Genomic DNA, 245,084 nt, shown 5'->3' on the forward strand with positions numbered 1-245,084 from the left:
AATCGACAAATTTGGTGGTATCGGAATCGGTATCGTAATCGAAAACATTGGTGCCTATTTTCCGATGCCAAAACGATTCTTTTAATTGTCTTTCTTATTTTATTTTGTTCAAAGGCAAAATCTTCCATTGTTGGTAATAACAATAATAAAGTAATAAATATTTATTGATTTTAAAATACCAATAAAGCTAAAATCTATAGATCATCCTCCACAAATGTAATTTCATGTTTAGGAAAATATTTACATCTTTAACAATTTGACTGGGTTCAAAAACAGTTTGTCTTTTTTTTTTTTTTTTTTTTTTTTTTACAGAAATCGGGAAAAATAACAACTCTATAATTAAATATTTAGAGATTTATAAAGAATCGGAATCGGAATCGGTAATTTATCGGAATCAGGAATTAAGCCCGGAATCAGTAATTGTATCGAAATCGGGGAAAATATTCGAATCATCCCATCACTAACTGTAATAGAAGCAGTTCTATATATATATATATATATATATATATATATATATATATATATATATATATAGGTATATGTATATATACGTATATGTATATATATATACGTATATGTATATATACGTATATGTATATATACATATATGTATATATATGCATATATATACGTATATATATGTATATATACGTATATATATATGTATATGTATATATATGTACATATATATATGTATATATATACATATATGTATATATATACGTATATGTATTATATATATGTATATGTATTATATATATACGTATCTGTATGTATATATATGTATATATATGTATACGTATATATATATGTATATACGTATATGTATATATATGTATATACGTATATGTATATATATATGTATATACGTATATATATATGTATACGTATATATATATGCATACGTATATATATATGCATACGTATATATATATGCATACGTATATGTATATATATATGTGTGTGTATATATGTATACGTATATGTATATATATATATGTGTGTGTATATTTATATATATATGTATATATAGATATATATATGTGTATATATATATAGATATATATATATATAGATAGATATATATAGATATATATATCAGTATCGTTTGAATCATTCGAACTGTTTTTCTTCATCTTGCTTGATATTTCTCCAACGTTTTGGTCAATGTAATCTACGACCTTCTTCAGGTGTGTCTATTCGAACTTGGGATCGTTATATCAGAATCGGGGAACCGGTTTTTAATAAAACGTTTTGGTTTTACTACAACCTGCATTTTGCCTTTTTCGGGCGGTAGAGGAGACGCCGGAGTGGAGGGTGGCGAGACACATTTTAGCGGTTCTCTTCTACAAAAGACATCACACAAAATAAGAAGATAAAAATTAAAACAGATTTTGCATAATATAAAATGTGTTTTTCAGAATTAATGGTGGACTGTTTGTATATATATATGGAAACAATATTGTAAGTGTAAATTGAGAAATAATTAATTTACCTAATATTATGATACACAAGCAATTTTAAGAAATAAAGTTTAATCGTTTATCTGATAGCCATATATCTACATATATATACACACACATATATATATATATATATATATATATATATATATATATACACTAGCAAAAGTACCCGTCGTTGAATGGGTTCAAAAACAGCCTACAGAAAATGGACACTGATTTATGAAAGTATGATAGGTTATGAAAAGGAAAGGTTGTAAAGAGATAGCTTCGAATTTGGGGGCATCAAAACCGAAGCAAACTATGATGAAAGTAAAAATAAAATAGATAAACCCCATAATTTATTATACCATACCTGTTCACACTGAAACACTTATCACAATATTCTGTGGATCTATATTAAAAAACCTTGTTAAACTTTGTGACATATTTCCATTCTATGGAGGTCAGGCGTGAACGAACATCCCATAATTTTATTATACCATATTTCTTCAAAATGAAACATAATTATCAAAGTATATTTACGCAGATAGATGAAAAGTCTTTATTAAAGTTTGTGCCGATTTCCATTCTATGGAGGCCAGGCGCGAACGCAGACCCCACAATTTTATTATTATACCATCCCTATTTAAGTTAAAACTTACTTATCAAAGTATTCTTGTGTACATCTATATCAAAAACACTTGTAAACGTTTTTTTTTTTTAATTTTAAAATTTTTTATTTCCATACTTTGTGGACAAGGCGCGAACGCAGAACCCACAATTGTATTGAACCACCGTTCTGCTAGATCAAACATACTTATTCCTGTGTCTCAATACATCTTCTATAATTATATGTAATCAGTTTTTGAAAATATTCAACCATATAGGAGCCTATTCGTGACCACACACACACACGTTCAGATATATATATATATATATATATATATATATATATATATATATATATATATATATATATATATATATATATATATATATATATATATATATATATATATATAAAAAAAATAAATAAATAAATAAAAGCTTTGAACAAGATCTCCGGATACATGCCGAGCTAAGAAACAAATAATTTATTAAAACGACAATTCGTTAATAAATAGGATTTAATAGTAAATTTAAATATTTATAAATTAGAGATTATAAAAAAAACAAACCTAAAATAAACCTCAAGACGAAAACATCGGCGGTTACGCTTAACAAAAAAAAAAAAAAGGTAAATATCATTTAAAAATTAAGTACTTTTATTAAGTAGTCTCTAACATGGGGTTAGGGTAAGGGTTATGGAAAATAAGAAAAGAAAAAACAAAATTAATTGTCTCCATTATCAGGGTAACAAAAAAAAAAGAGAGAAAAAAGTAACACCCAAAACCCAAGCAGATAGAATGTAGGCAGATAATTAAATATACACATTCACAATCTGTGTATAAGAAAAACAACAATCATATATATATATATATATGATTGTTGTTTTTCTTATACACAGATTGTGAATGTGTATATTTAATTATTTACCTACAAATATATATATATATGTGTGTGTGTGTGTGTGTATATATATATGTATATATACATAAATAAATATATGTATATATATGTGCATATATATGTATATATGTATGTATGTGTATATATATGTACATATATGTGTATATACATGTATATATATGTATATACATCTATATATATATGTATATATATACATATATATATATGCATATATATGTGTGTATATATGTGTATATATATGCATATATATATATGTGTAAATATATGCATATATGTGTATATATATGCATATGTATGTATATATATGCATATATATATGTGTGTGTGTATATATATGCATATATATATGTGTATATATGTTTGTATATATATGCATATATATGTGTATATATATGCATATATATATGTGCATATATATGCATATATATATGTGTATATATGTGCATATATATATGTGTATATATATGCATATATATATGTGTGTATATATATGCATATATATGTGTATATATGCAGATATATATGCATATATATATACATGCATATATATATGTGCATATATATATATATGTATATACATATGCATATATATATGTATATATGCATATATGCATTTATATCTATGAATATATATGCATATATATGCACATATATATACATATATATATATATATATATATATATATATATATATATATATATATATATGTATATATATGTATGTATGTATTAGAACTCCTTAAACAATTCCAACTTGTGTGAGAGCTGTTTCTGCCTACGGGGGGGGGGGAGGCTTACGTATCGTTACATACGAAGCCTCCAAATTATTCAGTAAACGTTTAGAGCGAGCCCTGTGCACGATACTAAAAAAAAAACATAAACATCCGAATAAGCATCTCCACACAATTTATTAAGCAAATGTTGCCCAATCGCAGACTCATGAATCGGTGAGTGCCCGGATGTGCTAAGTAAGCGTCCGGACGTATTCCTTAAACGCTCGGATGTTCTCGTCGATATGTTCTTATTAGACATACACGGGTTCCAAAATCGTACAGGTATATGTTGGGCCATGGCCTACTTATATACATGGCCCCATAACCTACCTTTTTCACCGGTCTCAAAACAGGCCCACAAAGGGAAAGTGGTTTAACATAAACAGAATGACCCCTTAGGTAATTGAAAAAAATTAAAAGGGGCGTAACTTTAAGAATTATGTTTTTTGAACTTCAATAAATAATTTATAAATTTCCTGATAATTTATTAGGACTTATTTTTATTTATAAACTTGTTTTCAACACAAAAATTTATGTTTACAGTAAAAGAAAATTATAATAATACCATAAATGATTAGTAGTCAAGAGTTACCTTTCTTGATTTTTTAAGCTCCTAAGTGTTTTTCTTAGAATTCCATAGTTCCTTATTATCTGCTAACGCAACGTATTAATTATATTGTAATTTAAAATTATTTGTGAAAATTTTGTTTAAAAAATGGTTAACAAATGTGTAGCATTTGGCTGTTCCAGTGGATATTCTACCAATATTGAAAAGGTTTCCACATTTTCTTTTCCTTTCGGAAAATTAGATTTCATGGAAAAATGGATTAAATTTGTTAATCGAAATGGTTGGTTCCTTACGAAAAATTCAGTTCTCTGTATTAAACATTTTGAGGAAAAATACATTTTGAAACGAAAAAAAAACCAAGTTGAATTGGAATTTACAACCCATACCCACAATTCATTCAAGAAAAATAATAAAAACGTCACTTTTGCCAACTCAAACAAGTTTTAGAAAAAACCCCAAGCAACGTCGAATTGAAAAGGATGAACTAAAAGATTTTCTTTCAGCCGATACGATAACGGATTTTACACAGTTGACTGAAAAATGCTGCCCGTCTGGTTTTCAATTTAAAAAACACTAAGATTATATTTTAATTTATAGAATTGTATTTGATCCCAAAACTCATTTTCCATCTATCAGAGTGTATCCGCATTGATCGAAATCTTCATGTCCAGCTTCAATATAATGGAAACCCTGTACCATTACCACAATGGTTTACGCAAGGAACCAGTGCTAAACTGACTAAATTTAGCATGTTAGAAAATTTCCCAACATATATGAAAAATGTAGTTGAAGAAAACTCGTTTTCCCTATTAAACGAGTTACAAAAAAGACAATATTATAAACGAAAAGGCGGTCCTCCATTTTCTGCAGACGTAATACGTTATGCCTTACTAATTCAATATACATCAAGGCAAGCCTATAAATTACTTCTGGAGAAATTTCCATTACCATCTTTTTCTTTATTAGAAAAAATTCAAGCAGGTGGTGTGGGATCCATTACAGCTGCCAAAAAACTACTGGAGACCGGTCATCTTTCGAAGGAATGTGTTTATTAGTGGATGAAATGTATCTTCAAAAAGGAACACAATTTCACGGTGGAGATTATATAGGTGCAAACGAAAATGATGAACTTTATAAAGGAGTAATGCTATTTATGATTATTGGCTTGTAACAATAAACGGTGAGTGGCTTTCTCAGGAAATCCTAAAATGTATTTTACAACTGATAACTTCTGGATTTTTTATTAGGGCTGTTGTTGCAGATAATCATTCAACCAATGTAAATGCTTTTAACATTTTACTACATAAATTTGAGGGGGACAGAATGCATTATATAACTCTTCCTAATACTCCCCATAAAATATTTCTGTTTTTTGATTCTGTTCATTTGCTAAAAAATATTCATAATAGTTTATTAAATAAAAAGAAATTTGTATTTCCTGCATTTACATTTGATATCTCAAATATTTCTGTTTCCTCTAAGGAGGGATATATAGCTTGGTCTGATTTATATGAAGTATATAACAAAGATACTGCCCTAAATGCTAAATTACGCAAGGCTCCAAAGCTAACATTCAAAGCCTTGCACCCTAGTGATAATAAACAAAATGTTAATTTAGCAATTTCCATTTTTCACGAGACAACTATTGCAGCTTGTCAGAGTTATTTTCCTGATCGTCCTGACATGTCAAACTTCCTTAAATTGATATCATGTTGGTGGGCAATAGCAAATTCAAAACAAATGCTGACACCCAATTTTTTGAACAATGCAGTAATTTTAAATGCTGGAAAACTTGATTTCTACAAAAGATTATCTGATTGGATTGAGTCTTGGACACAAATTTCTGATTTTTGCCTGACAAAGCAAACTTCTAAAGCTTTTATTATAACTTTGAGAGGACAGGCTATGCTTATGCAAGAACTTTTAGATGAAGGGTACAAGTTTATTTTCACCCGTAGGTTTCAAACTGACCCACTTGAAAATAGATTTTCTCAATATCGACAGATGAGTGGTGGTAGATTTTTGGTGGGTCTTCGAGAAGTAATGAGTACTGAGAGAATATTGACCTGTCGCACACTTCTAAAAATAAACATCAACTTTTGGGAGGAAGACTTCAAGCCAGTTCAAGAGACAGACGAACTAATAAACATTTTGGCCCTGCATGAATCAGAAATGAATAATGTCTCTTTGTCCCCAGAAAGCAAAGAAGTAGCATTTACTATTTCTGGCTACATCGCAAAAAAATTAATGAATCATTTTCAATGTGAAATTTGTTCCCAGGTTATGGTAGTCAAAGATAGTGATGAAGCTACACATAAGAAATACCATGACTTACTTTCTCGAGGAGGTCTTACTGTTCCACCAAACCAAATGGCAGAGTTTGTTTATGCTTGTTTTGCTATCCTTGAATATGCAGATCAATTTATAGTAAAAAAATCATGAATCCACAACAAGAGTGTCTGCAGAACACGTTTTGGCAATATATTCTCCAAAATATAGTTTTTCATGTAAAAAACACGCTGAAAAGGGACTTGTTTTTGCAATAAGAATTGTTGTAAATATATTTTACAACAATAAAACAAAAAATTTCATCCGATGAAGTGCGGAAAAATACTGTGGAATGCTTTAAAAAAAGGCAAAGGTCTAAAGAAAATTAATTTAAAAAAGAAAGGTAACTTCATTTTTATATATGTTTTTGTATTACTGTATAATTTTTTTAATTAAAATTTATTTGTTTGCCTAAAATATTTTATTTTAATAATAATTTTTTGAAAAAAAAAAACTATTTACGTATTTACAGTTCTAACATTTTTCAGATGATATAGACATAATTTACTTTCACTTTGAAATAGGCCTGTTGCGAGAAATGTAGGTTGAAAGGCCATGTATATAAGTAGGCCATGGTTGGGCCAGTCTGACCCCAGGCGTTGAAGAGTTCGACACAAATAATCAGCACCGCACTGACTTTTAATTCATAAATTACTAAACCTTTGTCCAGTGTGGGTAGAACATCTTTCTGAAAAGCCGGAAAAGCCTTCTTAGTACCAAATACCACACGGGCTTGTACCGCATAGTAACAGCGGGACACCACAGATCTGATTCTATCAGAAAAACCAGTCAGTGTTTGATTGCACAAGTTCAATGCCACCAAGACAAAACTGGTTTCATTCAATAATTACAAGAAACCTTCTCTACCACCTATAGCAATGGCCAACGATTCTTTATCTGAGAGTACGTCTCTCAAGCTCCTTGGCCTAACGTTCACAGGAAACATGAGTTGGAACAATTACATCGAGGGCATTGCCAGGGCCGCTGCAAGGAAGGTGGGCTCTCTCTACCGTGCTAGAAAACTTCTAACACCCGAAAGTATCCTGTACCTCTACAAGGCCACTATTCGCCCATGTATGGAGTATTGCTGTCATATTTGGGCCGGTGCATCTGCTACTAGTCTCTCGCTCCTTGACAGGGTTCAAAAGAGAGTCGCAAATCTGATAGGCCCTAAACTGGCATCTAAACTTCAGCCTCTGTCCCATCGTCGAAACGTTGCACCCCTCTGCCTGTTCTACAAGTATTATAATAGTGAATGCTCTGAAGAATTGCAAGCACTTGTGCCCCCACGACGTGAACACCCTCGACAGACCCGACAAGCTGCAAAATCCCACCCCCACACTGTAGAGATCCCTAGATGTAAAAGATCTTTCTACTCCAGTAGTTTCTTCCTCAGAACAGCTAGACTTTGGAATTCCATTCCAGGTCACTGCTTCCCCAACTGTACTGACATGCATAAGTTCAAGTGCAACGTGAACCAACATCTCGCTGCCCTAATCCCTACATAGTACCCCAGTAGATGTTTCCCCTGATAGTAGCCCCCTACACCAAAGTGGCAATGTGCCTTGTTTGGGGTGAAAATGTAATAAAAAAAAAATTAAAAAAAAAGTTTTTTCTGAATAAACTTGTCAATGATACACTCGGGGAAACCATTCTTAATAAGTATATCTGTTATCTTTTTCAGTTCAGCTTTTAATTTGCTGGCCATGCAAATCATAAGCGCATGACGAACCAACGTTTTAATCAAGCTGATTTTCCTACTCATAGGGGCAAAAGAGTCTCAACTAATATACAGGCCCGTGAAAGTTTTTTTTTAAAATTTGACCCCAATTTTGACCCCTAAACATTTATTGTTTTGGGCTCAAATCAAATAAAAAAGTTTGATCCATGCCGAAGGAACCTACATCTAAAATTTAAAGTGTTTAGACCCAAAATTGGCGAAGGAGTTTGGTAGAGCTTTCAACGGTCAAAGGTCAAATCGTTGAACTTAAACCCCTTGACAGCCAAATTTCTGGCCGAAAACCTATTAAAAAGATTTTCCCAAAGTTCAATACTCTCTATGTCAAATCTCGAGTCCGGAGACTGAAAATTGACAGAGTAATTTGATAGGGAAATGTACACACACAGACAGACACACAGACAATTTTACTTTCATAGATACATAGATTCTGTACATGTATAAGAAAATTAGGTTTGGGGGAAAAAAAAAAGACAAAACAAAAAGCAAAAAAACAAAAAAACAACCCAAAGTGGAAATGTAGAAATGCATAATAATATCTGTCTATTTATCCGTATATCTTGAATGAACCATTAAGGAACCGGAGAGTTCCACAAAACCCTATTTGGGATATCCTGATTTCGATTCTGTGTTAGATGTAGCTTTTATCGAAACGTATTTAAATATTCCGTTAATTTATCGATTCCTATAACCCACAAACAAACGAACCATTGGCTTTCATTTGATTAAAACAATTATCGTTGTCTTGCAAACAAAAACACAGATGTTACTTTTACTTTACAGACTTTCAAACAAAAATACACTTTCTTTTGCTTATATAATGCAAGCGAGGCAGATAAAGAAATCACACAAATGTTCGTAAGCTGGCACTGCTGCTTACGTCTATAATGAGATATGAACAAGTATATTAAAAGAATTTAAAAGTATACAGCAATGTCGAAAATGTCTTGTATGTCAATAATGAAAAATGTATTTTTTTAACAATATTTATGGTCATATTTTTCTTACGATCGATGTGAATAACATGATGGAAGAGGAAAAAAGCAAATTGGCTAGACAGAATCAAATATCATTTGTCAGTTCCAAGGTATATATATATATATATATATATATATATATATATATATATATATATACGAGCAAACAGTTAATAAAACATGTTAAAAAAACACTTTGAAAAAGAGTTAAAAACATTTAATCTGAAAAGGAAACACTTGATAAGTGGATAGTCCTTAATCCACGGAGTTTCGAAGAAATACTTTCCGTCTCATCAAAGGGTAGGAATTAGTAAAATGCAGGATCGGATTTTGCATGCAAAAGTATTTGATGAAACAACAAGTAAGTCAAGGATTAAATATGTTTTTAACTTATTTTCAAAGTGTTTTTTAACATGTTTTATTAACTGTTTGCTCGTATAATAAGCTCTATCTCCTATTTGGTTTTATCGAGCTTTTACATCAGGCTGAGATAACTTTATAAATATTAATTCTTTAATATTTATATTATACTTTAATTTTACCATCTTGGATCATTTTGGTAAATTTAATTGTAATTTTTATTTTATATATATATATATATATATATATATATATATATATATATATATATGTACAATAATTATTCTTTATACCTTCAGACACTAGTGTTTTATGCTTACGCAATCATCAGTGTACGACCGACAATTCCTGCCGGTCATGAGATTCGAACCTAGTCACAAAGCCACCTTTTGATCCACTTGCTAAGTCTTTACCAACCACCAAAGAATTGCTACGAGAATGAAGGGAATTAAGAACTATTAAACGCCAAATTCGGGCGAATACATTAGTTGATCCAGAGTGTTCGAACGAGCGGAAATAGTGGATAGTGATTTTTAAGTATTTTCTTTAATGGAGATGTAATCTATGTGAGTTTTTTGGTTTGTTGGATTTTTGTTTATTGTGTGGGTTACTTTTTATTTCCGAAAGAGAACTTTTGGGTTTTTGAGAAATCCACAGAGGAAAGATCTGTGATTAACATCCAAATCGCACGTTCTTCTGTGAACGAGACAGTCCGTAAATGTATCGATGGTTTTAACTTGTAAAGATAACCAGTAAGATGAATGAAGTCTTGGTCCTTGGAATGTGACATAATATAAGATGAAGATACAAAGACTAGCGCACAAGTACTCTGTCCCCACAAAATGCTTGAGCAGCCCATCAGTTTCCCAATAGGCAAAAGATAGAGGAAAAAACTATTGCCGTCACAACCCACCCTGTCGGATATATTATCGAGGACGTATGCTCGCCTCGTATGAAAGTATTTTAACGTTTTTTCCCCTGGTTTCCCTTCCATTCTTTTTTTGGTTTAATTACTTTGATAAAATGTTAGATAAATTATTGTTTAGACAGTCTGTTGCTTTCACAAACGTATTTAGACAAAATGGACAATGCCAAGCAAATTCCTAGTAATCGAAAGTGGATCAAAGATTCCAATCTTCACTGGAAAACCGTGTGATTTAAAACCTTGGCTAGCAGCTTTTACAACGAAACAACGAGTCTACAAACTAAAAGATCCCAAACTGATAAACCTCGCCTATGATCTGTTTCTTTTTCTTCTTAAAATGTTTTTAACACAGACAAATGAGTTAAAAACTTACTTAAAGTTCTCTCTCTCTCTCTCTCTCTCTCTCTCTCTCTCTCTCTCTCTCTCTCTCTCAAACACATACATTATATATATATATATATATATAGTCTGTTTATTATACAAACATTATTGGTTACATATGTGCATACATGTTTCAGTGGAGTCCCAATTCAAGGACAACACTTCATCAGACCAAAAAAGAATTGATATTGACTTTTTTTGTCCGATGAGATGTTGTCCCTGAATTGGTATTTCACTGAAATATGTATGCACATATGTAACCAATAATGTTTGTACAATAAAAAGACTATATACCAGCTATGTTCTGTATTGAGCACTCTTTAATAATCACGCAAGTTTCATTGGATTTACATATAGGAAACCAATCGATACAACCGGTATACATACATACATATATATATATATATATATATATATATATATATATATATATATATATATTAGTGAAGTGACGATTCCGATACAATTACCGATTCTATTTTAAATTCCCGATTTCTACACAATTACTGATACTAATTCCGATTATTTTTAAATTTCTAAATACATAGTGACAAATAAACTTGACTGAAAACACGACCTCTGCCTTGCTAATAAATTTACATCGTATTTAGACGTTATTATGATTTTAGTTTTACTGATCGTTTAAAATCCATAAATAGTTAGCATTTCAATATTTGGTCTAGCGATGAAAAAAAAAAAAACAAACCAACAACAGCAAAAAAAAAAAAAAAAAAAAAAAAAACGAAAAAAAAAAACGATGGAATTCTTCTTTTTTTTTTTTTTTGGAGCTCCAAAAATTAGGATATTTCTGTAACGGAAATGAAAAGAAACAGAATAGCTTACCTGATGATTCAGATCTGGCCGGAAGTCAAAGCTCTAAGCGCGGGCATGCTCAGACAGTACAATTTATAGTCTCTGTCACGAGTTCTATATTCAAATTTATCAGCTGAGTTAGGTGTATATATTGAGTGATCTTAGCAGTTGGGCAATTTGTTTTTTTTTTCTTACCTTTGTAGTCGAGCAGTGCTGCTGTGGTGCGAAGTGGAGGAAAAAATTAGCAATTTGCGACCACTTCCGATTTCGATTAATCACCCCATAACTTGTTAATATTAATTTCTAATAATAAGAAAACGGAATTTTCACGACTTCTTTAAACCTATAAAATAAAAGTAAATCCGAATTTATTTTTCAATCCGCGGATATTCGAAAAAGTGTTAAAAAACAAACAAATATATCAAAAATAAATGTTACCAAAGGCAAGATAAGTTACTATTCTACCTAGTTGGATAAGTGGGTTTTAGTGGTTTTATTTAATGTAAAATGTTTATTAGGTTCGAAAAACAAGTAGTGTCGAGTGTTATACAAGCACAAGAAAAAGGGCCGCATAGTATTTTATGTCTTTGAAATCTCGACAATAACCTAAAATATATACAAAATACTATTAGAAACCCAGCAAATCAATGTTTGCGTGACATTTATTGGGTGGATTTCTAACAGCTTTATATATATATTTCTAGCTGAGAAGCCAGGTCGTTGAGTTATATGAATTTTATAGGTTTACCCGTCGGATGTGTGACAGGTAGGCACGATGCTTTACTACAGAGATGTGGACCATAGTAATTCTGTATCATAGTGTTTTCCCCTTGAGGTTCCGTAAGCGAGTGTTGGAAATATCTTCAATTGATCTATCAAGGAATATTTTCAGCAGCGGTTTGTGGTCCGCCACAATGATCAGGTGAGAACATCCAAGAACGAAATATCTAGCCTTTTCTAAGGCGTCTGTGACTATAGCAATATCGACCCCAAGAGGTGATAAATGTGGTAAGATGCCGATCTTCCTCACAGAGGGATACACTGTAGTAACCGTTCCATTCATCGAGGACAGTCTTCTTTTTACCAGATGGCACTGATCGCGCTTGGAGGAATGGCGGTGGTGTGTGATGCAATCCACGAGTTGCATAGGCATTTAGGGCTTGAAAATCGACTGTGCGTCTTGATTGGCTGTTATTCTTTTAGCTTTTCTTTTTCTTTTCTATGACACCAGATGACAGGTTCGCCAATTGGTACTGGTTCAATGACTCCCAATTGCACGTCTCAGTCAAGTCTTTTTTGGACTTCCTCTCATCAATGTATGGGAATCGGTACAGTCATATGATGAGCTACATGCTTGGCGTCTGAGTCCACCATTAGGTTTAGCGGTGGGTAGTCCATCATAGGTAATGTTTAATGTTCACACGTCTGGAGTGTGCTGGCGCCATAGACATCAAGAAGAAACCTTTGGAGTTTCACACAGTTTTCCTCTAATGCTGTGTATGGGAATGCCGTTAATGATGGAGGTGGAGGACGGCGCGTTAGGCATCTGCAAGTTGCTCTGTCTGTTTCACCTATGGTGGCAGCAATTTGACTGTGTGTGTCATGTGCGGTAGGAAAATAAGAAGCAATCAAGCCAAGATCCATGCAAGCTTCTCTACTTAGGAATAGTTTATCAGACAATGAGGTAATACACGTTATTTGTCTCGTTTTGCTAGAGAGGCACAGTAAAATGACTCCTAATATTTTGATGCTGCTGTTAGTAGCCGTATGCATGTGCATCGTTACTGGGATCAGGTTCCATTCACGTAGCCTAAGGCAGTGGATCAGTTTGACACCAACCAGGCAACTTTGACAGCCGGTGTCGGCCATGGCTGGCATACTAATGGCCACAGAAAGTGCCAGTAAATCAATGCCCAGAGCTGTGGGATCTACAGGAAGAGCCTCTACCATCTGATTTATGAATGGTTGAGGTTTAGAGTTCTGCTTGATCCAAGTGTTGGAAAGACTGTCATGTATGTGGTGATTGAGTCGCATGCTGGTCTGTTGCTCTCTATGCCAACCATTGTTGGTACTGTGGGTTTTACTTTTAAATGAGCCATCATTAACGTTACATAGAGAGTTAAAATCAGCGTTCCCTTTCGTGGACTTTTTTGGGCTGTGTTGGTCGAGTGAAATTAGGGTCACCTTTACTGTGGCACATGTTTTCAAAGTGGTTGTCATGATGACAGTATTCACACTTGTGTTGTGTCCAAAGGCCATGTATTGAGTTCTGCAGAGACGTGCAGTACTTTTTTGCCATGGCCGCGTTTACCACAGTAGGAACATGATCCTTGTTTGTCCTCATCGAGTTCATCCTTAGTTCTCTGATATGATGACCATGCAGCTTCCACTGAATAGGTGTTAATAAATTTTGAGGCAGATCGCTTACTAGCCTATTTAGCTTCAATGAATTGAAACACATCTAATGACATGTCCTGGTTTATATTTCCCAGGAAGTCTACTTGAATATGAGGATCCATAATCCCTCGGCTCAGCACGCCGCATATGATTGTAGTTACAAGTTGTAGTTAAGCTGGAGCATGTGATCACGAACTTGCATATATCTGCCTGTCCTTGAAGGCGAGCACCGAAGTGGCATACCGATTCATCATGATCCCGCTGTACGTTATGCAGTGTAACCCGTTCAGCCATTGTGTTTTCTTCTCAGCTTCCGGATGGCACATATGATCTCATCCATGGGTTTGTCTGTGAGTTTTCCACCTGGCGTGCAAGTGAGATCCCTACATAATGGCTTGTCATAGCATTCCAGTATGTGGATCACTTCTTTGCGTCTGGATATCTTTGTGGCATCCACATAATCGGCCCAGTGTGATTGAAAGTAGGCTCAGCCTTTGATAATATAGGCCGCGGTTCTGGTTGGCTGTTTAAACTTCTCAACTGTGGCCGTATGAGTAGAGGCACCAACAGTGTGTATGGCGCCATGGGTCGTCAGGAGTGCTGCCATCATAGATGCATCAAGGTCTGGGGCGATGTAGTTGCATGCAGAGAAGGGGCAATGTACGGCAGACATGGTAGCTTAATTGGAATTCGGTTGTCTGTTTATAAAGGTTGTACTCTATTTGTCGAGCAGTTGTTTATTTTCTACTAAAAATGAACAAGCCATGAAAGACGTAAAAACAAAACAGTTAGAATTACACAATAATAATCCTCTATTATTCACAAAAATCAAAATTTATTACTAAGCGAGTCATAGTGTTTTCGTCGGACATGATAAAATCTAATGAAATAAATAAGGGAAGACAACTGAAATCAAAGTGCCAAGATAAAAAAATCAGCATCATGTTAAATACAGTTTAGTAGTAAAATCGCTAAAAATCGTAAATGTTGATTTTCTCAGTAAAAAAAAAACAAAAAAAACACGATGAAATTACGTAATTTTTGGAATATGACATCTTCGTTCAGTAACGAGTGTACATCATACAGATTTTTAAAAAAATTTTCTTTACTAAATTACTTTACTTCAATTGCTGCTATAAGTGCCAATTTGAATAAGCACCAAATATTTTATTAAATGATTAAAATCTTCTTTTTTTTCCGAAAAGACACCTTTTACAAAGAATACGTTTGTCTATTTATTTGTTTATTTTACTTTATTTATTTATTTATTTTTCATTTCTTTTCTCCTTTTTCTTGGGGGGTTGGGGGTGGAAAGAGAAAAATATATATCTGATATTGCTGGTTGTTGTAAAGTAGACTTTATTTTTTCCTCTCCGCAAGAAACCAAACCCTCAATTGTTGTTCAATGCTATACTCATTCATAATTAATTTCCAAATTATTATCTGTAAAATATCTGAAATAGAGAAAAAAAAATCAGTAATGGTAAAATGACAAAGATTTTCAACCCTTCAGTGACTTTTTGGACGCCCTGTATGTGTGCAAGTCTGCGTGTGAGTTCGTTCCCTATGAATTCCGAAACGGCTGAACCGATATTTTTGGAAATTTTCACAAATGTATTTTATGTGTATGAGTGTGTTCTTAGATAGATTATATACCGGAATGCCCCCCCCCAGTAAGTATCGAAAATCGATAAGGAAAAACATCCCAATAAAAACGGAACAATCAGATTTTCACCAAAGTTAACACCCTTATACAGTCTAATATCACAAATGCATTTGAGGAGTCTTTTTGATCGCGCAAGCAGAAGATCCCAGCATATAAAATAACAGTAGGTTCTTTGATAAGATAGGTGCATGTTAGAAATGAATGTTTCTGTTTAGAACACAATTGAACCATGATACTTGACATTTGCATTTTAAACTTTAATTTAAACCATCATCTAAAAATAATTTAATACAATCAACAGTAGGTTTTCTACAATGTAATGTAGACTACAATGTATTGTGGACTAAGTCACTGTGGGTAGATATGTGAAGCTTCTTCCACATGCACCACAGTGGATCCATGACTTGAGCAGGAGATCAATTGATTTGATTTAAAAATGGGCGATTTCACCGATTTCGATGGCACTAAAAGTATTTGAAGTGTGGAACATTCGTTAATCCTCATTTGATCCCGGGCAACGTCGGGTCTCTCTGTTAATTACAGAATAAAGTTAAAAAAAGAAATAGATTTCAAAAGAATTTGCCTAAAAAAAACCGAGACATACCTTGCTGGAATAATCAGACACAAACGATACCATCTGTCAGACTCCCGACCCTCTCTCTCTTGCCAGATCATAGTATTGTTCGTTTTTATCGCATTTTCTCGACTGCCGAAAAAACGGTGACTAACTTGCATGGTCACACAAGAAGAAACTCATGAAAAAGAATTTTAAAAACTACCTGGCAAATATACTTGGTGAACCAAGCGCAAGAGAGATTCAAACAATTGCACTTAAAGGGATAGTCAGAATCTTAAAAAAGATCTCTCGGTTAGAATATCTTAGTTAACGAGTGAATGTTATGTATTCATAATTTTGGATTATCATATACAGGTGGTGGTGGTGGTGGTGGTGGTTGTTGTTGTTGTGGTTGTTGTTGTTGTTGCTGTTGTTGACGACGACGACGACGACGACGACTTACGACCGCGGTTGGTTATGATAAACCGGTATTAAAGCGATTTGGATGTAAACTGGCCCATGTTAACTTACTGTAAGAATATTAAATATTGTAATGATATTATAATAATGTTAAAGTAATAATTTATCAACATTTTCTTAGCTCATCATTTATATAATCACGTTAAAGTCATATTTTATTATTATTTTGTCTTTTATTTCCTTTAAAGACATTGCATTACATTTGTTTTTAACAATGTTGAAATTAAAACTCCAGCCTGATATTTCATCCTCGGAAGAAATCGTCAGGTTAAAATGCACGTAATTCGGGTTACCGGGCGTCTCTCTCTCTCTCTCTCTCTCTCTCTCTCTCTCTCTCTCTCTCTCTCACACACACACACACACACACACACACACACACACACATTCCTGTGCTGTTTAATCTAACTAGCCAACCAATAAAATTCATTGTCATCCCACTCCACGAGTTAATGTTTCCATTGCCTAAGGCTTATCTCAACCAAAGCTTCGGCTAACTTTACTTCCTTGTCTTTTGTTTTGTTTTGTATATGGGTGACACGCTTTTTTGTGAATGTGTCGATATTATTTTAACCTGTGCGTGCTTGGAGTGCTTTTTCTTTGTAGTATAAGTGTTTGTTTAGTTTATTGTTTATTTAATTATTATAATTTTGTTTACTGATTTATTTTATTTTTAGTTATTTTTATCCTAAAGTAAATTTTATTCTGTGTACACAGTTGTTTGCTATTTCACTTTTACAATTTAATAGTTTTAAAGTTTAGAATTTCAGATTTCCCATTCATACATGATCTACACGAGCCGTCTAAATTTCTACATGTATTGGCCTGTCATACTATTTCCCACTCGATTATTGGCGATCATCTGTTTTCTTTGAGCCCCCAAATAACGGATCTTCTGACCTGTTGTATTCGTCGTTTTTGTTAATAAATGTGCTTTTATGGTTGTAATACCTACGTAGTACTTTGAAAAAGTAGTAGAGAAATTGTACGAGTTCTACCGTTACAGCTCTTCTTATTCATTATTAAATATCTTATTTTCTATTTGAGTGAGGTCTATTTCTAGTGGCTATAGTTTTGCTATATTGATCATTTTTTTAAATATTACTTTTTCTCTACTGCTCTCATTTAGTATTTTGCAACTGCGTGCTTTAATTATCATTCTTGAGTTTTCGCGGCAACTATAGGACAGTTTCAGCTTTTTTATTATTGAATATTGTGTGCAAATAATTGATTATGGGAGGTGTTTGTCGATGAGACTTATGAATTTCTTGTCAAGATTAGTTTTTAGCATCTGGTTATAGGAAGGTGTATACCAGATTATATTTCATTTATTTATCTACTGGAAAGAATGACCTCTTTAGACGACAGTGATGGACTTTAAAAAAATAATACGGTTTTATAGGTAAATGTAATATCAGAAAGAATAACAAACTTCAAAGAGTCAAAAGAAAGTTCCGAATAAAACGAAAATGTTTATATATATATATATATATATATATATATATATATATATATATATATATATATATATATATATATATATATATACTAGTGGCCTAAAATCTGGGACAGTTTAGTTTTTTTTCAATTTTTCCAGAATAGTCTGGGGGGATTACAACTAAACTTACACACATTTAACATATCTCTTATAATAATACAGTGTATTAATTACACTTCATTATAAAGAATAGAATAAAATTATGAGCATTTCATTTTTTTAAATTAAAGTGGCCAAAATTCGTGGGACAAAGCAAAGAAAATAATTTATTGTGGACTGTGTAGTAAGTTTTTCCACTTTTTTAAGTAGGAAAATGACGAATAAGTCGATTACGTCACTTTGTAGTCATTACAGCCGGTTCCACCATAATTATGACACCTAAAATTGATGCTTTCGTCAAAAAATCAATTATTAAACTTCATGGGGAAAACCATTCAATACGGAAGATAGCTGATGACTTGAAGCTGTCGAAAAGTACCGTTACGAGAGTTAAAAAGTATTTCAAGAATACTGGAAAAATTCTACCACCGAAAAAAAAAAAATGGCAGACCTGGAATAATTTCTCCTAGACAAGATCGATTGATTAAGAAGATGGCACTGAAAGATAGGTTTCAGACAGCTGCCAGCATTTCTCGTGAACTACATGCCTATCATGACATCAAAGCATCTGGTAAAACAGTATCAAGACGCCTGGATGAAATTGGTGTGTTTGCGAGATCACAAGCTCGAAAAACAAGAACAAGAAACTCAGATTAAGCTTTGCTCAAGAGCATGTGTTCTCGACAGATGATCAGTGGCGAAATGCATTTTTTTCTGATGAAAGTAAGTTTAATGTACATGGATCTGACGGGAAATAAATTATGAAGAGTTTTGCTAACGAAAGATTTTATAAAAAATGCACGAAGAAAACGGTTAAGTTTGGTGAGGGTAGCGTAATGGTGTTTGGAATGATTTCTTAGGAAAGAACGACTGATCTGGTTCGTCTAAACACCAGAGTTAATGGAACAATATACAAGAACTTGTTGAGAGATCATGTTATCATAATACTTCGAGATTCTGAGTGTAAAAAACTTATTTTCATGCAGGATAACATCCCCTGCCACAAGACTAAGTATATAATGGAATTTTTGAACGAGCAAAATGTGGATGTTTTGGATTGGCCTCTTCAAAGTCCAGACTTAAACCCCATTGAAAACCTATGGTCTACTTTGAGGAACCGTGTGAGTGCAAGAAACTCTATCAATACTGAAGATTTGTGGCTAAAACTTAAAGCAGAATGGGGAAAATCTCACGTGACGAATGCTGCCATCTCTTTCAATTTTGCAGTAAAAGGTTTGTTCACTAGATATTAAATTTGTGTCCATCAATTTTGGTATTTTGATGATTCAATTGCCCCACGGTTTTGACCACTTTAATTTCGAAAAACAGAATTGAAATGCTCATAACCTTTTTAAATACTTTATAATGAAGTGTAATTAATAATGTATCAACATAAGAGATATATTAAATGTGTGTAAGTTTAGTTGTAATCCCTCGAATGTCCTGAAGAAATTGAAAAAAAACAAACAGACTAAACTGTCCCAGAATTTTGGCCGCTAGTGTGTATATATATATATATATATATATATATATATATATATATATATATATATGATTGCAACGTCTTGTCAGATGAGAGCTACTCCCTCAGTCACTGGAAGTCCATGTGCCCGAAAATGACTTTTTAGTCTTGCCAGCGACTTGCACACCGTCAAGCAGACATTGGTATACATGCATATATATATACATACACACATACATACATATATACAAATACATACACATACACACATATATATACATACATATATATACATACACACATATATACATACACATATACACATACATATACATACGCACATAGATACATATACATACACATACATACACACATATACATGCACACATACATATACACACATACATATACACACATACATATATACATACATATACACATACATATACATACACACATGTATACACATGCACATATACACATGTTTACACATACACACATATACATACATACACGCATATATAAGCATACATATATATATACATGAATACATATATACATACATATACACATACAGATACATACATATATATGCATGCATATACATACATATACACACACACAAACATTCACATATATACATATATACATTCACATATATACATATATACATACACACATATACATATATATGCATATACATATACATATATAAATATACATACACATATGCACTTATACATACACATATATACATACACATACATACATACATACATACATACATACATACATACATACATACATACATACATACATACATATGATCATGCCAGATCAGTTATTACATGCTTCCAGCCTGTCAGGCCTACACGCCGCACAACTTTTCCATCGCCACAGGACTTTTTTCTTCTTTTTTTTTGTTGACAAAGGTCTTAGGGAGCATCTGTACAAAAATGTTATAGCAGAGTTTTAGCTTTATACGACAACTAAGTCTCTCTCGGTTCAAAATGTTGAGATCCAGCAACAAACAAAAGCAAGATAGCCAGCAACAAGTCAAACTTCAGACCAGCTTAATGTGGGTACTGGTCTTCTGCTTTATGCTTTTTTAAATTAGAGATTTGCTTCTCCTAGAGGGGTTGCCTTCACCACGGCTTAGGGGAGTCCTCTCCACCCCAATACTATTCGGTTCATATCTGGGACTTAGTTTGCTGGGCATCAGAGCATATTCCACACACTGTTGGGTCATGCATGCTGCAGCCGACAGGACCTAAGCTTCTCTGGAGGTTTCTGTCAGGGTTACCTCACCCTTAGCCTTTGATTAAAAAAACCTTGGCCCACAAGGCAGTGGAGGTTCAGTTATACAGCGCCGGACACACGCTGTTCATCAGAGTTCCAACAGTAAATAAATAAATAAATAAAAAACAACACACATGGCAGGTAAAAACAGGTGGTCATGAGTTGCGGTGTCTGTGCAACAAATCCCAAACCGAAGGAGTGACCAAAACGGAAGAACTTCCCAGCGATCACGACGACGGTGATAATGGATCCAATTAAATTAATCTATTCATGTTCAAATCATTTTAAATGAATTAATACGCAAATAAAAACAATACATGTCCGACAAAAAAACTTTATGGGTAATGGGCGCGATCCTCTGTTAAAAAAGTTCATATAGAAAAATAAAAAGGGTTAAGGACGCTTGGTCTCTTTGATGTTTATGACGATGATGATGATGAACATAAATAAACATAAGTAAAAAACAATACATAAATATGAATAACAAAATGCGCTTATAGCTCTTTAAAAACACTGGAAAAAATAAAATAAATAACAAAGTTTCGAAGCTTTTAATATCGCTAAAAACAACAAAACAACAACAACAAATAATATATATATATATATAAACCGATCGTCTCTGCGAACATATAAGAGCATCTTAATCGCAGCAAATTCTCACAACAACAGGAGAATTTTTCTGGAAAAATGTATTGAAGAAAAAGTCATACCTGCATGCATACCTAAATCTTTTAAAACATCAGACCATATTTTCCCGGATTACATTGAGAAATATCTTCTGTCATCTATAATATATTTAAAGCACCAAAGCTCTCATCTTTTTCGGAAAGCCAGGATATTAATTGCTGATTATCAACAAAATTACAAGAAAACACCCAGATCAATTAAGAACATTTACAGATCTATCAAAAAATTTAACACACGCCATAACTTTAAATTGAATAACAAACTTGCGAAATTGATAAAAAACAGCAAATGGAAAACTTTGGGACGTCCAGACCTTATTCTAAACCTTACTTCTAAACCACTCTCGGACATTGAAACTGAAGCTCTCAGTTTCGGTCTTAAATTCGCTACCGGCAAGCATTCGAAAATCACTACTAACACAACCCTAAAAAATTATAGACAAGAGGACTCTGATTTTACTAAAGGCTTCATACAAGGGATAATAGCTTTAACAACTACCCAACCTCAAGAATTAGCACTACCAAAAAGATACATTGATGCCTTAAAACTTTTAACAAAAAATAAAGACATTATTATTTCACAAGCCGATAAAGGAGGGGGTATAGTTATAATAGATAAAGACCTATATCTAAAGAAAATGCACACACTATTGGCAGACGGAGATATATACACTCCGATAGATTTAAAATCAATAGAAAAAGATTTCGATACTTTTAATAAATCCGTAAAGAAACTTATCGGAAATGATAAAAAATGGATAAATAACATAGAATACCACCCCACTATTCCTATATTATACGGCCTCCCAAAAATACATAAAGAGAACGTCCCTATGAGACCTATAATATCAAACATTGGAAGCGTCACCCATAAATTAGCACGAGCTATTGCCCAAATTTTAACTCCACTAATGGGCACCATCAGCACTTCACATATCAAAAACTCTGGTGACCTCCTAAATAGAATAAAAAATATGGACATGCAAAATAAAACCATGCATAGTTTAGACATAATTTCCCTGTACACCAATATTCCAATCAAAAAATGCCTTAATCTACTCCACAAGCACTTAATCAAAATTAAAGCCGACCTACCTTTTTCCTCAGATACACTAATACAAATTATAAAACTCATCACTGATAGAACCTACTTTCAATTTAATAATTCTTACTATAGACAGAAATTTGGACTCCCTATGGGTAACCCCCTTAGTGGTGTACTAGCCTGCTTATTCTTAGAATTCTTAGAAACCAACTCTTTTAAACACAGACTTCCTAAAAACTCCACATATTTTAGATATATAGATGACATTCTTATTTTTCTCCCTAAAAACACACAAATAGAACAAATTAGAAATAAATTAAATTCAGTGGAACCATCTATAAATTTTACACATGAATCCGAACAAGACCACTCCCTAGCTTTTCTAGACATATTCCTCATCAGATCAGAAACTGATCTGAGTTTCAAAGTACATAGAAAGACCACACACAAAAACGACTATATTCATTACTACTCACACCACAATGATAAAATAAAGACGGGCATGATTATAGGTTTTTTCTTACGTGCCTTTAGAATATGCAGTCCCCAATATCTTAATGATGAATTTCAATATATTACGAATGTTTTAAGAAAACTACAATATCCATCCTATTTCATTTCTTACGCAAAGAAAAAAGCTACGAAAATACACTATAACATAAACACACAGAAAAATAAAACAGATACCTCACTATTAAACAGACATCTTTTCATTCCCACCCACACCAAAAACACAAAAATCTACGACACTCTTAATAGACTTGGTTTTCACCTGATACAAACAACTTCCTCAACCATAAAACAGACATTAAAAACTACCAAGCACTCTCCCAAAACCCTCACATCCGATGCCGGTATATATTCCATCCCATGTAACAACTGTCAACAAGCGTACATAGGTGAAACACAACGAAAATTGAAATTAAGACTTAACGAGCACAGAAGAGATATGAGGAATGGTAACGCCCTAAATGCACTTTTTTGCCATTGTGCAGAACACGATCACTCATTTAATTTAGATCAAGCGAAAATTATTAAATACGTGATAGATAGAGCTAAAAGAAGACTTTTTGAATCAGCACTAATTTTGAATACTAATACTATTACGCAAAGAAAAGGCTTCTACCATTTAACCCCTAGCATAGGGAAAATAATAATCAAAGAGCAAGGTATCAGGGTGGATCCTGGCTAGCCGTTTTTCTTTGAATGTTTCAGGAAAATGAGTAGTTTCGCAGAAGAGAAAAAAAAAAAAAAAAAAAAAAAAAAAAAAAAAGAAAAAAAAAAAAAAAAAAAAAAAAATGTACATATTTATTTTAAATGCATTTTAAAATTGTATATATAGACATCAAACAACCTTCCCATACGCACACATATTCGTCCTTTCCCGACATGGGTTGGATTTTAAAAAACTGTCTTTTTTCGCACGATCTATGACTTTTTCTTTTATCACATTTTTATTTCAATTATCCTGAAGATGTCCTCTAAGTCAAGGACGAAACGTTGATTTTTTAATAATTTCATTCGGTTTTTTCTATTTTTTCTTTAAACATATATATATATATATATATATATATATATATTATAAAGCTGAATGTGTATGTGTGTGTGTGTGTGTGTGTGTGTGTGTGTGTGTGTGTGTGTGTGTGTGTGTGTGTGTGTGTGTCTGGTCACGAATAGGCTCCTATATGGTTGACTATTTTCAAAAACTGATTACATATAATGATAGAAGATGTATCGAGACACAGGAATGGGTATGTTTGATCTGGCAGAACAGTGGTTCATTAAAATTGTGGGGTCTGCGTTCGCGCCTCGTCCACAAAGTATGGAAATAAAAAATTAAATTAAAAAAAAAAGTTTACAAGTGTTTTTGATATAGATGTACACAAGAATACTTTGATAAGTATGTTTTAACTTAAATAGGGATGGTACAATAAAATTTTGGGGTCTGCGTTCGCGCCTGGTCTCCATAGAATGGAAATAGGTACAAACTTTAATAAAGACTTTTCATATCTATCTGCGTACGTATACTTTGATAATTATATTTCAGTTTGAAGGAATATGGTAGAATAAAATTATGAGGTGTTCGTTCGTGCCTGACCTCCATAGAATGGAAATATGTCACAAAGTTTAACAAAGTTTTTTTAAAAGGGGCGAATGTCCACAATAACACCTTAACTTTAATCTTAATTCACGTTGGCTTTTATTTATTTTTTTGAATTGAATCATATTGTGTCGAATAAATTCACCTCATAAATTCACGTTCTTATTAAAGTGAAAGCCAAAAAAAAAAAAAAAAAAAAGTCGGCACTTTAGACAATTCTAGACACAAATTTTGCATAACTCTGTTTTTTTCCTTCTCCACTTGCACGTGGCACTCTTTCGAAAATAGATAAATAGATAAATAATAAAAAATAAGAACGTTACTTGTTATCGTGTCAAAAGAAGGAAAAATCCTGCTCACGTGATTACGTGTCTTTTTAAAACATTTACAAAACGTTTTTATTTTATTTATATATCTGTTTAAGCTTTTTTTGTCAGTGTACTAGAAGGAATTCAGTTGATTACAACCCTTTCTGAGTGTCTTTACATTACAATAGTACAACCCTGAATCCGACGGCGAAGTGCTACACCGTTCAATACTGTAAAACTGAAACGAAGCTGTTCTGCTTGAAAAGGGCGCCATTTTATTCTTATTCATATTTATAGCGATTCTTTGTTTTAAAAAACTAAAGTAATTACGTGTTTACTTTTTTAATATCCCATTTTGCTGTTTCGGATTATTTTACTAAAGTAAGTAAAGCTGTATTATTTTTCAAAACTGTTTTTGTTTCTTTGTTTTTCGATATTTCGTCGATATTATTTAGTAAGAGTGTTTAGCAGAAAAGCCAACAAGCGACTACCCGAAAAAATAAATATACAAGAAATAAATGTTACCATAGTCAATAAAAGTTCAGTTCATGTTTTTGTTTTGTTTTGAAATAGTTTAGAAATGCTCTTTACTTGAAATAATTTCAGCGAACCGAAATTAAAACGAAATTTGAGGCGATAACTACTTAAGTGAATTTTTATATAAACTACACATGCCATAATCGAATATTCCTCAAGCACAAAATAACGGAAAACATTAAAATATGTTTATAAATATTCCTTACGTTGACGGAACTCTCTTAAATTAAATTGTTAACACAGAATGCTCAGGTGCACCTCCTTGAAAACGGGGCTCTCCATTTCAAAGTCGCGGCTATTTTAATTTTTTTTAAACCGGTTCGTGAATTAAAAAAACAACAACATTTTTTTACAAACTACTTAAAAATATAAACCAATGAACTTTTCTACCATAAAAGTAACTTTTATTGACTATGGTAACATTTATTTATTGTATATTTATATTATTATATATATAACATTTTCTCTTTGTAAGAAAACATTATTTTGTTGGTCACTCTTGGCTACGAATGGAAACAAAGTTGATATGAAAAATATATTTTCGCGAAAACTATCTTTACTTTCATCATATTTTGTTTATGGTAAAATTTTTGAGTATCAAAATCTATCTCTTTACAACCCCCTCCTTTTCATAACCTAGCATACTTTCATCAATCACAGTCCATTTTCTGTAGGCTGTTTTTGAACCCAGTCAACGACGGGTACTTCTGCTAGTTTATATATATATATATATATATATATATATATATATATATATATATATATATATATATATATATATATATATATAAACACTATCCGGCGTGTTTAGAAGTAAATATCTCTTGTGTTTCGCATTTATTGAAAGAAATTGCCGATTTAAGTTTTTGTCTAATCAGGAGTTGATACGTAACAAAAACTTTCATTGCCATTGCTGTGTCTAACAAGCACTGTTGGTAGGACGGATATTTAGCTAGTACTTAAGAGGAAACAATATTCCAGTAGAGTACGTATGTCTGGGCCAAGCTGTTAATGATATCATTGTAGTACAATCGTTCCGGAAACTGTGAAACGTTTGTATTGAAAGTTGAGATTTCTACATCCTGTGAGAATTTTGGTATTTGACCTAATTTTTCGATTTATCCTCGTTGGAATTATTAATTCATTGAGAGGTCGAAATTTTATAAGTATTGAAACATTTTTTCTAGGAATAAACGGTTTTACCCCATGTTCGTTTTTTCTTTCTTTCTTTTTTTTTTTTTTTTTTTTTTTTTTAATGGTTCGCCGGAAATTTGTTTGGATAGCCGTGGTGGATGTGTGTACCGGAAACGAGAATATCGTCTTGACGTTCCGTGTTCGCGGTCGGCTAGGTGTATTGTACCATTTAAACACGTAGATGTTGACAGCCTTCATATGGTCCATCATGTAAAGGTAATTTCTTAGTTTATAGGTTAAAGGTTTATAGGTTTCTTAATTGCTGCTAAATCAGGCAAACAAAGAATAAAAAACCGTGTTTCTAAAAATTCTAAATGAATACTTGTCCCAGGACTGGTAAAAAAAAAAATTCCCCGAACAAAATACTATGCATTAGCTGTACACACTACAAATAGTATTTGTTGTTATTATAGTGGCCGGTGACGTCTGTGCTGGAAAAACAGTAAAAATAGTTTTCGTTATAGATTTTTTTGACATAGGAATTACTACGTATCAAGACCTGAAGGCCGCTCGAGGATAAAGTTAATAAGTTCACGATAATCAGCAGGATAACAACGTATTTATAGTTAGTAGTGGAAATGGGGTAGAAATCGATTATTGGGGGGGGGCCAACAGGAACTTGTTTACATTGGACTTGACGACGATCATATTGTAGTCAGCTGGGAAGCAGGCGAGCGAAACAGAATTCCACAGGCAGGCAATTCTAGGAAATAAACTTTGTTCATGGAATTTACGTTTAGGCACAGATAGAGAGTGGGAGAAACTGCTGATGGTCGTTGGAGCTACACGAGTGTTTTTGACGATTGGCAAAAAGAGAAATAGGAGTGGTCTTGCCATGAAAATAGCGATAGAGCAGAGACAGGCTCGCAACGTCTCTTCTGCGGGAAAGAGGTTACAGGGAAGAGAAAAGGGCATCACCTACTAGGTAAATAAGAATAACGGTTATTTGGTTCTCTCGCACTGCAAGAACTTAGATACCAGGGTCGGAAAGTAGGATTCAGAAGTCAGCGCCCCACAGGAGGGGTACTCTTACCTGCAAAAAGTGCCTGGATAGCCACGTCGACCTTCTCGGTGAAGGCGTCTTAGGCGCCTCAGGCGATTAGCAATAAACTAAACCCTTCCCAAAGAGAGAAGGCAAACGTTGACGGGACGAACCGCACAGAAATTAACTCTCACCGCAAAATTAACAGGGACTGAATCATTACTGGGATGGTCTAATCTTTGTTGATTTTGGACGGCCCATTGTCAGGGTGACGCATGGTTTGATGTGTATAAAAAATAAAAACCATGTTAATAGATGTAAGGCAAATAAAACGAAGTTTATGTTTGATGAAAATTTAACGAAACATTTTGGGTGCTTGTTAATATGAAGTCGACAGATCGATTTTTATTAATATGTCGTTTTAAGCAATAACAATATTACTTAATTATCATGTTGAAAATAGTAATGTATCAAAAAATTAAGAAAATTCATTGAGTAGAACAACCGTTATTGTGTTTTTAGTAAAAAAAAAAAAATCTATTGCTACAGGTTAGAAATGGTGCAAGCCATTATGGTGTAATTTAAAATACGCGTTCAGAGTTATGCCCCTTGTCTGTGAACTTTTCACCGTCTACTTTAAAACATCTAAGAAAAATGAAATTTTACCCAATTTTCCGTAAAAAATTACTTTTAACTATAAATAACTTTCTACTCGATGAATTTTCGTAATATTTGGATATATTACTATTTTCGACATGAAAAATAAGTAAGTAATTTTTTTTTTTTTTTTTACTTAAAAGGACATATTTTTAAAAAAATCGATCTTAACAACCACCACATTTTTTTATGGGAGTGTTACTGGAATACAAATAATATACGTTATGAACCTGTACGAATAATGGAAATAACACGTATACTGTTACATAACGTTGACGGCTGTATGCAAATGTATGCGAAATGACGTCACGTGTAAGGAAAAAAACAAGACTTTAAAAAGGAGAAATAGGACGATTATGGAGCACGGAGCAAAATAACGTTCGAGATCACGTTAGAGGCGTGAATAACGCTCGAGAAGATGATCACGTGAGGTACGTCACTGCGGCAACCGAGAGAATGGGGAAATAAATTTTGTTGTACAACAAAAAACTAGTTGAAGTCTGTAGGAATGAAGACACGAAAAAAAGTCTAATTCTAACATTTAATTAACAACTTTATTGATCATCTTCGTTAGTAAGAATAAGGAAACGGGTTCGTCGTTAAAAAGAGATTCTGTGTAAAGACATTGATGATTACACACGCCTGCTGAAAGAGAAAAATGTCCGGTGGATACGTGTTCAAGTTGGTAGCTGGAGCGTTCGTCTATGTATGGACAGGGACAAAAGATTAGCGAGTCATATGGTAAAAAAAAACAAAAAAAACAACAACAACAACAAAAAACAAACAAACAGAGTAGGTGTGTGTACCGCATGTAGAGATAGACATGCTGACTTATTTGTATTCAAGCTAGCCCGAGGCCAAAGGGCCGGGGCAAAGTCGCGCTTCAACAGAGGGGTGTGCTGTCAGCAAGAGCCGGGAAAAAAGCGAGAGAGTGTGTAGCCGGTTTAACTTTATATAAACTCGGTCATTCGGAGAGCTGGTTTCTGATTTAACAAGCCAAGAAGATAGTGCATTCAAAACCTCCAGCCGCGAGAATTCGCTCCTACTTGTGTTTGTTTCAATTTCGTCTGCTACAAGTTATTTTGTCTACTTTGCGACTGAGGTTACAACTTATTGGTTCCCGGACAACGTCACAATACTGCGTATTAGATTCACGCAGTTGACAGTTGAGTTCTTAACTTTATTTTTCATGGGGGTTTATAAAAAGGCGGAAATTTATCGATTTTTATCCTCAGCCCCCCAAAATCAATAAAGGTTAGACCATTCCTGTAATGGTCCGATCCTTGTTGATTTTGTGGTAGGAGTTTAATTCTGTGCAATTCTAGGAGGTCCATCCTCTCAGATTTTGCCTTCTCTCTTTGAGAAGGGCTTAGTTTATTGCTAATCGCCTGAGGTACCTTTACCAGGGAATACCGACGGGACTTCCTAAGCACTTTTTGCAGGTCAGAGTGCCCCTTGTCTGGGGCGCTGACTTCTCAATCCCACTGGGTACAGGTTCTTGCAGTGGGAGAGAACAAAAAACTAATTATAACAAGACAGATCGCATGGGTCACCTATTTAATTGGTCATGTATTGTCTGGGTTGTTGTGTATATATTTTCATTTTTCTTTCTTTTTTTATACGGAAAGAAGAATTCATAGCTCTTATCTGAATCCACAAAAGGCAATGACTTATATTTGACATTTTTTTTAAGTGCGCAGGAGGGCGTCGACTAGAAATTGGTTAGAATTATCTCATCCGCTGGTTTTAATGATACGAAGCAAAGGGGTGGAGGGAGAATAAAGTGATTAGAAGTAAGGGAAGACGGGGAGGGGGAGAACAGAAATAGAAGGGGTAGGGGAGAATATAAAAGGGAAATAAACCGGTGGTTTTAGCAAGAGATTGGTTAAAACGGGAGTAAGAGGGGACGAAAAGAAATAAAAGCAATTTTTTTAGGTACTTGTACAGTTTAGTCAAGACATTAAAAAAATGAAAATATCGAAAAAAGTTTAAATTGTACGTATCTGTTATGGAATGAAGTTCTCCGAAAAAAAAAAATTTCACTAAATTTCATCAAGTAGTTTTTATTTTACAGCAAAAAAATAATTTGTTATGATACCGAGCAAAAGGTTCGATTTTTAGGAAGAAAAGCTAGTAATAAAGATGGGGAGGGAGTGTCGGCGCTTTAACTGGAGTTATCTCCCGTGTCGTTTCTAAAATTCAAACAAAAATTTAAAACAAATTCAAGATGTCTGCCTTCAACGCGCTCTCATAAAAACGTGTTTTTCCGCTGTAAAAAAAAAAAACAAAAAAAAAAAAAAAACTAGTCGATCAAATTAAGTGAAAATTTTTTTTCGGAGATCTTCATGTCAAAACGGATACGTACAACTTTTTTTTTTTTTTTTTTTTTTCGATATTTTCATTTTTTAATGTCTTGATTAAACTGTACAAGTGCCAATTTTTAAAACACGAAGCAAGGAAAACGAAACCACAGATAACAATAATAAAAAAGAACAATTAAAATTATGTTTGCTAGTATTTATGGACTTCCCACGACACTTAACAACGATGTGACACAAGGCCGTTTAGTAGGTATGGGCAAAGACGGAAAAAAAGAACACTACGATAGTTCTTAGAAGACGTTTAGAGATTGCTTTACAATACACATTGTGCGAAAAACTGGTAAATATATATATATATATATATATATATATATATATATATATATATATATATATATATATATATATATATATATATAAATAGTATCAAAAGCAAGATAAGTAACTATTCTACCTAGCTAAATAAATTTTTAGTGTTTTACTTACATTAAAACGTTTATTCGGTTCGAAAAACAAATATTGTCGAGCGAGGGTTATGTGATAACAAGAAAAATGGCCGCGAATTGACACCTAAATATTTGAAGTCTCGATAATGACTTAAAAATAAAGCTAAAACAAAATATTCTTAAAAACCTACACAATAAATTACCTGCACAGTAACATTTATTGGGTGGGGTTCTAATAGTATTTTGTTTTATTTTTATTTTTAAGTCATTATCGAAACTTCAAATATTTCGGTGTGAATTTTCGGCTATTTTTTTATTGTCACCTAGCGCTCGACACTATTTGTTTTTCGATCCGAATAAACGTTTTAAAGTGAGTGAAAGCAATAAAAACTTCAGAGACAAAGAAAGAAAGAAAGAAAGAGGGGAGAAGAGAGAGAAGAAAGAAAAACATAAAATGTCAGAGGAAATAAGAGAAAAGAAGATAAAGAACGAGTGAGAGAAAGGGGAGGTAACTTAAAAGAAAAGGAAAAAAAATGAATTAAAAAATGTTGATTACTTGCCATAAAACCTGTTGTCATGACAACGATGTTTAAAAATGCCTAATTTCCGTAATGTAACAAGTTGATTTGTTGGCACAAACAACGTATTTCTTTTTTCTATTGTAAACTGGTTAGAAACAATAACACGCCTTCGTTGTTTATTATTTCAAATAAATAAGTAATAAGAAGAATCTTTTATATACAGGATGACCCACTTAAAAGTAGCCTAAAAATGTAGTAGAGAGGCGGAACATTCTTTTATTGTTTAAATTACCTGTAGTGTTATCAAAGATGCTGAAGCGTTTGCAAATACTGCCTGCAGATCTTCTCCGGTGATTCTCCTGATAGCATTGGCAATGTTCTCCTTTAGTTGGTCTAGATTGTGAAGATTATTTGCATAAACTTGTTGTTTTAAAGTCCTCCAAAAATAAAAATCACATGATGACAAGTCCGGGGTACGTAGTGGCCAAACCCCTTTGCTTATTGTTCTCTCTTCCGTAAACATGTCATGAACTCGTGTCAGTGATCTGTGAGACGTGTAGCATGCCGCGCTCCATCTTGCTGGAAAAAGAATTGTATTTTGTCTTGTGGTGTCAGTTAGTCGGTAAGAGAAAGATTAGAGAGATAAAGCTAATTCTAATTGGACCACTTAATCTGAAAAAGAAAATGACTAGAGAAAGCTACTTTTAAGTGGGCCACCCTGTATATCCTGGCCCTAATACAAAACGCTTACCATTGGAAACTGGTATCAACACACCTTAATGGAGAAGGAGGCTGGCATACCCACTAGACGAGCCGTATATGTTAAAACTGTAGCAGCCATAAACAAAACCTGGGTTTGTATTACTGTACACATAGATTCGAAAAAGTTGTCAAAAAACAAATATAGAACAAATAAATGTTATCAAAGGCAAGATAAGTTACTTTTCTACCTAACTGGATATATTTTTTGTGTCTTTATTCAGTGTAACATGTTTATTCAGCTCGAAAAACATGCAGTGTTTACCGATGTATTGGAAAATTCAAAATGGCAGCCGACTCTCTCTCGGAGAGGGTACGTTTGGGAAAAGGTATTATAAATAATAAACTAGACAAAATACTGTTAGAAATTCGCTCAATATATGTTACCGTGACATAAGTTGACATATATTCGGTTGTTTTCTAACAGTATTTTATCTAGTTTATTATTTATAATACCTTTTCCCAAACGTACCCTCTCCGAGAGAGAGTCGGCTGCCATTTTGAATTTTCCAATACATCGGTAAACACTGCATGTTTTTCGAGCTGAATAAACATGTTACACTGAATAAAAACACAAGAAATATATCCAGTTAGGTAGAAAAGTAACTTATCTTGTCTTTGATAACATTTATTTGTTATATATTTGTTTTTTGACAACTTTTTCGAATCTATGTGTACAGTAATACAAACCCCAAAACCTTATTTTCTCTCGTGGAGTAATGTCCCCGTTGGATGATTCGGTTATATTCTGACCAATCAGATTGTAAGGCGCATTGATTTCATCTGTCTTCTGATGAACTGGGACTAAATCTAATCGAATATTTCATGGACAAAGCGTATTTCCTAGAAGTGCCCATCTGTGGAACGCTGTACCGCTGGCCTGCTTTCTGACTAGCTACAATATAGTCGTCTTCAAGTCCAATGTAAACATGTTCTTTGTTACCCCCCCACCTAATTAATTCAGTTCTACCCCATTTCCACCACTAACTATAAATACGCTGCTATCCCGGTGACCACCGTACACTCATTAACCCTTATCCTCGTATTCGGACCTTGATAAGTGGCGACCTCCTTATAAAAAAAATAAAAAAGAAAGAAAGAAAAAAAGATAATCTCCCATGAGAATCACGGTCGGTGAGCAGGGAGAACCGTGGAGGGCAACGAGGAAAAGACGTCAATCCCCCTCTCTCTCTCTCTCTCTCTCTCTCTCTCTCTCTCTCTCTCTTGCCCCCTCACACTCTCTCTCTCTCTCTTGTCTCTGTCCACTGGACGCTCAAGCATTGATTGTCTTCGCTTAAAGATAACTTTTGAAAGACTTTCTGAGATTCAAAGAACTTACCATCTTTCCTTTCTTTACTTAGGAACGATCCAACTTTCTTTCACTTGTATAGAACGGAATAAGTAATTAAATCATTTCGTTGATGTTATATTTGGTTTTCCTTTCGCGTGATGCTTTTCTTTACGTACTACTAATATATAGGAATTAATCTTAACATGGTTGCTAGGGCGCCCCTTTTATCCTGTTTTAAAAGTGTCCTTTTCAGAGCAATGTATTATAGGGCTGTGCCCCACCGAGACACCGTTTTTTTGTTTGTTTTTTCATTTGAGCACCTGCCCTGAAAAAGTTCCCTGAGCGTCACTAGAGATGACGGATAAGGTCATCTCTTATAGAACTCTCGTTAAATCCTCGTATCTCTTTCCAATATTTGTGAGCCATAACCAGAATTTTCACCAAGAAGAGTCCCCAACCTAAGGGGAAACACTTTCAAGCAAAAGTAAAATCATATTTCGCTCTTGTCTAATTCCTGAAAATGATTTTAATGGAATACAAAGAAAAGAATAAATTTCGTACATTCGTAACTTTTATTTTTCCATTAAAAAAAATCGATACATAATTCAGGATAACAACTTCCTTTTATTTAGAGTTGGTGCATGCTGTGAAGAAAAAAAGATCTAATATAATTTCATTTCTTGGATCATGCACTTTGTCCTCCTCGGACTATTTTCCCTGCAGAAGCCATCTTTTTTCTCAACAGCAAATTCACATTAAAATGGCCGCCATCTTTGCTATCACCGGTAAATACCGTTATCAATACTAATTACTGATAATAATGCATCATTGCATTTGCTATTAATAAATAAAAATAACATCTACTTAATATTATTTTCGCTATAGGAATAGACCTGTAAAAAAAGTGGAACTCCTTGGACAGTTTTCAAATTCAATACAGTTAAAAAAAAATTACACCCATTAATTTGTAAATTTTAACTAACTACAAATTTCCTTTCTATCATCATTTCGTACTGAATCTGTTTATGACTCGGCATCCTTATCTAAACCGGATGTATAATCCTTGAACACCTAAATCTCTCTGACAGGAAATAATGTAGCAGCATCTTTTGCATCCCTGTGCAATGTAACTGAATCTGCAGTCAGTTTTGTCCTTTACTTTTCAGTTCATCACTGTGAATGGACTTGGGCGCGTGACATTGATGTTCATTAAGCCATGGATTCGCACGGTAGCATGGTTGATAAGACGCTAGACATTGTGCGCCCTTTCTGTATGCCGGATACACCTCGAATGTCTTTTTTTCTGAGCATTGTTTTTCGCACCATTTTGTCCTTATTGGAATTCATGGCTTTTTCTTTTACTTTTGAGAAACAGGGATATATATATATATATATATATATATATATATATATATATATATATATATATATATAGAGAGAGAGAGAGAGAGAGAGAGAGAGAGAGAGAGAGGGAGGGAGGGAGAGAGACAGACAGAGATTGGGACTAGAGTGTAAGCGGGGAGGGGGTCATCCATCGGGATTATTTCCGTTTGGATTTAGGTCGTAGGTGCTCAGAGGACGGGAAGGGGTTATTGCCTGTCTAGTACTTTTCAAAGAAAAGGGGGAGGTTGCCCTCTAGTTTTCTCGAATTTTGAGAGTTTATGTCACACCGCCACCCATAATAGAAAAAAAGGGGAAAAACCGTCTTAGTTCCTTTCGTTCTAATCTCTTTCTTCTTCTTTTTTCCCTCCTTTTTTTTTCTTTGTCTATTCTAATTACCCCATCTCTTTTCCCATAACTGCTAATTTCCTCTGATTTAGGCGGTAGGGTTGTTGCCTAATTAACTTGTCCACCTTGGCATACTGTTCCGTGTGGCTTACCTGGGATAATTTGAGTGGGTTCAATTATTTGCCTTACCTAGCATTTTGAAACTGTGTGGCCCTGCTTCCTTAGGGTTGAAACACACTATGGGTCTTGCTGTGACAGTGCCGTTAGATGTAGTGGTGGTGGTGGTGGTGGTGCTGATGTTAATGATAAAAAAGAAAGAGCATTGTTAGGAAATACTGTATCAATTTAAAACATGCACTCTTATTTGTGGGTATTGATAAAGAAGAACTCCTTTCATGGTAATTTCTGTTGACATAAACGGCCATAAAAAATGAACACTAGCTGAAAACGTGATGTTCTAATATAAACATATAAAAAAAATGTCAGAAATGGCGCCTGTTAGCGATTTGACAAGTTCATCTGAATAGGCCACCTCTGTTAAGAAAAAACAGTTGAACAAATTCTGGGTGGTCAAAATTTATTATTGGGTCTCCCGAAATATAGGTTAGATGTTATGAGTTTCTTTTGATAAGGAAAAAAAAAGATGGTGGAAACAAAATCAAGTGTCTATTAATTATTGCCCGGGAATTTGATCACCCCCAAAAAGATGACCAAATTATTTATTTTTTTACTCATACGAAATGGCACGTGGAAAAAACCCTTGGTTATGCAAATGAAGTAAAAAAAAAAAGAAAAGAGGAGGGGCCCTCTCACGTGAGTGATGATGAAAGGTAGAAACTCAATGGAGAATGAAGGCAATGGACCCTCCTGTTATGAGGGGCAGTCGGAGATACAAATTAAAGAAGAAGAAGAAGAAGAAGAAGAAGAAGAAGAAGAAGAAGAAGAAGAAGAAAAGGAATTTTTTTTAAAGTTTGAGGATTTCAAAACTTCCTGGGATTGGTTTTCTGAGAATTTTTAAATGAAATTCTGGGATTTGGAGGCGCGGTTAAGCCCACCTGATTCTCAATATAATGGAAGGCAAAAATAGCCTCGACGACACACTCTGCCAACTGTTTGGGGCTTTCACACCAGTCAGAAAGAAACTCCTGACTGACGCCTCACTCTATTCTAAGCCCCTGAATCTACACTGTGAAGAGACAAGCCCGACTTTACCAATGGAAGTCACCAGTCCCAGAGAATTTTCACTTAGAGTCACAATTTATGTACGATCAGAGTTTTGTAACTTTCAGTGAATAATATTTTTTTGTTGTTGTTTATAAGAAAAATGGCCACTGGTTTTTCTTTATTTATTGATTGCCTGTTGAATTGAAGGTGCAGTTGATTTCAGATCTACCTTGACGTCGAGACGGTGAAGACACAGACCAATCCATTGTGAGAAGATAACTCAGCAGTGTTGCCACACAGACTTAGGGTCGTGCACGTTTTATGTGTTCCAAGCATCTGAGCGATATTTTCCAGTGACCAGTGAGGGTCTAGTCACCCTTGAAAGGTCCACTACTAGACAGAGTTAAAATGTAACCACCGGAACTTAGGGTTAGTGCAAATTTCTTGCCTGTGTGTACGATGAGAATCTGCCTAGGATGGGGGTACATTGTTTCCCACCCGGGTAACGGTTGGTTAGCTGTGAATGGCGGCCTTCCAATAGGCACATGTGGATTGTCACTCTTCCCGTTAGATGCATAACTTTATCCAACCTGTGAATGTGCGGATTCCTCTTTTTCTTATCCGTCAGTACATATTCGTCCACTAAGGTGGCTATATCGAGTACGGTTTCCGTCTTTTTTTCAGTCAGGTGTGTCCTCATATCATCGGGAACACAGTTTTGGAACTGTTTGATTAATATGAGTTTTTCAATCCGTCAAAGCTTCCATCTACGTTCTTGGAATTGCACCGGTCAAAATCTCCCTCTTCTGTTGGTATGCTTGTGAGACTAGGTCATGTCCCTTTAGAATAGCTGTTTTACAGTCTTATAGTCCACATAGTCTTCCTTTGGAAGCGCCGCATATGCTTTTGAGCTTTGCCGCTTGATGCTGTCTGCAAAAGCATTGCCCAGCATTCTCTTGGCCAGTTAATTTTAAGGGCAGTTCAAAGATAGACAAAGGAGGTCTGAAGTGGGGTTTTAATTATGGTGTGGCAGATAATGGGGACAAGAGGAACCGAGTATTTAGAATTGGCAATGAGATTTTACGACGGTAGCTGAGTGTGATGTTTATGACGTTTTACGACAGTCCAGTTGAAGACAGTGTCTGGTTGACAACACTTGTGAGCTGGACACAGTTGAGAGCAGTTGGCCGCTTGGAGGTCCTCTGAGAGAGATCGGGGAGATTGGAGTTGAAACCAAGTGATAATACATCGGTCCGAAAAGAAAATCGCTGGGTACTGATGCGACCAGACAGCTACCAACGGGCAATATTGGAGTTCCTACTTATACGTTATGCAACGATGTCACACACAACCCCAAACCTTAACTTATTTATATCAAGTATTCATATTATTTTATCGTAGCGCAATTACCAAGACAGTAATACAGCCTCCTATTTCAGTAACTTGTTTCCAAGAACTGCAGGCTTATGGAACTCTGGCCATCTTCCCGCTACCTGTAGCCCAGGTGTTTTCAATACTAAGGCCAATAAGCATCTCCGGTCTGTGTGATAATCATCTTTGTAAAATGTTTTTGACTTGTGATGGGGGGTATGAGACGAATGGATTCGCCAATCATTTTTATAACCAACGGCTGTGCTAAACAACCAATGAAAACGTCGCAAAATTATTATAAAAATTGTCGAATTTTAGATTCAATCAGTTCGCCGTTTGCTACGTCACGGACCGCATTTAATTCTTCGCCGCCATCTTGGTTACTGATCTGAACTACGCCGCCATCTCTGTTCAACATAATATCTCAGAATTTAAGAGGTTAACTACGTGACGGACGGCATTTGATTCTTGGTCGCCATCTTGGTTACTGATCTGAACTACGCCGCCATCTTTGTTCAACACAATGTCTCAAAACTTAACAATCTTTCATTCTTGTTAGATCCTTACATCAAGTGGATTCAAATCTTGTCTGACAGCGATCGCTGTCACCCTCGTCACAGCAACTATAGCCGCTCATTTCTAACCAACAAACTAACCGAAGCTCGAATTGGCCATCGTCGTCGTCGTCATCATTATGTGCAGCTTGATCTCTGACTACCAAAGTTATACGGTAGCTACGTCAAAAGCAACAGTATCCAGCAAAATGTTCAAGATAACCATCACCAACATCTTACAATAACGATCCATATCGACTCACAGAAGCATGAACTCTTCTTTACGGCCATGTTTCTCGTTTTCTTTTTCTTTTTTTTTTAAATACCACCTTCATATTTTTTCTGGGGACATGAATTTGTTTTCCTTTCATTGCACTTGTACACCCTCGACATACATACCCCGAATAATCCAATAAGCATTCAAATCACACCTCTTCATTGTTGCTCTAATAGTTTCTTCCTCTCGGATTGCTAGACTTTGAAATTTCATCCTTATTTCCTGGTTCTCTGACCGTAATGACAAGCAGAAGTTTAAACGTAACGCGAACAGACATGATCTCAATTAGTAGACCCTAAGTCCAAGTGGCAATATGCGTTATTTTGAGCGAATTAGAATAATAATTAAAAAAGATTATTAACATGAAAACGTTTGCCGTAATTACCCAGTTAACAAATCGATCATCTTAACAAAACTGAATGCTTCATCATTGAACATCTAAGTCCGTGTAATATAAACAAACGCAATCTCTTCCTGTATATATAGTCATTGAACCAGACCAATCAAATCTTACCAAAGCGTCGTTATCAGCGTCGTATATATTTATTTCAAATAAATAAATGTCACATTTAAATTTTGCTGCAGACATGAGTTGTCCCCCACCTTTTTTTTTTTTTTTTTTTTTAACTATTGTCGTGTTTATATATGTGTCTCCTTTCGTAGTTGAACGACCACCAGCATCTGACTAAAAATAAATTCGTAACAATTCATACTTCTTACATGAACTTTTTGTTACAAGGGAAATCTTTTACGGTGTCTAACATTTGACTAGTTTTTTTTTTGTTTTTGTTTTTTTTTCTATACGAAATATACGAAATATGTATTATTTAATTGAAATTAATTATTGAGATGAGTATTATTTATTACTTTTATTTATTGCGGACTATTATCCTCATCTTTTCTTAGTTATTTCACGACGTTTCGGCCAACTATTCCTCTGGCCTTCATTAGGTGGTAACCGCGACGGAATAGGAACTCTGAATCTCCTAACTGCATCCACTGCAATTACTGCCTTCCATAGTTGTTGTCGTTGCCTCATGTTTTGGTCAAGTAAGCCTCTGGCTGGCTTTGAGTAGGATTGAAACCGCTATCTTCAGACAATTCCCCTTTGGTTCCAGGTGAGAATTGTCTGAAGTTAACCAAAACGTGGTGAGATGACACCAACTACAGAAGGCAGTAATTGCAGTGGATGCAGTTAGGAGATTTGGAGTTCCTATCCCGTCGCGGTTACCTCCTGACGAAGGCCAAAGGAATAGTTGTCCGAAACGTCGTGAAACAACTAAGAAAATTAAGGATAATAGTCCGCAATAAATAGAACACGCTATGTCCATTCAAATGTCATTTGTTTCTTGCTTTTGAGTTCACTTTTTTTTTAAATAACAGTCGTAAGCATTAACATTTATTTTCTCTTGATTTTCAAGAAATGAGACAATCACAAAACAACAAACCCTACCTGTAAAATTCATGACAAACTTTATTGGTATACAGGATATTATTGCAAAATAGTGCGCCCATCTTGCGCCCAACATTGGAGCGGGTAGTTGCTTCTATGAGCCGTAGTTAGTGTCCTTTAGCATTCTGCAATGTTGTCGAAGTCCATTGTAGGTAAAGGATGAAATTAGCCGTGCTCCATAGAACCTCATGGCCTCAAAAGGTTAGTAGCAACGCAAAAAGGCTGCATACCGAATATGAAAGGTTAAAAGTCCATAAAGTGGTTGAAGACATTCTGTCTTATAGGTGAGTCAACTCGTAGGCTTTTACAAATGTTTATACTTCATCCACGGCTGAGTTCTAAAGTAAAGAAGTTACTAATGTTAGCGTCCAAGTCTCCTTGTTAGAAGACATAATAAAAAATAAGCTCTTCTTCTTCACTGGTCTGAAAGAAACCGAAGAAACTGAAAAGGAAATAGAAATTGGCGCCAAAGGCACGTGACATGTCTGGTTAGATTTGACCAATCAAATCGATCGATACAATGGCAGTTAGGGCTTGTATTATGATTGAAAATATTTTTTACAAAAGAGAGACAGACACAATGGTTTGTACACTTGCTATTTATAGATTAATGCGAGAGAGAGAGAGAGAGAGAGAGAGAGAGAGAGAGAGAGAGAGAGAGAGAGAGAGGGGGGGACAGACAGGTAGACAGGCAGAGGGAAGACCAAGTTTCTGCACTCCATGACACCTGTTTCTTTTATATAGACCTTAAAGAATATATATATATATATATATATATATATATATATATATATATATATATATATATATATATATATAATTTTCAGAATGTGAGAGATTGTATATAATAAATTCCACAGCCTGCGACGTTGTTTGGCTGTGGAATTTATTATATATATATATATATATATATATATATATATATATATATATATATATATATATATATATATATATATATATATATATAAATTTTGTTGGAAAACATTAAATTTCTAAAGCGACATATTAAAAAGAAAAAAGAAAAGGGGGAAAAGACAGAGATATTTACTTAAAAAGGAAAAGAAAGAAAAGTAAATTCTGTTTTGAGTCAGTTTGAATTTTCAAGGGCCGATTTCAAGTGTTATACCCTTAGAAATATACAAACTTAGAAAAGCTTAGTCAGATTATAATGGACCAAGCAATTTTTGTTATTTAGCTTGTTACAGAGTAGGTTGTTTACTCCCCACCCTCACCACCACCTCCCAGTGTCAAAGTTAGACACAAGGTCAGTTTTTATTTCATAATTTTTTAGATGAGCATTGAGAATTTAGATTGTTAGGACTGCTGTTCTGACAACGTTATGCCCATGTAACCTCCGACCTTCATTCGTGTAAGTGTGGAAAAATATCCAATAATGAGTCATGTCGCCCACTAAGGTTAGAATTACACCAGAAAGCCATAATACGTTAAGATATTGAAAAGATGGGCGCGGTTGGTTATATGTCGAGGAAAAAGGGAAAATATTTATCTTTATGTGACAAAATGAAAAGAAGCAGTGTATTGGACAACAATGACCTTTAAAGTAGACCTAGTATAATATTTAATACAGTATGGCAATCAATCAATAACTATATAAATAGACTAGATTATCGTTCATTATATATATATATATATATATATATATATATATATATATGTTAATTATATGTATATATATAAATATATATGTTAATTATATGTATATATATATGTTAATTATATGTATATATATATATGTTAATTATATATATATATGTGTTAATTATATATATATATATGTTAATTATAGATATATATAAATATATATGTTAATTATATGTATATATATATGTTAATTATATATATATATATGTTAATTATATATATATATATATGTGTTAATTATATATATATATGTTAATTATATATATATATATGTTAATTATATATATGTTAATTATATATATATATATGTTAATTATATATATATGTTATATACATATATATATCTTATATATATATGTATATGTTAATTATATATATATATATGTTAATTATATATATATGTTATATACATATATATATCTTATATATATATGTATATGTTAATTATATATATATATATATATGTTAATTATATATATATGTTATATACATATATATATGTTATATATATATATGTTAATTATATATATGTTAATTATATATATACATGTTAATTATATATATATATGTTAATTATATATATATGTTAATTATATATATATATGTTAATTATATATATATGTTAATTATATATATATATATATGTTAATTATATATATATATGTTAATTATATATATATGTTAATTATATATATATATATATATTAATTATATATATATATTAATTATATATATATATATTAATTATATATATATATATATTAATTATATATATATATATTAATTATATATATATATATATTAATTATATATATATATATATTAATTATATATATATATATATTAATTATATATATATATATTAATTATATATATATATATATATTAATTATATATATATATATTAATTATATATATATATATATTAATTATATATATATATATATTAATTATATATATATATATTAATTATATATATATATATATTAATTATATATATATATATATATATTAATTATATATATATATATATATATATATATATATATATATATATATATACTTAGAGAGAGAGAAAGAGAGAGAGAGAGAGAGAAATCTGAGCATTTTCCTCTTATTAAATACTCCCGGTACCCAATCCCCCTTCTACTAAATACCCCTTCTCCTTCGCCTTTGGAATTACTTATACGATCCCACCCCGATTCTCTTTCATTTACTTCTCCCTTTGAACATTCCTCGTTCTAACCTTAGATGTATTTAAAATCGGTGTTGTCGTCCTTACTCTTATTCTTGTATAATGCTGATTTTTTTCTCCCCTTCTGATGATAAGCATTTACCTTTGAAATGGCGTAATCACTCCCATCCTTATTGACATGTTAATGTAATAAAGTTCTAATCTAACTTTTATTATGTTCTCCCTATCTTATATATATATATATATATATATATATATATATATATATATATATATATATATATATATATATATATATAAGAAAATAGTTAATAAAACATGTTTAAAAACACTTTGAAAAAGAGTTAAAAACATATTTAATCTGAAAAGGAAACACTTAATAAGTGGATAGTCCTTAATCCGCGGAGTTTCGAAGAAATACTTTCCTCCTCATCAAAGGGTAGGAATTAGCAAAATGAGGGATCGGATTTTGCATACAAAAGTATTTGATGAAGCTACAAGTAAGTCAAAGATCTTACTTGATAACAAAAAGTGAAGCAGAGGGAATATGGTGAAGAAAAAGGTGATTTCACGTGAATGGATAGTCTGGTGAAAGGTAAATTATCCAATGACGGTAAAATCCAAAAATGTAAAATGCAATTTTTATTTTATACACACACACACACACACACACACACACACACATATATATAGTGGTAGCAAAAGTATTTAGTACAAAAAAAAAATCAAATTAATTTGAATGAAGCTTACACTCAATTTTTAAACAGATATTACCTGTCTAAGCATAAAAGGGAAATGAAGATATATTTAGTTGACAAATATTTAAAAACGAAAAATCAAATAACTTATATGCAAAAGTATTTAACACATTTACTAATATTTAATACATTTACTAATATTATATCCTCTCTTCTGCCTTACAGCCTCCAAACGCCTTCCACAACTGCCTACTAGTTTCTTACAAGCACTTGCTGGTAGTTTCAGCCATTCTTCTTCGCAAACTTTCTTTAATTTTTTGATATTCTTGGGATTTCTTGCATGCATCCTTAACTTAAAAGTTTTCCACAGATTTTTGATGGGATTTGCTAGGTCACTGTAGAAGAACACTAATCTCACTATCCTTAAACTATTTGATAGTTACTGTAGGCTTGTGCTTGGGATCATTGTCTTGCTGGAAGATAAACTCATGGCACAATCCTAAATCTGCGGCACTATTGAATAGATGTGTTGATAAAATCTTCGAGTATTTTGCTGCATTTATTTTCCTTTCTACGATTTCCATTCTTCCAACTCTTATTTGTAGAAAGGCAGCCCCAAATCATCACACTTCTGTCTTCAAATTTTACAGTGGGAACGGTATTGGATGGTTTAAATTCTGTGCACTTTTTTCTCCATACACGAGTGCGCATGTTTCTTCCGAAAAGCTCAATTTTTGTTTCATCTGACCAAATAACTTTGTTCCAGAAGTCATCCGATTCACAATGATGTTTATAAACTAATTTCAAACGATCTTTCACATGTCTACGACTCAACAATGGAGTCTTTCGCGGTGATCTAGAATACAGGCCTATACAATTCAATGATATCTTGATTGGGTCTTTGCTTACTTCAATACCTGCTTTCTGCAAATCCTTCTGAATTTCTGAACGAATCAGAAATGGTTCTTTCTTCATGTTACGAGCAATGTAACGAGCAATGTAACGAACAATGTAACGAGCAGTAACACCATTTAATTTACATGGTCGACCACTTCTTAGATGTCTAGTATTACCACTCGTTGTTTTTTTCTTTCTCATTACAGCCCTTACTGTACTCATTACCAAATTTACTTCTGAAGCTATTTTCCTGTACCGTTTTCGATCTTTATTACTTGCTATGATTTCCTGGCGCATATAATTAGTCAATTCCTTTTTTTTTTTAATCATTTAAAAAAAGTAATGAAAGAGGTCACCTGCGCAGTGTCTGAGAGCTGTTATCTATTGACCTGTACGGAGCCGGAACCGTGATATGCTTTCTGATTGGTTGCAAGATAACTTCTTAAGAATGAAGTTTCTAATTGGTTGAAATATTGTAGGAAAATAAAATGACCGCATCAGAATGAAATTTGACAGTATTCTAAATACTTTTGCATGTGGGTGATTTGATTTTTGTTTATAAATATTTGTCAACTAAGTATATGAAACAAAAATGTAGTAGGCAAAAAAAAAATAAATAAATAAATGTTCTGTCAGCAACAGTACAACTTCAAAATAGTCAATATCGCCCACCTCCAGAAGAGAGGGAATTCCTGTCCGTGATAACCGTGGTAAAAGAAGACACACTCCAATCGCCAGAAACACCCACACACACACAGTTTGCAGGACACTGCCGACTCGTCTCTAGCCTCCTGCTTTTATAGTGGCCGGGAATTATCCATTTGCATAATCACATGAGACAGAAACGTGATTTTCCGAGAGTTGCATGGGGTAAATGCTAATAAAAACCCCCGGACGCCATCTTGGAATTCTCTTTTTCCCCCCAACTGGTGACACAACAGACGTACCCGAGGTAAGCTCTTTTTCCCCTCATTTTAGTTATTGCTACTTCTGCTACACTCCCCCCTGATCTCATGATCACAAATGGGGCAGGGGGGCAGTCGTCTCTGTCTGGTACTTCTCCGAAGAACCGGAGGCAGCACTTCCTCCCTGCCATCCTCCTCATCGCCATTATTGCCACCAGTCTGCTCCATAGGCGGTGTTTCACAATCAGGGCAGGGGGGCAGTATTCGTTTCTGTCGGGTACTCCTTCGTAGAGGCAAGACGGGTGGTCCTTCCTCCGCTTCTTCAGTATGTACATTATATGGCTCAAAATCCTCTTCGTCGTCCTGCATCATACTCTCTGTCTTTTCAGAAGACATCATACTGTCTGAGTCTCCCTCTTCCTCCGATGTAACAACATAATGGCGAGGGCGCAAATCCTTCACGTGACGAGGCACACCGTCCACCAAAATCGACTGAGGGCTGATCACCTTGGTCACCTCACCCTTGCCGAACCTCGTGGTACATCGATTTTGCGGTCTTCTGACCCATACGCGATCTCCAACCTGGTAAAAGCTGTTCTTGGGACCTGGGGACGCAGTTGCGAGATTGGTCTCCTTTACTCGAACTTCGTATTGATAAATCCTGTTGGCAGGCGCAGTGGAGGGAGATGTGTCGTCTCTTGGTGTGATGTTATACCAGTAGACAGCCTCCTGTATGGGACAACACATTCTAGCCGCTATTCGTTTCACTGTACGATGACATCGCTCCGCTATGTCATTCCCGGCTGGAGCGTATGCACAACGGAATCGCAAGTGAACTCCCCATTTACATGCAAATGCTTGGAACATATTGCTGCAGAAAGCTGTGTCATTGCCTAAAAGGAGTTCATGCGGCGCGCCACGCTCGAGGAACACTGCCTCCAACTGATGAATCACGCTTGCCGAGTCCTGCCTTGCCAATTTCCTCCAAATGGAGAAACACGATGGACCACAGTCTGTTAAAGTTAAAAAATGGAAGGTGCCATAATGCGTGATATCCATTCCAATTCTCTGCCAATTCTCGTTAACTTCCAGCTTTCCCTTTTCCCACCTGACTGGCGCTGGGTCAATGGACTGACATTCCTCGCATTTCTGTATGACCGTTCTGACAGTTGCTTTTGTCGTGGTTGGACATCTTCTCCTGACAAAGTAGGTAGTGCGTCGCACCCCCGGATGTCCACTATCTTTGTGAATAGCCATGATTTGACTCTCATCCAGCTCGTCTGTGTGGACCGCGCCTATCACTGGGTCAAGACCGTTTTTCTTTTTCATTGCCTCAAACCACCACTGTGGCACTCGTGTCAGTCGGTCAGCAATGTTTCGTGCTGATGGAACCAGCGTCACATCCACTGTCAGCCCGTACTCTTTCACGAGCTCCTTAAGAGTGCTTAATCGCCTCCTAATAAGCATCTCGCTTGCTGCTTTGGTGCGTACTCGCGCCTTTCCAGTTAGCGTGTCCGAGACCCAATGGTATACGCAAACAGAATCTGTCTTTATGTGTAGCACCTTGCTCTGCCACTGGAGAGCCAAATTGATGCCTTTCAATACGGCATCCAGTTCAGCCAAGTTGATATGTTGAGAGTCATCTTCAGGTCGCAGCCAACATGCATCTTCCAGCACAGTTTCACACATCTCCAAGGCTGCCCCAATTGCTAGGGAGCTAGCATCGACCCATACATTCAGCTCTTTGCCGTCCACACACCAATTTCCCTGTGCCGGATCGTTCTGCTGTGCAGATTTTAAGGTTTCAAACATCATACGATGTAATACGGCGTCCCTTGCTTCATCATCCCAGCCCTTCGTTACCGAACTTACTCTCCTTCTGAGTATTCCGCAAGCCACACGAAGCCAACCGCACACCGGAAAGTGCCCGACAAGTCGACCACACAGAGAAAAGATTGTTCGTCGCGTAACAATACTGGGAGCCTCCGGAATTGCATTTCCTCGCTTCCACCGCAGTTCATTGCGTTCCATCCTGACTGCCAATCCCAGCACCCGTGCACCGTCCTTCAACTGCTCCGGGTTCTTGCACTCCAACCCGAACTGCGCGAGGTGTTCTCTCACACGGGTCGCGGGCACCACGTCTTCATTGACAAAAATGTCATCAATGTAAGCAGATGCTGCGCGGCTTATAACTTCTTCCTGAGATAGTACTTCGCTGACAATATGCTCTCATTATCAAGGGAGCCACATTCAAACCAAACCCCAGACGGGTCAGACAGTATTTTTTCCCATCGATTTCCACAGTCTGGTATGGCCACAGTGTCTCATGGACCCGGACTTGTAGGTATGCTCTTCTGAGGTCCAGTAGAGACACGTTAGCACCTTTTTGTCTCCACTCACGCAGCTTAGCCGCACAAACATCTGCGTTGGCCGTAAATGCGTCTACGTAATGATTTAGCTCCCAGTAGTCCATTACCGGGCGCACTTTGGCTTTGTTCTGCTGTATCACAGCCATCAGGGGAATTAGACCTTTGGGGGGTCCCAATTTATCCTCTGGGTATGGCACGAGCCAACCATTATCTATCCAGGTGTGGAGCTCCTGCGTGTATTCTTCACGAATTTCTGCTGGCACTGGGTACTCTGACACTCGATTATGCAGCCTTTCAGGGGGGTGGTCCACAGACCATTTCCACGATGCGGTCCACGTTCGGTTTTGATGGTCAAAGGTAGCAGTGAAATCTGGTTCATCGATAGAAATGGCTGCGCATTTAATACTTTTCCTGGCGCCCAGCCGCACTGATCCTGTAGGCTTGACAACGACACCTCCTAGAGCTTTTATGGTGTCGATCCCTAGAAGCAAGTCAAATCCCAGTGGCTTGCCATGCACCACCAACACATCGACTCTGGCAGACACACCTTCATCAGTGGATACAGAGACCGTTCCAACACCGCAGCACGCATGGGACATTCCACCAATTGTGTTGACATTTACGTTTGTTTTTCTCCAAGACCGGCACCGGTCTGCATGTAAAATTGTCCTGGAGCATCCTGTATCAATAAGCGCCAAACATCGCGTCCCGTCAACATGGATGCTTATCACCGGGAGCGTCGTGTTCACATCTTGGTTGGGAAGGAGACTGGCGCTTATGCGTCCTCCCCTTGCTCGTTTCCCGAGCAGTTCCGAGCCCAGTGTCCACTCTCACCGCAACGGTAACACCGTGTTCCACGTTTTCGACAGTCCCTTGCAAGGTGGCCTTTAACATTGCATTTGAAACAGGTCACGTTAACAGGATTATTCTGGGCCCTGTTGTTGGGTGAGCGTGTGGCCGCAACCACATCCTGATTTTGTTCGCCAGTCGTCGTCAAAATTCTCGCTCTCGACATTAGCTCCCCCATGGTCAGGGCTTTGATGTTCGGCACCTGTTGAAGAGCAATTGAGATGGTGTCAGGGAATCCAGTGACAAAAATTAATTTTGTGAGTCTCTCTGAGCTTTCTCCTGTGAATCCGGCCAATCCAACCAACTGCCTGATCTTGTTGGCGTACACATCCACACGTTCACCAGCCCATCTAACCATGGTTATTTTTCTATATGCTGCAAACGCGTCATCAGTAAATGCCTCCTTTAATCGAGCCTCAATCTGGTCTATTTTCTTTTGATCGTCCTCCTCCATTTCCATGTAGAGGGCCAGCGCATCGCCTTCCAGGTATAAAGGTAGCAGACTCGCTACGTCATCCACCTGCTGAAGTTGTGCGACAAGTCTCACTTTTTTCAGCCACGCTACAACGTCTCCCTCGCCAGAGAACGGCTTGATAATATCACTGCTTATCCGCACCTTTGCCATATTCGGGCCGAAATAGCTTGAAACAAAAATGTAGTAGGCAAAAAAAAAATAAATAAATAAATGTTCTGTCAGCAACAGTACAACTTCAAAATAGACAATATCGCCCACCTCCAGAAGAGAGGGAATTCCTGTCCGTGATAACCGTGGTAAAAGAAGACACACTCCAATCGCCAGAAACACCCACACACACAGTTTGCAGGACACTGCCGACTCGTCTCTAGCCTCCTGCTTTTATAGTGGCCGGGAATTATCCATTTGCATAATCACATGAGACAGAAACGTGATTTTCCGAGAGTTGCATGGGGTAAATGCTAATAAAACCCCCCGGACGCCATCTTGGAATTCTCTTTTTCCCCCCAACTGGTGACACAACAGACGTACCCGAGGTAAGCTCTTTTTCCCCTCATTTTAGTTATTGCTACTTCTGCTACAGTATATCTTCATTTCCATTTTATTTTTACAATTTTTATAATTTTTATAATCTGTTGAAAGATTGAGTGCAAATTTCATTCAAATTAAATGGATATTTTTTGAGAAATATGAAAAAAAAAATAATGTACCAAATAGTTTGCTACCCACTATATATATATATATATATATATATATATATATATATATATATATATATTATAATACATCTGTATTCCTGTCTTTTTGTTTGTTTGTTTATTTGTTCGCCATGACGTCATAGCATATATGTTATGTATGATATAATAGCAGATGACGTCATGTATGCTGTCACGTATGATGTCATGTATGGGGTCAAAAATGAAAAGAGGTTTACCGGGGCAGCCTGCTAATATATATATAATATATATATATAATATGTATATATATATATATATATATTAGTGTTGGGACAGTAAATCGAAAAAATCAGAATTTTTGGGGATATCAGAATCGGTATTCGAATCTAAAAAATGTGTGCATACTTTCCGCTGCCAAAAAAAAAAAAAAAAACGCTTCTTTTAATTGTCTATTTTTTTTATTCAATTTTGTTTAAAACAAAATCTTCAACTGCTGGTAGTAATGATTAAATGATAAATATTTATTGACTTTAAAACTAACATCTATAGATCATCCCCCATTCATTTACATTTGAGAAAATATCTGCACATTTAACATGTTTTTTTTTGTTTGTTTTTTTACTGTAATTGAGAAATATAACATCTCTATAGTTAAATGTATAGAAATTTATTAAGAATCGGAATCGGTAACTGTATCAGGATCGGGAATTTAGTATGGAATCGGTAATTGTATCAGGGAAAAATATTGGAATCGTCCCATCACTAATATATATATATATATATATATATATCTGTCCGTTTGTTTGTTTGTTCACAATATGATTAATATATACAAAAGGTCGATTACTTTAATATTTCATTTATTTCTATATATAGTATCGTTCTTTCAAAATATACCATCAAGAGGTTACCTCATTTGCATATATATTAAGGAAAATCGATTTCATTACATAGCTGTATGTTAGTTTAAGTTTCTAGCGAGGGAGTTATTTTAAGTGTTCCATTTAAGATTGTTATTTCATCAACTTAAAATAATAATTGTATTGATAATATATTTAACTTAATTTATTTGGAATTATTATTTCCGACATTGATTTTTTAAAAACGGGTAGAGTTATTTCCCCTGACGAGTTTTTTTTTATATGTTCCGAAGTTCGAAAGATAAAAAAGAAACTCTTCCCCATATAAAATAATTTGCTAATCGCAATAAGTTTCTAGCGTGAAATAATAATTTACTGTAGACAGAAAGATGTTTTTTTTTATTTTTAAGTATTAAAAATAAATAAATAAATAAATAAAAAACTTACAAATAAATGAAAAGATCTCATTTGTTTGTTTTTATTCTTCTTGAAACGACTATACAAAATCTTTCTGTATAGTCCCTCCCACCCCCATAAAAAATAAACAAGTTGAAAATTTCTTTTATTTATGAAAAAAAAAAAAAAAAACAGTGAAAAAACAAAAAAAGAAGCAAGCCAATAAAAAGAATTCCATTTTGTTCTTAAATTTTTCAAACGTGTTAATGTTTATAACGTTATTATTTCTACAGGGGGCAAATTAGCTTTTCCCTTTATTCACTTTTCAGGTTGGAGTCTGCCTACACAGCTATTTTTTTTGTCATTCCGGCACTCGCTGCTATTTTTATTGAAACAAAAGTTGCTTTGATTCATTTATTTTTTATTTTATTTATTTATTTATTTTTTTGGCAGGGGTGGGGTCCAGCATACGAGCAACAAATAATGCTCAATATCTGGAGAATAGCTTCTTCTCTTTGTATCTATTCTGCCGAAATATCCGATAAAGAGTGTATCATGTACTTCTTTTTTAGGGCGATTACATTTACATGTTTTTATCCGTTCTTTTATTTTTGAGATTGTTGTGGGTTATTCGACATTGCCCACGATGAAAATGATTAATATCCTTACTATAGCAGGTTTGTTCCAAACGGAATTTCATGTCGACCCGAGCATCGCCGGGCACCCATGCTAATATATATATATATATATATATAGTGCCGCCAAAAAGTAAGTCCGCATTTGTAATTTTTTCAAAAACTGCAAATTTAAGCTAAATTTAATGTAACTGTTTAAACAAACTATGCCTCATTTGATTGGCCTTTTATTCCTCTATAATCTTAACTGTTCATATTTTACTTTTAATTGAAATATTCGAGTGTTTACATCAATTTTCAAAAATAGCTTCAAATTGAGGAGGCAAAGAGAAAGTCCTCAGCAACAAATTCGCTTAAAACCAGCTCAAATTATCGCCCCTAAATAGGTTTAAAATATCCACCAACAGGCAACAACGCATCTCTAATCGTAATTGTTGTTGTTCCAGGTTATACAACGTAGCATTTAGTCCATATGCGACGACTTTCTCTTAGTGATCATCAGGAGCTCAGTAATCTCCACCTTTCTGGTTTATCCAATCGAGAAATCGGCCATAGATTGAAATGTGATGAGAAAACGGTACAAAAGACTGTGCAAAAGCACCAAAACACAGGCAGTGTTCGTGATGCCCCTAAATCTGGTCGTACTAGAGTTACTTCTAACAGGGAAGAGAATGCTATCATGATCTGCAGCCTAAGAAACAGATTTGAAATGGCTCCCCAAATCCAACAACAGTGCAATCTTGTTAAAAAGTGCTCTCTTTCTACTGTCAAGAACAGATTAAAGGAATTTAATTTATGAAGATATGTTCCAAGGTGCAGGACAATGATTTCGGTAAAGAACAGAAAGCACCGTCTGGATTTCGTCAGATGCAATGAAGATCATGACTCTTCATATTGGTCAAAGGTGCTTTTTAGCAACGAAAGCAAGTCCAATAGGCTAGGCAGTGATGGTAGGCAGTATGTCCATCCTAGGAAAGCAGAAGAATTTAATCCTAGCTGGTCAGTTTCAACACTGCAAGGTGAGGGAGGTTTAGTTTTGGTGTGGGGCATGATTAGTACCAATGGTCCAGGGCCTATAGTTCGCTTGCAAGGTCGAATTAATTCGACCAAGTACATTAATATGTTGACTGAGCATTTTCTACCCTACTTTGATCGGAATTTGGATGATAATCCAATCTTCATGCAGGATATTGCTCCCATTCACACAGCTGGCAATGTCAGGAGGATCCTGGAAGAGCATGATATTCCGTGTTTGGATTGGCCTGCACAATCTCGAGATCTCAATCCTATCGAAAACGTATGGCATTACATTAAGCAACAGCTATGCAATGATAAAATTTAAAATTTGGAAACACTTTGGACAAAAATTAAAGAAAAGTGGGATGTCCTTTCCCCGGAGTATTGCTGCAGTCTAATTCAAGGAATTGCTCAAAAATTGCAGAAGGGTTATGCTACTAAATATTTACTAGTTCATTGTGTTCCTGTTGTATTTGTGTTGCATTGATGTTCTAAAGTTACATTTAAATAACAATTTTCCATCGTGCAAACTTTCTTTTTGCCTCCTCAATTTGAAGTAATTTTTTTAAATTGACGTGAACACTAGAATATTTCAATTAAAAGTCAAATATGAACAGGTAAAATTATAGAAGAATAAAAGGCCAATCAAATGAGGTATAGTTTGTTTAAACAGTTACATTAAATTTAGCTTAAATTTGCAGTTTTTGAAAGAATTACAAGTGCAGATTACTTTTTGCCGCCAGTATATATATATATATATATATATATATATATATATATATATATATATATATATATATATCCCAAATTAAAGGTGTGCAGGAGGGAAACTCGTGAATTAAAAACGAGGTTATTAAGGGTGCTCAATAAAAATGAGCAAAATATATTATTTTTATTTATATAGACAAATATTACATAGTCGCTACACTGAACATGATAATGTTTCAGACAAGTGGTCGGTCAAGACCAACAAGTCTTCATCAGGTGATGTAATAAAGTTTGTGTTCCACTGAAGAAGTATCTAGTGAATATATATATATATATATATATATATATATATATATATATATATATATATTAGTGATGGGACGATTCCAATATTTTTCTCGATTCCGATACAATTACCACTTCCGATTCCGATTCTTTATAAATCTCTAAATATTTAACTATAAAATTGTTATTTTGTCCCGATTACTGTAAAAACACATCTTAAATATGCATGTATTTTCTCAAACGTAAAAACACACTTGTGAGGGGATGATCTAGAGATTTTAGTCTTACTGGAAGTTTAAACCAATAAATATTTATTATTTTATTAATACTATCAGCAGTGGAAGATATTCTTAAACCAAAATCAAATAAAAAAGATAATTTAAGGAATCGGTTTTGGCATCGGAAAATAGGCTCAAATTCTTCCGATACCGATATTCGCAAAAGCTCTGATTTTTCCGATTCCAATTAATCATCCCAACACTAATATATATATATATATATATATAAAATACAATAAAAATTATAATTAATTTACCAAAATGATCCAAGATGGTAAAACTAAAGTATATTATAAATATTAATATTTATAAAGTAATCTAAACCAGATATAAAAGCTCGATAAGTTAATAAAACATGTTAAAAACACTTTGAAAAAGAGTTCTCTTTTATATATATATATATATATATATTTTATAAAGCTCCCCTCTTCGGTAGAGCACTCTAGTAAATTATCTTACTCGCTACTTAATTTAGCTGAAATAATGCGAAGCTCGCGGTTTGTTTACAAACAAACGTTTGAGCCCTCTACGAGTGGCGGACGGATGTTTATTTAAATAGACATTCGGAAAGTTTAATTTCGGCCACCGATTCCGTAGTCAGGGGGTAGGACTGCCGACTGTCATCACGACGGTTCTAGGTTCGATCCTCGGCTTGGGAGAGGTGTTATCTAGCGGCACTGATGAGTTGTGAAACAACGAAACAGGTCTGTATGTCGATGACTAAAATATATTTTATAAAGCTCCCCTCTTCGGTAGAGCACTCTAGTAAATTATCTTACTCGCTACTTAATTTAGCTGAAATAATGCGAAGCTCGCGGTTTGTTTACAAACAAACGTTTGAGCCCTCTACGAGTGGCGGACGGATGTTTATTTAAATAGACATTCGGAAAGTTTAATTTCGGCCACCGATTCCGTAGTCAGGGGGTAGGACTGCCGACTGTCATCACGACGGTTCTAGGTTCGATCCTCGGCTTGGGAGAGGTGTTAGTCTAGCGGCACTGATGAGTTGTGAAACAACGAAACAGGTCTGTATGTCGATGACTAAAATATATTTTATAAAGCTCCCCTCTTCGGTAGAGCACTCTAGTAAATTATCTTACTCGCTACTTAATTTAGCTGAAATAATGCGAAGCTCGCGGTTTGTTTACAAACAAACGTTTGAGCCCTCTACGAGTGGCGGACGGATGTTTATTTAAATAGACATTCAGAAAGTTTAATTTCGGCCACCGATTCCGTAGTCAGGGGGTAGGACTGCCGACTGTCATCACGACGGTTCTAGGTTCGATCCTCGGCTTGGGAGAGGTGTTAGTCTAGCGGCACTGATGAGTTGTGAAACAACGAAACAGGTCTGTATGTCGATGACTAAAATATATTTTATAAAGCTCCCCTCTTCGGTAGAGCACTCTAGTAAATTATCTTACTCGCTACTTAATTTAGCTGAAATAATGCGAAGCTCGCGGTTTGTTTACAAACAAACGTTTGAGCCCTCTACGAGTGGCGGACGGATGTTTATTTTAATAGACATCCGGAAAGTTTAATTTCGGCCACCGATTCCGTAGTCAGTGGGTAGGACTGCCGACTGTCATCACGAGGGTTCTAGGTCCGATCCTCGGCTTGGGAGAGGTGTTAGTCTAGCGGCACTGATGAGTTGTGAAACAACGAAACAGGTCTGTATGTCGATGACTAAAATATATTTTATAAAGCTCCCCTCTTCGGTAGAGCACTCTAGTAAATTATCTTACTCGCTACTTAATTTAGCTGAAATAATGCGAAGCTCGCGGTTTGTTTACAAACAAACGTTTGAGCCCTCTACGAGTGGCGGATGGATGTTTATTTAAATAGACATTCGGAAAGTTTAATTTCGGCCACCGATTCCGTAGTCAGGGGGTAGGACTGCCGACTGTCATCACGACGGTTCTAGGTTCGATCCTCGGCTTGGGAGAGGTGTTAGTCTAGCGGCACTGATGAGTTGTGAAACAACGAAACAGGTCTGTATGTTGATGACTAAAATATATTTTATAAAGCTCCCCTCTTCGGTAGAGCACTCTAGTAAATTATCTTACTCGCTACTTAATTTAGCTGAAATAATGCGAAGCTCGCGGTTTGTTTACAAACAAACGTTTGAGCCCTCTACGAGTGGCGGACGGATGTTTATTTAAATAGACATCCGGAAAGTTTAATTTCGGCCACCGATTCCGTAGTCAGTGGGTAGGACTGCCGACTGTCATCACGATGGTTCTAGGTTCGATCCTCGGCTTGGGAGAGGTGTTAGTCTAGCGGCACTGATGAGTTGTGAAACAACGAAACAGGTCTGTATGTCGATGACTAAAATATATTTTATAAAGCTCCCCTCTTCGGTAGAGCACTCTAGTAAATTATCTTACTCGCTACTTAATTTAGCTGAAATAATGCGAAGCTCGCGGTTTGTTTACAAACAAACGTTTGAGCCCTCTACGAGTGGCGGACGGATGTTTATTTAAATAGACATTCGGAAAGTTTAATTTCGGCCACCGATTCCGTAGTCAGGGGGTAGGACTGCCGACTGTCATCACGACGGTTCTAGGTTCGATCCTTGGCTTGGGAGAGGTGTTAGTCTAGCGGCACTGATGAGTTGTGAAACAACGAAACAGGTCTGTATGTCGATGACTAAAATATATTTTATATATATATATATATATATATATGAATGGAAATGTATAAAAAAAGAATACGAAAAGTATAAAAGCTTATAACTTTTCTTTATTCGTTTTCAATTGGTGACGTGCAGGAATACAAAATAATATTTTGAAAAAAAATTAAAAAACTTTTTTTATAAGTACATAATTTTCGAGCGATCCTTCAGTCTTCATCGGTGTAGTGAAAGTATGAGCATGCACGGGGAAAAGGGGAATGGAAAATATATATATATAAAAGAGAACTCTCTCTATATATACAACAAAGTGTCAAAACAGTGAATTGATAGACATTATTAGACCAACCAGTTAAACGAACTGTAACAAAGGAAGCAGGGAATAAATCAGACAGTGCTGAACACAATCTGCCATGATAGTATTTATAAAAACAGCTGAGACTGGCAACATCACGTGTGTGGGAGAGAGGTTGCAGAGGAGAAGACTTAATATTCATGATAAGGGTGTGATTTTTGTTTTTGTTTTTTTTTTGATTTGTTGTATAATTACAATAACTGGTAATTCTGAAATATCATCATCATATTCGGTTTAATGTCTGTTCTATATGTTGGCATGTGTCCGACGGCTTTTAGAAATTGACTTCCATATTGACCTATATATCTCTCTCTCTTTCAAATTCATTGCTATCATAACCTTCCATGTTTTTCCTGGCCTTCCACTGCTATCTCAACTGTTCCACATTTACTATCCCAAGAACTGTTATTTATTCTTTCAATGTGACCATAGCAACAAAGTCTCCTGGTCTGCACACATTACTGGTCAGATTAAATCGTCTTCTGAGATCATTAGATTTAAGCCTGTCTTTAAGATTCACAGTACACATCTATCACATGATTCCTCTCCCTGTCGTTAACCCTCACTAGTTAAAGTCAAATAATAATTGTTAATGTTTTGGGAAGATTCAGCGAAATTGGAATCGGGAATTATAAAAATCGGAATTTTTTTAGGCATCGGAATCTGTATCAGAATCAGAAAAATTTGTGTCTATTTTTCGATACCAAAAACGATTCCATTTCACTTTTTAAAACTTAATTTTCTATTGCTACCCTCACCTCCACAAGTGCGCTTTTATGTTTGTGAAAATATATGCGTATATTACATGGAGTTTTATGTTGATTCGAAAATTCAAAAAAAAAAAAAAATCCCCAAAAAACCCCAACAAACTCTATATAAAAGAATTAGAGTTAGTATCAGTAATTTAGAATAGAATCTGTAAAATTGTATCAGAAGCAAGAATTTAGGTCTCAATCTGTAATTTTATTGGAACTAAGAATTTAAATCTGAATCTGTAATTTTATCAGAATCAACAATTTAGAACAGAATCTGCAATTGTATCGGAATTAAGAATTTAGAATGGAATCGGTAATTGTATCGCAATCAACAATTTAGAACAGAATCTGCAATTGTATCGGAATTAAGAATGTAGAATTGAATCGGTAATTGTATAGGAAATGAGAATTTAGAACAGAATCTGCAATCGTATCAGAATTGGAAAAATATTAGAATCCGTCTATCATTAATTAGTGTTATAGTAAAAAAAAAATAAGATATGGTCTCAATTACCTTACACACTGTATATTATCTCCCTTGCATATGACACAAAATTGCATATGGTGGTGAAATTGAATTTGTGAGTTTGAAAGAATGTATAGTCACCTCTGAGTTTCTATTAATTGCGGATGCGCTCTGCTTAGAGTTGTAGTACCTGTAAGATTTACATCTATGATTTTAGTAGAATTGAAAATGAGTATGGTATTAAACTGTATCTGGTGGTTAGGCCCCAATTTGGGAGCTTTAGAGAGTATGCAGTTACTTCTGAATTGTGGTTACTCCCAGGTTTACTCTGACCCGAAATTGTAAACCTGTCAGGGGGCCCATCGATAAGTTAAATAGAATCGATCATTTATAAATGTTTTGTTCAAAACAGATTTATTTACAAATCATTCATATGTGCAGAATACATGCATTAAAAAAAAAAAATAACAAAAATGAAATAAACCCTAATGGATCGCCACTTATCAAGGTCCAAGGCCACTTGAGGATAAGAGTTTATGAAATGGTATATCAATTGAAAGATGAAGAACTGTATGAGAGGATTGGTCAAGAGTGATGAGATGTGCCAGGCTTGAATTACTTGTGAGGGCAATTTATTGCAGGAATCTGTTCATATTGAATTTGAAAATAAACATGTTGCAATTTGTAGGGAAGCAGCCACATGGTAATGTGTTCCACAGACGGAAATCCTTTAATGAAGAAGCTTTTTCTTTTTTTTTTTTTTTTTGGTATAAAGTAGTGTTGGGATGATTAATCAGAATCGGGAATCGGAAAAATTGGTCATTTTGGGATATCGGAATCGGCATTAGAATTGGAACAATGTGTGCCTATTTTCCGATGCCAAAAATGACTCCTTTAATTGTTTTCTATTTGATTTTGTTTAAAACATTCTCCCACTTCTGGTAGTAATGATAAAATCTATATATCTATAAAAGTGAAAGTGTCTGTCTGTCTGTCTATCTCTGTATGTGTATCTGTCTGTGTACATTTCCCTATACAATAACTCTGTCAATTTTCAATCTACAGACTCGAAATTTGATAGACAGGGTAGTGAGATTTGAGAAAATCTTTGTAATCCGTTTTCGGACAGAAATTTGGCTGTTAAGGGGTCAAAGTTCAACGATTTGCCCTTTGATAACTCTACCAAACTCCTCTGACAATTTTGGGTCTAAACACTTAAAATTTTAGATATAGGTTCCTTGGACATGGATCTAACTTAATAACTTGATTTGAGCTGCAAACAATAAATGTAAAGGGGTTATAATAGGGGTGAAAGTTAAAAAAAATTTGACCTCTGCGGTCTCTACCAAATTACTCAGACAAATTCTGGTCTAAACATTTCAAATTTTACATAAAGGGTATTCAGAGATAGGGCAAGCCTTTTAATGGGTTTGGGTCGAAAATTTGAGCTATCAATATATAAATGTATGTATGTATGTTTGTATGTCTGCCTAAAACTTTCGACAGAGGCGACGGATTTTCACAATATCAGAATCGTTTTTAAGCTCGACCTTTCAGACGATAAATACAGAAAAATTGGCTAAAAACATTAATTTCTTCACCCTCAACTAGGCACTTTTCTACAAGGAGGGGTCGCTTTTTTCACCGATATTTTTGAAAGTCATCCCCTTTTTTCGATTGTCTAGCCTTAATTTAAACCTACATCACTTCCGGTTTGGCTTTGGTCGTAACAGCAAAGACGTCACTTTTTTTCCTGTTCTTTTCCTCCTCCGTGGTACGGGTTCGAGCCTGCCTTCCTATAACCACTTTTTTTTTTTGCTCAACACACACGTCCAAACACCCAGGCAACGCCGGGTACCCATGCTAGTAATAAATATTTATTGATTTTAAACCAATAGTACAACTAAAATCTATAAATCATCCGCCATAAGTGCATTGTTACATTTGAGAAAATATCTGCCCATTTAACATGTTTTTTATGGTGATCGGGAAAAAATAACGTTATGGTTAAATATTTAGAGATTTATAAGAATCAGAATCAGTAATTGTAATGGAATTGAGAATTTAGTATGGAATCGGAAACTGCATTGGAATCAGGAAAAATATTGGAATCGTCCCATCATTAGTGACATGCATATAATGCAACATCTAATTTTGGTGCTAATATCAATAGAAATAAAGAATCCTACAGTCTGCTAGAGTCGACAAAAGTTACAAAAATACCATGGGTTAAATTGAACAAAGCTTGTCTATTCACAGGGTTGGCGTAGGAGTACGGGCGTTTACAATAAGGTTTGCGTGGGGAATAATGCAGGGTTATACTGGAAAGATGTCTCCGCCCAGTAATATTCTGAAATTAGACCAATTTCAAAAACGCATATGGAATTGGTACTTGAATGCAACTTTCTTCTTCAGGTCATTATGCATATCTAATATAGAAAACTAGATTTTTTGCCTGTGAGAAACGGGCCAAAGTTATAGCCCGTTGACTAAGAACAAGTGCTTTATGCCAAATTGATGGTAACATATAGATAAAGCTGTGCTAATTTTTGTATTAAATCCTTAACCGTGTATTGAATGAATACCATAATACTTAGTTCGCTGTACCCTATCATAACAAAGATCCATACAAAATTGCAGCCAGATTGGCTCAGATGTTTTGGAGAACATTCTAGAGTAAATGTGGCATTGTGGTGACTAATCCTTATTAATCCCTAATATTGTACGGATACCAGAATTCTTACTTTGAAGCACCTTATCATAACCAAAATCCATGCAAAATTTCAGCCAGATCGGCCATGTAGTTTCTGAAAGAAAGTGGAATGGACAGACAAATATCTATAATATAAAGTTGAACGTCTGTGTGTGTGTCTGGTCACGAATAGGCTCCTATATGGTTGACTATTATAGAAAACTGATCACATAATGATAGAAGATGTATCGAAACACAGGAATGGGTATGTTTGATCTGGCATAATGATCATTCATTAAAATTGTGGAGTCTGCGTATGCGCCTGGTCCACAAAGTATGGAAATAAAAAAATTTTAAAATTAAAAAAAAAAAAAAAACGTTTACAAGTGTTTTGATATAGATGTACATAATAATACTTTGATAAGTATGTTTTAACTTAAATAGGGATGGTATAATAAAATTGTGTGGTCTGCGTTCGCACCTGGGCTCCATAGAATGGAAATAGGCACAAACTTTAATAAAAACTTTTCATATCTATCTGCGTAAGTATACTTTGATAATTATGTTTCAGTTTAAAGAAATAAGGTATAATAAAATTATGAGGTGTTCGTTCGTGCCTGACCTCCATAGAATGGAAATATGTCACAAAGTTTAACAAGGTTTTTTTTAATATAGACCCACAGAATATTGTGATAAGTGTTTCAGTGTGAACAGGTATGGTATAATAAATTATGGGGTTTATCTATTATATTTTTACTTTCATCATATTTTGTTTTGGTTTTGATACCCCCAAATTCGAAGCTATCTCTTTGCAACCCTTCCTTTTCATAACCTATCATACTTTCATAAATCAGAGTCCATTTTCTGTAGGCTGTTTTTGAACCCAGTCAACGACGGGTACTTTTGCTAGTATATATATATATATATATATATATATATATATATATAGATAGAGAGAGAGATAGATAGATAGATAGATAGATAGATATGAAATTTTTAGTAAAATGAGAAGCATTGTTGCACTGAGAAAGTGCCAACTTAGACACATGGGGTTGCTATTTGGGACCATATCTACATGGCTACTAAGTAAGGAATTGAGCAACAAGATCTGTTCACATTACATTTAAATTTCTGAAAATTAGTACAGTCAGAGAAACAGGGAACAGAAAGGGAATTCTAAAGTTCAGCAGTTCAAGCGAAGAAACTATTAGATTAGAAAGCTTTCCGGTATCACAGTGAAAGGGGTGAGATTTTGTTCCTAGTCAGATTAATCGGGGGTATCCACATCAATAAGACACAAGTGCAATGTATTTGTCAGAGCAAATTCAATTAAAGTACTTGTAATACAGCACATGGATGCAATACTGGAGCGATGGGACAGAGGTTGGAGCTTTGTCGATAGTGTGGGATCTATTAGATTGAAGACTCTTTTTCTGGTGCCTGTCTAAGAGTTAGTGACTAGTGATAGATGCACCAGTCCAGATGGGATCAAGAGAAAAATCCAAATAACGTCTTATCTAAATTCCATGTTGTACCTATTTACTATGCCTCCCCACGGGAGAGAGTTAGACACCAGGTTCGTTTTTTAATGTGGAGAAAAGGTACAAAAATAAAAATTGTCTCAGTCGTGAAGGATTTCTCCTCCACCGAAAGAGAACAAGAAATAGAAGTGCAGCATCTGAAGAACAGATACTACACTTTGATCTTGACAGCATCTGAAGAACAGATACTACACTTTGATCTTGACCAAATTCCATGTTGTAGCAATTACTGGTGATATACCTCGTCAAACAAGTAAAATCTTTTATACTTATTATGTCCCTTTGTTTAGAGATAGAGCTGTCCAGACATTTTTTTTTGCAAGACACAGTGCTCTTCCTTTAAGGTGCTGGTTTTTCAAATTCCACTTTCTGGCCCTTGTGTCAGATCATTCCGATCTAGGCAGGAGATAAACATTACCAAAGCCACAAAAAACAAAAACAAAACAAAACAAAACAGCTCCTCAAAAAATGAGCACTATGGCATTAAGTTAAAAAATAATTGCCTTAGTATAGAAAGATTTCCCCTACATAAACTAAGGACAAATTGACTTAAATGTAGCATCAGGACTAACACTACACTGTGATCTTGGTCCGGAAGGCAGTAAAATGAAGTTCTTAATATACTCAATCATGGATAGACGAGAGACTTAATGAAGGTTAACTAATTTGCATATTTGTTTGGAAAACGAGCGTTCATTAATTAATTATTCGTTTTTTATAGTTTCTTATTAGATGCTTGGTTACATTTAATTTTTACGCTTAATTTTATTTAAGCATAGTTTCTACATTCTGCATAATTGCATAGAATTTAGAATGAAAACGTTCTAGCACACTGACATGTTTTTATTTGTGTATCTTTCTCATATATAAAATGACCTTGTTGGTGTGTTGCAAAACGTCTTTAACAAACTCCTCTCTAAATATTTAGTCTACAGACTTGAAACATTATATATAAAGCATTTCGAGTTCGGGGACACTTTTGATTTGGTTTTTAGCCTGTAAAAATAGCTGCTAAAGAGTCAAAATTTAAAAAAAAAAAAAAAAACAGCTGACCATGGCAGGAGTAAATCAATTAACTTCTGAGCATGCGTACATATACATTTTTAGCTCAAAGTCGTTTAATTTTTAGTCTTTTTTATCCATCTGGTGATAGCTCAGATAACATGGAAGGCTTAAGTGCTTAATAACGACTATAGCTTAAGCACTGAATGTTTTCGTTTCAATCCCAGCTGATGGCACTAAAGTAATTTTTTTTAACTTTTGGAGTCATTACTATATATATTGGATACAATATAATAATCTATAGAAAATTTGCTTCATGATAATAAATACAAAATCTGCATAAATTAAAATATCATATTTAAGCATATTTTATGACCGGGCAACGCTGGGCGGCCTGCTAGTTACTTATATAAAGCATGTATGCAAATAATATTGCTACCTTTTCTCCAGCATTCTGCCTAGAAAAGAAATAAAAAAAATTAGATGGGGGATTTAAAAAATAAGACTTAAGAGAGTATAAAGTAGGAAATAGTTGTATAACGAATGTATTTCCTATTGAAGTTGGATTTTGAAGGTTTGACTTTGGTGTCTTAAATTAAACTGGCTTCCACCTAAGAAAAATAATCTATCTTCAAGATTGGACAGAAAAGGTCGATTCAGTATATATATATTTTTTTTTGATGCGTAAACATCAGGCCAAAAGCAGGTGGCATCATAAGGTACAGATTTGTAGCTGTTTACCCAGCCGCAATCCAGTCATCACCCTTTGGTGGATGAAGGAGAGAAGTCGGGTGTGTGAGGGAGGGGGGGGTAAGCAAAAATATTTTATTTATATAATAGGATGCTAAGACAACTTCATATTTGTACATAGGTTATCTTGACCCACCCCAACGCAATTATAAAAAAATCATTTTACCACTTCAAAATGATCTTCTCTGGCTACAAATCAATTGCTGTAACATTTCAACAATTTCTGAAAGGCCCCATGGGAGTCTTCTTATGTGGGCATGTCAATGATCCTTGTCAAAGCCTCTTTCATCTCCTTAATTGTCTCATAACGGCAGCCTCTGAGGTTTTCCTTGAGCTTAGGGAATAACCAAAAGTCACAGGGAGCAAGGTATGGACTAGAGGGAAGGTGTTGAATTCCCTTGATGCCTATTGTGGTCAAAGTCTGTGACAAGAATGGAGTTGTGGACTGGTGCATTGGGACAAACTTTACACAAATCTTCCACATCTTCAGTTCCTCGTGAATAATCGCATGTACAGTTCCCACACTGACATCAAACTGTGCACTTAATATCTCTGTAGACACACGCTGGAAATGAAATTCTTTATTTGGCCAATCAACTCTAGTGTTCTGACTTCCTTACTCCTCCCACACCTCTTATCATCCCTTAGGCTCCTTGCCTTCCATGGATGTCTTATGTCACTTTATTTAGAGATAGATATCGCTAATCACCTGAGGGGGCCCCCTATCAGGGAATTCTGACAAAGCTCTAAAGATATTTTTTTGCAGGACAGACAGAGTGCTCTTTCTTCAAGGTGCTGGTTTTTCAAATTCCACTTTCTGGCCCATGTGTCAGATCATTCCGATCTAGGCAGGAGATAAACATTACCAAAGCCACAAAAAACAAAAAAACAAAAAAAAAAAAAAGCAGCTCCTCAAAAAATGAGCACTATGGCATTAAGTTAAAAAAATAATTGCCTTAGTATAGAAAGATTTCCCCTACATAAACTAAGGACAAATTGACTTAAATGTAGCATCAGGACTAACACTACACTGTGATCTTGGTCTGGAAGGCAGTAAAATGAAGTTCTTAATATACTCAATCATGGATAGATGAGAGACTTAATGAAGGTTAACTAATTTGCACATTTTTTTGGAAAACGAGCGTTCATTAATTAATTATTCGTTTTTTATAGTTTCTTATGAGATGCTTGGTTACATTTAATTTTTACGCTTAATTTTATTTAAGCATAGTTTCTACATTCTGCATAATTGCATAGAATTAAGGATGAAAACGTTCTAGCACACTGACATGTTTTTATTTGTGTATCTTTCTCATATATAAAGTACCTCGTCGATGTGTTGCAAAATGTCTACTAGACTCCTAACTATTTGGTCTACAGACTTGAAACTATATATAAAGCATTTGGACTTTGGGAACACTTTTGATTTGGTTTTTAGCCTGTAAAAATAGCTGCTTATGGGTCAAAATTGGAAAAAAAAAACAGTTGACCATGGCAGAAGTAAATCAACTATCTTCTGAGCATGTATACATATACATTTTTAGCTTAAAGTTGATTATTGTTTTAGCTTTTTTATTCGTCTGGTGATAGCAACAATGAAGGCTGAATGTTTTCGTTTCAATCCCAGCTGATAACAGTAAAGTAATTTTTTTTTAACTTTGGAAATCATCACTATATATATTAGGTAAAATAATAATCCATAGAAAATTTGCTTTATAAAAATGAATACGAAATCAGCATAGATTAAAATATTAGATTTAAGCATATTTTATGACCGGGCAACACTGGGTGGCCTGCTAGTTACTTATATAAAGCATATATACAAATAATATTGCTACCTTTTCTCCAGCATTCTGCCTATAAAAGAAATAAAAAATTTAGATGGAGATTCTAAAAATAGACTTAAGTAGGAAATAGTTGTACAACGAATGTATTTCCTGTTGAAGTTGGATTTTGAAGGTTTGACCTTGGTGTCTAAAATTAAACTGGCTTTCACCTAAGAAAAATGATCTAGCTTCAAGATTGGACAGAAAAGGTCGATTTAGTATTTTTTTTTTTTTTTTTTTATGTGTAAACATCAGGCCAAAAGCAGGTGGCATCATAAGGTACAGATTTGTAGCTGTTTACCCAGCCGCAATCCAGTCATCACCTTTGGGTGGATGAAGGAGAGAAGTCGGGTGTGTGAGGGAGGGGGGGGGGCAAGCAAAAATATTTTATTTATATAAGATGCTAAGACAATTTCATATTTGTACACGGGTTATCTTGCTTCAATCATTAAAAAAAAAAAAAAAAAAAAATTTCATTATTATTTTAAAAAATGGGATAGATCGCATGATTGGCAAAAAATGTAATAAAAAAAAATAAATAAATAAAATAAAATAAAGTATTAAAAAAAGTTTAATCTGATATTATTATGGTTGAACATCTTTCATTTATTTCGGATGAATCAGATGATTATTGTTGGCATTGAAGTAGTATTTTTTTTTTTATTCAGCACCTTGCATCGAGTGGCTTTAGGTCTTCTCTGAAGCGTTTTCCATTAAGAAATTTTTCTTTTTTTTTTTTTACAACTGCTAAACAAACCTTAAAAATTTTAATATTATGTAGAAAAGAAAAATGAATGCTTTTTATTTATGTTTTTAAATAAATTTCATAAACGCTTTTATAATAAGCATGCACTTGTTAGAAAGAAAAAAGTGTCCTGGGGCATTGTAATGGTGGTACCACTTTTTTTCCAGCTATTTGTAGTGAAGATTGAACCTCTAATTTCTAGATAACTGATTACTACTTACTAACTTTATCCGTTGTGCTATGTCTCCATGACAAGATTCATCTGAAAACATTGGTCAAACGTTGTGGGAATAACATCCAAGATGTGAATAGTATTCGAATAATCCAAATAATTTCAGACTTACCAGTTATGGAAGAAAGCCAGTCTTTGCCTTAAACCAAGCATACCAGTTAATGACACGTTTTTGATAACCAGTCTGACAGAAACTGGGCTATTCTGACAGTGGTGGCTTTTTTTTTTTGGCCTGATAAGTCTGATATTCATTCTGTTCAGCTTTAAGAAGCCCATCCTCCCAGGCATTGTCTTATTTTAGGAATGGGGTCGTTTTTAAGAGTTAAAAAAACATCTCGTGTGCTGGCTTACTATCAGGCCGTGTGTCACAGCTATAATATAAATTTCACCTGTCTGTTTAAATGTATGTATGTATGTTTGCCTAAAACTTTGACAGAGACAATGGATTTTCATGAGATCAGTACCGTTTTGAAGCACGACCCTTCGGACGACAAATATCGAAAAATTGGCTAAAAACATTAATTCCTTCCCCCTCAACTGGCCACTTTTCTACACGGAGGGGTTGCTTTTTTTTCGCCGATATTATCGAAAGTCATCTCCTCTTTTTGATTGACTAGCCTTAATTTAAACCGTCACCACTTCCGGTGTGGCGATGGATACAACGGCAAAAAAATGTCACTCCCCCCCCCCATTCTTTTCTTCCTTCGTGGTACAGCTTCAAGCCCTGCCTGCCTACTACCACTTTTTTTTTTTTTTTTTTTTTTTTTTTTTTGCTTAACACACCCTCCAAAAAACACAGGCAACGACAGGCACCCAAGCTAGTTTTTTCATAAGTGCAGGAAAAAATAAATACCTAGGATTGTGAACGAAATTTTATTAAGAATGTTATTTCAGTTTCCTTAGGCAATCAAATTTAAATTGATTAATATTATAAATAATGTATATGAGAATGTCCAGGATTAGTTTGATTATATTTCCTGTTTATACATACACATTGAGGCCAATGGTCACTCGAGGATAAAGATCAAGGAGAATTTCAGTTGGATGATGAACAATACTATGAGAAGAATTGGGAATGATGGGACGAATTTAATTATTTAAAAAAGATGCCTTGACGGGTATTTGTTAACATTTAACTTGAAAAATACCCCACTGTCGTCATCTGGGAAACAGCTATGCAGTATTGTGTTAATAGGAAGTTTTTGGAAAGAAACTGTTCATCGATGTTCCATTTGGTTAATTACTTAAAAATAATAATAATAAAAAAAAAAAACATACAAGGATAGTTTGTATATAACGATTGTAAATATTTATTTGAAGATAAAAAGATGAAAACAGATTTATTAACTGCTACACACACACACACACACAAAAGTGAAAACATACTCAGTTATAAGAAAAAGTAGCCAGACATGGGAATTGGGATTGGAAGGTGTACAAAGCAAAGTGATTGTACTAAAAAGGATAAGCCGGAATCTTTAGGTTTAACTACTTTACTAAATGAAGCATCTTGACTGAGGCCTTCAAAATGTGATTTCTGAAAATGGAATACTTTCATCACATTGGAAAAAATTTTTTTTAAAATCTACCACACAGATTATTTTCCTCAGAGTAATATACATTTTTTTTTTTTTAAATACAAAGGAGTCACCACTTATCAAGGCCCGGAAGCCACTTAAGGATAAGGACCAATGAGTGCACAGTAATCAATGGAACAATACTGTAGTAATCGTTAGTAGTGGAAATTTGGTAAATTGGATTACTTAAGGGGAACGGCTCATCAAGAACTTGTTCATGTTAAACTTGAAGGCGACCATATTGTAGTCAGCTGGAAAGCAGGCAAACGGAAAAGTTCCACGGGCGTGCAGTTCTAAAAAAAAAGCTTTGTTCATGATATCTATGTTTAGGTTTAGGCACAGATAAAGAGTGGGGGAAATTATTGCAATCAAATCTCTTGATTGTTTGCTTTCAGTTTATTTTTGTTTTTCCTCTTTTTCCATCGGCAGTCTATTCAAGCACTTGGTTGGTAATTCTCTCTGGGTCTTTTCAGCACACCAATACTATGATATATCTAAAGCAAAGAATTTACTGTGACTAACAAGTCCTGATAAAATGCAACCGGAAATTCATCTTCCAACTTATCTATTATTTACCGAGTCTTTGATTTAAGAAGTAAAACAATACAACAAAGATGGAACAAATCACCTAATTATGTTAATAGTTCGAACGCTTATTTTATTTAAACCAATAAAACCAATAAAAGGGTGAATGGAACTCAATTATAAAGCTAGGTTAGAATGTTTAGGTTTAACTATTTTAAAGAATATGTGGGTGACTTAATTGAGAACCTCAAAATAATGGGATTTCAAAATGCAGACTTCTATTTGCGTATTGTTGTGGTCACCCTTGAAATATTTTTAAAGTATTTTATAACTTTTTCAAACTAATTCTGATCTAATTTTTTTTTTTTTTTTTTAAATCTTTCTTCGCATCAGGTATCTATTTTCTAAGATTAAAAAAACAAAAAAAAAAAAAAACACTCCCCCCAACAAACTACCACGTTATTTTCAATTGATTGAAAACGTTTCCATTTTTGCTGACAAAATTGTGCATTCATATTTTTCCCAATCATAAATAATCAAAACATTCAATTAAATTTGAACTTGACATAATTATATAGCCTATGACAGTATACATGAAGCCTATTGCAGTCAAACCAAAAATTAATTATCTTTAGTATAAAAAAAAAAAAAAAAGATTTTTTTTTTTTTTTTTTTATACTAATGTTCATTTACTGAGGGATTAAATGCTCATAAATTCTTAGAAAATATGAATATAAAAAGAAAGTGGACTTTTATTCAGAAGTCAATACTGGTGCCAGCATTCACCACCAGCTTATCAAACTGCCTGGGAACCACATCAACTGATTTCATCTCCCTCCCCCAGACTAATGCCTCATCAGCTAAATATTTTACATTTTGGATGGCTTTTAGAGTGGAAAAAAGAAAATTCATTAAAAGTCATAGAGGAGATGGATAGATTGATATTTAAATGATGAAGACTATGAGAGGATTGAAAATCTATGCATACCATTGATTCAAAGCACTTTTAAAACAAGTTTGATGAGGTTCCTAGGCAACTTGACAAGCTAGTAGCAAAATGCTGGTTCCCATATGGAATTTCAAGTAAAACTCCACACACACACACACACACATATAGAAGTGTGTGTGAGTGTAAATATTTAACTGCTAAACTCTTAAACTACTGGTTACATAACAAAAATTACAGAAGTCGGCAAGTTGAAATGCAAAAACGTTCATTTCAACTTGCTGACATTTCTATTAGTTTGTGAATGTGTGAAACTAATCATAGTTAAAAGTGATTTAATTCCTCATCTATCAGTTTAGCTCAACCGGTAGTGAATGTGGCTGGAGTGCTAAATGTTTTGATTTCGAGTCTACCTGATACCACCTAAGTTATTTCTTTTATTTAAACTCTTGAAATCAGTAATTTGGAATTGGTTCTGTAATAATACGAAATCTGCACGAATTAAAATATATCAAGCATATTTTACTCCCCCCCCCCTCCCGCTTCCTAGTCTTATAATCTTTACAAGAAATTTACATATCTTTGTAAGAAATTATGAGCGCTTAATAATAGTAAGTTACTTGCCAATCATCCTATACATTTTTTCTAAAGAAAAATTTATATTAAAAATGGTGTCTACCTTATGTCTGAAATTTGATCAAAGCCATTACATCCAATAAAGTTTTATTCAGCAAGACAAGTTGCGATATAACACTCCTCTACATTTTATTTCGTTTAGTTATCTGCATCAACGCTGTAATTTATAAAAGTTTACATCTTATGTGAAAAACGAAAAAAAAAAAAAAAAAAAACATGCTCCTGCAGTGTTCACCCCATTATTTGTATAAACTACAATTATGTAATTTGATATAATGGTAAGAGTGCTTGCTAATTGAGTTTGGGGACTAGAGGGAGGGGAGGTCATCCCTCTGTTGAGGGATACCAAAAACTCTAAAAAGGCGAAGATCAAGGTTAAGCGGAGTAATCTAAGAAAGAAATGGTGCCCTTCCCTACACCTGTGTATATGCTAATAAAAAGAGAACCTTCATGCCACCTTGGACTTTTGTCATCCACTTTATTTTTAATGAGGGGGGGGGGTTAATTTATTTCAAAAAGTGGAAGTTTATTTGCTAATTGCTTCCTCTTTTGATTTGTCTGAAGCCAAACTATACTATTACAATCTTTTACTGCTCAGTTCAGTTTACCATATTATTCCAGACTAATTTAACATCTGTCAATGTTCAATTCAGGAAGTCTAGTAGTAGTGTAGTATTTGTTTTGCCGTCATGAGACCATCCTCCCAAGCATTATATCCTTCAGAGAGCAGTAGAGTATATGCTTGTTAATATATCATCAAACAATTAGCATTAATATTTTTAATTCATAAGCAGAAATAATTAGACAGGTGATATTCAGGTTACGATGATCTCAACTTTTAAGTTTTGTGATTACAACACAAATTCTTGGTTTGACTTTCATTTGTGCTGTAAATAAAAACTTCATGCAGTATCCTTTTGTCACCGACAGAATGCGTATGTACCAAGTGTGTTGCACTGAAACTGGTACATTAGTTACATTCAGGTCTTATGTCGTCTAGGTTTCTTGGATGCTGTATAGTATGCACAATGCAAAAGATGACTTCTGATAATGCTCGTGTAAAAAAAAACAAAAAAAAAAAAAACATCACGACTAAAGTTAAATGTCAAAACACTCAAATTCTTATTTAGGTGTATTTCAACATAAAAAAAAGACTTATGATGCGTCATTAATAACAACATCATCGTAACCAGACGACCTCCTGTATCTACACATACTAAAAGTCAGTTTTGAAACTACATATGACAATTACTATGCAGCATTTATTTGAAGTAGGTTGAGCTGGTTTCATCTATCCTTGTCACTGCATTTCCTCACCAAAGATGACCACACCTGACAATTTGAAGCTGGGAGTTATCTCTAGTAAACTTTGCAGACATTAGGTCCCAAATCAGCTTCAAGCATCATTAGCCAAGGTTTTCATTGTCTACGGCACTCTAACACTGTACAAAGCTCCAGCAAACCCATGCAATGTTGCATCCCTGTGCTTATTTGACAAGCACTTCCACAGAAAGTGCCCTGATGAACTTGGTCCATTTGTATCCTCAACAGAAATATCCCAACCAACCAAACTAGCAGAAAAACCCCACCCCTTCATTATACAGGGTCACCAGATGTTGGAAAACTTTCCACTTTAAATAGCTTCTTTTCTTTGACTGCTTGTCCTTGTAAACTCCACTCTGTAATGTAATCAAACATCTTACTTATCCCTCCCCACTTAGAATGCCTACTAACCCGACAGTAACTCCTCACATCTCAGCGGCAATTGTTAATTTTAAGCTAATAGCTTTCTCATCAGTATGCATAGATAAACGAGCACCACAAGAGATCAAATAGGATTAGAACTTTGCATAACAATTTCCATTGTTAGTAATGATATAATGACTAGCTTCCAGATTTTTGTATATCAGTAACTATCAACGAGCAATTCAGAGAGACTGGTATATGTGGATCTTTGTGTCCAATATTCGATCCAATATTCTCTTTGGATCTGAAGATATAAGATCAGATTGGCTGATTACGACATAGCAAACTTTTTTAACTGATGGATCACAGGTTATCGATAAAGGTTAAAAGGATTGCCGATTGAAAGATTGATTGCAATCACAAAAAGATTGGAAACAGAGCGGAATGAGCAAAGGATTACTTAAGGACTTGATTTTGCAAGAACTGCTTGACACATTTGTTTACATTAGACTTGAAGATGTCCATGCTAGAATTGTATCTTGTTCTACAGCTGTGATGTTCTAAGAATTAAATTTTTTTTGTTTCCAGGGAAGCTCCATTTGATTTTTGAGAGAGAGAGAGAGAGAGAGAGAGAGAGAGAGAGAGAGAGAGAGAGAGAGAGAGAGAGAGAGATTCTTTGCCTTGGTTGTAACCATAAAACTTCTTGCTGTAAATGTTTTATAAGGAACCAGGGATTAGAACTAAATGAAGTCCATACCATGAACATAAATGATATAGTAAGAGAGAGAGTAGCAACATCCCTTCTGTTTAGAAGATGCTGTAGAGACAAGCATGCTGAATCCAATCTTTTTAAATTATTATTTTTTTTTTAATTTTACCGTATTTATTATTAGTACTTAAAAAAATTCTTTATAATATCTTCAAATTTGATTCATGGATTGTAATGGTTATCATCCTGATCAAGTTGGATTGGCTTCTTCCTGAGCAAGTACAATCATTGCAGACTACTTTCACCAATTCCAAGCTCAGTCATACAATATAACAAATCCTGACCAGATTCCATTTGTGGGCCTGACAGTACTGTTAAGTCATATCCGATGATACCCCTGTTAATTTCAACATATGAGGTCTGCCACAACAACCAAGTTATTCGGAAATCCACACAGATTTGTTTATAATGGTGAAGGCTTTGTGCAGAACCAACCACACATTTTGGCACAACTGCTAATCTCAGTCGGTACAATGGCCATCACAGGACAAAGCCGGTAGACTTCAGATTTTACAGTTTTCTTTCTTATAGATACATGTCTTAATGAAGACTGATGGTGCATCTCTTCCAGTTGATTTAATGCCTTCCCCCACACCAACCTGGGAATTTCTAGGTCATGGCGCAGTACATACAGTGCCTAGTATTTCCAAATGGTCACCTATCTGGTACTGGGCAGGCTCACTGTTGCTTAACTTTGATTTGGCAGAAACCGGTGTGTCATTGTGATTAGTTTCTGATGTTTAGCAATAAACAAACCTATTCTCATGAAGGTACAGCCTGGGAAGAGAGACCCAGGACTGAACAGAACTATATCTCAGCTTGACAGCAACAAAGATATTGTCGGCCTGATTGTAGAGGATACATTTATGACTGGTTCAAACAATGAAGCATTGTTGATTACTGTATATACAGTTAGATATGCGGGACACATTTTTGCTCTTCAAGTAAATATGAAGGTGTCATCTTTGCATGACACGATGCAAACTTTGAATAATAAGACTTCCATTCAACAGTTTTCTATTCTTATAATGCAAGCTTGAATTTAAGAGTTTCTTACATGCCTCAGCATTTGTGTTATATTGATTTTCCATTTTAAGCCTCTGTATGGAATCTTAAACAAATATGCTTAAGCCAGGTTCAGACATCTAGATAAGTTAATGTATGCCCACCTGACTCAATTCAATCACATTTATTTTTATGAGCAAAGAAGAGGGAGCTTAATTGTAAGAAATAAAATCACTTAATAAATATAAAGTATTCCCTTGTTCTTCATTTTATAACTAAAATATAAATTAATCTATGTGCACACAGATGCTTTAAAGATTAAAGAGAAGTTTTTTTTTTGTGAAACTTATCCTGCATTAAAAAAAAAAAAAAAAAAAAAAAAAAAAAGAAGAAATTTACCTGCATATTTGTTCTTTAATATTTAACTTTTAGTTTTGTTTTCCTGTGGAAGTTTTACAATAAGATTCACTTCACATGTGACAACAGTAAGAAATCAATTGTTACTGATAAAAATAAATGACTAAACCCTGGCCAATAGTGCTGCATAGTTGTGCAGTTCTTTTGCTTAATCTTAGATGTTGGTAACAATAAAATAAAAGCTTTCAAGAATAAAAGAAAAAAAATGAAAGGGTCTTGTATGTCTGAAAAGTGACAAATTTATTTGATCCAATTATTTCATACAGGTGACGTCAAACGCATTCAAACTCATCAGCTTAATAAGAGTATCACTGGAAACTCGGGATGTTTCGAGTCCGAAAAATTCATTGATTGAAAGAGAGGAGAGAAAATAAATTTTTCTTTATAAGAAAGTAAATAATTGCAATGGTTCCAAATAGTTAGAAATGGTAAGAACTATTGTGGAACTGTAAATCCTAAGAGGGAGGGAAAAGTATCCATTGAACAGAAAAAAAAACAAAAAAAAAACGCTAGCTTGAACATATAGTGCAAAATGCCACCATCTTTTTTCTTTAGAAAGCTGCAGAAGTCAGCAATCTGTAAGGGATTAATTAATTTTTTTTTAAATAGCAGCGGGGGAAAAAAAAGCTACAAAAGAATCGCTAAGCAAATACGTAGAATTTAAAAAAAAAAAAAAAACAGATGAGCAAAAGAAAGGGGGGGTAATTAAAGGAGAGATATATAGGCAGGATGAGGAATTGGTATGTGTAAATGGAATATGCAAGAATATATAAGTATAAAAAAAAATAAATAAAAATAAGTTATGCTTAAAAAGGCATTTTTTTATTTTTTTAAAAGAGAAAATGGAAAAAGGCAGGAGGAGGAAGGAAAATTGTGAAAAAAATTTATAAAAGCAAGAAAAAGCAAAAGAAAAATGTTTTGTCTTTTCCTTCAAAATGGAAAGGATTAAAAAAAAAAATTTTTTTTTTTTTTTTAGGGGCTTCATTGAGTTTTCATTAACCCTAATAATGCAGTCAAATTTGGAAGGGACCTGCATGATTTTAGGACAGGGATTAGAGGTTTCAGAGAGAGAGAGAGAGAGAGAAAGAGAGAGATGGGGGGATACAGACATGACTGTCTTGCAAATATCCAGACTGCTCAAAGGAAACCTTAATTTTTACAAATTTATGTTTGAGAGTGGGGTGGGGGTGGAGAGGGATGTCCAGATTTTTTTTTATTTTATTTATTTTTTTTTTTGTTTAAGTTTGTCAGTTTCGTTTTTCTTTAATATATATAATTTTAATTTTCTTTTCATAATTAATGGTTGATGGTCCACATGTGGAACTGTAGCATTTAATAGATTGGTAATCAATTTTTGTTTTCTTTCTTCAAGTTGAAGTGGCAGATGGTACTGAATTATGTTTTATCAAATCAGGTCAGCTCTGGGCAACCAAGAGAAGCCTTTGATGAGAACACATCTTTCAATGGCACCTGGCCTGAAAAAAAAAAAAAAAAAAAAAAAAAGCTTTAAAAAAGGATATAGCAGAAAAATAAAGTTATTGACAAACTAGGCAAAGATTTATATAAAAATAAACATTTGAAAATATGGTGGGATAGCCTGAAATAAGATGTGCACATGTAATTTAGTGTAGGAGAAATGCTCAATTACATAAGAGATATATACCCCCACCCCACCCACCGATCAAGAACACTATACATGAGTGATCCATCTATACCTACAAAATCAACATGGAGAAATGAAAAAATACTGGCTTTATTCAGATCAACAAATGTCTTCGCTCTTTCTGAAGACATTCATTGATCTGAGCAAAACTGATAAATTTGTTTTTTGGTCTCAATTTCTGGGAAATGCTGGTGTGTTGAGGAATAAAAACTATACATTTATTGAAAATGTTGCAATATTTTTTTTTTTTTTTTTTTTTACAAAACTGCATAATCAAATTTAAATGGCTTTTTTCACATACCAACCCCTTTTTAAGGTTAAAAAAACCTTCCATTTCTTTTATTTCTCTTCTCTGTGTGTTATATTTCCTTATTAGAAGAGTGAGAGTCTTAGAGAGTTTGTTGTGAGAGAGATTGTTTGTGTTATAAAGAATGTTGTTGTTTCTGTTATGAAGATTCATATATATTAAAATGTTCATACTTAGATGTGTAGAAGCTCTTTGAGTGTTGAGATAATGTGGAGACAGTCTTAGTGTTCATATTGTGTATGTAATGACATTTTAAACCACATAATATACAAGACATAATAATTTTCACTTTACCTTTTGGTAGAATTACAACACAAAGACGACGTTTATAAAAACACTTGATAGGTTTATTTCTTCTCACGACCGGCCGTGGTTTTCTGAGTCAAGAATTCAAAGCTTCACATTCTAAGTTTCAAAAGTGACCGTCTCGCTTCTAGACGTTCGAATGTCCATGTCTGGACTGTCGTCTCTCGTCCTCAAACTCCCCGACTCTCCCCCAGTTTCTAACTATATCTAGAACTTCCCATTTTCCATGACGTCATACACATGTTAAAACATGTGTCTTCTTTCACGTGTTCTGGACATGCCTGTCCAAAACTTTTTTTTTTTTGATGGTCCAAATCAGCTTTATTGTAGTACTTTGTCATTTTGAACAATGGCTCTTTAACTTGGGGTCAAGAGTTTAGAGTGATGTCTATCATTATCACAGCATGATCAGCATTCTCGAGTGGGCAATGAGCATTTGTTACACAATCCTCAGGAGCTGTGGTCATAAATAGGTTCAGAAGTGAAGCTTGCTGGTCCTGATGATCTGAGAGACAGGTCGGGAACATTACTATTTATGTCAAGGAATGGGATATAGAAAAGTTATGGATGATGCTTGCAGCTGTGTCTGTAGTTAGAGAAGCTAAGCCAATTATTGTGGTAAGTATTAAAGTCATCAAACATGTATTTGAGCACTAGTGTCAAGGGGGAGTGCTACTCTATGCTGTCAAAGACATGATGGATACAGTTCTGGGTTGAGGGAGAGCGATAAAGAAAAAATAAGTAGCTAACACTATGTTGTAGTCTAAAGCACATGAAGACCTGGTCATCTGATTCTAGTTTAGATTCCCTAGTCAAGGAGGCTAGGGTGTTAAGAAGATAGACTCCAATTCTGTGCATGTGTCTGTCAGAGTCCTTACGACAAAGTGGAAGAAAACCAGACATGTTAAAGTGTTTAGAGGGGATGGAGGAGTGAAAGTTAGTTTCACTTGGTGCCAAGATATCCAGGGAGTTTACTAGGAGAAATGATTCTACACCATCTAAGTTACTTCAAAGTCCACGGATATTTGTAAATGCGAGCCTCAAGGGAGGAGGCGAATCGTTTAAGTGTGTCCAGTTTGATCCTTATTTTGGATTGAGCTGTCATTTCATTTTATTTTGTAGTTTCAGTTTAGAATGAGAGGTTCTAGACAAAACGGATAAATTTTTTTTTTTTTTTAACTGCAAGTCCACGGATGGAATTGTGAACACTTAAATCAAGAAAATTACCTACTTTCACTTTACTGATTGAGACAAAAATCAAGCAGTTTTCAATTTACTTAGTAAATTGAACATAGTTCCAGTTGACTGTAAGAAACATGGTATAATGAGAATGACAAGTGTTGAAATAATACTTCAATCCAACGACTACTTTACACAAAGACTAATTCTGTAGATGTCCTATAGTAGAGTTAGTATTTGAAAAGCAGAAGAACTTCCTATAGTTCAATTTGTAGGAAGTCTAGCCGAAATAATCTTAAAATAAATAATACCCCCTCCCTAATCATAGCTAATTTTGAGTGCAAGATATTAATTTATTCACATAGCAATAGATTAGTTAGCATTTTCATTTGGGCCAGTGCCCCAAGTAATACACATTTTACCATTCAAGGCAAGATATCCAAAGTAAATTAATATTATGAATCCCAGGAGGTGGTCAAATTCAGCGAACAACTTCTCAGTTGCACTAATGAAGTTGGGGTCAATCATGGTTACCTATGGTGCCTGTACAAAAAAGACAGGAAACAAGGGTGATTTTTTATATCTGCTCTTAACACAAAAGCACCAGACACCTTAAACCAATTAACTTAAATAGAATGGATTGAATGAATTTACTTTGAGCAAAAAAGTGTTTCTATCTTTTGATAAGTCTAATTAAAATTATTTATTAAACCCATTAACTAGTGCTGTATAGCAGATAATGCAAACATCTTTAATCAAAATGATCTCACTACATGTGTCACAATAACTTTACGTTCCTTAAGTCTTAGTAACTACTAGCAGGACTCATGAAAATTCATTCCACAGAATGAGAAATATTTAATCAAACTTTTTTCATGAAGCTGATATTATGCTGGATAACGCAAAAAATTAGTTCTTCGAGTTAGAAAAAAAAAAAATAACAGCAAATATGAGTTTAACATTTCTATCAAAATAGTTTCAATAGTATTTTAAATATAGAAGAACGGACCTAATGAGATGAATTAAGCACTAATAGATAGAAAGTGATATTGTGCTACATAGTTCAATACAAATAAAATCACATTGTAAAAGAATTTTTAATTTATTTCTTCAGTCCGGTACCTCTTGGCAGACAATGTTTTTTTTTTATCCTTTTTCTTTTGAATGTTCCCATTTTGGCGCTGTTTTACAATTTGTCATAGTGCTAAGGGAAACAACTCTTTTACGAAGAGATTCGATTATTTTTTTCATCTCGTAATTTACGACGCTCAAACAATACTTTTAAAATCAAAACATTAAAAAAAGAAAGCTGTGACAATTTTTTTTTTAATGTAACGAAGTTGATAACATTAATACAGAATGTAGTCTGTACACGACTATTAAGAGAATCATTTGTTTCATATAATTTACAACACTAAAACCAACAATATTTTCAATAGATAACATTTTAAAAAGCTGCAGCAACCTTTTTTTTTTTTTTTTTTTTTTTACATTTTTATGACTTTTTCAAATTAAGTAAATATTATAGTAAGTTATTTTTAAAAAGTTTTTAACCTTAAAAAAATACAAAGAATGAAACTCTTTAAAAAAAAAAAAAAAACAAGGATGAAACTTAAAGCTGCCTTTTTTATTTTTTACATTTTTTTTTTTTTATACTGTAACCAAGCTTATAACACCACCATTTAATTTTTAACATTACAAAATATGAAAATGCAACAAAAGTTGTAGAAAAATTGAAATTTTTATTAAACAAAACTGCAATTTATTGTTAAAAATAGATGGTGTTATCAATATTATAAGCTTTGTTCTGTAAAAAAGCTGTTGAAGCCTTTTTTTTTTTTTTTTTTCCATATTTTCATCACTAGCAGTTCAGTCCAGCTTTGCTCAGGCCTTATGTACTGTTCATAACTTTATGTGCATTATATATATATATATATATATATATATATATAAGTAGAGTTCGTGTGTGTGTGTGCGCACAACTACCAATCAACAAAGAAATATAAAAGCTATATGTGTACACCTCTCCTGGTCAAGAAATATTAATGTCCATATTAGGATACTTCTGTCAAAGGAGACATTATATTGTACACGGACTTTCAATATATAGCATTCTTTAAATCACTTGTTCATTACTGAGTTACGGTCATTAACATATCACACTAAATGCAATTATTTAAATAATTACTTATTTGACATAATAGCTTTGTTTCAACTGTACTAATTAAAATTTTTTTAAATTATTTAGTTTATTTAAATTTCAAGTTATGTTTGATTTAATTTATTTTATCTGAAATCTAAAACCGTTTTATTTTCAAACCAAAAGGGGAAATAACTGTGATAGCTTAATTGAAAAATTGTTTTAAATGGAGCACGTTATTAAATATTTCCTGTTTGTTTTCATTTTGAAATTATTTTTTTTTTTTTTAATTTTAATTCTGAGGAAATTTTTTTTCACTTATTACTTTTTAAATAACCTTTTTTATTTGTTAGAAAAAAATAATTAAAACTAATGTCCTCATTTATTTGCATCCTCACGAGGACAGAGTTAGTCACAGAGACACGTGAACAAAATCCATGCCCTGCTCTTTTTGTTTATAAAATTTAATCGGTGTTGCCCAGGATTTATTATAATTATACCACAGCAAGTGTGTTTAATTGCCTGCTAAACAGATTTTCTTTATAATTTATTTAATATCTTAAATTAAAAATGGTTAATTTTTACGACGTGACCCAGCGTCATAACCCCTAGAAAAAAAAAGGTCAATGTCAAGTTTCTTTTCAACGACTCAAAAAACTTGAAAATGACGACTTTTAATGGTTTTTGATAGTGTTAAAAATATCACATTTAAATTTGGGGCAAATAAGTAGTTTTCATATGAAAAATTACTTTTTCAAAAAGTGGGGGATTACTTTCCTATATAAATTTAACATAAACGGCCACCCACTTTCTAACCACCTAATAATTTCTTCATATCATAAAACAAATTTAATTGTGATACTCGTTTTCAGCACCACTGAAAACCGGTGCTGTTTTTTTACTTAGAAATTCGTTTATTTTTCATAATTTAGGATGTAAATAATGCTGTCAGTAAACTTACACGAGCGGTTTGCAAAAATATATTTTTGTTTTTCATTTTTAGGTGGGTATTCAATTATAGAACTTGTATAGATTTTACCAGGTGCTTCTGTAGTTTACTTATCTGCCTCCTAATGTAAACAGAATTTTTGTGAAATAAAAAACTGCAGAGGAACCTGTTCACAACTATACAAGTTGTATAATGAAAAAAGAACGAAAAACAAAAGTATGCTTTTGTAAACTTACTAACAGCATAATTAGCGTCCTTAATTATGAGATGAAAAAATGAACGCATCTCTTAGTAAAAAATAAATAAAAAAGCGCCAATTTTCGAGGGTGCTGAAAACGAATATCACAGTTAAATTTGTTTTATGATATGAAGAAATTACTAAGTGAAAAGAAAGCGAGTGCTCATTTTATGTTAAATTTGTATAGGAAAGTGATCCCCCACTATTTGAAAAAGTAATTCCTTCATATCATGAAAACTATTTATCTGCCCAAATTTAAACGTAATATTCGTTTTCAGCACAACCGAAAACCATTAAAAGTCATCATTTTAAAGTTTTTGGGGTAGATGGAAGAAACTTGACATTGACCAAAAAAATTAAGACCTGTTTTTTTGTGGCCCAATACATTTAAGCAGTCTTTATAAATAATATGGAAGAAGAAATTTTGAGAAAAAAAAAAAAAAAAAAAAAAATTAACATTTTAGCGTGGGGAATAACTTTTCTATATAAATTTAACGTAAAATGAGAATCCACTTTTTGGCCACAAAGCGTTCAACCAGACATGTCACCTCTAGCATTTTTTCAAGTTCGGCGATCGAGGGAGGGGATAAAACATGACAAATACAAACATTTTTTGATTTTTTTTGTGGTGGTAGAGGGAGGGGGGAAGCGGAATTACATTTGAAACGTAAAATAATGATAAATTTAATTTTTATGAAACCATTATGTACTTTCACCTAATAATTTTATAAACAGAAAGAACCCCAAAATAGGACAAATTCAATTTTTTTGAGGGGAGGGGGGAATGATTACATTAGAAATATAAAATGACAAAAAATGTCATTTAATTGTTTTTGAAATTAATAGTTGGTAGAGCGCACGGGTATTCACTGCTATTTTTATTGAAACAAAAGTTGTAATGATTTATATTTAATTATTTTTTCTTTGAAAGGGGGGAGGTATTTCTAGTGCTCAATATCCAGAGAATAGTTTCTTCTCTTTGTAGCCCTCCTACAGAAATATCTGGTGCAGAGGGTATCACATACTTCTTTTTTTGGGCGATTACATTTACATGCTTTTATCTGTTCTTTTATTTTTGTTGTGGGGGTATCCACATTGCTCATGATGAAAATAATTAGTATACCGGTGTGTTTCAAACAAAACTTCATGTCAACCCAGGCAACGCTGGGTACCCATGCTAGTATATATATAAAAACGTTTGACTCATGTCCAGGTAACCTACATATAAATTTCAAGTGTTTAGACCCAAAAAGCGGAGGAGTTTGGTAGAATCTGCAAAGGTCAACTCTTTCAACTTTGACCTCTTGGCAGCCAAACTTTTGCTGAAAAAAAAAAAAAAAAAAAAAAAACTGATTGAAAAGCTTGCTGCATGTCTGAATACCCTTTATGTAAAATTTCAAATGTTTAGACCAAAAATTGGCAGAGGAGTTTGGTAGAGTTCTCAAAGGTCAAATCGTTGAACTTTGACAACCAAATTTCTGCCTGAAAATCAAAAAGATTTTCCAAAATCTCAATACCCCTTATGTCAAATCTCGAGTCTTGACTGAAGATTGACAGTAGTTTAGTAGGAAAATGTACACACACAATTTCACTTTTATAGATTGTTTTATTGAAGTTTAGTTTGAAAAAACAAAAAATTATATTTTCTTATCACATTTCTGCGATGTTAAAGACTAATATTTAAAAAACCTTACCATAACATTTATTTTTTAATAAAAAAAAGTTGTAAAAAAAAAAAAAAAAAAAAAAAAAAATTAGAAAAAAGTTGCCACAGCTTCTTTTTTTATGTTTTCATCTCATGAAAATATCGTAAATTATGATATGAAAACAATTCTGCCAATAGTCGCATAAAGACTGCATTTTGTATTATTAATGTTATCAACTTTGTCATGTTAAAAATTTGTCACAGCTTTTTTTTAAGGTTTTAATTTAATAAGTATCATTGGTTTCAGTGTCCTAAATTGAGATGAAAAAATGAATGAATCTTAGTAAAAGAATTGTCTCTCTCAGCACAATGACAAATTGTAAAACTATGCTCCCATTTTTTATGCAATGTTTAGGAATCACTACATATCAAAATTATAATTACACACAGTGATAATGCTTGAAAGAACAGTATAACATAACAGATACTACACTACCCAAGTCTTCGAGAAGATGGTCTTATGACAACAGCACTCATTACATTACCTCCTCTTTCAAAGGATTCCCTCTCCATCCCCCAAAAAGGAGGTAATTCTGGAAGGACAGTCTAAGAGATCCAATATTACACTACCCACTCCATTAAAAAGATAATACAATGAATTTCCAATATTTTTTCATTCAATAAAAACTTCAGAGCATAAAATCATTATTGGCCATTTAATTAAGATCAAAGTATATCTGTTACTCAGGATTCCAACAGACGTTTTATTAATGCAACTAGAAGTTTTTGTGTAAATAACATCTCTTGCAAAAAACTTCAACCTGAACTAGCGCCCATACTTACAAAACTGTTTAAACAGTGTCTTAAGGAGAATAGCTTCCCATCACCCTGGAAAATTTCATCAGTATGCCCTGTATTTAAGAATTCAGGTGATCGCTCATCCCCCTCTCAGTACAGGCCAATAAGTCTCCTGTGCGTCATGAGTAAATTGCTGGAATCCATGTTAAATACAGAAGTAATCAACCATCTCAACAAAAATAACCTTCTTAGTGACACTCAATATGGTTTCCGTTCTGCTAGATCTACAGCAGATGTGCTTACAGTTATATCTCATAGGATTAGCAAATCTCTCGACGGAGGCATCCTTTCTAGGGCAATTGCTCTTGACATATCTAAGGCCTTTGATAAGGTATGGCATAAAGGTTTACTTCACAAGATCTCTAGCTATAGTATAGCTGGAAATGTCTTCTCAATTATTAAATCATTTCTTTCTGATAGGTTCATAAGAGTAGTAGTTGAGGGGCAAAAATCAGAAGCTCACAGTATTAATGCTGGTGTCCCTCAGGGGTCCATCTTGGGCCCAACTCTTTTCCTGATCTACATTAATGATCTTCCAAATCACATCCTTACATCATTTGTAGACATTTATGCTGACGACACTACCATTTATGGTAGCACATCTAAGACAGTAAACGACCAAGTTCTCTCCGATTCTCTCTCCTCTGATCTTGAGCATGTAGTACAATGGGGAAAGAAGTAGCTGGTTACTTTTAATGCATTTAAAACCAAGCTTCTCTCTTTACATCAAGATTCTGATCCACATCTGGCATCAATTGAAATGAATGGCTCTCGTCTTCAGGAGGCCTCAAGTTTTGACAAGCTTCTGGGCTTGATCATTACTCCTGATCTTAAATGGAACACATACATCAAATCTGTTGCCAAGGCCGCTGGAAAAATGGTGGGATCTTTCTATCGATCCAGTAGATATCTCACTGCTGATGCAATTCTCTATATAAGAGCCAGGTACGTCCAAGAATGGAATACTGTTGCCACATCTGGGCAGGAGCTGCTAGAAAGGACTTGTCCTGCCTTGATAGAGTTCAAAATAGACTTTGTAGCCTCGTAGGAGATGTCCTTTTCTCTTCCCTGCAACCTCTATCTCACAGAAGAGATGTTGCGAGTTTGTCTCTGATGTATCGTTATTTTCATGGAAGTGTTTGACTGAGCTTCAGTCTATGGTCCCCCCCCCCCTCGCCAAACTTTCACAAGAAACACTCATCTAGCTGAAAACACTATCAATAATTTCCCCCCACTCTTTATCTGTGCCTAAACCTAAACGTAGATTCCATGAACAAAGCTTTTTTATTAGAACTGCACGCCTGTGGAATTGTCTTCCGTTTTCCTGCTTTCCGGCTTACTACAATATGGTTGTGTTCAAGTCTAACGTAAATAAGCTCTTGATGAGCCGTTCCTTACAAGTTATCAAATTTACCAAATTTTCATTACTAATGATTACTATATTGTCCAATTTCTACTGTACACTCTTTAATCCTTATCCTTGAGTGGCCTCTTGGCCTTGATAATGTGGTGATTCCTATGTAAAAAAAATTAAAAAATTCTAAAAACATTTTTGAAAAGGTATCTTTATGAAATCACTGTAAAGGATTATATTGACAAAACTTGAATATAAGGAAACATAAGAAATTACAAATATACATTAGAAACACTTTGCAAAATATGCAAATTAATATCTATCTACAGCTGTTTGCAAATTACTTTGCAAATATTTAAATTTCACTAATATCTAGGTAAGTAGCAAATACAAATACTGGCAAAGAATATACCCACCCCAGTGATTTGTGACAGAAGATGCACACACACACGCATACATATATATATATAACAATAAATGTAATAATGTATTTAAATTAAGTAGATTGAGTCAGAGGTATAAAAATTGACCATTTTGACCATTTCTTGCAGATGATTAACAAAAAAAAAAAAAAAAAAAAAAATTTACATAAATCTTTAAGGAATATATAACAAAGTTATAATTCTGATAGCAATATATCAGAAACTGAAAAAAAAAAAAAAAAAAAAAAAAAGGAGCATTTCTAAGGCAAATTATCAGACAACTCCTTTATTAGATACACACACACACACGGTTTAGTTGACTTACAAAAATAACCTTTACACATATCTGGAAAGAATTCAGAAAGTGATCTAACTAGCACAGAATTGCTAAACATAAATTAGTTAAAATAAAAACAAAAATCAGGTGAAGAGGCAAATCTAATTTTAATATTAACAACCAACACTAACCAAACAAGATGGCAGCAGCTGTGCTGTTTACCAGCGAATAGACTGAGTCAGCCTCAAGTGAATCTGAGTTGCCTAGCAACACAAGCCCCTCCTCCCATCCCACTCCAGTATTTTCACCTGACCCAACGAAAAGAAATCAGCAGAAATGTTATACCACACTTGCTAAGAAACACCAACAAACTAGAGTTGTTGAAAGAACAGGGAAATCCGAGACACTGGGTTTTATGGTGGCATGAAAATTTGACAGCATATGGCAGCTTTTTAAAGCGAAATGTTAACCATTTGATAAGCGTGTGTGCAGCACCGAAATTATAAATGTTGAAAATGGCAACATTACATCAACTGCTGCTTCAAGTTGATTGTGTCAACTTGCTGGACAGGTCATTTTAATTGATCATCTCAACTTTTAATACATACAATGGAAGTGGCATCGTGCAATCGTTACAGGTTCCATGTGCTGGTTAGAGTCCTGCCGACTATGACATCATTTTCACTAATACCCTTGGGAAAGTTATGAATCCAGAAATCTTTCATCCAGCTGTGGATTAAATAGTAGGGTAGGCTAGACACTACTAATCAAGAAAAACTCAAAAAAGAAAAACTCTAGTCTTTTGGCTAGGAGCAAAGTGTAGTAACTGTTCTAATGTTGCACTCAGTCTTTTCAGCTTTCAGTCAGTGAAGAAGTGCTGAGACTGAGACAAGTGCCCCTTAATTGAAGGAGCTAGGTTTTGCCCACTTTAAAACCCGATCTTGGTTAACTATGCTCTCATGGGAAGGCAAGTAAATAGGAACACTAGTCTTTCTCTGCTTATCTCTGCATTGTTTTCAGTCATTCTGCACTACTTACCACCGGAATTAAGCAATACCAGTTCAGGATATGTGGTTGGAAATTGTGCAACATTTGCTTCATTACAGACCCCCCCCTCCTATTAGCACCATACACGCAAGTATCTTTACAAAAGATGCTATCTAGTATACAGCTGTACATGCATATTATAATAATTAAAAAGCAGAAAACAATAAAAACCTCCTTGGACAGATACTTCATACCAGTGCCATCTACTTTAAAAGTCATTAGATTTTCAAACAATTTTTATTATCTATAAAGAAACCCTAAGTGACTAACAATATTGAGTAGACAACCCTCTTGCCAAATAACTCACTCTCACATACTCTCGCCTAGGTCATTAGAGTTTATGCCATTTTTTAATGTAGTCAAGTTTTAACATTTTTAATATCATGTATAAAAAATACTGTACTTATTATACAGATTGTTCTCATCTTAGACGCTATTCTCACATTCCGATTGATGAAACCTCAGACCTTCAGGCGAATCATACTGCAGTCTGGAATCTGTACGGAATTTCTAACAAAACTGTTCATTTAATCAACAGAAGCAACTTTTATTTCATAAAGAGTTTGTAATTCATAATTGTATTACTAGTATCACTAAGGATTGAACCTGCAACCTTCAGAAGACAGTCACTTAGAACTGATTATCTAATAACTTATACATTGTGCCCCAGGTTCTTCTAAATTATTGTATGAATTTTAGGAACTTGAAACTTCTCATTTTATATGTAATCTTATTTTTTACTGTAAATGCTGATAAGCTGCCGACTAAGAATATGAAGTAAAAAACCAAGATGAGAACAGTAGTTGGAATGATTCAAATCATGAATTCACATCTAAAAAATTCTGCAGACTAAAATGTGGGAGAAAAATGTACAATGTACCAATGTTGACCCAAGAGGTCATCTAGTAAATTATAAAAATTGGAGATAAGTTGAAAAGAAAATTTTTTACAAAAACCCAAATTTGGTTTTATTTCACAATGTTTACAAATCATGTTTTTGCACTAAGTACATACATACATACTCCTTACAGATTTAATCTTCCTCTGAAGTTGTGGTTCTGAATATTTTTTTTATTTTATTTATTTTTTTTAGATGAGGATTGATTACTCGTATTTGGATTGTTCAGACTACTGTTCTCATCCTGATGTTATTTTCATGTTTCGGTTGACGAAACCTGACCTACAGTTATACCTTGTCAAACCCAGGAATCTGCACAAAATTTCTAACGGAACCCTTTATCCATTCTACACCCATGGCTTAAATAAATGGTTATGTTAAAAATTCTATGCAGGTTTTCAAGTTTGACAAAATACACGTGAATAAGGTTTAGCGGTTACATTAACCAAAACCTGAAAATGACACTCATGAGAACAGTAGTCTGAAAAATCGAAATACAAATTCCTGATATCCCGAGATCTAAACTCATTTTTAAGACTCCTTACACATTCATCATATCATTCATCTCTATACAACATATCCTCAAACTTCACTGGTTAAGTTTCATTTAGATACATCATAACACTGTATACACCATGGCTGATAGATTTTTTTCCCCTTAATTAACAGCAATAATGCTATGCTTATTAGTAATTGTACAAGTTTTCTTAACTTATTCAATCCACACCAAAGTCTTGCAATCACAACAGCACCTCCCTGTGCTCCATTGATATCACTAAAATGAAACCTGTGGACAACCTCAACCCCGTATATTTTCATTCTATTATAAAAAAAATAAAATTAATTTGTTCTACAAGTCTAAAATTTAGAAATAATGAATATACGCAGGGGAATTTTTTCGTTTTGGGAATTAGTAATTTTATCTGTAATCAAACTGAATGGTGAGGTTTGATTGAAGTTAATTTATAATTTAAGGAACTGTCAAAAGTCAATTTTGCCTCCGAACATCTTGATTGGTACTGTTGAGACTATCACGAATAAGGCATCATCAATGACAGACAAGAAACCCATCGGTCCCTCTGGAAGGATTACCTTTGCGATAATTCAAGAGAAGTTACAAGTGCATTTATTTCTTTGTAACTAAGTTCAGGTGGCAATATAAAAAAATATAGAAACTAATGGTATCGCAAAAAAAATCATTAGGCCCCTATTATGTACTTGCCAATCATGTTGGCACTGCAGATTACAGACAAGAAACTCCTTCCCTCTTCAAAAGATGATAATGCTAGGGAGGAAAGTCTGCCATGTATAATTTTGCTAATTTAGAGGACAATATTTAAAAATATTGAATCCTTCCAACATGTTCAGAAGTTCTTAGTCATGTTTGAATTATGAGCATGGGTAAAAAGTGAAAATTAGCAAAGTTTCCATAAACATGCCAACAGACCATCATAAACCTCACAATAAACTACTGCTCTCTAGTGCAAGTAATATGAAACAAATAATGGAATTACAAGTTGTTCATTTCGGTGAAGAATTTTATGTAACAATTTTTTTTAAATTTTTTTAAAAACGTGTCAGACAATCTATTTTGGAGTTAAGTTGATACAGAATTTATATTTTACTGAATAAAAATTATCGATTTTTATGTTTGAAAACAAAAATGAACATAGATGCAGAAATATATTATTGACTACAATGTTGATACAGTGTTCGAAAATGCCATTCCGAGAATACTTTAATCAAGGTATTTAAGCCTCTGAAATTCGGTTCTGTATACTGTGTGATAGAGGATTTTATTTTTTACAAAAATCCTTTAATTTGAAAAATTTAATCTGAAACGCATCAGAAGTAAATGAACATCAGAAATTTTCAATACTGTAAAAAGTAAAAGTGACCGTTAAAGACAATTGGGCCATTTTTGTTAATTGTTAATGTTATTCTATCAATTGAGATTAAAAAAATGGGCTAGTAGTGGTAGATTCAAGTGTGAGAGTGAAAATTCCTCCAACTTCCTATAATAATTATATTAGCAGAAACTTGAACCGAAAAAACAACTATTGAAAGCAAATGAAATTAACATTTTCAAAAAAAACAAGATTTAGTGTAAATGAATGTGAGCTTTTTGGATAGAAAAAGGTTTAGTCAATGAAATAGTAATTTATATATATATATATATATATAGATATTATTCACATTTGACCAATAAAAAAATAACTTTATAAAAAATTAAAGCATGTAACTTGGAGATTTTATAACTTTAATATTAAAAACAGTTATCAAATTTAAAAAAATTGAATGAATATAGAACCTTTGGAAAAGGTTCATTTGTCATCTTAATGTCTGTTGATCAGCTTGAAATTATTCTACTGAATGGCAATGGCATAGGTTACTTTTTTTGTAAATATGCACATCCATCCTGTAATTACTATTCAAAAATAATTCAGTGAACATTTCATTCAAAGATAAAATTTTAGGTGAAAAAATATTACAAATGTACAGACTGGACTTCAAACCAGATTTGTATTTAGTTTTAAAACCTATTTTGTTTGCATGCATATGTGGCTGGTTTCGATGCTTTGTTTTATGGCATATGAACCCTTTTCGGGTTATTTAATGTTAAATTGGGTTATTTTGGTAAAAATTTTCCACTTCAAATAGTTATTCATGGAGTTTGGTTGTTTTATAGAGGAAAATTGTTTTTGACTTTGCATAGCATGATTGAATTTTGCAAGTGGAGAGAAAAACCAACAACATCAATATTTTGTTTATTTTAGGTCAGGTTGGTTGGTGGTTTGTTTTACGGCATATCAACCCTTTTCGGGTTATTTAATGCCAAATCCAAAGATTTTGAAGAAATTTTTTTTAATAGAATATATTTGTTGTTTTCACGTCAGTTTCTATTTAACCCATAGTTGGAACCCTAACAGGTACTACCACTCCGGGTCAGTGTGGACCTGGGAGCAATGGTAATTAAAGGGTGGCTCAACACTCCCCAAAGCCCACAAGCTGGGGCCTCACCACTGGATATAGTTTAAGGTCATATCCAGGAAGCCAGTATCTTCAGATAGCCTAATCTGGAAGTAACAGGCATGCATATGTGGAAGGGAAAATGTTTTATTAAAAAAAGTTATTTATAGTGCATGATCTGTTTGGTTGAAATGTGTAGCTATTTGAGAGTAGGGTGTGTTTTGTCTAAAGTTTGCGATTATATTAAATCAGTTTAAAAGCTAATTTGGTATCCACTATATATATATATATATATATATATATATATATATATATATATATATATATACACACACACACACACACTTAAGTTCAAGAACTGTTAAATCAGTGGGTGGAAAATGGGCTAAACTTAAGTTTTCAGATTTTGGTTGTTGGGAATTTTTTTTTTTTTTTCCCTTGAAAAGGAAGCAGCAGTGCATATGCACTTGTATATTATTATTGAGAACAAATGTTATAAATAGAAAATAATAACTTTAAATAAAATTCAAAGATATTAAAGATAAGATGAAACTGCTAAATGCAAATATGTAGGTGTCAAAAAAAAAAAAAAAAAAAAAAAAAAAAAAAAATATCACTTCGAATGCCAATAAAACCTTTATTAATAAACAGTTAAATGGAATAGCTTCGAATACAAAAGTGTAATTGAACAATCCTGTTTTCAAATGTTCAGATTGAAAACTCTTATTGTCCAGACATTGATGTTAATACGTTTTTTTTTTTTGAGAATGTACTCTAATACATAAAAATAGGATTCTTTTTTAAAAATAAAGACTCATTTTTAAAAAAATAAATTATACAAATTTTGATATGGTTAAACACTAACATACAAATGTTTTAAAATTACACACACACACACACACACACACACACACATATATATCACAATACAGTTAAAGATACAGCAATTACAATGCACACCATCCCTGAAATATTTAACAGATAATTCCAAGGAAACTAGGCTTTCATATGATCAATGAAAGAAAAAAAGCTGCAGCTGTGCAAATCAGAAAATACATTCGATTACATTTGTTGCCATGTAATTACTTATATCTTTAAGACAAAAGTCTCGCCACTTGTGACCAATATTGGCCAAGTTTATTTTCCTCAGTGTTTCTGAGCAAAGAAATTAATTATTAAGAACAAGTCTTCCAGTAATACGCCCATAATCTATCTCATTTAAATCAAGGATGTTAAAATGATATCCTATATCCAAGGCATTCTAACTTTTTAAGGCAGTTAACCCCTCACTAAAGTTTGCTGTGGGAGAAAATTCAGTGCATTTTTCTCAAGTCATGCTATAAAGTTTGTTAACCCTAGATTTGAGTGGTAAGCCTTCTAAAAACCCTTTCCTTAACATTACACCTAACTCTAAGTCCAGGTAGCAACCTGCCTTCCTCTAAAAAGATGCACAGAATTTATTTGTCATGGTGAAATTAAATTTTAACTGCCTTAAAATGATAGAATAGTCTGGAAATGGAAGGATCATTTTATATTATGATTCTTAGGAAAACTAATCCCTCACTTTAAATTAAAATTTTTTTTTTTCTGCCAAGGTTTTCCACAATCGCTTAAAAAAAAAAAAAAAAAAAAAAAAAAAAAAAAAAAAAAAATCTATTTTGGAAGGAGAGGATAATTTAACAGAGTATGTTAATATACAATACCTTTTTGGTGCTTATATAATATAAATATTCTACAGACGATCAATTTTCAGATTAATTTATTTTGTAGATATTTTTTAAAGAAGGTCATCATGAAAGCCATGTCCAGGATGAATCAGTTATGCTGATTATTACAATGTGGAGTATTGAAACTCCTGGATAAACCACTGCAGAAGCATCGATATCTTGAATTGTAGAAAGGTTGTCCAGCCAAGAAAAACTATGGAGTTTTGTCTAGTTATTGTGTAGGAAAAAAAATTGATTTTGATTTTGTAAAACAATTTTTCAAACAAAAAGAAAAGAAAAAAAAAAATCAATGCTTGTTGTATTAAAGTCAGGAAACAGCTCTCTTCACACAGCCTGATCTGATAGGACCATGAAAGACCAATGCAGCATCTACTTTAACAAAATACTCTTTCCTCCTTCTCCCAGAGTAAAGTAGTGAGAATCCAGCAATCACAAACTATTTTGGAGTTCTCTATCTTCATTAGTTTCATTTTGGAGCATCGTCTACCTTGCTCTTTCCTTTGTCATAGAATGGTAGAGAGTAAGGGATGGAATCACTTTTCTCCAAGAGTATTAGTGAAAGTAATATAATAGCAGAGGCAGGATTTGTACCCAGCATGCTGAACAGTCTGTACCGGAAACTACCACCATAAGAACCAATATGCATAGATACCACCACCATAAACATGCCTCAATTTCTTTACCCTCCCCTCAAGATCCATATATTATTACATAATAAATCAGCCAACCTGCTTTTAAATGTATTTTGCAATATTAAAGTGCAAATAAAAATTCCTGCCTTTACAATAATCCAATTTATAAATTCAAATCCACACCAACATTCAATATACGTTCTACTCTAAGCCAATGTTGGTCCTCATGCTATTTTGTATAATATTGCCCACAAAAACAGATGCAAACATTATCCCCGTCATGGTTGAGGGAGGAGTAATTTAAGGAAATAAGAGAAAACACTCACTTGGATGTTGATTTAAAATTTACAGGAGTATGCAGCTACTATTAGATTTCTTCCGGCCCTTATCTTTTCTTTCTGGATTTTTCTTGTTGATTAGCCGAACCAAATCGTGGAATATCTAAGGAAAAAGAGTAAAAAAAAATTAGAAATTTTTTTTTTAAAAAAGATGTTGAAAGTATGATTAAATTAAAGAAATATTCTGCATATTACTTGGGGGGGGGGGGAGTCATATATATATATATATATTATAGTGATGGGACGATTCCAATATCCCCCCCCCCCCGATTCTAATACAATTACCAATTCAGTACTAAGTGCCCAATTCTGATACAATTACCAATTCTGATTCTTTATAAATTTAACCATATAGTTATATTTTTCTCCAATTACCATAAAAACATGTTAAATGTGCAGATATTTTCCTAAATGTAAAAATATACTTATGGAGGACGATCTATCAATTTTAGCTTCACTGGCAGTTTTAAATCAATAAATATTTATTATTTTATCATTACCAGCACAAGAAGATTTTGCTTTAAACAAAATTAAAAAAAAAAAAAAAAAAAAAAAAAATCGTTTTGGCATCGGGAAATCTGTACAAATTTTTCCAATACTTTCAAATATTCTGATTTCCCCCCCCCCCGATTCCAATTAATCGCCCCAAAACTAATATTTTTAAGAAACATTAAAATTAATTCTTTGCTTAGTTATACCTCTTGTGTACATTTGATTTGCAATTATTCATAATCATTTTTTGTGTTTAAAAAAAAAAAAAAAAAAAAATTATGTGTATGTTCCATATGCATCACATATTTGAGTGTCAAATTATCTGCAGGTGACAAAAAAGGTAGAGAAAATAAATTTTTAAAGGTAGCAGAACATGCACGTGAAATTGGATTTAAAAAAAAAAAAAAAAAAAAATGAACTCTGTTCCAGGAAAAACTGAAATTTAAATTGAGATGCCAGAATTTAAGTTAAAGGATAAAACTGTATTATGTTAAATCTTTCAAGATGTTATTACTGGTTTCATATGTAATATTAACTGTATATTGCCAAATTCTAATAAAGATATCTGAGTATTTTTTTAATTCTTTAAAATTGGTTTCAGAATACACATTCTGAAACCAATTTTAAACCTTTCAAAAAAAATACCGAGTTTTTGCCGGTTTTTGATGCTTTCATTTGTGAGAGTTAATGGTACAGACCAGAATATTTGCAGGTGAAACTAAATTAGTTACACTATAAATTGAGCTAATTTTTTTTCAATAGCTCTCAAATATTACTTTCCAGGTAATGTGTATAAAAAAAATAATACCAACTCTGAAAAACAAAAATTCCCTTATGCGTGTTGCTATAACAATATTCTTTTATAATTATAAAATATGAACTGTTGAGATTCATTATAAATTGAATACTTACAGAACAGAAATTCATATTTGGACGTAAAATATAGACTGAAACTATTTCTATGGAGTTTAAGTTGTCCAGAAATTATATCTTAGAGATACTATTAGATGAAAGAAATATTATGCATATTAATATCAATTAGTTAACATTTTCCTTGGAACTATTTCATTTTTTTTTGGCATCTGACATTATGTGCACATTCTCTGCTGCCTTTTGAAATCTTTTCTCCAGCTTTTTTGTTTGTTTTTGTCACCTGAAGATGAATCATCAAAGAATCAAAACTGTTGGTGATACATACGGGGTTAAGATTGCTGACTACTCTACTAGGAGTCAGATTTTGAGTTGATTTTAAAACTCCATGCCTGGCTACAATGAGTTCTGGAGGATTAATACATGTTCAATATTTTTAAACCAGCAGCATAAATCAGATTTATGCAAATTACACTTAAATCAAAAACTTTGTACTCATTCACAGCACTAATACATAATTAACTTATGTCAGACTCCATGACACAAGCTAATATTCCAATAGGTGACCCCCCCCACCTCCACATCAAGCAACGCTGTAATTTATTTAATGTAATTTAATGAAAGTAGAAAGTGGATTACAGGTTTACTTTTGGCAGCCTTGTAACTTGCTTGCCTTATTTTGTTTTTTAGTCCTTATTCCATGAGTGATATTTCTGACAAAAAGGTAGAATTGCTGTTTTCTGGGTCACAATTTATTCTATCTAACACTGGCAAGTTTTGAATTTTGAAGTATTTTGTTAGCTCCTTACATCAAGTGGCTTCATACCTTATCTGGAGGGATTTCCATTAGAAAAAAAAAATTAACAGCTAATTTTACATTGCCTAATATCTTTACAATATGAAGCATTAATAAAAAAAAGGCACATTTATTTTAGAATAGGTTTAGAAAAATATTTATAAAAGAGAGGGGTAAATAAGGAGTAATTGGGTCACCTCAACTATTCTATATATTTCTCTTGTAGATAGGAAAATGTTTAGATAAAATCCAATAAAACAAAGAAAAAAATGGAACAAAAAAACAATTAAATCAAAGTACCCCACAACCCCCGGATGAAATATTAAAAACCTTACTAGAAATTAATCTGATTGTAGTGTTTTAACTGCACCTCTCCATTTTTTTTTTTTTTTTCACTCACACTGTGAATAAACAATTGAGCTAGGATAGTATTTCATACATTACTTATCAGATATGAATTGCCATATTAGATTAACACTCATCTCATAAATTTAGATTAGACAACAGTTAATTATGAAATGAGCTAATGGCATTATGATAGGAGACTAGGGAGGAGAAATAGAAAAAAGAAAAAAAAAAGGGAGAAAAATATAAGGGGGAAAAATACATACCTCGTTAACATTGATTTTTGACTTGGCTGAAGTTTCCAAAAAACCACAATTAAACTGTCTGGCCAAATTGGTGCCTTGGTCCTTTCCTACAACCCTTTCATCTTCCAAGTCACACTTGTTACCCACTAGAAGCATGGGAACCTGAAAAAAAAAGAAAAAAAAAAAGATTTAGAACAGACTAGTCATAATGAAATCAAAAATTACAGAAACGCTCAAACAACTTCACAGCTAATAAATTATTCATTTTCTACCTTTGTGAGATGAGAAAGTTGAATTTACAGTCACACTGGTATCTTGTAGAAAACATGATCTAATAGACCTTTTGTTTACATCTATTTTTAAAAGAAAAGGTCTCATTTTGAAGATGATTCAAATAAAGTTAAACATTATCTTATTGAAAATGAGATAACAGCATTTTTCCAAGTTGCATGATCTGTTGAAATGTAAAAGCATTATAAACATCTAAACGAAAACAGTTTTTAAAAGTTTTTAGTTAATTTTGTTCTTAGTCCTTGAAAACTTCTGATAATATTTCGGTCTAGTTTTATGAGATATCAAACTTTTTGGGGTTATTTAATGCCAAATTTAGTAATTTTAGTAGTTTTTATGCTTCAAATAGTTTTTTTTTTCTTTTATTTATTATAGATGAAAATTGTTTTTATTTTAGACTTTGCAGAACATGATAGAGAAAATTTTGATATTTCAGAGCTTAAACTAGTTATGCATTCGAAATGGGTTTCAGTTTCGTTAAAAAAATGCTCCAGATTAAGAAATGCATGATTGTCTGAGAATATATTGACCAAAATGTTATAAGAAAAATAACTACACAAGCATAATCATTAAATAAGAGTTTTATTACTTGCTTGACTTTATTATTGTTTTGCAATATTAGGTTTCTGAATTTTTGAGATAAGGATTGATAATTTTAATTATTTGGACTACTGTTCTCATCTTGAATGTTATTTGCACAATGTTTCAGCCAATGTAACATGTGTAATAGATAAAGTACTAGGTACAATTCAGTTGTGACACTTTTAGATGAAGGCTCAATCCTCAGTGCGTGCCAAACTAAGAATACCATTGCGAATAATTTAGAATTGCTACCAGTTATGGCCAATGGAACAAAAGCATGCTGCTGTTGTGGATTAAATAAAGGGTTCAATTTGAAATTCAGTGCAGATTCTGGAGTTCGACAGAAAGACTCCAAAGTTTGACAAGATAAATCTGAAGGTGAGAGGTTACATTGGCCAAAAACATTGTGCTAATAACATTCAAGATAACAGTAGCCGAATAATCCAAAGGTTTACCAATCCTGTAAAACATTTGCTCAAAGTCAAATTTATGCTTTGCTTTAGTAAGAAATTGCATTATACAAAGGCACATGATACAATAGCTTTATTTCTACAAATTCATATTTGGTTTCCTATATTAAAACATGAGAATGCCAGGAATTCTTAAATCATTAAGATTTATCAATTTTTGCATCTCAGTTCAATTCTGATATGCAAGATCAGTGGGGATAGCGTAAATCCAAATCATAAATAGGCCTTGCATATTTCAGAAATTAAGCATTCATATTCATAAAACATTTTAAAAGCATATTTCAACAAATTGTCTCCTGTTATTCTTTTCCATTATATGAAATTGAACAATGCAGTGTAAAGAAACGGCAAACAAACCTTAGTATATCGATAAAAACATTTAATATACATAAAATTCAATAAATATTTGTATAAAGATTCTTTTATTGAAATGTAATCAATTTGCATAACATTTCTTTATAAGTATTTTTTTAATTAGAATCAGAAAAGTAAACATTTAAATTTTCAGTTATGGATATTGTTCTGCCCCCCCCCCCACACACACACACACAATAGTAAAAGTGAGAGAAAAAGATTAATCTTTGTTTTAGCCACTAAATTTTTTTGAAGCTAAGTACCATAACGTGACTGGCAGTCATTTAAAACCAGTGTTAACAAAATCACCTCACAGACCCTGGGTAAAACAAGATGGTGAACAAAGGACTGGCTGCACCATAGAACTTGCCAATCAAACCAAACAAGGCCGTTACTCTCAGAATGAGGACTTTTGCCGATTATGTCATGAGACTGCCCATTCTGCGAAGACCGATCTCAATACCTACTGGTGAAACGTTGAAGAGATGGAGCAAATTGCCTCAGGAGATTCCCACAAGCTTTACCAAACCCTTAAAGTGACGAATAAACGAAACAGCAGACTAAGTGAAATGTTGCTGGATACAAATGGAACCACTATTTCCAAAATGGCAGATCACACGATACGTTGGAAACATTTTGAAACCTTACTGAACCATGATCCTTCCTCTCAAACAAACTTCCGAGTATGATACCAACTGATCTGCCAACTGAAGAAAAGATACAAGATGTCATCAAATAACTAAAAACAAAGCTGCAGGAGAGGAAGAACTTCCGGCAGAACTCTACAAGAACTGTCCCAACCTTATGTGCAGTTAGTTACACCCAATTTTCAACGAAATCTTCTCAATTATCCTTCTGCGTCATATCCAGAACATCAGAGACTGACAAACCCGACCAAACTAAGCAGGATTTCAGAGGCAGAGAATGTACATATCAAATTTTCTCCCTCAAGTGAATTTTAGAACAGTGGTGGGCCTATCAGCAATCTACCATCATCTGCTTGATCGATTTCAGTGTAGCCTTCGACTGTGGATCGCAGAAACCCCTGAGACTCAATGCCCACAATGGCTTCCCGGTCAAGCTTCTCGACCGTATTATCGCCAAAGCATACTGTGCACACACTCCAACTAGAGTGAGGTGCTACGGGGAAGAATTAGATTCCTTCTTCGTCCAAACAGGCGTCTACCAATGATGTGTGTTCTCCCCCATACTGTTCAACTACATCGACTGGATCCTAGAGAAGAGCTTGGCAGGCGTCACTAGTGTCAAGGTAGACTACAACTGTTCCATCACCGATCTTAACTTTGCCGACGATGTTGTGATCCTTGGTAAGTCCTATATAGAGGTCCAGCATGCACTTGACGAGGTTAGTCACATGGGAAAAATAGTTGAGGAGAAGCAACGCTTCTAAAACGAAAATTCTCTGGTAACTTTCCCCCACCTGATAGAGTGGCAATAACCCTCGATAGTGAAGCTGTAGAAGAGGTCGAAAGCTTCAAATAACTTGGCGCCAATTTTACAGCCACCGATCAAGCAAAAGACAAAATCATCCGTATCAACCTAGCTAGACCAGCCTTCGTCAGTCTTCAAAAACGACTGTGGTCTCACCAGGAGATAAGATGTTCCACAAAGTTGCGGATCTACAAGGCTATGGTCAGAACAATTCTTCTCTATGGATGGGAGACCTGGCCACTGCACAGAGAGGATCTTCATAAACTTGAAGTCTTCGACCATTACTACCTCTGCTGTATCCTCCACATTTGACTGGATCCCTAACTCAACCATACGTGCTAAATGTAACATCCTTGGCCTGGAGGAAACACTTCTGAAAAGGACACTCCGGTGGTTTGGTCACATGCTGCGAGATGTGGTTAACACCTTTGGAATCAGCTCAACCCGCTACAAGTACAAGTAAATATAACACCCGCCCTCAAAAAAAATGTTGATAAAAAAATTAGTCTTAAAATCAAAAATGCTATAAACATTTAAATCAATAAATGCTAAAAAAGTTTTTTCCCACCTATTGTGATTTCATTAAGGTGCTTATTTTTGACATAATGTATGCATAGTAATCTGAAAATACTTCAAGATAGATATTTCTAATATGTTTCTAATTTGTATCGTGATATATGTATGCAATAGTTTCATTGATGGTAAAATTATTAAAGCAATTTAATAAATTGGATAATGTTCTAAAAACCTTAGACTTTCAGTTTCATATTTTTTAAGGAAGGTAATTTATGTAAAAATATATGGTTTAATACTAATAAAAAATGAAATTGGCAAAACCGAGTGATGTCACTAGCATGCTAATAATATACTACACTTTGATCTTAAGGCCACAGAATGGTAAATGTTCTTATGACCGAGTATTAAAAAAAGAAAAAAAAAAAAGAAAAAAAAGGATTTGATCAAATTTATTGAATTTAAATTGGGGTGGACAGTGTTAGTATTGGTTTTGTTGTCACAAGACAATTTTCCCTGGAATTACCTCCTTAGGGGTAGGAGGAATCTTCCTATTTATGATATTCAGAAAATGGAGTCAAGTGTTTAAACAACAGACTCTTCAGCACTGGTAGAGACTCAACATTTGTTTAAAAAACACCCAAAAATCTTTTATCTACTTTCAGTAACAGAGTTGAATAAATGCGGTTAAGTGTTGTATTTATGAAATCCTTGCATTAGTTTGCATTATCTTATGTTTAAAAAAAAAAAAAAACAAAAAAAAAAAACTTGGTTAATGCTTCTTGCTAGATCAGGGACCAAAAAGAGCCACTCCCTGTTCATTTAACTTCCCCTGGGTTAAATTTATACATATAGCCTCACCATGTTTTTCATTCAAGTATTTGCAGCATAATCAAAAGGGAGGAAAAAGCAAAACATTGCATCCACAAAAATAGATATGAAACCTAAAGACAATTTTTATTATATAACCTATATTATTATTGAAGAGATCTTTATATATATTATATACACACAGTTTACTGGACAATCTCGTTCTATATTAAAGAATGTATTTATTTGGAATATTTATGTACATGCATCATACAGATAAAGACCAACCTTAGGAGAAGGAAGAAAGCAAATAGAAGTTAAATGTCATTGAAGTAATTTGGAGAGAAACTTGCTACTATTTTCATAATGAAACGTTTTTTTAACATAGAAAAATTCTTTCTGATTTGAACTAAATTCTTTTAACTTCACAGTTCAAGATACCATTTTATATAAATAGCAGTCCAAACACTTGGGAAACATTTTTTTTCCATCATTGACGATGGTGTATACTTGTATTAGGATAGAAATAGCCAGACAATCTCTAGAGTTAAATACACTTAAAATCCAATTATTTAATATTTCTTCACAAAAGTGTACTTTTGTGAAGAAATATTAAATAAATGGATTTATTAAAAGAACAAAGCCCGAAGGTAACTATTTAACTTTTACACTCTTTATTTTAAGACTTTCTAAATTATATAGGCAGTATAGGTTTGTCAAGTAATTCAAGTATTAGTTTTTAGATAATACTAGCGAGGGGTACCTGGCGTTGCCCGGGTGTTTTTTTTTGGGGGGGGGGTTAAAACAAAAGTAAGTATGAGGATCGAACCCGAACCGTTGAGGCAAAGTTGTAAATTAAAGTGTGGGGGAAAAAAAAAAAAAAAAAAAAAAAAAAAAAAACGTGCGATGTTAACAATTGCCCCACCGCGAGATGCTAACGGAAACATGTTTGAATTTATTTAATTAGTTGGATTTAGCAGGTGCCCGTTTTAATGAGGTCAACTGCGGGATAGTATTCATTTACTGCTGAACGCTTTTTTTTCCACCCCCAAGATGTTATAGGAAAAGACTAACCCACATGCGGCGAGCGACAAATATTGAATATTTATCTTCCCGAAATCGAGCAAATTAAATAGACAGGCGAGCTTCGTTGTTAACTGTAAGATATTACGATTTGTATGTGACATAAAAAGTTTTAAAAAGTTGTTAAGCGAGCGACCGCTCCTCTGAAAAAAGCCTTTTGTTGACATACAGAAAAAGCGAACACACATACATGCACACATTTTCGCTTTTATATATATATAGATTGAAGAAATGCACTTGAAAATAAGCTAAAAACTGCAAGAAATAAAGAACATCAACAAATGAAAATTTGAATTCAGGAAAAAAAAAAAAAAAAAAAAAAAATCTTAAAATGAATGGAGTACTGCTGTCACATCTAAGGAAATGCTGATCAGAGCATTCTTTCTTGCTTTGACAGTTCAAAATCGACTTTACAATCTAGTGGGAGGGGGATGATCTGTTCTCACAGAAGAGACATTGCTAGTCCTTTTAAGAAAAAATTTGCACTGAAGGCACTTTTTACAAAGTTTCAGTACCTGGTTCCTTCTTGTTAGACTTTCACAGCAATATTTTTTTCTACACCCAAAAAGAAACTTCCTTCCAACATCAAATTGAATTTCTACGAATAAAATCTTAATCTGTGGAAGTTCTTAACATTACTTTCCTGCAGGCTATAACATGGTAATCTTCAAATCCAATGTAAACAAACACTTGTCACAGACCATCCTCATAAGTCAACTTTTGTCCATTTCATTCATTTTAAATCCTCTCATAATATTCATCATACAATCTATTGATCACTTTAATTTACCAATGAATAATTAAGAAAACATTCCGGAAGTGGTTTTTACAATCAATTACAGTAAACCATCAATATAGTGATACAGATTTACCTTTTTTGTCACACATTGGTATGAAGAGAAAGTGAGAGAAGAAAAAGATGATAGATGGGGGAGGGGGTGGTGAAGGGAGAAGTATAGGAAAAGAAAAACGGTTTAGTAATTTAAAAAACAAAGAAATTCATATGCGGGGAAAAAAAAAAAAAAAAAAAATGCACCAATATCTAAATATTCTAAATTTAAAGACATTTTTCACAAATAATTTATAGCTGATGTTTTATAGAGAGAAATTAATCTCAATCAGCAGTAAGAAAAATAATCGAAGTATAAATTACTGGCAAATTTTGGCTATTTTTTTTCTCCCATTGTCAATTTGATTCAACAGTACTTGTAATAAATCCAAGTCAAGCTAAGAACATCTTTTTCAAAGTGTATTTAAAAAGAAAAAAAAAAAGATAAGCTTCATAAGAGATAAACACAGATATTATTAAAGTAGCAATACACATGAAAAAATTGAAATAGCTTGAAATATTTCAATATTGGTATACATAGAAAGAGCTCGATGAGCTAAGAAAGAATCTTTTTAAGTTTTTAAAATCTGTTTAAAATTAAGGAAGTTATGACTATTTTTGTGCCTCACACGTTTGGCTATTTTCCCCTCTTTAAGACCATATGCGTTTCGTCACATTTTTTACACTACTTTTTCAGTAAAACTGTCATATCTTTGTTAAAACAAGATTAATCAATGAAATTTACCATGTAAGTGTATTTTTGTACAAGGAATCAGAATATGCAACTGAAAATCTCCCAAAGTTCATGGTTTCCAAATAATCTGCAGTGCATGCAAGCTATATATCTACAAAAGTTTGTTTTTTTAACCATGTTTTTAAATTTGACAAGAAATGTGAGAAATTATAATGGATTCATAATGCCGAATTGGTTGGGATTGTTATACATTCTGAAAACCAAATAGTTCTAAACTAATGTTATTCTGATAACAAAATAGCTCTAATCAAACATATCAGAACATTTATATTCATATTTTCATGTTTTTCTTAATTCATTCGTGAATAAAAATTAAAGAACGCATGTTGTTTGTACTGTGCTATGACTAATACTACAGCTGCTGCTGCTACTAATACTAACTTAATTTAACCAAACTCGAGAAATAGAAACATTTTTTTTTTCGGCTAGGTCCTTTTAAATTATTATCAATTACCGCGGTCCTACTCAACATAGGATAATACTTTTAATTGATAAAGATAGTAAAAAGAATGATTTACTTACTAGTGGGTGCCCGATGAAATTTTTTTTCAAAATGTTCGATACTCGTCATATTAAAGTCTTATTTTTGACACAACAAAAAAAGAAATGGTCAAAAATATTTCAGACACTTGACAGTATTAAGATTAACACCTCTTCTGATTGGTTCCCAAATTTCATGAAATTCTTCATACAATCACGGTACGGACCTTTAGAAAACAGGGAGTCATTACGAAACTTTACCGAAAAGGTCATTTTATGACGTTCACATTTTTATCACTTTATTTGCTTAAAACTCTTAAAATATATAATGTACATTCATATTTATTAATTCATTTGAAAATATATTCATTTCCAAACAAAACAGTAGTAATTTGAAAACTTGAAGTGCTTTGGTTTGAAAAATATGGCTATTTTAGTAGAACTACCTTGAAATCTGTGATTATCCAAAGCATTTTTTTCGTCTGTGTATTACTAATTAAAGGTGAAAGATGGTTTTAAAACAAATGAGAACCCAATAATAGTGTCACCAGTCCTTCTTAAAGATGGTTCAGGCAGCTTGATACCCAGTCCTTCTCTAGTTAGCACAAATGTGTTGGGAGGTGATAATCAAACCCACAAGTAGGTCGTCTTAGACAATGGAATCTGGATTAAGTAGCTATATCCTGTGGTTTTGGTCAGAATCGAAACTGGTCCATGATTTTATGAAGTCATTGTGGTTACTAAATGAAATTAAAAGCATTATATATATATATATAATATATATATATATATATATATATATATATAAAAACAAAAAAAAAACTAATATGCAAACTGAAGTCTCCATCGAATTCCATATATGAAGTTTAGACAACTAAGTTTTCAAATCTACAGATTCGTTTATAGCAGTCAAAGCTTTGTATAGAATCATCCACTTTTTGGAACCACTGCTAACCTCATTGGTGCATTTGTTATAAGACAGACTCCAAATTTTATATCCGTTTTCCTTCTCCTAGATGCACATCTTAACGAAGATGAAGGGTGAATCTTAGTGGTTTTAAACGTATCAACAGATACTACCTAGGAAATTTCTATGTCCAGACAATACATTATTTTTAATGCTAAAACTGATATTGTTTGTTTGCATATTGAATGTTAAGAGGAAAAGGAAATGAGTTTATAAGCAAGAAGAGCAGGAGGACTAGAAGTAGTAGCAATAGCATAAAATCTGCAAATGACAAAAAAAATAGGGGGGGGGGATCTTGTTGCAGAGTGGATCTGTTTAACACTACTAAAACAGAAATACTTACATCGTTTGTGTCTTTAACTCGTAAAATTTGTTCACGAAGATCTTGTAAGTCATTAAACGTTGACTGTGCCGTGATGGAGTAAACCAGCAGAAAGCCTTGTCCATTTTTCATATAAAGATCTCTCATAGCAGTGAATTGTTCCTAGGGAGAAAAAAAAAAAATTCAATAATAATTTACAAACAGTGAAGATGAAAAACTATCAAATTTTTGTAAAAAAATATGCATTTGAAGAGCAATCATAACCTTTCATTCTTGATTACTTTGAGCAGTATACTGGCCCATTTCACAGAATGGTGAGAGTATTTGTTAATCGTCTAGAATAACAGAGTTCAATCCTCAGCAGAGCCATATAGAAGACAAAAAACAAAAACAGTACTTGATGCCCCTTTGCTAAACACACTGCATTATAAGATAAGAGTAGGATCAAGGGCAAGTGCAGTAATCCTGGGAATAGAGGGAGATTCTCCCCTACATCTCAATGTAACATTGAATGAAAAAGGAGTTTTTGGGTTGCCCAATTATAGTGGACCTCTTAGTTTTTACGAATCAGTGATAAAGAATAAAACATTTTAAAGAGTCTTCGCTAACGCCACAAAAAAAAAAAAAAAAAAAAAAAAAAGCTTGCGGCAATTTTGAATTTAGCAAATCAACATTCAATTCAGTTTTATCTTTGCACTATGTTATTTAGTCGAATATAATGCATTTCATTTTGATCTTCCTGAAAATACTTATTCTAATTAATATTACAATAGAAAAAATTTTCTTTACTGAACTAGAGTTTCAACAGTTTTCTATCTATTTTGCCCATCAGATAATTAGACGTTTAGAATAATTTATTAAATTTATTGTACCTATTATACTGAAACGAATTTTAGTTTATTTTGAACAAATAATTGAAATTGTCTTAGACGAATAACCCTTAAGAATACATTTGCTAGAGTATAAGTAGCAGCGTTTTATTTAGGAAAAATGGATAATTTTTAAAGCAAGTTGACACTTATCTACATAACCAATTGTTAATATTTTATGGATCCGTCATTTAAAACAAGCAAAGCATTCTCTTACAAACTCAAAATACATTTTTCTTTTACTGTTCACAAAAAGATATTGTTTGCATAGATAAACATGTCAGAGCACAAGACAACAGTTTAATACAATTTATACCATACATCAAACTTTCATAGAAAAAACATCTCTGTACTTGCCCGGTATTATTTTTATTATTTCTTTATATATAAATTAATTTGTTTTATTACAAAACGCCTTGCGTCATGTGAACTATTTAATTTGCCATATTTGCAATTATTGGACTATAACAGGTGGAGTGATAAAGTCATGTGATTATGACATAATCAGAAGCTGTTAAGGGAAAATTTAACAGAAAGATAGAGCTGACAAAGACAAAAAATACAATGAAGATAAATGTATTGTTCATACTACTAATACTACTACTACTATAAACTTAATTAGTCAAGTTCTCAAAGTATGGTAGTTTTCTAAACATTCTTGAAATGGTCAATCTATTAATAACACTATCAGGTAATACTTTGTTAATGTGTTTTTTTTTTTACAATATGTAACTTTGATAATTACATATTAAATATTTTATGCACCTTTTTTATAATTTAAATACTTATTGAAATCATGAGGAAGATAAAAAAAACTAAGACAAATTTTTACCATTTCTATTTAAAATTAAAAAAAAAAATTATTTTTAGTTCTTGTCTAGAATTACCTCTAGATTAAAAAAATCTGATGTACCCATGAGGAAACCAAAATATTACAAATTGATCAAGTAGTTAAAAAAATCAAATTTTATAATTATCCAAGTGTTGTAATGCCTACTAATTCCCATTATTTGTTTGAAAATTATTTTCTTTAAAAAACAAAACTTGATAAATTTAACTAATTTTCAAATTTTTTTAAAAAATATATTTGTTTTGTCGTAGTACATAATACAGATTTTTAATATAGGGGGAATTCTGGACAAGAGCCTAATTATTTCTCTATAATTCTTCAACCCAGGCAATGCAGAGTGCATACAGTGAGTAAAATTAAATTATGACATTAGACAGCTTATAGTTATTAAGTTTCATACCCCCCCCCCCCCAAAAAAAAACAAAAAACAAAAAACAAACCATGTATTAAAAAGATTAACATAATTAAAATAATTTTTGGTTTAAATATTAGTTTTGGAGTTGTAACAAAAATTTCTTTAAAGAATACACAATCCTAAACTATAATTTTATAAAAGTTTTGTAAAAAAAAAAAAAAATAAAATTATAAAATTGTGCATTCTTAATGTATATAAAAAATTTCTAAGTTTATGTTACAGCTTCAAAACTAGAATATTTAAGCAAAAATATTAATTCAGCAATATTTTGGTTAAAATGTCATATGAATGAAAATCTTTGCAATTCATAAAATATGTAAACATAAATAAGCCAATATGAAGACAGCATTTCAAGTGTTACAACAGACAAAAGAAATTTTTTTTTTTTTTAGACATCTTGATGTTTTTCCAGACCCTGGTTACAGTATTTGCCCTACCGTATGGCGTTATTTAGATTAATTATATACATGTGTATTATATAGCGTACTGTATTTTGTTACTAATTTTTAATGCTGTATCCTGGCATAATCACATTGACACACCGGTTCCTGCTGGATCACCGAAGTTAAGCAACATTGAACCTGGTCAGTACTAAATGGGTGACCATTTGGGATTTCTATGTGCTCTCTGCTTATTTTGACATTGTTTCCAGTCGTCCTGGACTTTTTGCTACTGGATCCAAACAGTGCCCATTCAGGAGAGGTGTGGTTAGCGATTGCGCAACTCTTGCCTCACAATTACATGTGCAGCTGCCTCTACAGGGAGTATCCTTGGTCTTTTGAGACTGAATGGAGGCATCGATCCCGGAGTTCTATTATATATATTCTACTTTTATATATTTAGATACTTATGTTATACTTTTATGCAAAAGTTAATGAGGAAAACAGTTACCTTTTTAACCCTAGATGAAATCACTTCAAGTAGTAAGTGGAAGTGAGAAAGCAAATAGCAAATCAGCCAACCATCTGACAATTACTTACAATGAATGTAGAATGGAACAGCATGGGAGTGAGAGGGTTTAAAAAAAAAAAAATTAAAAAAAGAAGTGGGTTGATCAAAGTCCCTCAATAGAATTAAAGCTCTTGAGAACTTCACCCCCATTCTATATTACTCAGTTTAAACAAATTATTTTAACAAGTCCTGCTACTTCAATTTCCCCAGTGCTCTACATTTTCGTTGATATTATTTTTCATTTAAACTGTTTCTCCTGATGAAATAGTTGAAAAAGTACTACAGAGTTTTCTACTCATTGTCTTTAAGTGTGTGTGTGTGTATATATGTATATGTATATGTATATATATATATATATATATATATATATATATATATATATATATATATATGAGTATCAAAGGAAAAAAAGAAAAGTCAAAGTTCCATGGTTACGAAATAAACTAATTGTACTTATTTCGCCTATTGTGATGACCAACTTCTTTAATTCTTGTATGAACATTAATTACAATCCAATTGTTACGGGCCTTTAAAACTAACATCACATGTTTACCTCTTCAACCAAAGTATGACACTTGCACTGCTTATAAGTGTAACCAGGTTGGATTGCGGAATTCCTCAATCGTAATCTTTAAGGACTCCATATGGCATCCATTTCTATTCCAAGCCTATTGAGGTTATCAAAAGTTGAACATGTGCACAGATTATTTCCACTGCTTAATCTTCCGGTGGTATCTAACATTATTCCAATTTCATTCCATAGGGACAGACAACTCCCACTTATCAACTATGCCTATGTTATCTTACCAACCAATTGCTTCAGCACTGTTAGTTTCAGCCTTATGTAGGCGGTTTCACCTTTGCATTCTTTGTTAGAAATGCATGCAACAAAATATGCTTCATATGATGATAATGTCGGGATTCGTGGGAAGAGGTCTCCATTAGGTTTAACGTCTTTACTCATCACAAACATTGGATGTTTTACTAATCTCTTTCAATGCCCCCCTCCATAATATTTGGAGACCTTCAGTTTATGCATGATCAGGTCTTACATGGGTGCCCCTTTTTGTCTATGAGAGGCCAACATCTTTGTAAAGCAAGGGATTCATCTACCACTAGAATTCAAAAGTCGAAAGTAACTAAATCTACTTGATTTCTGAGATGTGTATTTATAATTTACATGACTAAAAGATGTATTTAGGTAATTAATTCCTATTTGTCACAAATTATTTCGAATTTACAGAATACACATTTGAGACTTTTTTTGTCAACACCAAACTCCATATAAGCATCAATAGTCTCTTCATAAAAAAAAAAAAAAAAAAAAAGCAAAAGTCTTGAGAAAAAAAAACAAGCTTTTATTCTGCCATTTTGAACTTCAACAATGCCTAAATTTGCAGAATCACCCTCATATCATATCTAAACAATTCTATGTTCGCATACCACTATTTCGTTACAGAGGGCACATGCTAACCGTGGCTGTTTATTTGCCTCTCTGCATCTTTACCACAATCTGAAAACAGAGTGCTAGTATCTTACTTTAATCTTTAGTAAAAAGATGCCATAGGGACTGTCAGATATTTATATCACGTACCAGCAGAGTAGTCACTACCATAAAAGATTGAAAACAGATACTAAATACCTCACCTTAAAAATTGGAATTCAGTTTTCAGTTTATTCCTCATGTTTTACAGAACCAGTTTAATCATGTTCTTTGGTATCAAGGCAAATTTAGAAGCTATTAATCAGAATCTATTTTAGGGCTGCAAGGAGCAGTATGGTGTTCACATGTCTACTAGGTGCCATCAGTTTCAATGTTGAGAGTGGAACTGACCAAAGATGGAGTTACTAGTAAAGTCAAGTAATATTGAACTTCAATTTTTTTTTTTTTTAAATAGGTTTTTGATGCAAGACAGAAAAATAAGTTTTAACTAAAGTTAATTCTTTTAATCTGGTTGTGAATGGCTTTGTAGAATGGTAGTTACTCTCAAGGCTGTAGAGTTTGAACAAAACACCTGTTGATCAGACTCCTGAAGTTTTAAAAACTCAAATTCTAACCAAAAAGTCTTCCACAAATTTATATAATACTATAGCACTGATAATTCTGCTGGCTTGTACATTAAATGCGTCAGATGTCAGAGAGCGCAAGAATAGAGGCAGCAATCACCATAGCTGTCCCTCATTAGTAGGGCTGTGACAACAGCATATTTCGTTTTGAAAAGAGTATATATCCGACACAGACACAGTTAATCAACCAATAACCACATCACTCTATAAAAGCATACAAGGTATCAATGGATCCACACTTTAGAGTCAAAACAATGAAAAGAATATGCTGTTGTCCTAGCCCTACTTATCAGTCAGGATGGTAATAGCATTTTGGTTTTAGCCCCACTAACACTTTACTTTTTCTATCCAAGTCTTCAGTTGGTCACATCTGCATTTTTTTCAGTTAGCAGGTGTGATTGGGGCTACCAACTTGCAGAAGAATTCTTTTCAAGAGCATCGAAGAACATGGCCAAACCACCAAAGTATCCTTTTAAGATGGGTCACTGATGCTGATAATAGTGTATCTTGTGCAGATGGTGTGGTTTGAGATTTGGTCAGAGAAAAATGCATAGGATATGCTGAAGACAATACATGTCGAATACCTTGGGTTTTGTAATAACTAGTCCAAACAATTATAGAAATATACTGAATGGATTACCAAGTTTGTTTTGTCTTGGAATACTTTCATATTTTTCTGATGGGAAAAGTGCAAAAAGGTTATTTACATATCTCGTACAACTGGGTTAGCAGGTTGTCACTCACTGCGATTTCCTCTCAGTGCTCCATGTATGTAATTGCAATCTATGAATAGATAACAGTAACTGACTTTTCTCACTGATATAAGTACTCAGCTGGAACTACATTTTGGTACATATATAATATCTACATCTAGCATAATGTATTACCAAGAATGCAAATGTGTTTGTGTGTTGGAGGGTGGGGGCGATTTTAGTTTATCTTCAATCGTATCAAGAAAATTGGGTAAACAGACACACAATATCCGGCCCCCCTACACTTACAGGATTGCAATACACAAACATTTCTAGAAAGTAGGTAAAGGTTTTCAGATAAGACAACATTCTTATTAGTTCATACCATAAGACAACTTAGTTTCAAGAGCTAAAATAGTGAAATTCCCTTCAATTTAAAACTTACAATATTGCATTTATTTTGATTGTAAACAAAATGAAATTTCTTTATTAAAAGTAATTTTTTGCTTGCATTCTTTATCTTTTTAGGATACTTTAAGTCATTTTTGGTGAAGGGTAATTTATTTTTTAATGTTGGGTACAATTGTGTATGTACATAAAGATAGTCTAAAATAAATAAATAAAATATATATATATATATATATATATAAGCCACTTGGCAATATGGTGGACTTAAGTTGTCTTAAAAAAAAAAAAAATTTGCCCCGTTATCAAATTGTTTCCATCTGTTTTTACATTAACTAAATCTGATTTTTTTTTTACTTTTAAAATAAAAATCTAAATAATTGTCTAATTTACAATGAATCATTACGAGAATGCATCAGCTGTTGAAATAAAATTTAGATTAATACTTAAAGTTGTACTCCATATCACTTTTGCACATTAGAAACTGACCTTGTGCTTAACTACTCTTGTAGGGAAACAAGTAAATAGTGACAACTACCATAGATGGTAGTCGGCTGAATAAAAATATCTGAACTACCCAAACTCCTGCAAAAATTTGCTGACCAACTCCTCTGCGAAAAAGTTTATTGTAAATGGTATTAATGTATAATAGAACGCAACACGTTTGATGCATCCAGATGATCCACTCAAAACAAAAGCATATCTACAACAGCATAAGCATTTGATGAAGATTTTATAATCGTCTCAAGTCTAGAAAACGCATGGAAATTCTTTTCTTTAAAATACAAAACATTACTGATGTGTTGGGACAAGAAGTTCATGTTAATCATTAGAACGTTTATTTTAGAATACTTTTAGACTACTGATCAAAAAAAGTTGCCCCCCCCCCTTCCACAAAACACAGGTGGGAGTGAAGAGAGACTGGCAACACATGTCATGCCTGCTGTCCCCGGCATACTAAAGGGTGATTATACAAAGAGGTTTTAATTAGGTCATGGGTTTGACAAACACATACACCCTTTAAATAATTTCTTAATTAGTATTGTTGACTTGTATACATGACCTCATTGCGATATGCCCATGGGACACTCCAATTCATTCAGTGGAATTGACATGCCATTCACTTAGGCTGATGAGGTTATTGCTTTGTTTGTTTTAATGTTAGCTGTATGGGTAGTGTTGGATATTGACCGTGGAGGCATCTTATGAATGCTGTTATATTGTCAGGAATTTTGTTTGTTAATGATTCTTTGATGTAAAATCTAAATGAAGGGATTCCTTATTAAATAATTGAATGTTTTTTTTTTTTTCCTTTTACTTATACTCACCCCAAACAAGACCGATTGCTACGAAGATATAAAAGCTACTTTGAATTAGAAACGATGCCTACAGGAACACTAAGTAGGAAGTTGAGCAGCGAGTCGTCTGTGCATATTACAGAAATCTTTGCACATTAGTGCAGTCAGGAAAGGGAATTCAAAAGTCCAGCAGTTCAAGGGAAGCTATTAGTGTGGAAAGCTTTCCAGCATGAAGGGGTGGGATTTTGCTACTAAACTGGTTTGTTGGGTCTATGTACATTGAAATGGTAAAGGTGCAATGAGTTCGTCAAAGCACATTCTATTAAAAATACTTGTAAAACAGGCAAAGGAATGCAACATTATGGTGATATGACAAACTTAAACTTTTTCTGGCATCAGGGGACCTCTAAAATGAAGGTGTGGGATTTTGGTGCTTGTTGGGGGATATTTACACCAACGGGGGCAGCAGTGCTACGAATTCATTAGAGCACATTTCCATTCAAGAACTTTTAAACACAGGAATGCAACAATGATGGGGCAGGGGTGAGAGCTTTTCTTTGTATTTTATGTTATATTGAAGTTTTACTGTATACTGAAAATAATTTTTCTGTATTGGGATTTAAGATGATTCATTGGATTTGTATACAATTTACATAAGTGAAATATGAAAAGCTACTACTACCAGGTCTTAATTTTGCATAGGTTGTAATTTATTTAGGAAGGAGATGTGTGTGGGAAGGGAGGGAGGTCATTGCAAATCAATAGTATATCGATTGTAAAGTTGTAGCCTGTATATTCTGGACCTCATCTTATGATCTATTCAAAAGTTCATTTTTATATTATTTTAAAGAATTATTTTATTTTTTTTTTTTACATTTGATTTTAGATGGAAATTAAAATTTTAAAATAAAATATGCCAACATTTACCAATTCTAATATTAAGTATAGAAATATTTTAATTGAAAGATGATTTGTTAATGGCAAAACACAAAAATTGAAACCGTTAAACTTCATGGTTCTTTTAACTTATGCCAGAGGTGTATCTTAAAAGGAATAATAATAAAATCGATTTTGACAATTTTTACAAGGATTTAAAAGACACCCTCCCTTTCATCAGTAAAAATTCTAGTATTTTTTCAAGAGTATACTTGGATATTAAAATTAAATTTGTCCTCAATATAACTTTTTTTTTGTGGTAGATTCTTCCAGGTTAAAAAAAAAAAAAAAAAATTTTTTTAAGTAAACAATTTTTAGGATTTGTACTTGAAAATCGACATCTAATCAAATATTTTTTTTATGCATAACAGTTTCAACAGATTCTTATTCAGGATAAAATTTTGATAAAAAAAAAAACAAAAAAAACTTACGGTTCCTGCTGTATCAAGAATCTCCAACATACACTGCTGTCCATCAACTTCAACTTGCTGTGGAGGAAAAAAGGGAAAATAGAAAGAACATACATTTTTATATTTGATAAATAGAAAAAAAGGAATTTAATAAAATGGGGTGGGGGAAGCTTTAATGCAAGAGTGAATAATTTTTTAAACATTTCTATTTGATATTAAGTTTCTGAATTTTTGAAATGAGGATTAATAATTTGGATTATTTCACAAGGACATGACATAGCGGATAAAGTACTAAGTAAAATAAAGTAAAATTCTGTTCTAAGTGACACTCTTTTGAAGGTCCAATCCTCAGTGGTGACAAAACTAAGGATACAATTGCTAATTACTCAAGAATTAAATAGGAGTATGTTAACTGCATAGATTAAATAAAAAGGTTCTATTTGAAACTTTGTGCAAATTCAAGAGTACAAAGATTCCTGAGTTTGGCAAGATACATCTGAAGAAGGCCAGAGGTTACAGACTGAAATATTGTGAGATAACACTCAACATAACACTAAATGAGAACAGTATTCCAGATACAAATACTTATTTCTATTCCTTTTGCAATAATAAACCAATACTCAATAAAAAGTAGCCAATAATATTTCAATTATTAACAACTATAAAACAAATTGTGGAATCTGTCACTTTCGGCGCTTCAGTTAAGTTTGCCAAAACCAGAAAACACAAATACAGCCAACTAACCGACCATTTCATTTTTCAATCTCTTCGGTAAACGTCTGGATCCTTGGGCCCAATACATCGTTTACTGAACAAAGGAAAGAGAGTCCGTTGTAGGAACAAGCCATAAGGGATTGCTTCGGTGTCGAACACATCTATTTATTCGAAGCAACATGATGTCCATTATAAAGTTATCTTACAATGTTCAAGTTTTGATGAAGACAAAACAAAAAAAAGGAACTAAAGCAAACCAAATATTGTTTAACTTTCTTTATTCAGATTGATGATAAAGGTTTAGCTTTTCTATTTTATGACAGACTAGCAGTTCAGCCCAGCTTTGCTCGGGCCCTGTGTACTGTTCATAACTATGTGCATATATATATATATATATATATATATTAAAAAGTTTGACTCGGGTCCAGGTAACTTACATCTAAAATTTCAAGTGCTTGGACCCAAAATTGGCAGAAGAGTTTAGTAGAGTCTGCAAAGGTCAACTCTTCAAACTTTGACCCCTTGGTAGCCAAATATTCGGCCAAAAACCAATTAAAAAGCTTGCCCTATGTTTGAATACACTATATGTAAAATTTCTAATGTCCTGACCAAAAATTGGCTCAAGTCAAATTTTTATTTTTTATTTTTGACCTCAATTTTGACCCCTTAACATTTGCTTTGGGCTCCAATCAAGTTTGATCCATGTGCAAGGAACCTACATCTAAAATTTCAAGTGGTGTGACCCAAAATTAGCAGAGGAGTTTGGTAGAGTTTTCAAAAGGTCAAAACGTTGAACTTTGACAACTAAATTTCTGGACAAAAACCGATGAAACATTTTCCCAAATCTGAATACCCCTTATGTCAAAATCGAGTCTGTAGGCTGAAAATTGACAGTAATTTTTAGGGAAATGTACACACAGACAATTTCACTTTTATAGATATATAGATTAATCATTTTGGAAGTTGAGGAGGAGGAAGAGGAGGGAATCAAACTAATAAACTTTATGGGTATCGTTTTTGCCTATGCACACTGGATGACATCACAAAACAAGGACATTCACTAAAACAGATTGAAAATCTGTCATGACACCAAACGATTAACACCATCTATTAAAACAATATCAACAATCCAAAGTGTTACAGGTCATACAACTGGACAATGTATTGCCTATCTTTCTGATTCATCACGAATGATTTGAAACAAATTGTTATTTTAGCCAAAGTAGAGAGAAATTGTCCCCCCCCCCTCCCAAACCTCGGATTGGCACACAATTGTAAACAATAAACCTGAAGTGATTATAGTTAAACTTTAATTTCATCATCTACAGCACAAAATGATAAAAAATACAGTGTATTCATCTTTTTTTTATATATTCTTTTATTACAGAACCATTTCAATTTAATAGCAATAAAATGCAATGGATAGTTGTTTTTGTCTAGTATCAGTGCGTTTGAGACCATGGATGATGACTGCAAAGCACTGCAATATTTGAAGAGAGTTAATATTAGGATTTGCACTAGATGAGAAGAAATCATAAATTTTAGCTCAAGTCAGTGCTCTTTGAAAACAAGAGAAAGAGGTAGGATCTTCATTACTACTAATACAAGCAGAACAATGGACAACTTACAAAAAGGTCAAGAAACTAATCAACAAGGTCAAACACCTGTTAAACCAGGAGGGCTTTGATACTTAGACAAGAATACCACATCATGAAGACCAAATTCCTTCAAACTGATTTCCTTGGATGTGTTTTTAGTGAAGGTCACCTCAAGTTGTTCCACATATTCGAAAAGGAACTCAGCAGCTCAATTCAAATGGCTATATTTAGTTGCTATCAACTGTTGCCAGTTGGAGAGTGCTGTAGCAGGACTCTGCTCAGTGTCACATTTCTGAGAAAACCCAGAAGTGGTTATCCGAGAACTTCCCAGATTTTATCAGTTCCAGTATCTGGGTCCCTAACTCCCCTTACTGTAATCCAGGAAATATGAGGTATGCAGTTTGAGAAACACCAACTATTATCCAAAATATAAAGGACAAGCAGCCAAAATTGAACTAGTGTTCAGACTAGTCTCAAGTTCAGGTCATGCCTGGAGGAGGTTCAGAACAGTTTCTTCAAGTGAGATGTATTCAGCAAAAGATCTAAGAAATGCACTTAGAATTTTGAGAATATATCAATTATTGGCCGACAAATGACATTTTCTTTTCTGCACATTTAACCTGAACACCCTGTATTATAAGTAATCTCAGCTTCTTTAAAATAATTTTAGTAATTAAAATTTAATTATGAACTATGAACAAATGGTTTACTGAAACAGTTTAATTTACAATTAAGATTATATTTCTTGAATGTCTACATACATAGAAAAAAAATTTAATCTAAACGATATGTCAAAAATTAAAAAAGTAAACAGTCAAATACAATCTTTACTTTTAACCTATGAAAGCGAAACTATTTGCATACATTCTGTACATATGTTGGTAATATACTTGGTAAGAATAAATCTCTTGAATAAACATTAGATAGATCTCTGAAATTGGAAATTGATTAGTGATCATCAGTCAGTGCTTAGTCAGTGCAAATCTTAACCAGTAAGCGACTCTCGGTTTGCAAGGCCACTAATACCAATTTTATATTGAGCATCTGGCATTGCCAAAAAGTACTAACCAGGCTCAATGTTATGTCATTTTAGTGATTTTACAGCCAGCTTCAAGCAAAGTTTGAAATCTGGTTTTTGGAAGGAGTCAGAGTTTTAAGAATATTAAAAGTCAGTTGGATTTTTGAATCTTCAAAAAATTAAAGTCTGAATATTGGAAGACTAAAATATAGAGTTGGAGATTTTGAAATTCTAGGTGTCTGGGAGATCTTATACCTTTCGACTCCACAACTCTTATGTCAACACCATTAGCTGTATAGAGATATAGAACTTCAAAATGTTTAAAAATTGTATATTCACGCAATTACATTTACTTTTACAGAAAACAATTTGAAGAAATATAAAATGAAATCTTCAATGTCCTAAGGTTGATTAAAAGAAATGTTTATGAAGTTTGACAAGCATAAAGGAATTTAAACACTCCCAAATTAATTCTGTTTGAATGAGAACATTAATATTTAATTTGAAAATATTAGAAAACTAAATGTCACAAAATATTTTAAGTAAAATCACTTCCCCCACCCCCAAAGTTTTGTGTAATGTACCTTTTTTAAATAATTTTCTCGTTTTGCTAGTTAGTATCAACCCTGAGGAGTTGGCCCCTGTGGAGAAAAAAAAAGTATACATCACATTGATGGCCGTTATGTGTTCACATGGTTGGTTGGTTGTTTTTGTTTTACGGCATATCAACCCTTTTCAGGTTATTTAATGCAGAATCCGGTGATTTTGAAAATTTTTTTAATAGAATATATTTGTTTTTTGCAAGTCAGTTTCTATTTAACGAATAATTGGGACCCTAACAGGTACTACCACTCTGGGTCAGAGTGGACCTGGGAGCAATGGCAATTAGAGGGTGGCTCAACACTCCCCAGAGCCCGCAAGCTGGGGCCTCACCATTGGATATAGTTTAAGGTCATATCTAGGACCCCCATTGAGGGACTTTTACCCTCTGCAGGGAGGGGGGGGCAGTCGGCGTATTCTAATGCCCCACCGACAGGGCCAATTCACATGGTTGGTACAAATTTTAAATAGGAGCTGGGATAAATCTTTGAAAAATATTCGATAAAGATTTTTAAAATTTTAGAAAATCAAATGTTAGAAAAAGATTTTAATATTTTATAACATTGTTTTCTAAAATGTTAAAATTAATCTTACAAAATGTTTAAAAAAAAGAAAAAAGTGACCAAGCTCCTTATAGTGTTGTCATTTATAAAAGTCCTCAATATCTGTGATAGAGCATATACGGATCTAAGTTTAAATGTAGTCAACAGAACACTGACATGTTTAAAATTCCAAACTGCTTGTTCAACAATTCATTTCAAAATTTTGTAATTGATACGAGTTTCCTGTTAACAACCGAATTTTCTTAGCAGCTGGGAAGATTTCATTAATTTTATAAGATTTCTCATCAGATGCAATGACTCCATGTTAAATAAATCCCAAAAACATTCTTGATAAATGCTAGTCATTGAAAAGTTTTATAATATTTTGACCTTTTCATTTTAACAGTAATAATGGGAGAAAAAAGACTTTCTAAGCCATTTTAACTCCCCTAAAAAATGTTTTATAAAATTGCAACTTATATTTGACCAACAAATCACAAATGTGACATTTCATTTGAACTGATTACACACGCAAGTTGAATTAATGTTTGTTTCCTTAACCCCCCACCCCTGCACCCATTCACCTCGATTTTAATTACAAAATACACGTTAAAATATTCTTCAGTTTTGGGATAGAGTTGTGTTTGAGAAAATAAATCAATTTTGTTTTAATTTCAATTTACTCATTAACCCATCTACTATATTTGTTTATTACTCTCACACTAGCTCACTGTTGTTTAAACCCCCACCCCAGCTCTTATTCCTCACTTTCATCATTAACAGTGTTAACAATAAAATAAAAGTAAAACAGAACATCAAAATAGTCCATTATAAACAATCTATATGATATTCTCCTTGTTCCTTCCTTAGTCTGTACGTTACAATTACAAAAAGGCCAAATCAAATTTTTGAAGGCGAAACTGCTTAAAAAAAAAAAAAAAAAAAAAAAAAAAAAAGAAAAAAAGCCAAATTTGCAAAAATTTGCTTAAAAAGTCAATCTGTCAACCCTGGACATGACTGAACAACCTCTCTTTGATGTAGTCCCGTTTTTTAATATCAGAATATATGATCATGGTTGTAATGGTGCAAGAAAGGAACTTAATTTTAACGTGCAGCGACTCTTCACTGAAGAAATCAGCAAAACGTTACGTAAAAGAGAACATTCAACAGAAACAGGGAAGAAAAAATTGTGAAGAGGTGCTGAACTGAAGTAAATTAAAGATAGTCTTTTACAATGTGATTTTATTATTTGTATTGAACTGTATCACAATATTACTTTCTGCATATTTATTAATACTTGTTGATTTATCTCATTTAGACCAGTTCTACATTTAAAATACAATGGACACTATTTTCATAGAAATGTTAAAACTCACTTGCTGCATGTTAGCTTTTTCCTGTCCGAAAATCTAATTGTGCTACCCAGAAAAATATCAGCTTTACAAAACATTTGATTAAATATTTATCATTCTGTGGAATTTCCAAGGATCTTATTAGTAGAAAACATTACAAAATTAATACCATTTAATATATAGCCAAGGAGGAAGAGAAACTAGCAAATAGATTAATTTGGAAGATAATATTTTTTGTTTTTAATTAATTTACAAAATCTTGGTAATGTTTAAATATCACGGTCAAAAAAGAAACAAAGAAATAAACACTTCATTATAGGCATTAAAGATAGTTTTATGTTTTTAATATAAATTACTAAATGAGGAATCATTTTCTATTAAAAGTCCAGTTAGTATTATGCATCTAAAATTGAGAAAAGCACTTTGAAAAGTGTCAACATTATGTGAATAAGCTGAAACAAACTAGCCACTAAATTTGGTGTTTAAATAAAAAACTCAATTCCTTAATATAAATTAATATTTACAAAAAAAAAAAATAAAAATAAAAAAAAAATACTGCCTATACTCCTCAAACCGTAACCAACATTACTAAAGTTTCATAAAATAAGTCAGCTAAATTGTTAAAAAAATTAAATAAAACTTATTTTACAGCAAACAAGTGATGCATTTAAGGTCAAGAAATTCAACCACAACAATATTTAGTTATCTTGAGTATAATACACAGGCACGTGTTCATTTAGCCAATTTATTTTGGATATTGTATTGTTTTTCATTTTTTAGCAAAACTGTTAATGGAGGGATAACTCAGGCAGTGCTTTTTTTTTTTTTTTTTTTTTTTTTTAATAGAGAACAAGTAGTAAGAACAGCTACAATTACTGGGAGAGGCTACTTATATATATAGGAAAGCTGGGTTGAAAAAATAGGACACCAAATGCCAAAAAAGCCAGTCATACATTAAACAGCGAGGAGGGAAGGGACAAAATGGTGCCATAGTTCGGAAAGAAGAAAAAAAAATTGAAAGTTGAAACCTTCTCGTAGAGATGCTGAGAATGTAAACTTCATTTTGGTTTTAATAATTATTCACATTTTAACTTGTTTAAAAGCTGAATTTATGAAATTAGATGCCACTTTACTGTTTATGGTTTTCTACACATTTTTGTGGAGATAATAGGAATTAAGAAAAAAAAATGCAAAATTACAAACACGTTTATAGAAGTTAAAGTGAATTCTTCTGTATACATTTATAAATGTGTGTGCTCAATAATAAATAGAGCTGTATAATTAATATAAAACTAAATATGCAAACATTTGACTACACATCTGCAAACATTTTGATTAAAGCTTAAATGCAAAGCTCTTTGTATAAACAAAATCGAGCACTGTTTGACTGCTGATATTGTTTAAACAGTAAGATTTGGTTTTTGTTTGTGCTAATGATACAGTGGATACATTATAGTTGCATCCTGGGTTCGTTGAGTCAGCTATTTCCAACAAGCTGACCACGTCCTGAACAAGAATGGTGATTCAAGGCTGCTTCTGTTATGAGTGCAAGCCATTTACAGTTTCAATGCCAGGCCACAAAAGGTGGAAGCCCAGTGTCCTGAGCCAGATTTTAAGTTGACCACCACGACCAGCCTGGTGGTGGAGCTGGATCGACAACTTCAGATGAAGTCACCTGGGTGTCGACGAAGGAGGTGACTGAACCAGCAAAGGAGAAATTGAGGGTGGGATCCTGCAGCGAGTGCGAATTGTACTGTTGAAGATAAACTGTTGCCAGCAGACACTGAGGATGCAGTAAAGGCAATGATAGTCGAACACTGCCAGTTTGCATAGGTTACTTGCCCACATAGGCCAAGTCTCTATGGCACACAGGAGAACAGTGCAGACAAGAACCTGGTAGATTCTGACTTTGGTGTTCAGCCTTATTTCTTTTTGAGACCAGAACAGTGATCGAAGTAAAAAAGTAGTATAAGCATTGCTGATGCAGTTATGTCTTCCTCACCTTGGCCTGTTGCGGTGATTATAGAACCAAGATATTTGAACAGATTGACCTCTTTAAGGGTTTCAGTGTTTTTCATTTGAAATAAAGCCTATTAGTAACTTTGTCCTATTGGCGTTTATCATCATGCCGATCTTTGAGGTGTACAATTGCATCTTATCAATGGCAGATTGAATGTTAGTGAAGCTTTCATTCAATACGGCAATATAATCAGCGTAGTCTAAATCATGTGTAGATCATGACTTATTGCTGTTACACCATAAAAGTTGGCGAGGGTGTTCGATGGGATTCAGTTGATAGTGTAATTGAAGAGCATAGGTGAGAGAACGCATCCTTGCCAGATACCAGTGTCAAAGAAGCACGATCCCTGACCATAAATGCCAACTTTAATGCACGTGGGGAGATAGGCTTTGATTAGGGAAGCAGAGGATACAAACCCCAATAGTCAGGGGGGGGGGAGAAATAGCCACACTAAAATCTTGCAAGTCAACCAAGATCACATAAAAATCAAATGATTAGGGAGCACTTAAAATTCCCAAAGATCGCCAGAAAGTTCCTTGATCATTTGATTTATGTGGCGATCTTTGTTAACCTGCAAAATGTGATTTGAACCTACGTGGTTTCTGCTTGTTGTGATACTTAAAATCAGAAGTATTCAGTCATCACCCTTGATCTACCAATGACTATAAGATGCAATTTGTGTAAAAATAGCAACTTTTCCACAAGAACTGATCCATTGTTATCAATAACTTTTATGGAAGTCTCTAACAGTGTATTGACAATGATGGAAGCGTTTAATTTTTAAAACTTAGTGAAATAAAAGATATGCACATTCAGAAAATAGAATTTTTCTTTTCATTATTTTTTTATTTTGGTCTTTTATATAACCTGTTTGATCATTTTGGTTCACCATGTACTTGCTTTTAAAGTTTTAACCAAGGACTAAACAAACTAGACAATGAATCACAAATTTCTGCATTTCACGCACGCACACTGAGGAGTGTGTGTGTGTGTGTATGTGTGTGTGTGTGACTGACTAAAGATAGCTGAATAACTAAGCTTAAATTCCAATGAAACCATTGTTTCTTACATTGGCTTGAATAGTAATGAGAGTCAGGTGATAAGTTTTAACATTTTAAAAAGAAAAAATTTATGAAATGAAAAGGATAAACAAAGCTTAATTAGAATTTTATTTTCTATACTTATTTTAGTTAAACTAAAGTCATAAGACAACTATCAAATATGAATGTCTAAAAATATTTTGCATAAAATACCTGACAATTTGAAACAATACAACTCAAGCTACAAATCTCATCTTTGGTGTAATTATCTAAGGAGATCGTCAGGAAAACCTGGCATGAGGATAGCTTTCCCTACAAATAAACCCTTGTCGAATATTTAAAATAACAGTAATCGTGGACCAAATAAGATCTCCTCGGTATGGCTAACCCACACTGGCTTTTACAAGGAATGGTGCACCTTCTCCACGTGATGTTACCTCAAGTAAAAAGCACAAAGCTGGATACTCCAGATTAGATTAATTGTTGTCTTGGAATCTGGTAAGACCAAGATACAAGAAAGCTATACAACATTTAAATGATCAATTGCAAGAGGAAAATTATGTTCTCAAAATGTTTTAGACGTAAAGGAAAAATTTAATGGATTATTTGAATGTGTCTCAGTGTTGGCCCCAGAAAGGGAGCCTCATTGATTTCTGAGAACTGACTAAGATAAAAATGAAAGTAACTTTAAGATCTTTACGATTAGCTCCTAACATCAAGTAGTTTCATGCCTTGTTTTGAGTGATTACCATAAAAATAGTGTTATTGTTACTCTTATTTATCGACCCTATATTCGAGGAGAAACAAAATACAACAGAAAACTTCAACCACTGATTGAAGATTTATTTCCATGACAGGAAGAGTTTTTTTTTTTTTTTCCCTCTCAATCAACAAGATTTTTTGTTTTTTTTTGTTTTTTACAATAAAACATCATTATATATTGTACAGTAGATAATTACTTCTGCAAGATTTAAAAATTTCAATTTTTATTTTTTCCCTTGTGTTTAAGGGAATTTCAAAAAATTAAAATTAACTGATATTTAAAAAAATTTTTTTTTTAAAATGAATATTTTTTTAAAATAAAAATAATTTTTAAATAAAATTCCTAACATGGAAACCAATAAAAAAACAAACTACCTTAATGCTTATATCAGATCATGAAAGGTCACCATCGATTTAGTTTAAATGGATGAAACTTACCTTTCTGTAACTGTCTTCAATTGTAGGATCATATTTCTCCACGAATATTCCTTGGACAAACTGGACAGTCTGAAAAGAAAATAAATTTGTTCAGACTTTTTTCGAAGTGAAGTAAATTTCAGCTTAATTATTACTAGTGAAATAAAATAAAAATTATTACATTAATTGTATGTTCAGGTTGTCACATAATGATACATTTTAAATTTGGTTATGACTTGTGTAATAAGCATTTTGTACCAAGACATTATCCAAGATTTGAATATTCCATTCCGTAGATGTTCATTATGACAAAGTACATTCAAACATTCATATCAAAGGACATGGCTAAATATGGCCAATAAGAACAGTTGATTTGCATGAGCCTAAAATTTAAGATTTTACACTGCAATCATGTGGAGCAAGTACCATCACTAACCCAATCTGGCCCTTGCTGAATATCCTCCTTGAAAGGTTTAGGCATGCAGCTAGGTGCCCAGAAAGAGCTCATTCACAAGGTATTTATCCCTCTTTATCTGATAAGTGAAGATTTGTTTGCGAATAGAGGAGCTAACAAGGCACGACAATCATGACCTGCCAGCATTATCACGCCCATAAGTAATTGGTCCGACTATAGAATCTGGATCATGTGATCTAACCCAAGATCAGCAGAAGCGAGTTAAAATGGTCAGAGATGCTACTAGTAAGCTGACAACCCAACCAGGGTTATGGCAGTTAAAAGCAACTGAAATGAGTGCAATCTTTATGGATATTTGTGGTTTAGATCCACAGTGAAGCACTGTGCAGGGTTTTCCTACAGTCAATTTCACAAGTAGAATCTACCCGGATTATATCAGTATGATCAATTGATATCACTAAATATGAAATGTGCAATCGTTTTCCAGTTTTAATTCATTTTTTTTTGATTGGCAACATCTTGTTGCATCCACATGTATCAAATGAGGTTATCTAATTTGGGGGAAGCATTAAAATATACATTTTAAATGAGGAAGAATTGTAACCATGAAGATTAAAGTGACCCACATTGGTGCAATCAGATGAAAAGAATAATTTAAGAGTTACATCTTAATATATAGTATACAGATGCAAACATTAGTTTGTAATCTTTCTGCTAATTTTTGTGCAGCTTTATTGCCAGTCTTGTCTTAATTTTAATCATTTTTCTTTCCGGATAATTGATTATCAACAATTTTGAATCCCCATATTTCTAGGAGACATAAAGGTCTTCATGGAACAAGAGCTGATAATACAAATATGGAAATTTCAGACTTTCTCAGTGAAAGCAGGAGGATGATAAAGTTCAAAAAGGAATTGGAAGAATCAAGATTGACAACAAGGCAACATTAAAAAGAGAATAAAAAAAACATTGTGGATTTGATATCTGAAGTGTCATCAGCAGTAAAAGTGATGTCTTGCTGCCATACTTCTTCAGGTCCTCAGGCTGAACAATGACTATATCTATTCCAAGTAAGCCAGTGAAATCCAGGATCAACCAGGTATGTCACATGTAGCAACAAGAATCAACACCCTGTCATATCAGACAGAAAACCCAGGCCTGGCTGTCAGAACTGATCACATTTCAGATATCTAACCTTCCATCTAGCTTCAGTACAACCCCTAACACATCTAGCTGCAACGGGAATGAGGAGCTAAAGGCCAAGATCAGAGATTTGGAGAACGTAAATTATGAGGTGACAAAAGTCGGAGGTGAATTACAAGATTGCCATAAGTCTATCATCAAAGCCAAATGCAGGTTTGAGTGAAATTGGCAGGAAGTCATGAAGCAAACAGTCAAGTTTGAATAAATTTCTTGAAACAATTCTCACTTTTTTTTTTTATGATGGAGGTTATCAATCAGGATCCCATTGGTGATATACAAGAGATTTTGCACGTTTATGCAAAACAATCATTTTGATGCAGGTTATCAAGGGCCAAAATACATCAGTTGCAATAAGAAAAAAATAATTTTATACTTTGCTCTTTTGAAAAAAGTGGGAGGAGGGGTCGTGGATAGTCCATTTTAAAACCGTCTCAGAAATTAGCAAGCCAGACGAAATTAAGGCCCGGTTATCAACTAAAGTAGACAGTGAAAAATTGGTGAATATAAAGAAGTTTTAAGTTATTTACAATACTGTGAAAAAGTGAAAATAGGTGTTAAAAATAATTTTTTTAAAAATAGAAAATTTAAAAAAAGGACCCCACCCAATCAAATATGCAACTTCAAATAAAGTTAGAAATTCTTTATAGCAAAAAATATAAGTTGCAGAAAGACTACAAATCTAATAAATTAGAATAAAAACATTCAAAAAGGTGATCAACTAATTTCACAATTACTTTCATGACCGATATTGATTAGTGATAGATGTTTCGCTTGATCAGAAGAGAAACCCTTCAAAACAATTTTTATTTTAAGTCAGTACTTTTTTTTGGGGAAGCTGAACTGACCACGATATTGGATTGAATTTGAACTGTACATAGCTGTTGTAATCATGTTCATCCTGATCAGTTGGAGTCAGCTTCTTCCTTGCCTTACACTACATCCCTAACCATGATGGGCAGTTGTGGGCAAAGTCGCACAAGATGGCCAACCAATTGCGATTCCACCATTGAAGGTCAACCATTCGTGGACCCCAAGATGCAGTCACCCCCACCCTTCTATGGTTGTTGGACACTAATATACTTACATCAATTGTGCAAATTTAATAATCTGCCATAGTCTCATGGTTTCAATCAAATTGTTCCAGTGTACTAAAAAGGAGGCATCTATGGTGGAGAGTTCTAAAGTTATACTTCTTGAATGTGAAGTTGTCTACAAAACTCATTTCTAATCTGGAAACTCAGTTTTATTGAATTAAACACATTTTTAGTACTTATTTTAAAAAGTAGTTGTAGGTATATCTTTAACTTGCAAGTTCTGTAATACTTAAACTTTTGCAGTAAAAAGATTCTACATATTTTCTAACGCTCACAAATGAAAAACATTTTGAATGCCAACAATCCATGCGATTTAAACTGGGATTTAAATATTTCTCCGTGGAACTATCAGAATACCTATTCAGGTGGGAATGGCAAAAGAATTTTTTTTAAATATGCACAAAAGGCTTCTCTAGAATTGTTAAAGGCTACATTTAAATATTTTATTATAAGCATCTATTTTTTTTAAACCTCTTTTTGAGGAGTGGGGAGATATCAAGTTAAAGCACTATTTTGCAGGGGTGATTCTGCATTTATCAACCCAGATTTCCTCAAAGTTACTAGGGTGTGCCCAGCAGATGATGGAAGAACCGGAAACGGCCGGGTGAGTCCTATTAAGAAAAAAACAAATTGTTACATCCTCCTCCTCATGTTAAGAATAGTTACCACCACAGAAATTCATTAAATAATACATTGGGGAAAAAAGTCTTATCTAGAAAACTACTTGTAGATCGCTTCTGATTCTTCTCAGAGTTTGCCGGGCACAACAGAGTAACTTTATGGAAATCGCAGGTTGATAAAGGCAGAAGTACCTTTGTAGGTTCTAATCTTGTCTTGATAAAATATTTTAAAGAAAGCGCTTTTTGTCAAGGAAATTTCTTTTTATGTCAACTTAGGCAAAATTTATAGAAATAGTACAAGGTGACGTTTTCTCTTCAATTATTTTATTGGAAAAAAAAATATAGATCAAACCTTTGGCGTATACTTCAACTTTATCGAACTCCAGAGTAAAAAAAAAATGTTTTACAATGATAGAAATGGTCTATGAATTCGAATGAACAGGGGGGGAAAAAAAAAAAAAAAAAAAAAAAAGCAGGTATTGTTTGGAAATTAATGGTAATAAAGGTCTTTTGCTAGGAAAAAAAAAAGGTCAAAGATTCATTTTTTTTTTTTTGTTCCTTTTTTACGGTATCAGGCGACGTTGGGGTAAGAAAGAGGTTTGAACTGTAATGAACACGGTTTGAGCAGGACTGGATGGTAATAATGTTTATGATAACTATGGTTTTGGAAAATCCAAATCTTTTTAAAAGTGTATAAAAATGAAAAAATTCACTCGCTGAACATCAAATTTCATTTGTACAAAAAAAAAAGGTTAAAATGTAAAAGAAAGCTTGCCATTTAATATTCAAAAAGACGGTTTCTAAAACGAGATCAAGGACATCAACAGTGCTTAGTCTGACAATTCTGTTAAAATAAAAAAAATTTTTTTCTTTAGTTGATAGGTTAATCTCGGTGCAGCAGATACACTTTCCTCATTTTTAGATATTGCAAGTGAAAATGATTCTTCAAAACAGTTTAGAAGATCCACTCATTGAACTGTCCTCGTGCTAACTGTGTGTCCCTATATATATATAACCTTATAAATCAAATCTTTCTTTTAATAAAGTTTTATGGTTCCTCAAAATGTGCTAACCCCCAATTTCTATTAATTATTCTACAAATTATGTATTTTAATTTATCAAATATTTACATGCGCAAATTCCTCATCTTGTCATAATTTCACACTTTGGAACTGCGGAATTGAAATCCGATTCAAAACACGAAACCATCTTTATTGGCTTTTTTTACTCTCATCAAAGCAGTTTACATCCCTACAGAATATTCTCACATTTCATGTTAAGATTATATTAAGTACCACAAATCTGTTTTAGTGTGGGTAAAAAAAAAAAAAAAAAAAAACAAGAAAAAGTGAAATTCCCTTCAATTTCAGTTTGTGATAATGTTTTTTTCTTCTGACTTTTGCCAGCATTCACCCAGGATGGGTTGAGCCGGTTCCTCCCAAGAACACACATCTCCGAATGAATGCAGATCACAAAGCATTTCGCAGCAGTAAAGAGTCCCAGGAACCACAGTGAACAAAAAGACCTGGAGTAGGTTCAACGTCTGCTACCCATGATAATTTGTCTATTTTTGGGAGGTTATTTTCATAAGATAAACATTTTTTTATTTATTTTTTTTTTAAATATAAAATTCTATGAAATAAATAGATGACGGTGGTCTAGTAGTTAACAGCCTGACAATCTGGGTGTTCCAATTTAAAATCTAGTTCATTCCACAAAAAATCTTTCATTTGGGATGTTGGCAACCTTTCTGTGGCCCCTCCCATATGTACCCAATGTCTTTCTAGAAAGAAAGACAACTAAAAAATTATCAGGGAAACCAATGCCAAAAATAGAATCTTTGAATTCATACAATATGATGTAATAGCCCCCCCCCCCAGTTACTTTTTTTTTTTTTTTTAATTGATGTTTCAACTTAATGTACATGGCATGTGTGTATGCAAAAACAGACCCATCTTTAAAAAAAGAAAAAAAAAAAAGGAAAAAAAAGGGGGGAAAAAAACACTCGTCAATATGGTGGACTTAGAACTGGAAATCGTTTTTCAAACAAAAACGTTTGTTTTAGACATTGTCCCAAACGGATTATTTTTTATTGATTTATTATTAAAAGAATAATCTAATAAGATCTATACTGTGTTATGAATTATATTATGACGATTCAATGTGTTAACTGTTGAAGTGAATCTTACATAAGTCAAAGCTGTGCTTTTAATCATTTGTGTTTTCCAGAAATGACAAAATATTGAACAATGTTTTCAGCGAACTCAATCTAATAATTATTGCTTCTATTATGATTAATTCTACCACAAGATGACATTACATTTGTAAAAATTTTTCATTTATTCAAAGTTATTTCTATGAAAATTTGCTTCTGGGCAACACAAGACGGCAAATTTTCTAATTTCCAATATGCTTTGAAATCATAATTTATTAGAAAATTGTGATACCAAAATAAATGTTATTTTGCTTGACAAGGACAAAAATCTAGCCACATTAAGCTTTTAAATATAAAAAAAGAAGAAAAAAAAAAGACTATTTTCAGACTTGCCTTACCTTTATCCGTCTCAAATTATTATTGGGACGATTAATTGCAATCAGAAATAGGAAAATTTGAAACTTGGGTGTGGAATTGGAAAAATTTGTGCCTATTTTCTGATGCCAAAAATGATTTTTTTTTTTTTTTTTTAAATTTAATTTTGTTGAAAATTCACTACTGGCAGTAATAAAATAAATATTTATTGGTTTTAAACTTATAGTAAAACTAAAATTTATAGATAATCTATCACAAGTGCATTCATTTATACTTTTGAGGAAAAGTCTGCACATTCTACATATGTTCTTCCGGTAATTGGGAGGGGGGGGGAGGAGATAACTTTATAGTTAAGTATTTAGAGATTTATAAGAATCTGAATCGGTAATTGTATTGGAATTAGTAAAAATATTGGAATCGTCCCATTGCTTTATATATATATATATATATATATATATATATATATATATTAGTGTAGTGATTCAATGAATTTCAAAAAACCTTTTTTGAAGTGAAATGTTAGAGTTTCATATCAAAGATTTTTACTATTCTAAGCAAGACAAAGAATATTTTAGAAATTTAATCTTAACCTATAGTGTTTCGATGTCTACCATCTCATCAGAGGAGAGAAAATATTAGCAAATATTCATAAAGGTATGCACCCTATTTGCTAAAGTCAGTGAGACATGGAAAGTCAAAGTCAAAAATAATTGATTAATCAGAAGTCATATAGCAAGAGAATTTGAAGAAAAGGATATGAAAATTTTAGATCCCAATTGCGTGGTAAAATCCAAGGTGACCGTTCTTTAAAACAGTGAGGTAATAAGATCCAAGCTGTATATTGGGTAATCTTTTTACTCAATATACAGCTCCGAAATTCATACTAGAATTGCCTGCCAAGATATGGCATAATAAATGCAGTACTAAGTAAAATTTAGTTGCAACTCAACATTCCTCAGTGTGGGTAAATTTACTTAACATTTCTACTTGGTCATGACTGAATGAAAGCATGCTACTCCCATGGATTAAATAAAAGATCACATTCCAAATTCCATGCAGACTCCAGAGTTCAGAAGAAAGTCGGAGATTACATATCACCTTAAACATCAAAATAACACGCTGAATAATCCAAATAATTGATTTTCTTTTTTAAAATCATTAGCTATATTATGTAGTCCTGCCTGAACAACTGACAATTAAAATAAAATAAACTATAGTGAAGTACGTTGTTATAGTGCTAATAAAGTTTAATATGTCAGTTTAATACTTTTCAGGTCTAGCTTTAAAAAAATGTAATATATATATATATATATATATATATAAAAGGCAAATGTGCCCATTTTTTGTATGTCTCGAAAAGGCTTTTTTTTTTTGGGGGGGGGGGTTACTATCGCTTACAACTGTTTATATAGCCCCTAGATCATATGTACGATTTGCGAACGCGTGTTGCGTCTAGATTTACTTACGTCTATTTTTACAAAATTATTGCCATTTCAGCCAGTCTTCTGTTGGTTCAGCTTTTTTGTATAAAACCAAAACTAATTCAAAACTACTGCGCTGTTCCCGGCAATCGCACTGGGGAACGTCCAGAAGCAATCAGCTTTGATCAATGTGGGGCCAAATTCCTTATATCAGACAATTACTATTCAATCTGAACAATGGGGAGCTGCCCCCCCCCCCAACATCTTGGGGAAACAACCAGTCAAAGTTGCCCAACACGCACACCTCTAAAGCACCCGGGCAACGCCGGGTACCCCGTGCCAGTCTATATATATATATATATATATATATATAAAAAAGGCAAATGCGGCGCACGCATTTTTGTATGTCTCGAAAAAGCTTTTTCGACGATGGTCCCGGGGGGGGGGGGGGGGTACTATCGTTTAGAAGTGTTTATATATCCTAGATCATAATATGTACAATTTGCGAACGCACATTGCGTCTAGATTTATTTACGCCGATTTTTACAAAATTATTGCTATTTCAGCCAGTCTTGTGTTCGTTTGGCTTTTTTGTATAAAACCGAAACTAATTCAAAGCTAAGGCACTGTTCCCGGCAATCGCACTGGGGAATGTCCAGAAGCAATCAGCTTTGATCAATGTGGAGCCAAACCCCTTATATCAGACAATTGCTATTCAATTTGGACAATCCCCTTTTTATGGGAAGCTGGTTTCCCCCTCAGCAACATCTTGGGGAAACAATCAGCCAAAGTTGGGTAAACAAACTCAAAAGTTACCCCTGCAGTAAAAAGATAACTCCACTACTTCTATTTGCCCTCATTAATGAGGTCAAAAAAAGGAGCGGAGTTAAATTCAAATGTGTTTCAGTTACTCTTTATTGCTGGCCGAGCAGGTAACATGTCAGGTTTTTTGCACACTATTTTCCACCTTCGCCTGAAGGCTTCGATCCTAACTACTTACCAAAACTGTTTTTTTTTAAGCCCCCCCCTCCCCAACACAAACAACCGGGCAACGATTTTCAAGTTTTAACATATATACATATAAACAGGGTTTTGATTCCCCTGCCCAACACACACACACACCTCTAAACACCCGGGCAACGCCGGGTACCCCTGCTAGTGTTAAAACAGTTTCTTTCATGATTAATTTTGTTGAAAACAATAGCAGGCAAAAATGTTTGGATCATAATTGCCATTTAGGAAACAAAAAATAAACTGCAGTTTATAATGGAAAAAATTTGCGAGCAACAGTTGTACTTTGGAATTTGCATTAATAAAATTTCTAGAAAAATTAAAATTACACCTACGATCATTTTTATTTAATGTATTAAGTATAATTTAAAAAAAAAAAAAAAAAAAAAAAAAAAAAAAAAAAAAAAAGGTAAATGTTTGTCTATGCCTCCTGAAACGTGATTTTCACTGATGTTTTGGTTAATTTAAGTATACAAATCTTAAACAAAAAACTAAATGAAAAATAAATGTCGACACATTTTTTTTTTTTTTTTTTTTTTTTTGTGGATTTTCAATATTTTCTTTAAGCTGTGCTAAAACGTCAAGAAAGAATGTCACTAATGGAAAAAAGTTAAAACTCCCATTTTTTTCTAAGTCAATGAGATTTACCAAGAATTTTTTTTTTTTTTTTTTTTTTTGGAGGTGGGGGGAGCTTAAAGCTTCTTTGACCTAAATTAGAACTTAGGTCTAAATTTTATATCCAGAAATAATCAGATAAAAATAGATATTCACTGGCCCATGATTTTAAGGGGGGGGGGCGTTTAGCATCCTGACATTAATATTAAATCACCAAGACCTACACAGTAGAATTTTAGTTTATTAATATACTGAACATATGCATGTAACTGACTGGTAAAACCGATTTGCATATTGATTTACAAAAAATAAATTTCATTAATTCATTATTTGTTACCGTTTTCTAATTTAAATCTTTCATTTTATTAGTTCTATGTACACATTTTCTCACACTATAGATAGAACATTAATATCTCCTGCCCCTCCCCATAATATATATCATTAAATTCCATCATAATGCATTTCAGTTCATATTCATACACAAGTCGGATTAAAAAAGTATTGTAAATGAAAATATTTCACTTAAAATTTGTAAATTTAAGGTACAAGTGACCCAAGTTGCCTTCCTATTTTTCCTCATGTTAGGCACAAAGTTAATTTTTAATGAGGCTGTGGGGAATATTCAGTGGTACTAAAATTGATACTCTAGATGGAAGAAAAATTCCCAACAGGATCAAACATGTTTTCCATGAACAAAGTTTCTAAGAACTTACTACCTGCGGAACATGTCACAAGATAATCTAGTTGCTTCCAAGGGCTACACGATACCCTTCAAACCCAAGGTCAACAAATACTTGTCAAATCACCCCCATAAGTAATTAAATTTTTTTCATTCTATTCATTTTTCAATCCTATCATAATGTTCTTCATCTTTCAATTGACAATCACATTAACCATTATTCTAAAGTGCCTTTTAGTCTTACCCATACAGAGCCGGCACTTACCCTAGGTGGATTAAACCAGCTTCTTACAAAGAAGTTTCATGGGAAACTTAAATTCATAAGCAATCTCCAGTCACTTGTATATCATCGATTTTTGCAGTTCTTGCAGGGAGGTATCATCGTCTTTATGTATAGCAACTGGTATTCCCAAATGGCCACTCATCTGGTAATGACCAGACTGAACGTTTCTTAACTGTGGTGCTCTGGTTTGTAAGTGTGATTATGCTGTATATCTAGCTTCTATAAGTGGTGACATAACATTTTTTCCAGTTGAGTTGATGTACTTAAGAGGAACATTGATGGACCATTGTGTAGATAGGTACTTCAACTAGTGTCTCACACAAAAAAAAAAAAAAAAAAAAAAAAAATGAACATCTATTTATTATAGGAGAGCACCTGTTACCAGAAGCGACTTTAAAAAAAACAACACTCATTACTAACGATCTCTCACCATGTCGAATACCCTGACATAACAATTGAGTTTCCATCTCAAACTCATCAAGCCAAGTGTGTGAACCAACGGTTAACTGACCCATTTCACTGGGCGTTTCATGTACAGCACAATCCATGTGAAAAAGAAAAAGCGGTAGAAAAGGGGGAGAGCTGCTCTTTCAAATATGGTAAACTAGAATCCATTAGCTAGAATTTAGTTATAAGAGAATAACAGGAATGAAACTAAAGATTCTAAAAGAATTTTTCAAATGACAAAAACAAAAATTGTAACATGTTTAAATTCATATTTGCCACAGATAATGCTAAGACTACATATGGTGTAAAATCACTTGCTATGACATTTCTATAACTAAAGTGCAAAGGTAGGAGTGCTATTTACTTGCACCTCCCTCCCTCACCTTTAACAAGATCAATCTTTAATGTGGGAATATCCAGTTCCTCCAAAATGGGATATCTGGATGGAACAAAAATTAGTTTCATCAATTGAGAACAATTTCTTTTACATCCGTTGTTGAAGAGATAAAAGATACTTTTTTTTAATTACAACTTGAAGGTGGAGTTGTGGGCGGGGGTGTGGGGGGGTGGGGGTGAAGGAGGATTTTTGCAAGTTTTTTTTTCTTTAAATTTGGATGTCGACAAGCCTCTAAGGTCTGGTCAGTGCTTTCTCTTCCAGATCTTTCTATCCTCCTTGACCCTTCACAACAATTTGGTGCAGTGCCTGTCAATGCAGCCGCCATTTTTGGGGGAAGGGAGGCATAGTTAACTAACAATTTTGTGGTTGCAGTTTTCTTGATTATATGTGGTGTTCCTTTATTATTATTAATAATTAGGTACATGTTTAGATTCTTTTCCAACTAAAAAAAAACAAAAAAAAAACAAAAGCTTTTACAATGACGACTTATGTGTGCTGAAAACGAATATAACATTTAAAAGTTTGATATATGTTCGTTTCAGCACCCCTGAAAACCTATAAAAGTCGTCATTGTAAAGGATTTTTTTTTAGTTCAAAAGAATCTAGACATTGATATATTATTACATATGTATTCACTAAAATTCATTGATAGTCGCCATTTTTTAAACATGAGTATAGAAAAAAAAAACGCAAAAGAAAAAGGATTTCCATGAAATAAAATTTATCAAGAGACAGGAGTTGGCAGAGTAGACACCCTCCTCGGAGTAAGTGAATTTTAAAAACCGCTGGGAGAGAGAGATAACTAACTACGTCATTAAAAAATTGTAAAGCCATCATAAATTTGAGAAATGACTAAGTCACATCCGACTAATGTATGCAACCGATCACAGTTATATATAATTAAAAAAAATCAGGACAGAATTAAGAGGGATTTAGAGAAATTTAATATGTCACAATTTTCGAATTTTATTTTGCCCCCATTTTCATTTTTGGTAATGAATATTGCAATACTGTATACTGTTGCAAACAATACAAATTCTTGGTTTAATGGAATCCACAAGAATTTTTTTATGCATGCAAGCAAAATTAAAAATAAGTTGTAAAATAATGAAGCTATACACACGAGTAAAAAGGTGAACCAAAATTTGCAAAATTCTACTTTAACATTGGTTCATAATTATATTTTCAGTTCTAGATACCATTAAAAACTAGAGTCCGCTCTCAGTCTCACATATAAACAGAGTCTAACACGATTTTTTGCGTGTATTATAGACTAACACAACTTCAATATTTAATTGTTTTGACATAAAAATGGACTTGATCCGGCCATGTTCTTTAAAAACGTATATTTCAAATCTTATTGGATATAAAATCCTGATGGATATCTGATTTGCATATTTAATAGATTTTTCCTCCCACAAACAGAAGTTTTCCTCCTGTCATTAATTAGCACCTATGATATTTAGTAACATTTTTCGATTGAATGGATAAAAATTATCAATGTCGTAAATGGTATTAATTACATCAAAAAGATTTTTTACAAGTGCATTATTTCACTGAAATAATGCATTTATTCTATAATAAAACACAAACTTAGAATTTTGAACAATGTTCAAAACTCGCATGTAACTGGTCTGTGAAAGAGATCTCTAGATATAAAAAAAAACAAAAACATAGCTTTCTATTTGTTTATGAGAATAGCAGAGTGACAAAGTGAGAAACTTTTTGCTTTTTAAACAAATGATTCATCCCAAGTGTGAACAAACTCAGATGACTAAGAGTTATAAGAAATTCATTTATTAATTGTAAGAAATCAAAATGAATTAAATTTTAAAATTTATCAACGTAAAAAAAATAAAAGAAACTCAAGGTTAATTCCTATTTCAGTCACCTAAATTATTTAGAGTGAAATGATTTTGGCTCAGTTAATTGACCGATCATTTTGAGTGCATTAACCATACAAAAGTAGTTTCCATGTGTTAAGGCCACAGATGGTGAAATTGAAGTTTTAAAAACTCGTGCAATTACAATTTTTCTTTTATAGAAAAAAAGAAAAAACTATTAAGACAACATTTAGTTAAATTAAAAATTGTTATCTAATATATCAGGTAAGTGACGTTGTCAGTGTGAAACGTCACAGTTACCATTGCTCACAGGTTCATTTTGGCCCAGAATGGTAATACTTGTTAGGGCATTGGTGCTATTAGATCAGGTTGTCTTAAGATACTGGCTTTCTAATCAAAAACCCAAACATTACTGGGGACTGCCTATAAATTTATACTCCCTTGACACTTCCTCCTTTGTAGGAAGCCGAACCAACCCACCTACGGTGAATGCCATACAACAATGGTAAAACTACATGAATTGCCTTCTCATTCACCTCATTTTCAAGATCTGACCCAAACGACCGACTCTCTGCAGACCTAAAAAATATTACAGGAAAAAAGATTTGGCTCCAATGAAGAAATGATATAGGAAACAAGCATAGTTTGAAGGCAAAGACTAAAATTAAAATTTTTTTTAAAAATGAATTGAATTGTTAGAAGTGTTGGTGTACCACCTCACTTTAATGAATAGTCAAATTTTGTCTAAAACAGTTCATTCTGAGATTTATTGAGTATATATATATATATATATATATATATATATATATATATATATATTTTACGTGTAGGATGTTCTTGCATTAGGTGGTGTATCCATGATACTATATTTTGATTCGACTTCCGAACGTGCATGGCAAGTTTTATTGTAAATGGAGCAGATTCACAGAAATGAGAAATTTCTTCATCTGTTTCAGATGCATAATTTATTAACAGACATGTTATGTGATATTTGCAGGGTTATTTTTAATAGCAAGTCTTAATCACTTATTGTATCATTAAGTAGTCTTTTTTTTTTAACAAATAAAAACAGTATACATATGAAGTAAATCAAAGGTGAAACTGCATAGCCGGTTCCACCATAATTTAAGTTACGTGATACTTTTGCATCGTTTTGCCTTCTATAAACTTAAATTTCTTCCCACTGTGTGTGGGAGTGTGTGTGTGTGTGTGTGTGTGTGTGTGTGAGAGAGAGAGACAGAGACATTCTGTTGATTTTTTTATCAAAACAAATTTGTTGATTTCATGGTGTTTAATTTTCTATCATTTCGTTCTTACTAATTAAAAATAAGTTTTTAAATCTGATGATTTCGGCCAAAAATGCATTCCTGTTCTTCAGATTCTTTATTATGTTCATATAGGGAGTGCCCAACCACAACATCTCACTCTATACACTAGATTTACAATTTTTTAGTCATAACTCTGAACCTACAATTTCTCACACGTAGTGCATATCCCACCCTGAATATATCACAAGCTCATTGACAGAAATCTGACCATCCCTATCACCCTCTTTTCAAACTCAAAATCGTTTTCATTAAGTAACCTGATTATTTTATGTATTCATTGCCAACAATCTGATTAAATGTTTTCTTAGCACCTTCATTACAAAGGGAAGGTGAGGGAGTCGCAATCAAGAGTCTGCAGTTTTTTGCAGGAGTCCCGAGTCTGTGTTTTTCACTTCTAGTTTTGGGTGTATATTTAGCCCTTTCTTGGCACAGAAGTTGGCTCATAAATAGATTCAGCGAGTAAAGAAATCGTCAGATAAAAGGTCAATGTAGATATCACTCAATTTACATGTATGCTTGTAAATAGGTCTGTAGCAACCACAAAAGTTAGGTAATTCATATAAAATTAGGTTTAAAATACGTTTATATATTTATATGTACAGAATTTATTCCAAAACTAATTAACAGATCCTTCAACAGTATAAGAGTCAATTATCTCCTAAAATGGAATACTGTTGCTATATCTGGGTGGGAGCTGCTCAGAGCATTCTCTTCTGCCTTGATAAAGTTCAAAACCGGCTTCAAAACCTAGTAGAGGATGTCCTTTTTTCTTCTCCGCAACTTCTCTCCCCACAGAAGAGACGTTGTGAGCCTGTCTATAGTTATTTTCATGGCAAGTGCTCGTCTGAGCGCCAAACTATGCCCCCCCCCCACCAAACTTAAAAAAAAAACACTCGTCTAGCTACAATGGCGATCAACAGTTTCCTCCCATTATCTGTGCCCAAATCTAAATGCAAATGCCATGGACAAAGCTTCTTTCCTAGAACTGCATGCCTGTGGAACTGATTTGCTGGACCGCCTTCCAGCCGACAAGTCTAATGGAAACAAGTTCTTGCTAATCGATCCACCCACCCCAAATAATCTATTTCTACCACTAACTATTAATACACTTGTTTCAATGACTACCATACATTCATTAACCCATATCCTCGAGTGACCTTTGGACCTTGATAAGTGGTGACTCCCAGATGCCCAGTCTAAGCATGGGCTGTATTCAGTTTTAGTTTTTCTGGTTTTTTTTTATGCCAACACAAAGGGAAGGAAGCCCTTTATTAAAATTCAGATAACTCTGTTTTTTTTTTCTTAGAAACGTTTCAAAAAGGTATTCCAGAGGTATAATATAGGCACAACCTCCCTTTATAAATTCCAAGATTTCAGATTTGTATTCAATTTTATACAGTCTTTAGACACCAATTAAAGAAGATTCCCTAAATTTCAGTTTCTTAAGACTTCTTAAGCTTAAAGTGTAAAATTATTTTCAAAAATCAAAATAATGTAATGAATTTTGATCAAAATGAGAATAAGAATTATGGATATAAGGTTTAGTATATCTTGATTTTAATCTTCATAAGCAGGGGCGAAGGCTTAATTTTACCCAGTTTGGAACAGGTCTTCTAGTTACCAAGTGAAGTGCTGCAACATTTTCGATATAAAGTGGCTTTGGTCAGAACCATCACTTACGAGAAAAGATAAATACATAACCACAATTATTTTACATGTTCGGCTACAGAAAACATGTGATTGTCTCAATATATTTTACCTCCAATTTGAATACATTTTAAAACCATACTTAAATTAATTATACTAGGTACGGACAAAAATGATTAAATAAAGATGGAGGACACAATTTTGAAAGCCGATTTATCACAAGTTTTTTTTTAGGTTTCCGGCTACTTTTTTACTATTTGAAAGATTAAAGACTAAAGTTAATTTCTCAAAGGAAAAAAATATTTTTACACGTGAAAAATGTTTACATTGCGAGCGAACTAATTCAGCTAAATTTCTAAGTTAAATAAATTCATTGTAAAAATCCTTTGAAAGATAAATTAGTTTTGAGTCTATTTCAAAAGATAATTAGTAAAGTCCTAAGATATTGAATTAAATTAAAAAAAAAAAGAAAAAAGAAAAAAAAAGTTTAAGTAGCCCCCAAAAGTGAGGGATTCTGCCCTTCGCAAAATCGCAAGTTTTGTAAACATCGATTATATGGAAGCTCAAACCTGAGACAGCCGAATGGCTGTCTGAAAATGACGTCATGTAATTAAGAGGTAGGGGGTGCTGCCACCCTCCCAAACGTGCATCCGTACATTCCTATCCTAAACATTTGTATCATTTTTACCATTTTTTAATTTAATTATTTTTTTATGTTCTCGTTTTTAAATTTAAATTTTTATTTTTCAAGAGTATGTAAAAATTATGTTACACTGAAAGTTTCACAACTGCAAGCAAGGAAAATATTAGAATCTTACATATAAAAATTATGTGAAACATGTAATTAAAAAGTATTTTTTGCATCTTTTTTTTTTTTGTGTGTGTGTGAAAATATTAAATAAGCAATGCTTAATTTAATAATATTGATAGTTCGAGAATTTTTTTTTTTTTTTTTTAGTTATACTGAATTCATTAATACGGACTTTAGGGGCTTTTTATTCGTAATGTTCCTGGAAAAATTAAATAATTTTTTTTAATTGTTATATTTTACGATGCTTTATTTTCATTAAAAAAAGCAAAAATAAATTCATCCATTTTTTTTTTTTTTTACTACTGAAAACCATAACTTTAGGTAAAGGTATTTTTTGTTTAACCGAAATTAATTTCCACTAAAGATTCAAATAAAAATAATGGTTTCATTGTATTCCGTGATCATTATTTGATAAGTAGTGAACATGTCATTAAAATTGGTTAATTTCCTGATTTTTGGTGAATTTTAAGTAAAGGGAGAGAGGTCAAAATGTCTATACATTTTGAGCATCGGCATTCATTTTGCACGCACCTAAATTATACTGAACCTCAAAATTCGGGAACATTTTGAATCTGCTTATACATTGATTATGATTTATAGCATATCAAACGCTTTTGGGTTATTTAATGTCGAATCCAGTCATTTTAGGAAAAGGTTACTATGCTTCAAGTGCTTTATATCTTCAAATATTTATTCATGGTGCTTAGTTTGGTTGTTTTGTAGAGGAAAATAGATTTGATCTTGATTGAAGAATGCGATTGAGTTTTGCAAAGGGAAAAACCCTTCAATTTTAGGTCAGGAAGTTGGTATCTTCAGACAACCTGATCTGATAGCACCTGTATCCTAATGGAAGCTTAACTCCATAACATTAACACTTTTCAAAGCCCATTTACACCTAAGCAGTAAAGGGGTCAAACCACTTAATTTTTTTAAAAGGGGGATTCTTATTAGAGGATAGCCTTCACCCTTGAAAAGTGATAACATTAATGAGATTTTAACCAAATGTTAAAATATAAAATTATGTTGATCATATTAAAAAAATATAAATTTTGATTATGTTTATTGAAACTTAACTCCAGAAATCATTCTTACATTTCATTCCATTTTTTTTTTTTTTTTTTTTTTTTTTTTTAATTTTCTTGTTCTAGCTAGAGATAGAGCATCCTTCTAGATGCCAGATATTCACCAGTTATCTAATACATTCAAATCGAGATCTTTAAAGGCAATAGTGATAAAAATGCTATTTAAAACTTATGCAGACATACTTAGATAGCTGGTTATATTTAAAATCAAATGTTGAATCAAGCCGTGCCTCACTGACCGATGAATGGACAGTTTAGAAATATACATTTTTATGAGCTCATCAGTAATGATGCTTTTCAGAGATCAAAGGGGTTCCTTCCCTGGAGCTAATACTCGATTATGAGATGTGTAGATATTCAAATATTTCATTACAGTTCTTTATCAATCAAACACTAAGTAAAGTTGAAAACACAATTTTCCTCTCCCCAATTAACCATTTAAATATTTTATAGTATCTTTCTTTTAGGTCTATTGGTCTTACTGGGTTCCAGGACAAGAATCTAGTCTGGTGGAGTATCCAGTTCTGTCTTGCTACTCGAGATTACATCACTTGGAGAAGGTGCACCATTCCTTGTAAAATGGAGCGTGAGTTAGCCATACTGAGGAGATCTTATTTGGACCCTGAATACTATGTGATTCAGAATATTTGGTCAGGGTATAGTTGTAGGGAAAAGTATCCTCATGCCAGGTTGTTCTGACAAACTCTTGCAACAGATCTTAGACACTTGAGGATAGTGTCTAGTAGGCATTCAGTGTGTGTATGTGTGTGTGTGTGTACACGTACTTATAAGCTCAGTCCATTCATTGGTCTAATGAGCAGATTGAATCAGCTCATTTGATGTTAAATATATCAAAACATTTCTATGTCTGTTGGTTATAAAAAGGAGTCAGATTTTATTTCAACGACCGGAACAGGCATTTTTAATTAGATAAAATAAGCTGTTTCATAAGACTTATATGCCAAATAAGGATTTGTTTTAATTTTATTTTCAACAATTTCATCAATTAATATTTAATCCGGATAGATTTTTTTTATTATTAGATATAAATAGATAAAAGTAGAGAAGTACTTACCCTGACAATTATATCAACTGTGCCTGTTATTCATAACATCAAAGGGAAACTTGAGATAACGTTTTATTCTCTATATACCGTTTTGTGTTAGCTATTATTTTGTTTCTCCTAACTTACATTCGAGAGAGGAGAAGAGTGGAAAAAACATTTTAAATACAAGTATGCTTTAAGTTAAGTTTTCATACTTGCTTCAAATCAATAGGTTAGCATACCACACTTATATGCCTGTTGTCAGTTTGATTTGGACATAATTTTCGTTCTGGTTTTGCCCCCAAATGGATTTTAACAATTACAATATAAAATATGTTGCTTTTACTTTTTAGTGTAATTTACAGAAAGTAGGGCCCCAGGTAATGGTAGATTTGAAGTATTAGGAAGGGGGTGGAATCTATCTCAGTTATTATAAAACTGAAATGTGCCTCAATATTAACTCCTAGGGTGGAGTATTCAAGCTAGTATACATATATACACAAGGTTAAAAACTCATACACTTATAAGCTCAACACTCCCAAGCCCTATAAATATATTCGATTATTTATAGATACCTACAGATTATCTCAACAGATGGGTATAAATAAAACTTGCAGAATATATATGGGATGCATATAAGAAAACCACTTGATTACAACATTGCTCTTGGAGGGTGGATTTTTTTTTTTTTTGCTCAGCAAACTCAATGTAGATAATATTACAAAAGATTATTTTATGCTTTAGATATTCAGTCAGGATTTATTTTTTCATTTATATTTTTGCTATATGTAATTCCAGCTGAATCAATGCCCACAATTTTATTTTAAATATTTCTGCAATTTAATGGTTTTTATAGTGTTACTCAGAACAAGTTTAATTGAAGTTGAGAAACGTCTTGAATTTGGGATGGTTAATATTCCTTTGGGGAAAGCTGAAAAATGTTCTTTCAATAGGATAATGGTGAGAAAAGTTAGTCCGGAGACATTAAAGATACGATGAGCGAGGTAAGGAAAGAACAAAAGCGTCTACAATACAGACATTAATAACTCCACAGATGTGTCAGATGGAGGAAGTAGATGAACTACAAACAACGAGGTCAAGTTTTAGATTACTTTAAGTACAAAGTTAATGTTTCTTTTCTAAAGCTGCAGATTAAGTAAACTGAATTAATAACGGCTCTAATTTTATACAGAGTAAACTTTTTTTTTTTGTTGAAATAAAAAGTTGGGTCAAATATCAGGAACGGAATGTGAATCGGTGGGAACAAAATATTCTTGCAGTTAATTATTCAAATGGAAAGTGCTTTCATTTGTATTTCCAAGAAACGGCTTAAATGTAAAATACCACTAAAGAATTGTAAGCAAATAATTCAAATTGAGTGATTAAGCATTTTTAGGTTTAAATCGATTAACATTAAGCAGATATAACTTAATATACTCCTTATATTATAATTAAGAATAAAGAAAAATAAGCAGAAAAAACTAACTTATGTTATGTATGTGTATATATACACACTAAAAAAAAATCTTTGAGCTCAGGTTAAATTGTTTAGAATCAAGAAAAAGTATGCCCGACCACAGGGGAGACAACTCGGCATAAAAAACAAACCTAAGCAAAATTCATCCTAGAGCAACAAAACTGAGGCTAGCCTGCCAGGACACACACACAGGCTAATTTTGACATTTTATTGGTAAAAATGTTTTTTTTTTGTTACCAATTATCAAAATTTTAACCCTATAATCTTCAAAAAGCCTGCAAATTTCCATGTAGTTTTACCCCATAGAACCAAAGATATGAGCATTTCAATATGGCTACCAGTAATATATATATATATATATATATATATATATATATATATATATATATAACATCTCAGCTTGGCGTTGCCCAGGTGTTTGAAGGTGTATGTGGAGTATAAAAAAAAAGTGGTAGTAGGAAGGCAGGCTCGAACCCGTACCACGAAGGAAAAGAATGGGAAAAACGTGACGTCTTTGCTATTACGACCACCACCAAACCGGAAGTGACGTAGGTTTTAAATTAAGGCTAGACAAACCGAAAAGAGTGGATGACTTTCGACAATATTGGCGAAAAAAGCGATCCATCCCCGCAGAAAAGTGCCCAGTTGAAGGTGAAAGTGTTAATCAATTTTTCGATATTTGTCGCCTGAAAAGGTGAGCTTCAAAACGATACTTATCTTGTGAAAATCCGTCGCCTCTGTCAAAAGTTTTAGGCAGACATGCAAACATACATTTATATATTGGTAGCTCAAATTTTCAACCCAAACCGATTAAAAAGCTTGCCCTATCTCTGAATACCCTTTATGTAAAATTTCAAATGTTTAGACCAGAAATTGTCCGAGTAATTTGGTAGAGACCGCAACGATTTTTTTTTTTTTTTTTTTTTAAACTGACTCCTATTATGACACCTTGACATTTATTTTGGGCTCAAATCAAGTTAAGTTAGCTCCATGTCCAAGGAACCTATATTTAAAATTTCAAGTGTTTAGACCCAAAATTGTCGGAATTTGGTAGACTTCTCAAAGGTCAAATCGTTGAACTTTGACCCCTTAACAGCCAAATTTCTGGCTGAAAACCCGATCAAAGATTTTCCAAAATCTCAGTACTCTGCATGTCAAATTTCGAGTCTGTAGACTTAAAATTGACAGAGTTATTGCATAGGGAAATGTACACAGACACTTTCACTTTATAGATATAGATTATACACGCCACCTTTTTTTGGCAATTTTTTTTAAAGTTCCAAATCTCAGCAGCTATTGATCAAAATTTAACACGAAGACTTGTTGGAAAGGTAATGACATGAATTGTGTAGTGGGTTATGTGACATTAAGGGGATCATCCAGAGCCTATTTTTAGCACTTTTTTTTTTTTTTTTTTTTTTACAGCCATAAAAAAAAATGCTTGTTATTCATTTTCCTAGTTTTGCATATGAATTACAAAATATCTGATATTTCCCCAAAACCTTTGACCCTGATGGAAGGGAGACTAAAATTTGCTATGGTTTCAAATGATCCGAAATAATAGCAAGGGTGGACTTTATTCAAAATATTTCTCATGTTATATCTCCCCTCTTCGGTTTTTATACATAAATAAATTTCAGTGTATAAGGATTATTTGATACGGATATAACCGTACCATATTTCCAAAAGAGGCGAGATAACTATTTGGAATCAAGTCTCCCCTTGCTGTTATTTCAGATCATTTGAAACCATAGCCAGTTTTAGTCTCCCCTCCATTACAGCCAAAGGTTTCAGGGAAAATATGTTATATACAGAGTTTCACAGCTCTTTAGTATGGCTAGAGCAGCATTCATATATTCTTTCCAATTATGATTTAAATCAAGGGTCAGCAACCTGCAAGTCGGATCCAGCCTGTGAAGTTTTGAGTGGCCTGTGAGCCAGATTAGAAATGACCAATTTAACAAGGCTAGGCTTTCCAATTCAGCAAAATGCCTGCTCTTTAGATTCAAACCAAACCAAGTGAATGAAGCAATTATGTCTACACCAACTACTAGGCATCTTAGTGCAATATTAAAACTCAGATGTGCCAACAATATGAAGGGCGTTCAATAAATAATGCCTCTGTTCCATTTCCAGATTTCTAATCTAGCTGAAATTTTGCATGTGCAAGGATTTATATATCTATGGGTTATGTGGCAAATTACAGCTCTGTATTAATTTTGGTTTCTGATTTACAGGTGTTTGAACAGAGTCAAGTGGAAAATGGAACTCGTTGAGTGTCATGCAATGACCTAAGTTTTGTATTTGAAAGGATGTACAACACATAACTAGCTAGTTTGTGGGAATTGAAATTCCCAGGCTAACTCGATTGTTTCCCTTTAACTAATAACTGGAGAGCGACACAGCCACATCACTTCCTGTTTCTTATATCTCTCCCTTTCTTTCCACTGAAATCTTGACCAGTCAACATGTAACAGAACCACTCCAGTTGGCATCGGCCACCCAACCAGCACTCCTGACTAACCCGTCAGCCTCTCATCAACCGCAAGTAACGTTACTCCTTTCTCAACGAACTCTTAATATCTATATCTTTATTATTTCTCATGTATATCTATGTAAATAAATCTACATTCTTTCACCGTCACATATCGGTAGGTTTCATTTTCACTTGCGACCTTTTGCTTTTCAATCACTACCATTAACAACATGGAGGATGGGATCCCAATTACACAAACAGGTCTTACTGTTGCCCCCTCTACAAGTTCCTACGTAGAGAAACCCGAATAACTGCTAAGTTTTGTTGCTTTACTGCTATAAGAAGTGGGTCAGGAGCATTACTTACTGAATGGCCTTCATATTGCTTTGTGAAACGTAGAATGTCAGTACATTTCTGAAAAATTGGTGTCTAACAACAAGAACACTACAAAGTAGTCCCTTCATTGAATACCATAGAAGGGTGGCAAACAGCTGGGGACTATTGCAGGTTATTACAGAAGATAAACATATGGAGAACTTGCTGATGCTCTACTCCGTCAAAAACTAATTTAGAAATAGAACCGAAGACGTGTACACGCGGAAAAAAAAATAATCATTGGTATTCAATGTGGGTACATAATGCAATTACATGCTGGGATCAGAGACAAGAATAACAAACTCCCTTAGCGCTACTCTTTTGAAAGACACCTTAGATATCAAAGATCTAAAATAATTCCCTTCTCCTTTGGTGCAAGAATAGGTTCTGCCTAAGGTAACGACTTCTCAAAAAGATGGAGGTGTCCAATTTTAATAGTTTTTTTTTTTCTTGGGTTCTCAACACAGACGGTTCAACTCAGCTATTGAAACAGAGTGGTAATTATAAACCTGAATTCTTATAAAAAAGTTATTTTAACAGTTCTGCTGTAGAAAGCAGATTCATGCCAATACTGAGAAACAAACTCCTTAATTTACAAGAAATAATACACCTTCAAACAGAGCCACTCTTGACCACCGTATACAAAACAATCATCAATTTTATTTTTGTGTTATTTGGACTACTGTTATGTTAAGTGTTATTCACACAAGGTTTCAGCTGATGTAACTTCCAGCCTTCTTTAGGTGCATCTTGCCAAACTTCATAATTTTTTTTTTTTTGTTGAACTCAGAAATCTTAGTGGTATTTTGAATGGAACCGTTTATTTAATCCATGGCAGTAGGATGTTCTCGTTCCATAAGCCATGACAGAGCAGAAGTCTTAATTTGCAGTTGTATTCAGAGTATTGCCTGCATTGAAGATTGAACCTTCAACCTCCAGAAGTTGAACAACTGAAGGTTATGCCATGGGTCCTTGTGTAGACAATTAGAGTATGAATATCTTATTTCCAACTTGGTGATAAAATTTTTCAACGTTTTATGTGTACGATTCGACTTACTATATTTTTAATGTTATTCTAATTGTGGAGGGGAAGGTAATGCTGGAATCTATTTCAATGTAAAGAATTTAAGTGAATTACATAGTTTCTCCATTTTTTTTTTTTTTTTTTTTTTTCCCAAATCCAAGTATATTACAACCCTGATGAAAACTGAATATAAATTGTCAGTAAAATCAATTGTGAAACCATTATTTTTGCGAGAAAATATCTTTGTACATGATTAATGTTTTAAACTGAACTCCTCTGGCATTTCACATCTTTTACCGGATGTCATCAATGCAGAAAGGCCATTTAAAGTAGTCTGCAAACATGACTTCCTTTCTCAGTCTTAAAGTAGCAAACAACTCCAAACTTTTTTTTTTTTTTTAGCTAAAGAAAATATTTTTCACTTTATAAAATTTTAAAAATCATTCAACACAAAGTGGAAGTATTTTCAACTGTATTTCAAACTTTAAATCAGAACAATTCAGTTTATCTTTCAAATCAACACATTTCTAAATATAACCCAATATTTTCTCTTCATGCTTAACTGCTATATATATAACATTTTGTAATAAATCAATATCAGAAATAAGATTGTTTTTGTGAGCTTTTATTCTAATGAGCCAGCTAAACATTTCCAAGGTTAATTTATTTTTTTTTTTTTTTTGAAATATCCTTTAATGATTTATTCTTTATCCATTCTAAAATATTGTTGATTGCTATAAATGTTTCTATATTATTCCATGCCACTTTCATTCCAAGGATTTTATGGTCATAAATGCTATTTTTTTTTTTTTTTTTTAAATTCCTCCCATCATCACTTACAGGTACGGCATAATCACGTTGACACACCGGTTCCCGTCAAATCACCGAAGTTAAGCAATGTTGAACCTGGTCATTACTAAAATGGGTAACCAATTTGGGAAGTCCAGGTGCTGTATGTAGGAGGACGTTGACACCTCCCTACAAAATGTTTCAAAAACCTAACGCTGTCATCTCCCCTAACAGGGATATACATGCAACTGGGGACCGCTTGTGAATTTCATACTTCCATGAAACTTCCTCCTTTGGAGGAAGCCGGTTAAACCCTGAACAGGGTTGGTGCTGACTGCACACACATCGTTTACAGCTTCATAAAAAATAAATAAATAAATAAATAAATAAAAAAACTCCAGATATGGCCAAGGCATTTTCTTATTTCCATATGGCAATGACCAGTTTTATTAAATCTGCATAATTTTACCCAACATGTTCATAGTAAAGAAAAACGGGTAGAAATTCAGATTTGTTAGAACAGCACATCAGCCTTTGTGTTATTTAATGCTGAAACAATACTTAGTGCAAATGATTCATTGTACATTGAATTGAAGACAAGTTGTTATTTTATCCAAAGTTGGAAATTGCAGATTCACTTTCCAAGCAATAATGAGTATATATATGACCAGAGCACATTTAATGAGATTTGAACAAAGCAGACAATTTCATAATCTTAACATTCACTAGACCCTGCCTTCCTCTAATTCAGATTATGCAGACAGGGAAAATGGTTAACGGCTCTATTTTTTTAAAACTATACTGGCACAAAAATCTTTCAATTTACTCATTACTGATAAAATACCTTACCTATGAGAGACCATTATCCATGATGGCAGGATTGCTTTTCACTACAGATATGGTTCGCCATATGGAACTGTTTCACTTCAAATTTGGATAATGACACCCACTCCACCTACCTCTTCAGTCACCCAATTTATCATTCCAGAAATTAAGACAAAAATCATTTCTTTGGATAGAACCATTTATTTATTAGTCTAACTTTTGCACAGCTTTAGCGTTTACAAAAAAAAAAAAAAAATGCTGAATTTCATTGAGCGATTATTTTATATTAATTTTGTGTTAAGAAACCCGAAATTTGAGCAAAACACTTCAAATATCAAATCTAGCAGGCATACATTTTGCATTAAGATTAAAAAAGCTGAATAAATGAATGACTTACAAATATACCAAGCTAGGGCTATCTTATTACTAGCAAGCCATTGTCATCATAGTTACTGACATAGGAGTCTAGTTTCTGCTTCTTACAAAAGGTTTAGTATGCTTAAACTGGACACTGGAGAAATGATCAGGCTAAGCTATAATAGAGAGAACCATGGTCCAAGTAACATTGCTAACCTCTGCAGAAAAAAAAGGTCTACTGCTTATAGCACTATAACAAACCAAGGTGGGATTCAAGTTCATTTCTTTAAAATCAAAAACTAACTTTTTCATGGCAAATGCAACACTAGACACAAGTGTAATCATGCTATACAGCAGGTTTTGCTGGTGTATAATGAATGGCAGAGATACAGTTGTTATATGCTTGGCCAAGGTTTGTGCTTATTTCACAAGTACTTCCATGCAACGTATTCTGTTAAACTTACTGCACTTTTACTCCCTCCATGTAAATATTCTAGACCCACCTGCCTAGCAGAAAAACTACACTTTCTGCTTTGTAGAGATCCCTAATACCGGAAGATTTTCTATGCCAATAGCCCCCCCCCCCCAACTGCTGACACCCTACCAACATGCATAAAATTAAATGCAATGTGAACAAACATTTTTTATGCCAAACACCGCACTCAGGTTGATTAAATCTGCAACTAAGAAATTGTTCAAGATGGTATCTTCACAATCGAGTAGGACCTTTGAAAAGGATTTTTTTTTTAACTAAAAAATTTTCAGTCAATGATTGGTAGCTAAGAAACTTAAATTTGGAAAATAATTTTTTATAACTCTAGCAGAGGTCATATTGGGATAAAAAAAATATAAGGAAACATTTGGTTGAAATATATAACCAAGGAAATACTTCGTAACACTCTGTTGAGCAAAGAATTCCAACCGTTTATTTCAGACGAATCCATTTCAGTTTTGACTTTCTCTCCCACTTCCAGACATGCATTGAATATAACCTCAGAAATACTATTAAACTTGAGAATTCAAGTGAAATAGAATACGTTTGCAAGTTTGTATTTTTTTTGTATTTTTTAAAATCTTGCTCCCATTGCCATTTTCGAATAAGAAAAAGTACAAAATACATATTAAGTCTGCGCCTAAAACTATCATTTTGTGAAGACAACTTCTCATCGAAAATAAATGTTAACATAAAATATTTTATATTCAGTTACTCATTGTTAAATTTTTATGGAAATCACTCCAGACAAGGCATGAAGCCACTTAATGTAAGCAGTTAAAAAAATTAAAAACTAGCTAATGATAAGTTATATATAATACTAGCAATGGGTGCCCGGCAATTGCCCGGATGTTTTGAGGTGTATGTTGAGCAAAAAAAAAAAAAAAAAAAAAAGTCAATTTTTTTAACTGACCCCTATTATGATCCCTTAAAATTTATTGTTTAGGGCTCAACTCAAGTTATTTAGATCCATGTCCAAGGAACCTATATCTAAAGTTTCACATGTTTAGACTCAAAATTGTAGGAGGAGTTTGGTAGAGTTCTCAAAGGTCAAATCGTTGAACTTTGACCCCTTAATCACCAAATTTCTGACCGAAAATCATTCACATCGATTTTCCCAAATCTTAGTACCCTGTATATCAAATTTCGAATCTGTAGGCTTAAAATTGACAAAGTTATTGCATAGGGAAATGTACAGACACACACACTTTCATATATATATATATATATATATATATATATATTCTGATCCAGAAAACAGCAATTTCCCTTTTTTGTCAGAAACATCGTTCATAGGTGAGGATTAAAGGACAATAAGCAAGAGTTACAGGCGATTGCCAAAGTAAATCCAAGGTCCATGTTCTAATTTTAATTTGGTTCATATCAAGCAATCAAATCCAAATGGTGCTGCACATTCTTAATGAGGTGACTACTGTTTATCTTGTCCGAGAGAGAGGAGAGATAATGCCTTTCAAAACGCAGCTGATTTACTTAAAGTGATGATTTAAACTAGAAATCTAAATCTGCACCTAAAACTATCCTGCTGTGAAGACAGCTTTGCATCGAAAGCAAATGTTTAAACAAAATAGTTGCTCATTATGTTCAATTCTTATGGCAATCACTCCAGACAATGCATGAAGCCACTTGATGCAAGGAGTTTCAAGACTCAAGGTAGCTGATATACTATAAAGGTAGTGATTTAAACTAAAAATCTGTTATTAGTATTTGAATATCATTAACTGAAAAATTTTTGCGTTTCTGGCTGGACTGTCTTCAAAAGAATTTAAGAGTCTTATCGAAATCAGTGCTAGGGATATGGAGATGGAGTCAATTCATTGTTTTAGGAGTCAGAAAATACAACTGCCGATTCATAATTTTTGTTTAGATCAATTTATTGTTTATCCCTTAAAATTTAGATTTCATACTTAAAAAATTTTTTTAAAAGTTATCACTCTTCAACCACACCTCATGACTAGGCCCCTGACAAACTCATACTAAACCTTAAAAGCATATATTTTTTCTATAAATTATATTTTCACTTTCAAGTGAGATGATCAGAAAACAAAATTAGGAGCTCTATTTCTGGAAAATTAATAATAGTATGGTGAATAATGAGCAATCAACAGTTCCCCACTATCTTTAAAAACCATCATGATGTTCGCATGACAACAGATAAGATTGAATATCTTCACTTTGGACTTCAACTCTTCCCAATTCCAAATTAAGTGCACAAGTTACACTTTATCTGATCATCACCCCCTTTCCATGTATTAGATATATTAAACAAAATAAAGCTGAGCATGCAGGGTCCCCTTCCACGAGTGAAAAGGTTACTTTCCCCATGATCAATGTTAGTGTAAAATTTATCAATAATCATTCCATGAATTTTTTAAAAGTACAAACAAATGAACGATTTTGGGGGGGCAATTTTTCTCCTATAATAGACTCTAGCCAGAGTTATCCAGGAGAATCCATTTAAAAAGAATTTACTTTCACCATGACTAATGTTTGTGCAAAATTAAAGAAAAAAAAGTGGTTATCGAGAAAAGTGCAAACAAATGAAGGAGAATGGTTTACTAGGTTACTGAATCTTGCTTCCTTGATAGCTGGAAAAATTGCATCTGTGGTATCAGTGTTCAAGAATTCTGGTGAAAAAAAACCGACCTGAAAAATCATCACCTATTATTTTCCTTCCATTTTTGTTTGATTAAGGATTAAAAAGTTTTAGCAAACTAGCAAGCCCATCACCTTGTAAATACTAAACTTCTTTTCAACAGAGCATGGATTTAGGCTGCTTGTTCTACTGCAGATATCCTAACTCATCACTGAATCCATATACCACACATTGGATAAGACAGAGTGCGGTAGCACTTGATATATCTAAAGCATTTGATAAGGTCTGGCATGAAGGTCTTCATTTGTATAGCATGCACAATTGAAGTATAACTTCTAGTTGAATAATGCATACAAATTAAACTAAGGTTGCAGAGTCAAAAGATATGCGGTTCAACTAGAATTTCACAATATTCAACTCCTTAAAGAATTATAACATTCAGATTAAATTTTTCAGAGATAGTTCCCCCTTGTTGACCAAGAAATGATCAGACCACTTCTAGCAATAAAAAACAAACAAAAAAAAACAGAACTTAACTTTCGTTTTATCAGATTTGTCTTTTCAAAGGCTTTATTTTCCTCTTATAATCTAACTCATTAGCAACAGAATTACAACCATAAAATGATTTAAAATACTAGAAAAAAGTTTTTCTTAATTAAAACTTGCTGTATCTACCTGGTGTTCAAGAATTAAGTTACAGGTAAAAGAAAAAAAATCTGAGTTTAACTCCTTTCAAAACCCAACTTCATAATTAATCACAACTTTTGTTGGATTTGGGAGAGAGGAGGTATTGGGATTTGGGAGAGAGGAGGTATTGAAAGTATTTGAGATTTGTGTAAATTTAGACAAAAAAAAAAAAAAAAAAATCCTTTCAATTGTCCAAAGAATTTGAGTCTCTCCAAATGGCTATTTTTTTTTTTTTTTTTTTATTACATATATTGAATCATTAATTTTAACTTTTGCTGAATTTGGCAAAAGTTAAATGCTGGATTTTTTTGTGTTTATAGTAATAAAAATAAATTGGCAATTTAAAATTTAACGGTTTAAAAGACCAGACTATGAAAGATTTTTTTTAATAAACATTCAAACATCAAATTATAAAAAGCCATTAAACAGGTAAATGAAAAACCTTTTTTGAGTATAATGGCAATAAAACTAATTTTCTAGTTTTGTAAATTGAAACTTGCAAATGAAATGGACACAAAAACTTACCAAGGCACTTTTGCCAACGCCGCCACTTCCTAAGACAACCAATTTGTACTCCCTCATTGTCGATTTATAACCTGAAATTATAAAACAAAGTTATTAAAACATGGTCAAAAATTAAAAATTCCTTTATTTAAATTTTTCTCAGCATAAATATATTACATTCATTTTAAGATAAACGAAAAAAAAAAAAAAGTAAAAGTAAAAGTCAACTATTTATAGAAAGATTGCTTTTTGGGGGGGGGGGGGGTTTCAGTCCTATGCATAATCGTTTCAGACCATTATTGTCAGACAACAGATTCTCTTTCATAAAACAATTCACTTTGAAGGTTTCATTTTCTGACAAAAGAATGTGTCACCGACATTAAAAAAGTAAAGGTTTCACCTTTGACCCCTTTGTGACATTCTTGGGAATCTGTTAACATTTAGCAAATGTCCAACTCTTTGTATGGGAGGCAAATTCCCAGACCGATGATGGTGAAATGTACAACTGATTACAATTAGAAGAAACAAGCTTTAAAAAATTTGTTTTTGTTTAAATTGCAAGAACTATAATCTTAAACCCGTTCCTACCAGTAATTCATTAAGCAAGCTTAGTTTATTAAAGGAGACGCAAACATACATTATAAATGGTATTTTATTCTGATACAGAACTTATTTAGCATCCAAAATTATTTAGTTGACAAAAGTCTGATGATCCTTCCACCTAAATTTAGTCGAGAACATGTTCTTGACAATCAGTCCAGAGATTATCATTTTTGTGGTCTTATCTGTCGGACTGGTATGTCTTAAGTAACCATTGGAAAGCTACTCTCAGATTTTTCCCATCTTTGGGAAAGGTTAGTTTAACACTGCCAGAGGCGCCCTCCCCCCTACTGCAGAATGCCAACGGGACTGCTCAGGCTAATTTTAGAAGGTAGCCTGGTTGTTCTGCTGAAGTGCTCAGCTTTTCTCCTAGCTTCCAGCCGTGTTCCACATACTTTTTGAGTATATAAATACAAGATTCCTTGGTCTTTTGGAGAGGAGCAAAAGTGTAGTATTTGTTCTGATTATGCCCCCCCCCCCCCAGTTACTGAAGGAGAAATCCTAGGTTGAGTCAATTAAAAATTTTTTTCCCAATCCAGAATGCCAGTTTTGGGAGCTGATTTTTCATACATATTAAAAAGTGACCTTGTGAGGAGGCTAGTAAATAGGAATGCACAAAACTTCAATGGGAGTCATAATTTTTGCAGGGAGCCAGTGTAGAGTTTGAAAAACGAATTTCAAAACCGGATTTTTCTTTTCAACTAATTCATATATAGCCAAAGATATAACAACTGGGAGTCTATCAAGTATTAATCTTGCTTATACCTTTTATATCTAACTTTTTGGATGGTATTAGTCATGGAGAATGGAGTAAACATTACTTCATCGTGATAGCCATATGCTTGGAAGATTTAACAAAAGGTGGGGCTTCCTTAGGTTATTACAAAGGTTGGCTTGGCACTTCCTCATTCATGTAGGTGTCTCATAATTTAGGGATGGACTAAGCATGCCCCAATCTAGTATGAGAAGTGTTGTCAGAAAAAGTCTACATCTGCAGTTGAGTGATTTTTAGTTCAAAGTATTAACCATAAATGGAAGTAATTTACACACACAGACATGATTGGGACTACCTGTGAATTTAATATTCACTTGACAATTTCTCCTTTGGCAGAAGCTGCCATATGACATAGCTACAATTGCTTTGTTGAACTTAAATTCAGTTACATTTTTTTTAATATATTACAAAAAAACAAAAAAACAAACATAATTCAATGTATTTACTACAGTTACATAAAGATGGGAAACATGGAATCTTATCTGAGGTGTTCATTAATCAAGATTTTACAAGTTGTACCTAATCCATGGTTATCAGGAGTCTCATTTTTTTCTTTTACTAAACCAGTTTCTTAAGGAGGAAAAAATGAATTTCTAAAAATTAAATTGAATTACAATATTGCTTGGTAATTAAATCATTAATTGAATCCAGTTATAAAACTGGAATATTATCAAAGTAATGTTTTAATTTATAAAATTATTGGATGTAAATAACTTGCAAAACTGTCAATCTTAATACAGGATTTACTTAGAATTTTAAAGCTAGTTTAAATTATGACAGCTTAAAGGATTTCAAATTCCTTTCACTTATTTTTTTTTTCAACTGTTAAAAGATTAAGAAATCGAAATGCATTCTAGTGGATTTAATTTTGTAATTACGTTTTTAAAATAGATTTTTAAACATTTTTCCTTACTGAGCCTCAATTTTATACATGTGATGTAAATTTGGTAAGAGCATTTTAAAGTTTGAAAACTTTAAAGACAAAGAGAAATGCTCCCAAAATATAAAGAACTTCCATCGAACCACACTGACAATATAAGTGTGTGCGTGTGTGTGAATAAAAAACATTGATACAAATGTAAATCTGCATAATACATTCAATCTACACATCCTAATTTGTTTCAGTTTGCACCTTGGCATTGCCTTCGATAAATTACCTTTATATACGAAGTAAATGCTTCAAGCAAACTACATTAACCGTTTATAGTGTTTTAGGAGAGGGAGTACACACTTATTTATACCAAAGTCTGAAAAGCAGTGCTGAAAAGTCATATTCACACTTTACACATTTGATAAAAATATCAGGCTGCAGCAAAGTTTGAGTGGGAATTGCAGGCATCTATACATTACAGTAAAATAGTGGAAATAAAGTAAATGAGGTAAATCAATTTAAGATTCATAAATATTAATACTGAGGTGATAAGATTCCCTTTCAAAAATTTATGTAGAATATCATCCAAGCAGAGTTTTATTCAAAAGATTAAAATGGAAGCTAATGAAGGTCAGGTGAATGCCATTCCACAAGGAATATCTGAATTTAGAAGTTCTTATCAGAAAATCTTGCATTGTTCCAAGTTACTTAACTGTTTCTCACAGAAATTTGTGTAAATAGAACTTCTTTCCACACTGAAATACCATGGCGTTAGATTCAAGAATTTGTCAAACTTTTCATCTTAGTTATAAGAATATTCAGAAATCATAGGCAACTGATCATTTGCTGTATATTTTTATTTGGAATCCTTTGCGATTAGGCTTCATAATTTATGTATTCATTCTTTTGTGGATCATTATACTCATCTTAATAGTTGTTTGGGGCCCGAGGAACAGTGGATAGAGGAAATAAAGTTTCTACGATTCCAGGTGAGACTTTTTTGAAGATAGTGGTTTCAATCCTCCTACCCCAACAGGCCAGAGGATTAGTTGACCAAAACGTGGTAAGAAAACTATAGAAGGCACTAATTAGTGGGGGTACAGTTAAAAGACTCAGCATTCCTATCCTGAAGGTTGGAGGAGGAGTCAGCTGAAACTTGAAACAACTATGAAGATTAGGATAAAAATCCTCAAAAGAATACACAAATGATCATTTGCTGTCAAACAATTGTGAAAGATTACTGCTACTGTTTGCAAGCAATTTGGATAAACTGAATTGCATTTTTTTTTTAATATATCAACGAGTTACTACTTAAATCCAAAGACCATTCAAGAATAAAGTTTAGTCAGTTGGATTATGAATATTAGAAGATTGAGAATGGATTGAATGAACAGGATTTGATCAAAATTACAGTTTGACAAATTGACATTAGCTATAAAGATGACTAGTTTCCATGTAAGCAGTCAGATTAAAGCTGATTGATTGAACAAAATCATGTTAAGAAAGAGGGGTATATGGGGGGGGGGAGTCAAGTGTTTGGTTGGGGATGGCTCTGTAGATAAGTTTATAAGCAAAAGGCTTTAGGAATTTATGATGCAATCAACCTGGTTGGTTATGTTGGCTTAAAGAATTTAAAAATCCTAAATATTCTGCATGCATACCATACTTGAAACAAGATTGTAATCCATGTGACAGCACATAGATAATCCTGATAAAATTATGGAGACCCGATATATAAGTACACTTCTCTTTAGACCCCCCCACCATCCCTCGTATTTCTGCTTATACAAATAGACAGTTCCAGAAACATCTGAGGAAAAAAAAAAAAAGGTGAGAGAATTCTATCTACCATATCATGCTGGTTTTCTTTGGATAGGATCTTTTTCTTCATCAAAAAGATTACTAATAGAACCATTAACATACTGCAAAACCTGCTAGATATTACTTTTAGAGAGTTTGTACAAACTTGAAAAAAGGTTTAAGAAGAGAACATCTGATCTACAGAAAAGATCAAAGAACATAATATAGATGGCTGAGGATACTAAACAGCAACCCATAATCCAATAATAATGCAACTCTGATACACTGAAGGTGTACTCCAGTTTGTGCATAAGAATTTACATTTTGTATGCGACGTGTAACATATTGCAATAATTTTGTTCTGTACCTAATGTGTAATAATTCTGAACATGTATATTCTATCAATGAATTATAATTACCAAACTTAAATTGATACTGAATATCATGGCTTTAAATAGCGAGAAAAAAAAAAAAAGCATAATCAAAGTAAGTGTTAATGGTGTCATTCAGATTTGCTACTCAACTATTTCAAGATGTTCACATTATACCGAAACAATGCAGCTTTTGAGGAACATGAAAGCAAGAACAAGTTAGAAAATATATATATATATATATTACACACACGCATGTGTGCATGTGTGTCATTCTGAACATAAAACAAAAAATTTAGTCAATGAATTCTTTGTTTAAAATATGCAAAAAAAAAAAAAAGGAAAAATTTAAAGATGAAAAGAAAAACTACTTGAAAAGTGAGTGTTCCCTCAAAATGCCAGTAGTACACCAATAACAAGGCCTCAGCTAAAACTATCAGACTTATCCTTATATCTATAAAGTAATGGATTTCTGTTTAGTTGCCTCCCCATGTGGGGAAAAATCCATCTAAAAATGGGCACTCTGGAGCAATTTTGATTTTTGGCTTTAATTCATTCTAGCTAAAATTACCTCTCCTTCACCAACCTAGGACAGACAGATGTGTAATATTAGATCGAAACCAATAGGTTTTAAAAAAAAAAAAAAGTCTGGAATAAATTTTTTTAAGAGCCTTCCACAAAAGACAAAAGTTGTCACACACACAAAGTTTTTAGCACCAAATTAAATTCATTTTCATAAAAGTAAACTAAAAATTTAAAAGTACTAGACAAAAATTAGATAAGCAAAAGTTAACAGTATTAACTACTACAAATCTAGTACACATGACATACATTCTTAGAATTAGATTGCAATTAAATCTGGAATTAAAAACTACATTTAAAGTTTATACAGCAATATGCAAAAACCACTTGAATGTAAGGAAAACAGAACTATGGCAATGTTTGAGGGGTGGGGTGGGGGTTAAGAGTAAAATGAAAACTTTCTGCTAACCACCTACTCAAATTCCAAAGGAAACTGATTAACTTAGCCGTTTTGTTTAGTTGAAAAGATCCCATGCTGACCAACTAATGGATACTAAATATAGTTTTTTATCTAAGAATGGACACTATGCCTGCCTCCCTCCCAATCACTACGTATAGATGCAAAAATGATGATAGGTGTAGAGGTTAGATTGTTTTTTTTTTTGGGGGGGGTTGTAATGAGAGAACCAGAGCTAAGCTAAATGTTTAAAAAAATAGTGATGCCAGTAATTTATATATAATGCGCTTGCGTGTGAGCGTTTAGAACAAACTGAACAAATTAGAAAAAATAATCTTAAAAGTAGACTAGAAGGAATGTTAATCACATTAAGTAAAGAAATTTTCAGATAAACATTTGTAGTTTGTGGGTATATGGAAATAGGAGAAAAATAATGAAATTTTATAAAATATTAAAATCTGTCTTTACTAAAAAAATTTTCTTTCCGTTCACACATGCAAATGCAAAAAGCCTTCAATTATTTTAGGAAGGAATTTTTAATTTTCTATTTTTGAGCAATTATAGAGACTCCTCAGGACCTTTGTGAACCATTTTTTCTTATTGTTCTAATTTAAGACAAGACTTTGTAGTACCTGTGTTTCAAACTAAAATAAGTTAAAATGCAAAAATCTTATCCAAGTAAATAGAAAAGTAACTTGTCTTTGGAAACAACCGATTTTTGACCATTTTCATTTTATTGTCTACTGCAAAGCAGTGATCGATACATTAACTTCATGAAGAGAAATCTTTCCTTTCATAGTTGTATAAGAGTGATATATATATATATATATATATATAAATGGCTGCATAAATCTATTCACAGATCTCATCAGGTGGAACAGACTGACGTTTTACATTAATCTAAAATGGCAATCAATAGAATTGGATAAAGGTTTCAAAATATATCCAAATACATGAAGGCTGATAACTATTTGCCGTTTGATGTCTGGCAAATGGCCAGAGTCATTAAGTGGTTGGACTGTGGCATCACTTTCAGTTTAGATAACTGTAAAATCTATTTCAAACAATAACAAACAGGTAGGCAATGATATTCATTTTATGACATCAAGCAGAAGAAAAACATTTGTTTTGATAAAAATTTAAATAAGCAGTCTTAAAGAAATTCAAATGATAATACCTTAATTCCTTTATGAAGTTAAAATATTTGAAGAGGTAAGTGAAGAAAGTGAAAAAAAAAAAAATCTTTAAACGAAAATTCTTTGCAAATAATTCTTGCAAATAGACTAAGAAAATGGTACAGATTAACTATTCCGAAAGTGCATTTCATGTTTGTTTTATTTCTTATCTACGTTTAATACTTCATTCAATTTCCAAGATTCAACAATTTTATTTTAAATTGAGGGCATTTTGGAAAACAGCACAAAAAGTGAATAAAAACAACCCCTCACCACATAATATATATTTAATACCAAATAAACGTTACAAGTTTGTGACGGCCTCTCGTATACGTATTCTTAAAACTACAAGTAATATTTTCAATTTTTCTTTTTTTAGCTGGGGATGGAGCATTCTATCATACTAAACATTTCACCTGCTTTCTCATACATGTCCAACAAAAAGATGTAAGATATTAACCATCCATTTAAGTGTGTATGTGGTTTATGCATATTTACATGGTATATATCTGCATACGAAGACAATAAAATACTGAAAAGCATACATCTAAATAGCAAACTTAGAAAAAATATGATCGAACATTAAAATTACAAGTTTTCTTTTTATAAATCTAAAATTTTATGAAAGAATATGCAAGAAAATAAAACTCCATTAAACAAATGAAGAACCAAGTTCCAAAATGTCAAAGAAAAAAGTTATGCAATATCCAATAAATTACTTGGGATAGAAGGGGGACCGAGAGTAAATAAAGAACCCCACCCAGACGATAGGATACAAGCGAGTCTTCTATCTCTCCGACAAAGTTAGGAATCTACAAACGATGAAATTCAGAAAAGTAAGAATTTGATGGATTAAATAAAAAAATAAAAAGTTTGTTACCCTTACCACCAGCCATGGAATGAGTTAGCTGTCGATGGCCACTGTCATGTCCACGATTCATCTTCATTTGGCAGAAGGGGAGAAAAAAAAAAAAAAGAAAAAAAAAAGGAGGAGGCAATCGACTCTCGCCCAGTGAGTAATCTAACAGGTGCCTCGCTCAGCGTACATGCATAGATGTGAGAATGTGCGTTTGTTTTGATATGGCAGGGACTGATGGGCCAGTGTGTGCCTCAACTTCCACTTTGAGGACTACATGTGCACGCACTCACACATACACACTCAGTAAATTCGACTTGGCGGCTCGACATTAATACCTACAAATAAAACCATTTATACTCTACCTCCTCCACCCCATCTCATTTGAAGATTAACTCCACATACAAGCAAATCAAAAGGAGTTTAAGCTGGGTTACTTGACGGCTCCTCCTGATGCATCTATTTATGTAGGATTCCAACAATAGTTTAAGGTGCTTGTCCCTAAGGAGAAGATGTGTATGTGTGTGGTGTGTGGACGAGTTTTTTTTTTTTTTTTTTTTTGTAAGTTCTTCAGAATTCAACCTAATTAAACAAAAATACAGGAAAATCTTACTCGTCACGGAAATGCTATTCCAAAAATCACGTAAATTGATCAAGTAACTTTATTTTTTCATAAAGAAAATCATTTTTAAACAAAGCGGTTAAGGTGAAATCTAACATTACGAGGTTGGTCACGAATTTTTTTTTTAATTATTGGCGACTTATCTGGGTTTTTTTTTTCAATATAGCGATGCAAAGCAATCCCTTTTTGCTTACTCATAAAATTTGATTTTCTTAGTAAATAAAAGTACTTTATTAATTTACGTGATTTCTGGAATATGACATCGTTTCATGACTACCACGTACAAAGATTTGTCTATATATATATTTTTTTTTTAAGTTGAATTAAATAAGAACCAAAAAAAGTTTAAAATCGCATTTATATACACTTGCATAAAAATAAAAATTTGATAAAACTTTCACCTAACAATTCTTCAAAGAAATTTATTTTTACTGTGATTTATACTTGTATATCCAAATAAAACAAAAATCTCCAAAATCGAAACAGAACCAACTTAAGAAAGCAGATATTGACAAATAGGGATCAATATCCTTTCAGACAGAGCTTTAGTTATAATATGTAATAAAACGCACTTATACCAACACTTTATTGCAATTACTAATTAGAAGTGTACCTGAACTAGTCTAGTCTAACAAAGTCGAAAACATAAGTGTGAGAGAGAGAGAGAGAGAGAGAGAGAGTAAACGGTGGTAAAATGTAATGGCTCATGAATGCACACACACACAAAATATGGGTGGAGCAGAAATCTGCAAAAGAAAAGTGAACGACAGAGTGCTCTAATACTGTGGACACCCACCTTTAAACTTTTGGTAATGCGGATGGGGGGTGGGGCTATCTTTTTAGCCTTTACTTCAGTGGACAGTTCCCTCCAGTCACCATAATACCCCTTACTCTGCAAATATGGTGTTGGGTGGAGAGAAGTGCATGACCTACTTTTCAAATAGGTCCACACACCACCACCCACCCTAGAACAGCTAAGTACTTATATGAGCAGATATAGCGTTGCTACTATAACTACTAGTAGTAGTTATAGTGAAGATAAAAGCTTATTTGATGCACACAGTAAAATGATTTCAGGTGATATACTAAAACCACTAATAAAAAAAGATTAGAAATTCTTAAGGTAAATACTTTTAATAAGGAAGTCATGCAACATGCATCAACAAAATAAACATGATCAGCATCATAGACTAAATTTAATAACTAGTTTGAAAGTTTCTTGCATAAAAAAAAACAAACAAAAAAAACTACAAATCTCTACAATTGAAAGATCTTCCTCCCTTGCATTACCTCCTATTAAAGCATAGTTGGGGTACTCACTTCATAAGCGGTTCATATGAGACGACACTTGGAACTTTAAAACAAGTCTAAAGCAATCAAACTTTAAAATACTTCAACGATTATGCAACTGAACTTATTGTATTTAGCCCCCCCCCCCAAAAAAAAAGGCACATTGCCACTTGGATGTAACGGACTACTATTTGTGACCATGGTCAGGAAGATGAGATGTCGGTTTACATGAATTTCAGACCAAAAATCTTTTCAAGTTTAAAGTTTTTATTACCTCCTTGCCAGTAAAAGACAAGGTCAGGGATAGTTTCGAGAAGCACACGAGGAATAAAAATGCCTGAGCAACCTGCTGGTATTTCCTGGTAGAGGCACTTTAGACAAATAGCAATAAACCAACTTTCTCAGAGAGAAGGTACAGTTTTGTTAGGTGACCTCCTAGGATTAAACAATCATTCCAATCATTCCCCAGCCCAACAAAACCACTGTCGGATACGGTAACGAGCATAACTATTCTTAGAATTAGCATTGTATTACATATGGTTTAAATCTAGAAAAAGTATACGGCGGGGGGGGGGGCAGACTTCAAATACTTAAAAATTTACTTTGAAGAAATCAAAATGAGTATATCGAACTAAATGTATGAATTTCGGCTTAATTTTATGGAATTAATAATCTTAAAATAGTCAAAATTTTCTTAATTTGTTAGCGAATCAATGAGTGTTATTTAACTATGGTTTTCATCACATTAAAATCAGGAGGTTAATGTGGAAGGTTTCATTCTTTGGGAAGGGACGGTATTTTTATATATATATATATATATATATATATATATATATATATATATAAAAATTAGAACAATGTATATAAGTAAAGAATCATTCGTTTAAGATTAAGTTTATTTTCTGTTATTACACATAATGTAAAAAATCTTTAAAGAAATTTTCATTTAAAAATTAACCGGTATTAATTTTCTAAAATTTTAAAATCTAACTATAATGCTTTCAAAAGATGCAACTAACTTCCATTTGAAATATGTATTAGGAATGGAAACTTTCCTAGTTTTTTTTTTTTTTTTAAATCCGATTTAGATACAATTACCGACTCAGATTCTTGTAACGTATATATAAAGTTTTTTGGGGTTTTTTTTTAGGGTGGGGTTGGATTACTACACAACCATATGTGCATATATTTTAGCAAATGTAAAAACACGCTTGTGAGGTGGGGGTGATCTATAGATTTTAGTTTTACTGGTAGTTCAAAAATCAAAATATTTATTAATACAAGACACGGGAACATTAAAAAAAAAAAAAAAAAAAAAAATTTTGGCTTCAGAAAATAGGCATAATTTCTATTCCAATAACCTAAAGTTATTTTTTTATTCCGATTAATCATCACCAATACTAATATATAGATATATAATACACTAGGTGTGTCAGAAACTGGAAAATATTGAATAATTCGACCCCCCTGTCTTTCCAAGCTTATTACTACTCGAAAAATGTAATTCAAACCTTAATTTTTTTTCAATTAAAAGAGCAAGGACCAAGGTTTAATTAAAAAAAAACAAAAAAAAACAAAACAATGTGATTAAAAAAAGTTTTAAACTTCGGACTTTACAGGTAAATTTCTAAAAAGCACTGTTTTAAATTTGAATATATTATTTATTGATCTTTTATCTTCAATTTGTGATATATAAAACTTTGGTGAGTAAATTAATTATTTACTTTTTAATAGACATTTAAAAATGGGGGGGGGGTGAATTAAAAAAACAAAAACGTTTGTCTAAAATATTATATTCGGTTTATTGTAAAGAGCATAAAATTTCACATTGACCCTGGAAATATCGTAAAAATAGAATCAATAGAAAAATTTTGATTGATTTTTAAAGTTTAAAAATTGAAAAATACTGAATTTGTAAAATTCAATTTCATTACTGTTTTTTTTTTTTTTAAATAAAAAATTTCTATTACTTTTTATACAATTTTAATAGTTTATTTTGGAAGTATAATCCATAAAGAAAATAAACCCACTTTTAAAAGAGAAATGAGTTTTTTATATTTTATTCGCAGTTTCGTGTTAGGGGTGTCAAAAAATCTGATACACCTAATAATACACATTGAGGAGGAAACGTAAACAAACGAATATTTTCTATATAAATAAAATAGATGTATGCATGTGTGTATGAAAATATGTAACCAATAAACTTATACTTGTTTCATAATACATGAAACAGTAATTATACACCAAAGATGGTTTATAATCAATAAAATCTGTTTGGATGGATGAATAATGCACACAGAACTATGTACGCAAGTTGATATGTAAAATTTTCATTTCAACTTGCCGACATTTATTACTTTTGCGCATAATTCATTCATAGCTTGAAGTGGTTTAATTTTAAATCTCATCTGTTGATAGCTCAAACAGTAGGGAACACGACTCAAGTACTATACATTAGGTACAACATAATTTCAATAGAGAATTGGTTCGGTAATACGAAATCCGCATGAATTAAAATACCTTATACGACTGGGCAATGATCACCCCCCCCCCCTGCTAGTCATCTATTTTCTTACACTTCAAGCAACGGCTTAGGTGGCTCAGTAAGAGCATAGGATGTTAACCACTGACGTCATCGTTGACATCTCGTTCCGTCTAGCCACACGGAGTCTTGAAAAGAGAATAATTCTATGGAAGACTTTTACAATTCAAAAATCTTCGAGAAATAATCTTCAGTTAGTTCATATGACAATTTAATATATACGTTCTTGCAAAATCCAGGATATATATTATATATATATATATATATATATATATATATATATATAATTATGCTCCCTATATATCTCGAATATGGAATTTAAACTCGAGTCGATACAACTTTCAGAAATTTTGTGCAGATGCATTGACGAAAATGTAATACTAACAATGTGAAACATTTTTCTATGATATATCTATTTCCACAAAGGTGTGTTATTGGCAAGGGGGGGGGATAAAAATATTGACCGAATCAACAGAGTCCACATCTCATCAGTTTACGATGATACACATGAATGATGTACAAGATAAAAAGCTTCGTGTGGGTGTTTTTTTTTTTAACACAGACATCACATTATCAAGGCCAAGAGACCACTCGAGGATAAGGGTTAAAGAGTGTACAGTAGAAATTAGACAATATAGTAATCAATTCGAGAAATTTGTTAACTTATATGGAACGGCTCATCAAGAACTTGTTTACGTTAGACTTGAAGACAACCATATTGTAGTCAGCCGGAAAACAATTCCACAGGCATGCAGTTCTAAGAAAGAAACTTTGTTCATGGAATCTACGTTTAGGTTTAGACACAGATAAAGAGTGGGGAGGAATCAGTGATAGTGCTTTCAGCTAAACTAGTGTTTGTGAAAATTTGGTGAGGGGGGGACCATAGAATGAAGCTCAGTTGAACACTTTCCATGAAAATAACGATGCATTAGAGACAAACTCGCAACATTTCTTCTGTGAGATAGAGGTTGCAGCGAAGAGAAAAGGACATCCCCTACGAGGCTACGAAGTCTATTTTGAACTCTATCAAGGCAGGACAAGTTCTTTCTAGCTGCTCCTGCCCAGATGTGGCAACAGTATTCCATTCTTGGACGTACCTGGCTCTTATATAGATAGAGAATTGCATGAGCAATGAGATATCTACTGGATCGATAGAAAGATCCCACCATTTTTCCAGCGGCCTTGGCAACAGATTTGATGTACGTGTTCCATTTAAGATCAGGAGTAACGGTCAAGCCCAGAAGCTTGTCAACACTTGAGGCCTTCTGAAGACGAGAGCCATTCATTTCAATTGATGCCAGATGTGGATCAGAATGTTGATGATGTAAAGAGAGAAGCTTGGTTTTAGATGCATTAAAAGTAACCTACCCCTCCTTTCCCCATTGTACTACATGCTCAAGATCAGAGGAGAGGGAATCGGAGAGAAGTGTGTATGTATTATTATTTACTATAATAATTAAATACCTACAGACACTGGTGTTTCATCCTTTCAGGAATCATCAGTGCAGGGTGTCACGATTAATACATACATACACGATTAACTACATATATTAGATTGGTGCAAAATGTTTTTTTGACATGAAATTGAAAGCACAAAAAAATAAAAATAAAAAATAAGAATAAACACTAACCTAATATATATAACTGCTTACAAAATATCTGAAACTAAACTATACTATTGCTACTTTTTAATACTTTATTTAGTTTACTGTATTTCAAACTAATGTACTATCTTTTTATATTCAATTCAGGAGTTGTGTAGTATCTTCTATTGTAATACCAGGTATTTCCTCTTTTTTTTTTAGGGGGGGGCTGTATATGTTAGTCATATTACTAGCACAAATGTGATGGTATTTGTCTTCCACCACAAGAAATGTGACACTAGGGTCAGAAAGTGAGATTGAACAGCCAATGCTCCAAGGATCACTCGAGCCGGCAAAAAAATGCCTAGGCAGTCCTGTTGGTATTCATTGGTAGAAGCATCCAGCACCCCCAGACAATTAACAATAAACCCCTTTCTCAGAGAAGGCAAAACCTGGGAGAGTGGACATCCTAAAACTGTACATGACTAGTAACATGCCTTAGTCAACAGGGAATTTCAGAAATTATCTAGATTATTCCCCCACCTGGAACGTATTAGCACAAATATGGTTAAGATAATATTTTTTACTAGTATAAAGAAGGGGAGAAAAAAAAAAAAGAAAAAAAACTTGCAAAATGCAATTTCTGTAATGATGACATTAATCCAATCTTCTGGCTTATCTTTATTGGTGTCATGTGATCAACTTTTAATCACGCACTTTAAGCAATTTGTCTTAATTGTGAAGATAGGTTAAGTTCTTAATTTAATTACTTTATGCATTCTGATCAGTTTTTTCCTTGAAAGGAGGTGGGAGAATTCTTTAGAGCTTAATTATATGCTCTATATTTGTTCATGTGATGCTCATATCAGAAGGATCTTGAATTGAGCCTGAAAAACAACGATACCTAAGGATTAATAATTTTGCAAGATTCTGCTAAGCTCCACATAAAATTTGGCTTATATGTGCTATTAACCATTAATATCGCAGAGGCATTCCAGCACAATAAGTCTAATTGCAGATTAGACTCCATCAAATTATATAAATGAGGGTTTGTTGAATGAGCAATTTAATCAGATAGGAGTAATCAGTTTGGAAAATTTTATTCAATTTTATAAATTCATTGACATCATCTCATTACCATATGTTTTAGACATTGAAAGACTTATGCATCATTGAAAATAACTGTAAAGTCCAATCTGTTGTGTCATCCGGTGATGTTGATCATGTGCACTATCATTTAATGTTTTTGTCCATTCCTTTAGCCTCTATTTGACAAACTAAATCGGTCCATATTGGATTAAGAGCTACTATTGAAGGTGGCATTAAGCAGATATTTATCAGGTAATAGTACCAATAGTAAATTATCAGAGAATCTTACTTATAGACATCCTTAAATCTAAGCTATGATCAACTAGTTTTTCTTTAGTGACTAATTTTATAAAATCTTTATCTGCTTTAATATTCTATTTAGCAGAGTTACCTGGTATTGCCAGGGGTAGAAGCGAAATGCTTCTATTAATATTAAGCTCTATCTCTTCCTGTTTGTCCACCCCCCTTCTCCGCAAAATCTGCACCAATTTAAGGTAAAAAAAAAAAAAAAAAAAAAAAATCTCAATTTTAGACATTCATCTAGAACAATGCTGATCTAAAATATATCAACTTTGTGCCTACTTGTTTTGTAGTTTTTAACTTAGTTTGACATACAGACAACTGCCTTTTATTTAATACATATAAATACAATTTATATGAAAGCCAGGAGTCGTTTCATAAGAAAATTGAGGAATGAAAGCATCAAGTTTGATTTAACATTCGAACCTGAACAATGAGGAAAAGTTTTTGTACATTTTTTTTTAGAAAGGAAGTTAAAAAAAAAAAAAAAACAAAAAAAAAAAAAAAACAACTCGTAATACAAATTTGTTTATCAAATGTTGATATTCAAATAAAGTTAAGTAGTGATGATTTTGATATGGTCAAATGATATTTTCTAAGTTAAAAAAAAAAAAATAACTTTCAGTATATATTCAAGCAATGATATGGATAAAAATATCTTTAAAATTAAAAACATAAAAATGAAACAAATAGCTACATGTTTAATTTAACATGCAGAATGAATCATTTTTAAGTTCATTAAGACAACTTAATTGCATTTACTTGCATTGTGTCAATAACATTATGGAAAATTGCAAATATTTTAATTTGATTAGTTGAAAACAATGCACTTCAAAAAGTTGCACATTTAATTTTAACAATTATAAAAATGCTTAAATATTGAAACAATTACTTTACATTAAGAATTTATGAAAAACTTTTCTTACGTATATTTATTTTTGTATATTTATTTTAAATTTAAACTTTCATAATGAACATGGAAAGTTACATTCGTTATATTTTTGCACAAAATTAATGTCTTCATTCCAGTTTGTATTTAGATATTTTTTAAGATTCTATTAAAAACTTGTTGAGATTTTTATCCCATATAAAAAGAATATTCCATTGCATGTGAAAGTTTTAATGACAAAGATAAATTTCGCCCAAAATTTATAAGTTTATGAATTATTTTTTTTTACTTTATATTTACAGGAATAGAATTAAAAATTGGATTTTAAATCTTATTTTTAAATGTAAATTGGTGGATTTGTTTATAAATACAAAGTAAACAAACGCTTAGTAATAGGATTAATACATAAATTTTAAATTTTTCAAAAACTGAACATTTTTTTGTTACTAAGCTAATTTTGATGTAGTTAATCCAACACGATTTTAGTTTTAAAATAAAATCTGAATGGCTGGCAGAAATAGATACAAAAAGCAGACCTTCTCCAATAAAGAAGTTTATAGGACAGGCAAAGAAACAGAGGGAAGAAAAATACCTCTTGTGCTATTAGATTTTAGTAAAATAGCTGCAGTTAACCCCCCCCCCACCATATATCCATTTTTTTAAAATGAATATGAGCGAGTTGATCTTTACTGAATATAGAAAATAAATCAAGCAATGGATTCAAGACGAGACTACTGAATTCAATTTTGCTGCTGTTGTAAAAGACTAAAGAAGAGCCTTGTGAGACATTAATACAATATTTCTTGTGTGCATGAACAATTATGGCATTCATACCAGTTTTTGACATTAACATTACGGAATGAGGAAAGCTTTCTTAGCAGCAGTCAGTCAACACTGCATCATCCCACTGTGAAGTGATAAGATTCAATGAGGTCTTTGACCTTTTAGTACAAAGCTTCCATTTATTTCTAGGATGGATGGACACAACCCAAACAGATAATTCAGCTGAAACAAGTAATAGTTTGTACATATTTGAAATTTTATAACTCCATTTTTATTAAAGGGGGGGGGGATCCAAAAGGCAGGTTGCATTTCAGCCATGGAAAACGAGAAGCAATTATCATATAAAAATGGTGAAAATCTTTAACAAAAAAACACTGCCTTTCTGGTAGCACTCGTCCAAATACTGACTTACATTCCACAAGACAACACTTTTGGGACATTGAATGGTGTGTATAATGCATCTTGGACCCATGGCGAATAGACAAGATTGCCACTTGCAAGCTATCAAAGGATGTGCCTCCTTTCAAAGAAAAAGGAGCGTTATCAGGTAAAGAAAATTCTTAACAAATAAGGTTAATTTATATTAGTTGAATTATTCGTATTACTATTCTAACTTGGAGTGTTATTTTCACATTTCTGTCGATGTAACCTCTGACCTTTTTCAGGAGTATCTTGTCAAGCTCTGGAGTATTTCTGTTAAACACGGGAATCTGCACAGAATTTCAAATAGAACACTTAACTTAATCCCTAGGGGTAGCATGCTCTCATTCCATCAGTTATGACTGGGCAAAAGCCATAAGTAATTTGCAATTGTATTCCAAACTGCACTGAGCATTGAATCTTCAAAAGAATGTAATTTACAACTGAATTTTACCGAGCACTTTATCGTTACAAATTTTATCTGTTGTGTAAATTACTCTTCTGGAAGTTGAAGGTTCAATTCCAAGTGCAGGCGATACAAAATACAATTGCAAATTACTTTGGACTTATACTCGGTCATGACCGATGGCACGAGAGCATGCTACTCCAATCAATTAAATAAAAGGTTTCATTTGAAATTCCATGCAGATTATCAAGTTTGACAAGATACGCCTGAAAAACGTCATGTTACATCACCCGAAATGTGAAAATAACACAAGTCGTTCGAATAATCCAAGTACAAATTCATCTTAAAAATTTAGAAACAAATTTTTCAAATTAAAATCTATATTATCTCTTAAATATATTTTAAAGAGGGTTTCAATTTATTAGTCTAGGAAAAGAAAACAAAAGCAAAACCAACTGTTATTTTTATGTAAATAGAAGCACATATTTAAAATAGACATTCTTGAAAGAAACATTTCATAACGATTGAGATTTTGCCATCCATCCAGGATTCGACAATTTGTCAGAATCTTTATGATGACTTGTGTAAATAGAAAGCTTTGTGCATGCATATGTATATGCACACACACACACACACACACACACACACACACACACACACACACACACACACACACAATATTTCTCCAAGAATGGATGAAGCTAATTTCATAAACAAAATTTTGAATAACTTTTGCCCATCTCCCTTAGGAAAATGGAAAAAAGGTGGTGTGGGTGAGGGGGGGGGGAAACAGTCAATTTTTTATATATATATATATTTTTTTTTTTGAAGATTTGTCTATTTGAGATTTAATATTTCCCAAACTTCACTTTTAATGAGTTTTGTTTTTAAGGGGGGGGGTGTGGGATTTGAAATATCAGATTTGTATTAAATTTTATACATAATTAGATTCTCTGAATTTTAATTTTCTTAAAATTGCTTGAACTTAAATTTTGAACACTTTCTATAGTCATGAAATGGATTTTGATTAAAATTGGAATAAGGATTCAAACCAGATTTAGTTGCATATCTTTATTTTAAGAAGACAAATGGGTGCAAACTTTTGGAAATTAATTTTTATCTGCTTTGCGATGGGTCTTCCAGTTAATTACAAATCTTTCCAAAATTTCATAACATGTAATGCCAATCTATTACAAAAATAATCCAATTAAATCGAGACAAAAAAATAAAGAAAGCAGTGTTGGTCTACTATACAAATCGGTAAACTAAAACAACATTAACTCTTACTGCAAAAGGTTATTTTTTAATAAAAAAAAAAAAAAAAAAAAGCCGCAAATGTGTGACCCCCCCCCCTGTTACTGCATGTGAGATGAGGCCACAAAAAAAATAGTGAAGAAATGATGAGAAGTGTGAAGGTTGAATTAGTCTTAAAAACATTACTTCCGTCATAGTTAAAAATTGACTAATTTGATTTGAACTCACATTTTTTTTGCTCTTTTTGGTCCAATCATGGTGTCTGGGCATCCTAAGAAATTAGTGCTTTCGGAGTACTCTCCCAACCACTTCTCATAATTTAATCATCCCAAGCAACACGCTTCCCCCTGTCAGACTCGTCAACATTGGGAACACCTGTTTTTTTCAATTCTGCAATGCAAAACTTGTGACACCTTTTGAGCTCCTGGGAATGTCGAATCCCAGTGAAAATGGACAAACTGCAGTTTCATGCCTTAAGACATGTATATTTGAATTCAGCACCATGGAAAAACCACTATATAGACATACATATAAAGTTTTTGAGTAATATGAAAAAAAAAGAGCTCCAAAAAGGCATGTTGTTTTAGCCCTAAAAGTCCCAGAGGAATGCAAACTAGAATTTTGCCAGGATCATCCATACTGAATTTATATTAAGAACAATGGCCTCCACATTTTGGCCAAGTTTCAGGAAAATTTAATGGATGGGGTAAAAAGTGTCATTTTTTGGTCATTTGGGGACATTTTTTACCTCTTAAGCTTCTGGGGATGCTGAATCCTAGTATAAATAGATAACTAGGCAGTTTCAGGCCTAAAAACATGTATATTTGAGTTGACCATAATGTAAAACCACTATATAGTCAAACATATCAAGTTTTTGTTGAGAAATATGAAAAAAAAAAAAGAAAAAAAAAAGAAAAAAAAAAGAAAAAAAAAGAAAAAAAAAGGAAAAAAAAAAAGGAAAAAAAAAGGGGGGGGGGTCGACACTAAAGTCCCAGGAGATGCGAACCAGAATTTTGCCAGGGTCATCTATATTGAATTTCTATTAAAAACAATGGGCTCCACATTTTGGCTAAGTTTCAGAAAGGATGCCCTTTTCTCTTTCTTGCAACCTCTCTCCCACAGAAGGGATGTTGCGAGCATGTTTTATCATTATTTCCATGGGAAGTGCTCGTCTGAGCTCCAATCTTTGGTCCCCTCTCACCAATCTTTCACGAAAAACACCTGTCTAGCTAAAACCACTGTCAGTAATTTTCCCCACTATCTGTGCCTAAATCAAAACGTAGATTCCATGAACAAAGCTTTTAGAAGTGCACGCCTGTGGAACTCTTCTGTTTGCCAGTTTTCCACCTGACTACAACTTGGATGTCTTTAAGTCCAACATAAACAAGTTCCAGATGACCACCCCCTTAAGTAAGACACTATCAGATCTCCATTACTAACGATTATTACGATATTGTCCCATTGATTACTGTACATGCAATAACCCTTATCCCCGAGTGGCCTCCGGACCTTAATAAATGGTGACTTCCATGTAAAAAAAAAAAAAAAAAGCATGAGGGTGATGTCCTAGAACTGCACAGAATCACATACTTTTGTCAACAGGGAAAAAGCCATCTTAACAGCTATATGCTGTTGACCGATGGCTAAGCTTAGTTTTTATCTAGTTTATCATTTCATCATGACAAGTTTCAAGAAAAAATACACGATTAAACCCGGTTCTCCAACTTCCAACGTAGACCCCTACTACCATGTCTCCTTCTCCAACATCAGGGGTCTTCGTTCTAACCTTCCAGAGGTTGAAACCCAATTACAGGAGACTAAACCAGACCTTTTATTTTTAAGTGAAACTGGCATTGGACAGGCTATTTCCCTAGATGAGTTTGCAATTACAGGTTACTCTAACTTAACTTCTAAATCTGACCCCCAAGATCGCCATGGGCATGGAATATGTGCCTATATTAAAGATAGCTTTCCATGTGGGAGGGACATCTCCAGGGAAGATCCTAACTTACCCTATATGTGCTTCCGGGTTGCTTTAGCTCACACTACTGCATTTATATTTACTCTCTATCGCCCCTACAACAGCGGAGTTACTATCTTTCAAAACATATCTGAGAAAATTGACCAAGTCCTTTCTACTTATCCTTCAGCTAACATTCACGTATGTGGAGACTTCAATGTTCACAACGTCGAATGGTTGACCCACTCAAACAAGACCGATGATGAGGGGAGGTTCTGTCATGATTTCTCCATTGCCTATGACCTCACTCAGATTGTTCAGGAACCTACCCGTGTGCCCGATAATGACGGCCAGTATGCGAGCCTACTAGACCTTTTTCTCACAACTTGCCCTGAACTATGTTCAGTTTCTGTTCTGTCGCCTCTTGGATCTTCCGACCACTCTGTTGTATCAATTAAGATAAAAATGAAATGTAATAAGTCCCCAGACGTACCTCTTCATCGTACAGTATATCGATACACAAAGGCTGACTGGGATAGCTTCCGTACATTTATATCTGATCTACCTCTGCATTCCATGTTTAAAAAGGATGTGTCCTCTATAGTATTAGACCTAACTGAATGGTTAATTGTAGGTATTGACCATTTCATACCCTCTAAAAAGTTTCAGCAAAAACCTAACAGCCAGCCATGGTTCTCTCCAGAATGTGCTGCTGCCATTGCGCACAGAAATCACTTTTTCCACTGCTTCAAACGTAATAGATGTATGGAAACTAAAGCCGTTTTCAGGACTGCCAGCAACCATTGTAAGAAAGTAATAAGGAACGCAAGAGTGTTGTATGCTCAATCTGTTAAGTCCAAAGTAGCTGAGCAGCGGCTTGGTTCCCACCAGTTTTGGCAAATAGCAAACAGAATCCTGAACAGAAGCGTGTGCTCCATCCCAACTATTATCAATGGACCTGAGGTAATCTCATCAGCATCAGACAAAGCCAAACTCTTTGTCAAGAACTTTGCAGCTAATTCTACCCTTTGCGACCAAGACCGCCAACCCCCAATATTTCCTCCTGTATCAGAAAACACGCTATGTGATATACGTATATCTGTACGTGATGTTGCGAAGCTAATCAAAAACCTTGATTCGAGTAAAGCAACTGGCCCTGATGGTATTCCAATTATAGTACTCAAAAAACTTCAACCTGAATTAGCGCCCATACTTACAAAACTGTTTAAACGTTGTCTTAAGGAGAATAGTTTCCCATCTCCCTGGAAAATCTCATCAGTATGCCCTGTATTTAAGAATTCAGGTGATCGCTCATCCCCCTCTCAGTACAGGCCAATAAGTCTCCTGTGCGTCATGAGTAAGTTGCTAGAATCTGTGTTAAATACAGAAGTAATCAAACATCAACAAAAATAACCTTCTTAGTGACACTCAATATGGTTTCCGTTCTGCTAGATCTACAGCAGATGTCCTTACAGTTATATCGCATAGGATTAGCAAATCTCTCGACAATGGCAATCTCTCTAGGGCAATTGCTCTTGACATATCTAAAGCCTTTGATAGGGTATGGCATAAAGGTTTACTTCATAAGATCGCTAGCTATGGTATAGCTGGAAAAGTCTTCTCAATTATTAAATCATTTCTTTCTGATAGGTTCATAAGAGTAGTAGTTGAGGGGCAAAAATCAGAAGCTCACAGTATTAATGCCGGTGTCCCTCAGGGATCCATCCTGGGCCCAACTCTTTTCCTGATCTACATTAATGATCTTCCAAATCATATCCTTACATCATTTGTAGACATTTATGCTGACAACACTACCATTTATGGTAGCACATCTAAGACAGTAAACGACCAAGTTCTCTCCAATTCTCTCTCCTCTGATCTTGAGCACGTAGTACAATGGGGAAAGGAGTGGCTGGTTACTTTTAACGCATCTAAAACCAAGCTTCTCTCTTTACATCATACACATTCTAATTCACATTTGTCATCAATTGAAATGAATGGCTCTCGTCTTCAGGAGGCCTCAAGTTTTGACAAGCTTCTGGGCTTGACCATTACTCCTGATCTTAAATGGAACACGTATATCAAATCTGTTGCCAAGGCCGCTGGAAAAATGGTGGGATCTTTCTATCGATCCAGTAGATATCTCACTGCTGATGCTATTCTCTACCTATATAAGAGCCAGGTACGTCCAAGGATGGAATACTGTTGCCACATCTGGGCAGGAGCTGCTAGAAAGGACTTGTCCTGCCTTGATAGAGTTCAAAATAGACTTCGTAGCCTCGTAGGAGATGTCCTTTTCTCCTCCTTGCAACCTCTATCTCACAGAAGAGATGTTGCGAGTTTGTCTCTGATGTATCGTTATTTTCATGGAAAGTGTTCAACTGAGCTTAAATCTATGGTCCCCCCTCGCCAAACTTTCACAAGAAACACTCGTCTAGCTGTAAACACTATCAATAATTTCCCCCACTCTTTATCTGTGCCTAAACCTAAACGTAGATTCCATGAACAAAGCTTCTTTCTTAGAACTGCACGCCTGTGGAATTGTCTTCCGTTTTCCTGCTTTCCGGCTGACTACAATATGGTTGTGTTCAAGTCTAAAGTAAATAAGTTCTTGATGAGCCGTTCCATATAAGTTATTAAATTTACCAAATTTTCATTACTAATGATTACTATATTGACCAATTTCTACTGTACACTCTTTAACCCTTATCCTTGAGTGGCCTCTGGGCCTTGATAATGTGGTGATGCCTTTGTAAAAAAAAAAAAAAAAAAAAAAAAAAAATCACAACAGAATGGTAAGTAGAAACTTAAAATCGCTAGAATCTTGAGTGGAATAAGCATGGAAATGTAGTTGGTAATTGTGTAAGCTTTCATTGTAAATTCATCATGCAGGCTATCTTTCAGAGGGTATTCATTGTCTTTGAAGACAAGCACGCATATATCTCCATCCACATACAGCTATTTTGTTGTAGACAACTAATCATTATGGCTAAATCCACATCCAGATTCAAAACCTGAACATCCAAATGTAATCAGCAGCCCAGACTTATCTGTTGCACTAACAAACCTGCTATTAGAATTATAGAACTATACATGCATTTTGTTTACATGTTTTGCTAGGCTACAATTAATAGAAATCTATTCTTTACAGAAGATTATTTTATGCCAAGTGGAAATTGTTTTCCCTCCATCTACCAGATACAGTTTTACATGCTAGCATGCATTGGACAGCTTTTAGAAATGGACATTTAAACTAACCCATCTGAAGTGATCAGAACCCTCCCCCCTTCTCTGGTTGATTATCATTTTCTTTTAATCAACTTCCATCTATTCTTTCAAAGTCACCCCATCATCAAAGTCTCCTGTTCTGTACATCTGTCTGCATTTAATCATTTACACATGCACTAATATATATATATATATATATATATATATATATATATATATAATAAAAATACAAATTGTTTTACAAGATTATTGGTAGTGTCCCTAGAATTTAGTAAACAATGATTTGATGCACAATAGTTTCAGAGACTACTTGGAATTAGCAATAGTTTTGCAGAATTTGACCCGGATCCTTGTGATTTTCTGTCAGTTATGGTTCGGGCTCAATCGGCAGTCACCGGATTAAGCTGAGCAAAATAACAGATGCAGACTGATTAAATTTAACATTTGTTGACAAAAACAGTAAAAATATCCCCCACCACCCCAAAAATTAAAAAATTACAAAAAGATGTTGAGATAGTATTTCAACATTTGAACAACACTCTGCTTGATTTGGTGACTGCCAGTCAAGCCTGAGCTATAATTGACAGAAAATCCTGAGGATCCAGGTCAAATTCTCCAAGAGTACTGAATTACCATCACATTCTTTTTTTTTTTTATATGTGCATTCAATTAGTTTCCTTGTCAGCACCGTTCACCATACAGAGAGAGAAAGAGAGGAGTGGGCAGAAAAAAAATATACTTGTTCAAGTGTTTTTACTTCCGAAATTCACTTATAAAAGATTTGGAAAAAAAAATTATACAACTTAAAAGTATGACACTATACAAATAGGAATGGCAGATCTTGTGAAGACGAGACTGGCACCTCAGTAGTATACATATCCATTATAATCTATCGAGACGAGAGGAAGATTTTAGAGGATTGTGAAAAGTAACCCGTCAATCCAACAGATGAAGAATCTAGATCTTGCCATTCTAAACAAAGATTAGTCAGAGGATAGATATTTATGCTGAAATAGATCAGCAAGTTAAAAAGCTGAACAAATATCTCAACATTGCCAGAAGTTGAATGGAGAAAAAAAAAAAAATGCAATTGATACAATCGATAAAATACGATTTGGATAGGTGCCAAGAACCCTACAAATGACATTACTAAAAATAAATTAGAAATACCAACACATACCATGTTAAAAAAAAAAAAAAAAAACTAATAGTACGTATCAAACTAAACTAAAACCTGCTTAATTGAGTTGGACATTCTCTGGATATTTTAGAATCACGTGGGAATTGGCTTGGGAAAAATAAGGTAAATTATATATATATGTGTGTGTGTGTGTGTCCACTCCCTATTTAGAATATTGTGTGAAAAGAATATGATTAACCTTTTGTTAGTTTTATTTTTTTGTTCTTCCTAAATTTGTTTTCACCATAGAAGTGAAACTAAAATAATCTTGTCAAATTAATATACAGGGTATCCAAAAAGTTTTGGAGCTTAAATAAGTTCAAAACCCTTCAATGACTTTTTGGACACCCTGCAACTGCAGGAGTAGCTGGAAAGGTGTTGCAGTGCTTCACTATCTGCCTATCGGTACTCCAAACCGGATTCTTAAAGAGTTGGGTGAAAAAAAAAAAAAAAAAAAATTCTGTAATGGTGAAAATTTTACCCCCTCCCCCCCACTAACATATACATATATTATAATCTGAAGCTACATTACACAGGGTACTTAAGTATATCTTGAGTAGAGGGACAACATTGTGGGGTTTGCATTCATGTTGAGCTGAAAGAAAATATTTAAATTAATTTTTATTATAGAAAAATTCAAGAGTATACAGGGGCTCTCATTCATCCCTGGAAAACAGTATGTTTTGAGCACTGAAGACTAATTTTTTTTTAGATTGACTTGGGTGCCATCAGCTAGAATTGAAACTAAAATATTCAGCACTCCAACTATGTTCTCTAAGGTTGAAGCTATCACCAAATAAGATTTAAAATTGAACCAATTCAAACTACTTTTGAATTTGCACATGCGCAGAAGTAATAGAAACATGTCAGCAAGTTAAAATGAATATCTTGCATTTCAGCTTGCCGTCATTTATGCAGGCGTCATTTATCCATCACAACAAAGATTAAACCATCCTTGGTGTATGATTATTTCCTGTTAATTTCAGTGCTATGTTACCAGTAGTTAAAGTGATTATTGGTCAAGTATTTTCACACACACACGTCTTATTAGATTTTAATGAAATGTTGCTATTCTTTCATTTTAAAACCACCCTGGCATTACCATGGTGTAGATATTGATCAGAAGAAAATGTAGAGAAAAGGAAAAACAATATAGTCTTAAATAAACTAAAGCAGTTTAGAACTTTTTCAATTTCATCACACCACCAGAAACAGGATTTTCACTTAAATTCCTCAGGATGTATACAAAAAAAAAAAAAAAAAAAAAAAAAAAAAAAAAAAAAAACTCAACCATTGTTTATTCAAAGGCTTTGATGTAATTCCATTTGTACAAATCTTGGATTAAAAGTGGTAATGTATGGTAACTACTTTATCTCTAGAGAACACATTTTTATCTGCTTAACAACCTACACCAACATTGCTCATGCCTCCAAAAATTCAACCTCTGGTCAATGTCTCAGGACCATACTATATATGCAGAAATGGGATGTGACTACAAATATTTTTCTAGAAGATCCACCTGGGCAATTTATTTAGCTAAAATTATAAATAATCAACATAATTTAAAAAAAAAAAAAAAAAAAAAAATTATGTTTGCTATAATTAGATATATTTAATTGTCCAATGCAAGTGCAATAGCAAGTACATAAAAACCAGATATCATGGGATTGGTCAACTTGATTTGCATGAAAAACTGGATAAAACTGTTCAGAAGCATCTTGATGGCATGCAACACCATATATGCCTCTCCCCTCCATTTACCAGGGATATTATAGGACCTTTTCTTTTTTGCATTATTGAAAGTAGTATAGTGTACTTTTGTTTTTAACATAAATTACACCACTTTTAAAGTTTAAAAAAAAAAAAAAAAAAAAAAAAAAAAAAGATTCCCACAAATTTCATTAATTTCTTCATTAAAACTGGATCATAGCGCACATTTCATAATTGACAGAAACGCATTTGGTTTTATTTCAATATATTTTAAAACTTCAATTGCCCATTTTTTTTTTTTTTTTAAAGCAGTTCTAGGAAAACCATTTGGTCAATAGGCTCATTCCATTGAAAGTGGTCCAAAATCAGAATTTTAAATCTATTTTCTAGCATTGTTTTTATTTTCTGAAAGACAACACCCTAAACTATAAAAAAGTAAAATTTTCAATTGATTTTTTTTATGTTGTCTATGCCGAAGATGTAAACATCGTTTTTTTTTTGTTTTTTTTATTGAAGTCAGAAAATGGAAGAATTGCCTATTTTTCAGGCATTCATTTTTTTAACAGTAAATAACAGAATTATGTTTAATTATATTTTTCATGATTGAGATATAGATTTCAAAATAATTGAGGCCCCGAGTTTCTGTTAATCATTTTTACATTAAATTTTCATAAAGTTAGTCCTGTGTCGATGTAACACACGTGAAGCCTAGACATTTTTTCCTCATCTATAAATATAAAAGCGAAAATATATGTGTGTTCGCTTTTTTCAGAGAAGCGGTCGGTCGTCTAACAACTTTTTAAAACTTTATATCACATTTAAATCGTAATATCTCAGAGTTAACAACGGAGCTCGCCTGTCTAATTTGCTCGACTTCGGGAAGATAAATATTCAACAGTTTTCGCTCGCCGCATGTGGGTTAAGCCGTTTCCTATAATAAAAGCGACACTAATTCTTGCGTTATTTTTCCGGTCTCGATCACCGGAAATGTCCGAAAGCAATCAGCTTTGATCAATGTGGAAATATTATTTCCTTATATCAGAAGACAATTGCTATTCAATTTCGACAAGTGGAGCTGTTTCCCCCTACCCCCAACGTCTTGGAAAAAAAATAAAAAAGCATTCCCGCACTAAATGAAATGCTACCCCGCAGTGAAAAGTTGACCTCATTAAGTCATTAAAACGTGCACCTGCTAATTTAAGTAATTAAATAAATTCAAACGTGTTTCCGTTAGCATCTCGCGGTGGCCAATGGTTAACGTCGCACTCTTTTCTTTTTCACACTTTAATTTCCAACTTTGCCTCAAGGGTTCGGGTTCGATCCTCATACTTACCTACCAAAACATTTTTTTATTTTACCCTCCCCCCGGAGTTTTGATTTACCCAAAACCACACACACACCTCCAAACACCTGGGCAACGCCGGGTACCCCTCGCTAGTCTATCTATATCTTCTATATATATAAAAGCCAAACGTCTGTGTGTATGTATGTTTGTAACGCTAAAACTTTTGAAAGACGGAACCAAACTTGACAAATTTGGTATCATATCGAAGCCCCATCACCCGGATGACAAATATCGAAATTTCACATCAAACGGACCACTAGAAGTTGGTCAACTGATCAGTTATCTTCGAGGGGGGCCCCCAAAAAACCTGTCATTATCTATATATATAAAAGACGACAAATGTTTGTTTGTAACGCTAAAACCTGAGATGAAAGATTCCTCTCCCCTAAGAATAAAACATATGTTCAATATCTGCTTTTGTTTTTTCATTGTTTATACGGTCCCGAGCAACGCCGGGTAGCCCTGCTAGTATATATATAAAAGGCAAAATGTGTGACCATTTCGTGTATGTCTCGCAAAGGCTTTTCTTGCACACGCTCCCGGGGAGGGGGGGGTATGATTGCTTAGAACTGTTTATATAGGCCGTAGATAATATCTAGGATTTGGGAAAGCGCGTCGCGTCAACATTTATTTCCATCGACTTTTACAAAATTGCTATTTTGGCTTCTCACGTGTTGATTCGGCTTTTTGTATAAAAAGCGAAACTAATTCAAATACACATCACTCTCGGCATCGCGCCGGGAAACATCCAGAAGCAATCAGCTTTGATCAATCTTGTATATCAGACAATTGCTATTCAATCTGGACAATTGGGAGCTGCTTTCCCCCTCCCCAACATCTGTTGGGGAAAAAAAAAAAAAAAAAAAAAAAAAAAAAAAAAAAAAGTCAAATTTGTGTAAACAAACCCAAACGCTGCCTCGGAGCAAAAGTTAACTGTGTGACTTCTATTTGACCTTAATTAGGTCAAATGGAAGCAGCAGAATTAACTTTTATTGCGGACACCTGTTTTTAATAGTTAAATAAATTCAAACGTGTCTACGTTATATGTCCCGGTGGCCCAATGGTTAACGTCGCATGTTTTTGTTTCACACTTTAATTTCCAACTTTGCCTCAAGAGTTCGGGTTCGATCTTCATACTCACCTACCAAAACTTTTTATTTTAGTTTAGTTTGATTTACCCAAAATCACACACACCTCCAAACACCTGGGCAATGCTAGGTACCCCTCCGCTAGTTCTCCAATAAATGAGAAAAAAAAAAAAAATCCTTTCTGGTTATAAGTAGGGCTATGACAACAGAATATTCTTATTGTTTTGACTCGCGTATATATCTGACACAGACACAGTTAATCACCTGAGAACCATATCACTATATAAAAGCATATAAGATATCAATGGTTACATACTCGAGAGTCAAAACAATGCAAAGAATATTCTGTAGTCATAGCCCTAGTTATAAGCTAGTATATTACAAACAATAACAGCAAAAACAAAAATATAGCTATTTTTTCTTCCTGAAAGAAGAACACTTTGAATTTGTGATGTCACGTGAGTTACATGTCAATATATCACTTCAAAATCTTCAATAATCAATGGATTTAAACATAATAAATAACATACTCCTACAATGTTATAAAATAGATTTATTTATTGAGAAATTTCAGATTGAAAAGGATAAAGCACATCCTGATGTCTTCCAATATCTACCATTCCTACTAGAACTGGTGGACTGTTTTCCGATCACATTTTATCTGGTCAGTGTTATTGGCTCTTTTTTGGAATACTTCATTACCGATACTTCTATATCAGTATCTGTAATTGATAAAGCTTCACCAGGAAATAAACTTTCGAAGCAATTTTTTTTGTTCTAATTGGGAGAAAAAAAAAAAAAAAAAAAAAAAAAAAAAAATCAATACTAAAATAGGACATACACACACTAGCAGTTCAGCCCGGCTTTGCTAAGGCCCTATGTACTGTTCATAACTTTGTGTGTGTATATATATATATATATATATATATATATATATATATATAAGTTTGACATACCCAGATAAGCTACATGTAAAATTTCAAGTGTTTAGACCCAAAATTGGCGGAGGAGTTTGGTAGAGTCTGCAAAGGTCAACTCTCTAAACTTTGACCCTTTAGCAGCCAAATTTTCACCCAAAAACTGATTAAAAAGCTTGCCCTATGTCTGAATACACGTTATGTAAAATTTCAAGTGTTTAGACCAAAAATTGGCCGAGTAATTTGGTAGAGACCAGAGGTCAAATTTTTTAAAACTTTGACCCCATAAACTGTGTTTTAGGCTCAAATCAAATTAAGTTTGATCCATGTCCAAGTAACCTACATATAAAATTTCAAATGTTTAGACCTAAAATTGGCGGAGTTTTCAATGGTCAAATCGTTTAACTTTGACCCCTTGACAGTCAAATTTCTGTCCGAAAACCGATTAAAAAGATTTTCCCAAATCAATACCCCTTATGTCAAATCTCGAGTCTGTAGACTGAAAATTGACCGTAGTTTTGTACGAAAATGTAGACAATTTTACTTTTATAGATATTATTGCCATATATATTTTCTAAATTTACTATATATGATAGAAACTACGTTCAAAAAGGTATATGCCAATATACATTTTCTTTTTATGATCACACACTTGTTTTCTAAAATAAAAATTAAGTGTACAATTAATTACTGTAAACCACTTCATAAACAGATATTTCATGAACACTAAAAAGAAAAAAAATTAAATATCTATCATGATACATGGTTGAAAAATATTTAACCAATTAATTTCAAAGAAATAAATTGTTTTATTTGCCAATAATTTCAAATAACAAACAGCAGCATTTGGCAACCAGTAGTTTTCAGCTATGTTGATATGAAATGTTTTTATTTTAAACTAGCAGGACCCGTTAACCGGCGTTGCCCAGTGGTAGCATGCACCCTCCACCACATAAAAATTTAAAATACAGCTGTTATTTTGGTTGTTGGCTAAATATTAAATTACTAAGGTTGAAGGAAAGAGTCTGTACTACTGAAATAGCTTTATCAGTTTTATTTTTATTTTTTTTAATAAGTGTACAATGCGCGCCACTGGTTTACCCCCCCCCCCCGTATGTAACTAATTTAATACCATCGTAACTTTTTTTACCATTTAGAAGCTTTTTCCTGAAATTTTTTATATCTATTCGTTATTAAATAAACTTGTTTTGTAACTAATCTTTGCTTCATCCTTCTCAAATACATATAATAGATGGTATTGTGCTCTGCCATCATATGGATCAGAGATTAATATCTTTAAAATTTGGTGCTTATGCATTTTTGGTACCGCGCTATTTGTAAATAGGCGTTTCCAAGTTAAATTTAAGTTTCACGCAAAATATTTTAATAGTGACAAAACACTCTCCCCATGGTTAAAATGGGTTTGTAAATAAAAAAACATTTCAGCACGGTACCAAAAATACATAGTACCCAAAATTATATTGTTCAATGCTTTTAATAATAAATAAATAAAAAAAAAAAAAAATAAAAAAAAACTCATTTTAAAACTTTAGTACTTCTGCTGTTTTTGCCGTGAGTTGCTGAGCAACGGCCGCCGAACGACGGAAACGTCTGGATTGTATAGAGTGAGCAAAAAGAAACGCGAGTGAGCAGACGTTAAAAATTGAAAGAAATAAAATATTTCCTTTAATTTTTTTAAGGAAAACGAAAAGTACTAATATTTTAGTAAAAACAAATTACTATATTGTTATATTTCTTACAAAAATAAAATATAATTATGATTTTGTTCTTTATGAGTTTTTCACTGTAAATAATGAAATGCAAAAAACAAAAAAAAAAAACTTGATTTCTTCTTTTTCAAATAACATTAGGAATAAGTAATAAGGCACCTTTTTTATTTTGGACGGAAGGTATTTGTAAATGAAAACATTTTATACCAAAGTATAAATATATAATTGTAAAAAACAGTTATTTAAAAGTCTGCATAAGAAAATAAGCAAACAAAAAAAAAAAAAAAAAAATTTATAAGTCTGTAAGAACATATTGCTAAAACAATTTTGTAATGTAAGATAAAGAAATATTACTATAGTAAGAACGATTTACTATCTGGGGAAGTAAATGGCAAATCATAAAAATAAAGTTAGTTTCATTTTTTTTCAAGTTTCCAGAAGCTGTGTTTGTTGTAATCTGTGTAGCGTTCTTTTTTGAAGAGGTTTTGTTCATTCCAGAATGACAGAACAAACTTTTCAGCCAATGAGACAGAAATAAGAGAGAGAAATCATTTTTTGGGTTAGAGGAAATGGAAGATTATGGTTGTGTGCATAATATGAGCCAGAAAATTAGAGCAAAACCCCATATATGATCCTAATGCAGAAAACCTCCCGATGTTGAATGGTAGGAGTAGGACTTTTTTTTAGAGGGGGAAAAAAAACAGCTACTTCGACTGTATATCTTTATGTGTCTTAAATGTCGTTCAATAGTAAAATAAGGTAATGGCTAATATTGTAAACCTAATAAATTTGTAGGTGCCATTTGTTGTAAACCTATGGTATTTTGGTCCAGAGGGGAATTTCTGCATCTCTTCTTATATATAGTGGTAGGTCCTTGTCTAAATGTTAATAAATTATCAAAAAATATATTTAATTTTTCTTTTCATCACAAGTTAAAATATTCAAGAGTTGAGAAAAAGTTCTTTATCAACCACATGGAAAACTAAACTGGCCTTGCCAATGTTTTACAACAAGTCACCAACATGGGTTATTGCTGCTGCTTGAAAAATGAATGCTGTCCAAAAAATTTCTACTCAAATTCTTATATATATATATATATATATATATAAGAAAAAAAAAATACTTGATATATTTTATGATACATACATGAAAAATAAAGGTTTTTACACTAATCTGTGCAGGTTTGAAATCTTCAATGGAAATTAAAGCCTGAACTTTAAGAGACCATGCAGTCTAAACCAAATGACCAATTTGCTTAAGACAAAAACTAAGATTAAGAAAATACTTTATTCTGATTAATTACTAAATTTGAGTCTTTTCCCACTTCATGGAGCTTTGGAAATTGAGGGTAACGCATGGTGTGACACACGTAACAAATACCTTAATTCTCAGAGGTTCAATGAATAAAAATTTACTAAGACTATTGTAATAATTAGAAGACTCCATAAAAATTTAGAAAAATATTTTTATAATATAAGGCACACTTCGCAGAGTTTATACATTTAACAATGTTAAAAATATCCTTCACGTCTGATGTAATGCACATGACACTAGAAACAAGACTACAAAAAAAAAATACATGAAAGAGTAATGCCTTAAGACTAAACAAGCCAAAAAGAAAAGAGTAAAGTATCATAAGGGCGATTTTAAATGTTATCGCTGAAAACCCTTCTAAACATGACACGTCACATGGAATGGCCCAATAGTACAACAATTTTCCTTTTGTCATTAGCCCCACTGCCAAATATCATGCCAATCTGGTACTCATTCTTCTCATGGTTTTGCAGACAACTTATCGGTGCAATCAGTCTAATTTATTAAATCTGCCAAGAAGTTTTGATTCTCAGCTATAGGGATTATAATAGCCCGTTTTTATAGTACAGGGACATTGCCAGTTGACCATATGGGTTATAAAATAACAGAAGATATTTTGATTTTGGGAATAGATTTCTGCAGAAATTCATAATTTTTTCAGTATCATGGTTTTGGTTATGGAATCATTCAGTTCATTAATAATTGTGAAGGACCGATTGTAATCTTGGGGAATTTTTTGTTTGGAAATTGACCTGTTAGTATTTTTGAAAGATGAGCATTTTCATCTCCAAGTTTCTGCCAACAGGCTTGCTAGTTTCATCTTATTTCATAGTTTTTGTATTATTTTAGCCGTGTATTGGTTTTCCCTGATATTTTCTTTATCATTTCCTGGTTTTACACTTTGTATTAATTTTTGATATGTAGTTTTGCCAGGTTTTTCTTTCAGCTCCTTTAAATATTCACCTACAGTTCTAAAAAAAAAAAAAAAAAAAAAAAAAATTTAGATTTTGTTTTGCATTTTTTATTTTACAAAAGAGTCACCACTTATCAAGACCTGGAGGCCACTCAAGGATAATGGTTAAGGAGTGTCAATAGGAAAATGTAATCGTTAGTAGTGTAAATTGGATAACTTGAGGATACGGCTCAAGAACTTGTTCACATTGGACTTAATATTATAGTTAGTTGAAAAGCAGGAAAATGGAACAGAGTTCCACAGGTGCACAGTTCTAAGAAAGAAGCTTTGTTTATGGGATTACAAAATGGGAAGGGACAACAAAAATAGTATAAAAATGTCCTCTTGTTGATACAACGCACGCAAGTCTTCTTTCTTTCCTCAACTTGCAATAAATCCTTGCGTATTTGATATTATCTTCCGTTCGTTCTCGCTCTAAGCTGTCCAACAAAACAAAAACTCACTTATACTTTAGAATTTGTCCCTTTTAACAGTTACCAATTGTGTTCATATGCAAATTAATGTCATACGTTAACCAGTTAATGACAGACAAAATTATGCTTGTCTTTTCTACATTGTCTTATCATTTTACAAGCTGAGCAAACACAAGGTCGTTTGCGAGTGATGATTTTTATTACACTCACTCCAGATATCACCATCACATAAATAGCAGGGAGGATCGCATTTGACGTGTACTTCTACATAGAACCAAGGTGTCACTTCCTCATCACTACAGTCATCGTCACTGGCACATTCCACAATTTCCTCTTCTGGTTTTGTAAGCAGCATTTCTGAGCTCATCCGAAGGGGCAGTAAAGGATCAGGATCATCCTTGAATTATGTTTTCTTCATCCTTAGAGGTAGAGGCACAACATGGGCAGACATCTTTCACATGACATGGGACACCATCGACGAACAGTCTGAGGACTTATTTTTTCTATTCGTCTACTGCCAAACCTTGTAGTGCATCGAGCATTTGGTGGGTTTACCCAAACACAACCTCCCACTTTATACGGTGTGTCAGCAACTAACCACTGATGGTGTAATATCTATCCCTTTTATAAGCTGTTCATAGTGGTAAATCCCATTAGCTGGTGCAGTTGGTGTTGCATCATCCTTGGGTGTCACATTAAACCAGTACACAACTTCTGAAATCAAACTGCGCCTTGGCTGCAATTCTTTTGCTGGTACGGTGACACCACTCCACTATGCCGTTACCCTCAGGAAAATATGTACATTGGCAATGCATTCTAACCCTCCCCCGCCATTCGGTTGTGAATTTCTGGAATTCTTGACATCGAAATATAGAGGCATTATCAGTCGAGATTTCAAGCGGGGTGGACCATGTTAAAAAAAGATGGATCTCAATTGCCGCAGAATGTTAGATGTGTCCCGTCGTGTCAACAGATGCCATATCATGAAATGCATTGGGCCACAGTTTTAAGGTCAAGAAATGTTTGCCATCATAAGGAGTCATATCCATACCTATCCAACACCAGTTTTCCTCCACTTCAAGCTTTCCTTTTTGTCGTCAAGATGGTGCTTGATCAATGCCTTCATAGTTGCAGGACACTCTTCAGACAAAATGTGGTTCCACTCTGACGTATTTCATGGATCTGATCCAGTGTTAATTGATCTGTTAAACCTGCGCATGTCAGTTGCGGAGGATTAGATCCCTGCTTTATTAAATCAATCCATCTCTTTGGCACGCGAGTAAGCTTATCAGCCCCAAATTCTGCTCCAATAGAACTAAGGTAAAATCAACCTGCAAACTGTATTAGTCAACTAGATGCTTTATTATTGCTAGTCTTCCTTTGTATCAACATTTCACTTGTGGCTTTAGTCCTAACTCGTGCCTTTCCAGTTAAGATGTCAGTCAACACACAATGATGCAGTGTGGAGGTGTACGACCTGGGCCTGCCACTGCAGCGCAAGATTAAGGCCTTTCAGTGTGGCATCAAGTTCCGCCAAATTGATATGCTGGGCATCATTTTTTCGACAAAATCAGCACATCTTCTAAAACATTACTCAATCGTTCCAACACTACACTTGTAGCCAAAGAACTCTTATCAACCCATGCATTCAGTTTGTGTCCAAATACATGCGACTCTCCCCAGGCAGAGTCGTTTCTACATTAGTCAACATTTCAGCCATCATTTGCTGGAAAGAATTGTCATCTATGTTGTCCCGTCTTTTTGTGATCGCAGTTGCTAGTCTTTTTAGTACTCCTGTTGCCACTCGGAGCCATCCATAGACAGGTACTAATTTACCACAAACAGAAAACGTGATGCACTGCATTAACACACTAAGTAACTCTGGAATCAAGGCCCAACATAAGTGCCCCCCCCTCCCTTTTCAGCACTTAGGGTCCTTATTAAACCGAAAGATTCCAGTTTCATTTGAACCGCATCTGCAGACATGTCTTCATTAACCTAGAGGTCATCAATGTAAGCTGAAGTAGCTTTCACTGTGGTCTCATCTTGCATCAAAAGTTTTAGTGATAGCTGCCTTTATTAAGGATGCTACGTTTAGGCCAAAACCTAAGCATGCCAAACAGTATAGTTTTCCCTTGATTATCACTGTCTGAAACAGCCACAGTGACTCATGAACCCGTATCTGTAGGTAGGCTCTCTAAATCCAGCAGCACTACATTACTTCCTTTCTAACGCCATTCTTAATTTAGCAGGCAATGCTATAGTCATTGTTTGGCAAGGGGCAAGGGTAGTGACAGTACCTTGTCCTCGACTTAGTTTCCAGAACAGTTGTGAGATATCACTGCAACGAGTTGGGTCACATAACATTGTAGTGTTCTGTGTGCTCATGGATAAACATTCATTGTACCACTTCGACTCCGGTACTCCTTAAAACGGTTAGGACCCTCCCACATTTATAGCAGATAGGGATCTTATGTTGTCTTCATAAAGTTTAGATGCTGCTGCAATTGGCTCTGGTTCCTTAAGGTTTCGTATTGGGGCCAATAACTTATCCGTTGTTAATCTGTCAATATGTGACGACGCTCGCGAAAGTCAGACATCCTCGGGTAAGCCCACACAAAAGGGCACAGCTTAACATTTTGTTGTTGACACCACAAAACGGTGCTGATAACTTCTGTAAATCAGCTAAGTAAACATCCAGCATTTACTTAGAATGTAGTTGCCAAGTAGTGAACTGTTGCCACGCAATAAAAGGATCGTTACCAAATGCTATATATAAGCTCTGCTTAATTTCTTCCCAGTCTGATTCATCCCAAGTTGCTGGTACACAGCATAGGCCTCTCCGGTTAACCTCAACGGAATGTTGCTTGCTCCTTTGTTTTGTACAATTTGCAAATACACTGCCTTTTCAACCCATTCAACCCAGCAGTAGATCCATCAAATTCCAGTATTAAATGAATGCCCAATCTGTCCATTTTTAAAAATTTTTTGTTTTTAAGTCACCGCTTATCAAAGTCACTTGAAAATAAAATAAAAAGGCCGAGATAGCTTATAAATAGAAAGGGACTAGAAAAAAAAAAAAAAAAAAAAAAAGGCAGTGTCAAGACAATACAAGAAATTTTTTTTCCTCAACTTGCAATAAATCCTCATGTATTCACTATTATCTTCCATCGTTCATTCTCATTCTAAGCTGTCCAACAAAAAACTCAACCCTCATGCTTTAGAATTTGTCCCTTTTAACAGTTACCAATTGTGTACATATGCAAATTAATGACATTCATTCATCAATGAGTGACCTACAAAATTATGTTCGTCTTTTCTACATTTTCTGTCATTTTACCGGCTAAGCAAACACAAGGTCATTTGTGAGAGTGAGGATTTCTATTACAGGAATTTACATTTAAGTTTAGGCACAGATATAGAGTGGGGGAAATTATTGATAGTGGTTTCAACTAGACGTTTTAAAATTTAAAAAAAAAATGCTTGGCATTTCCTAAATTCATCACCAAACCATAATTTATTTCATTTTACAGGGGGAAAAGTTTTGAGTACTTTCGTTTGCTATTGATAATGTATTTGTAAAATGTGATAAGGACCGATTCTGTGGTTGATTTGCAATGGACTACAGCTTGACCCCCCCCCCCCTCCAAATTTTTTTTTTTTTTTTTTTGAAGTTCCATTGTAATTATTCTTCAGTTTGTTCATATAAAAATGTTTTAAGTGGTCACTCCCACATGCGCCATCATGGATTTTCCATTTATAATCTAGGAATAACTAGTATTGTAGAATATGTGCCTATTGCTTGATGTAGATAGGTTTACTTTACATAATTAATGTATATTTAATATAGACTTATTTTCCTCTTTCTGGCAACTATATTTTATTATAGTCATTGAAGTCTTCTAATAAAGATTCTCAGAAGTAGTTTATTTAAATTAGTTCTGATACTTTGAGTACTTCATTTGATTATATATAACGAGCACATGTTTTATAAAGAGGCTCTGATATAGTCACTGCTTACATATTTATATTTAGGTTGATTTCATTCTGTTGAATATTATTTTTTATGACTGATCCACCACAGAACATGGTATGCCAGTTTATATAGCTAAAAGATTGGTTGAGCTTCAAAACAATACCAATCTTGTGAAAATCCGTCGCCTCTGTCGAAAGTTTTAGGCAGACATACATACATTTAAACAGACAGGTGAGATTTATATTATAAATTTCAAATGTTTAGACCCAAAATTGCCTGAATAGTTTGCTAGAGATCGTAAAGGTCAAATCTTTTGAACTTTGACCCCTTGGCAGCCAAATTTTCGGCTAAAAAACGATTAAAAAGCCTGCTCTATGTCTGAATACACTTTATGTAAAATTTCAAATATTTAAACCAAAAATTCGCCGAGTAATTTGGTAGAGACTACAGAAGTAAAAAATTTTTTAACTGACTCCAATTTGACCCCATAACCTTTATTTTGGACTCAAATCAAAATAAAAAGTTGGACCCGTGTCCAAGTAACTTACATCATAAATTTCAAGTATTTAGACCCAAAATTGGCAGGAGTTTGGTAGAGTTTTCAAAGGTCAAATCGTTGAACTTTGACCCCTTGACAGCCAAATTTCTGGCCGAAAAAAAAAAAAAAAAAAAAAAAAAAAAAAAAAATTAAAATTTTTTTCACAAACCTCAATGCCCCTTATGTCAAATCTTGAGTCTGTAGATTGGAAATTGACAGTAGTTTGGTAGGGAAATGTACACAGACAATATTTTTATAGATATATAGATCCATGGACATTTTTGGAATCAGATTTGGACCATGTAAAAACAGATGGAAACACCATTTCAAAATAAGTGCAAAAACTTTATTCAATAAAATTTTAGTCTTAGATTTCTTTTATGAACAAAAAAAATTTAAACCCTATATTAAGCCCACCGTATTGATGAATAAACCTTTTTCTTTAAGGGAAAAAGAAAATTATATTTTACACACCCACACAATATTGTGTACAACAAATTAGAAAATATGAATAGTAAAAACAATAGTCGTTCATTTAAGAAAAAAACCTAACTTGAGTAGGTCTGAAGGAAAAAATTTTTAAACTCATTTACAAAGAATGTTAAAAATTTTGCATCCAAATTTATCAAAATCTAAGATTACAAAATAAAATTAATAGAAAATTGACTATATTTACTCATTTTTTCGTTATAAACTCCACTGATTTGTGATAGTATCAATCAAGTACTTAATTATACTCTAATACAATGATCAAATAACTAAAAAAAAAAAAAAAAAAAAAAAAAAATAAAGGCTTTGAAGTTACATTAGTACTAAAATAGTTATTTTTCACTTCTATAATACAAAAGTGAAATAAACAAATCCAGTGGCAGGATTACATGTAGCATCATCCAATCATTGAAGACAAATTAGTGTAATGGTTGTACAATTGTGTATCTGATTATTCATGAGAAAATTTCTTTAACGCATCAATGTCAATCTGATCAATAAGTTGATCCAAATAAATAAGCACAACAAAGAATGGCAAAGAAAATACTTTGAAACAGCAGTTTGTATCAGATGCCACATAAAAAGATCTTGACAGAGAATTTCTATGCACTATAGCTTGAGGGGAGGGGTTTTGTAGAATAAAGTTGTTAGGCAAACAATTGAAACATCTTGTTGCAAAAGATCCAGAGTACTACTAATACAGATCAAATATACATTATACAATACAGATTTAAATCACAGTAAAAAGTTATAGTTCATTGCTGCCAATGCATAAAAAAAAAAAATAAAATAAAATCAGTTTGAAGGCAATTTTTACTAATATATATATATATATATATATATATATATATATATATATAAGTGAACGTGTCTGTCTGTCTGTGTGTCTGTGTACATTTCCCTACGCAATAACTGTCAATTTTTAGTCTATAGACTCCAAATTTGAAATACTGGGTACTGAGATTTGGGAAAAATCGATGTGACAGGTGTCAGCCAGAAATTTGGCTGTTAAGGGGTCAAATTTCAACGATTTGACCTTTAAGAATTCTACCAAACTCCAACAATTTTGGGTCTAGACACTTGAAATTTTAGATATAGGTTCCTTGAACCTGGATCTAACTTAAAGTGATTTGAGCCCGAAACTATAAATTTTAAGGGGTCATAATAGGGGTCAAATTTTAAAAAAAATTGACGTCTGCGGTCTATACCAAATTACTCAGACAATTTCTGGTCTAAACATTTGAAATTTTACATAAAGTGTATTCAGAGATAGGGCAAGCTTTTTAATCTGTTATATAAAAGTAATTTATAAAATAAACAGTAAGTTCTGTACAGTTCAATGTAGACTACAATGTACTTGGACTAAGTCACTGCGGGGAAACATGTAGAGGTTCTTTCGAATACACAGCGACGCGTCCCCAATTAGAAATAGCAACTAATCGATTAGATTGAAAAATGGGTGATTTTACCGGTTTCGATAACAATGGGAGTGTGAAACATCCATTGATCACCATTCAATCCCGAGCAACATCGGGTCTTCCTGCTAGTATATATATATATATTTTAAATTCTCTTAAAAAGGTTTTGTAACCAAAATAGACATATGCATGGTAAAATTTCCTATTTAGAAAGAAAAAAAAAAAAGCCAAAACCAGAGATGTGAGTGGCTAATGATGAAAGCCAAAATACTATCCTGTACCAATTCTCCAACCTAGGGAAAGTGCCTCGGTATTACCACTAGAAATAGAAACCTTTAACAAACTCCATTTAAATTTGTTATTTACAATTGCATTTATTTGCTGCAACTGACTCATAATCAAATCAATTACTTTCAGTTTTTTCTTAAACTGCAATCAGTTTCAACCAAATTATAAGAGAAAGTGCACATGGGGGAGAGGTTACAGGAAGAGTGATTCTTTGAAACAAAAGGCGTTTCATACAATCTCCATAAATTCAAAGTATGGCAAAAATTAACATTTCAGAATGATATCCGCTTCTAGGGTAAAAGAGGAAACAAAAAAATACCTGTAATAAAAACATCCTTCTTCCACCTTATCTACCTAGTTGATGACAATGTCAGGCCATGCTAGCTCAAGATCAGTAAATGTAAGCAGAGAGATACTGTGGATGAAACTGACTCAACCCAATACAAGACATCCATAGATTACAGAATCAATAGGTATTAACTCAAAATAAGACTTTAAAAAAGTCCCACTATAAAAACAAGTCCTGTATTAAGATCAGTTTAGAAAAATAAAAAGTTCCACAATGATCTAGGAAACCGATTTCATCTGGCCACACATACAACCAAATAATCATCTTGAAATTTATCCCTTATAGCTGGAACAAGACATGGAATATGCATCTTTTCGTCAGCTAGGATACTAGTCACAGAATAGATCCCTTAAAATGTTCCATTAACATTTCTAAGTTGTCCGCGAGAACATTGACATCCCATACACCAATTGCTACCAGTCTAAATATTTCAAACAAACCCTTTTCAATCATAATTAGGCACAACCGATCATAACCCCCTATCACCAGTGCAATACAAGTAACCCTCAATCATGGTGCTGGCTATCATCCAAGAACTTCAGATTCTCTCATCTGGACAGCATTTCGAATGAATGCCATACATACAGCATGAAACTGGGTTGTAAAACTTAACATTGACAAATGTGAAATCAGGTATACATTATAAAACTGATTGCAGATGATTAATAACCAGTAAAATGGTTACAAATCTTCAACATATTGCCTGCAGTATAAAGTAATGGCATAGATATTACATAATAAATTAGAACCATGTATAAAAAAATGAAACGAAATAGAGTATAAAAAAATTGTTTACATGTAAATTTAGAAAATTAAACAAATTATCTTTCATACAGAAATGGAAAAAAGAAAAATGTTAATCTTATTTTAAAAAGATTTATAATCATTATCTTTACGAGTGAAACGTTTAATATTTTTGAAAATACTGAAAAAGTTCAATGTGCATCCATTTACTCTTACTAGACATTTGCATGAATTTAAAAAAAAAAATTCAAAACAAATGGTTTTTATTAAATACTTTTATTAAAAGTTTTTTTTTTTTTTACAATTTTTTAAAGTCAATTTGGACACATAATGATATTCAAATTCCAGCATGATATACAAACATGCAAATTTATGTGATAAAGTGATCAAAGTCAGCAATCAAGAAATTAAATCGACATTGAGAAAAAAATTGATCTCAAACATTCAGGTCAGTGATAGAAAGCTAAAAAGAAATTAAAAACGAGGATAATTTTAACATCAGGAAGTTTTAATTTTTTAAAATCTCAGACAAAAAAAAAAAAAAAAAAAAAAAAAATCCAACTTTTACATTTGATTCATCAAATTTTTATATATATATATATATATATATATATATATATATGGCAAATGCACACACGCATTTTTTTTATGTCTTGAAAAGGCTTTTTTTCGCCGACGGTCCCACGGGGGAGGGATTACTATTGCTTAGAAGTGTTTATATACCCCCTAGATAATATCTAGGATTTGGGAACACACGTCGCCTCTAGATTTATTTATGTCGACTTTCATGAGATTTGCGCTATTTCACTGTCCCCTGTTTGTCCTGCTTTTTAGTATAAATACAGTGAAACTAAATTCAAATGGGCCGTGTTCTCGGTTTTCGTGCCGAAACGTCCAGAAAGCAATCAGCTTTTGATCAATATGGAGTTTCTCCTTATATCAGACAATTGCTATTCGATTTGGACAATGGGGGTGCTTTCCCAACCTTCCCACCATCATCTGGGGGAAGAGAAAACTAAAAATACTGCCACATCATCGTAACGATCCCGCGATGACCTCATTTAGCATCTTCCTGTCAATCAAACCTCTTTCACTCGCTTTATAAGCCTTAACTTAACACGCTAATCAATTACTCTCACTTGTGGTCGAGACGGTTAAGTAGTTGGCTTTTGTTTCCACCTCAAGGCTTCCGGGTTCAATCCCGCCTCCCGGGCAAAACTTTTTTTTTCTTTTACCCCTTTAAATACCCGGGCAACGTTTTTTTTAGTGGTGGGACGATTAATCGGAATCGTTAATCGTAAGAATCGTGTATTTTGGGAGGTATCGGAATCGGAATCGCATCGTTAAAAAATACCTTTATTTTACGATTCCTTCATTACGATTCTTTTAGTCTGATGTTGAAAAAAAGAAAAAAATTTCCTGATATTTCTAACCGCAAGAGAGAAATGTAGCATGTTATAAAAAGAAACCAAAGAAATTCATTATTAACAGGGCAATGCTTAGTGCCCCTCCCTTACAAGGTTCATTCATTCAGATCTATTGTAATCAAAACTAAAAAAAAAGAGTTAACTTGAAAAGAAGTATGCAGGGCTCTACATTGCGAGTAAAAATAAAAAAAACGCTTAGCTTTTTGGCGATTGTTTTTTTTTTACTGACAAATCTTTTTGAAATGCTTTTTCAACTTTTATTTTCTTAAAATAAAACGAGCAAAGTCAAATTATTTAAACAGTAAAAGGTTTAATAGAACAATATACTTTTTTTCTTTTTTTAAAAGAAGGCTTTTGAAAGAAATATCTCTAAAATGAAATTGATCACGTATTATTTCGCAAAGTTTTGACAGTAGTCGGCTTCTTTTGAAGTTTCAAAAAAAATCGACCCCATACCTATCTCTTCCAAACCTAAAGTTATTAAATAACCCCTTCGTTAATTTAAGGGTAATTAATTCAATTCAGTAAGTTTTTTTTTTTAATTTCATTGAAATAAAATCCATTATTTTTTTTTTTTTCTCCAGAAAGATAAAACCCTGAATTTGATTATATTAAAACCAGAATAATATAATCTTTTTTCTAGAATTTTAAATTGAAAATTAAAAGTGTTTTGCACAGTTTTTTGCCGAACGAAAAAGAAATTAATATATATATTTTTAAAAGGTTTTGTAATCAATTAATTTTTATGTCTAAATAATATTTACGATTAATTAAATAATTTTTATTTTTTTTTAATTTTTTTTATTACATTTTCACCCCAAACAAGGCACATTGCCACTCAGGTGTAAGGGGCTACTATCAGGGTCAGCAACTACGGGGGCACTATGTAGGGATTTGGGCAGCAAGATGTCTGTTCACGTTGCATTTGAACTTCTGCATGTCAGTACAGTTAGGGAAGCATGATCCTGGAATGGAATTCCAGAGTCTAGCGGTTCTGGGGAAGAAACTACTGGAGTAGAAGGATCTTTTGCATCAAGGGATCTTTACTGTGTGGGGGTGGGATTTAGCTGCCTGTCAGGTTTGTCGAGGGTGTCTGCGACGTGGGGGCACAAGTGTCTGCAGTTCGTCAGAGCACTCACCATTAAAATACTTGTAGAACAAGCAGAGGGATGCAACGTTTCGTCGATGGGACAGAGGCTGAAGCTTAGATGCCAGTTAAGGGCCTATCAGATTGGCGACTCTTTTTTTAACCTTGTCTAGGAGCGAGAGACTAGTAGTAGACGCACCAGCCCAGATGCGACAACAATACTCCATACATGGGCGAATGGTGGCCTTATAGAGATACAGGATACTTTCAGGTGTCAGTAGTTTTCTAGCACGGTAGAGAGAGCCTACCTTTTTAGCAGCGGCCCTGGCAATGTTTTCAATATAATTGTTCCAGCTCATGTTTCCTGTGAACGTTAGGCCAAGCAGTTTGAAAGATGTACTCTCAGACAGGGAGTCACTGGCCATTGATATTGGTGGCAGAGAAGGTTTCTTGTAGTTATTGAAGGAAACCAGTTTGGTTTTGGCAGCATTGAATGTGACCATCCATTTATGTCCCCATTCCACTACAGATTGGAGGTCATCCTCTAGTGTTTTTCCCATTTCTTTAGATATGTGTTCATTTGTTTTCCTGTCATGCCTTTTATAGAGTGTAGTGTCATCAGCATATATACCCATCTCAGAGGCAGTTTTGTCAGGGAGGTCATTAATAAATATCAGGAACAATAGAGGTCACAGAATAGACCCCTGAGGCACTCCCGCATTTATATCACACTGTTTAGATGTTCGACCGTCGTGGACAACCTGGATTTTTCTCTTATCTAAGAAGGATTCAATTATGCTAAGTATTCTATCAGTGATACTGTATGATTTAATTTTCCTGAGGAGACCCTTGTGCCATACCCTGTCGAAAGCCTTAGATATATCTAGAGCTACCGCTCTGCCCTCCTCCGCTTTATTCAGTGAATGGTATATACGTTCAGAGATTACAGTGAGAATGTCTGCTGTGGAACGGGCTTGTCTAAATCAATATTGTTGGTCAGTCAGATGTTTAGCGTCTGTAAGGTGCCGGACTAGAGCATGGTCAATTATGGTCTCAAATATTTTGGCGAAAAGTGGGAGGAGGCTAATAGGGCGATAATTTGATGGGTCAGTTCTTTCGCCAGAATTCTTGAATATTGGTACCACAGAAGCGGTTTTCCAACAGCCCGGAAAGCATGATTCATTAAGACATTTGTTGAAGAGTTTGGAGAGAACTGGAGCTACTTCGGCTGAGCACTTTTTTAATAGCACAGCTGGGATGAGATCAGGTCCGCATGCTTTGGAAGTGTCAAGATTTATTATGATAGCATGTACCTGAGCAGGGGTGATTTTTAGATCGTCTAGCGTGGCGTCTGTCCGCAAAGGAAAGTCAGGCAGGGGGTGGTTGGTAGGGTCCAGTGTGGAGTTCGAGGCAAACCGGCTGGCAAGCATATTAGCTTTATCAGTTGCTGAGCAAATAACCTCGTGATTTCATTTTAAAAAGTATTTATAAATAGAATTTTACTTAAGACTTATAGTTTAGCAATATTGAACCGCATCAACCATGTGTGAATTGAACACAGTCAACCAAAAAAAAAAAATTCAAAAGAAAATGCATATTTGCATTTCATTATGTAAACTTTTATACATTGGTTTCAAAACTTAAATTCTATAAGTTTTTTTTGTTAACTACCGGTTGGTACAATGTACCGCCCCATCCCTTTATATTTTTTTACTTTTTGTCTTTTTTAGCGGATTATTTTCAATTAATTATCCAAATAAGTGACTAGCTTTAAAACAAAATTTAATAGTAAATTATTTGTTTACAGATAAACTGAATTTTCTAATATGGTCCAAAGTCCAAAAAAAGTCTTGCATGGAAACTTTTTGAAGTTGATGAAGATGAGGAGTTGAAAGCAAAGTCTGTCAAATTAAAATATCGCGAGGAATAAAACCATCTAACATGACCACAACCAACATGTTAAAACATTTAACTATGAAGCATCCAAATAAATTGGAGGAGCAAAATAAAAAAGAAAAGGAACAAAAAATTACCAACTAGTCACTCAGAGCAGTTTTATTAGTGAGGGTCGAAATTGCAGTGTCTTTTTTTTTTTTTTTTTTGCCTACGTCACCATCTAGGTGTCACCAATTTTTTTTAACCCTCCTTAACTTCAAAGAGTAAATACAATATATACAACTAAAAAATAATTTTTAAAAATGCTGATTCTATTCATGAAAAATTCTTTTAACTAGAAATTAAAACTTAGGTAAAGATAGCTGACCGACAGCAACAGGAGCACTGGTTAACTACTGAACCACGTGGAAAGTTGTGGGGAGGAGAGGAAAAAAGGTAATAAATTATGATAACCGTCTTTGAAAGGCACTAAACTCCTAAAATTTACTTTTTTAAAATTTTAGGCGGTACTCCCCGGCGATTTTAAAGCACTCTCAAAAAAAAAAAAAAAAAAAAAAATTTAATTTTTAAGTTTAGGAAAGATATATTTATTATAACCGAATTCCTGTATGAAGATTGGATCTACTTTATTGGACGTTAATTTGTGAGATAAGTAATTTTTCAATGTTTGATGTTTTTAAAGTTTCAATTATCAATTAAATTTTTTTTAATTGCGTTTATTTTTCAATTTATTTAAAAAAAAAACAAAAAAAAAAAACAGGGTTTTAAATGTATTTTTCAAGGTAACAAACTTCGAAAGAAGTCTAATAATAAAAAAAAAATCACTTAATTTTTAATTTCGACAACCCTGAGAATTTAATTAAAAAATATTGAAATGTGACATTTTTTTATTTAACATTTCTATTAGTTCAATTAATTTTCTTTCAATAATTCATTTCACTCAACAAACTTCACCATTTTTTTTTTTTTTTTTTTTTTAATCTTTTTCTGTAATTTTGGTAATTATGTTTGCTCAATTTTATCTAGTATTTCATTTGTTTTTTATAGTGGTATCATTTTTATATGTGTTCCTTTGATACCCCCTATTTCAAAATTAGTTTGGCTAAACTTATTCTTCACGTTAGAAACAATGTGTAAAAGCAATGAAAAAGTAAGAAAAAATAATAGGTGTTAACTACTCCTTGTGAATTATGGAGGTCTGAAGAACTGCCGTCACAAATACAACTATCAATAGCCAAACAAAAAAATCGTTTTTGAAATTCCTTTAATTGTAACTTTTCGCTATACCTACCTTTTGGTATAAAACACAAACTTTCGATTAATGGTATTTCTCATATATGGTCGTTAACTTTGGAAAGGTTATTTTGTATCTACGGCGCCATGTCACGTGGTATATTGTTTTTTTTTTTTTTCATTACACACGTTCATTTATAAATTATTAAATTAAATATTTATCTTTTTTTATATCTAATTAGTATATATTTTCTTTCTCTTCCGCTATATTTTTTTTTTTTATTTAATTCATTAAATCTGTTAATTATGAAGACCAAAATATTGAATCGTGTGTATTCTCTAATTTTCTTGTTTTTGTTCTGTTATATAAATTCTATTTTATTTGTTTTTTCTCTGAAGGATAAATTCTATTTTCTTTGAGGTTTTTTTTTTTCTGTATTCCAATTAAGTAAAATAAATTTTTTCTAAAATAAATTTTGCTAATTTTTCCGTTTAGTTTACTATATAATAATTTTATTTAAACCAAAACACGACGGTGTAGACATAAAATATCTCTTCCAAAGTTAGGGAACATATTTGGGAACTACCGACCATAAGTATAAAACTACCTGGTATATTTCAAAACAATAATTCCCTAGGAATCGGAATCGTACTTGGTATCGGAATCGTTAATCAATATTTTCCTGGAATCGGAATCGTATAAAAATTAGGAATCGTCCCAACACTAGTTTTTTTATTACTTCACCTCACCCCCACCCCATATACACAGGTTCGATCCGACAGGTTTATTTATGCCTTTTTGTTCCCTTTTGGTTTTTCCGATTTTTTAACATCGTCTTTTTTATAATATTTAAGCAGGGTTATTACTTACCCCCCATACACACACCTACAAACATCCGGGCAACACCGGGTACCCCCTGCTAGTTTTTCTATAAATCTTAAAATTGGTGCACTACATTATGATTCAACTGTCAAATTAACACAAGTCCTTTGTACTGTTTGTTTTATCTACTATTTAGAGAACAAGATGGATTCTAATAAAGAAAAATGATATTTAACTCCTAAGACATATCAGGAGGGAACATATGAGCAACATTGGTGATAAGACTATTAAACTGAAGCTTTAATATCGGTTAATGCTGTGAACAGCAACTCTTATGATTGCAAGTGGTAGATTTTTCGTGCCACATCAGATCACCAATAATCAAGACAATGAGATGCAAATATCAATGATGATCTGACATGCAAACTATTCAGCTAACCAGCTAGAAACACCTACCAGAATGATGCAAAAACAACCAGCATACCTCAGGAACTATCATCTATATTAATTTTGGACTCCAAACAAAAATGATATAAAAATATTGAGACATCTATACAGAGGATCCATAAAAAAATGAGAAGGAAATTTTTAGTTTAAGCCAATATTACTTATACGTATTTGCATAAATTTTACCATGTTATTTCTTACATGTGCAGATTTTATTTTATCAATGAATTAAAACCAAAAGATGTTCAGAACCAATACTCCCAACTACATTGAACAAAACAAATGGCCCTCAAAAAGTTCAAAACAGGATTTTAACCATTTCATTATATTCAAGGGAGAACAGTCACTGATAAACTTTAAAAATCCTCCAGTGCTTATACAATATAGGGGGGGGGGGAACCCTGCATTTGAAGTAAAAAAAAAAAAAAAAAAAAAAAAAAAAAAAAAAAAAACTTTCATATACTTATGCATTAGGCAAAAAACCCAGAAATTTGAAAAATTATGGAATAGAAGCTTAAGGATAAAAATCTGTCATTCATTATTACTTGGTTTACGGGTATTTGGTTACACCAAGTACATCATTGTGCAGCTGCTCACAAAACTGATCAAATCTAACAGATTTTATATTTGAGTTTCAATTTTCTATTTCAATATGTGTAAATTCTAAATTTTTTGGTTTTCTGTATAATCTATGTATACAAAATATCTTCATAAAAATGACAATATTTTTTTTTTTTTTTTCAGAATTGATTACAGATAATTTTGAATCTGCATATTATGGAATATACATTACGGAATATGTTCTGGAAGTACAAGGAGATTTCAAACTTGGTAGAAAATAGATTTAAAGATTTGGGATTCGATCTTGAAATAAACAAGGCTGATAGCCATTAGTCGCGAGCTCTCGTGTAATGAATGAATGCGTGAATGTAGGATTGACATGAAATTCTTAAAGATAAACTAAAATGACCGAAAAATAGGCTGAAATGACTTAAAAAGTAAACGACTTAGAATAACTTTACTGAACTTAAGGATGAATTGAATGACCTTAAGAATGACTTGAATGCTTAAAAAATAACTGGAATCCTTCAAAAACAACTTGAATGATCTAGAGAATGACTTTAATGGCTTTGAGACTGACTGGTTGTAAAGTGGGTGATCATTTTACATTAAATTAATACAGAAAACCAAATTAATACATGAAATATCTCCAGAAAAAAAAACTCGAATAAACCTAGAACCCCATCTTCCAGCGTAGACCCCTACTACCAGGTCTCCTTCAACATCAGGGGTCTACGTTCCAACCTTCCAGAGGTTGAAACCCAATTACAGGAGACGAAAACGGACATATTCTTTCTAAGCGAAACTGGAATAGGGCCAACCACTTCCCTAGAGGAGTTCATAATTAAAGGATACTCGAACTTAACAGCTAAATCTGACCCCCAAGATCGCCATGGGCATGGAATATGTGCCGACATTAAAGATGGCTTCCCATGTGGCAGGGATATCTCTAGAGAAGATCCTAATTTACCCTATATGTGCTTCCGGGTTGCACTTGCTTACACCACTGCATTTATATTTGCCCTCTATCCACCTCATAACAGCGGAGTTACTATCTTTAAGAGTATATCTGAGAAAATAGACCACATCCTGTCTGCACATCCCTCGGCTAACATCCACATCTGTGGTGACTTCAACGTCCATAATGTGGAATGGCTGACTCATTCAAATAAGACAGATGATAAGGGAAGGTTTTGTCATGATTTTGCCATTGCTTATGACCTCATTCAGATTGTTCGCGAACGCACCCGTGTGCCCCCGATACTACTGGTCAATATGCAAGCCTCCTAGACCTTTTTCTCTCAACTTCCCCTGAGCTATGTTCATGTTCCGTTCATTCTCCTCTAAGATCCTCCAACCACTCCGTCGTATCAGTTAAGATAAAAATGAAATGTAATAAGTCCCCAGACGTACCCCTCCACCGTACTGTATACCGATACTCTGGCTGACTGGGATAGCTTCCGTACATTCATATCTGATTTACCTTTGCATTCCATGTTTAAAAAGGATGTGTCCTCTATAGTATAAGATCTGACCGAATACCATCTAAAAAATTCTAACAAAAACCTAACAGCCAGCCATGGTTCTCCCCAGAATGTGCTGCTGCTATCGCGCACAGAAATCACTTTTTCCATAACTACCAACGTAATAGATGCACCGAGACTAAAGCTGCTTTCAGGATTGCCAGCAACCACTGTAAAAGAGTAATAAAAAATGCAAGAGAGTTATATGCCCAGTCTGTTAAATCCAAAGTAGCTGATCAGCGGCTTGGTTCCCACCAGTTTTGGCAAATAACAAATAGGATCCTGAACAGAAGTGTGCGTTCTATCCCAACCATTATCAATGGACCAGGGGTCATCTCGTCAGCATCAGACAAGGCCAAACTATTTGCAAAGAACTTTGCAGCTAATTCTACCTATGCGAAGAAGGCCATCAACTCCCCATATTTCCTCCTATAACACAGAACATGCTAGGTAACATACAAATATCTGTGCATGAGGTCGCCAAGCTAATCAAGAACCTTTATTCCAGTAAAGCAACTGGCCCTGATGGCATCCCAATTATAGTGTTAAAAAAGCTTCAACCAGAACTTACTCCCATACTTACGAAACTGTTTAAGCGTTGTCTTAAGAAGTGCTTCCGACTCCCTGGAAAACCTCATCAGTATGCCCTGTATTTAAGAATTCAGGTGATAAGTCATCTCCCTCTCAGTACAGACCAATAAGTCTCCTGTGTGTCATAAGTTGCTGGAATCCATATTAAATAGAGAAGTAGTCAACCACCTCAGCAGAAATAACCTTAGTGACACACAATATGGTTTCCGTTCTGCAAGATCTACCGCAGATGTGCTAACGGTTATATCTCACAGAATTAGTGAATCTCTTGACAAAGGCTTCCTTTCTAGGGCAATTGCTCTTGACATATCAAAAGCCTTCGACAAGGTATGGCATAAGGGTCTACTTCACAAGATTTCCGGCTACGGTATAACAGGAAATGTTTTCTCAATAATTAAATCATTTCTCTCCAATAGGCTCATAAGAGTAGTGGTTGATGGACAAAAATCAGAGGCCTGCAGTATTAATGCTGGAGTCCCTCAAGGGTCAATCCTGGGCTCAACTCTCTTCCTGATCTACATCAATGATCTCCCTAAACACATACTTAAATCATTCGTTGACATCTATGCTGATGATACGACCATCTATGGCAACACATCAAAGGCTGTAAATGACAAAGTTCTGATTCTCTCTCTGATCTTGAGCGCGTGGTTCAGTGGGGGAAGACGTGGCTGGTTACCTTTAATGCATCTAAAACCAAACTCCTATCTTTACATCATCAACGCTCTCATCCCCATCTGGCATCAATTGAAATGGATGACTCGTCTAGGAGAAGCCCCATGTTTTGACAAGCTTCTGGGTTTGTCCTTTACTCCTGATCTGAAATGGAGCACGTACATCAAGTCTGTTGGCAAGGTCGCTGGAAAGATGGTGGGATCCTTCTACCGCTCCAGAAGATATCTCACTACTGATGCAATTCTCTATCTATATAAAAGCCAAGTACGTCCAAGGATGGAATACTGTTGCCATATCTGGGCAGGAGCTGCTAAAAACAGCCTATCCTGCCTTGACAGAGTACAAAATAGACTTCGTGGCTTAGTGGGGGATGCCCTTTTCTCTACCCTGCAACCTCTCTCCCACAGAAGAGACGTTGCGAGCCTATCCTTGTTTTATCGTTATTTCCATGGCAGTTGCTCGTCTGAACTCCAATCTCTGGTCCCCTCCTCGCCAATCTTTCATGAAAAACACCAGTCTAGCAAAATCCACAGTGAAAAATTTCCCCCACTCTTTATCTGTGCCTAAATCAAAGTGTAGATTCCATGACAAAGCTTCTTTCTTAGAACTGCACACCTGTGGAACTGTTCCGTCTGCCTGCTTCCCACCTGACTACAACCTGGATGTCTTCAAGTCCAACGTTAACAAATTCCTAATGAACTGCTCTCTTAAGTAAGCACTTCATTAAATCTCCACACTAATGTACTGTACTTGCAATAACCCTTATCCCCGAGTGGCTTCCAGGCCTTGATAAGTGGTGCCCACCGTATAAAAAAAAAAAGAAAAAAGAAAGTGATCCCCCACTTTATATCACAAAATTACAAACATAAGTACAGCATGTAGTAAGAACAGATACTACACTGATCTTGGTCAAAAGGCCAAGAAAAGGGTATTATTTGCTGCCCCACCAAGCAAATTAGGCACAAGGCCGATTTTTAATGTGAAGAGTGAAGGGGAAATGGGGACCAACTACCTAGGGAGTAGGGGAGCTGGATAGTGACAATTGGTATGAAGGGTTGCCCTTACATTGACCAAGGTCTTATATGTGAGGTTGCCTCACATATGGTCTCTGCTTGCAGTATCTGCCGGAAAGATACTACACTTTGATCTTGGCCAAAAGGCCAGGTAAAGCTTAAAAAGCTAAGAACAGCATCTATTAACAGACCTTTGATCTTAACCAAAAAGGTCAAGCACCAAAGTATTACGGACGGACCCACCGACGGAGTGACTTATAGAGTCACTTGCACGCAACTAAAAGTTTATAATACATAAGCTATATATATATATATATATATATATATATATATATATAACAAAACAGCCACGCGCATTTTTGCATGTCCAGCAAAGGCTTTTTTTCGCCAGAGTACTTAGAACTTTATATACTACCCTAGATTGTCATATCTACGATTTGCAAAGGGATGTCGTATCTAGATTTATTTTGATAGACTTTTATAAAATTCACGCTATTCCATCCTCCCGCACGTGTGTGTGTGTATATATATATATATATATATATATATATATATATATATATATATATAAGCAAAACTAATAGCAGCGAACGCCAGTCATCGGCCTGCTTGGCTGGGACCTCCGGAAAAGCAATCAGCTTTGATCAATGTGAGGAAAATCCTTTATATCAAACAATTGCTATTCATTTGGAGAACTCCCTCTTTTTGATGGGGGGACTGGTTTCCCCAACATTGTGGGGAAATGAAACGGCGGAAAGCTGAATTAGCCTCCAGCCAACGTTTGTTTCTGCAAGTCAACTTTTTGATTGACATCGCTAAATTTGAACGCGTTCCACTTCCTATGGTTTTGTAGTGTAGCGGTAAAAGTTCATGCTTTCTTTCACTTTTCCATCTTCGCTTCACGGGTTCGAACCTGCCCGCCTACTAACACCCCCTCCCCCAGGCAACACTCATCACGGGTTTGAGCCTGCCTGCCTACTAACACTTTTTTTGATGTGTGCTCAACACCCAAGCACCCCCGCAAGTATATTATAAAAAAGGTCAAATATCTTTATGTCCAGCTAAAACTTGAAAAATAGAAACTCAAAATCAGCATAACTCCAAATGTATAATATAAAAAAAATAATTGGAGGGGGGGGGATCAAATGGCCATTTATATCATTTAATGTTATGAAGACATACATAGCTTTAATGTTATGTAAAGGGAAGTAACTAATTTTTTTTTCATAGTTATTTGCCTGTATGTCCGGAGAAGGAGGAATGGGCTAGGTGAAGAGAGCAGGAGAAGGGGAGAAAGAGGGATAGAAATTATGTTACACTTCACTTTGGCAATGCTGGATAACTCTGCTAGTTGAGAATATAACAGTTACAATGCTAGAGTTTACTGAAATTCTGGAGATCACCAATGAATCCATCAAGTTGACATGCGTCATTGCAATGGAGAAAAGTATATATGAAATGCTTGTTAGGTTGGCAGTAAATGAGGACATCAGCTACATTTCATACAAGATGAGGAAAGGACAACTTTGTGAAAGGAGATACAAGTACTGAAGCATGCAAAGAAACAATGCAACCAGACATGCTGTGCTTCTTTAAGAAACTACTGTCAAGACAGGTCATTTGCAGCCTCAGCCAAAGACATGCAGACAAAGTTTCCAGTGACAACCATGGTTTTAGGTGTCCTCAGCAGTGAAGGTGATGTGATGCCACCCCATTTCTTCCAAAATTATCAGGCTGAACATGTTCTGAACGAGGTAATGAAAACCTGGATCAACTAGGTAGCTGCTGGTAAGCTATACGGGTGTAGCAGCAAGATTCAGTGCCCTGCTATACCAGCCAGAAGATCCAGGCAGAGCTGTCAGAACTTTGCTAACTACACTTTTACTCTACATCTGACCTCCCAACCTGCGACTCCGATTTTTTGTGGAATGCAATAGAATGAAACATCAAATCTAGTCGCAATGCCAAGGATGAGCTAAAGACAAAAGTCACCAAAGCCTTTGAGGAGCTCAAGTTGAGAAACAGTGACCAAAGTCTGCATCCACTTCTGAGGTAGTCTTGAAGTAGTCACCAAAGCAAAAAGTTGGTTCATCGAGTGAAATCAAAAAGCCACGAAAGGAACTGACATAAGGGGGGGGGGTGAAAAAAAAAAAAAAAAAAAAAAAAGCCCCAGAAGAATAAATAATACAATGCATTCAGTTTGTTCGCTTTAATAGTCACGTCTTTTGTTACACAAAATGCAATACCTGTGTGGTATATTTTAAGCTCGGATTTAGTGATTGTTCCTATTTTATAACTTTTCAATAGGAAATAAGATATTCGGACCCTTCTATTTGTTGCATCTTTGTTGAAAACCCTTAACCATTAAAGATGTTTCACAGATTTAAGCAAGTTCGTTTATATCTCACAAGATATATCCTACAAGTATTTAAAAAGAAATAAAACTTAGTCACAGATGACCCAAATAATTTTTAATGTTATTCTGTGACCGGAACACAATCCCAATCTTAAAATACAAAACCAGAAGCGACAAGATAAGCATTCACATAGAATAGAAATGATGTAGGGGCCCCTAAATTTGTAATAGCAAAATGAGGGGTGAAAAGTAGCAGATGGAAGAGAAACTACAAAAATGAAAGGGTGAAAAAAGACAAGAAATCGTAAATATATCCCGATTGAAATCTTGAAGCTCGAGGCTCACTTGACAACTGACCTCCCTGCCCGCAACTTTTGGATGGATTGCAGACACCTAATCTTCACAAGAAACATACATTGCCTGGATTCTTAGAGGATTAAAAAATTGCTTTTAATTATATCCAATGCTTATAAGAAACTCCAAATTACATTTTGCATAGCCCTCAGCATGTCTTCCAATATTTTTCCCCTTCTCCAGGCATCAATTTCTACTGAAAATTGATCTTGTCAAACCATATCCAAGAAAAAAAAAAGTTAAAAAAATAAAGCGCAAAGAATGAATATGAGAGTAATGGCAATGAAAAGGTAACCCCATACTCCCAAACTGGCACCTTACTCTACCAGATATGAGGCAAGATCAATACAAGATGATACCCCTCCCCATTACAAAGAAAAATGCTGTCAGAATCTTTAATAAAATTCACAATCCTATTTGCAATCCACCCATATTAGGTACAAGTAAACTTTACTGATTTTTCCAGCAAGTTTTAGTATTGAATACCCGATAGTATTTTATCAGCTTTAGTGATACAACATGCAAAATTTTCAATTGACAGCTCCCTTGCCATTGCCCCAATTTGGACTGTGATGGTCCTCTTGAATAGTCTGGAAAATGTTTTTGTAAACCTTATTTTTAAATTAATTCCACAGATAAAAATCAAGAGCAAGTGTCATGGTCTAGCTTATTCTGGATGATCTTAGTTTTGCACATTATTAAACAGCAATAAAACAGACTATTAGATATTCATCAGTGAAACTTGATGGGCAAGTAAGAAATGGGAGGTCTACAATTTTTCAGAACCATTTCGGTCACTTACAGAGACAAGATGGATGTCAGCAGGTTACCTGCTTGACACAATAGTTTGGGGGAGAAAAGAGAATATAAAAATTCATGTATTTCTAGACTATAAGAGAACTATTCTCTTACTGTTTTAGATAAAGACAATAAGAGATATTTCACATAGCTCACATTCATTTCAGATGCTCTGTACAAGTGTGAAATGACTTTTGGCACTGCAGATTAAGGAACTCAATTATTGTTTTAAATGCAAAAGTAGCACCATCTGTGCAAGCAATCTTCATAAATTGTAAAACAAATGAAAATGTCTTTTGCAATGTTAAGTGAGACAATCTTAAGCTCTATTAGATTTAGAATCCGTTACAAATCAAGACTCGAGATCATTTGTTGAAATCTTTACAGACAAACAACCATCTACCCTCCCCCCCTCAAAGTGCAGCGGAGATCACGATCTTGCTGATTTTCTTTTCCAAATCTGAAGCATGTGATGGAGTGGATCGGGTGGGGGTATAGTGGCTTGCTAGCATAAACATTTCTAAAACCATGCTTCTCTTCTTTCACCAATAGCACTCTGAACCCCAATCAAAATGAATGACTCTTTGTTTGGACAAGTTCTTAGGACTGACTCACTCCAGATCTAAAATGGAAAACTTATATCCAGTCTGTTGCTAAGGATGCTGAAAAAGTCATTTGATCATTCTACCAACTCCAAACAATCCTCTACCTATTTCTAGGTTGAAACCAGCAGATAAGCAGTCCAGCTGCAATTTGTTCCACAAGTGGGGAAATCCTTGCAAAGGAGTTCTGTCCATGGAAATTCTACTTAATGGTAGACACATGGGGGGGGGGGAAGCTTTCCTTGTGGTGGCAAGAACTAGTATTGCTGTAGAGGTCTTACAGAAAAGAACTAAAGATTAGAGCTCAGTCTATCATGTTGAGGATAGAGTAGAAAGAGGCTAGCAATGTCTGTGACAAAGTTTTGTAGTCAGTGCAGCAACTGCCTAGATGTGGCAGCCACATTCCATTTTTGGATGAATCTTAAAACTGAAAAATTGTCTAGTGATTCAATTTTGTTTTGATTCATGACACATTTTGTAATTATGACATTAAAACATTAAAATACCATCTTGTGAAAAGGAAAAACTTTATATGCATTGAAAAAATCTTTACCAAATACACATTTGTCAATGTTTGTCTCCAAGTTTTTAATAATTTGTATTATTCATACTATTGTTCTTATCTTTAGTGTTATTCTCAGGTTTCAGACTTCATACCTTCGTCAGGTGTACATCAGCTAAAATGAGAACACTCAAGATAATAGTAATCCAAATTCAGAGCGTTTAATATTAAATTCACATACATATATATGAATGACTTAATTATAATCAGCCACCCCCTCTTATGAGATAAAATAATTGGAGTATTGGTTAATTGTAATCTGTTGACAGAATTCGAAAGCCAATTTGTAAAGTTCATTAATGATCTTATATTTTGTTTGATGCAAACAAGACAGTCTCATATTATTTGCCTTTTAACAAAAGCGGAGTTAAAGTCGTTGTCGGAAAAATTTGGCTTTTAGAAATGAGACAATTTGCATGAAGACATAAAAATTTACCTCGATGTTAGATTTTTTCACTGACAAATGAAGTGTTGTAGTATCAGAACCGATACTATATTTGGATATTAATATCCAAAAATCGATAAGGCAATACATCTAAAATATGTTGATTTGATTAATTGGAAATCAGCAAAACATTTTTCCATTTAAAATAGAAGTGTCATTTTATTACAAGCAATCAAAATGAGGTTGGCAAACAGTTTGTCTTTTAAGTTAATTTCGAGAAATTTCACTTAAAATTGTAAAAGCAATCAATCGTAACGATTTTAAAATCAAACAGAAAAAGCAATTTATACGTTTTATGTCAAAAGTAAAAAAAAAAAAAGTTTAAAAATTATATTTGTGCAATTTGGAGAATGGTGAGAATGTGATAGACTTCAGTCAACAAATGAATCAAACCAAAGAAACTAAAAAGCAATACTGCATAATCTAAATCATTGCACTAGATGGTGTAGTTTGCTCTGATGGGTAGCTGCCACACAAAAAGGGAGAAAATGACAACATTTATAAAACTAATTTGTCTACTTAAAAGACAATTCCATTGCAGAAATGCAAATACTTTACAACATGGAATGCAAGAGGTCGAGAAGCAAGTGAGACTAATCACTAAATGGGGAGGGGGAGAGAAAAAAAAAGGCTGGGTTTCTGGTAAAAAAGGAAAATAGTAGAGATAAGTTTGTTTTTTTTTCTACCACAGATTCGTTTTGGAGATCCAAATGAAACATTCTAACAAGTAACCAACCTCAAGTGTATGACACATTTAGCAAGTCTAAACAAAATTACTTACCTCATCCATATATCGAGGTAAGAGGGATATACCTTTCTTTTCTGAAACAAAGCTAAAATAAGGCAAAGTTTACCACCACCGAGTCCCACATGTACGACGTAATACAATTAGTATTTTTTGGTTGAAAAAAAAAAAAAATAAAATAAAATAACAAATAAAATAAAATAAATTTTAAAAAAAGAGAAAGTTTAATTGCTACAAGTAGAAATAAGCTATTTGTATGTTGAGAAATTATCCTCATCGTTGTTATATTCACAATGTTTTGATTACTATACTCTCAAGCTTTCTTCAAATACCGATTAGCATCATAATTGGTAACATACTGGGAATTTCCAACTACTATTCAATTAACATCACTCTTTTGTTCAGGGAGGGCAGGCATTTTCTGATATGACACAATCTCACTTTCCACTTCTCACAGTTCAACTGGCTCCAAATTCCACTATGTGATCCCCTGTCCAATCACTTCCTTTCAAGTTTTCTTTGGCCAGCCAACCTTCCTGCAATTTAGGACTTCAGTTTATCCAGAAGGATGAACGTTTTACATGACATTAAAACAATTATCGTTGAGATAAACTTCATGTTGAGCAAGTGTAGTGCTTTCAAAAAATACTTTGACCTGATGTGTTGTTTGGTTAGATTTCACACTGCGGACCATGGACTTATTGTGTTGGAAACTAGTGAGAGGCATTTACTGCCATATATCAAGACTGACATAGCTGCTATACAAGCTAATTAAACTAATACAATTATTCAATCGACTAGGGAGAAAGTCGTGTGATGTAACTATAGTTGCAGACTGAGCTCCGCATGTTGAATTAGGTTACTGCATTATCAATACCCTTGAAAAGATAGAAATCATATCCTACCTCAGTTATCGGGGAATAGTAGCGATAAACTAGCCTCAAATCTTGATTGTGCAACTTGTCAGGGAGAAGGAATTCACTCATCTCAACATTGTTACTACAGCAATATTTGGACAAAAGTGTTTGAAATTTCCACATTAAAATAGATAAGGTAAAGAGGAAATTATTATTAAAAGTTAGAAAAATAACATTCTGTATAAAGATGCGTCACTGTCAGGAAGTCTGGATTGACATGGAACGGAGGTCTTTTTCTTTAGATGGCAGGTCCAAGATTCAGATGTGTTGTTTAGAACTATTCCCCCTCCAGGTGAACGGAAGCTTATGTAAAACTAATCTAACTGTACAGTATACGTGATATGTCCGTAGTTGTGATAAGTAAATAAATTTGGACAAAGAATGGAATCCATAGAACATAAATAGAACCTCTTGTTTATTATGACTATAGCTGTTAGCAACAAAGAGGTCAAGTCTATGCACAGACAGTCATTGTTGCCATCATAACTGTAAACAGACTAATGTACACCATGTTAAGACTTCAACTGTTTATGTGAGAAGTTGTTGTTCAGATGTTCTGCTAGAAACAAAACATTAGTTGATTGTAGTGGTACATTTCCAGTCATCCCGGACTTTATACACTGGATTCTAGCAGTTGACAGTTGAGGAAAAAATGTGTTTGGAGTTGTGCAATCGTTGCTCCACTATCCATTCACTAGAGGCACCCTTACAGGGGGTATCCATTGTTTTTAGAGACTGAAAAGAGGCATTTCTGAGATAGATAGCTTTTATTCCACATATTCTAGATGTCTAGCATCATTCAAATACTAAATTCTTTTAACAGAAATTGAACTTGCAAATCCATGGTGAAGGTCTTTGTATAGTGTCATGATAGTCAAGTGCAGAGATCAGCAACCTTTTGGAGAGGAGTCTAATTGGCTATGCAGCATCTCTGAAGGGCCACGGCATTACATACAAAAATAAATTTATATCAAATAAATGTTTCAAGGGTAGGTATTTTCCAAAATTTTATTAAAATCCATGTGATATCTACGAAGTTATGACAGTTTATTATCAAGTAATTTATACTGTCCATCACTTTATTACAGGTCTTTTAAAATGCCAAAAGAGGGGCGATTAATGGTTATCGAAAAGGAAAGGATTGTTGCTGGACTCTCAGAAGGATTTTTCATCCAAGATATAGCTATGGAGCTGGAAAGGGATCCAAGAACTTTGGCTTCATTCGTGAACAACCCCAACACCAAATACAGAAAGGATAAGGAGAAACCTTTCACATCGTAATATTCAGAAAATTCATAGGGAAGTCAACCGAAACACAAACAGCACCAGTGCTTCCATTTTTGCAAGAGCTGGAATTGCTCCAAGATCCAGGCAGGCCCGATGTAATGTGTTGAAGGAGATGGCAAGGAACATCAAAACTCTTCCAAGGCCTTTATTGAGCAAACAGGGGAAAACAAATGGCTTGGGCACAGAATTACATGAAAATGGATTTCCAACGTGTCCTATTTACAGATGAGACCTGTGCTACTCTTGACGGTCCAGATAGATGGGCTAAAGTTTGGAAGTCAAACAGAACTCCAACTCCTTACAGAGTTTTTCACCAACAAGGAGGTGGAGGCATCATGTTTTGGATGGGAATCATTGGGGATAAGTTGATTAGACCATTCTGAGTTCCAGGAAGTGCAAAACTTACCAGCAATGCTTACACAGCCTTTTTGGATAAACATTTGTCACCATGGCTAGACGACTTATCATTGTCACGTCGTTTTCAGATGATTCTTATGCATGACAATGTACCATCCCATTCTGCTAGGACGACTGCAGCCTTCCTTGAATCTATGGGCTTCTTTGAAGAAACCCTCATGACCACTGTGTTCTCTGGATATAACCCCATTGAACATCTCTGGTCAATATTGAAAAGAGGTGTTTACGAGGGAGGATAGCAATTTACTTCAAAGGATGCCCTGTGGAGGAAAGTAGTTGATGTCGCCAGAACCATAACTCCTTTTCAGATCAAACAATTGACTTCTTCGGTAGTAGACAAAAGGTTGTTTAAAGTTATTTAAAAAAAATGGTGGACATGGCGATAATTCATTAGCACCTAGGATGTGTTTTTGTTTATTCTTTAACAGAAAAATAAAATAAAAGTTTTCATGATTTGACATTGTATTCTTGCCCTAATACAACATTTTAAGAAACCTGCAATAAAGCGATGGACAGTGGAAATTCCTTGATAAAGAATAAAATGTCATAACATGAGTAATGTCATCGCATGAATTTGAATAAAATTTTTGGAAATAACTAACCTTAAAGCAGTCATTTGATTATACAATTTTTTTTTTGTGACATATTTAGTGAACTATTGATATTTTATTAATCTGCAATAAAGTGATTGATGCAGTAACTTAAATACGCCCCCCCCCCCGACCACAATTTTGTTGAAATTTGAAAATTATTTAATGAGACCTTTGTTTCTTTTTATTGTGCAAGGAGGTGACAGTGGCTAAGTGGTTAGCAACACAAACTGAAAACCTTGGTGTGCCAAGTTCAAATCTAGTTCATTCTATAGAACACCATCAAAGCCACACCTAACCTTGTGTTTAACCTCCAAGGGAAGGAGGTAAATAATGTAACCTTCATGTCAGATGAAATATTTGATGATAACCACCTGGATGATAATTTGCTATCATGTGACCTTGTTCTAAAGGACTTGGTATATTTTAGAAAGAAATGGGCACAAATGCATGCATAAATAAAAAAAATTAAAAAAAAAAAATTAAAAAAAGATTTGTGCTTGGACAAAAATCTGCCTCCAATCTTTAATGGGTCAACATGAATCAAATTACTGTATTATTATTCAATACTAATTGGATAGTCACAATCCAGCTGTTAAGTTTGCATATCGGACGGAAACCACTTGACTGTCTTGTGGCTGTGAGATTCAAAACTCTTACCCTAGATTTTAAACAATGGCTATATTACTTTGGAAATACTGGCAAAAAAAAAAAAAAAAAAAAAAAAAAAAAAAAAAAAATTATGTAGTTGGTGTTAACTGTTTAACCCATATTTGTTGTCATTGACCTTTTATGTATATGAGGTTATATAAAAGTAAAGCCTATTTTTTCTCAAAAAGTTAAACTACAAAGATGAGAGTGATACCATCAAAACAAGAAATATTGTGCTCCAGAATTTATCTTTCTACATAACCACTAGCATTTTCAATACACTTGCTAGAATTCAATGATGCATTTCTGCTTCTGATGTACAACCATGACAGGGGTTGCTTAAGAGTCTTGCACCATCAATATCTGCAACAGAAAGAGGAAACTTAGGACATGAATGTATAAGTTCAGTCATCATAATGTAGTTTGCAATCCTTTATTATACATTCAAATGAAAAAAATAGGAACGCCCTTTATAAATATAATTTTCTAAAATAAAATTTCCATCAAATTTGGTAATACCTTAAGTAGAATAGCCTCTTACAGTAAATGTCGGATTCTGGTGACCGAGGTGATTTTAATTAAGTGTAGAATAGACATTTTTATCACTAGACTGAGTAACCAATTAACCATCCTTTCCACACTTGATAACCCAATTTGTTTAAAATTAGGTTTAAAAATATTTTTTTTTTTTACAGATATTTTGAAGTATATCTGACACTACACTTCATCTTGTGTTGCTCAGAACAAAAATCCTAAATAGAGGCAATTTTTATTTTTGTCTCAACCCAGAGTGCCCATTTTGAGAAATTGGATTTTCCAACATTAAAAATAGAAGTTAGAAGGCAAGTACATAAGTGATGAAGGGGAGATAACTCCAATTTTCTTCAATTGCAGATCTTAAGATGGTGTTTTATGTCATGTTCAACTCTTACAAAATTAATTTCCAAGTATCTCCTAACTCTGAAGTTACTCTTCACAGGTTTAACAAATTTGACCTTGACAATCACTTACTGGGGTTGTCCTTAAATGATTCAAAGTTAAATATACAATAAAGATACATTATTTTTAAGATATTAAAGATATTAATATCAATCTTTGCCAGTGAATTAGAAAGTTCTGCTTAAAATTCCCATGGCTATGACAAAAAAGCTGAAGAGTACAATGACCAAAAGGTGAACATAACACCCAAGAGGAATCTGAAATTCAAATACCAACGGAAATTACATCTTCCAAGATTGAGTTTTTGAAGAGTTTTAAGACATTACCAAGATAACGAATGTACTCATTTCAAAAAGAAATTAAACCAAAAACTTAACATTCTTTTAAGAGTAGTAGAGAGAATATTAGGATTATGAAAAAACAAAAAAGGTATCTCCTATAGGATTTTTTTTTGTAGAATAAATAAAATAAAATATTAATGCCTAAAGTTTTGAAAATATAATGGTTTGTAAACATATGTATTGTAAATATTCTGTAGACAAATTCTATTCAAGGCATAAGCACTGATGGATATCACTGCAAATGAGAATGGACCAAGGATTAATAAATATGAGAGGATTCCATGCTCACCAAAACACCATAATGGTGTGGGGGCTGAACACTAAATGCTGTTTAGTAGCATCTACTCAGAATAATCTCCAAGAGGGTGAAAGAATTTTACAAAAGATTTCAGATGTTAGGATAATTATAAAGGATATGAAAAACTAAGAAATAGACAACTACGTTGGGCATAAAGTAAAAGTTAGACAAAATTAATATCAAAGTATTGGTCTATTTTCTTTCATATTTAAGGAAATCAATGGAGTACCAGATAACTCAAAATGTTTATTTGGAAACTTTTAAAATATAACTGTTTATGAATTTTCATAAATCGTTATGTTTAAGTACTATCTAAACAGACTATAAAGTTTTTTGTTTTTTTTTCAAATGTTTATAAAAGACAGTCATGGAATCTAGACAAATGACCTTTAATTCTGGTATTTATGGCATCTCAACTCCAATATATATATATATATATATATATATATATATATATATGAGAGAGATATGAAAAGAATAAGACTTAATTTATCTATTAAATTAGGAATTGATATGGCTTTGTTTTAGATGTTGAACAATGACCTTTGACTCCACAACTCTCAAAATATCAGAATTTTAAAGGCAAAACCCAGAAAAATCTTAAGTGCTTATTTTAGATTTTAATCAGCCCTCAACAGCCTTAAATTATAAAGCATTTATGTATATGCAATCACACTGACAAAGAAAAAAAAAATGGCTTCACAATTGTTAAAAATAAGATTAAGTTATCTTATCCATTAAAACTGAGAAATGTTTAACAAGCAAACAATTCTAATTTATGCAGATTTATTGCATAACAATGAATATTTTAATTTTCAGTAAAAAAAAAAAAAAAATTCTAATATGCAAAAAGACCTCTAAAAGGTATTTTCTCAAAGAAATAACTTTAAAATTTTAGTAAAAATTAGTTATTGTAGTCAAGTTATCTTAGTTTCTAGAGTTTCTTTCTAAAATAAAAATGACCCTGTTCGACTACCTCCTTCACCTATGAAAATTTGAAATACATATTTGTAGGTTTTCACAAGTTTAAAATATTTACTTTTATGCACAATAACAAGTATACATAGAATTAGAATCATATTTACAACTCAAAATTTTCTAGAACTTACTTTTGAATTATATAGTTTAATTTTAAAATGACTTGCATTAGAGGCATTTTGCTTTTCAAAAATACATCTAATTATGCAGTAGATTTTTGCTTTGAAATTTTTCTTGCAAATACATTTTCAGGAATGTAAAAAAAAAAAAAAAGAAAAAAATTAAAACTTTAACATCCTGCAACATTAAGAGATTTTAATAGATTCCCACTCGGGAACAAATTATACAATCACTAAATTTTAAGAGTTGACAGTGATTAACAACTGATTGAATCTCAAGTTTGAATCCAGTTACAGAAACACTTTCACTTCAAGGTTGCTAACATTCTTCATGTGGTTCCTCCTGTAAGTACCTGTGGTACTTTAAGAAAGAATACTTAGAAAGATTGGACACACACACACACACGCACGCCAACAATAGAATCAGGATTCATACAATATAGATGAATCAAATTTAAATAAAATTAAGGCATTACCCTCTCTTAAAAGACTATACCTTCTATGTATTGTGATCTTCCCTTTTTTAATTTCATTTTGCTCGTCAGGGAGGAGGCTTTCACCTGCTATATTACATTCCAACCAAGAGATCATTTTTAAGATTCTAGCTGTCTTTTAAAGTGCAATTATTTGTATTTCTTTTGCACTTTGTTCACTGTGTGCATTTTCCAGGTAGTTTGTGCATCCACTTGCTCCTATAATTACTGGAACAATGAAGAAGTTTCTAATATTCCAGTTTCTTTTCATGTCATACATAATACCTTGGGATTCTGTTATCTTTTCCTTCTCAACAAGATCATTGGGGGGGGGCACTAACTTCTTTTTTCTTGTCCCATATCACTATCAAGTTTAATAGCTCCCTTTACTAGGTAGGTAGTTGTAGGAATTGCATGCGGAAGTTTGTGAGCTTTCATGACCCTGAAAGCTATACCAAATAGCAACCAGACAAAAAGCATGTAATTCTAGATTGATGATGGGGAGATAACTCCTTTCTGCAAAAATAGGAAATTTTGAAGGTTAAAAATGCAAAGATTAAATGAATCAACAAGCCTAGAAAGGACAAACATCCAGCTAGAGGACATAAAATACCAAGTAATCAGAAATTGAAATTCTTCAAGATATTAAACTACAATCATTTCTTAATGAAACTTTATCACCACATTCAGTTTAAAGCCAATTTTATATGCTGGCATGTGTTTTGGACATACCATTATTCATGGCGATAAACAAAAATTTGTTTGCTCTGCAAATTACAGAAGGTTATATTTAGGGAAGGAGGGAAGTTATGAAAATATAACACTACATAAAAATGATCGCCTCCAAAATTAGAAAACTTATAAAAAAAAATTCACCTTAAAGCTTCCAACCTCAAAACTTATTGAAATATAATTTGCCTATTTTTGAAAAATTGCATTTGTATTTTTGTTCATCCCTAATTTAGGCTTTCAATAGAAAAAACATTTGAAAGTGTTAAAAAATTTATAATTTGCAGGTATATTCCATAGATTCAGAAGGTCTATCAAAAATATATTTTAGTTTTTTAAAATTTCTAATTAGAACTTAATTTTATTTATAAAAATAAAACTAGTGTTTACTGAGGGGGGGTATCTAGAGGACTACATATGCCGCCCACATGGAGGGGTTGAGCACTCCTAGTAAAGATTGCCAATTACCATTAAAAATAAATAGCTCTTCATAAAAGAACAGAACCGTTTTGCCTGCTGAGCTTTAAATATTTCTGTAGTTTGGAGTGGTAGATTTAACAAAATAGTTTAGTTCAAAATCGGACCATTAAGGACTTGTTTGTCCCGCTAAAGAAAATATAAAACAAATTTGACCAAATAAAAAATAAAAATGCCAAAATCCCAAAGAATACCTTTAAAATTAGAAATAATCCCAAACCTTTCTGAGGAAAGCATTTAAGAAGCAGAATGTGTGATTGTGATGAAGAAAACAAACACTGAAGTAAAAAATGGAGAACTAAAGGAGGAATTACCAGGAAAAGGAGAATGGTGAAAAATCTATGGAAATAGACAAAAAGGCTAGAATGAAAAAAGCAGGAAGCAAAGGAGGAAGAGGAGGAGGAAGAAGTGATCCATGGAGGTTTTAGTTACACTTACGCCTCTTGGACTTTCCTTGAAACATCTTGAAGGAAAAGCAGTGGTGCGTCTTAATTCATTGTTGTTAACAACATCTCAAACAGCAGGGTTTAGTTGAAGGGTTTTTAGTAGATTTAGCAGCAAACAGGCAAGCAGATCCACAGTAGACCTAGGCGCATTCACTGTTCCAGTCAAAGACTGGAATCCTAGCAGAATAATATTGCAAATTAAATTTAAATTTCTTTGTTTTAATTTTAAAAAAAGGAAAAAAAATAAAAGATAAAAACAATACCAATAATATTTCAGAATTCTTTTAGAAATAATCTTACTCTGACAATTATTTTCATCTTGGTCATATTCAAAGTTGATGTAACCTGCAACCTTTAGTTGTATGTTTTTGAAGAGATGTATCTGAAGACGGTTAGAAGTTACATCAATCAAGATGAAAATAGTAGTCTGAATAATTCAAAACTTACTTGTAACAGCTATCACCCTGGTTGGGTTAAGCCAGGTTCCTCCTGAGCAATTATAGAGGCTCTAGCTATCACAGCCAAAAGATACCTTGTAGTAGAGAAACTTTAGTCCCCCATCCAACAGAAACACTTGTAAAAAAATTTTTTGTTTATGGAGCACAAATGAATCATAATACTTTGCTTTTGTTCCAGGAGCATTTTTAGATTTGTCAACTTAAAGACTTTAGAATCACAAATGTGGAATTAAAGTTTAGTTTTTAAGTTGATTAATCAATGAAAAATGGTGTTTGTATTACTGCATTTCTAAAAATTTAAATGCTTTTATACCAACAAATAAATTTTTAGATTAATTAGCAAATAAAAAAGCAAAAGCTTATGGTTTATTTGTGCCCTGAATTTAGTTCATTTTAGCTACAGTTGTATTAAAGACTAAAACTTAATATAAATTATATATTGTTAACGAGTCATTTACTTGAAAGATGGTCTAGTTTTTATATACTTATAAGTATATACTTATAAGTATATACTGTAAGACAAAGATTATTTTCAAACAAATTAAATATATGTACACAAATCTATATTTGAAAATTTAAACCAGAAACAAGACTTAGCAACCCTTCCAAATTCAAATTTCTATCTCTCGATAGCAGAAAAAGTGTCAGGAAACAAGCAGGAAGTAGATTAGCAGAAAGGTAAACAATTGATAAACTTAAAATTGTACAAATGGAAAGTTGGTTGATATAGTTAATCCGAAATAAGCTCATTAGGACCCATTCACCCGACTACAAATTTTTAAGTTAAACTGAACCCTCCCCCTTTCCATAACATACAGAACTGGTGTTGGTAGACTAGTTTTAGAAATCTTCCATCACTAATATATAATTTAGTGAACAGGCATGTTTTTCAAGGATCAAATTTAATTTTTTAAAAGCAATGCTGGATGGGAAAATGTCCAAAAGTATTAAAAAAAATAAATAAATAAAAAAAAAAATAAATAAAAAAAACATTTTATTGACTTTAGACACTCATATCACTTTCTAACTGGGAATTTTTTGAATAGATCTGAATTTGTTCAAATCCCGATTATAACAGACCTGATTATATGTGCATGCATACACATGTGCAATTAGATGCTGTCAGAGTAATAAAAAAATTACTACCAGCATATGTTCTGAAGTATTTGTCAAAGATCAAAGAAAACAAGTCCATGTGCATTTATTTTAAGTACATATTTCTAATGCTACAACTAATGTTTGAAAATTCTTTGAGGAAAAACTTTTAAAAGTCAGAAATATACAATGATCAAGTTTTAAAATACAATTTGACTCTAGAAGACTCAAAGAGGATACATATATAAAAAGAATTAACATTAACAAAATATACATGGCTAAAATACTCTTGACAGAAATACAATACTGTCAAGTGTTCTGCCATTAATCTATAGATATAAAAGCGAAAATGTGTGTATGTATGTTCGCTTTTTGTGTAGGCCCAAGAAAGGCTTTTTTCCGAGAAGCGGTCAGTCGGCTCACAACTTCTTAAAACTTTTTATATCACATAAATCATAATATCTACGAGTTAATGGATGTCGCCTATCTATTTAATTTACCCGACTTTGAAAAGTTTAATATTTAACATTTTTCGCTTGCCGCATGTGGATTAGGCTTTTTCGTATAATAAAAGCGACACTAATTCTGGCGGTATTTTTCCGGTCGCGATCGCCGGAAATGTCCGAAAGCAATCAGCTTTGATCAATGTGGAAATTTTCCTTATATCAGACAATTGCTATTCAATTTGGGCCCCCCCCCAAACATCTTGGGAAAATAAAAAAGCGTTCCCACAATAAATAAAATACTACCCCACAGTCAAAGTTGACCTCATTAAGTCATTAAAACGTGCACCTGTCAATTCTAAATAAATTCAAACGTTTTTTTCACTTTTTTTTTTTTCACACTTTAATTTCCAACTTTGCCTCAAGGGTTGGATCCTCATACTTACCTACCGGAAGTTTTAAATTTTAACCCCCCCCCCCCCGACACAAACATCCAGGTGTTTTGATTTACCCAAAACCACACACCTCCAAACACCAGATACCCCCCCCCCTGGTATTTCATAACAGTAAAAATCCTATTTACTTCCCAAACAAAACATTGAGCAACAGCATGTTAGATTTGTAAAGTAGTTATAAGAAAAAGCTAAAACAAATTGCAATAATTTGTTTTTGTTCAATTCTTTTAAAATTTATTAGATGAAATAATAAATCCTTCAAGGGAAGCAACTCCAGATTAACTATAAGAAAAGTCTATTCAAGCTTTATTTGTGGATAAGGTAACTAATTTGCAAAATAAAAAAATCTTTTTGAAGTTTTTTTTTTTTTTTTTTTTTTTTTTATAACAATGCCAAAAGCCCTGGCTAGATAAAAAAAACAAATAAAAATGCCTCAAGCAGAACAAGCCTTAATACCAAAGAGCTGTGTGTATATAAAATACAAAGTTATTGAATATTCTTGAAAAGGTGAAGAATAGCTTTATTAAATTACAAGTTATTCTTTAAAAAAAAAAAAAAAAAAAGGACATAGGTATAGTTGTAATAGCATAATCCTGCATATTAGGTTTAACCAAAACTGGCTTTCATTAAACCTAATCTTAAAATTATCAAAATCGAGATACGTTTCAGCCGATATAACCTCTGACCATCTTCAGAGGTATCTTGTCAAACTCAAGAATCTGCACAGAATTTCTAACGGAATTTTGTATTTAATCTATGGGGGAAACATACTCTTGTTCCATCAGCCAATATGAATAGAAGTCTCAACTAATTCACAACTGTACTACTAGTATCACCCACAACAGAAATTGGTCTTACTAACCTCACTTAGAATCAAATATTACCTAGTACTTTGTTACGCCACGAGCATGTCAATTCAAGTTTGACAGAAAGATTCCCAAGTTGGACAAGATACAAAAAAAATCTGAGGTTATACTGACCAAAATGGGAAAGTAACTCGAGATGAGAACAGTAGTCCGAATAATCCGAACAGAATCAAGATGATTAACAAAATTCTAAATTAGCTTTTTGCATCAAATACATTGTCTACATATGTCTAAGAGGCTTGGTTTACCTGTCGGCTAATCACGTTAGAATCTCAAATTGTATTTTCAACTCTAAATACAGAATTAACAGGCACAGTGTTCCCCTTTCCATTGAAGAAAAGAGATGAGAATAAGCAACATTTTTAAACTTGTTATAGCTTTCAATTTTACATCAGAAACTAAAATACAATGATGTACGCAGTTTATAAACGATGTAGAGTAGAACAAAAACGGTTTAAGTTTCCTTAATAAATGTGGTTTAAGTTGTATATAAAAAGAAAAGTAATGATTTATTTGATTGGGAAAATAAAAAGTATATTATAATCATTTACTTACAAATAAAATAACAGATCAGGCAATAAAACTTGCAATGTTATGGAAATTTTAAACAGATTTATGAAAAAAAAAAAAAAAAAAAAATCAGATCTTTATAATTTTTCTTTTTTTCAACTAATACATGTGCAGTCAACATTTAGAATAAACACTGGCAACCAAAATAAGACCAGCATTTGTCTAAATACAATTTGGACAAAAAATATATATAGAATCTTACTCCAAGACAGATGCTGATAGTTCTTAATATATCAAATCACCAGGAAATTCAACAAGTCCCAACTAAAGTTCATTTTAATGGAAAACTGCACAGCTCCAGACAAAACCATCATTGTGGAAAAAAAAAAAAAAAAAAAAAAAAAAAAAAAAAAAAAAAAATTAAAATGTAGAAAATAGGTTTCAAAATTGACAGCATGCTCAAACCTAAATCGGAGCAACTCAAAAAGTAATTTAATAGAATTTTAGATCCAAAGATAATTTGAGAGGAAATAATGTTAATGTCTAAAACATTGAGAGCCAGATGCCTGATTAGATATGCTTTAACCAAAACTAACAGATTAAAAACGCACAGAATACATTTATTGTCTGGAAGATAGTAAATCATTAAAAGATTAGAAATATGCTTTTTCAGAAAAGCATAGAAATTGCATAAAACCAACCTTTAGGAAAAAGGAGGTGTGTACTCATAATAAGTGGTTTACTGCTTTAAGATTCAAGTGTCAGAGATGCAGGATACATGCCTAGGACTTATTACAGCTATCACCCTGGGTAGGACACGCCGGCTTCCTCCCAAGCAAGTATAACATACTTATAAGGGGCAGATAATTCAACTAGTGAGAATCTTCACATGAGACTGCATTAAAGTTAACACCACATGGGAGGTGTGGATGCTACTCTTAAGAGAAGACCTTTATGTTGAAACAATTAGCTCCAGATCATTATCCTGGCCAAAGATTAAAGTATAATTTTGTTTTAAATAAGCTGAAGTGGAGGATAAAGTGTCAAGAGAAGAGTCATGATTCACAATGTTCCTGTAATTTACTATAACATTTTATTGCTAAATTATTCCTATATTTTTCATTCCTTAAACTAATTTAAGACACTAAAAAAAATGTAAAAAATTTTTTTAGGATAAATATCGAAGCAATAACATTTGTCAAATCTTAAACTAGAGCCTTAAAAACAAAGAACTGATTAAGAATAATGTTTTAGGAGACTCAGAAATTAAGCATTTAAAAAAATTTCCTGATAATTTCAATTCTTTCAAATCTAATTCAGAACTAATTTATTGTACTTTTTAAATTAAAAATACAAAGTGATCATACTAAGTGCACTGTAATTAATATTCAATGCTATTAAATTAAAATCTGAAGGAAATATTTCTATAATATACCACTTTAAACAATATCCGTGTCAGTAATTAATACATTATGTTTCTAGTATATGTATATGCAATTTTTAAAAATCTTTGTCATTTTTCAGAATTCGTAGAAAGTATTTTTTTTTCAATCATTCAATTTAAAAATTCACAAACCTAATTGCATCTTGTTTACAATTCATTATGCATAGCAAAAAGAAATAAACTTTTTATCATTTATTATAAAGATAAAAAGCAATTTATATCAAAAGCATGCTTAAGATATTTACTTCAATATTGAAGACCTATCTATAAAAAAAAAAAAATTCATAATATACAGAATTTTATTTCATTACATTTTTTCACAGATTCGCCATGAACTTGGATAGAAAAAGTTTCTACTGCACTCCTTTTGCAAGAACACTAGCAATTGGCCCAGACCTTCAGTCTTTCGGTGCAAGGGGAGATACTGCTCAAGTGGGTCCACCTTTAACAGTGGACATTTTGATTCAATAAATGGCAAGCAACTCCAGATTTTTAATATACAATAGAATTATCACAAAGACCCAAAGGTCACTCGAGGATAAGACTTACTGAGTGACAGATAAACAGTGAAACACAGGATTTGTAATGATAGCTGTTACTGGTGAGAAAGAGGATGACTTAAAAATTAGACCTTAGAAACTGTAGCGTTATAGTTGGCTGGGAAGCAACCCCATGGTACTGTTTTACAGACAGGCAATTTTAGGAAAAAAACATTTATAGAAGTTCCGTTTAGTTCTAGGTACACAGAAGGTTAATGGTAATTGTAGCTAGACAAAGATTTGTAAATGTTTTACAGGGATTGAAGCTTAGCCAAACACCTGCCAAAGACTAGCAATGTCTCTTCTGTGAGGGGGGTGGGGAAAGTGGAATTGTTCTTATGCAATACACACATCTGCAATCTTTTTCGTATGTAAAATTTTTAATGGTGCAATATTTTCAAACCAGGGGTTTGCTTTAAATTTTTTTTTTTTTTTTTTTGACAATTTGTTTAAATCTGCATATAAAGTTAAATTTAATTACTACCTTCAATTTGAGCTTTGATAATCCTATGACAACCTATATTTTCCAATTTTAACTAATCAATCTTGATTTGGTTGTTTTGTGGCATATCAACCCTTTTCAGGTCAATGTCAAAACTGGTAATTTTGGTAAGTTTTATGCTTCAAGTTCTTTAGATTTTCAAATATTTATGGTATTGGTTTTGCAGAACAGAGTTTTGAAAAGAGAAAGGGAATAAAAATAGCATTAATGTTTGGTGCGTTAAGTCAGGAAGCTAAATATCTTCAGACAGCCTGATCTAGTAGCATCAGACTCGATTTGTTTGACCTTTAAAATTAGAATCTAACATAGTACACCTATAATATATATTAGGTTTCTTACTAATTCCAAGCCAGTGTAAGAAGTTCTTGCAAATGAAATTGTTAATAAGCTCGAGGACTATTTTGACCAAAGGTGAAAACACAACAAAAATGTGAATAAGAGCCAAGTACGTCCTAAGAAGGAGTATTGTTGCCACATCTGGGCAGGAGCTGGTAGAAGCACTTATCCTGCTTTGACAGAGTGCAAAATAGACTTTGTAGCCTAATAGGGGAACCCTTTTCTCTTCCCCACAGAAGAGACATTGCAAGCCTGTCTCTATGGTTCTCCCTCCCTAAACTTTCAAAAAAACTAGTCTAACTGAAACCACTATCAATAATTTCCCATATTCCCAAAGCAGATTCCATGAACAAAGCTTCTTAGCCCCCTCCGTTTTCCAGCTGACCACAATATGGTCGTCTTCAAGTCCACCATGAAGTACTTGATGAGCCATCCCCTTAAATAATCCAATTTACCACTACTAATGATTACGATAATGTCCCATTGACTACTGTATACTCATTAACCCTCATCCTCGAGTGGCCTCCAAGCCTAGATCAGTGGTAACTTTTTTTTTTTACAAAGAAAAATCACAGAAATAGCCGATTTACATCCACCTATATCTGGCATGACAAAATGCAAAAGTGCTACTGATTAGTGTAGCAGTGCCTAGTTCTGTTTGAATAGGCCTTTTCTTTTTTTTTGCTTAAGAGTGACAGTAGAAACAAATCTCCCAACTGACCCTATCAGCCTTGATTGGCAGTACACTATCGTTTTGTTATTAAATTATTAATTGAACCAAGTTGTTCTAAAACTATTGTAGTGATGCTTCAATCTATAAAATGATTGGATGTAATTAGCTTCTAATCTTAATACATAAGGATTTAGTAAATATTTTAAAACCAGAAATAGCTATTAGGTAGTTTAAATGATTCCAAATTTCTTGAAAGTCACATTCTGGAAGGCTATAATACAAATATAGTCATGTAGGTGGAAAATAGACAAGAATTGATCACAATTTTATTAGTATAAAAATATGTAATCACTTGAAACGACTGCAGGACAAGCTCAAAATTCGTTAAACAAGGGACATAACCGAGTAAGCAGTTATGAAAACAATTTTATAACACCAACTTATTAGGGCCCTCTTGCACTTTAAGGAAACAAAAATATGAGGAAGAAAATGGAACATAAGTCGTATTACAGCGGTAGGAAGAATGCCATTTGATTGGATAGCGAAATATTGACGTCATTTTATAAATAAAATGGAATATTGAAATTGACAATATTAGAAAACAACATTTTTTAAGAGTTTTATTAAATACAGGAATTTTTTTAAACAATGATTTTTAGCGTGTAATTTTATAAATAAAATGAAAAACAAATTAGAAAAGATAAAAAGAAACGATATTGAAATGGACAATATTAGAAAACAGAATTTTGGGGGAGTACTTCTACTTCAAGGGAACCGTGGACCCTGCGACCCTGCGTATACGTTGTTTTTGCTTTCTTTTTTGTTTGTTTTTAATGGCTGCTCCCTGAAAGCGCATGCACAAAAGGTTTTCATTGGTTTATTTAAAAAATAAACACACGCAAGATTAAAAAAGTTTGAGATATATACGAAGAAAGTGAAAACACTTTTTGCACATTTCACTATCCAATCAAATGGCATTCTTACTACCGGTGTAATAAGACTTATATCCCATTTTCTTCATATTTTTGTTGTGCAAGAGGGCCCTTATTAGATAAAAAAAAAAAAATTTTAATTCAAGATTTTGGTGAGGGGAGGGGGGTCGTTTCCAAGAGGCCATGATCCTAGGCACTACCCCCCTCGTCCAAAGAAAGGGTGGATTGTTGCCGGTAGTCTCGCTGTGTACTGAGGATAACCGGCTATATTCGTAACCTTCCAGTGGCCCGTTGAAAGGTACTTGCCCCTCCCCCTTCACTACACGCACAAGTTAAACTGACTGTCTAACCTTTCTACAAGTGAGAAGTAGGAAAAATCCTCCAGACGAAAGGAATACTTCTAAAAACAAAAGTAATAAACTAACGACTCCAGACACGCATTCTTATTAGCCCTCTATCACGCCGGTCATTTACTACTATACCGCTAAAGCAGCTGCAATAAATTTATCGGCTTTTTTTTTTTTTTCAACCATTACGAAGTACTAAAGTATTGTTTCAGTTTAAAGTTGTCAAGTACAAAAATAAGCTAAGTATTTAGTTTTAACGAGATACTTGGATTGCTAAACAAGCCGGCACAATATTCCAATTGCCAATTAGAACTGTGCAAGGTTCTTAGTTTCTTCAATGGCGAAACACTTCAAATTAATCTTTAAAACGAATCACTTCGTGTATACGTGTTAAACAATTTCTGTAATTGTTTAATACATTTATTGAAATCGATAATGCACTGACAAAGTACAATTGGAAACTTAATTTTATTAAAAAATTAAATCCAACAGAATGCATTTCGGCTTTGTAAACAAATCAGCCATTTTAATCTTTCATTGGGAAATCTTCGTAACTCTTAAAAAGCTGAAAGAATTTGAATTGTTGAATAATTTCAAATTTATAAAATAAAATCTGAAAGCAAGCAGATTCTCATGCAACGCTAAGTATAACTAGTTAATATTTTCAAAGAAACATTTGCTTTTTATGTAAATTAACTAGCGATTCTAACAACCGATATTCGAAACTACTCTGCGGAGATCATACAATTACCACGTACACTAATGCAGAAAGTATCGTTAACAAAACAAAATGGTAAATTAAAAATTAATAAACTATTTCGTTTAAATATTTGCGGTCGAAGCAGGTTTAAATTAAAGAAATAGATTGTTATTGGTCTATCTTTCTATCTTTCAAATGCAGCCATTTTGAAGGCGAGGTTTTTAACTACTTCCGGTTATAGCAGCCCTCTGCTCAGCTGAAAAGATCCCAGATTTCTCCCTAAAAAGATGGACACCTTTAAGGAAAGCAGGAAAAGGAAAAATACCGGCTTTACAAATAAAAGCTAGTCTTGTATTAAGATATATTGAAAAATATAAACTAGCAGAGTAGACAATTTTTTTTTTTTTTTTTTTGAAGATATTAAGGCATGACAATTAATTGAAAAAATAACTTAAACTTTATTACTAGAACGAACTGACAATAACTAAACATTCATAGTCTTCACTGAAAAGTTATGTTTTTCGTAGAGAGATCATTTTCCCTCTCGGGGATGGGGGATGGATTGGTAAGTCTAAAGATCGGTCTAAACAGAATGTTAAAAAAAAAAAAAAAAGTATTTAGACGGTAAAACTAGTTTCATTAAATGAAATCATTTACAGTTGAAAATATAGTATTATTACGCATACACTAAAATATTTAAAATCAAACCGGAAGTAGTGCATTTGGCCCATAGTGTCATGTTTGTATTGCTTAAGACAGAAAAAGTATCAAAACGTTTTTTTTTTCTTCTAAAATTGATTTTTAATTCCAACATGTTCTTATAATCTTTAGAAGTATATATTTCTCAAATCTTTGAAAAAAAAAAAAAAAAAAATTAAACCGTCGACTGATAGATTTACATCCTGTCGTCTGAGCGTCCTCGCTGGGAAATGGTGACGGATTTGAACATGGCTATTTTTATAGCCGTCAAGAGTGCTCTTTTAGGGAGGGAGGAGCTGGAGTCTGGACTATCCGATACTTATGCCGAAAACCCCCATTCTTAACATGGGGAAGGAAAAGCGTTTAGTAACGATTCCATACTTTCAACAATCAGGCCAAGATCACAGTGTAGTATCTGTTCTGATGCTACACTTTTCTGTCCTCGGTGAGTGTGGGTGACAAATCCTGAATGATTGAGACAATTTTAATTTGTTTCTATCCAGAGTGGCCCCTTTCTGGAAAGCTGGATTTTCCCACATTAAAAACTGACCTTGTGTCTAACTTTCCTCGTGAAGAGGCAACTAAATAGGAACAATTTAATAAACAGAAGAGATTTCACTTGAAAATACTATATAAAAAAAATAGCACGGTTCGTAATCTGTTTAAGTACTATCTTTGTATCGCATGTGAAAAGACATTACTAGCCATTAACGTTGATTTCGAGAGAAATAAAAATATTAAAAATAAACCACATCTTGCATTATAAAAAGATCGATTTAAAACATTAAAGTTTCAGAAAATACATCTGGCATATTTAGTTATTAGAGCTTATGGCCAATTTATTAAATTTAAGAACGGATTGGGTTTGACAAGTTAGTGGATAAAACACGAGATGAATTAAAGATTGAGGAGTGGAGATGGCATTTCCATTACTAACCCCACCCCACTTATTTACTAAAGAAAAAGATATCTACATCAATAATTGATTACAGAACCTGGTTCTGTAATCATGAATTATTGATATTGAGAACCATAGAATATTTGAAGTCTGACAGTGACAATTCTATTAAATAGAATACCGACTTAGTCGATATTAGTAATATTGTCATCGTGTCGTGTGTGAAGCGTGAAGCGACACTAATGATTCACTCAGCCAGTCTTGGGGACATTTTGACTTTCTCTTATGCAAGAGAATTTGTAGAATGATCTTTACCGGCAAATAAAAAAAAAAAAAAAAAAAAAAAAAAAAAGACAATATTAATATACGAGGTGAAATATTATCAATACTATAAAAACAAGTCAAGAGTGTATTTTTATTCAGATTATTCTATACGAGTAAGTGCTGAAATAACGTTTTCAGAAATCCATTCTTAACATGAGGATGGGTGCTTTGCAGTCGCGTGCACCGTAAAAAATGAATTTAAACTTTAAAATCCTATCTTAAAATAACATGGTTGGTATTGCGCAGAAATACCGATTATTCTTAGTGGCCAAATCATATTTATAACCTTTTGATCGAGGTAACCTTCGACCTTCTTAGAGTGCACCTTTTCCGGACTAATCCTGCTCTTACATACAAGGTTCGAAAAAAAAAAAAAAAAAAAAAAAAAAAAAAAAAGCACTTCCAGATCAGCCGAAACGTTGTGAATAGCAAGATGGGAATAGTAGTCTGAATAACCAAAAGATTATGTCACTAAAACCAAATCAGTAAGGTGCACAAATCTCTTAAAAGTTAGAAAGTTAAAATTCAGAACTAAAAGAGCAAACTAACTGGCATGATTGCATTGTCAAAGTTTCCAATTTCCTGAACACGAGTTTAATTTTGTGTGGTCGGGTAGACTATCGGGTGTTTTAATTCATCATGGATCCCAAAATAAGAGATTAGATCATTCCCACAATTACCAATCTATTGTTTGTGGTGTAATGCTTAGTGTGTAGTTCTAGGAGGTCCAACCTCCCAGGCACTTGCCCTCTACTCTTTGAGAAGTAAGCGCCTGCGCCTCTGCTGGGGAATGCCAACGGGGTTGCACGAACATCTTTCTTTTAGGGTCAGGGTGCTCCTAGAGAGCGCTAGCACTTCAATTCCACTTTCTGACCCTATAGTGTCAAATCTCTAACTTGGAGATGAATAAATAAATATCAACTCGTGTCTAATGCACAGATGATCGTAAACATATATATATATATATATATATATATATATATATATATATATATATATATATATATATATTGGAATCTTAAGATTTTTGCAATCGACTAAAAATTGACAAATTGAAATCAGGAAAAGAAACAAAAAAATGAAACCATTATTAAAGCATACTTGACCTTTTGGTCAGAGTTAAAACGAGAATAGAAAATAAATCGCTTTTATTAGACTTAAAATAGGGGTGTGGTAAAATTATAAATCGTTCAACGTTGAGTAAATTTGTTCTGTTTTTTTGTTTTTAAATTAAGATTTAAAAAGACAATGTTTATATTTAGTTATGGAATAACCATGTTTAATAGAGCCAGTATTAAGTTTAACCATTTAAAAACTTGTTTTTCAGAATCCCACATTGTTCATTTCAAACTACGCCATTCTAACAAAATTATTTGATTTCTAGTTTTAAAATTACATGGAGAATATAGAAATTGCAAAACAAAATATTTAAATAATTGAGTATGAATTGCTTCAAGAAGGCCTTTTCCACTCCACTCCATGTATTTGTTTTACAAAAATTTTAATTTCGATATATCGCCCTTCCCTGTATCTGACAGGAAAGTACCTTTAAGTTAGAAAAGAATTTAATACTTTTTGCTATAAAAAAAAAAAAAAAAAAAAAAAAAAGGGGGGGGTCAATATAAAAATTCCACATTTATGTAATTTTTAGACAACAAATCGAATAATTGTACAAAGTGACATTTGCTTTTAAATAGAGAATTTGGGACGCTTCAAACGAACAACAAAAACAAAGTTTGCAAGTAAATTTAATGAGGACAATGAAAATAGTTTCCTGTCGACAAACCTTTTAACTTTATTCTAATTTCGAAAATAAAAGTTTGTTTTCTGTGTAATAAATACATGACGTAGTTTTAGAGTGGTCAATGTTTTATTTTAATTATGGCTAGATTAAAACAGGGAAGACACATTTGTTTATGAAATTATAAATAAAATTCCTTTCTGGTGACAGAGCAGAACGCAGATAATTTGGAAATTTTTAGGCTTTTATTTACAAAAAAAAAAAAAAAAAAAAAAAAAAAAATTACAAAACGAAAGTTGACATAAAAATTAATAAATAAACACATGGTATCTTCCAGTAACTTAGTTTATTATTTTCATAAAAAGAATAGTGCCTTAAAGCAGAGAAGGTACCGTGTTGAAATGGCGTTATTTAGAAATCCATTCTTAACATGGGGAGGGTGTTTTCGAACTATTCTATACTTTCACCTAACAATTTAACATAAAACGTCAAAATACTATGTATTAAAAAAAGCACTGAAAACTATTTAAAAAATTATCTTGTCTCTCCAAACCAATTAACTTTGTTTTAACAATTTAAAACATCAAGTATTTATTTAAGCCGGCGTTGCTCAGATAGAGGGCAGAAGAGAGAAAAACTCAAAATATAGTTTAGTTTTGTCTTATTTTAATGCTTCATTAATAGTAAATAAAAAAATATTTATCAAAGTTACGCATAGAAGAGAAACACGAGACCTTATTGATGGGTTTATGAAGACTGGGATTAAAAGTTAATTTCGAGTAGGACTTTATTTTATTTTTATTTTTTTTTTTTTCTAAGTCTTTATTTTATTCGCCGGTACAAAATAAAAAATAAAATACGAACAAACATTTATTTTTCGCTCAAAAAAACAAACAAAAAAAAAATAATCAAAACAAATTTCCAGAGAGAACAATACGAATAATAAAAATAATAATGGTGCTTCTTTAGAAGTGACTTCGTGGTAATAGCGAGAGAAAAAAAAAATGTTACAACTCTTCTATAACAATATGGACAAGATTTCCGATTGGAGTTTCATTTGCAAAAGAATCCATCGACGCAATAAACTGTTGGTGCCTTACCTTTTGTTTACAATTTCACAGTTAGAATCTACTTTAATGGTCGGAGTGTAAAATAGGAACCGAAATCCTAGAAAACAATGAAAATAATTTCTTCGACGGCGGCGGTGTCGTCTCTTCTTCCCAACCTTGAGGAAGTGAGCAGCCCAACTGCGATGACGTCACACTCCACTCGAACTCTTTACTATATTTGGAAATTATTTCCCCGCCAGCTCACCCTCCACTCGGGTTGCTTACAAAACGAGCAACCGGGGAAACGAAACTGGACATACAACGGTTTATAGATATATTTATAAGAATAACTGAATAAACAAACAAACAAACAAATAAATAAATAAGTTCTCTTAAGGATAAGCGGTATTGTAAAAATCTATTTATTGTTATAAAGCTATTTGCGAAGGGATATTGAACCTATTGTGTTTGCAAGGTGTGTTACATTCATTCAGCTGTTTCTCTCTCTCTCTCTCTCTCTCTCTCTCTCTATATATATATATATATATATATATATATATATATAGTCATTCGCATACAGTACTGTTTCACTGTATCACAGCACATCAGTGCGGCTAGACAGGCAACTACCTCAAACCAAGTTGGAAACCCGGCCGCCCAAACGACAGTCACGGCTTCTAACCACTACGTTATTTGGCTGCTGTTGTGCAGGTAGTGAATCAACAATCTTTTGACATCGTCCAAATGACTAAGCTCGATTTATTTACACAAGGAGCATCGCTTAATACGCTAATGGCAATTTGTATATCGCTTTCCAATATACTCAACCCAAGATAGGGAGCATTATAATCATCCACATACAATACTGTTTTGCCGTATCACAGCTCATCAGTGTGGCTAGACAGGCAACTACCTCAAGCCAGATAACACGTGAGAAATATTTGGAATCAAGTCTCCCCTTGCTGTTATTTTTGATCATTTGAAACCATAGCAACAAGTTTTAGCCTCCTCTCCATCAAGGCCAGAAGTTTTGGGGAAATATCAGATATTTTGTAATTCATATGCAAAACTCGAAAACAAATGACTATGATTGAAACATTTTATGGCTGTAAAAAAGTACCAAAAATAGGCTCTGGATGATGGATGTTCCCCTTAATGTGCAACCTGTACAATATTAATTTTGTACCCTTCTCTTATTGCCCCCCCCCTCTTCCCCCAACATGAGCCTGCTGGACTACTTCGTTTGGTCATACGTCAATGTTTATCAAAAAGTGCTCACTGACAAGCAGAGCATACTAATAGTAGTGTGTTTGTTTACAGAAACGTTATTGGCTACATACGTGCATACATGTTTCTGCTGCAACTCCTTCAGAGAAGCAGTGTCTTTAGACCTAATCTTCCTTTTTCGAAAGGAGTTACAACAGAAACATGTATGCACAAATGGAGCCAATAATGATCAGGAATATTCAGAGGTAAAACATCCAATATATTTAAGTTGATTACATAAAATTATTTCACATACAATCGCTTAATTAAAGTTTAAATTGAAAAGGCCAAATACCATCGTTCAATTGTGCTCTAAATAGAAACATTTATTTCAAACGTGCCCCTGTCATATCAAAGAACCTACTGTTGATTTTATACGCTTAACCTTTCTGCTTGTGGAGTGATAATGACTTGGATTAAAGCTTAAAATGAAAACGTCAAGTGTAATGGTTCAATTGGGCTTTAAACATAAACATTCATTTTAAACATGCCCCTGTCATTTCACGTTAAAATCGCCTATTCCTTCTTGCATTGGATTTTTTTCGATAATTGATTATCGATACTTATAAAAGACATTCTAATACAATACCAATCTAAGAACACTGCCAGATACATAAAGTACATTTGTGTGAAATTTTTAAAAATCGGTCCAGCCGTTTTGGAGTTAGTAAAGAATGAACACACACACACACACACACACACACACACACACACACACACACATAACACAAAGTTCTTTATATATATATATATATATATACAGTGGCTCCAAAAAGAAAGTTCGCACATGTCATTTTTTCAAAAATCGCAAATTTAAGCTAAATTCTATGTAATTGTTTAAAAATCCTATACCTCATTTGATTCACCTTTTATTCCCCTATAATTTTTCCTGTTTGTATTTGACTTTTAATTAAAGTATTCTAGTGTTTATGTCAATTTAAAAAATTAACTTAAAATTGAGAAGGCAAAAAGAAACTCCACTGCAACAAATGAACATAAAGCCAGTGTAATATATCCACCTTTTAGGCAACAAAGCATCTCTAGTCGTAATTGTTGTTGTTCCAGGTTATTCAACGTAACATTTAATCCATATGCCTCGACTTTCTCTTAGTGATTGTCAGGAACTCATTAATCGAGAATTAATTGAGAAATCTGTTGCAGATTGTAATATGATGAGAAAACAATACGAATGACTGAACAAGAGCACTAAAACACAGGTAGTGTTCGTGATGCCACTAAATCTAGTCGTCCTAGAGTTACTTCTAACAGGGAAGACAATGCTATCAAGATTCACAGCCTCAGAAACAAATTCTAAATGGCTCTCCAAATAAAACAACAGTGTAATCTTGTTAAAAAGTGCTCTCTTTCTACAGTTAAGAACAGATTGAAAGAATTTAATTTACAAGGCTGTGTTGCAAGATGCAAGCCAATGATTTCTGTAAAGAACAGAAAGCACCGTCTGGACTTTGTCAGATGCAATGAAGATCATGACTCTTCATATTGGTCGAAAGTGATTTTAAGCAACAAAAGCAAGTTCAATAAGCTAGGCAGGGATGGTAGGCAGTACGTCCATTGAAAGAAGGATAAAGAATTTAATCTTAAGTGCACAGTTTCAATGCTGCAAGATGGTGGAGGTTCAGTTTTTGGTGTGGGGCGTTATTAGTGCCAATGGTCCAGGGCCTGTAGTTTGCTTGCAAGGTCAAATTAATTTGACCAAATACATTAATATGTTGACTGAGCATTTTCTACCCTACTTTAGCTGGAATTTAGATGATAATCCCATCTTTATGTAGGATAATGCTCCCATTCACACAGCTGACAATGCCAAGAGATTCCTTGAAGAGCATGATATTCCATGTTTGGATAGGCTTGCACAATCTCAAACCTCAATCCTATCGAAAATGTATGGCATTACGTCAAGCAACAGCTCCGCAATAAAATTTCAAATCTAGAAGAGTTTGGGACAAAAATTAAAGAGAAGTGGGATGCCTTTTCACTGGAGTATGGCTGCAGACTAATTCAAGGAATCCCCCAAAATTCCAGGCTGTTGAATTGAAGAAGGGATATGCTACTAAATATTAACTAGTTCATTGTGTTCTTGTTGTATTTGTGTTGCATTAATGTTCTAAAATTATATTTAAATAAGAGTTTCTTTTTGCCTTCTCGATTTAAAGTTAATTTTTTTAAATTGACGTGAACACAAAGATACTTCAATTAAAAGTTAAATATAAACAGGTAAAATTATAGGGGGATAAAAGGCGAATCAAATGAGGTATAGGTTGTTTAAACAGTTACATATAATTTAGCTTAAATTTGTGATTTTCTAAAAAATGACAAATGCGGACTTTCTTTTTGGCGCCACTGTATCTATCTCTCTCTCTCTCTCTCTCTCTCTCTCTATATATATATATATATATATATATATATATATATATATATAAAATTCTTGTGAGGTTTTATTGAAAAGAGTTAATTCAGAGATTCCTTACTGTGTTTATATAATAGTGCTCAATAACAAATAGAGCTAGATATTCGTTTTTTTATCTCTGCCTCCAACTTGTGTGTGTATGTGTGTATATGTGTGTATATGTGTGTATATATCTTATCTTCTTTTCTTATGTTTTCTTTTTTTTATTATATATAAAACTAGTGGGGGTGCCGGTGTTGCCCGAGTGTTTGGAACAAAAAAACAAAAAAAAAGTGTCAATAGACAGGCAGGCAGGCAGGCTCGAACTCATGACACGAAGGTGGGAAAGAAAGTGAAAGAAAAGCTGACATCTTACCGCTACTCTATGAAGCCATATGAAAGTGAAAAGCGTTCAGATTTAGCGATGCCAATCAAAAAGTTGACTTGCATAAATAAGTTAAGAATCGCGCAGGTGCAGAAATGAACGTTGGCTGAAGGTCAGTTTAGCTTTCCGCCGTTTCATTTATTTGTTTCCCCACGATGTTGGGGAAACCAAGCTCCCCTGAAAAAGGCGAAACTCTCAAATGAATAGCAATTGTCTGATATAAAGGGTTTCCCCCACATTGATCAAAGCTAATTGATTTCGCTTTATTTTTGCGAAAAAGACAAACAAACACGCAGAAAGGACGGAATAGAGGGGATTTTTAAAAAGTTGATCAAGATAAATGTAGAGACGATGTCCATTCGCAAATCATAATCATATTATAATCTAGAAAGTATAAATATTATAATCTAGAAAGTATAAATATTATAATCTAGAAAGTATAAATATTATAATCTAGAAAGTATAAATAAGTGTAACCTCATCGAGAAGCCCAGCGACGAAAGCCTTTCGTAGACGTGCAAAAACGCATGCGGCCGTTTTGCCTTTTATATATATAGATAATCTTTGTCACCACTTTAGTTTCACTAGGAACTTAACCAAACACACCCAAAACAAATCTTGAACTCTTACCACTTACAGCACTTCCTAAAGCATGTTTTTCTAAACTATGCATACATTTCACCCTCATTTAAAAAATTATTACATTTATTCCTTACAAAATGCCTCTCTGAAATACGAATTCCAACAAAGACAGTAGCAAGCATTTAACCCCTTATTAATTAGGTCTTCCCACTCACTCCACATCATTGCCAGAATCACTGGTATCCCTGCTAGTATATATATATATATATATATATATATATATATATATATATATATATATATATATTTAGTAAAACTGGTAATTAGTAAAAACCTGAAGAGAGTGCTTAATACTATTGCAGAGTAAATATGTGTTTTATTTTTTTATTACCGTTTTATCTGTTTGGTTACATATGTTTCGGATGTTGGACCATGTTTACAATCCAACAGCCTCGTCAGACCTTACAGAAATGGTTGTTAATATTTGGAAGAAGACACTTCTTCCAAATATTAACAACCATTTCTGCAAGGTCTGACGAGGCTGTTGGATCGTAGATATGGTCTAACATCCGAAACATATGTAACGAAACAGATGAAACAGTAATAAAAAAAATAAAAAACATATATATATATATATATATATATATATATATATATATATATAGTTGTAAAAGTTAAATTTTGTGAAGTAAAAATATAGAATTTTAAACAAAAAATATATTGCTGGAAACAAGGAATACAAAAAATTTAAAGTTATTTCCTTAATCCATGGATTTTCAATGCAGGGGATCACATCTTCAGAGGAAATGCATTTATAATAATTATATTTAATAATCATAAATCTTGCTATTTAGCTCATATATTTAAAATTAGAGTTAAAAATATTTTTTAAAAGAACATAGACAAGGACATCAATTTAAGGAGATCCAATGCGAGAATTGTATTACTCAAGAAAAGGATATGTATTCCGAGATGCATAATTCGAATGGTGATAATTAATATCGTAACAGCAAGTAAGCAAAAAAGCTTGCTGTGTTTTCTCAAAGGTTTTAATTACGCCATTTGAAAATATGCTATTTTTCATCTAGTTAATGTCCAATTATCCTAAATTTAAATACATATATAAAATCGTATATGTATGATCATTGTTTTTGCTAATTGGCTAATTTACATATTCCAGCTGGATTTTACCATATATTTTTTCTACAGACTACTACAGTAAAAATTTGGAGATTTTAATAATGGTATTAACCAAAACAAATCGAAATTAAAATCTCCAAATTTTTACTGTTCCCAAGGATCTTTGTCACTTCTTCTAGATGTTGGATTCTATAGTTTTGGACTTTAACTCCGATATTGGAATTATTACTAGTATTGAATATAAAACTAATCATTATTCCCAGGACATTAAGGAAATAACTTTTAAATTTCTTGTATTCCTTGTTTCAAACAATAAATTTTTTGTTGAATATTTTATATTTTTGCTTCCGAAAATTTAACTTCTACTAAATCCTGCAATTCTTACATTACTCTATCTTGCATATTGAGCTATTTTATTTGGCTAGGATTGCCTTGTATAAAAATATTTCCTCCCAGCAATATTTTATAAGACTGTAAACCACAAGATTAATTAATCTGTAATTTAACTGATTTCATTGCTCAGACATATATATATATATATATATATACATATATATATATATATATATATATATATATATATATATATAGTCATCCACATACAGTACTGTTTCGCTGTTTCACAGCTCATCAGTGCGGCTAGACAAGCAACTACCTCAAGCCAGGATCGAAACTCGACCGCCCAAACAATAGTCGGAGGTTCTAACCATTGCTGTATTCAGCTGCTGCTATGCGGGCAGTGAATTAACAATGTTTTGACATTGTCCAAACACCTAAGCTCAATTTTTTTATACAAAGAGCATCGCTTCATATGCTAATGGTAATTTGTATATCACTTTCCAATATGCTCAACCCAAGATAGGGAGCATTATATATATATATATATATATATATATATATATATATATATATATATATATATATATATATATCGCAATCATGAAGGGAAGACTTTAATAATTCATGATTAAAAACGTTTTAAAATAAAGTAAACGGGGTGAAAAGGAGAAGAGAAGGAAAAGAAAGTGGGGAAGTCAGCTGACCGGTTTCGCCCTCACTTTCTCAAAGCTGTATTGAGGGATTTTTGTTTAAAAAAAAAAAAAAGAGAGTGAATCGACCTAAACCCACTGGACTACTTCGTTTGGTCATATGTTGAGAACATCACCAACATGACCTCCCACAACATCAAAGCCAGCCTGATCACCATCATCTGCCGAGTATTCACCAAGCTCCCGCCAGCGCTTGTGGAAAAGACGCTTCCAGTTCCGGACCCATATTGAGGTGGTGATTGAGGCTGAAGGCGGCTACATTGATTAGATGCTAGCTCTACTGCATAACCAAATTACCTGAATTGATTTTTTCAATAAAAGTTTTAAAATAAAGCTGTAGTGTTGTTTTCTTTCAGGCGACAAATTTATCGTTCCATTCTGTATATTTTATTCACTTGTTTCAAATCGATTAATAAATTTATATACACCACTATATATTTTTCTATCATCAATATATTTTCCTCTTGTATATATACATATATTGTTACATCCTCCGTTGGGGTCCTATTTCTAAATATTCCAGGAAATCAGAAATAATCCGTGCGTCGAGAGGCTCATCGACAGGAGCATGCACTAGACAACATTTCGACCTACCTCGCCTTCAAAATTTTAATAACGTATAATTGCTTTTTTTTTTTTTTTTCGCAAATTTATAATATATACGAGTCGACGACAATTTAAATTCCAAAGTCAAGCAATAGGAAAAAAAAAATGAAGCAGCTGACAGTCATCTTTCAAGATGGTTTATGTCATGCAGATGTACGGGCATACTAAAACCAATCCAGTCGAAGAATTTCATAATTTCTCTTCTTTTTTCTATGTTACCACTTGCTTGTTGATAACGGAGTCTCAAACTCATTCGACGGGTGTAGACTGGACGGGATCATAACAGTAACTGACTGACTGTGTGACTGACTAATGCCCAAAATAATGGTTGTTTTATTTTTGGTGCTAGATTTGGTTAGGTTCTTTTTTAAATCCAACTTGATTGGCCACTGGCCTTCCTTCATTAGAATGCTCTACTGTTACCTATTTTGAGTGAGAACGATCTTGGATCGTCACAATATATATATATATATATATATATATATATATATATATGTGTGTGTGTGTGTGTGTGTGTGTGTGTGTGTGTGTATGTGTGTGTGTGTGTGTGTGTGTGTGTGTACTAGAATACCCGTCCCAAGACGGGTAAAATTGAATCTCCCAACAAAACAGTTTTGCAACACTTTTGTGTCATATTACAAACATTAAAATGAAGACATGATGATATTAAAACTTTATCTGGGTTCTTCATTTTAATTTTGATAAAAATATATTACATGATTTTCATTCTAAAACATATCTAAAATTTAAGGCTTAAGCATAAGGAGTC

General features: G+C 33.3%; 1 protein-coding gene and 1 long non-coding RNA gene across 7 annotated transcripts; one reads left to right on the forward strand and one right to left on the reverse strand.

The window, feature by feature from the left end:
- Nucleotides 1-75,364: 75,364 nt before the first annotated feature.
- LOC145297609 (ras-related protein Rap1) lies at nucleotides 75,365-237,147 on the reverse strand. Of its 6 annotated transcripts, none has more exons than XM_080143670.1 (9): nucleotides 236,932-237,120; nucleotides 222,862-223,046; nucleotides 154,826-154,896; nucleotides 124,733-124,801; nucleotides 114,670-114,726; nucleotides 105,777-105,917; nucleotides 96,870-97,010; nucleotides 94,089-94,203; nucleotides 75,365-76,625 (listed from the first exon to the last, which is right to left on the reverse strand). In XM_080143670.1, the coding sequence occupies exons 2-8, from the start codon at nucleotides 222,884-222,886 to the stop codon at nucleotides 94,108-94,110; spliced, it is 600 nt and encodes a 199-aa protein (XP_079999796.1). In that variant the 5' UTR covers nucleotides 222,887-223,046; nucleotides 236,932-237,120; the 3' UTR covers nucleotides 75,365-76,625; nucleotides 94,089-94,107. The 6 variants fall into 6 exon arrangements, with proteins under 6 accessions (XP_079999796.1, XP_079999797.1, XP_079999794.1 ...); XM_080143672.1 differs by lacking the exon at nucleotides 222,862-223,046 and adding an exon at nucleotides 214,244-214,295 and having other exon boundaries at nucleotides 76,327-76,625; nucleotides 236,932-237,082; XM_080143671.1 differs by lacking the exon at nucleotides 222,862-223,046 and having other exon boundaries at nucleotides 236,932-237,147.
- LOC145297608 (uncharacterized) lies at nucleotides 171,720-205,174 on the forward strand. Its single transcript, XR_013870281.1, has 2 exons — nucleotides 171,720-171,876; nucleotides 204,727-205,174. It is a non-coding gene; the product is annotated as an uncharacterized LOC145297608 (long non-coding RNA).
- Nucleotides 237,148-245,084: the final 7,937 nt, after the last annotated feature.

The sequence above is a fragment of the Euprymna scolopes genome, chromosome 18, assembly GCF_053919585.1.
Source record: "Euprymna scolopes isolate OS-2025 chromosome 18, ASM5391958v1, whole genome shotgun sequence".
NCBI lineage: Eukaryota > Metazoa > Mollusca > Cephalopoda > Sepiida > Sepiolidae > Euprymna > Euprymna scolopes.

Bases quoted from the DNA above. Each gene is read 5' to 3' on its own strand.
- LOC145297609 (XM_080143667.1), bottom strand. From the start codon at position 162,322: ATGAAGATGAATCGTGGACATGACAGTGGCCATCGACAGCTAACTCAT. The intron at 124,802-154,825 runs GTAAGTTTTTGT...TTTTCTTTTCAG, and splicing joins GCGTTGGCAAAAGTGCCTTG to ACTGTCCAGTTTGTCCAAGG. The intron at 97,011-105,776 runs GTAAGTATTTCT...TTTTTTTTTCAG, and splicing joins GAGTTAAAGACACAAACGAT to GTTCCCATGCTTCTAGTGGG.